The following is a 288358-nucleotide window of genomic DNA, read 5'->3' as shown; positions in this document are numbered from 1 at the left end:
TTCCTGTGAACCAGGGGCCAAGAGTCAAGGTCCAAAAGCCCTCTGGTTCTTGCCTTTTGACTGATACCTCTGGCCACTTAATTGCTATAACAAGGAAGGGAGTGAAACTTAGCCCAGATCTCTAGTTCCCAACCTCCTTTTCTCTTTATGCATAAATGTGATACATCCACATCTTTGCAAATTAAAACGAAACATATTAATGACAGAATCAAATTCAGGATAATCCATTAAGCAGTCAAACTTCAGACATATTGCTCAGCCAGAGATGAGCAAGCTTTTGATCTCCAAATCTATGTTTTAACTTCAATGACTTTTGGGCCTCCATTTTAACTTATGTGTAACTTGCCTCATTTTTATTATGGGCACATCAGGAATTAACATTTTTTTAAAAACAGAAATGTTAATTTCATATAATAAAATTCTATATTTCCCCCCTAGTAGGTAGGAATGAACATGTAGCACTAGGTATAAATTTAGAAATGCTACGTGCCAGAATTTTTAACACCACCATTAATTTCAATGTGAATATTCATTCCAAACAGTATCATTTTGTTACTCCGCATAGTGATTAAGCTGTCTAATGAATGCTTTCAATTGCATTTCAATTCCTATTGCGTGCAGATGTAAATTATAGAAGCTAGCCTAAGTTCTTTGCTACCCTTTTAATTAGAATATTTTGCAAAGACTCTCTTTGCATGAAAGTTACATTAGCAATAATAAGAAATATCAATGCTTGCTGGGGAAGGGGGAGTGTCTATAGATGCTATTAGAGAAAATAAAATTAGTTTATTCATTCATTCAAGCCATTGTTTTCTAGAATGTTCTGACCTAATATAATTCAGGAGGCTTTGAAAAAAAATCTGTAGAAATATAGTATAAGAACAGAAAGGCTGCATTTCAGCATTCTTTTGACATGAGATAGGATAAGGTGGACAGGATGGTTCAGACCTGATTGAAGGAAGTTTATACAGATGCAGGCTGGTAGAAATATGCTGTAATAAGCCCACAACCCCAAACCTGAGTTAATTTATGTCCTCAGTCCTACAAAACGTAGGAGAAAATAATATAAATCCCTTATAGTGATAAATCACATGGCTGCTTGATAAATCAAATCTTATTGCAAGCAGGGAAGTAAAATGGACATTTTAAAAAATGCAGTTCTGGAGAGGGGAATTGTACAGCCTTCAAATACTTTAAAAAAAAAGATTAAAAATGTTAAATGGTTTCTGCATAGTTCCAGAGAGAGGAAAGAGTTTTGCAGATATCCATAATTTTTTGTTTGTGTTTAAAGGGTTCACTGTTAGCCTCCCAAGCTTAGCCCCACAACTCTGCCTGCTGACATCCTTGTGCACATTTTACCCTCAATCCTCTGATCTGTCTTGGTCATTCTATACTCCTCCTTCATATTGTACAACAACCCCTTATGCAAGACACTCAGGATAGAAAAGTACTCAGAAAAGACATTTAAGGCTGCAGTCCGAAGCACACTTATGAAGGAGTAGGCCCCACTGAGCTTAATTGGCCTCTTTCTGAGAGTCTCTCTACACAAGGCATCTTACATGAGTAGGATCAAGTGAAAGATCTTACACTTGTTCTCCCACTGTGGATACAAATGCACTGCTAGGGAGGCTGCGTAAACTTGAATATAAGACCACGCAGATTGAGCATCCCTGTGTAAGATATCTTGAGGAAACATGCTTATGTAGCCATATCTTAAAAGCCCTCTTGAATAATCTGCTTGGCTCTAGATAATTATTGACAACCTGTAAATATTTTAAGCAGAGGAGGAATTATTCAGAATTCAGGAGATTACAACTGAAACAGGCTTTTTCTTTAAATCATCTGTTTTCATTTCCCTTTGTTTCTGGTTTCAAACACCAGGTCACAATAGGGTGAATCAGAATTCAGCTACCACTGAGGGCCAAGCTACAAGTGACGAATGACACTTGAACAGCAAGTGGATTGAGTGGAGCGCAAGTGAACAGGGGGAAATACACTTGCCGTTCAAGTGTCATTCGTCACTTGTAGCTTCTCCCTGAGTGCCAGGTTTTGTTATAGATTTGCATCATAACTGTAGGAAAATGTGCAGTGATGTCAAACTGAAAAGCAAGTTTCAAGAAGCCTCATGATTTATTACTAGAGGGAAAGTGTGTGGTTTAAAGGCAGGGATGGCCAATTTACAGTTAATTGAACGTTTAGGGAGACTACGGCATAGCCAAAATGCTTGCAGCCCATGAGTTCTCACCACATTTGATGGCAAATTTAGCAAGAAGTCTCTCTGACCTCCTATACGTATTCACGTGCTACACAGCTTTTAAAGGTATAGGAATTTCTCAACCCATGTATATTTTAATGCTCTTTGGTTTCTAGTTCTTTAAAAAATGACAAAAGGGAGCCTGCGAGATATGACCTTAAAACTTAGGCAGACTGAAAGTCAGTCAGTCAATCCTTTGCAGTGTCCCGCTGAGTAGAGTAATACCCGCAGGGTAGTGTCCTCAGAAATGTTACCTGTTCCACAGGCAGAGACAGTGAGGGACAGGTTGAGCTGAGAAGTCTCTATGTATCAATGAGACAATTCTACCATGAAGGGGGGGGCGGTCAAATTTATTTGGAACTGGATACTATTTGCAAAGAAGCTGAACTTGTGATTAGAAATGCTTCATGTGATTAGAAATGCAACCAGATAGGTGGGGCTTTATATTAAAAAGGTTGAGGTTAAACTGAGCCAACTAAAACGGCTGAGCCAAATGGGACATCAGGGTCCAGAGGTGGAATTCCTCTGACTGCCGGATGCTGGAGAGCAGTCAGCAGATGGCAGCTGTTGCCTGTATGCCCTGCTGCCTGTATGCCTTTCCTGTGGCAGCTGATTGGCCATAGCTGGAAACACAGGATGTTGGATGAGATGGATCATTGGTCAGATCCACTCTAGTTATTTTTTCATTTTAAGTAGGGTGATTGAGAGTATGCTGTTTTGCTACACATTATTGGAATTTCCTTGCCTGATCATTTTTCACCACTATGTTTCTGTTTAAAAGCAGCAATCCAACAAAACGGGAATAATCAAACAAGACTCTTCATTGTTGTTGCTTTCTCTCTTCTCTCACCTGTTCCTGCACGAGAAACCAACAAACATTACAAGATGTTTTGTTAATACAAGACCTGAAAGGTGCGACGAAGCTCTATTGCCTGGTAACGCGTAGCCTAGCAGTCACAGTTCCCTGCTACCACAGAGACAGTTGAAAAGTGGCCTTTCATTAGAGCACAGCAGGATGGAGAGCTAACAGGAGGCACTGTGTGGTCCTGCTGTGAGTGGGGCTGATTTCAAAGGATAAGTAGACCTGAAGTTGCCTGGGCTCATGTCAAACTGACCTTTGAAAGTGCAATTGACAGAGCCCGCTGCTCTTGCTTTGGCAAATAACGCAAAACTGCTTGAATGCAGCAGTCTACTGTAAATGACATGTTTCCACGTGCTGTAAAAATGCAATATAGAGACAACTCAGGGCCTCTTTACACATTACACAAAATGAAAGCAACACACAAGTTTGGTTGAGGGAAACCCCAACCCAATTGTGTTTCACATGTCATCTTACCATTAAAACAATGTATGGCGGGGTGTGTGTGTACAAATCCGCTCCCGTGTAACTGCAGAGGCAGGAGAGCATCATCTTTCCTGTGCACCCTTTGTGCTTTAACTAACAGAGAAAGGCTGTGTGGGGAGGGCTATTTGCTTACAGCCGGTTGCACGTGTCTCCTTAGGATTTGCTGGTATCCTCTTATCACTCCCAGGGCAAATTTGCCTAGTTAGGCCACAAAGGAGATTTCTGGGAAACTTGGAGAAACTCAGTGGAACTTGGAGAAACTCAGTGGAAAGCAGTTCCAAGAGAGATAAGTCTGGACACATTTTGCAGAACCTAGGTGTAAGTGAAATCATGGGAGTGCCAAGGCCGAGTGGCCAGAGAGAGAGAGGGGGCTAGAGAGAGAGGTTCATCCCCTGCATTCTTATTAAGCTATCAAGCACAGGCTGGAAGTAATCGCTCTGATGGGTGTGCATAACTCAGCTGCAGAGAGCCATATTCATGTCTTAGCAAGGCCCTCATTGGTTCTTAGAGTCACCCATTTTGCTGAATGATATGGGATAAAAATGGAGTTTCTAGGATAGTTCTTTGCTCTTGGACCAGCAGTTGGATGGGGTGGACTTAGCCAACCTGTTGTCATGTCTGTACTCCTCCATGCCATTATTTTCAGCTGAGTGTTGCTATGAACCATTGTTCTGTGCTGTGTCTTGATGTCATACTGCTGATGCCATAACTTGCCTTGTATTCACAGACCTGCTGTATCCAGAGTGTCTTATCTCTTGTGCTGCGAAGCTCTGTCTCTCTGACCTTGCAAACCTGCTAGTTCTCAGGGGGAAGAAGAATACTGTGTTTCATTTTTAATCTATTGCCTCTCTTATTTCTAGAAAAAGCATGTAAACTATTTAGGGAGTTCTCAGGACCACTTCGCACCAAAAGTTATGTTTTCCTATTGGGAGGGGGGAGAGTGTTTGGGGGCCTATATGAACAATAGTTTTTACAGATTTTACCATTCCTGTCAATTTCTGGACAACCTGTGGATATATCTATGAACATGATCTGATTCCTAAATAAAGCCTTTTCAACCAAGACCATGGAGTGCTTGCTGTGAGGGTACAGGGACCTATCTGCCATAGCCTGTCATCCATAGAACTGACACCTGTTCTTGGATTAGTCTGGAGACCTAGAGGCTCTCTACACGAGTCCTCTTATGCAAGGATGCTCAAGTGAAGGGAGATGCAATGTTAGCTGGGAAGCATTTCAAAGACAGATCGGAAGGCTCTGTCAATTTTCCCTCTCTACTGAGCAGCAAAGATTGCTCCTCAGGGGGTTTGTTTATTTCTTCTTCACTTCCCAGAAGTGGAGGTGAAAGTGACAGAGTCTGGATGGACCCTCCATATTTGGAGACAGTAAACCTCTGAATACCAGAGCCAAGGAGGCAACATCAGAACAAGGCCCACGCCGTCTGCTGCTGAAGCTTCCCAGCAACTGGTTGGCCACTGTGTGAGACAGGATGCTGTACTAGAGGGACTGCTGATCTGATCTAGCAGGGCTCACGTTCTTATGAACCAGATCAAAGGAAGACCCACAGCCCTATAAATCATTGCTTGGAATGAGCACAATGTTGTGTGGATGCTCCCACAAACAGAGTGGGTATCCTGTGGTCCACGTGGGGAAAATTCCTTGAGAGGAAGTAGCTATAATGTGTTTTTTGAAGGTTGCAGGATGTGGTCAGCAAGCACAACCACTGTGGCTCAGGGAAACACACATCGTGCTCAGTATACTGAACCATCCTATGATTCTAAATTCTACGCCTCTACAATCCCCATAGGAATGCTGGATCACTAGAACCATATATTGGAAGGAGGAGATTGGGTGCACCAGAAGTCCTCTTCGGGAAATATGAAGCTGAACCACTAATTTCTTCAGGGATAAATTGTCCTTAATTATTTATCTCATAAACTATAGCACTCAAATGGTGGCTTCATTCTAGAGAAAAATCATGAGCACTATGTAAAAGCTTTCCCTGGAGCTCTTTCAAGAGGATAGTGATTGTGCAGATATAGAATAACAAACTTTAAAGTCAATCATGTAGTCCTCTCATCTGTCCTCTAGTAAGACAGAATGTAAGAAAGAAGGCTGTCCTATCAGTTCTTCAGAATGATATGAACATTTCAAACTTGCTGTACTACAGAAGTTCCCATTTCACCAGAAGCAGCAGAGGCCATATGCGACAGCTTTCAAATAACACCTCTTTATTTCCTTTCCATGTGGATGTAGATTGGCACACGAGAAATGCTTTGCCTCCAACTCCACTTGATTGGCCATAATTAACCAGAGCAGCACAGAAATATACTTGCTGCTTGTGAGTAAGCTCCAGGCTTTAGTGTTTTCAGCAGTTGGTACAGAAACTAAGAGCCAAGCTACAAGTGACGAATTCCACTTGCCTGGCAAGTGAACAGACTCATGTATATTCCTCTCTGTTCACTTGCCATTCACTTGCTCTCCACTTGATCAGTCTGTTCACTTGCTGGGCAAGTGGAATTCGTCACTTGTCGCTTGGCTTTAAGACGGCTAATAGAAGAGTAATCCAAAGCTTCTTAAGGCCTGGGTCTGGTGCACTTCTCGGCAGGAGAACAAGAAACTGGCTGGTCTTGTGACCGTAATAAACCCTTTGATTGATTGATTTGATTGATTGATTGATCGATCGATCGATTGAAACAGAGGAGAGAACCATTCTGATTAAGGCCTATCACTGAATGGTTTTGAGACATCAGTTGGTGATAAGATAGCAAAGGTTCTGTGACAGCTGCCTAGCATGTTACTTAAGCTGATGAATGACTTTACCATTCTAAGAATGAATTTGCCATTCTAAGAGCATCTGACAAAGTGATCTTCCGCAGCTGGCTGCAGCTGCTGAATGAAAGAAGGCAGAAGAGGGTCCAAGTGACGCCTGACACAGGTTGGACACTTGTCAGCTTCCCTCAAGTTTTGATGGGAAATGTTGGCATCCTGGTCTTGCAGCTGTAATGGAGAGCCAAGCTGTAAAACCAGGACGCCTACATTTCCCATCAAAACTTGAGGGAAGCTGACAAGTGTCCAACCTGTGTAAGGCGTCACTTATAGCTTGGCTCTCAGGCATATGAATCAACTGGGATAGTGTTCCTGTTGCACTTCCTTAATGCCCCTTGCCTTCCAAATAACAGCCAAGAGACCATCCTGCAACTGAATGCTCATGGGATGCCCTGCTTTCTGTAGAGTCTTGGGAGCAAGAATGAGACCAATGAATCCATCATTGTGCAAATGCAGAATAAACAGAAGTTAAGAAACTTGCTCTTCTAAAGGAAGAGCAAACCAAGCTGCTATCTTTGCTCTGGGTTTATCAGCAGAAGGGTAGTATAATTAGTGAGAGTTTAGAGAAATTTTAACACAAAAGGCAGCAAAGCCTAGAATACTGTTTGCAAAAGGATAATAACAAAATGCAAAATGGCTCTCATGAAACCATCAGTCCATCTATAGCCAGCAATTAATGATATAGCCAGCAATTGATAACCAAGACTTGTTATACTTTAGAGGAAGCAAGAATAGAAACAAGCCAGAGGATGTTGTTCTATGGTGCCACAGTCAGTGAATGAGCACAAATAGGAAAACAACCTAATTAGGAAGAGGATGTTTGGTGATTATAAACAGACTATTTTTATAATCACCTACGTAAAAAAGAGAGGATGGTTTTCAGAAAAACTGAGATTGCTTACCAGAGGTCGTTCATGGATCAATTAATTGTTTTTATTTCATTTAAACCAAAGTTACAGGGACAAACCTCTTTCATTATACCTGCCTAATGCACATACCATGTATGATGTTCCCTTGTCCTTAAACAGCAGAAATGGTACCAGAGGCATTTTTAAAATTCAAAAATAACTAGTTTATTTATTTTAGTAGGGAAAGATCAGGTGAAATCAGGAGACAAAAATTTCTGAGGCAGTTCAACATATATTCTTCCATATATATTGTGGGTTTTGTTCCCTTGGTTTCCCCCAAACACTCTAGTATAGTTTCTTTTAGTATTCTCTTTCTCTTGGAGCTAAAAATGCTGGTACCTACTTTCTAGTACCCCAGTCCCCTTCCCTTCACCCACCAGTGGTTTTCTTCAGCCATTTACTGAATCTGAAGATTTCCACAGACAGTTTCCAACCACACCCGACCAGGGATCTCCTCATTCTCCAGAGCTATTACTCTGTTCGACTGGGTAGGGAAAATCTCTCCTTAGAAGATCCCTTTTCTTTGACCCAGAGTGTGCACCTATTTCCCAAACCTCCTTGCCAACTTTCCCCAGTTCTCCTGCTTAGACATGGGCACAAATTGAAATACGAATCAAATTTCATGATGAATTGGGCCGATTCATGTTTTGCAAAACAATGTGTTGTCGAAGGCTTTCACGGCCAGAGAACGATGGTTGTTGTGGGTTTTCCGGGCTGTGTTGCCGTGGTCTTGGCATTGTAGTTCCTGACGTTTTGCCAGCTGCTATGGCTGGCATCTTCAGAGGTGTAGCACCAAAAGACAGAGATCTCTCAGTGTCACAGTGTGGAAAAGTTGTTGGCAGGTCATTTATATCTACTAAGGAGGGGTGAGGTTGAGCTGAGTCATCCTGTAAGAGTTTCCCAGGGTGTGGAATGCTAATGGCGGGAGGCTTCACTGTATCCTGAGGAGGTTCTTTTGCATATGGATTGGTGCTTGATGTGCTAATCTTCTCTGCAGGGCTATTGTCGGGTGTAGAGTGTTTTGTTAGCCTGGTGTTTTTCAGAACTGGAAACCATGCTCTGTTCATTCTTAAGGTTTCTTCTTTCCTGTTGAAGTTTTGCTTATGCTTGTGAATTTCAATGGCTTCCCTGTGCAGTCTGACAAAGTAGTTGGAAGTGTTGTCCAGTATTTTGGTGTCCTGGAATAAGATACTGTGCCCTGTTTGAGTTAGGCTATGTTCAGCCACTGCTGATTTTTCAGGTTGTCCAAATCAGCAGTGTCTTTCATGTTCTTTTATTCTTGTCTGGATGCTACGCTTTGTGGTCCCGATGTAAACTTGTCCACAGCTGCAGGGTATACGGTATACTCCTGCAGAGGTGAGGGAGTCTCTACTGTCATTGCAGTACTACTGTCTCCTGTCTCTGCAGGAGTATACTGTATACCCTGCAGCTGTGGACAAGTTTACATCGGGACCACAAAGCGTAGCATCCAGACAAGAATAAAAGAACATGAAAGACACTGCAGACTTGGATAACCTGAAAAATCAGCAGTGGCTGAACATAGCCTAACTCAAACAGGGCACAGTATCTTATTCCAGGACACCAAAATACTGGACGACACTTCCAACTACTTTGTCAGACTGCACAGGGAAGCCATTGAAATTCACAAGCATAAGCAAAACTTCAACAGGAAAGAAGAAACCTTAAGAATGAACAGAGCATGGTTTCCAGTTCTGAAAAACACCAGGCTAACAAAACACTCTACACCCGACAATAGCCCTGCAGAGAAGATTAGCACATCAAGCACCAATCCATATGCAAAAGAACCTCCTCAGGATACAGTGAAGCCTCTCGCCATTAGCATTCCACACCCTGGGAAACTCTTACAGGATGACTCAGCTCAATCCCACCCCTCCTGAGTAGAAATAAATGACCTGCCAACATCTTTTCCACACTGTGACACTGAGAGAGCTCTGTCTTTTGGTGCTACACCTGTAAAGATACCAGCCACAGCTGCTGGTGAAACGTCAGGAACTACAATGCCAAGACCACGGCAATACAGCCCGGAAAACCCACAACAACCATTTTGCAAAACACATTTCATGGGGCTGTGGCTTTCACGAAATTCACGATTTTGGGGGCTGATTCTTTCAATTCGTGAATGATTCGTGATGCCATATGGGCTGGCGCCGATCCATTGATTCCCTAGGCAACATAGGCCCGGAATGTTTGCAGACCTTTTGTTGCCATTGGAAACCCTAACTTTAGTCCACATAACCTTGATAGGCAGCTCTCCCTGCCAACTGGAGAGCTTCCATTCTGCCCTATACAGCAAGGAGCAGAGGGGTTAATCCCCTAGGCAATTGAGGAGATGGGCCTTCTGTAGCCATGGGAACACCAATCTCATCCCTCCAAACCCTATTAGGCAGGTCTGTCTGCTAACCAGAGACCTCCTGTTCTGCTCTATGTGAGCATTTCTTATTTAAGGCACAACTCTCTGCCTTGTGCTTTTCAGTTCCAGTAGACAGGGAGAGGGAGGACCTGTTGCTGGGATTTGTAGTGAGAGAATGGAATTGGGAGCTTTTGCTGAATTCGCTACTGCTTTGAAAGAGACTGAAAAGCCTCTTTATTTTCAGCTCTTGGCCTTGGTGGGAGGGTCGTTGGATGAGGGTGCCTTCTTTCCTCCACCGTACCTGACCACAGTCTCAGGGCATTGCCTAGCTTTGGGACCTAGCTTGACTGAAGCCTACCTTTTTTTTCTTTAATTTTCTTTGCTTATATTCTTATTTAGAGCATTTGTTCTTGCTGGCTTGTTGGGTGAGGGTGGGTGGAGGAGACCCTCCTGAAGTCTCCCTGCGAGTTTGGCATCTCTATATATGAAGGGAGCCATTGAAGTGCCCTGGGTTCTGACGAATCAGAAACTAACGAATCATTTCGTGAAATGGGACAATTTTGTGAAAGTTTGTGATTTGTGATCCGTGGAATGCAACAAAACACAAAACACTCATTTCAGTTTTTTCCCATTTCATGCTACTAAAACTGCTCTCCATTAGTACTCCATCTCCTAACTCTTCACACTCATTCCTTTCAGCTAGGACTGAAAACAGCCTTCTCTTTCCATCTCATGCTACCCAATCAGATTCCTTGGAGTAGCCTGTCACTGAAAGCTCTCTGTGTCTGTGAAGGATTAACCCTTAACAGTCCTGCAGCTGTGTGTACAGCACTTCTAGGCTTTTTAAAAAGTGCACTCCATCATCCCCTGTCACTTCTGCTTGGCCTTTACATATAAATTTGGAGCAAGATGGGAATGAAGAACAAGCTGCACAGCCAAGTAAAATTGCTGTGTTTTCCTCCATATATGTAAACTGAATCTTCTTCATTCCTTTTTATGTTAACAGGAGTTCTTCTCTTCCTGTGCATACAATAGTTGACACACCAGTTTGGGGTGCTTATTTACAAGTAAATTTATGCAGTAAGCCCAGCATAGAGTCTGCAAAGGGATAATAACTGCAAAATGGCCATCATGAAACAAACAGATTATCCATAGTCAGCAAATAATACTAGCAGTGTTGAACCAGAATATTGTTCCTACAGACAAACAGGTCTACCCAGAACTATACACAGTACTCTAAAGAAGTCTGAGCCATAGCTTTATATAAGGGGATTTCAATATTGGCCATTTTATTTTCACTCCCTTTCCTAATAATTTCCAGAATGGAGTTTGCCTTTTTTACTGCTGCCACACACTGGGTTGACTTTTTTTTTGAGCTTTCCTCTACAACCCCAAGATCTCATTTAATCTCAGCCTTAATCAGTTCAGATTCCATCAAGATATACTTAAAAAGTATGAATTTTTGTACCAATGTGCATCACCTTACACAGAATTTCATTTGCCATGTTGTTGCCCACTCTACCAATTTAAAAAGATTCTCCTGTAGCTCTTCACAATCTGACTTGGTTTTCACCATCCTGAGTAATTTGGTATTTATCCGCAATCTTCGCTACTACAATGCTCATCCCAGTTCCAAATCGATTATGGCCTTAAAGGCATCATAAAAAATTCAGTCAGAAAATTACTGACTTCTCAAGTGGGACAGAATTAAACACTCAAAATAAGGTCTGAATTGTTTTAGTTTTTGCTAGGATATTGTGGGAAAGCTGCTGATGCACCTACTGTTTCCTATATCAATTACATTTGTTTTTGCTTTTGTCTGTAATTTGCAAAGTCAACTTTTGACATTCTTTCTGATTTAAAAATATGATTTTCAGACAAGATCAAGGTAACATTGGTGGAAAAGGCCAGTGTGCTAGAGGAGACTGATTTGCCCACTTCAGAGTAAATGTATCAAGCCAAGTCAAAGCTTGATAAATTGGTGTGCTCATAGACCCAGCTGTACTTTTTAAAGCTCAGGTGAGTACAGTCCCTGAGGGAGCAATCCTATGCACGTCTGATCAGAAGCAAGCTCCATGATATTCAGTGGATGCACATAAGATTGAAGCCTTAAAGTGCTTTTTGCCATTTACATTTGTTCAAGTCCAGAAGCCTTCTATAACCTCTAGGTTGGAATGTTGTAACACGCCCAATGTGGGGCTGTCCTTTGAAAATCACTCAAAGTGCAGCTAGTACAAAATGCCACTGCTTGTCGGTTAACTGGTGCAGAATACCAAGGGCATATTATTTATTACTTAGAATATTTCTATGCTGCCTCTTCACTATTGTCTAGAGGTGGCAGCCCCACCCCCACTTACCTACTCCGGAGGAACTTTCAGCATGGGGCAGCCTCACCCAGGCACCACAAAGGCAGGCAGCTCAACTGGGGCAGTGGGGAAAGAAGCAAGGACAAGACTACACCCAGAGGTGCCCCAGCAGCAGTCTTAGAGCTAAGCTACAAGTGACACCTGACACAGGTTGGACACTTGTCAGCTTCCCTCAAGTTTTGATGGGAAATGTAGGCGTTCTGGTCTTGCAGCTGTAATGGAGAGCCAAGCTGTAAAACCAGGATGCCTACATTTCCCATCAAAACTCGAGGGAAGCTGACAAGTGTCCAACCTGTGTCAGGCGTCACTTGTAGCTTGGCTCTTAGAACCTTGCAGGCCCTGCCCATGACTCAAGAGAGAGGTAGGGCTCAGTAGGGTTACCAGCCACCAGCCCCCCCCCCACCAGAAAAGCAGGGACGGAAGCGTCAATGGGAGATGTGACGACCTGATTCATATGCCTTGCATGGAAGCGCATCGTTGAGGTCTCTGGAGTGCTCACATCCTCCATTTTTCTGCTTGCTCTGGTGGCTTCCAGCCTTCCTCCTCACTCCTTTCTATTCAAAGAGGAAGATTTAATGCTGTCCCTTTCCTCAGGTTTTAGAGGAGGACAAACCAGAAAGTTAAAAAGATAGAGAGGTCAGAGCATCTGTTTACTCCTTACTGCCCTGAACTATCCTTTGATGTGTAGATTGCTAATCTCAGGACTTGCTCCATGTGACATTCTTCTCTTCCTCTCTTTGTCACACAACTAACCCTTCTTTCCATCTTGCACCATGGATGCAGGACTTGTTCTGCAATCCATGACTATCCTTAGACTAGATAGATAGGAATCTCTCTCTCCTCTTTCCTATCACAGTATGGAGTTTCTATAACAAAGAACTCCATCCTACAAAGCTGCTCCTTTAGGGCAGTGCAACCCCCTCCAAAACTGGATAGCTCCACAGTTCCTGAGCAGCGTTTCCATTGACAAATAGCACCTCAGTCTTGTCTAAATCGAGCTTCAATTTATTAACTCTCATCCACCTTCTCTAGGCACCTATTCAGGACTTCCACAAACCTACCTGGCTTAGCTGTTAAGGAGATATAGGGCTGAGTATCATTTGCTTATTGGTAGCACCTCACTTCAAATCCCTGGATGGCCTCTTCCAAAGGTCTGAATAATCCATCTTCTCTAACACTGCCTGAAGCTATGTAGATACTACCTACTCAAGCACTTTGCCCAAGAATAGAATATTAGCCACTGGGTGGTAGATGATCCAGTCATCAGGGTCCAGGGGTACATTCTTCAGGAGGGGTCGCACAGCCACCTATTTCTAAGCAGTCGAGCTGCACCCTCCTGCAGTGAGGCATTTATTACTTCCTGGACCCAGTCAATCAACCCAACCCAGCATGATATGATTAGCCATGAGGGACAAGGAGCAAGACTAGATGTGGTGGGCTGCAATGCTTCATCAGGCCTTGCCAAGTGAAAGTCATCCATACAACTGAAACCAGACTATGCTCCAGTAACATCCAGAGACTGAACCAGTTCAACTGTGGTGTCTAAATTGTGGTAGATGCATGCAATTTTATCTGCAAAATGGCATTTCAAAGGGATCACAGTGGAGTTGTATGTTTTCTGGATCAACATCCTCTTGGGACTGAGATAAAAGCCTCTTTACAGCTCAAAAAAGCTCCACCAGACAGTGGTGCAGAGACAGTGCTGGCAGAAAAGTGGTCCCACTTAGCTGCCATCACTGCCACAGAGTAAGCATGATAATGTGCTCTCACCTGGGCTTGGTCACATTCACTGAGTTTTTCTCCACTTCTGCTGTAACCATCTGCCAAACCATTTCATCATCTGAAGCTCCTCAGTAAACCAAGAGGCATTCTAGGCTCCATGGAAGGATAGAGAGTGCTCAAGGGAATCATGTCCTTAGCCCAAGTCATCTCTGTATTCTACAAGTCAACCAGGGCTACAATCGGAGCATCAACCTTGCTGTTCAGAAAATCCCCAGGAGACACCAGGGGAACCCCTCTGAATCCATCAGCCCCCTGGGGCAGACCATCATGACAGTTCCCCTATGCTTGCAGACATCCCATAAAGTGAATATAAAGCCTACCAGATTGGTTGGTCCATGACAAGGGCAGAGTGGAAAACCCCTTCCTTACCAAACCATGTAGCTTATCTCCAGAGGAACCAAATCAAGTGCCTGACCTGCTGTATGTGTAGGTAATCAGCACCAGGTATATACACTCAAAACAGGCTAACAAAGCATCTAGACTGATAGACCACAGCCATCCCCCCACCAAGCTCAGGCTGATGCTGAACAAGGAAGCCTGGGGATGGGGGAGCCTAAGTTGGGAGACAGCCACCCCTCTATCTTCATCATGCCAGGTCCCTGTGATACATACCAGGTGGGTCACCTCAGCCAGTATTAAGTCTGGGATGAAGTATGATTTGTTTTGAACCAACCTGGCATTCAGCAGCAGCACATTTAGCCTTGATGTGTGATCTACAAGCTAGCCAGGGTTTCTTTGAAGAAGGATCTGCCAATTTTTTGTTTCCCCATAGCTCCTTCTGTCCATCAGTACTTCAAAAGTGACACCTCTTGACGCCCTCCCAAAGGGTTACCCAGGAACATGATAAAATATACACAACCAGTCGCTGCTGGAGGATCAAAGGAGTTAAAACAATCTGTTCAGGAGGCCTGGCTGTATCACCCACCACATTCACATAGTCTTTCCTGGCCACTTCGTAGCCTGTTCTCAGTCCTCCGGTCTGTAGCCACTGTATTTCTCCTTATGCTGGTGTACTACCTATCTTAGAAAGGAAGAACTGGGTTGGCTGGGCTCCAATACCAGGCAGGGCTGGTGCGTCCATGGAGGCAAGTTGGGCAACTGCCTCAAGTGCAGAGGCACCGGAGGGGGTGCCGGGGGCGGGGCCATGCGCTGTGGAGCAACTGAGCTGGAGGGCTGGGAGGATGCATGCATGCCAAGCATTCCTCCCTGCTCCTGCCTGTTGCCTCACAAACTGGAAAGGAGTGGAGGAAAAGTGATACGTTTCTTTTGGGGGACTGGGTGTGTGGATGGGACGGGATAATGACAGAAGATGGCAAAGGGGAAGGGAAAGGAGGAAGCGAGAAGGACCTAGAGAAACAGCTGCACCTCAGGTTGCACTTTGAATGAGCTGCTGAAGACGCAAATCCTTCTTCCAGACACAAGCCTGCTGGACATGAGGGCACCCAAAGACCATTCCGGGGTGGGCTGCTGCTGCTCTCTCCCAGGACGCCCTTGCATCGGGGGTGGGGAGGGGGCTTGTGTCTGGAAGAAGGATTTGCGTCTTCAGCAGCTCATTCAAAGCTCAAGCCCCAAGGTGCAGCAGTTTCTCTAGGTCCTTCCCACTTTCTCCTTTCCCTTCCCCTTTGCCATCTTCTGTCATTATTCCATCCCCCCCCCCAGTCCCCCAAAAGAAACTTATCACTTTTCCTCCGCTCCTTTCCAGTTTGTGAGGTGACAGCCAGGAGATAGAGGGGGAATGCTTTGGGGCTCCACCCCGGCCCCCACATACACGTTCAGAGAGGGCAGTGAGCAGAAGCAGAGAGGGGAAAGTGTCTCCTATATTTCCCAAGAAAACTTGCATGACCCTTGTTTCATTTGGTCCGGCTCTAAGTTGCCCTGTGCTGCTGTTGCCGCCGCTAGCACACAGCTGTGGGCTAGGTGCGGCAGGTGGCCAGGGCAGTGCGGGGCAACTGAGCAGTCTGGGTGTGTGCATGCATGCACAGGGCAGCAACAGCCCTGAAGCTGCCCCCGGCCTCAGGTGCCAGAAACTCTTGCACTGTCCCTGATACCAGGCTGTCCTCTGTCTCTGCCATCACAGTGATGTTACTGCTGCTATTGTAGTCTAATGCACCCCAGGGCATTAGCCATAGGCTAAGTGACAGAGCCCAAAAGTCCTTTAGCATTTGTCTTTCAACTCATGCCAAAGGCAAATTATCTTGTTTCAAAAGTCACTACTACCCATTAAAAGAGGGAAGGCAATCAGTCCCTCCAGGTGTTACAGCTGGCCCAGGTGTTTTCACTTGCAGCGCTCCAATAAGAACTGGTTGCCAGTTTGTTCCAAGTTCAATATAAGGTGCTTGTTTTTATCTATGAAGCTCTTTAGGATGAAGAACCCTCAGACTTGGGGCACTTCTCCCTATAATAGACCTATTTCTTGCTTAGGCCCTTTGAGTAGTGTTTGTTGACAGGTGTCTCCTGCTTAGTAAATCTGGATCTCTTCAGGGATAGTGAAATATCCAGCAATGTGTGGATGTAGCCTTTTACAATTTTGTGTCAGTACAGTTTTCACAGCTGGGTACCTTTCTTGCTGCCATTATAACATACTTACAGGGTTCATGGATAATTGCCCGGAGAATATTATTTCTCCTTCTACCAATAACATGGCACAGTAGTTTGGTAGAAGGCATTTTTAGAGTTAAGTAATTTGGAGAGTGTTCCATAGTTAATATCTGGAGAGAAGGGAACAGCTGTTGAATGCATTACACTGTGAGGAAAAAGATAATTGGATATTTCTGCCATTTCCCCCTTGATATTATGTATTGCTGACCTGAGATAACACTTCTGGAAATGACATTTCAGTGCAGTAGCTGAAGTCCTCAGTCTAACAGAGTATTGCTTTTGTTCATTCATTCATTTGCCTAAGTCTGCAATTTGTGACTGCTATTTTCAGAGAAAAGATACATACTTACTGGATGTGCAAGAGCTAAACTTACTTCATTCTTTGGTTTTCTAGTTTTTTAAAAATAGGTTAGTGGTAACGGTGCTACTGTTTTTCTTTTTACTGCTGCATTGTTAATATTGTTGTTTTAGTGATTCAGTTGCTTTACTGTTTTATTGTGAGCTGCCCTGAAAGCCCATGGGGGCAGAAACATGGCATGCACCTTTTTTTTTAAAGGAGAAAAAAAATGTATGTGACTTGAAATGTGTTTGGAAACCAATAATCTCTTACCATTATTCAGGAAATACTTTCTCAATTTTACACTCAGTTCTGGCCGTCGCTGAGTATGGGCTCCCATGAGCAACACTGATGTATAACTGGATATTCACAAATCATGACTGTGGTTTCTGTGATCACAGGAGATTGACAATGAAAAACCTGCCTCTGAGATAATGGAGATCACGAAAGCCAAAATCTGTGAGCTCCTAGATTATACATTGGAATTGCTTATGTCAGTGAACAGTTGTACCATATCATGCTCTCAAGAGTATTCTTTTTTACAAAAAGCTTAAACTCAGCACTGGTTTCTAGTTAACCCAGGCAACAACCTCAGAAAAACAAATTAGAAAAGGGGAGAAATAAAAGAACCACCACTGGTTAGCAAACAGTAGCCTGGGCAGATTTCTTCTATTTTAAGCCAAATATATAGCACCATCATATGACAGATATCAGGCTAGGGATCTTAACAGTCAATTGAATGTTTTGATGTACTATTAGAACTACTGCTTATGGTCTCTCCAATTTGCAAAAACTAATATAGTTTTCCTGTGTCCCAATATTTCCCTTCTCTGCCTAAGGGCCATACTAGATGTGCTATCGGCCACAAGTTGATTGGGGTTCCTTGATCTGTTTTACAGACAGTAATAATGTTAAGGTAGTTTTCAGTGGGTAGCTGTTAGACATGGGCACGATCCAAAAACTAATCCCGATTTAGCTGATCGTGATTCCGCGGCGGCGCCAAACCCAGGTACCCAAACCTCGCCGATCAAGTCCTGTTTCCGATACAGAATCGGGAATCGGGAAGGCCAACGTGGGAGGGTGCCCCACCACCAACACTCCCCCAGACCAGAGTGACCAGGCTCTAGAGCGTGTAATACTGTGTGAGCCCTCAGCCAAGGAGGTGCCCACTGAGCTTGGCCCCAGAGCTAGATGGCAGCCCTGGAAGCAGAGAGAGAGAATAGGAATAGAGCCCAACCCCAGCTGCAACACTCCCCCCCAGACCTGAGCCCTCAGCCGAGGTGCCCACCGAGCTTGGCCCCAGAGCTAGGAGGCAGCCCTGGAACCAGAGGAGATAGCTCCCTATTCCCTAATTTGCTATCCGTTGCAGCCCAAAGCTAAAGCTCCCTCTCTCTCTCTCTTCTGCTTTCTCTCTCCAAAAGCGGCAAGCGAGAGCTCGCCTCTGTCCCACTCCACCCACAAGCGGAAAGTGAAACTTTGTTGCGCAGCACATGGCTATTTATAAAACCTGGGTCTGCTATGCAGGAGGGCTGTGTTTGGCCGTAAGAGCTGCCTCTCAGGCTTTGCAGGGATGAGATTCGAGTGCCCATGGCTACAGAAGAACACCCCCTTCCCCCGCCCTCCCCTCTCTTCTCCCAAATGGACGAGATGGGCGCGTGCTTTTCTGGCTACTCCGTGGTTGGAAGGAAGCCCTGCTGATCAAGGAAAGCTGGGCTTCCATTCACGTTTCCAGGGTGACAGAAGGAGGGGAAACAGCTCCGGCATTCCCCAGGCTCTGTTTCCACGGGGCTCCGTTCCCTCGGGAACAGATGGCTGTCGTCAGACTGTCTGCAGACTGCAATCCCGAACGTAAACCGATCGATCCGATCGAGACCCAATAGAGCGCCCCACCCGACCACTGAACCGGGAGCCATGGACGGAACTGATCAGCCTGGTCCCAATGGCGCAAATGCCAAAATTGGGGCATTTTTCAGACCGTAATTCTGATCGTGTCCATGTCTAGTAGCTGTGTTGGTCTGCAGTAGAACATCATCTCCCTGAACAACTTACTGAACAGCTCCCTGAAGAAGGGAGCTCCAACTCTCAAAAGCTTGTACCCTGAAAATCTTGTATCTGCGGTGCCACTGGAGTCAAATCCTAAGGTTAAGGAAGTAATGCTCCCATCTGAGCCGGGGCCCAATTTGGCTCTGGAGTGTGGCATGTGGGAGAGGAGGGGATTCAGCCTCTCCCCCTTTCTTCTGAGCTGAAATGGCCACATGGGGCCCTGTTTACCCTGTTTTGGAACTCTACATGCTGGCATACTCGTGGCAGACATCATGTCTCGTTTATCCCTTAGACTTGTGGCTTACAAGTCCCTGCCCTCCATCGTCCCTTGAGTTCGGATTTCTGTTCCTTGAATTTCCTTTTTGCCCAGTAATATTTTCAGTCTTCCAACCACTCCTTCAGTCAGAGATTCTGAAGGTTTGGTGGGGGGTGGGGAGTATAGCTATCCAGTGTCCCCTGCTAATCTTGGGCATTCAGAAATTTAGGAGCAAATGTGAGGCCCTCTCTATTTTAGGCAGCCCTTTCTCCCTACTTGCAATGGCTTGCTTCGGAAGGCCTGCAGAGGAAAGTTGTTTTATCCTGCCCTGAGAGTAAAATGCCAGATCTTTGATCTCTCTCTCAGATCTTTAAAACACAGCAAACTGGGGGAGGGGGGATCACTAACATCTAAGAGTTGGCTGCTGGCCTTTCAGCACAAGGATCTCTCTCATTAGATAGATGCTTGAAATCTGTGAATCATATACGTACATATGTCACACCAGATATATCCTCTGGAACACCATTTGCAAATGGCATGAGAGAGAGCCATTTGAGAACAGCACCCAAGCTAGTCATTCTAGACTTAAGATATTTGACCTGTTTATTATATTTTTTTATCTTGCCGTTCTTCCATGGAGCTCAGGGCAGGAGCTTACTCTTTCCCCCATTTTATTCTTACAGCAATCCTAAGAGCCTGAGAGTAATTGGCCAAAGGCAATCCAATGTGTTTCATAGCTGATTGGGGATTTGAATCTGGATAACCAGGGGTGGCAGTGGGGGCGGGGGGGGAGGTCTGACCCTCTAACTACTCTGCCCCAGTGGCTGTTATATTTATATCTTAGTCTTTTATAGCTGTAAGCATATTTTTATGTATTGAGAACAAAATGATCAGTTGTTATTTCAGACATCATAAAAAGTACTCAGTAACATATGGCCTTATTTGAGGTGTTCTTAATTATGTTGGTGTCATTCCAGGTTTTGCTTTCTGTGGTAAGGATTAGCTCTAACATGCCTGGCTTTCCTTTATCAGTGCAGCAGAACAATTTGTGCTTGCCTCAAACACATCTGATTCCATTTTAAATAGCATGCTTTCTGGATTTCCTTTTATTTGGTAGTGGTGACATCTTGTGGCAATTTAGCCTAAGTGGAAGATGCACTTTGCTAAAGTTGGTGGTGGTGGTGGAGAATGCTGTCAAGTCGTAGCTGACTAATGGCAACCCCTGATGGGGTTTTCATAGCAAGAGATTAACAGAGGTGGTTTCCCATTGTCTGACTCTGCAACCCTGGCCTTCATTGGAGGTCTCCCATCCAACTGATTGAATTTTCTTTATTTAAATTATAAACTATACACCATAACATAATAAACAATAAACCTTTTTTTGTTTTCTTTTCCTCTTAATTTTATAGATACATGTATTGTTAGGAGGACACCCATCCAATTGAGACACCAAGGCTGACCCTGCTTAGCTTTCAAGATCTGACAAGATCAGGCTTGGCTGAGCTATCCAGACCAAACAACACAGGAAATGGATTATTGGATCTCCTGGCATTCTGTTTAACGTTAAAAAGCAACTGTATAGAGAAAGGCTGGTTTGGAAGCATGACACTCCAGATGGGGTGAGCCTTTTCCATCACACCATTTCTCCCTTATAAATCACCCCTACCCCAGTTGCTATAAGTTATGGGGTTTTTTGTTCCCGTTTCTTTCCCCTCCCATAGCAAATTGCTGCTCAGTAGGCCAGTACTTGTGTGTAAAGTCAGTACTTGTGCGTAAAACTTCAAGTCTGCATTGAGGCCGGTGGTATGTTTTACACACGTACTAGATTTGTAATCATCAGTTTTTTAAATATTTTCATGAGGACCTACTGAAGTCCACTGTGAACAACAACACATCATTAAAATAGTTAAAACCAGAGCTTTAAAAAGCATACACAGCTTTTAAAAACTGTGATATATTGATTTAGATTGTATTTTATATTATTTTTGCACATGCCATCTGTACATAGTGCTTGATGGGCACATATTCAACTTTTTTGTATGATGAGCAAGTGTTCTTGACAGTTATTAAAGACATCTATTTGTTTGTTGATGATACTTACAGATATTTCATCTTTTTTGCTGTTTTCCCCCTCAACCTTTTATGTTACCTAATCATAGATATCTGACTACATGGGTAGTTTTGCCCTAAGATGCTAGACGTAAATTGACAGACATGCTATTTCCGTTGTTCGGTAGTAAAATATAAGTGCTCTTAATCCACTATTCCATGAGAATATGAAAAGTTCTACTGTTACTTTTTAAAAGGCTGCAATCCCAAGGACATTTCCCTGGGAATAAGCCCTATCGAATAACATTAGACTTATATCCAAGTAGACCTGGGCTGTTTTCACACGGCTAAAACCTCCAGAAAATTGCACAAAACTCATAGCACGACAGTATCTTCATAGCACGATTTCCTATTTAGTGGTGCGATTTCTGACGTCATCGTGCCATTAAAGGGAAATCGTGCTATGAAGACACTATCGTGTCACGAGTTTTGTGCAATTTTCCAGAGGCATTAAAAGGCGTGTGAAAAAAGCCCTGCTTAGACCTGAGTCTGGTACAAAACAAAGGAGTATCGCAGCAATTATAGATAGAAAAATGATCTAATTGGCCAGTAACATGTTGGTTCCTGTTTAGAAAGTGAAAGAAAGACATTGCATCACATCACATATGATGGAGCAAAGCCTGTGGCATTCTTGAGAAAGATCACAAAACAAGGATCAAGCCAGGCTCTTTGTTGAATTGCACAGCTACTACAGTCTCCAAACCACATGGCTATAGCAATCTTCTGCGAAATATAAACAACACACTAGAAGAAAATTTGTACCTTACATGGACTTATCTTGTTAATTGTTAGACTGGAATCTTTCTGTTGGAAATGGAAGTCAGAAACGGATGTTACGTATTGGATGTTATTAATTGTAATAGGATATTGACGGTGGATCATTGTGAATTTAACTGATACTTTGCACTTGCACCTTATATAAACACTTACAGACCCACAATTATAAATTGCAGTTCTTTTTTAAATCTAAACCTGAGTCTGGAACATTTGGGGCTGCAAACGCACAGAACAAATTCCTACTTATTAAAAATGAAATCCATGTCCCTGATTACTGAGCACTATAGGGCTGAGCACTATAGGGATTAACTTCCCTTAGATGATAGAGCACTGGAGACTTGTGGTGTCTATCTATTGTAATTTCATTTGTTTAAAAAATATAAAAGTCAGTCATCATGGAAACACATTGACATACCTACAGCAAATCAGCTAACACTGTAATTCCCCTTTCAGTTCAGATTTACTCTTGGTGTCGGTCTTCCTCTCTGTTCTGTAGGATGTCACCTTCTCAAACTCTAATGGATATTACATTCTAAGATCTTGGAGAGAGATTCTGTTCATGAGAAAGCACTCTGAATTATTAAGGTTCTTTTGGCAAACGTCCCTGGCCACTCAATCACCGGGCCTTCACCATGATCAAGATGGCTCAAACCAGCCAGTACTTTCTGCTTTAATTTTTAAACTTTGTACTAAAAGGCATGAACCTGTTCATGTTTTCTGTGCAAAAATGCATGTTCACATGTAAAGACAGATTTCAGCAGGTGTGAGAAAGAACAATGGGGCAGGTGAAGTGGTGGTAAGAGAAATCTGCATGTAGATTGGGGCATGTACAAGAAAAAAGAAATGAAGCAGAGAAGAACCGGATAAGACTGTCTGGTGCTAAATTAGGAGGACTTTTGTTCCAGCAAGCCAATTGTCATCCTATGATTTACTTCTGTGTTTCAATATATAGTATATCTTTTAAAAATAAATTTAAAATAGGCATTTTGCTTCATGATCTTCAATATTCTGAAAGTGGCTCTGAAATTCACAATTGCATAAAGCAGGTAACTTTATGTGGTTGCACTTAGTACTGTACAGAAAAAAATTGCAGGTATTTTTGGACATCCGTGTGAGTGTTGGATTGCAAGTCTACCTCCGTGAACGATCAAACTGTTTTCTTACTGATAATGGATGGCAAGAATGCAAAATGCCTGATTTGCCTTTCTGATGGCAAATGCACTTCAGTATACTGTGGCTTAGCTGATCATATAAAAGGGAAGCTGCATTAAAATAACAATTCTGCATTTTTAAATTTTTTAAAAAAAATTGTACTGATGTATGCCTTGTAGTGCCTCCACGTACAATCTATACTTCATGTACATATACATATAGAATAAATTTAACAATCCATACATCCGATACAAACTTGTTTTCCCCCTTTTCTCCCCACCCCCCCAGGAGGAACAACCATAAGAATCCTCTGCTTTATATCTTTAACCATGAGCACACTCTTTGGAGTTTCATTAATATAACTCGGTTGGTCTCTCCTCCTCTTATCCATCTTATATATCTAGACCATTCCTTCCTTATCATTTCAGATAAAATGTCTGATTGGATCCATTCATATAAATACCAATTCCATCTTTCCCAAAGTCCATTTAGAGGCATCTTTCCATCCATACGCTATTACAGCATGGGCAGCTATAATCATGGCTTTTAACATCCATGAAACAGACAGCATTTGTTTTCCTGTACTTTATTATTCCCCCAGATGCCCATAAATAGGGTCTCATCATTTAAATTTATCTCAGCGTTGCAAAGCTCCTTCACCTTTCCCAATATCATTTGCCAGAAGACTGTTACTTTAGAGCATTCCCACCATAAATGAGCATAGTAGCCTTTTATTCTGTTACAATGCCATGTAACAATTCTGCATTTATGGCCCGATTAACAACCACAGAATTCCTGGGCCATGTAAACAGGCTGGTCTTTTGACTTTCTTACATTAAACATTGTCGTCAATATTATTGTGAATCAAGAAGTGGTTAAAACACATACATATATTAGCCACAGGTTTCATTCATGTGAACACTGTCTTTTCAAGCAAATATTGACAGAAGCAAAGGTACATCCATAGACATATCTCAGTTCCATAATATCCCGATGACTGTACTTAAAATCAATACCTTCTCATTATATTTCTTCAGCAAAGAAAATAAGCAATCTTACTGCTTTTGATCTTCTGAAATGACAGGATGATTGTTGTGAGGATAATATAACACATTTTGTGAACAGCTCTGAGTGTAGTATTAAGTAATCTTGAAGGATGGTGTATAAATTGAATGTTATTATTATTTATTATTATTAAATACAAAATAATTATTAGTGTTATTTCTGCTCCAGTTTACAGATATACATGCTCCTTAATACGGTATTGTGTCAGTATTAGGGGTGTATTGCAACCTGTGATTGAAGCCTCTCTTCTAAACATTTCCAAAGCTGATAGGAGGGGAGGGGCCTCCCATTGTGAGGGCCTGATTGGCAGGGAGACACAGAATGCCATTTCCTAGATAATACACAGTGAGGGGTGGGGAGATGCACTCACGTGCATTGGTCCCATTCCCTCTCCTGGCCAATAGAGTTAATTAACATAAGGTCTCTCTCCCCTTGGGGTCTGATTGATGCTGTTCAGGAAAACAAGCTGCTACCCTGTGAGGCGAGCCCAGTGCCAGCCTGCTGGGAGGTACAAACCAAACCGAAACACAAACCTTTTGGCAGGAGGCATGCATTACAGTTTAGTTTCCTGGATTCAGTTCAGCATTACAGAAGTTGCTTTAATGAGCTGAACCAGCTAGTTCTGTGTGAATTTTTGGCTCTTTTTTCTGTAATGCACGCTCCTAGTCAGTATTACCTTAAATTATATATTTGTTTCTGTTCAGAATAAGTTAGTGATGTATAACATCATTAATTAGTCATGTATACATAACTAGAAAACAATCACAAATTAGTAATAACTTATGCATCATGAAGACAGTCAAATAGGTCATCATTTTTTAGCTTGCCATATGCTGTTTATGTCTAATATCTGAATAAAAATTAATTTAATTTAATCTTTTAAAGTAGAATTTTTGATATGTTTTAAAATGGCAACTGGAAAGGTAGAGACTATGTATTATTTTTATGGTTTATTTTTTTCATCTGCAAACAGTAAAACAACTGCATATAACAATTAGGTTGCATTACCAATGACTAACAGAACAATCCTAAGCAGTTATATTCTTCTCTAAACCCATTGATTTAGAAGGGTATAACTCTGCTTAGGATTGCATTATAAGCATATCAGGCAGCCATACGAAAACTAATTTAAGCAATGATCCGCATTGCTTCAGTGTGAGTATTCTGCAAACAGAAACAATTGTTGTATTGTCGAAGGCTTTCACGGCCGGAGAACGATGGTTGTTGTGGGTTTTCCGGGCTGTATTGCCGTGGTCTTGGCATTGTAGTTCCTGACGTTTCGCCAGCAGCTGTGGCTGGCATCTTCAGAGGTGTAGCACCAAAAGACAGAGATCTCTCATCTGTGACACTGAGAGATCTCTGTCTTTTGGTGCTACACCTCTGAAGATGCCAGCCACAGCTGCTGGCGAAACGTCAGGAACTACAATGCCAAGACCACGGCAATACAGCCCGGAAAACCCACAACAACCATCAGAAACAATTGTTTTTCTGTTTGTGACTCTTCTTTACCTGTACATTTGGGAAACTGTACATCTACCACCTTGATGCACTGTTGCACTCCCTGCGCTACCGCTGTTATCAGCCTCATCTCATAAGTGGGAGGTGAGAGGACGGGAATCAGCTGCTGGATTCAATCCAGGTACTTCCTTTCTTCTACCCTGCTCATCTAAGTAATGATAATCACTTATGAAAGCGGGGAGGAAGAAGGCTTCTACAAGTGTCTCACTATGAATGCTGCTTCCTGGTGAGTTGCAAATGCCTCCATTTGGAGCCTAGATTGTCATTGTTACATCCAAAGAGATGGGCAGCCCAGTCCTAAGCACCCCATAGTTGGCATAATGTTATGCTAATGAATCTGCAGATACTCCATTGTATCTCCAAGTTATACTAGTGCAGAGACTGAGAGAACAGTTTTGAGAAGTTCTACTCAGAAATCTCAAGTTTGTTCAATATGGCTTACTCCAAAGAAATTGTTCTTAGGATTGCATTGTTAGTTGTCATCCTATGCAGTTCCAGGATAGCTTTATTTTATTTTATTTATAGTCCACCTTTCTCACTGGTACTCAAGGCGGATTACACAGAGTAAATCAATACAATCAGCAGAATGGGACACCCAATAAACAGTGCAATAGGATTTGGATTGTAGAAATCTGGGACCACGCGGAAATCAAAAACAAAACTGAAGCAAAGCATAAATATTAACATGATGCATTAAACAATGCAAAAATTACATAGTAGGATCCCACAACACCAGGTAGTAAGAGCTATACATAGTAGTATAGATCAAAGTCCCTAACCCATTATCCAAGAAATTTTCTGATACTTCCTATGCAGAAAAGTCTTCTCAAATAGTTCAGTTTTACATAGTTAGCACAATGCCAGGAGAGTGAGAGCCTTCGTGACCTTATCAGGCAGGCCATTCCATAAGGTGGAGACCACAACAGAGAACGCACGTGTACAGGCAGTTGTTAATCTTGCCTATTTGAAGGATGGCTTATTGCACTCTTCAGCACTTAAACACAAGCAAACAAACCATGTACATAGACACAAAGCCAGTTTAATATATATCTTTGTAAAAAGAGGATGTGTGTACTGACGGACATAGCATGGCCTGAAGAAATTGTGGTTTGTCTTCATATTCAAGTACACCAACTTTTAGGACTGCCCTATAGAGGGCACTGGAAACCTACTGGTAACCGAAAGATGATTTAAAAAAACAACAACCCTCTTTTTTAAAGCTTTTAATACAATTACACTGTATAAGAAAGAAGGGGAAAAATCTATTAAAAAACAAACTAAACAAGAATACAACACGGTCTGCATATTTATGTCTTGTCTGACATTATTTCAAATAATAAAGAACGGCTACCAAACCTCCAATAGTGGTTGTATCATTGCTGTTCCTTGCCATTTATTAGCATAATAAGCCAATTTATTCATGAACATGGTGTCCCAGACTTTACAACGCAATCCTAAGACCCACTGTGCTGCCAGAGCCTGTGCGCCCACAACAACAACAACAACAACAACACGCTCTGAAACCTACCTTTGAGGTAATAATAACATAATAATATTCAATTTATATACTGCCCTTCAGGACAACTTAACACCCACTCAGAGCGGTTTACAAAGTATGTCGTTATTATCCCCACAACAAAACACCCTGTGAGGTGGGTGGGGCGGGGCTGAGAGAGCTCCTAGAAGCTGTGACTGACCCAAGGTCTCCCAGTTGACTTCAAGTGGAGGAATAAGGAATCAAACTCAGTTCTCCAGATCAGAGTCCCACACTCTTAACCACTACAGCAAACTGACTCTCATGTACCTGTGGCACAGCTCGTCCACTCCCTAAGGACCTTTGTGGGAGAGCTATGCCAGGGGCTGAGCCCAGCAAGGTTTGGCAAGGTTGTATCAGGGAGTGCACACCCCACCATTCCCCTGACAATCCCACCAGCATCCCCCAATGGCCACACCACCCCCATGGCAGGCCTGAGTGGCAAGCCAATGTGCAAGCCAATGTGCAGCCAATGTGCAGGCAGTGATATACACTGTCAGTTGACATCCCCTTGCCAGACAGCAGGCAGCTGTGGATCACATGCCCCTATGGTCACGGCACCTGCATTCAGGCGACGGGCTGGGGGAAAACCATCTGAGGGGGGACCCCCAGTGTGGCCCCCATCACTAATTGTGCAGGTCATGGGCCCCTGGCCCCCTGGCACTGCTGAAGGTACCAAGCCGTCCAACAGTGCCCTGGTGGCCAGACCCACCCTGCACAGGTGGGGACCGTTTCCTTGGCCACATTGTCCATGGCCTCACAATGCCTTCCCATGCTAGCTTCGCTCATCCCACTGGACAGGGCTGGCCTCCCCCACCAGGCCACACAGACATGGATGTGAAGGAGGTGGCCTGCTCCCCAACCCCTTTTTTGCTACAGGATGCTGATGAGGGAGGCATCCTGGTGAAAACCACTCTTGGGTGTGCCCTGCCGGGGAGTGCTCATGAGGATCTAATTCTGGCAGTTGCCATGACCACCCTGTGTCCTCCTGCAGTTGCTGGCCAGCCTTCCCATTATATTATATGAACCTTCACCAAACGTTCGGACACTGATAAACATCGCTTAGTCTAACAGGTGTATAATACTACGATGACATATTTTGATAAATGTTCTCTTTTAAATGTCAAAATCAAAATATAATATGTAAACAAATCATAATATGTAAACAAGAGAAGTCTTCATTAGATATGGATTTATATATCACTTTTATTTCTTATTGAGCTTGTTTTAATAATATAAAATCCTTTAATTTGCCATAAAATCTTGAAATCACCTGTTGTTTCAGTAATAAACTGTATAGCTCTGAAAACCTGCTTTTTCTGGTATAAGAAATCTGCAGTTTTTCCCTATTGGATCAAACTAATATTGAAATCTGTGAGGCAGATCAGGAGATAAATTACTTTGTACATATTCCAAATTTTCAGTAAAGTAGAATAAGCCATTTGTTCTTATTCTTGACAGTCTACCTTTCAAATATATGTCATATCCGCTACAGATTTAATCTGTTAATAATGCTAGTAGACCGCAGCCTTATAATCTATTATGTAGTTTGTATTCCTCAGGTCACTCATGTATGTTTGTGCAGTGACAAATAAAAATGTCATTTGCCACATATAAATAAGCCCTGATACAAATGGGGCAGCAAGTCATAAACTCAAACATCTTCATGCAAACCAGATTCTGGTGTCTTGCAGGTTATACTGCATTTTGCTCTTTAACCCTGAATTCAAGACTGGAGAAAAGCCATTCCTGTTGCCTTACGTATTTCTCCATTTTAAGGTGGACCTGCAGTTTAAAGGGATTCTTCAATACTTCTGTGGAACAAATTAAAGATTCATGTCAAGTTACAGCATAGGTATTTTTGATGAGGAATCATTATCGTAAAAATAATTAAAATCCAGCACATTCGCATAAATAATTATTTTGCCAATGTAAATCTATCTAAAATGTGTTTATTGTCAAAGCTTAAAACATTTTCTCTTCCATATATACATGAGCTTGATGTATCAGTACAGAGCTTCAACATTTGAGGAATGCTTAGATGAAATGGGCTGATATACCTAAACCCCTAAACAGTATCATGCAAGCCTTGATTAGCTGCACATATTTTAAATATACAGCAAGATGATTACCTTGATTGGTTTGTTTTGCCCTTGAAACTGTGTAGGTATATTGAATGCTTTGTAAATTCTTGTCTCTCGGTATTTGCCAACAGTTAGGTCAATAACAAAACTTGCTTATAAACTGATTTTTACTCAGGAAGCACAACTATCCACAATCGCTTTGTTGTAGGAATGGTAACTGCACTTGTGACATAACTGTTTATCATTGGAGAAACAAAGAAGGAAATGTGATGTGCAGAGCTTTTTTTCTGGGAAAAGAGGTGGCGGAATTCAGTGGGTTGCCCTCAGAGAAAATGGTCACATGACTGGTGGCCCCGCCCCCTGATCTCCAGCCAGAGGGGAGTTGAGATTGCCCTCCGCGCCACTGAGCGGTGTGGAGGGCGATCTAAACTACCCTCTGTCTGGAGATCAGGGGGCGGGGCCACCAGCCATGTGACCATTTTCAAGAGGTTCCGGAACTCCGTTCCCCATGAAAAAAAGCCCTGGTGATGTGTAATGTTACATTCAAAGACCTGCAGTGAAGCTACCCATAGGCCTAACTAAACATGACATTGAACTTGTGGCCACCATGGGTTTGCCATCACCATTTTAAAGTGATTTTAAAATGCCACTATGGCTTGATCCTGGTTAGGCAAAACGGGAGGGGGAGTTCCACTTCCAATTCAAGGATACAACAAAGAAAAGAAGAAGTGGAAGAAGCACAATCGTAATCACAATTTACAAATATATTCCACAATATTACAATTGTAAGCTCCACAATCCTAATACCATAAATATCCAGAATCACAATCAGAGTAAATCTTTCGCTACAGTAGGTAAATATAAGCCATAATACATATAGGGCACTTCAAAGCAATTGGCTGTATGGAGATACCAGTCAAGAGTCCAATTGAAGACCAATTCTGGTCGTATCAAGTAATAGCGTAAATGCGTATACAAAGGGCAGTGCTGCAAGCAGATAATTGGTGAAATAAGTAGATGGCAACGAGTATGAGCCGGCAGTCTTTCTTCGCTCGTTTCAGACTGCAATGTCTTTCTTCAGGCCACCATATATCAAGGAAAAATTTCCAATCCAATCAATAACACCAAGGTACCGCATCCATAATTCCATAGGTTATCCAGTGTGTAACCTGGATAACCTATGGATAACCTATGGAATTATGGTCTTCAATTGGACTCTTGACTGGTATCTCCATACAGCCAATTGCTTTGAAGTGCCCTATATGTATTATGGCTTATATTTACCTACTGTAGCGAAAGATTTACTCTGATTGTGATTCTGGATATTTATGGTATTAGGATTGTGGAGCTTACAATTGATCCTGGTTAGGTCTGCTGTGCAGAGCTCTCTCACTCTCTACACCTTTTGAAGAACCGAAGCAGCCATGGATGGGGTTGCACAATGTTTAGTTTGGCCCCCAGTAATAGTTATTAGTGCTGAACTGAAATCTACCCTCTGAAAAACTTAAACTCATTAGATTTAGTCATTCTGTGTGAAGCAGCAGAGAGCAAGTATTTGCCCTCTTCCATGTGGCAGCTATTGGAAGAATATGATCATGTCTCTCCTTAGTGTTCTAAACAAACTCAGTTAGTTCAGACTTTCCCTGCAGGATCTCTTGGGACAGTATATACCAGGGTATTAACCAATTCTTGGTGCACAATATACCCCCAATTGGCTGTAGTACAGTGGTTAAGTGGTTTGGCTGCGAATCAGCACTCTACTGGTTCAAATCCCACTACTGCCTTGAGCTCAGTAGGTGGCCTTGGGTAAGCCACTCCTCTCAGCCCCAGCTCCCCAGCTGTATTGTGGGGATAATAATAGCACTAACTTGTTCACTGCTGTGGGTGAGGCACTAATCTGTCTAGAAGAGCAGTATATAAGCGTAGTAATAGTTGTTATCATCATCATCTTCATCATCACAGCTTAAAAACATTAATTGGGTTGATTTGAAAATTATTTCAAGTTAACATAAAAAGAAATGCTCTGGGTTCAAGTACTGAACTGTACATCCAATGTGACAGCACTTGGGGTCAAAAATACCCAACATTTGGATTTTTCAAGACAACCCCTGTAAGTCTGCAAGCAGTATAGAGATTGGAAAGTGCCATTTAGTTTTGCATTATTCCTTGTCATTACGGGATATGGAGAATGTCTTTGAGGGATGCAATTGAAAGCACTTATGGGTTATTAATAGTGGTTAACACCTTGCCAAAACCAGTTTAGTTAGCAAGAATTGAACCTTAATGAACAAACAACAGTAGCTAGTTGATATTGTGACTATCGGAGAGGTTGCAATGACCCCTTTGGCCAAACGGTATTTTTTGACACCATTTTGCAAGTAAAAAGAAATAAGAAAACAGCACTAACACTTCACATTATGAGAAGGTTAACAGCTGCGTAAATACTATAAAGCGAAATCAAATGTGTGAAATGGTAACCAAAGTTTCTTGCCTGGATTATAATTTACTTCCCTTTTTATAGTAAAAAAAGTCTGTACATTCAAAAAAATAGCATAGTAACTAGTATTAGTTATTACTTTTTAGTTTATATGACCTGTCACATTTTAAGGCTGACCTGTCACTCTTCTAAATTAATTGCAGATTTTTGAAATTGCATTGATTTATGTTTGCTTGTCTGAGCAAATTATTTTACTGCTGTAAACAATATTTTTCTTTGTTATGTTTATGAGAAGGTATAAATGTAAGTGCAAACCCTTTAGGGATATACCCTATTGTTAAAGAGCGCATCAGTTTGTCATGAGAATGTCTCTCAATAAACTTTTTTCTTCTTTAATTAACAATCATTCTCTGCCTTGATAAATCTATGACCACTGGTTAAGAGGGATCTCCATAATTGAATCTTAGGGAGAAATTCTACCCTTGCATTTGGGCTCAATATAACCACCTAAGTTTGGGTCTATAGTGCTTTAATTTCCTTATTCATTCCAGTGTGGGAAGGTGGGTGGATGGGTGTGGGCAGCGGGAATCACATTCAAAAAGTGGTCTAGTTTTAACATTTTAAAAAGTAAAATTGGAGTGGAGCATGAATCAGTGGGGCCTGGCTGACTCAATTATCCTTGAGAAATACATGAAATACAAAGTGGTACATATTTGCTGAAAAGGATTTTCTACAACTTTGAGGTACCACACAAATCCGTTGATAAAAGAAGATTAAATTGGCTCAAAAACTTGCCTATTAAATTACACTATTCTATTAGAACGGAACAGAGACTGTTCTAATAAAAAGCATTTATATTATTCTCACATCACCCCCCCATAATGATATATACCAATTAGAGATGGGCATGAACTGGAAAAATTCTGAACCGTGTAGTTCATGGTTCATCACGTTTCACGAATCATGAACCATGAACTTTCATGAACTTGTCCTGGTTCACAAACCAGTTCATTTGGTTCATGAAAACGTCACTTCTGGGTCAGCAGAAGGTCTGCAGAGAGCCCATCTCCTCTGTTGCCTAGGAAATGGATTGATCAGTGCCAGGCTGTCTGCAGTGACAAACCGAAATACGAACCAGGCTAAAATTTGTCACAGTTCGTAAAAAATGAGCTCCCACAAACTGCCGGTTCATGAACCACGAACTGGCCCAGTTCATGACGAGCTTTGGTTCATATTTTAGTCCGTGCCCACCTCTAATACCAATATACCAGAAACAAAGAACCCTGTGATGAAAGCTACTATTAATCTATGGAAGTTAGAAGATACAGCATATTTTCCATTCATGATGAATATCTTTCTCCTGAATTGCCAGACTCTCCTTGGCCAAGTGGAAATGACTGCAAGTGGTAAACTGGATAATGCCAATTTAGCAGTTCCCTGCCCCCCCACCCCAAGTTCTCAAACTAGACAAAGTTTTAGGTACTTCAGGAACTGAGTGAAAGAATCAGTACATGTGGAACAAGCAATATTTTCTACACTTACAAGAGCATCAAAGGTGATATCTACATATACTCTTGGGCTCTATGTTGGCATTATTCAGAAAGCAAAATCATGAATGAAGAGGAAGCCAATCAGCGAGGAGCATCTGCAGATGTACTTTCAGTACTGGAAATTTCTTATTCAGACATAGTGCCAACAATGTCTTAAATCATGTATACTTGCTTCACAATGTCTATTTTTCATTAAGAAATGTTCTGTTCCGCTGTAACTGTTGCAACTCTTGGCCTTTATAACAGTTATTCCCAAATGTGATTCCCATCCCACTAGTTAGTCATGGGAGTCTATTAAGTTATCACCCTATTAATTATACTTTTGGCTAATGCAGCAGGAGTGTTTCAGATTTTTCCCCTTGTTAATTATTGCAAATATTGTGTAGGTGCCAAGCTTTTTAAAAAAAGTATTGTTGCTGCATCTTTTTAGTAACAAGTTTTGGACCACATCATCTGGAGATTCTTTGTTCTCCGATTGCATAAGAGGTGGGTTTGACTTGCTTTCTTTCTAAATCAAAAGTTCCACTTTATTATATGCGATATTTCTCTGCATGCACTTATATGTAAAAGTAACAGCTTAACAATGGGAAATGATTGTGCCTACCCACTAACTGCCCCCAATTGGTGCATGTAAAAAAGACAGGAGGAATAAGGGAAAAGGAAGACTGAAATAGCATGCACGCCACTGTGGTGATTTCAAGAAAGTTGATGCTAGGAAACAAGAAAAGTGAGTTTCATTACTGTACTTATCTGTTGTTCAATCTCAAGCTACAGGGATTTAAGCTTACCTAAAGAATTGGTATTAATATCTGCAAATCTTGATTTGTGGCAAGCAGTTAGTGATTCCACTCAATTTCATTTATTAAAGTATCTGTGAATTTATAGGAAATTACTTCCTGTGCTTCCAAAAAGAGCAACTGTAAGTAGTTTTAATGCAGTTTTTAGCAGTCTAAGGAACTGTCATATCTATACAGTTATTCTTTAGACTGCTGAAAACTGTATTAAAACTACTTATGGTAGCTCTTTTTGGAAGCACAGGATCTGTCATGTCAGATCTTGGTCTTAATACGGAGACTGAAAGATTAAATGGACATTAGACTTATATTGAGAGTAATGATTAATTCTCAGTTGATAAAAATATCATTTTAATGGATTCAGTACAACTATGCTGTAAACATCATCTTCTTTATCTTCTTCATGTGGCAAATTGTTATCCCAGGATCTTTGAGGGGATCCCCTCAAACTGATCTGTGCTACCCCACTTGGTGTTGCTCAGCTTCTATAGTTTCTTGAGAGTCAACAACCCAGGCATTGCTTCAGCCGTAGCACCTCCATTTTGTCAAGATTCAGTTTCAGCTTGTGGCCTTCATCCATCCCAAAACTGCCTTCAGGCCCCTGTTAATGGTTTCCACAGACTCTCTGGGATCTGCTGGAAGTGTGTCATCGACATATTGGAAAAAACCTCCCAAGGTTATGATGAACTACCCACAATCCCAAAATCTCAATCAACATTATGTAAAGTGACAAAGTGCTCTAGTGCATACAATACAATAAATTATTCCTATTTATTGTATTGTATGCACTAGAGCACTTTGTCACTTTAAATAATGTTGATTAAGATTATGGAATTGTGAGTAGTTCATCATAACCTTGGGAGGTTTTTGCCTTCAGCATTGTTTAGTTTGTCCCAAGGGAACCTCTTCCTTTGGGCTGTATCCACTTATTGGTGACAACTCAGCTCAAATCTGGGTGACTTCTCCCAGCAGCTTTAATAGATGTTGAAAAGCATGAGGAACAAGACAGAACCTTCTGAAACTCCATAGGCAAGAGGCCAAGGGGTGGAGCAGCAACCCCTCAGCACCACGCTCTGAAACCTACCTTTGAGGTAATAATAACATAATAACATTCAATTTATATACCACCCTTCAGGACAACAACACTCAGAGTGGTTTACAAAAGTTTACAAAGTATGTTATTATTATCCCCACAACAAACACCCTGTAAGGTGGGTGGGGCTGAGAGAGCTCTGGAAGAGCTGTGACTGACCCAAGGTCACCCAGCTGGCTTCAAGTGGAGGAGTGGGGAATCAAACCTGGTTCACCAGATTAGAGTCCTGGCACTCCACTACACCAAACTGGCTAGTAGGACCCCTACACCAAACTGGCTGGTAGTAGGCTGCAAAAAGTTCCTCCCAGTCCCAGCCCTGAAAGGCAATCCAGACAGATACCATGATTGATGTATCAAAAGTTACTGAGAGGTCTTGGAAAATAACAGGGTCACACTCCCCCTGCCCATCCCCCAGCACAGGTCATCCACCATCCTGTGACCAGACTGGAAACCAGATTGGAATGGATCCAAAAATCTGCTCTATTCAGGAATCCCTCAAGGTATGATCACAGAGAAGCTCTAGCTAGCCTATGTCCACTGCAAATGCCCATCTCCCAGGCAGTTTTAGTCTTTGTCCCCCACTCTTCACTCCAAGCCCAGCTGCAGGAAGATGGCCTCAGGAGAGCACTCGCAAGGGCAAATCAAATGGTACAGAGAAGGGTTAAGAATCTCCTCTCTCTGCACTCAGATCTCCCTTACAAACCTTGACAGAGGTTTGGGAACTTGCATTTACCAAGAGAACTTGAATTCCTGTCCTAGAGCAGATAGGTGTAATGAATTTTCAGGGGTCTAGAAGAGTAATTGCCCTTTAGGATCATCAAGTGCCAGGCAATACAGAAACAGAGGCCAAAGTAAACATTACATCTGGTATGCATTTGGTTTCCCTCCTGAGAAGATTCTGCTCCGTTCTCTGTGACCTAGAAAAGATGCGGAGCCAGAGAAAGGGGCAAACAGGCCCCCTTGCAGCCCTTTCTACTGGTGAGGGACCCCTTCTTTTTTCCTTGCAGCACTCCAGATCTCAGCAGAGCTGTTGAGTGCTGTTAAGGTAAGATACCTTGTTCTTTTGTGTGACGACAAGTCAGATGGGCACACACGTCTCAAGTCATGTCAGATGTAATGTCTAGTTTGATCCTGTGGGAGAAAGAGAAAGATGCTTTCCGTAATGCCGTTGAGGTCTGTAACCTTTTTCACTACTTATTTAATTTGATTTGTACATTTGATATAAATGCTTATACAACTTCTAATGATTTTGTTCCCTCAGTTACCAAACTCCTTTTATTTTTAAAAGGAAATAAAGATATTTATCTGTATAACAAAACTAATTGTCTCCAGTACTGTGCCTTTGTCATCACACTGACTTGAGCGAGACCCATGGAAGAATGATTATGTGTCATTCTGCCTTTTGCATTCTTAGTAATGGGATCTGATGATGACGTGGCTATATGGAACATTTGGACATATGGTAACAATGAAAGAGTAGTCAATAAAGATAATACAATTTATTAGGCTAGCAAATAAAAATGGCTGTAAATTTTCCTTGTTCGTTGTTGACAGTTTTAAAGTGATACAAAAAGTACAAATAGTTATTGCATAGTTGTTGCAATAGTTGCATAGTTGATGCAATAGTTGTCATTCTTGGTACAACAAGGAAATGAAGGCCCTTGCCCTGGGCTGGGGACTAATTTTTATCAAATTAGCTCCGTGCGGGGCCTTCACTTCCTTGTTGTGCTGGGAATGACATCATTCCTGGAATGACAAGGAAGTGTTCCGCAGCACGTGGGAGTGTGCTGCAGGGTTCCTGGGCCCATTCCCCTCATCTTTCCCCCACTGGCCAGGTGAATAGTGGGGGGCGGGGGGAAGAGACTGGTAGCAGGGGAATGGGATCCCTATTTGTAAGCCACTTTGGATGACCATTGAGGGGAAAAATAAGGCATAAACAGTGTTAATAAATAAAAATATTCCTAAACCTGGTTCCATCCATAACATTGTTTTCCCTGCACCAAAGATGTGAGCAGGTGAAGCCCACATTAAACCCTACTACAAGTATCGTACAGTACCATTCTGCTTTCCAACTTCTACATGTTGGTTTGTCAACTAGATAAATAATTGCTCTCTTGGGCCTCAGATAAAGAGAAGATGGAGAGTCCCTCTCTCCATTCCTTGTCTCCAAACAAATACTTCCTGCTTCCGTCTTCCATTTCTGACATAAATAGGCCAGTACATAGTTCCTGATCCTCTCTTGCGTGTCTACTCCTACCAAGGTCCCCCCTTCGCTGGTGTTGGATAGATTGCCTGGTGATACCGCTCCTGCTTCCCTGTGGGTGTGACATTGCTCTGGCAATCTTCTGTCTGGTTTTGTCCCCTTGACCCCTTCTATTTTAAGCTATTGCTGTGTACTTGTGTGCCCTGGTTCCTTGGGATTAGGCTGTGACATACCCCGGTGAATGAAATGTAGGAGGTAAGAGGGCCGCGACCAAGACTACTATACATGAAATAATGGTATTCCTTTCACTGCTTCTGAATGGTTCTGCAGTGAAACTTCAGAGCCCTGGTGCCTCTTATTTATCTAACGAAGCCAAAGCCATGTTCGTGTTTAATAATAAATGGTGTTTTTGGAGCTATGGTCTTCACTAAGCTGCCAGTTTCAAAATATACAAAATATTAGTAATGGTTAGGGTTGCTAGCTCTTGGTTGGGAAATACCTAGAGATTTTTGGGTTGGAGCATGGAGAGGGCGGGTTTCAGGGAAGAGAGGAGCTTCAGCGGGGTATAATGCCATAGAGTTCACGCTTCAAAGCAGCCATTTTCTCCAGGGGAACTGATCTCTGTGGCCTGGAGATCAGTTGTAATTCTGGGAGATCTCCAGCCACCACCTGGAGGCTGGCAACCCTAGAATGGCATTTATTTAAATTAGCCAACACGGTGAAGGTGAAGTTTTCTTAATGTATAAATTTATTCAGTTAAGATGAATTCATCCATTTTAATTTAAAATATTTCCCAGAAATCTTTCAAGGCTCTTTAACAGGAAAAGTAATTTATAATTTTATTAAAATCTACATTCCTTGACAAAGAATGTGCAATTCACATAACTTTTAAACCAGAAAATCATTCTTGGTATGCTGAGGATTGTACACAGGACTGAAATTTAGTAAATTAGTTAGTAGTTTGTATTTATTTACTTCATTTATATCAACTTTTCCCCCAACGGGGACTCAAGGTGGCTACATAATTCTCCTCGCCTTCATTTTATATTCTTGCGCTTCTAACTCTGAGCTTTGAAGTTCCAACACTTACCTGAGTTGGTTCCTTTTGGAAGAGAGAGCACTGGACACTTACGGTGTATTTATTTATGGCGTATGGTGTTTGATTTACAAATGCGTAAGTATAACATAGGAAGAGGGTAAGCGGCACTCCTACAAGACAGCATGTCAGGCTCTGCCAGTTAGATCCCCAGTTACTTCACTGCAGGCACTTCAAGAGTCCAGTTAAAGTTCTTTATTAGAGATCCATCGGTATCAGTGCACTCAGACAGCAGCATTGGCAGAAGTGACGTCAAGGGGGAAAGCAATGTTAGTTATAGGGCAGGGTTTCCGCCTTGGGATAAAGACCGTTAGAATTTAGGCACTCAGGGCCTAGGAGGTTGGAGGGGGTAAGAGAGAGGGAAGACATAGATGAGCTCATTTCATGTCTCAGGGAGATACGGCTTCGACTGGCACTTCAAGGACACTTTCCCATGCCAATTGAGAAAATCAAAGTAGCCACCTGTAAGATAAGTGATTCACAGCTACACAGTTAGACAGCCACACAGAGAGTTCTTTACACATTCTCAGAGGTTCGGAATACCATACAGAGTATAATAGGCACACGCAGGGCGCATCTGACACAGCAGATTCATCATCCCACATCAGGTGCGAGAGGGGGGAAATCCTGCACCCACTAGGTGCTTTTGCCAACTCTCAGCAGTATCTGTCTGCTTTTCTCTCTGCCTTTCCCAGAATCTGCCGGTTCTTCAGAAGCAGACACCAATCAGCTCCTCCCTTCAGTCAGCTGGTTATGACTTCTGATCCTTCATGGGTGCAGAGCAATTTCCCGACAGTTAAGTCCCTCAGAGGAGATATCTACAATCTTATGATCATTTCCCACATTATACAGAAGTAAATCCACATTTACCATCAAGTAGTGTATATGTTCACCAAGAGATGCAGGGAAACATACCTGCCTGATCATCGTGGAACAATGCTCACATTTACAAATTAGGTGTACACCAAAAAGTGACTCCCACTGCCTTGGTTGAAGAGACATGATTCTGTGGAAAAGATGAAGGCTCAGAAGCCATTGCCCCTCAGAGGGAAGCCAAGATGAGGCAGGATGTCTCATCTGCTTAAGCCTGAAGACAAGAACAGGAAAGGATGAAGGATAGGTTGGCTAGTTATCGTGAATATTCCTGACGATAGCGGACCACTCTATCCCACCCTTCCCACAAAAGCTCAGGGCAATGTACTTGGTTATCCCCTTTCCTTTTATTCCACAGCAACCCTGTGAGATAGGTTGGGTTGAGAGAGAGTGGTCAACATAATTGCTGGGGGGCTTGGTTTAGATCCATCCACCACCTATGCAGGTCTGGGAGGTACCAGGTATAGGCCACTGTACCCATCGCTTTCTTCTCTGCTGAGGCTCAGCTTTGTCAGAAAATCTGCACACTGAACCTTCACCTTGTTACCAAAAACTACCATAGCCCCTCTCACACACTCAGACCATTCATATGAAACCACATGCTCCCCCCACTGGTCCCCAAAGACCAGCATCCCTGGAGTGTTGTCCCCCCTCTTCCCCCCACCATCAGCAGTCCTGTTCCACAGCTGACAGGCCAAGTCTCTTTTTCTCTCTGAAGGAATGAATGGGGTCACAGAGCAAAGAAGGGCAGGGGGAGGGAATTTAACAGTTATCCCCACTCCTTTCTCTGCTAGAAGGAGGCAGGTCCAGAGCCTGTTGTCCTAGCTCATATTGTTCCTCCTCGTCCTCCCTCCTGGTTTCTCAAGCTACCTGTCAGAGTCACCACCCATTTTTGGTTCTCAAATCCCAATCTACAGCTTGAGCATTGCCAGCCTAGTTAGAACTGAACAGGATCTGGAAGTCCTGAAGTTCAAGTCCCACATCACTGTGTGGCCTTGGAAAAAAATAACTGACTCTCAGCTTCTGTATCCCATAAGTACACATTGGGATTATTATGAAATACCTCACAATACTGTTGTGAGGGTAACCATTGATTCAAATTACATCACATGCTAAACAATAATGGTAATAAAAGTTCCTGAAGTTTACCATCTATATTTGTTCTTTTATATGCTGTTGTCAAATGAACAATTATAATTCCAGTATAACTTTGCCAGTATACGTGGTTCCTTTGTTGATCATTTGGCATGATAAAGGCTGAAGGTGAGAGGTATTGTACCAATCTGAAGATAAAGACAGAACCAAAAATGTTTTGTCCAAACTGAAGACATTTAAAATTGCCAGTACTTAATATACAAAGACGTCTCTTTAGAGTCCATTAATATCATCTCACATAATGGGCTGGAGTTTTATTTCCTGGAACTCTCATTTAGTTGTCAAAAAATGTTTGCCTGGTGCCAAGATATTAAAAACAACTACCTATTTCCTTTTTTAAAATGAGTGGGTTAGTTTGGGAGAACAATTAACGCCTCCCATTCTTCAGTATTCCTGCGTTTTAGGAGCTATTAAAAGCAAGAGCTGAATGACTGAATTTTATTTCCTGGTCTCTTTCAGTTGACCAAGAGATATCAAAGGTTAATTCGTCTTTCAGCTGAAAGTTGTAAGAATCTACTTAGTTCAGGACATGTTTATTCACATTGATTGCATATTCTTTTCTTTCTTTTCTTTCCTGGCCAAAGTAGATAATGAGAAATCTGTGAACAGGTCTTCCAAGTGTTTTTTAAAAATGGAAATAGCACCTGCCTAGGGACCAAATTCAGATTGGAGCCACTCTGTGTGGTTTCACTGATCAAAACTAGTACCTCCTGGCTTTTATAAGTGCTAGAAGGGGGGAAAGGCAGGCACTTTGTCTTTTTTCACCATCCAGGGCTAATAATAGTATAGAATGTACAAGGCTGGTATTAGTTGGTGAGCAGCAAAACTGCACTGAGAACAGGATTCAATCCTCTTGCCCAAATTATGGTCCTAGTCAAAACCGGGGCCTTGTTTGGCTCTTATTGCCCTCTTTTAAATGTTTAGAAAATATAGTTTAGTTTAGTTTATTCGTTGTTTATCCCGCCCTCCCCACAAGTGGGCTCAGGACAGGGTACAACAATCATAAAATACAATTGCATAGCAAATTCTACAATAAAATTCAGCAATTAAAATCATATATATACAAAAACCTCCAATGGTTGGCTACACATTCCTGCCCCCAGCATACAAAGAGGAGACAGACAGACACACGAGCTGTACTCGAATACCGGAGACCGGTGGGAGGCTCAAGTATGGTCCTGACGCTCGCCTCAACCGTAAGCCTGGTGGACCATCTCCGTCTTGCAGGCCCGCCGAAATGACACAAGATTCTGGTGGGCCCGAGTGTCCTCAGACAGAGAGTTCCACCAAGTTGGGGCCAGGACCGAAAAGTGCCTGGCCCTGGTTGACGCCAAATGAGCCTCCCTAGGGCTAGGGATATACTCAGGAACCTCTGAACATCATACACATTTTGACCCCTATCAAAGAAAAGATGCCTCAAGCTTGTGTCATATTAGAAATTAAGGTAAATATTAGAACCTTGATAATTTTTAAATTTATTGGCCAGAATTTTCAAATGATATCATTAATGAATAACAAACTCCTTTGAGAAAATTTAGAATTCTTTTAATGTTGTTAAAATATGTCATAAATAAAGCGAAGACTTTGAAATACCATTTATTTGCAATTCTGGGCTTTTCTCAGCTTCCCTGGCAACTGATAGAAATAAAGATTACATTGGGTTATTTAATGAAGGCACTTTGTGGTCCTTGATATGGAAAATGTCAGAAATTATTGAATTATGAGGTTTATATTTACACCTAGGCCACAACAAATGACAGCAATAAGGATGCAATTCCTTGGTTGGCCTTGAAATTTACCAACAACTGTTAGAAGTGCTTGTTTCACAAGGCTTAGTTTGAACACTGAAAAACAGACATGGTAAATAATGGAAAATGGGATGAAATTGGGCTTTTTACTGAAGGCTTATGGTTAGCCTTCAAGTTTACAACTGATGATTTTTGGCCAATAAAAGCCAGTAAAATCAACATTTTCTGACATTTATATATTGCTGAAAATGCACCAGATACAATGTAAATCCATGATAATACATTTTCCATTTTAAAAAGTTGCTTACATCTTTATGTATATATTGCTAAAGAGGGATACATACAATGACTACAGATAATTTTTTTTCATGGTCTTACTCGGGATGAGAGGCAAAGCTTAATTCTTGTTACAATACAAGTTACTCTGTAACGTGCAACTCCTTTGTACACTTTATTGTGGCTTTTTAGCCAATGTATTTTCTTCAGCTGCTTCCACACCTCCCCCTCGGTTAGCAGGGAGACACTTCTGCAGACAGAAAAGGCAACAGTTTCTGTTAGTCTCTCCCATATTGCCCATTAATCCTGGGAGCAGAATTTTGGGAGGCTCATTGGCCTGCAGTTGGAGGGGAAGGATGGAAACTCCTCTTCTATGAACTTTACTGTGCTTGAAGTTTCTTGGATATGACTCAATATTATTAGGAAAGGGCTGGAAGAAAGGAAAATTTGCCAAGGAATTGTTTAAAAAGTTATTCTGGTCTTCTGAAATTAGGCATCAAAATATTACCTACTACATCCAAAGATGATTAGCTTGTGCCGTCTACCCCCATAGTAATGTTTTGGATAATCTGAGGGTGTCTTGCTCCTGTGTCTTTGGGAGACATGGCAGAAGTTGGTTGCAGGACACAATTGCCTCTCACCTGGACTAATTAGTCTAATCTTTGACTCCTTTCTGATGGATTATGAAGACTTTCCTCTTTCAAAAGGCTGGTGTTTACTTTTAAGCTTTGCTGGTTTTGAACTATTTTACTACTTTTTTGTTTTCCTAATATTTATTTCATAGTACTTTTTTGTTAGGGTCTGAGTTTTTGAAAAAGCGAGTCACAGTACCATCACCCTTCTAGGTCCATCCAAGTCAATAGTCTTAGAAGAATGTAAATCTGTTTAAGATGGCACTGTCAGGCTCCATCTACACATTACAAAGTCCTCATATTTGTTAGGGAACAACACAATTATTATTTATTTATTTATTAGATGTATATCCTGCCCTCCCTGTAAGCTGGCTCAGGGTGGGTCACAGAACCATAAATATCAATAAATATAACAATCCATAAAACAATAATAAAATATTATAAAATACAGTATAAAAACAATAAGCACAATCTACAAGGACCTCCAAGATGTGGCTCTCAACCCACAATTTCAGTCACAACTTGCTATTGGGCAGGCACAGTAGATCTGATTAAAATGGCGGGAGTGGAGCAGACCAGGCAAGGGACCAGCAGGATAGTCCGCCAGCTCTTCAACCACAATCATAATCATAGGCCTGGTGGAACATCTCTGTTTTACAGGCCTGGCAGAACTGTAATAGGTCCCACAGAGTCTGGAGCTCAACTGGGAGAGCATTCCACCAGGCTGGTGCCAGAGCCGGAAAGGCTCTGGCCCTAGTTGAAGCCAGGTGAACATTCTTAGGGCCAGGAATCACCAGTAGATGTTGATCTGCTGAGCATAATGCCCTCCGAGGAATATACAGAGAGAGATGGTCCTGCAGATATGCAGGTCCCACTCCACAAACAGCTTTAAAAGTCAAGACCATAGCCTTGAACTTGACTTGGAATTCAACTTGGGAGCCAATGCAGCTGGTGCAGCACATGTCGAATACGTGTCCTGAACAGGGTCCCTGTAAAGACACGCGCTGCTGCATTCTGGAACAGTTGCAGTTTCTGGGTCAGATTCAAAGGTAGACTGGGTTACAGTAGTCCAATCTGGAGGTGACTGTCACATGAATTACTATAGCTAGGTCATGGGTAGAGCAGTATGGAGCAAGATGCCTAACCTGCTGGAGTAGAAATATATAGATCAGGACTATCATGGGTGTGATGGAAGTTTTGTGCCTTTCATATGCACACTGGCTGTTTTCTGTTTGTGATGATGACTACAGCATGTAAGGAGAAAAGTCTTTAGTCCTCCACCAACCCACAGGGTTTTTGTATATGCAAACTACCCCAGGAAGCTGCTATTGGTTTTGTTGTGAAAAGCCACAACGAAGTCAAGAGCGGTTCAAAGGGACAGTTTGAGGATGGAAAAATGGAAGAATGGAGCTAAAGCCACTTTTCCTTGCTAATTGTGGTCGCAAACAGAAATGCACCAGCGTGTGTCTTGGAGGCACCAAATTCCTATTGCACATGTGATATAAAGTCCTCATGTTGTTTCCCAACAAACGTAAGGACTTGGTAATATGTAGATGGATCCTAAGTAACATATATACCCTGTCTTACTGTGATTAAAATGACTCAGTCTTTAAGTCAGATATTAGGTGGTGATGCTTGTGGAAACTGAGCTTGGGTTTGTACTTAAAATGTGGAATGCTCTCCTGAACAAGTGTCATCTTACATACTAATATATTAAGTTTTAGAGGTCACTAGGCATTGTGTTTTATATCTTCCATGCCTCTCTTGAATATAGGTACAGTGACTGAACTGGGATTAGTGCTTTGGAGAGGAGCTATGGCTCAGTAACAGAGGAGCTGCTTTCTATATAGAAGGTCCTAGGTTTAATCCAAGAGCTCTGCCTGAAGCCCTGGAAAGCTGTTACCAGCCAAAGTATTTATGCCAATAAAGGTACTTACTGACTGATTGGCCAGTCAGAGTAGAAAATATTGATCTTGATAGACCAATGGCAGCTTTATTTGTTCACATCTGAGTTAATATTCAACTTCATTCCATGGCAGACAGCATTAACCTTAAAGACAAAATACTTTTCATGGGAAACATTCCTGTGATTTCACTAAATGTTGAGTATGGAACTAAATTAAGAAGCATCAAGAGAAGACTCTGACTGAATTAGAGGGGGCCTCAGTTGGCAAAGGGGAGATAGCCAACGAAGTCTTCCTAATTTATCCTGGCCAACTTTCCATAACTGTGTGGAATTCAGGTTATGCACACTTTTGTGATAACAGCTCCCCCACCCCAGTTCTATCCTGGAGACATTCTGAGATAACAGAAACTTCACAACAAATCCCAGGGTGTTCACTGATGCAGCAATTTCACAGTTTTCTATTTCCCATGAGGCACTGTAGGCAAGAGGTTCTTAGGGTTCACTGACCTATAGGATTGCTAACTTTCCCCCTCTTCCTATCAGGCATTTTGAGATTCAGAAATCGTTCCCTTGCTGCGTCTTTCTTCTGTAAAAAGATGTTCTTACTGAATTGTGTGCTTGTCACCAAAGCTATTAAAGGCACAAGAGTTTTGCTGGGAATAAAAAAGCTAATCATAAATGGAAATCCCCACATCAAATGCCAGAGGGGATGAGTGAGGGAGAGTTCTTGCACTCTCAAGGTGCTTCAGCTAATTCTTTATCTGCCTGCTTTTCTGTCTGTTCTAGCATCAAAACTGTGCTTTGTCTTTATGCATCTGCTCTTTCCCTCTTATTCGGCAGGAAGATCTTCCATGACCTGATGGGCACTTGAACAATACCATTTCTTGATTCTCAAGGACCATCCTGGAGGTATCTGCTGTCCTTAAAACACATTACGTGTTGCCATGTAGGGTAGACCAATCAGAGGTCAAATCTGAAAAGCTGTAAGTGAGAGAAGTTACAATAAGCTTCTGGTGTCATGATAAGAGTTATTATGGAGGCCGTTCTATGCACTTTTGCTTAGGCATAAATGTTATTGAACTCAGTGGGGCTTACTTCTGAGTAATGTACATAGGCTTGTGCTGTGTAATAAAGAGTCCCAGAGCAAAATGCTTCCCAACCCCACCTCCATTTGAAGATCCTTTGGCATGGAATTCTTTTTTCTCTCCACTCTTTTTATCCTAAAAGTTGGCTTGAATTACAAGAGTCAGAAGAACTCTTATGACGTGTCTCTTTTCTGGAATTTCATGGGGACAGCATGTGCTGATGAGATCTCTTTAACATTGATGAGAATTGATGCTGAGGAGGAGAAAAGAGAAAATTTATATAAGAAAATAAGAAACGGTCAGTCACCCAGAGGACAGCAACTATAAAGGAAAACAGCCCTGGAAGACAGGAAAAGTGTCACCAAAAGCTTGTCACTGGCTTTCCCGGCTGCGCCAGTGACTCATTGGCACTGGCGATGTGAGGGGAGAGACTCCTGGTTTGGTCTTTGTAGTAAGGAAGGAGTTTCCCGCCCCTGGACCCCCCCCCCTTAGGCTCTGGCACTCGACCGGCGGCTGGCTGGCGGCTCTCCCGCGCCTTCACCGGCGCTGCGCTCTCTGTCCCCCCCTCCCGCGCAAGAGTCCCCCCGAGCGCCGCAACAACGCTCGGAAACGCGCGGGCATCGCTGCTGTGGGCGCCAACCTCCTTCTCCAAGCAGAACTGAGGTGGCGGTGGGGGTCGAAAGCCAAACAAACTTTCTTCATGCCCAAAGCCCACCAGCGGCTCCCGCTGAGCAAGGGGCATCCTCTTAGCTGCAGAAAGACAGCGGCATCCCACCCCGTGGGCAGCGAAAGAATGCTTTCAAAGGAGGAGGAGGGAGAACTTTAACATTGTTTAAAAAGATGGGGGTTCAGAGGGAGGAGCAAACACACCCCTTCCACGCCCTCGCCCCTTCCCTATGCGCCCGGCTCCGAAGGATGGAGACGGCCCCAGCGGCGAGTGTCTCCCAAGGGGGTTGACACAGTGCCGGAGACCCGCGTTGCTCTTCCACTACCAGCAGTTCCCTCCTTGTAAGTAGCTGATGTCATTCTGGCGGGGGGAGGGCGCGGGCGGGGTAGCGGACTGTGCTTGGCCGCGGAACACGCACCTGGAGCTTTGTTGTGGAAAGCCTGGTTACCTGGTAAGTGGATGCTGCCATAGGAACTTTGCTCGCAGGCACGCAAGGGAACGCGGGGTCTGACCCAGCCCCACCACAGCGGGGGAGGCCCTTCAACGCTCAGAAGAAACCAGCGGCTTTGACGCCCCTTCTTCGATTGGACGCCCCACTTTGGCAGCGGCGTCTTCCCGGGGAGCACCGGTCGAGAGAGTGGGGGCGCCTTCGTCTCTTTTCAGTTCCCGAGCCCACGGAAGGGCCCTGGAGAGCGACGGCATCAGGGAGAGTACGTACATATATATATGTGTATAATGTATACGTTTTGCTGGGAGCCGGTGCGACCCAGGGGCGGCGGCGGCTGCGTTCTGGAGCGGCTGGGAGGCGACGAGGTTTGCTTATTACGGGAAGGGGGCGGTGAATTGACAACAAGCGATCGTCAGGAAGCTCGTGAACTCTTTTCAGACATAGCAAAAAGCCCTGGTGGCGGGTAGAGCCAGCGTAAACTTTTGCCCTCTTGTTGAGAAAGGAGAAGGGAAGGGGAAAGTGCTTAATGTAAGTACAACAGGACCTTGTTTTCCTTTCAATGCTCGGATAACTGGAGCGGACACTTCCTTATCTGGGATTTTAACCGGCAGATTTCTTAATACGATCCCGTGTCTAGAATATCTATCACCCGATCTTATGTTTCAGCCTTGGAACCGCTGTCACGGCTTCTGCTGGGGGGAAAAAGCTTCGTTTACCTAATGTCAGCTCTCTCGCCGCCGAAATGGTTCTTTCCCGCTCCTTGTAGCCAACTTTGTCAAGCTAATTCCTGTGTTTTTACGATCTATGTTTATTTCGCACCGCCCCCCTCCGAAGACTTTGTTCAGAGTACTTTTTGAAAGCATTAATCTCAATGTCTCCGTTTTGTCTAACTTTTCTCTCAAGTTATTTAAAGTCTGCCGAGGAAATGGGAGAGAACAGTGTTTGAAAAAGTTGAGACAAATATTCCCTTGGGAAATTTGTCATCTCGTTGATGATTAAACTGAGAAAGATGTAGGACCCGTTCAATTCCTCTTCCCCAGTATTTGCTTTGAAGCAGAGCACTAGGTTGCTTGCGTCCTGTGCTCAGAAGTTTAAGCAGACTTCTCGATTGCTCTGTTTTGAGTGTGATTTGCCCTGCTATATATTAGTACTAAATTATCAGCAGGAGATTTGGATGGCAGATGTATCACTGCAGTCCAGTTGTGGCATCTTGTAACTAGAGTAAGAAAAGAATACTTGGGTTAACAACCTGGAGAGTAGAAAACAGGTGCTTCTCACTTTAGATATGGTCTGAACTTCAAATGATCTGCAGCCACTTTAAAAGGCCACCTTCTGATTAGGACAAAGCTGTCGAAAACTTCAGGATTCAATCTGTGGGAAAGTTGCTGCATCGCAGCTTCCTACCTCTCTGAAGTTGCTCTTGGGACATATAAAGGACACAACTTTCCTTTCAGCTTCTCTTCTGGCAGCCCTCTATAGATTTTTATCTGACCAAAGACTTAACTCTAGGTTTTAAGACTTGGACGGAGCTGAGACCTTAGAGAAGCAATTTTTTTTTTAAAAAAAGAACAACTAGGAGCATGTCCAGAGTGCTGCTAAAAAACAAAATCTTCTCCTTTCACACACTTATAGTGAGAGAAATAGTTTCCAAGGCAGAGTGCATGTATCTCAAACTGTCTTGAATACTAAGGTTCATACTCTCCAGCAGAATTAAAAAGACAGTGAACATTGAATGATTAAGCTCTTTTTTCCACTCTGCAAACAGCCACTTAATGAGGATTCAGACAATATACACGTGCCACACGATCCGAAGCATGTTTACAGAGAAGGAAGTGCCCCTTAAGTTCAGGACTATCCATTTCTAAAGCTTCTCAGAAGTCCAGGAACGGTTGCCTCATTATGTAGCCAAAGGCCACTGTAGTCTGGTTCAGTCGTTAACTTTACAATGTGGTTATTAATATTAAGATTGTAGTTAGTTCCCATGATGCACTGGTAACATCTTAATATCTAGAGGTCCCTTCCAGCCCTATGATTCTACGATCTGCATCTTCTAGTAGATACTTCCCATCTCGATGGTCCAAAGGAAAGGGGAGATGTTGTTTTGATCTGAGTGATCCATATGCTGTGGAATTTCAGACATTTCGAGTGCAATGGGCTGCATACTTGACAGTTGTCCATAGAATAAAATCCACCATGCTGCAAGTGTTAATTTTAATCTAATATGCATTGATCATATGAACATGCAATTCCCCTCTGTTCTTTTTTTCTTTGGAGTAGGATCAAATTGAGATTCTTGCTTTTCTTTGCAAGGTTGAGGAACTGTTGCAAAATCAGCTGAAATCTCTTCCTTCTGTACTACTGGCAGGGGACTGCTATTTTATACAATGAAAATACCTTAAGGGGAGGACCCCCCCATGCTTTCTTGAAAAGAATCCAGTAGCACCTTTAAGACTAACCAACTTTACTGTAGCATAAGCTTTCGAGAATCTCGAAAAGCTTATGCTACAGTAAAGTTGTACTGCAAGACTACAGTAAAGTTGATTTTCAAAAGCTTATGCTACAGTAAAGTTGGTTAGTCTTAAAGGTGCTACTGGACTCTTTTTGATTTTGCTACTACAGACTAACATGGCTAACTCCTCTGGATTTGCTTTCTTGAGAATCACTTTAATTGTTACGATTTGTACCACCGTTCACAGTGATCACTAATTTGATGTTGGAATTATCCACATACTTTTCAGGCAGAAGTGGCACTTACTGCCTGATGGCCTATTATTTACTTCTCAGATTTCAGTGTCAGGGAAATAATGCAGAAACGAATGCTTTGGAGCTTCTGCAAAGTTCCCTTCTCTATCACTGAGTACCACAACTAGCTCATCATACACACACATGTGAATTTTGGAGGCTGGGTTTTCAAGTGTGTTATCACCACTTAATCAGCATGTAAGCAATCGTTTGTAGAAATGAAACACTGGGGAAAAGCAGCAGTTAGCATCTAGGTAGTAGTTTTTTCATAGCCCGTTCTTTATGATACACCAATGCATGAATATTAGTGATATTAGATTTATATGAATTGAAGTAAGTTTTTCTACTCTTTCACTTGTTAGCTTGTCCACTGATTTTGTGTGCCGTTTATTTCAGCTATTGTAGAAGATGGAGAAATCTGAAGCAGGGAAGAGGATATGAGAATATTATGTGTGTACAGGAATTGTGCTGAATGATCCTATAGATCTATTTAGAAAGTTAATCTCATTTTATTTAATGGGGATTATTCCCAGGAGAGTCTTCTTAGGATTGTAGATGTGCAGTGGTAGAGTGCAGTATGTTAGTTGTCAGAAAGCACTTCAAAAGAGCAGCAAAAACATTTTATTACCTTTTCTTAAAAAGTACTTCACTTACTCTCTATTTCTTAAGTGAGTTTCACATGCACACCCCAAATTTCCACTGAAAAAGCTGCTTACCCTCCCCCCCATTTTTATGCCCCCCCAGACTTTCACATATGTCTCAGCTATTGTGTTATCTCTGCTGCTACCCATGAGTATTAGCTGCAATTAATGGTAGACTCTAGATACTACTGTGATTGCTGGCAGTTGTTACTTTATCCCATAATGCTGTTTAGTTTTTTCTAATAAAGTATCAGTTATTTCCTTTCTACCCATATGTAGTCATAATTATATAAGTGGTTAATAACAGTAGAAAGGCTAGTACAGATGAGGTTAATCTTCTGTTATAATGGCTGCTCACATGAGTAAAAGCAAAATTACTTTTTCATTACTATTCTCCATCCTTGGCAGGAGATTAAAAACATATGGGCAAACAGAAGATGACTCCTGACTGCAAGACTTAACAAACTTGAATGGGAAACTTATATTTTCCCAGTTCATAATAATGGTGTGCAAAAAAGAAAAAAGAAGGAAAAAAATTGGTCAGAACTGAGTTGTATTGTCGAAGGCTTTCACGGCCAGAGAATGATGGTTGTTGTGGATTTTCCGGGCTGTATAGCCGTGGTCTTGGCATTGTAGTTCCTGACGTTTCGCCAGCAGCTGTGACTGGCATATTCAGAGGTGTAGCACCAAAATACAGAGATCTCTCAGTGTCAGTGTGGAAAAGAAGTTGGCAGGTAATTTATATCTACTCAGGAAGGTGGGGTTGGGCTGAGTCATCCTGTAAGAGTTTCCCAGGGTGTGGAATGCTAATGGAGGGAGGCTTCACTGTATCCTGAGGAGGTTCTTTTGCATATGGATTGGTGCTTGATATGCTATTCTTCTCTACAGGGCTTGAAATTCATAAGCATAAGCACAATTTTAACAGGAAAGAAGAGACCTTAAGAATGAATAGAGCATGGTGTCCAGTCCTGAAAAACACCAGGCTAACAAAATACTCTATACTCGACAATAGACCTGCACAGTCACAGCTGCTGGCGAAACGTCAGGAACTACAATGCCAAGACCACAGCTATACAGCCCGGAAAATCCACAACAACCATCAGAACTGAGTTGGTTTATTTAAAATCAGAATTAAAACTAGCATTATTATAAGAAATAGACATGATAAACATTTCCAATTTGTTTTAATGGGAAGTACATTTCTGGATATAACTCCCCCCACAAACTGGGTTGTAATTCTGAGAGATTGTACCCCTTCTTCCAAATTTCAGGCATTTAGGAGAAGGTACCTAGTTTCTTACATGTTATGCAGGCAAAGGGAGGTGTGGACTGGCCAGTGAATGAGCTGTCTTTCCCCAAGATTTTCAAGTAGAGGGAGGAAAGAGGGTGTTTTTTTTGCTGACTTTAATTAGTGATATTTTAACTTTACATCTTTAGTACAGAAAAATAGCTCAAAAACATTCTTATAGCCTTGGTTTTATTTCTGAAATCATTTTGACCTACTGTTTATGAATAAACTAGCTGTTTATGAATTTCTTTTCACAGTACAACTGAATATGTTCCGTTTCTGCTTAGTACTCTAGCTACAGGTGGGTAGTTGTGTGATGGTCTGTAGTAGAAGCACAAGATTTGGGTCCAGTAGCACCTTGAAGACTATCTAGATTTCCAGGGTAGGAGCTTTTGAGAGTCAGAACTCTCTTCTACAAAGCACTTGCCCTGGAAATTTAGTTGGTCTAAGGTGCTACTGGACCCGAATGTTGCTACTCTATCTCATATCAGTATAAAGTTAATGTGTAGAGTTCCATCATGAAAAGTATAAGTGGCACAAAAGCAACATACTGAGTTTTTTTCTTCTTCCTCATCTGTGGTGCAGAAATAAAACAATTTAAATGGCATACATTTAAATCCATTAGCATATAGTGAGTGAAGAACTACTACTTAGCATTTAGAAATCACTGCAATAATGTTGGGTGCTACACAGTACACACAAAAGGGGACAATCCATAGATGGGGACTTTAGAATCTAGATTAGAAGAGCAAGGCCCAGTTAGATAGGAAGGTAAGTTAAGGACTCATAAGGAATATTAGAGATGGAATATGAGGAGTCAGTGGACGAAGAGAAGTAAATTATTAGACTTTGAGGCTTCTTAAATGAGAATTTATCTGAGCAGTATCAGACATATAGCCCAAGACACCAGCTTCCCTCCAAGTCATTAAGCTAAGATAGAGGGAAAGCATCTAAAGGGAAGTCATCTTATCTGTGAGCAAATGCACTGAAGTTGGTAAAAATGTCCCATACAAACTAAAGCAGATGTAAAATCATGATGTGTTGGCTTGAGATGTGTAAAGGCATTATGGATATGCAAATACAAGAGAAATAGAGTGACCAGTTCCTTGTTTTCATGGCTCTGGATTTTTAACCTTTGAAAAAGGCTTAGGGAATCAAGTGCATCTAAAAGTATTCTAATCTGGAAGCATTCCCTGCTGGTAGTAGCTCTGCAATGGCTGACTGCGGTGGTTTAGGATGGTTTTGCAAACTCATTTTTTGCACCAAAGTACTGGCATTTTTGTAATACTTCTCATATACTGATATCCACACATAAAAGGGGTTAATTGTAATTATTTCTGGTGCCCCATATATAATAATTCTCCAACTGTGAAAAGTATGCCAACTTTTTACAGCAACTGCATTCTTACATTGAAATTGAAAATAACTGCAACAAGTAATAATTCCTTATCTCTAGCTTGTATGCATGGTGTGCTTATATGTATATGAAGATAAAGAGAAAAACTTTGGAGTTGGCCAGATAAAATATAAATGCAAACCAGTCTTCAGTGTTGGGAGAGAGGCATTGTGTATATATTCAGAGGCAATGTATTCTAGTCAAGCTGCTAGTTTGAAGGGAAAAAAAATTGTACGTTATTGATCTCATATAACTCAAAAATGGCTTTTGAAATGAAGTCCAACAATCAAACTTCACAACTGATAGTAAGTACTAAAAATTAATTTAATTCTAATAGTAAGCAGCCTGAATGTATGAACCCAACTGTTATTCCCCTTGTGGGTTAGTTCAGTCTCCTGGGTTGGCATACATTTTTTCCATATTCTAGCAAGTTCTTAGGAATAGTTCTACGCAAATAGTCTGAAGCAGCAAAATAAAATCAGATCCCAGTAGGACCTAAAAGACGGATGACATATACTTCAGCATAAACTTTCATGAGTCACAGCTCACTTCATTACATCCATGAAGTATGCATCCATTAGGCAGAAATGTTACGACGAGAAGCTAGTTTTTTTTTAAAAAGATCCAATCAAAAAACTAATCAATTCACACAGGTAAGCAAGAAGCATGCCCAATTGGTGATGGGCAAAGTAGGATTAACATAAAGTGAGGATTAGCAGTGTTCAGGAAAAGTTGTTAGCAAGAATAATGTCTTCCTTTAGTGCCAAGACCCATGCATTTTATTATGAAGGTAAAAATCAATGTATATGCTGTGTTCTGGTTCATAATGTGCTGCTTCTGCTAGATATGTCAAATATATACTGATTTGCAGTGTCTAACAGTTTGATCTGTAATCAAGTAAAGGTGGAACACTTATATTTAACAACTAGCTTGATACCCATGCGTTGCTATGGCATTTAACTGCTTTAAATCCAGTTATAATACTTATGGGTATGTAAGATTTTTTGGTTTATATAAAATCCCTATTCAGGAGTCTTGTACTGTCTTGCTTCAACTGTTTACAGTTTCTTTTACCTGATTTTTACCTCAGAACTCAGAGTTCCCCAGCTGACCAATCATAGACAGGGAGATACAAGCAGGCAGGAGCCTTCCAGCCACACAGGGAAGCTGTATCCCTTAGGAAAACACATTTGACCCCTTTTTACCCCCTTAGGGGGCAAATTTCTTAAAATCCCTTTTTAGTGAGTGTTTAGATCATGAAAGGAATGTTCTCCTCAAATTTCATGTTTCTAGGTCCAGGGGTTTGGGCTGGGCAGTGATGAGTTAGTCAGGAGGACACTTGTTTTTATTAGACATGGGCACAAACCAGAAAAAAACGAACCATGGGGTTCGTGGTTCGTGAGGTTTCCACGAACCACGAACCATGAACTGGCACAGTTATGAACTGGTTCGTGGTTCGTGGGGTTTAAATGCCCCCTTCCGGCAGGGAAAGGGGCATTTAATTGTTTAAAGGTCCTTTCCTGCTACTTGCAAGGGGCAGGACCCTTTAAACTATCAGCTGGCAGGCGGGGGAATCCTTCCAGCTGATAGTTTAAAGGGACCTGCCACTTGCAAAGCAGGGCCATTAAAATGGCCCAAACCTGAGCCCACCCTCCAGCACCAGCACCCAACCCCAGCCCCAGCCCCTCACTCCCCCCAAGCCCCAGCCCCCACCTTCCCTGTGATGATGGTGTGGTGGAGGTCTCCTTCGCTGCCCTGCAGGCCCGAGCAGCAGAGAAGGCCAACAACGCCCTTTCCACCCCTCAAATGGCAGCCGCGGTGGGCTTGCAGGGCAGCGGAGGAGGTTTTCACCACCCCAGCATCAGATGGAAGGTAAGTGGGGGGCTGGGGCTGAGGCTTGGGAGGGGGGTGAAAGGCTGGGGCTGGGGAGGTTGAGGCTGGGGGTTGGGCTGTTTGAAGGGTCCTGCCACTTGCAAGCAGCAGGGCCCTTTAACCTATTATCTGGCAGGCAGCGAGGGGGAGATCCCCCCTGCCAGCTGATAGTTTAAAGGGATCTGCTGCTTGCAAGCGGCAGGAAAAGTTTAAATGGCCATTTCCCCAGGGGAAATGGCCATTTAAACTGGCCCATTAATATGAGCCAAACGAACCAGTAGTCCAGCTCATGGAAGTTCATGGAAACGAGCTTCCACGAGCCCTGGTTCGCAAACCCCAAACCGGGCTGGTTTGTGGGGTTTTTTGGGTCCATATTTAGGTTTGTGCCCATCTCTAGTCTTTATATATATAGATATGGGAGTTCTGCTAAACTAAATTGAGATAATAACCCCAATAACTGAGTGAAGAAACTTCTGCAGGGAATCAGTTGAAGTCTAGTAGTAACCACTGGTAGAGTTGCCAGTAAGGCTGGCAAAAAATGTCCTGTTCCTTTAATAGAAGATTAATGTGTAGAAATGTGGCCAAAGCCTTTCATGACATGGAGGTAAATAATAGAGCCAGTTTGGTGTAGTGGTTAAGAGCACGGGACTCTAACCTGGAGAGCCAGGTTTGATTCCCCACTCCTCCACAAAGCCAGCTGGGTGACCTTGGGCGAGTCACAGTTCTCTGGAGCTCTCTCAGCCCCACCCACCTCACAGGGTGATTGTTGTGAGGTAATAATAACACTTTGTAAACCGCTCTGAGTGGGCATTAAGTTGTCCTGAAGGGCGGTATATAAATCAAATATTATTATTATTATATCACCTAGTAAACAACATCACATTAAGCCTCTATTAAAGGGATAGGACTTTTTCCCCTCTAGGCTGTTGGCAACACTAACTATTGGGAGACCTCAATGGAGACTGGTAGGTGGATGAGATACTATTTGAGGACACTGTTACATGCTAGCTATTAGCTGCCACTGATATCAGCAGCCCATAGTGGGAATTGCTTGCCAGTCAGCAACAACACACATGCACTGCTGACTGAGACAACTCTTGCCCCAACTTCTAGTAAGGATGATCTCTCTCCTCCTCTTTCATTGCCCAGGATGGGTTGTGAGTGGTTCCTGCCGGAGAAACCTCTCACCAGCAGCTTCTCTTTCTACGAAGTTTATCACAAACATATTGCTTCTCTTTGTTAAATATGTTTTAAAGGAAACAAACAAGAAAACACGCTATTTAGAACAATAAAGTATTGACGTAGAACTGATAAATCCCTCTGTGAACGGTATTGCATATAAAGGCACCTCTGTCAAATAATCAGAGTACATTGTTTCTGAGCAAAACTAATGAATGTGCAACGCGTTTATTATGTTTGCACTTTTATAATGTAATTTAAAACTATAAACAGGAATGATTTTGATTTGCTGCTGATTTATAATGCTGTAGCGTACTCAGTTTTGCCAACAGAATGATTCCTCTTTGTTTTCATGTTCCTTTTCTAGAGAGCCAGTCACCTGTGTTAGGGCAAGGTACATTCTGCTGTACTAAAACAAACCCTGGGAATCTAAGAACATTCAGCCCCATCTGTCCCTGTTTGAATTGCAAAGTGTGATTTATGTTGTAGCTGAGCAAGAAAATAAATGATATTCCTTTTAATCAATAAATGGTCTTGCAATCTACAACTTGAACAATGAACACTAACAATTTAGCATTTATCTTTTTGAATTAAATAAATTGAGCTGGAGCCTGTGACTTCTCAGAGATGTCAGAAGGAATTCTGCTACTGCCTTTAACAAACAGGATTAGACCATTCATTATTTAAGAGAGATGGATTATAGAAATGGATGCCATGCAGGCCTGGAGGAGAAGAAAAGGATACGCATGTGCTTTCTTGTGTATTTTTGTGGTTTTGTCTTTGCTTATCTTAGAAGGTGAACTTAGTCATGCATTTGCCTGCAATCCTATGAACTAGGGTTGTCAACTCTGGGTTGGGAAATTCCTGGAAATTTTAGGAGTGGAGCCTGGGAAGGGCAGGCTTTGGGAGGGGAAGGACCGCAGCTAGGTATTATGCCATAGAGTTCACTTTACAAAGGAACCACTTTCTCCAGGGAACTGATCTCCATTGCCTGGGGATCAGTTGAAATTCTGGGAGAATTCCATGCCTCACCTGAAGGTTGGCAATCCTGATAAGATGACTTTCTGGAGAGTAAGTCCTATGAATAAAACGGTATTTACTTCTGAATAGGCCTGCTTAGGCTAGCTCCCTACATGTAGGATCATCAGTTCAAAATTTCAAAAACAAAGGTTTTTTTCTTTGCATTGGCACACATATTTCAATAGAGCAGTCGCTCAAATAAGCACCATTCATTTTAGTTTTTAAATGGAATTTACTTTGCCTGGCCCATAGTAAGAAATTTCATGGTGAGAGATAGAGGTGTGTATCCCCCCCTCCAAAAAAATCAGGGAAATCCGAATGGGTTTCAGGGATCCCCCCAAAAGCTGGGATTCCTGAAATCCAGGAAAGATTCTCTGATCCGGTTTAAACGGATTACAGAATCGTGGATTTATCTGGCCATTATTCTCTATGGAGAAACCTATCCAGGGGCTATCTGGGGAGTGTCATTTTTCAAGGAAATGCCATCAAATTGTCCGGAAACCTACTCCTGATTGTCCTGTAAAGACTCCCCAAGTTTCAGGAAGATTTTGCCCCAGGGGTTCAATTCTATGGCCCCTTGAACAAGATGCCCCCAGCTACTTTCCATTGTTTCCTATGTAGGAAACATTTCCAGGCTGCTTCTCAGGCAAAAAAATCACAGGGGCAAGGATGCCACTGGCCAAAGGCACACCCCCAAATGCAAGAACGACCCAGAGAAAGCCCAACAGAACCAAACTGATGCCCCTCCATTACCCAAGTGTCCCCAGAACAAGCTGGCTCACAGAAGCCAAGTAGACAGGAGAGCTCCTGCATGGGTTGCCACTCCCTCCCCCTCCCTCCTGCCTCCGCCTCCCTCCCCTCCCTTCTTGGAAAAAATTCAGGAGATGCCAGGGGAAACAGCCAACGAAGAGACTGAAGCGGTGATTCCCTGATTTACCTGGATTAACCCAGATTATCCAGGGGCCTTGATCCGTGGTCCTGGATCAGATCCAGGATTCTCTAATTTGATCTGGGAAAGCCGGATTTAGCTGGATCAGCTAAATTCTGGCTTTTTTTCTGAATCCCAACCCGATTTACACACCCCTAGTGAGAGAAGCCTAAGAGTACAGTGGGTGAAGATATTGTAAATCATTTTAACAGTAATAATTTAAATATATGTCCAATATGCTCAGAGTGAATCATTGGGAACTTGCACCCATGTTTTACTAGTGATTTCTTAATGTTTAAATTGTTGAGAAGATTAACTTTTGTATAGGAGTGCGGTAATATACCACTACGAGTACAGTCTTGAGAAGCTGTATCTATTAAACTTTGGAAAACTATATATACAAAAAACTATTAACATGGCATTCCATCAGCTATCCAGTGAAAAGTGATTTCCTGACAATTTCCTGACCATGTCCACTGGCAGTGAATCCCACAATTTAATTACTAATTGATTAAATAAGTACTTTGTCCTGAACCATACTATGAACCATTTGTCAATTTAATTTAGTTTAGTTTAATTTAATTCATTTGCTTATATTCTTCTTTCAAGCAACATGGCCTGAACTTGAGACAGTGTGTGTGGCAGGGTTCAAGATTGTATTGGTAGAGTAAGATAGCTATTAACATTAAAATGAAAAGTGCCAAGTTCCACCTGTCTGCAAATCACTTTCTGCAATCTAGAAATATATCCCCTCATGACTTGGTAGGTAGATATGTATTTGATTAGTATGCATTGAGGGAAAAGCCCAAGAATACTTATCTGTTTATATTCCTGGCACTGAGAGCAGGTTTATTTTGAGTTCTGTTTTCCCCAAAGACCTTCTTCTCTTTTGTAGTGAAAGATGGTGGAACTTAAAACTGCCTGGATATTATGGTTGTGATTGCAATACTTTTTAGTTTGTAGCAGTGAGAGGTTTCGTGATTTATACCAGCCCAAGGATTATGCCCTCTTCCCTCTTTTGGCTCTAATCCCAGATACTGGAGATGATAAGGATGGCAGATATTCTTTAGGTAACTAACAGTGCAATTATAAAAAAGAGTTACTCCAGTCTAAGCCCATTGAAGTCAATGGGCTTAGACTGGAGTAACTCTGTATAGAATTGCACTGTAAAAGTCATTCTGCACATGTTCAGAATGATATACTCTTTCAAACAAGCATGTCACAGCAAAGTATCCTGCAGTGAATGATTAAGCACAGGCTCAAGTGCAAATTTCTCATGATTAAAAAGTTCACGCCTCTCTACAGCTAAGAACAATGACATTCCCCAGTTGCCCATTCCAGACAATGAAGAATTCTGGTAGTAACGCATAACAATAGAAGAAATAATCAGATATAATATATATGAATTAGTGACATTAACAGGGGGAAAGAAATTCTTTCAGTATGACTTAAAACCTGGATTCTTGTACTTTCAAAAATGCCCTGAAGTTATTCACACATGCATACGATAACGGAAGAGGGAGGACAAAGTCACTTTGGGTGGTACGTGTGAAAGCAGTTGGGTGAAGTTCAGACATTGTTTAAATTGAAACCATTATTTATTTATTTAAAATATCTCTATGGGACCATTCCACCTAATTCAGAGTCCTCAAGTCAGTGAACATTAAATCATTTCAAATCTTAAAAAGCATTTAAAATAAAAATTAAAAAATATATAAAATATTTAAAACAATTAAATAAAACACATAAAAACAGGGAGGGGGCTAATAAGAGTTGATTGTAAAAAATAACAAACACATATGTAACTGTTAGGTCATGGATGCATGTTGAAATGGGTAGAGCACATGGTGTTTAATTTACTTTGCACTCATTTCATTACAATTTTCCCTTGCTGGTGGATTAGGTATGTTGTGCTTATCTCTGTTTTATGGAGCCTTGGCCCTTAGAAAGTAAACTGACTCTGATTTCCCATCATGACTACTGCTTAACAACTGTGTATATTAGCACAAGGTAGAAATGAAAGAATAGGACAGTGATGCTCTTCTGAATGCTAGTTTCTAGTCAATAGTTAGCTTTTCACTCTGGACGGACTTCTTTCACTTACTTCACATTTCATGGCTAGTTAACTAATACAAAAGCAGTTGACCTCACCATTAACTTCTGCTTTTGCAGGGGCACAATTTCCCTTCATTACGGTTTTCAGTAACCATTTATCCCTATCCTCAGAGCTTTTCCTCTGTGATTGCTTCTACTTTGATGCCTAAACAATCAATAGTTTCCCCTGTGCAGTTAAACATGAAACATTGTTCTGACCTCTTGTGTTTTATAAGTGTAAGTTGTTTTATTGCACCTCCTCCTTTCCCCTTTTAACAGGTTTAATGCGCTATGGATAACTCACTGACTGTAAACTGATGTCTTCACCACCACCTGGGGATTTGTGCTGCGTATTTTTGAGAGCACAGCCATTTGACAATGAATGCGAGATCATGCCATATGAACCATCGGACAAAAAGCACTCTGCGCAGTCCTGGGATGATCAATGGACAGCAGATCCCACCTGTTAGAATTCACACAGGAACTCCAAGGTCCTCAACTAACAGTAACACCCCAAGCCCAGCTAATGGAAGTCTATCTACCAGCTTACATTTAAAGACATCTCTTGGAGGAGGTGTAGCTCCACAGAGCAATGATAGCAATATTCACCTCCCGGCCTTAAGTCCCAGGAGACAAATGCTTACAAATGGGAAGCCTTTATTCCAGGTTCCCCAGCCTCCAGGGCTACCAGCTCCACAGCTGCTGAAGCCAAAACAGCAGGAGTTTGGAAACAGTTTCCCTACAAGCACAGTGAAAGGTAGGACTCCTTATTCCCCTAAAATTGTCTTCCAACAGACCTCGTAATATTGTTGAAACTATATTGCAAACCTATCCTTTAATATTGTGGGAATGCTTAGAACAATGCAAAGATTTTTCTTTTCCCTCTCCCTCTCACAAGCTACATGTATCTTGTTTCAAAGGAATTCTCAGTATATCCCAGACCTGGTACTGTTTTTGTTTCTGTGGGACTCACTACTAGCCCTTCGGTGGTTTGAGCAAGAGCTGTGTTTTTAACTTTGCCCATTTCACCTCTGTTGTCCATAATCATTTTCTTATCCTCCAATAAAACTAATCAAATGGATCAAAATATCGTATGTTTATATAATAGCAAAAAAAAAATAGCATTAAATTCTATAGGAAAATAGCACCATAACTGAAGCAAAGCATATTTTCAAACCCAGAAGAGGGAGACTAGCAAAGCCTTTGACAGGTACCTAGACAATATAAGTACCGACCAGAGCCATTTAGGATTTTGTAGGTCAAAACCAGCATTCTAAATTGTACCCAGAAAGAAACAGGAAGCTTATGTTGATCTTGCAGTACGTGCATGATATGATCATTATCAAGGGATCCTATTGACAGGTCTTGCTGCTGTTGGTAGACTTGCCATTAGGGATATGTACTGAAAAAAATTCTGTTTTAGTTTTGGATCTGGGATTTCTGAAGGAATTATAGATCCAGAGGAGTTAGCCGTGTTAGTCTGTAGTAGCAAAATCGAAGAGTCCAGTAGCACCTTTAAGACTAACCAACTTTACTGTAGCATAAGCTTTTGAGAATCACAGTTCTCTTCCTCAGATGTGTATCTGACGAAGCTTATGCTACAGTAAAGTTGGTTAGTCTTAAAGGTGCTACTGGACTCTGAAGGAATTATGTACTCTGAAGAAGGCAAGGTTTGGCAGAAGTGCACTAAGGTGGGAAACTGGCTAGCAAAGGGGTAGTGGGAAAGTGGCAGCATTAAAAATAATTCTGCTATATTTCCTTTTTCTGTAATGCCAATAAATTATTGCTTTTGTATCCTGCGGTTGCCTGTTGGTGCCATGTTTCCTTGTGCTTTGCAGTTTTGTCCCCACAACGAGGGGGTATTCTTGCATTAGTTGCTACCAATCTCCATCAACCAAAGGGCGGGCAGGCAGGCAGGCAGGCAGCATGATTGTCAGGACCCGCCCCCTACCAGTTGCTTAAAAGGACCTGTGTTTTGCCCATAAGTTTTCCTTTTGCTGTGGGCAGGCAGGATTGTTTTTGAAAGGCCAGAATAGTCAAATGGCTCACAGGAGGGGGGGGGGAGAGGAAGTAATCCTAAACAGGTCTACTCAGATGTAAGTCCCATGTTATTCAGTAGTGCATACTCCTAGAGAAGTGTCTTTAGATTTGCAACCTATGATTGAAGTCTTCTGGGCCTTCAAGTATGAATGATTGAACATACCACTTGTAGCACTTTTCCTTACAGTAACTGACCGTCCAAGTCCCGTGCTGGGGGTGGGGGAGACAGACCAGTGCCTGGATAGCATGCAAAACGAACCAAGATGCACCCTCCTAAACAGGTCTACTCATATGTAAGTCCCATGTTATTTAATAGAGCTTACTCCCAGGGAAGTGTCCTTAGAATTGCAGCCTATGATTGAAGTCTGCACATTCCCCCTTCCAAATGTTTCCATAGCTGATAGGTGGTGAGAGGGCACAATTGGCAGGGAGACAATGCCATTACCTGGGTAGCAACAGAAAAAAATGCACTTGTGCATTGTGTATATTTCCCCTTCCCACCAACAGATTTAATTAATAACATAAGGGCTGTCTTTCACTGGGATCGGATTGGTGCTGTTAAGAAAAACAAGATGCTGCTGTGCAGGTCCAGTGCCTGCCTGCTGCTGCTGCGAGGGAAGAGCCAAAACAAAAGGAGAATAAATCACAGGAGATTTACTATTCTCTAAAAATCAGGGTAGATAGAATTTTCATAATAAAAAATAGGGGTTCTTACTTGAACTCCTGCTAATTTAAAACTGATTTTAAAACCTCACACCCTGAACTCAGTTTACCCAGATGTTAGTGCCAATCACTCAATGATAAACCATTTAAGGAGAGCAAACTCCTCCTAATTTTTGTTTTAAAAGAAGGGTGTAAGCTATGCTTCCTGGCTTATTCATGAGGCCAGGGTGTGACAATTAGGGGCATCATTCCTCTGTTGGGGGCAGGGGATCCCCTTCTCCCACCTTCCACCCCCACCTCCACTTATCTGGCTGGGGTGGAGCAGGAGGCAGGGGAACAGGCATCCCAAGCGTGCTCCCAAAGAGGTGGATGACGTCATTCCTGGGAATGACATCATTGCACTACCCTGAGAGCTCTCGTGCACTTCGCAGCAGGCCTGTTTGGGCCCCAAATGGGCCGAATCGGACCTATTTGGGTCCTGGTGCGAAGTGCACTTCTTACACAAAAAAAGAAGAGTAAGGTGAATGCAGAGTCACTCCCTCCTGCTGGTACAGTAAGAGGACCTGGCAATTCCAGTAACAATAGAGTGGAAGATTTTAATTTTTGAACTCATGCTTTGCTGGGTAGAGCTGTTTTCCCTTATATTGCCCTTTCACTTATCTATTTATTTAAAACATTTATAAGGTCATGTTTCTCTCAGACCAGGACACATGGCAGGCAATAGATTTTAAAAAAACTGTATAAAATTGTGTTTCATTAAAACCACCAGAAACAATTTTGTAAATGGCACCCATAGAAAATTCTACTAAAGTCAATGGAGCTTACATCCAAGTCAAAGTATTCAGTATCAAGATTCCAAGCAGTTACTGTTGCTGTATAAATCAATCTATAGATCCTATTACACTGAAATTTGATGGGAAAAAATGTTACACCTGAACTTCACAATCCCAAATTCTTCCTCTGAACTACATTCACTCTATAAATTTAAACCAGTGCATTAGAAAATTAGGCATGCCTTCACCTCAATTTTGGTATAATTCTTACTCTGCTAAGGAGGGGGTGGCTAACATAGAACTCAGCTATGCTGAGCTGCTCTTTCTTTGAGTCACTTTGAGTCATTTTGGCCCCATCTCAAAATGTCCAAACATGCTTTTAAAGGATATGTTTAAATCAATTTTAGGGGAGTTTACTAAACTGGATTTGAGGCAGTTGGGATTATTTGATGGATATTTATCAAGAAGTTATGATGCCTCTCATAGCTCTAATCTCTCTCTCTGAGGATTTCAAGGAACGTCATTTTGATGTTGCTTTTTGTTAATAGTCTTGTTGCTATCACTTATTTGAAAAACATAGGGTGTTCTCTTTTTTCCCCAAAATAAAAAGTGTGTGCATGTATAAAACCAAGAAGGTTCTTGTTGGCAACAATAGTTCAACATGTTTTTAGGATGAATTTAATTGTAATGTATTTGTTAATGTAATTTGTAGCTGGCCTTGGATCACTAAGGGGACTACAGTTGTTTCTAGCTGAGTCAGTAAGCATATTTGAATTTAATGCATATACTACCAATTTGTCAATGGAACAGAAACATTAGAAAAGAAGTATTTGAAAGACTGCACTTGTCTTTGGTCCTGAACAGGGTAATGTTTTTAATGTATGCTTCAAAGAAATTCAGAACAGACTCTTTTTCCACTTTACATTCTGGATGAGAAGGGCAAGTCTGAACAGGAACAATTGTATGGCTCTTGATTTTGTTTAATGTTGTATTACCTTCTGTATACTAACAGTGCAATCCTAAACAGAGTTACACCCTATTATGCCTATTGACTTCAATGAAGGTTTAACTCTGCTTGTATATGTGTTATGTGCCATCAAGTCACTTCTGATTTATGATGACCTTCTGAATGAAAGATTTCCAAAATGTCCTGTCATTCACAGCCTTGCTCAGATCTTGCAAACTGGAAGACATTACTTCCTTTATTGAGTTATGCCATCTCACTTTGGGTCTTCCTCTTCTCAACTGCCTTCAGTTTTTCCTTGTATTATTGACTTTTCCAGACAGTCTTGTGTTCTCATGATGTGACCAAAGTATGGTGGCCTCAGTTTTGTCATTTTAGCTCCCAGGGAGAATTCATGCTTGATTTGATCTAGAACCACTTATTTGTCTTTTGGGCCACCCATAGTAAAACTCTCCTCCAGCACTACATTTCAAATGAATTAATTTTCTTCCTGTCATCTTTCTTCATTGACCAACTTTCACATCCATACATAGTGCTTTCACATGGCCGTTTTCACATTGTCTATAAATAGTGCGAGACTCACGGAAGGCTGCCAGCTTTCTCGCGTGATTTTTGATGCCATCTGTCTACAAAACGCCACAAACAGCGATTTATAGCATTTTGTAATCGGATGGTGTTAAAAATCGGGCGAGGAAGCCGGCAGGCAGCCTTCCGTGAGTCTCGCGCTCTTTATAGACAGTGTGAAAACGGCAATCTATCATAGATTCAATCTTGTCATGTCACACAATAGGACAGGAACCTGACAATAAAATGGAGTTGAACATGAACAAACTCTAGCGCATTTATAAAATCTGAACCTTAACTTATAGGTTGGAATTTTCTGTTTCTCATGGATCAGGCAACATAAGCACTGCCTCTCTGTTCTTTGAACTTGATGTGCAAATGCTTGAAAAATATATGAAGATGAAACTTTCACAAAAACTTAGCTTTGTGGGCTGTTCAAATTACCCCAGGTGGAAGCTACTTATCATTAAATGCTTTGGCAGAGGATCCCTCCATTCAGGGAAACTGGGCATTTGTATTAGACTGATTGGGCAACTCTCTTGAATCACCTGCAGCATCTGTACACCAATTTCAAGAAGTGGTAGGAATATTTCACGTGATTGGCCTGACCCCAATGGCATTTTAATGTAAATGTTCGTGGCATCGATTAGAAATGTGTTTTGCCACCCTCTGCACAAGTAACATTTGAACTGGCCTGAACTGAGGTACTGTTTGTTACATTCTATTTGTTAAATTCTCATTACCAGATTTTGAACCACTGATACTAACTCCGAATGAATCATAAGATGAGCTCAGCGTGCTGGACTGAGCAAGTTAGTCCTATCCACATTAAAAATTCATCTGTATGTGCTGAGTTCTTTAAAAAATCTGACTGTATGACACATTTGCCATTACTAATTCAAAACTAACCATACAGTGTTTGGTTGTGATTTATGACATACGTCATATAGTGGGACTGTGAAACTCATGAGCAATTTAGCAAACTTGCAAGTGGGATGGAAAAAGTATTTTCTCAAGTATCTGGTAGGTGGTAATATGTAAACCTTCATGGCCACCCATTTGACCGGGAGAGAAACACTGACAGGAATGGTGGTTACTGGAAAGCATTTAAACATTTTTTGCTGCCTTTAAACTCCCAGTTAGCCTTAAAAGCTGTTGTGCTTTAGCCAATCAGTGTGGTATGTTTAAGTAACAACAAGTATTTAATTTCTGCACACACTAGGCAGCCAGTCTTGATACTCCAAATATTCATTGACTCAGAATTGCAGCTGGCCTCTAGCCTGCCCAACCAGGGCTGGTTTTTGTAGTGATGGCAAGATGGAAAGACTGAAGCAAACTAGGGTCATCATGGTATCCTGATGGGCAAAAGTGTGTGTGTGTGTGGGGGGGAGTTTTAACTGATATATTGACGAATATTGGAGTAGGATGCGGGAGGCCCAGGCTCAAGTCCCCACTCTGTCCTGGAAGTTCACTTGGTGACCTTGGGCCCGTTGCAGCCTTCCAGCCTACTCCATCTCATAGGGTAGTTGTGTGAGGATAAAATGGAGGAAAGGAGAATGATGTAAGCCACTTTGGGTCTCTGCTGGGAAGAAAGGCAAAGCATGAAGCAAATAAATTAAAATAAATTATTATGGATAAAATTAAACTAAGACCCTCATCCTAAGTTCCATCCTGGTGCTGGCGCACTCTAGTGTTGGTATGTCACTAGTGCCATGCTTATTCTGCAAAGAAGTAATCATCAACAGAAATGCTCCTTTGCAACTTGCATCCACAGCACCCCTGGTGCCGCTCCTTAATCAAGGCGAGACATGTCTCTGACGCCCTATGACAGGAAACTGGGGACAGCCAACCTGTACATGCTGATGTTGAGATGCCATTGCCCATATGCAGAATACACCAAAGAAGGGAACAAAGTACCATCCTGTTTTCCCTACTGCATGTAGTAATGACCTACCAGCATTGAGGCCCTATCTGCATTTCTACAAATGGTCTTTGCAACTCTTTTGTTGTTGTTGTTGTTGTTGCTTATTTTGCCCTTGCATCTTCAGCTGAAAGAGTGGAGGATCAAGGTTATTGTTTCTGTGGAATATCTGTAAAGATCCTGAGCAAAGCAGTGTTACCAATATGCTGTAATGGTGTTTTTACTTTTCTCTTTAGCTGTTAGTGTATAGTGTCTTATTTTTGTGCAAAGTTCCTTTTTCTATAGCGTTCCCATCAACCAAAATCCTCTCATATATGTTCTAAACGTCTGATGTAGCCCCATAGCATTCACTGTCATCTAAGATACAGGTACCTTGGCTAGGTTTATATAGTGTTGTAATTAGCTGCAGACTTAATAGGTATCTAGCAGTGCTCTGGCTTTATAGGCATTGTGGAAGACAGAATAGGGGGAGGTGGGCAGAGGTTATTCTTCAGTTCTGTTGAAGTTTAATGGAAATGTTTATGCACCCATATAATGTTATGTTGGTGCCAAAGATGGGATGCAGCTTGAAGGGGCTTAGAATATCAACTAATCCCTGTTCCTTTGTCATGCCCCTTGATTTCTGGTTCCTATGCTATCATAGTCACACCGGCACAAGGTTTACTTTACACTCATGTAGCATAAGCCAGATGCTGAGCTGGTTTTCCCGTTAAACCAGCACTGGACTTAGTTGCTATCTTAAGCAGTTTACAGGCTGATTCATGCTTAAACTATTAAACTAAATCTATAAAACTGTTAACAGCAAGCTAAATGATTGCTTAGGAGGATGCTTCAATGCTTGGCTGGGGTATTAGTTTCAAGTAGGCCTTACAAACTCCTTTTTTCAGGCCATTTCAAAAGTTCAGTATGAAATCAACCATATAGTTCCTCAGGCTCCCTTGACTTTATCTCTTATGTATAAATTAGGTACAACGTGAGCAAAAAAAGGGGGAAGCAAATGTTCCCACCTTCAAATCCCACCCCCATTCCGTTTTGGTAACAAGACCTCCAGGCTTCTGGAACCATTAGGCCTGAGCAAGTCATAAACGACACCATGCACCAGAACTCCCTAGCCCACTTTGCCTTACCATGGGGCTGATTTGATAAAAATCGCCCCCTCTAATCTAGTGTCAAATTAAATCAGCCCCACACAGGTTCCTTGTCATGCCAGGAATGAAATCTTTTTCTGCACGACAAGGAGATCCTCCAAATACACACATACACACCATCACCAGGTTTGGGATCCAGGGGACCTGGCAGCCCTAGTGATAATGCATATACCAACAGAACTGGCTGCTTGGGTGGCTGCCAAAATGAAGTTTTAAACACTGTAAAATAGTAGTAGCTAGCTGTGCAGGATCCTTGCAGTTACTGGTTATTGCATCTTTCCAAGAAAAGGAGATCCACACCAAGCACCAAAACAAGACAACTGGCACAGTGGGAAAATTAATTTTAATTCACTTTGAGACCACTATGCATTTCACATACACTTCATCAAGGGGATCTATAACATATTTGGACACATGATTTTTTGCTGTTGCTGTGGGAAGTGTCCATAATATTTTACAGATTCCCTGACGAAGCTTAAACAAAACATGTAGGACTCTCAGAGTGAATTAAAATTTATTCTCTCTCTGCACAAATTTTATCTTGTTTTTTGCTAATTTAAAATAAGACATAGTGGAAGCCTAGTCTCTGTACCAAGACATAATAGATATGACGGACAAGAAGAATTGGGTGGTTGCAGCTCAGAGGTTATAGTGGAGTACTGAATCAGATACAAAGTTTTGGTATTAACCTATAAAGCCCTATGCGTACTGGACCAGTGTATCTGCAGGACTGCCTCTCCCTATATGTGCCCCTGCGGATGCTTCAGTTAGGAGACTATTGGTGGTCCCTGGCCGAAGGGATGCCCGCCTGACCTCAATCAGAGCCAAGGCTTTTTTGGTCCTGGCTCCGAACTGGTAGAACTCTCTGTCTATTGAGAACAGGGCCCGGCAGGACTTGCTATTGTTTCGCCGGGCCTGCAAGACAGAAATGTTCCACCAGGAGTATGGTTGGGGCTGGGCTAGGCCTCTGCTGGCTGAAAAGAGGAGAAGTGAAAGATCTGAACCCTCCTTATTAGGGCTGGCTGCCATCTTGCTTTTTAATTAGCGTATGTTGATTGGTGCCATCTAGTTATTATATTGTTGGTATGTTGTGCTGTTTGAACGTTTTAAAATATTTTTACTGTTTTATGATATATAAATTATGTGATGTGTTTTTAATTTGTTGTAATCTGCCCTGAGTGCGCTTGTGGGAAGGGCGGAATAAAAGTCAAAATAAAATAAAATAAAATAAAATAAAATAAAATAAATAGTAAGTTAGGTTGTAGTAAATGCAGATTTACAGCTTTCTAAGATGTGACTGTTTCAAGGATCACACTACATGTTATTGAAATGAATTAACTGAACAGAAAAAAATCCTTAGTATTTTTTATTCACATATTTATTTACTCATTGTACATTCATAAGAAATTCTACACAGGCTTACCAAGCTACAATAGTTAAGATTCCACTGACTGCATGAAAATGGAGTGAAATAAAATGCACATAATTCAAGGAAAATGTTAATGTAATTCACATAATTTATCTAGCAGGGCTGTTAAAATCCAACTACATTTTTAAAAATTTATTCATAAAGATATCTGTGGTCGTAGTGGTAGTGGAGGTGGGATGGTTTTTGTCACTATGGAAAAAAGATGTATAGCCTTCAGACTATTAAGTTGTGTGAGAATAATGAACATCTGATCAGCTAGGACAAATTTTTGTGTAATTGCCACAAAAGGCTTTAATGTAAATAACAGCGGCACAGATTTCTGAACAGTGTTATGTGAAAAAATGTTAATCACTAAGTGGCTTAAGCCACACTTGAAATCCCCTTTACATAGTTATTATTTTACTCTTTAGGGTGATTGTCACTTGGCATGGTCTTGAAAAGGAGTTCATCAGTATGCTACAGGACTCCGTGCACAAAAAGCTGAATTCCATCCTCATTTATTTTTCTCCCCACTGGCTGCCTTTAATCAGTTTCCAGAGGCTCAGTAAAGCCTGACAATTGACAATGTTTTACACTGAAGCAATTAAATGATAAACTCATAGGTTTGTATTCAACATGCCAGACTACTTCTTTTCAGCTTTGTGCATCCTAGTAGCTTTGAAATGGTTAAACAAAATGCAAATACAAAACAAGATTTAAATCACAAGGGAATCACACTCACAAATGAAGACTTACAGCAATAGGATGAGAGATTCACTTGAAGCCAATAGAAATCGGTTTGGGTGAATTCCTGTGGTGTTCATGTCTCTTGCCAAAACAACAGAATTTAGCACATTGCAGTCTCCAGGCTAAATTCCTGGGAGTTTGTGTATGTGTGTATGCAAACTTCTTGAAGCCGCTAACAGAGTGCACTAGTGGTTTATTTTCCTTTATTTCCATTTAAATTTAAATGTTTGTTGTCGTTGTAAAAACTTCTGTTGGCCCAAGTTACTTTAGATAATTTTTTTTTAAATACTGTATTTGTATGTAACTGAGTAATTGTTAGCTTAAATCCTAATTGGAAAAAAAAATAAGTTTTTCACATACCACTCCAGCAAATTCAGGAGTCATCCTGGTAGTTATAAATTAGAGATGGGCATGAACAGAAAACCCCCCCGTGAACATGATGTTTGTTGTTCGTTGCCATCGACGAACAGGGACTCACAAACAACCATGAACATGGCCCTGTTCATGAACATGTTCATGGTTGGCTGTCCATGGGGGCCAGCAGGCTCTCCTCCAGCCATCATCCAAGTTTGGTCAAGATCCCTACTGCACCACTCCCAGGAACCTGACCTGAGCAGGCACCAGGAAAGGTACCAATAATAAATAATAGCTTGGCCCAGAGCCTGGCAGCAGCCCTAGAACTTGAAGCGGTAAATCCCTACCGCACCACTCTCAGTAATCTTACCTGAGCAGCCTGCAGGAATGGTACCAATAATAAATAATAGCTTGGCCCAGAGCCTGGCAGCAGCCCTGGAACTTGAAGGGGTAGATTCCTATCCCACCATACACAAAGAAAATTCAAGCTCCAATGCACTCTCTCTATCAAAATGCCAACAGCAACTGTCTCTCCCTCTCCACTGTCTGCAAACTAAGCTAGAGCTGGGAGCCCCTCTCCTCCCTGGTCTTTGCTCCCTTGTAACAAATTTGGAGCTCCACACTTGAAAGGAAGACCTGCCTATCAAGCTATATTAGGCTTAGATTGGGAGTTCAGACAATCCCTGCCTAAATTGCCAAGGGAATTGATTGCAGGTGCCAGACTGTCTGGCTTGACGAACAGCAATAAACAGCAATGAAGGAGGCTTGCAATAACCACCTGTTCATTTAGAATGGGGCCTCATGAACAGCTTGTTCGTGAACAGCAGATTGGGCTGTTTGTGGCTTTTTTTTGTTGGTATTGCTGCTCGTGCCCATCTCTGTTATAAATATCTCTGAAGAGTATGTATGTATGTATAACTTACCTTTTCCACTGGGCTTTGTGTCAGAATTGATCTAGTGTTATAAATTAAAACATACAGTGCCTCAAATAGTGCTAGCACGGTGCCAGCTCTTAATCACTTTTTGTTAAAAGCTATTGTTAGCAATAAGACCCCTCCTTTCACTGAGGGGCAGTTTATAGATATCAAATCATAAATATCCTTCCTCATATAAGTGCAAGACGCTGCCTGGCTTGAAATATGCCAGCCAGGTAAAAGGGCCTGGAAAAACATTTTAAAAGTAGAGTCAGAGCAGCTGGCTGACTAAACACCCCTCCTTGCCCCCGAGAGATGCATAATTTAGGACAATGAGGCTCCCGGGGAAACCCTTGACTCATCTCATCAGTGCCCTACCTCACCTCCCTCTTTCCCTTATCTTGATAATGCACCACCTAATGTTATTCATCAAACCTGGTAGCTTTTCTCATCCAGTACTCAAAAGGTCATCAAGCACCATGTACACCTATAGTCCACCTCAGGAAACCTCTTCTATCTTATTGTCTACCTCCAGAGAAATTCTTCAAGTTATTGTTTGGGGGCAAAGATGTCAGCTTGCCCCAGGGAGCATTTTGCCCTGTAACTGAACTTCCTAGCTACCAATGAGTGTGTGTGTGTTTTCTTGGATCCATCCGCACCTCCCCCAATCCATTTGGACTTCTTCTCCTCCTCTCCTCGTAAAACACTGGTTGTTTTGCTGCTGCCTCTGTGGACTCCAATCTTTGAGACTGGTAACTATCACCTTCCCTGGCCTTTCCTTCCTGATTTTCTTGGTTAGCCTTGTATGCGTGCTGTGTGTGATTTTGCCTTTTTATTTCTCTTTAATAAAAAAAAATCCTTTCCAGTTGAACATCTGCCTGCTTTCTTTGAGAGTTCTCTAAGAGAAGAATCCCTATAATATCCACCTGTAAATATAGGTGGAGAATCCCAGTTACACCCTCTTGCTTGTCTCCTTTAAGCTAATTCCCCCAACTAATTAGGAGACTGCCTATTTGGGTGACAGTATCTCCTGTTATGTTCAGTCTTTGACCTTTTTATTCCGTTCCTTAATAAGATGTGGCATTCAAATTTTTAATCAACTGGTTTCATTTTTAATAGGTAGCACAAAAAAGAAGTCTCAACAATTAAAAAGGATATTGAAACTGATAAGTCTGTAATACGCCTGCCTGTCATCATAGCCCCTCTCCGTACAATTCCTCCTCATGATGATTATGTATGCAGCCTCAATCTCTCATGACGACTGAAATAATAGTCAACCTTACACCAGAGAACTGGAGCAACTTGCCTGCCCTCCTGCATTTTTCAGATTGTGTAGGAGTTTTTCTCTGGAGAAAAAGGCTGCTTTAGAGTGTAGACTCTGTAGCATTCCATTCCGTTGGGATCCCTCCACTCTCCCAAACCATTGCTTCCCAAGTCTCCACTCCCAGATCTTCAGGAATTTCGCAACTTGCAGTTGGCAAACCTAGAACCCACTAAGCTACAGGCATGTCACAGGAAGCCAGATGATAACACAGTCATGTAATAGGAAAAGGAAGAACCCCAGATTTGATTTGGAAGCGTGCATGGAGGATTGGAGGATTGATGGCTTTTGGAGGAGTCCAGCTGTGCTGGTCAGGGAAAAGAGAGAAACCAAGGGAGAGCTTTTGCAGGAATTCTCTCTCCTTCTGAATGGCTTTGCCTTGACATCCTGCTATTCCTCTCAGCATATGTGGACAGAGATACAGGAAGCACTTGCTCTCTAATCATGTGCACCAGCAGCAGACACTTTCAAAAAGCAGCAAAAATGGTGGCTCTATAAGGGTTCGTCATGACCTACTAGGTGCGCCTGCATCTTTCATCTGAGGGTTCCAGCCCATGAGTGAAAGACCCCTGCTGTAAGGTCATAAGGGTACAACACAAGTCTCCTTGTGTTAGAAACAACCAGCTTCAAGTTAGGGTAGTGATGATGTTGGGGAAAGTAAAAGTTTCTTCTCCAAGGACTATCTAGTTTGTGGCAGCATGCAGATAGTCTGCATGCTGACTATTTGCATGCTGTGATTTACGAGTGATATTTAGATTCTGTATCATTTCCCACGAACATAACATGTAGATAAGACTATAAAAATGTGCTCTGTGTAAAGGCCTTTTTCATTATTTTTATATGTTCTCAAAGTGAAATGCATTTTTAGGCAATCTGTTAAAAATTGGCATTTTGAAAATATGCTTTCATTGCCCTGTCATCATCCTGTTAGCATGTTTCTAAGGATAGTGGTTATGAAGTGTAAGCGGTTCCGGGTATATTTGCTGAAGGTGCCGTTTGAACACGTGGTGGCAAATCTGCAATTGCTTTCCTAGTCACAGATAATCACATTACAACTGTTCTCTCATTAAATAGTATCCTCAGAACAAAGTGTGCCTCAAAATACCAATTTAGCTCTAGAATCTTAATCAGGGAATGGTGCAATCTGGGAAGCTCTGCCGCAATTTTTGTGAACCTTTTGCTGCTCTTGGCAACTGTGGAGAATTCTGTGCAGTCATCTATTTAAAGTGCAAAGCATGGCAAATAGAGAAAGAGAAAACATTTCTAAATGGTTGTAATTTATGATAAACTATCTCTTGTGTGACTTAATGGGAATGGTGAAAGGAGCATTGTTGCAAACCACCTTATGCACGACTTCTCTCTGTACTTGTTTGCATTCTGGGTTTTTATGGGGAGCTTTCTTAGTACTGTCTCCTGTTGGAGCATAAAGGGTATTACCTGGCTGTGGTGCTGTTCAGCTGCGGTGCTTCCCCCACTCAGAACAATGTTATAAAATCTTCCTCACATTTGTTGGTGGATAATTTGAGGACTTTTGATTGGAACTTCAACAGGAGTGTTGTGCCTCCCATATACATGCAGGCCCTTACTTCCTTGCAACTATGGCATGGCCAGAACCAGCCTGAGCCTGCCCCACTCACCACTTTCACATCTTCAACCAACCCATGTGCTGCTGTTGCCACCATTGTAAAACTTACATGAGGCCACGTAAGTAATGTGGTTTCACAAATGGAGCCAACAGCAGCTGTATGGGTGTTTTAAGTGAAAATGCTGCAGGCTGAAACTGCTTCTGCCCATGTTCTGTGGTGAGGAGACAACAGAACATATGAGTTTGAAATGCACAAAAGAGTTGGCTTTTCTTTGCAGTCTTCTCTCTTTCCCGGGCTTTGTTTCCCACCAACAGCAATTAACTCCCTAGGCTCTGCTGTCCTGCCCTCTTTTAGGTTGTCCTCTCCTGCCCTGTCACCTCACCTGCTCCATTTTTAAATGAATTGCAGCTCTTTTTTGTTATTCTGTATATAATAGAGAGTGCATAATTGACAAACAAGACAGTAGCACTATTATGTTGCTAACAAAAAAAATTCTTTTTTGGAGGGGGTTACTTGTCTAAGATTGTCCTATGGGCTATAAATCACCAACTATAGCTCTGGTGCAATCCCTAAATTTCAGCTGAATTTCACTGAGATTTCTCTGGAGTGATGTGTAGAATTAATCCTCAGACTAGCTCCTAATTTCTGCTTGGCTGAGTCAGAGACAACCAACAACAGCGGCATTGAGCTTTGTTGCGTTGAAGAACATACCTGTCAACGTTGGAACATCTAGCTCCCCCCCCCCCCCCCGCCGCTCATTTTGTAGAAGTCTGCATTCTATCGTGTTTGACTTCTGACATATGCAGAAAAAGTTGAGTCAACAAAACTATTTTTAACAAGCAAAGAGATGAAACTGACCATATTGAAAGTCAATTAACAGTAAACAGTAACTAGAGAGTTTGATGATGAAAGGAGCATAGTGGGGAGAGAAACAAAGCAAGAAGCTGACAGGAGGAATACTTTCCCTACCACATTTGTGTGAATATCACTTTGGAAGCACTCAGAAGAAACACACACACAGAGTAATTGTATTTGGGGACATAGTTCTACCCCAAAAGAAATTCCAGTGTATCTTGGAGTTGAAAAAGGACCCATGATTTTTTTTTTTTTTAAAGACCCAAAATCCCAGAGACTGGAAACACACTTTCAGATGAGGCAGAAAATAATTGCATTAATAATATTAAAATTTGCATTTTTTGTTGGTCTAGAGTGTTTTTCTGAATTTGTAGAACCATCTCTCCATGCATTCTGCCCAAAAAAGGAGTCGCTGGGCTAAGACCAAGGATGCCAGGAGATGCCAGGAAGTGAACCTGCGACCCTCTATATACAAAGCAGGTGTTCTCCTACTGAGTCACACCCCTGCCCCTGCAGTTGAGGGTTTTTTTTCCACATGGGACTTTTCCATCGGTTCTGGCTCCATATTGAATCAATTTCTCTCCATAGTTCTGCACACACAGTCAAAATACTCCGATTCAGTCTCCAAACTGCTTCCCAGACTTTTTTGCATTCCATACTTTACATTCCGCATGGAGAAAGGCAACAAGAGAATTGATCTTTCCCTGGTTTTTCTGCAGCTTTTCTCCCTGCACACATACCCTGATGCTTCCCCGCCCGCCCCAGCAAAATCAAGCTGGGGCTTTTTTGAAGTGTAGAAAGTTTTCTTTGGTGTGATGCCTGGCCCTGCCTTCCTCCCCCCCCCTTTATTCCCTTGCATTCTGATTGGTTGAACATCAACCAATAATTTTTCCTGAATTTTTAAAACAACAACAACAACCTGAAGGGTGATTTATATATCACCCTTCAGGATGACTTAACACCCACTCAGAGCAGTTTACAAAGTATATTATTATTAATTTTAAAAATTAAAATTAATTTTAAAATTATGTTTAAAAATTAAATGGCAACATTGCAACACTGATGCCATTAAAAAGACAATTCCCCTACCCTTTGTAAGTTTCCTCAGCAATCTACTGAGGAAATGGATAACAATCAGCAGACTTTCCTAAAACAACATATTTCCTTGAGAAAGGGTATCCATTTTTAGAATATCTCTCCAAAAATTACTCATTAATAACAAAATCTCCTTACCTGACAATTATCAATTTGGAAATCTAGGTATATATAAAAAATGAACAAAGAATCTTGTGCAAACTCTAATTCACAATGCCATTAAGATATGTAATCTGGGTAAAAATGTAGTAAAACATAATATCCAACTTTACAATAATAAATCCATTGTTCAAAATGTTTCATGTATAATTGTTGGAGTGATACCATTTTATGTTATTGCTGTATGTACAAACGTTTGGAAAATAATAAAAATATATTTTTTTAAAAAACTGAGGAAACGGGATGCTTTCTCAGCCCACGGACTGAGTAATCTGACAGGTCTTCAAAGCCTGCCGCAGAAGCCACTTCGCTTCAACTCCCTCGAAGTGCAGAATTAAATAATCAAACTATTACAGGGCCAGAACCAATGAATAAAGTGGATCTGACCCTCATGGGCTGAATATGCAGGAAGCCCAATGCAAATTTCGCCACGTGAAAGAGCCCTAGGTTAGGAAAATAGCGAAAAGAGTCCAGCAGCACCTTTAAGACTAACCAACTTTATTGTAGCATAAGTTTTTGAGAGCCACAGCTCTCTTCGTCAGATGCATCTGATGAAGACAACTGTGGCTCTCGAAAGCTTATGCTACAATAAAGTTGGTTAGTCTTAAAGGTGCTAATGGACTCTTTGCCATTTTGCTATTGCAGACTAACACGGTTAACTCCTCTGGATCTAGGTTAGGGAAAACAGTATGGGTAAAAGGGTTAAATATCCCACCTAGGTGGTACTTTCCCATTCTATTCTGCTTATTTTGTTTTTAAAAATGAAAATCTAGTCATCAGTGTGATCAGTCTGAAGTTCTCCTGGACTTATAAGTTTTTTTCAGACTACAGAGATCAGTTCCCCTGGAGGAAATGACAGCTTTGGAAAGTGGGCTCTTTGGTATACCATAGATTCTAGGTGAAATTCCTCCCTGAAATCTCCCCTCCTCAGACACTGTCCAGAAATCTCCAGGAATTTCCTAGGCTGCAGTTAGCAACCCTATCACTGTGTCATGTGTACTTTGGCTCTCACTTAAAAGCATATCGTGTTACAATGATGTTCCAGTCCTGATGAACTGATGCTGTGGGAACGTGTGTTCAAAATTTTCTGCCCTTTTACATTTCCTCTAGGTATCGTGCTCATGTTTGTCCCTTGTTCCAGCTTTTTCCTGGCCATCCTGCAGATATACGATCTGCAGTGTTTTACATTTTATCATTATAATTACATTAAATTACATAATGTAATGGGAAAGAATCCAAGAATGGGTCACTACTAGTTCAAACACTTGCATAGTTTCTGAAGTTCCTAAGTGTTTGGTTATTTCATTCCCGATGGGGATAGCTAGAAAATATTCTAACTGGATTCTATCATATAGCCAGCTCTTAACAGTTTATGAAGAATCATGAGCAAATTTGTTCACATGGATTTTGTCATGAAGTCCTTCGTCGTGCACCTAACTATTGGTTCATAAAAAGTCAGAATGATTCAAATTGTTTCCCCCCTCAGACCACAATAGCTAAGTTTCAAAAATAGATCTGCTGAAAATTCCTTGAAAGGCTCCATTTTAAAAGATTATCTATAATTATGTAACCATGTAATTTTTTTCTCCTTTTATGCCATGTGCTATAGCCAGATTGCCAAATATGGATATATCACATTTGGGGAATGCAAAAGTTGTTTTTTTAAAAAAGTAGTACAACATTTCTTTCATATGCATGCACCTCAGGATGACTTCACAATATTTAGTCTATGGGTCATTTCTAGACAATGTGGTTTCTATTCAGGGAATGTGTGATGGCCACTAATTTGATGGGCACATTCCAGACAATAATCCCTAGCAAGCATTCCCATTGTGGGAAAATCTGTTTCTAAGAACTCCAGTTGCCATACTGAGTTTCTTGAAAATCATACCTATTGTGTTAACTAGTGTTGTGTGCAGCATTTATCTATTTAGCACCATACAGGGTTTCCAGTCAATGGCTGGCAACCAGTGGCATGATGTCCCTTCCAACAAATACCAGAAGTGATGTCACATCAGTGGCATACAGTTGACGCGGTGCTCTAGGATTTGGGGCAAAACGCAAAAACAGAGTTTTGCCAAAATCATAGAGCATCCCATCAACATCATGCCAGTGACATGATGCATTTGCCAGAAATGCTGTGCGGTTAGGCGCGGTGCCATTTTAAAAAAAGGTTTCCTCCCACTAGCCCTCAGCAGACCACAAACAGATACAGCAGAAAGTCTCCCACTATAGTAGGAGACCTGGTATCCCTTGCACTGTAGTTGGTTCAAAGCACCTTACATTATGTTGTTGAAGTTCATCCATAACCCTAGGTGATATGAAACAAAATGCATTATTATTATCCTCAGAGTACAGAATGTGAGGGTGTTAGAAAGTGGCTTGCCTGAGGCCTAATGGTCTATTCACAACAGAGATGAGGTTTAAGCTGCCTTGAGCCACTAGTAAAAGCAGGGCAGAAGTATTTTAATAAGTACATTTTTAAATGGTATGTAAGTCAAGCCTTTTATACACTATGTTACAGCAACTCTCCAACTGGCTAATGCCTGTGACAGCATTATCGGTGTGTCTGACTATTAACTACACAACAGTGTTATGCAGATCGCTCAGTTCCAACCAAGAGGTCCTGTGGAAATGAGCCACAAAACTTATTGTGATGTTGATGTATGGTAACATCCATTATGGTAATTTTGGATGATTATTATCAGCTAAACAAGGATTCAATTTACGTCCCTTAAGGCTGAAAGGTTTGTTATTTATACATCAGTACAGTATTGTTGAAAAGAGGAATTCATTCTTCATACATGAAGCAACAAAGGTTTACATTTTCTGTACAAATACCAACTGAATTTCAGAAATGTGTTCAGTTACATTTTGTTTCATTTATTTCATGTGACAGATATTTTCATTCCTAGCAATACTGGTCATTCATTCCTAGCATGCTGATTGATCATTCATAGTTTGTTGGTGACCAAGAACTTTGCTGTTGCTCATTGTCAATGTCAACCCTCAAAGAATGAATTTTTAAAAAAAATGTGACCTAAAATTCCAAAACACCACAATCCATAGTCTGTTAAGTTTATAAATTATTCCTCCACCCATGTTAACCAACACTTAATCACTTTATTTCTTACAACTTTTTATCCCCCCACCTTCCCCATGTATTTTATTAATGGATCTATGTATGAACCTTCGTTTAATGGAGTTTGAATGTTCTGCATTATGCACTACTTTCAGACTTGCCTTTTAATTGTCATTCTGTAAAATAAAATATTAAACTAAGATAATGATTATTCTTTATAGCATCCTGATGCTTGAGGTGACTGTTTTAGTCATGACAAGAAACTGATATTTTAGCATACTTACTGTAGTTCATATGTAGTTTTGCCATTCCTCTCTTTGTCTCTGAAAAAAAAATCAAGTCCTTACATGAAATACTATTCAGGAGCCAATTCCAGAGTTTAATCACTCAGTGCCCACTCAGTAAATACAGTCCTCTTTGAGGAAATAAAAGCCATGGTTAAGATGTCATTGTCATTTCACATAAATCAGTTCTGGCAGGATGAAAGCTGAAGTTAAGATTGAAGCAGTCTCTTTACAGGATGCAAGTCATTCAAAATGGCCTTAATCCTACTTCTTATTCTCGCTGGCATTATGGATGGTAGACTGGCCCTCTTTAACATGAAGAAATGAGGTTGCTGCTCTCTCTATGTGTGCGCATGCTGCAGTGACAAAAGTCCCGGAAAATTCCAATTAATTAGCATGCTTTGGGCTAAAGAAACAATAAAACTGAAAGAAAAATGCTGATTAGGAGTATGTAGGAACAATGCAGGTTTTAAATATTTACAGCTATTTCTGTGAGTCCATTTTCCTGAAACATGAAGGGCCGAGTTTAAAAAAAAAAAGGCAAGTGGAAGGCTTTGGTTAGTTCATGATCTAATAACATTTAAGCCTTTAAGAAGCTAATAAGAAGCTGGCTGCTTGATTTTTAAAAAATACAGTTCAGTAATGCTTTACTAATGCTTTACTGTATAAGCAGTGTCAGCTGCTGTTGGAACAAGTGCAATAAAATCAGTAGAACATCTTAACTCAATTACATAACAGAATTTAAGGTATATTTGGAATGATCATTTAGCCAGTTTAATTGATAACGTAACTAGAGATGTTAAGAAAAACATCTTGTTTTTTATGACTTTTAAACTCTTGGCATGGCTGATGTGTTGTATGAAGAACTCCTTAAATTATATTGGCATGTATCCAGTCGTACAATTCCTCTGATCAAATGGCATTTCTAATTGCAAAGAGGGAGCAGCAAGTTCTGCTGATTCTGCCTCTCATTGCAGACCTCCTTCTTGTTCCCTGTGCTGTTCCTGAGAGTCTGTTAAACCCCAGGGGAAACAACTGAAGGAGGCTTACTAGGTGGGTAAGAGGGAGAAGTGGGAACGAAGCTGAAGTTGGTTCCCAGTTCCTTATTCGCAGTTCCCGGTTCCTTATTCCCAAAGCCAAACACAAATGTATTGTCGAAGGCTTTCACGGCCGGAGAACGATGGTTGTTGTGGGTTTTCCGGGCTGTATTGCCGTGGTCTTGGCATTGTAGTTCCTGACGTTTCGCCAGCAGCTGTGGCTGGCATCTTCAGAGGTGTAGCACCAAAAGACAGCCCGGAAAACCCACAACAACCACCAAACACAAATATTAGGGGAAATCAAAAAGCTCTGCATCCCAAAATAAAGTTTGTAGGGGCACATATCATAGACCTTCATATTCAGCAGACTCTGCCCTCTAAGTGGACCTATACTGGGTCATCCTACACAACCCAGTTCTTGAGTTAACAGCTTAAAAGTAGGGTGCCTCCAGAACAAATCAGTAAGCAGAAAGGGGGCAGAGTTTTGCAACTATAGACAAACATGGCTAACTCCTCCTTAATCACAGCAAATCCCAGTACAAGGTTCTGGAAGGAAGGCCAAATTGGAGGCCTTAGCTCCAGAACCAGGGACTGGATGAGCATCAGCACGACTTTTTGTAGGGGACAGTCTCTGGAGTTCAGGGCTGTGTGATTTGGGGTGATCCAAACAGAGCTGGTGCCAGTTTTTTCTGGCGCCTGAGGCCAGATACCTGCACCTGGGAACAGCTTCAGGGATGTTGCTGCCCCCATGTGTGTGTGTCATCACGCAGGGCATGCTGCTGCAAGCCAACTGCCCCATTGGTGCGGCAGGCAGCTGGGACAGCGTGGGGGTGGCCTCCCAGCCCTCCCGCTCAGTTGCCCCACCCTGGCTGCCTGCCACACCTGGCTGGTCCGCAGCTGTGTGCTGGTGGTGGCAGTGGTGGCAGCAGCATGGGGCAACTGAGAGGGAGGGCTGGGAGGCTGCCCAATCAGTTGTCCCGCGCTGCTGCCACCAGCACGCTCTCCTGGCCAGGCAAAGCAGCTGCAGGCCAGGCGTGGCAGGCGGACAGGATGGCGTGCGTAATCTTCCCAGCCCTTCCGCTCAGTTTTTCCGTGTGCTGCCCCTTATTCTGAAAATAATAATTAAAAAAGAATAATTTTAAAAATTTTTAAAAAATTTCTGCTGCAACTGCCTCCTTTCTGCTTATTGGTTTGTTCTGGGGGCACCCTACTTTTAAGCTGTTAACTCAAGAACTGGGCTGTGTAGGATGGCCCAGTGTAGGTCCACTTAGAGGGCAGAGTCTGCTGAATACGGCGGTATATGATATGTGCCCCTACAAACTTTATTTTGGGATATAGAGCTTTTTGATTTCCCCTAACGTTTGTGTTTGGCTTTGCAAATAAGGAACCAGGAACTGCGAATAAGGAACTGGGAACTGGAACCAACTTCAGCTTCGTAAAGTGGGAAAGTTCTGCTCCTTGAAATCTGCACATGGTTGGATATGTGCAGATGTGAAAATGTATGTCCACAGATTTTTCAAAGATAGAATTTTTCTCTCTTTGTGCAGGTGGTCTATGTTTCCAGCAGCTTACAGGATCATGTTACAGGTCCCATCTTTGGGGATAGGTGACAAAAAGGTCTTCTTAATGCTCGTGCTACAGCTTGCTGCCAGCTTCTCCGCTAATGCAGCTGAAGCAAAGACGGCAACAAGAGTTATCAAATGGGCTTAGAACAGTTGCAGTCCTGCTCAGGATTTTGCAGCATAAGAGAACCCAGGGCTTTTCTAGGGCAATTGTGAGGTTCATCATTACAAGACTGTAAACGTGCTGTGCTAATTTATGTAAAACTCCCCCAGAATAGTCTTTCACGGGGAAATCAAATGCACAGACACTGAGAGCCAAGCTACAAGTGATGCCTGACACAGGTTGGACACTTATCAGCTTACCTCAAGTTTTGATGGGAAATGTAGGCATCCTGGTCTGACAGCTTGGCTCTCCATTTAATTGAAGTGTACAGAACTCCCCCCCCCCCCACACACACAGCAGAGAGGAAGGGGGGGCGGCGAGAACCTGACACCTGCACTCCCCTCCTGACCACATGTTCTCCCTCCTATAGACTCTGTAAACTTCAATTAAATGGAGAGCCAAGCTGCGAGACCTGGATGCCTACATTTCCCATCAAATCTTGAGGGAAGCTGACAAGAGTCCAACCTGTGTCAGGCGTCATTTGTAGCTTGGCTATCAGACTTGCCCCGATCTACAACTGTAGTACACAGACTATTTCACTAGTGTAACAAAATCCAATGTTATCCCAGCAAAACAAGCTTAATTGCTTGGCAGAAAAATAAATTTCATGGATTGGGTGGGTGAAGAGCTCATCTCCTCTATAGCAAACACGATGTTAGAATGCTAAAACTACTCCTATGTAGCTTAAATTCATCTGTTGGCAGAGTTACATTCTCCAAAGTCAATGGGTTATCTTGAAATAGAACTGCTATAGTAATTCCATCTTTGGTAGTTCCTGATATGCATGCTTGAAATGTATATGTCAGTTAACAAGATTATCACTTGAAAAAACAGTTATGGTTTTCTTGTAAAAGTTTTGTTAAAGGCAATGAAATGTATTGATATTTAATGAAGCATGAAGTTTTCAAATGAACCACGAAAGCAATAGCTAAACTAATTAACGGAACATAAAGGATCTCAGAATAAATATGTTATGTGGGTTGTATGCTTATTATTTCTGCCTGATTAAAATGACATTCAGGGTAAAACTTTTATGTACGCTTTTCAGAGACACAACACTACATCTCTTTTTCTCAGTGTTGGAGCAGAGACAAAAATGTCCATTTATAATTCCTGCAAGTTGGATATTTAACTTGAGCACATCAGGTTTTAATTTAGAGCCCCTTCATAATGCATTTGATTTGGGAAGTAAACCATGACAGGAATTTTCATGTAACTTCAAGTTATTTGCATTTCTTTTTACATGGAGCACTTGACCAGTTTTCTGTAGCTCTTTTGATCTTAATGCTTGTATCCTTCCTCTTTGAATTATGAAAGAGGAGTTAGCCGTGTTAGTCTGTGGTAGCAAAATCAAAAAAAGTCCAGTAGCACTTTTAAGACTAACCAATTTTATTGTAGCATAAGCTTTGGAGAATCAAGTTCTCTTCGTCAGATGCATGATACAGAGACTGGTCAAATATAGAAGAGGAGGGAGGAGAAGAGGAGGAGAGAGAAGAGGCAATTAGGGGGGGAGGGTGCAACCAAAACATTCCTTTGCTAGTATATGTAAACATCTCCTTTTAGTGTGTGGATCAGTTGGCTTCAAAGGAGTTTCCCTGTTAGTTTGTAGCAGCCAAACAGCTAGACCATCCAATTCCAATGCAGTATGAGCCTTCGACAACCACAGCTCTCCCTGCCAGATGCATCTGACAAAGAGATCTGTGGTCCCCGAAAGCCCATGCCAGGTGCCACTGAGCTCCCCCAGACCCTGCCTCTATGTAAAAGAATAAATGGACACAAATCTGACATTAGAAATGGAAACGTCCAGAAACCAGTGGGAGAACACTTCAATCTACCAGGACATTCCATCAAAGACTTAAAGGTCGTTGTAGTTCAACAGAAACCTTTCAAAAACAAAATCCAACGGGAGGCTACTGAACTGGAATTCATATTCAAATTTGACTCTGTCAAGCTGGGACTGAATAGAGACTATGAATGGTTATCATATTATCACAGGTAACAGATTTCCTTTACAGAGGCGGGGTCTGGGGGAGCCCAGTGGTGCCTGGCGTGGGCTTTCGGGGACCACAGATCTCTTTGTCAGATGCATCTGGCAGGGAGAGCTGTGGTTGTCGAAGGCCCATACTGCATTGGAATTGGATGGCCTAGCTGTTTGGCTGCTACAAACTAACAGGGAAACTCCTTTGAAGCCAACTGATCCACACACCAAAAGGAGATGTTTACATATACTAGCAAAGGAATGTTTTGGTTGCACCCTCCCCCCCTAATTGCCTCTTCTCTCTCCTCCTCTTTTCCTCCCTCCTCTTCTATATTTGACCAGTCTCTGTATCATGCATCTGAGGAAGAGAACTTGATTCTCGAAAGCTTATGCTACAATAAAATTGGTTAGTCTTAAAGGTGCTACTGGACTCTTTTTGAAAGGTCTAAGGACTTTTAAAAAAAAATGTTGCTAGTGCAACATTTGCTTCTTCAGAAGAGTGATGCTGTACCAAACCTACAGTTATCCTAATTGGTTTTTTTTCTTACTTTCTCTAATAAATCTCATTGGTGATAATCAAGGCTGATATTGAATCACTAACTGTTGATCAGAATATTCAACTATGTAACTCATTTACTTGGTTGACTGTCCTGATCAACAGCTAGTGATTCAGTATCATCCTGGGTTATCCAAGATTTGTTAGAGAAAGCATGCAAACAAAAATTCCAAACGCAACAACATAATTAACAGCTGCTTCCCAAGCCTCAGAGGAGGTGAGCATACCTGGCCATTGCTCATATGGCTACCTGGGAGCTGGAGGGGGTAGATGCAAGCAGTGGCAGCATCCTGCCTGCCCCCCACCCCCCCAAGCTGAGGGGACAGAGCTGTGAGCTGTCAGCTCCCCATTTTAGGGCAGCTTCCCCAGATGCCCTGTGGCTAACAACACCCCTGGTAAGAGGTGATACGTCACTTAATTACTCAGTTTCATGTATGTTTTAGTTGAAAACCCAGAATTCTGAAACATACTACTTTAATCACAGAGTACCCCGGATAACCTCACAATACTGTGAGGTTTGTAATTCCTTGATTTACCTCCCCTCAACACACAAGTATTTTGCTCATCTTGAACTTCATAGTGGCCCTCATGTTCCATGCCCCACACTGTTCCCATGAGGTTAGGGAGAAAGTTAGGAGTAAAAATACCCGCTGCTCTTCCCACAACCATCTGATACCAGGGTCGAATCCACATTACTCATTCTAAGTCTCATGTTCCCTGCATTTACCACGCAATCCCAAGTGCTGGTCACATTACCTCATTAAACAGATGCATTTCATTCGCATTTCTCCCGAATATGTGGTCACAGGTTTTCAACGGGAGTTTCATGGTGGCTGTGAACGGGCCAATGCGCAATTTACGCAGTTTTTTTAAAAACCACCCCCCTTCCTGTCTCTCCGGCCGTTCCGAGAGTTCCTATTGGCTGATTCAACTTGCAAGTGCTCCGTAGTCTGCAAAAGACTGTTTTTGACTTCATAGCATTGGATTTATTGATTATGCTGTTTCTGAATCAAATCTGGTAGTTTGAAAAATCATTTTGGGGTGAATCCATCCTCAGAACGGACTTGCAAAACTTCCTTTTTAAATGTTTTTTATTTTTTTTATTTTATAGTACTGTAATATCGAAATTATGAAATATTGAAATAATGACACTCCAAGGAAGTGAAACGTCAGTAAAATTCAGGCACTGAACTGTCCTGCATAGGAAATGCCCACGAAAGCTTCCCACATGCTTCCAAATTTCCAAAAAAGAAACGGGAGAGAGCCATCAGTGCTGTCAGTGGGGGAAAGAGAGGCATCATTATCTTCAGTGATGTTTCTTTATAAGGCAAGATCGAAATAACGGAAAAGTGCGCTCAAAAAAATTAAAAAAAATGGGCAGGAAAAAAGGTCCCGCCCAAAAAAGCGGTTTTCGAGCGGCCATGTGACCGGAGGGACGCGCGAGAAAGACGGATTGGAAGCAGGAATGTGAACGAAGAGGAAATAATCGCGGATTGGAGGCAAACGGAAGATATCCGATAAACATGCGGGTAATGGGTGAATGTGGATTCGACCCAGGTGTAGTGAAGTCACTTACCCCTGATTTCTTTCTTACTGAGGAATGCAGGTTTCCAAGCTCACTCTCATTGTCAAGTGAGGAAGTAGAGAACAGCTCTACTTAGGCCCCAGACCAAGTCTTGACAAGTTTTCTTTGGCTTTAGGAACTGGCCAAAAATTTAGGATACATATTCTTAAGATTTTGTATTTTAATGGCCAGATGTTCTGAAGATTACTAACCTAATGCTAACCTCTTCAGTTTCTCATAACTTTATTAAAGCTATGGCTAAAGTGTTGTAGTACTTAAATATAAGAGCAAACTTGGTTGTCTTCACTACAACCCAAACTAACCTCTAATTCTAGTAGGGTTGCCAGACCCCCTCAACCTCCTGGCGGAGGACAGGGGCCTGGCACTTACCAGTGGGGAGAGGGGTGTGTGCACGCGCAGAGTGTGCATGTGCGCGCCCCCACAGGCGCGATGACATCACTTCAGGAGTGACATCATCGTGCGGCCCCTGGGAAGGCCCGTTTTCGGGTGCATAGAGCGTTCCTGCGCTCCGCAGGAAATGGGCCAATCTGCTGCGGATCGGGCCTGTTTTTGAGGCACTGCAGAGTGCAGGAGCATTGCTGCGCTCCACAGAGGCTCAAAAATAGGCCCGATCTGTGCCAAAACAGCCCGTTTGGGGTGCTGTGGAGCGCAGGAGCATTCCTGTGTTCCGCAGCACCTCAAAATGGGCCTGATCCATGGCAGAACGGGCCCGTTTTGGGTGCTGCTGAGAGCAGGAGCATTCCTGTGCTCCGCAGCGCCTCAAAACGGGCCCAATCCGTGGCAGAACAGGCCTGTTTTGGGACACTGTGGAGCACAGGAGCACTCCTGCGCTCTTCAGCTGCTGGGCCCAATCCCGGCAGCTGCGGCGCACATGAGCGCACTGCGCTGCAGGGGAGCATGCAAGGAAGGTGCGCACCCCCTGCTGCTCAGGTAAGTGGGGAGCGGCGGTGGGGGGGTCCCCTGCCCCCACTGGGGGTCTGGGATCCCTAAATCCTAGTCTAACCCCCCCCATTTTTTGTAATTCCGTTATTACTTTTTAAAGATCCTTTTAAATTGAATATTGAAGCCAGTATAGAAAGGAACTGGTTAAGAATGAATTCATCCTCCACCACTTAATGGTGTCAAGTTAAACAAGCAATTATAAGAACTTTATCGACTGAGAATTGCAGAAGAAATGCCACAATAAAAACACTGCTAAAAATACCAGGAGCCAAAATGAAATTGGTAAGCTCTGTGGCAACCCGATGCTTGGAATTCGTCAAGCCCTGCTCTAGACTACAGTGAACAAATTCACTTGGCCCTGGTCCATGTCCATGGTTTTGACTATAATATCTTCTGGGCCACGTTTTGTCATTGGAAGTGATGAAGGGTATTGGTGATTCTGCTTCTTACTGGAAGATGAGTGACAGAAGCTGTTGCTGACTTTAGATGCTCAAGGTGTCAAATACTGAATACCCTAGCAAATTCTGAACATGTGCAGAATCAGACAATACTCTTGATATGAGAACCAGCATAATGGTTACAGTGTCAGAGTAGAATCTTGGAGCCTGAGAGTCTCTCTACACGAGACATCTGACATGTGAAGAACATATGTTGGGAGATGCAATGTTAACCAGGAATGGTAGTTTAAAAAGGCAGAGCTGGAAGCAGCGCAAAGGCTTTGCACTGGAGCTGTGTGAAGGGCCTGTGAAATGTCAGAAGGGAAACTTCAGCCCAGCTTTCCAGGTCCAAGCTCGGCTCTGGAAGGCAGCTCCAGCCCATTTCCATTCCTCGCTGCCCTCTGGTTGTGATCTCACACATTTTTACACTGGAAAGGTGAAACAGCCTTTCGGGGAGGAGAAGATGAAATTAACAAATCCTCTGAGGAATGATCTCCTCTGGCTCTGTCTTTTTAAACTATGCTTCTTGGCTAACATTGTGTCTCCTTACACTTGATGAACATGTGCTGAGGTGTCTCGTGTAGAGAGATTCTTAGGTTCAAATCCCCACTCTACGGAAGTTTGCTGGATGACCATGGATCAGTTACTCTCTCTCTCTCTCAGCCTAGCCTACCTTCACAGGGCTGTTGTGAGGATAAAAAGGGGAATGGGGGAATTTTGTAAGCTACTTTGGTCCTCAGGTGGGGAAAGAAGCAAAGTATAAACGTCTAAACAAAGAAATAAAAGTGTAAATCACAGATTATTTGTTGTTACGATTACTTGTTACATTTAAGATGCTTAAGAAAATTGAAATCTTGCAGACATTTGACTTTTCAATTGCACTTTGCTAACTCTGGGTTGAGAAATTCCTGGAGATTTGGCGATGGGTTATTGGGATGGTGGGGATTGGGGAGGGGAAGGACCTCAGTGGGGCAGATACCATAGAGTTCACCCTCCCAACCAGACATTTTGTCCAATGAAACTGATTTCTGCAGTCTGGAGATCACTTGTAATTCCAGGAGGTCTCCAGGGCCCACCTGGAGGCTGGCAACCCAACTCTGCACACAGTAATTTAGCAGTGTGGAAAAGCTCTTGTAACCCCAGGAATGCTGGCATCAATAACTGCTTCATGTTAGTATCATATTAGGAGATTAATGACAAAACTGAGGAATTTTATGTGATATGCAAAGAATGCCTCCCTTATCTAAAGAAGAGATGTGCAATGTAAGGTGTGTGATATTATTAGGGAAACTTTGTGGGAGGTGAAAAGCTAAAGCAGGCCAACATGCTCTTTTTTCCAGAATATGTACCACTAATTCATCATTTGCTGTGTTTTTCATAAGCACAAAGTAGTTTTCCATCACTTTTAAATGGTAGTGCATTTGCTAAAAATAGTAACAGGAGATTGTGAAACATGGTTTCCTATGTTCTTGTTTAATTTTTAAAAATGTTTATATCATCCGTAAAGCTCAGAGTAGACAATATTTATTTTGAAGCCACAGAAAATATTTTATTTCTAACTGATTTCAGAAAAATAGGACTTTGGGGGGACTCAAAATAATGTGCCATACTTATTCTTGTCAAATCTTTTTAACCTGCTTCATTACCCCAGTTGCTTGCAATTAGCTGCTGAAGGGGGAGGGGAAGGCAAGTGTTATTTGTACATTGATTAAACTTAAGGACAAAGTAGACATGATAGGGAAGCTGTTTGTTTAAATAAATTAAATAAATTTGGGGCATATAGTTGAGATGAAGCTAAACCCTTCCCTTACCCAATGCCTTTCTTGGCTCTGTTCTGTCTTCAGCATTTTGCTTCTAGCCCAACTCACTTTCAATATCATAGGTAGCCTGGGGGAAAAGTGATTTAAGCACCAAAGTGCAACAAATTAAGGTATGGAATTAGGAGAATTTAATTTTTGGTTTTAAAACGGACCCTCAGTTTGCTTTCTTTACATATGGGCAAGGAGACTTGCATAAACATTAGAAGACTTCTCTATGTTTATGTGCAAAATGGCCACAAAATGCAGCCTGTTGTTTGGTAAGTCTATATATCTTTAAATAGTTAAAAGTACAATATATATTTCTTCAGGTTAGATGATGCAAGATTCCAGCATTTTACACAGGAGAAGACAAAAGTAATATGGAGTTACTTTGCAAGTTGTCCTGAAAAGTACAATAATGCTTGAAGTAGGTTCCAAAAAGAGTAGCAATTTTAGAAGTGCCTCTTCCTTCAGAAGATTTGAGAACCACTTCATTAGACCGTTTGAGAAGAAATTTCTTCTTTAAAAAAAAATTTTGAAATATTATTTTTCTCTAGACCTGTAGAGTATCCTGAATAAGCAGAAAACTTTATATGGGCTTATTTCGACCATGACATCTGGCACTGGATGCCCACTGGATGCTTTTTGGGGTTGCTAAACGGAATTATAAAGGATATAATTCCTGGGAATTTTATTTCAGTTGGATGGGTATAAAAGTAACAGCTAGAAATACATTTCCTGTTACAGTGAATTGACATGAAACTGTAACATAAATACATGCAATAATAAAAATAAAGAAAAAGGATTAAAAATTAAAATTAAAAGGAAGCAAACATTTTTGTGCACATTGCTAACCTATTGCTTCTGATTTTGAACTTCCACTTTGAGATGCATGGAATTCTGAAGATGGAAGGTTTACATGAATTGAAAAAAACTTCTCAACTTTTTCACAGTTTAGCTTGTTCCTTGATGGGTATGTATAAATTTTCAAACAATCATCAGTTTATTTCACTTAATGCAGAAAATGGAGAAATCCAAGGCTCGCTTAGGATGTACTGAGGCCCTAAAGTATGGTTGTTTCCACACTGGTGATTTGCAGTAGTTTCAGTGTTTTGGGGGAGCAGGGTGTTTCCCCCATTTCCCCACAGCATGGTGCTTCTATACATCACCCAAGTTCTCCTCAACTTTTCTGTGATCTTTCCTAAACCTGTTTTGCTCTGATATTTTGAGAGAGATTGCAACAAAGCTGGACTGGCTGCTGTGTGGGTGGAAAAGTCTGGAATTTCTTCATTTCAGCCACACAGCAGCCCTTTTCCTCGTCCCTGTCCTTACAGCAGCAACTGCTACTCCCCTCAGGAAGCCAGGAGGCTTTTTTTGATGTTCTTTTTAAATTGGCAATCAGCAGCACATTGATATAATGGTATATTGGCATATTAAAAAGCAACTTCAAAAAAGACCTCCCCCCCCATAGTGTGGGTAGACATGGCTGCCGTGTGGGTACTGGGGCAGGGATAATGCAAGAAACCCACGGTCTAGAAGCCATGATGCCGCGGCACTGCATTGGCTGCTGAGGCAACAGCAGAGCTTCCAAAAGAAGGTATTGCTGAATGGAACAGCACAATAGCACGTTTAAGAGACATGATAGCATTAATGGGGCGAGGGAAAGAGGTTTGTCAAAGCCCCTCATAATCGGAAGCTCTAAATTGTAGCTTACTTTGCTTGTACATAAATTCACCTCTGTGGAAATCTGATGGAAGTGAGAAGTTCAAAGCTGCATTTTTAGAAGCTGCGTAGATCAATATGTTTAGGAGGCTCCCAGACTGGATCAAATACCTGAAACTATTCTTTTTTTTCAAGCCCACAATTTTCATCACTAACCTTATTACATTTGAATCTTTGACTTAAGAGACTTAAAGCAGCATGAATTGGTTAAAGCAACATTATTTTTAAATTGCTGTTTTAAAAGGCATTTCTTTTATCTTCTGAAAGAGAAATTTTCTTAAGATTTTAAGAAGGAATTACTAACATTTTCAGTTTTTCCATTTGGGGGCTTGGGAATTAGTTTTCTCCTCAAAATGTTTCTGGAGTTTTTCCATGGCTTCACATTTCAGTTTTTGAACTGAAGTTTAAAATTAGTGAAAAATGAAAAATGCCTAGAACATAATGCTATGTTATTTAGTAGGTGAAGTTCAGAATTATAATTTTCTTTTGTGGAACTGATGGACTAGCAATTTTATTTGGCATAAGCCTATGGCACAATAAAATTCTTGGGCTGCATGGTACCACAAGAACTTTTGTTTTTGTTACAATAGGTTAATAAGACAATGTGCCACAGTTATATTTTAATTAATTTTAATATTCTCTGTATTGAGCTTTAAAGATTAATCTTTGGTGGTAGAAAGTGCTGTCAAGTCGTAGGAATAATTATGTAACTCGTTTTCCTTCTAATACTGATCTAATTAATTATGATCTATTCATAGCATTTCTAATGTTAGAGAAAACTAATGAGCGTTAAAAACATTCCCAGTGTTCCTGTTAAACGTTAACTGGCAAGTGTAGTTAGCTAATAACTTATTTTTCCTTATGCAAAATAAAAACTGAAACCCCCAACAACTGTCCAGGAAACATTTTCTATCAGTAGATTTAATGCAAGTACAAATACTGAAATGTTACATTCAAATACATTGTAAATTCCACTTTGAGCAGAAACATATAGGGTTGTGGGGGGAGGGGGTTGCCCTAGAAGTTTTTACATAGGTATTTTTAAGCATTCTCATTCCATTCCTTAGAAACCTCACTGTTTTAATTTATCTAAACTCAGCAACGAAAAAGTATTTCCATAGAAGGAGGTGATCTCATTGTTCTCTGCTTTGAACCAGTCAAGTTAATTACCTGCACAGTATTGTTTGCACTGGTCAGTGCTGGATAATTTCTTATCCTGGTTCCACTTGAAGGGAGACATTGTTCTCTGTGCTGCTTTGTCAGCCTCTCACAGCATTGCTGAGAGTGCATGCCTGATTACATCATGGCGCTGAACTGCAAATAGGCCTTGGAAATTAACGCTGTCTAATTTACTAAGAATGCTTTGGAAAGCAAAATGCAAAGGAAACTGCCTTTGCAAGAGATGACGCACTGAGGATCTCTGGTTACTTTTATGAACATTCCCACTTCCCTAAGAAAATTGATTAATACTATAACTCTACTTCTCCAAGATCAAATGAATGAGCCATCTAGTTCAGTATCTCATGTATGAATGTCCAGAGGAAGTGAATCACATGAGGCTTGTATCCCTAAGGAATCTTATTGAACACCGTAAAATATGGGCCTTTCTCTAGTTACTGATTCTGATACCTCCCATTTTTAATAATAGCAGGAGCCTTGAGAGCCGCCTATGTCTTAGAAGTGGTCTACTTTAGTGCAAAAACTAGAAATCCAATACCAAACATTAAGTGCCCTGGTAAGCAAATGTGGACCATTCATTTGACCTAAAAACAGTGAATTTTTACAATGGGTTGCTAACTCCAGTTTGGGAAATTCCTGGAGACTTAAAGGGGGCTGGGTTTTGGAAGAGGAGGGGCTCAGTAGAGAATAATGTCATAGAGTCCACTTTCCATAGCAGCCATTTTCTCCAGGGGAACTGATCTCAGTAGTCTGGCAATCAGTTGCAATTCCAGGAAGTCTCCAGGCCCCATCTGGAAGTTGGCAACCCTAGATGTAATGCAAAGACATATAGAACTTGGAATATTGTATCACAAAGGAATCAAGGTTCTGAAATTTATTTTGTTAGCAAGAAGAGTTTCCTTTTGTCCCTTACTGGGCAGGTGGTTGCCTAGGGTTGCCAGCACCAGCTTGGGAAATTTCTGGACATCTGAGAGTGGAGCCTGGGGACTGTGGGATTTGGGCAGGCGAAGGTCCTCTGAGGAATAATGCTACAGAGTCCACCCTCCAAAGCAGCCATTTTCTCCAGGGGAACTGATCTCTGTAGACTGGAAAGTTGTAATTCTGGGAGATTTCCAGGCCCCTCCTGGAGATTGGCAACCCTACCAGGGCATCTGCCTGCCATCATCTTGGCCCTACTTTCCTGGGAACACAAGGAAAGCAAGGGCCCAGCCACACACATTTATGTATGTAAAATCAAAAAGCTCTCCTGGAAGTGTAGAATCAAAAAGCGCTCCTGTTGAATAGCATCTCAGTTGTAGTACATTTCCCACTGTTGCATAGCTGTCTCTCTTCCGTGCATGACCCCTCCTGCTGTCAAGGACAACAAAAATGGACAATGTTAGGATTCCCAATCTTGAAGTGGAGCCTAGAGTTCTCCCAGAGTCACAACTGATTTCCAGACACAGAGCAGTTCTCCTGGATAAAATGGCTCCTTTGGAAAGTGGGCTCTATGGTATTATATTCTACGGAAGTCCCTGCCCTCTTCAGGTACCACCTCCAAATTTCTAGGAATTTCCCAAAGCAGTTGGCAATCACAGAATTGGCAACCATAGACAATATACTCATCTGCCGATTCCCAGGTGCTCTCTTCTCTTGTTGTCTCAGACCCTCCCACTGCCTGAGCTAAGGAACCTTTCCAATATTTCTGAATGGAGTGTGATGTAAGTCAGTTCTTCATTAGAACATTTTCAACTACAGAGTGAAACAGGTACTATTAACAGTAGGTTCAAGGCTACATTTTACTTCGTGAGCTGTCTCGAGCACGTCACTGGAGAGGTGGCGTATACATTGTCTAAATAAATAAAATACAGACAGTAAATTGTAGCTCATATGGTTATGAATATTTTGCAGTAAGCTTTTAAGTGGTTTTCTTCTGGCTCTTCCATCTGTATCCACATGAAGTTTTGCTGTGTTAACTAGTGTATCATTTTTTAAACAGACATTTTAAAAATGTGTTTTGTTGGTTACTCTGAACCTTCTGAGAAGGCTGAACTATAAATGAAATCAAACAAAGGAGGTATGACTTAATATTGTTTAGAATGTAGAAACCAATGATTTTGTTGGAGCATCTTGTTCCACTACTTCCTTCTAGATTTTGGCTCAAATCAAACTAAAGTAGGGTTGCCTGAGCTGGCCTGGCCTGGCAACCAGTGGGATACCAGGGAGGGGTCATGGGGGTGGTTGTCAGCTGATGGCATGATGTTACATCTGGAAAAATCCAAAAGTTCCTCTAGGAATCCTCTACGAATTGGCTGAAATATTATGGGAAAGCCATAGAGTTTTCAGCAAATCTGCGAGAATCACTTTGGGGAGGGAAGTGGTGTCAGTTGTCTCTAGTTTTACCACAGAGTTTTGACCAATTCCTAGAGAGGCATATTATCACTTCTGGTGACGTCATCATGATGTCAACTGATGATCATTATTTTATTTTATTTTTCTCCTGCTGCTGCTCAAAGGACTGGTAACCCTATGCTAAAGTTAGTTGTCACTACGTTCTATATAAACCAATAGAACAAGTTAGCCACAACAAGATTAAGTCCCATTGCTCTTAGTGGAACAATCACAAATAACTTTAGCAGCATTGGATCATTAGCTATATTATTATTAGCTATATTTTTGAGAATTTTGTTACTTTCTGGAATGACATTATTAGAACTGTCTGTAACACATTTCATACTTCTAAAAGCCCATAAACTTTTGTCACATTTCCCCCATTTTAATCAATACTAAATCTCTGCATCTTTACACCTTTACTACCCCCTCCCACACTTTATATGTGACATATTTTATGGACACTTCTGGTACAGGATGCCAGACCAGTTGGGTTATAGGAAGGCAAAAACGTTACTGGATTTTGCAGTAACACCATCCTGTGAGGCATAAAAGTCTTTTGTAAAAAGAAGATTTATGTGAAATTTATATGTCCTGAGTTGCAGCAATTAAGTAACTAAAAATCTGTATGCAAGCCACATTCTTGAAAGATTATTGTGGAATATTGTTGCATGTCAGAAATGACGGAGGCTTAGATATTAACTAACTACAGAGGAGAAAAAGTAAAATAGGCAGGCTCAGGAATGAGGAACTGGACAGATTAAAATATTTCTGTAAAGTATTTTGCAGTTTGCACTTGTTAATTATTAATGCTTAATTATTGGTGAAAGACAGTTTTGATTTATATGTAACATGTCAGTTTGAAACGAAACTTGTCATTTGCAGGTTCTGGTGGTATGTTCTCATGGATTTCATAAGGGTGACTCCTGAATGGTTCAGATGTGGTTGAGGTTAAAATTATGTTTTCCCACACATTTTTAAAATCCCATTAGAAAGAGTAAAGTTTTCCTAGTGAACTAAGACGTCACTCCTAAGCAGGAAGTTCTTATCAGGAAGGTAATCCATTTTAAATTCAGTCTCTATAAGTACCTAGCGGCTCCATACCAGGGCAAGCCTGAAAGGGATTTTCCTCACAGTTTCTTTTCATCATATATATATGTGTAGTATCAGAAAAAAAAGACTGTATGGGGCTTTGTATACTGACATCCACTCCCTTCTAACCATATGGGGAGAAAACTGATGCTGAATGGAAAATAAATCCAGGCTGCAGAATGTCTGGCTGAACTTGTTATAACCTTGTTTAGGATGATTCTAACATTCTAAAATGACTTTTGTAATATGCTGTCTGACTCTTAAAGTCCCAAAGAAACCAAAGGAAATTAGTGTGATCCCATTGCTGACTTCAACCCATTGGCAGGAGACTGGATTGCTGATAATCCTCCTGTACCAACAGAACATAAAGAAAATACTGATATAATGAGTCTACACCGGTGTAACAATACTCATGTGTCAGTGGAAGCTGCTGCTGGCAGAACCTTTATGCCGGGAGGATATAGCAGTATAACATAGGTAAAGGTGGGCTGAGCAGAGTCATGGTGTAAGTTAAAAAAAAAATTCAAAAGGAATCCAGGGCAGAGTGTAACACCAACAGACTGCATGTTGTGAACCATTCATATTAAAGTCAGTGACTACCTTCTTCCATGTAGTCACAGTGAAGAATATAAGGTAGGATACTCATATTTTCCTATCTTTAAAAAAACCCAGAAGATGAATGGTTACAATAACGCAATATTCCATGATGTTGATCTATCCTAGTCCTGCGGCAATAACCCTTCAGCCCCAGCATGGAGATCTTTGCCTATTATTGCTAAATAAACACTCATGTTGAGAGCCAGTGTGGTGTGGTGTGTAGAGTGCCAGACTAAGATCTGGGAGACCCAGATTCAAATTTCTACTTTGCTATGGAAGCTCACCGAGTGACCTTGGGCTAGCCATACAGTCTCAGCTTAGCCTACCTCACAGGGTGGTTATGGGAATAACGTGAAGGAGAGGAGAACAATGAAAGTTGCTTTGGGTCCCTGTTGGGGAGAAAAGTGGGGTATAAATGAAGTCAAATAAAATGTCCTATTTTTCCTTTTAAGATGATAGCCAGGGCGGACTTCCGGTTTGGGATCCATGGAGGTCTAACGCAGCTCCATTTGCGGAGCTGACCGGACTGCCGTTTTAACCGGCCGGAGGGGTGAAAATAACCCGCGGCCGACTGCTCTCAGGCGGGGAGCAGGCAAAGAACGCTCAAGACCCTAGGGTGAGCTAGATCTCGGACGAGGGGGGGCTCTACTCAAGGAGTCTCCCCCCCGATCCTTGAGGTCCCACCTTGCGACGGGTCGGCTATAATCTCTGCGGCAGTTTTGGGGCCAATTCGGCTGGCATAAGACCTACATACCCAAGCTTCGATCGGGGAGGGAAGTCGAGAGGAGAATTTAAGATCGAAACAGCGATTACAACCCGAGAAAGCTGAAGAGAAGGTAAAGATCGCTATCTCTTGAAACGGGACAGATTGATAAAAACAGAGAGGAAAGAAAGTAGATTTTTAAACTGCAACAGACTAGTGAAAAGGAGGTGAAGACTCGGCAGGAGTTGTATTTTAAAAGAGACTAAATTTAAAGAAGTTATTGCAAGAATCGGACTATTGTTTTGAATACCTGTGGTTTTGGAGCTGTGGGAAAAAGACACCATCGCGAGACCTGCTGTGGGAAGACGGGAGACAGGAAGTGCGTAACAACAATAGAGTGGCTGGAGGGAAGCGGCCCTTGCCGACGGACAGGAAGTAGGGAATCGCCATTTTTGAAAGGGGAAGGGTCGCGGCTTCAGCGGAAGAGGAAGTAGGCCATCTTGGATTACAATAACATAGAGAAACCATAGAGAAAAGACGCCCGACATTTTGGATACAAAAAAATTAATTTTGGCAAAGATTGGGACATTTGAAAAAAAGGAAAACGTTTAAATATACGCCACGGAGCTAAGGAAGAGAGCAGATTCGTGGGAGCGAGCTAAAGCAAGCCCCACGATGTCGAAAAAAGAGTGGCAATCGGCAATAGAAAATTTGGACAAAAAACTTATAGACATGATGAAAGAACTTAAGGACACGAAATTGGAGCTTATTAAAGAGGTCAAAGAAGTTACACAGACAGTAAAGTCGGAGCTGTCAGAAGTGAAAAAAGGCGTGGAAACGATTAGTAGTGAATTACAAGGAACGCAGCAGAGAGTTAAAACAGTAGAAGACGCGATGGAGAATTTAATAGACACGCAACAAACAGAGATGAGACTGGTGAAGGGGAGGATGTCAGTTGCAGAAACTAAACACATGGAGAAGCAGCTTCGTTTTCGTGGCCTGCCAGAGGTGGAAGGGAAGTCAGCGCAAGAACAGATGACTGAGGTGTTGGCTGATTACCTGGGGAAGGAGGAGGAGGAAATTGTGGCTATCCTAGATGTGGCGTACCGTGTGAACTCGAGAATTGCAACCCAGAGGAAACTGCCAAGGGATGTGATTGTGCAGTTTACAACTAGAAACATGAAAGAGAGGATTGTGACAAAACAATTTCAAGATCCATTGGAGATTGATGGCAAGACGATTATCATAATGAAGGAACTGCCCAGATCAGTGTTACTGGACAGGAAAAAATATAGAGTGCTAATTCAGACTTTGAAGGACATGAATATTAGATATAGATGGGAGTTACCGGAAGGAGTGTCCTTTGAGTTTGGAGGGGCAAAAAAACGCATCAGATCTGAGCGGGAGATGGAGAGATTTATCAAGGACAATGAAAAAGACTTACCAACAAAACCATGAATATGGAGTGTAAAGTATTATCTTGGAATGTAAATGGACTAAACTCACCGAATAAGAGGAAAAATATTTTTCATTGGCTACTAAAACAAAAATGTGATATTGTTTGTTTGCAGGAGACCCATATTAGAAAACAGGATGTAAAATATTTAAAATCTGGAAAATTGGGCAAAGAATTTGTAGCGGCCTCAAACACGAAAAAAAGAGGAGTGGTGTTGTACATAAAAGAGGAGCTGCAGCCAAAATTTGTTATGAGAGATGTTGAAGCTAGATTTGTAGCAGTGGAATGTAATTGGAATTTAAAGAGAGTGTTGGTAGTCGGACTTTATGCACCTAACGGTGCAAAGGAAAGCTTCTTTGAGGATTTAAGGAAGCACTTAGACGATCTTGTATATGACCAGATAATTCTTGCTGGAGACTTCAATGGAGTGACAGATTTGGAACTAGACAAAAAGACTACAACAGCACAAAAGAAAAGAGGACTATTGCCAAAGCTTTTTTTTGAGTTGATTCAACAAGAGACTCTCGAAGACGTATGGAGGAGAGAATATCCTAAAACCAAACAGTTTACTTTTTATTCTGCAAGGCATCTTACATTATCAAGAATTGATATGATCTGGGCCTCAAAGGACTTAGCGTTATGGACTAAGGAGGTAGAAATAATGCCGATGGTAGGCTCAGATCACAATCCAATTATGTGGAAATTTGGAAAAAGGAGAAAAAGGAAAGCCTGGAGAATAAATGAGGACTTGTTACAGGAAAGTGAGAATATGGAAATATTGAGAAGAGAGACAAAGTTTTTTATACAATACAACGTGAATAAAGAAGTACCAACCAGTAAAGTTTGGGACGCGTACAAGGCGGTTGTAAGGGGCATACTAATGGACTTAAATGGCAGAGCAAGGAAAAAGAAAGAGGAGAAAAGACAAGAGATTGAGGAGAAAATAAAGGCCAAAGAAGCACAGTTAAAAAAGAGACCAGGGAAAAAGAAAATACATCAGGAAATCAAAATTCTTCAAGAACAGTTAACAGCAATGAGTAATAAAGAATTGGAGTGGAACCTTAAAAGACTGAATCAAAAAGCTTTTGAGGGTGCTAATAAACCTGGGAAATATTTGGCATGGCAATTGAAGAAGAAAAGGGAAAAGAAAATAATAAATAAAATCTGTGAAGAAAATAAAACGTACCTGGAGCAGACTACCATTAGTAGAGCCTTTTATAAATTCTATGCTAAGCTGTATAATAAAAAAGAAGTAACCAAAGAATCAATAGCATCATATTTGGAGAAAACCAAACTTCCAGAGATCTCGGAAGCTTGGAGAAATAAGTTGAACAATGAAGTAACTGATGAGGAAATAAGTAAGGCAATACAATCCGCAAATCTAGGAAAGGCGCCAGGGCCAGATGGACTTACGGCTAAATTTTATAAGACAATGGCCAACGAACTGGCACCATTCCTAAAAGAGGTGATGAACGGAGTTTTCAGGGATCAAAGAATTCCAGACACTTGGAGCGAAGCGAATATATCATTGATCCCAAAAGAGGGCCAAGATCTGACTAACGTGAAAAATTACAGGCCTATATCATTACTTAACAATGATTATAAAATTTTTGCGAAGATATTGGCGGAGAGACTGAAGGGGTGGCTCTCGGAAGTCATAGAGGAAGAACAAGCAGGCTTTTTGCCGGACAGACAAATAAGAGACAATTTAAGGACAGTGATCAATGCTATTGAATACTATGACAAGCGTTGTGATAAAGAGGTTGGTTTCTTCTTTGTAGACGCTGAAAAAGCGTTTGACAATTTAAACTGGGATTTTTTGTTTGCCACTATGGAAAAGCTACAACTGGGAGAAAGATTCATCAGAGCAATTAAAGAAATTTATAGAGACCAGACTGCAGCAATTGTAGTGAATGATGAACTGACCAAGAAATTGACGATTAGTAAAGGAACAAGACAAGGTTGCCCGTTATCTCCATTGTTGTTCATTTTAGTATTGGAGATTCTGATGATACAAATACGACAAGATGAGGAAATACGAGGAATAAAAATAAAGGACTATTCATACAAGGTTAGAGCATTTGCAGATGACATAATGTTAATTGTAGAAGATCCATTGGAGAACATGCCAAAAGTGATAGATAAGATCAAGGAGTTTGGTGACTTGGCAGGTTTCTTCATTAATAAAAAGAAGTCAAAGATATTATGCAAAAACATGACTAAGCAGAAACAACAATTGTTAATGGAAATAACGGACTGTGAAGTAACTAGTAAGGTGAAATATTTGGGAGTTGAGCTGACTGCAAAAAATATAGATTTGTTCAAGAACAATTATGAAAAATTATGGACTCAGATAGAGAGAGACTTGATCAAATGGAATAGACTGAATTTGTCATGGCTGGGCAGGATTGCAGCAGTTAAGATGAATGTGTTACCAAGAGTAATGTTTTTGCTACAGACAATACCAATCATCAGAGACTCTAAACAATTTGAAAAATGGCAGAGGAAAATATCAGATTTTGTTTGGGCAGGCAAGAAGCCTCGAGTGAAAGTAAAAGTTCTACAAGATGCAAAGGAAAGAGGCGGAATGCAACTGCCCAACCTGAGACTTTATCATGATGCAATCTGCCTAGTTTGGTTAAAAGAGTGGATGACATTAAAGAATAAGAAACTATTAGCCCTAGAGGGATATAAAAAAATTTTTGGATGGCACGCATACTTATGGCATGACAAAGTAAAGGTCAACTCGATGTTCCTGCATCATTTTGTAAGGAGAAGTTTATATACAATCTGGAAGAAGTACAGAATTTACCTACAAGAAGGAACCCCCTGGTGGGTGGTTCCATACGAGGTGATAGATCCGAGAGCTGTTGATAATGAACAACAATGTTTAACGTACAAAGAAATAACTAAAACTGAAGCATCTAAACTTAGAATAAAGACGCAAGAGGAACTATCACCTAACTATGATTGGTTCCAGTACAGACAGATTAGAGACTTATACAATTCGGATTCTGCAAAAGGGGGCATACGAACAGAGAACTCGGAACTAGAGCAGACCCTTCTTAAAGAAGACAAGAAAAGAATATCCAAGGTATACCAAGTACTGTTGAAATGGTATACCGAGGATGAGATAGTTAAAACACAAATGGTGAAATGGGCTATAAACTTTAATAAAGAAATAACAATGGAGGCATGGGAATACTTGTGGAAAACTACAATGAAGACAACGACATGTATTAATATTAAAGAGAACATTTTCAAAATGATTTATCGTTGGTACATGACACCAAAGAAGATTGCGCTAGGGAACTTGAACACTTCTAATAAATGCTGGAAATGTAGGAAGCATGAGGGCTCCCTCTATCATATGTGGTGGTCGTGTGAGGTAGCTAGGCAGTTCTGGGGGGAAATAATAAGAGAAATGAGTGAAATTTTACAGTTTCAAATAAATAAGAACCCAGAACTCCTGCTGCTAAACTTGGGAATGGAGGGAATTCCAGCCCATCATAGGACGTTGATATTTTATATGACTGCAGCAGCTAGACTTTTGTATGCGCAGAAATGGAAAGTACAAGAAGTGCCAACTATTGAAGATTGGATCTACAAATTGCTGTATATGGCTGAAATGGATAAGATGACAAGAAAACTGAGAGATCTGGACTCAGGGCAGTTTAACACAGACTGGGAGAAGCTGAAACAATATCTGGAGAAGAAGTGGGAGGTGGGAGGAAAACTGTGGCAGTTTGAGAACTACTGAAGTACAATAAAAGTATAAAAGAGAGGGGTGACTTTACCGGGGGAGGAAGAGAAATGTGAATTTATAAGCAGTTAGATTAATTAATTGATTGAGATATATATAGTTATGTAAAGGTTAATTGATAGAATATTGATAGAGAATAATTAACGGTTTAAACATGAGGATTGAGTAATTAACAATATTTTTTTTTTTATTACTTGATAAGACTTATATGCACCAAACTGAATGTATAGAAGAGTTAAAACGACTGATTATGTGATGAGTTATATAGAAATACTATAAAAAGAAGAAATGATTAATATATAGAGAACAAATCAAATTGTTTGATTTAAATGTGGGAAATTTTTATGGTTTATGATATATAGAAATATTTAAAACTGGAAAATGGGATAAATTGTTTATCTAAAGAAGTATAGTTTGGATGTATAATAAGTAAAAGAGTTAAAGATGTACTGCTTAATATAATGGAGAATATATATTTGTTTTAGACAGAGGAAGTTAATAGAAGTAAGGGAAAAGGGACAGAGGGTGGGAAAGCTGTTGGAAGTCAACAAAAGGGGGGGAAAGGGAGGGGGTTAGAAACGAAAAATTAGGGGAAAATTGAATGTAATGGAATGTAAAAATATTAATGTTCTAACCCAATAAAATTTTTTTTAAAAAAAAAAAAGATGATAGCCAGGGCATATGGACCAGAGCTTTAGCCAAGCAAGAATTCCAACAAAAGACCCTACAATCAATGAATTATTGTCTCAAATTCTGCCTATGTCTAGTAGATTGCCATCTGGCAAGTCCCTGGTATCAGGTGAGTGTGGCAGGATGAGAATCATGGAGGATTAGGTGGCTGTAATTCTCAATTTTATTTATTTAAAGTATTTATTTATACCCCATGAAAACATGATCGGCAGCAATTAAAACACTAAAAACACATAAAAACACAACAGAAGAGCCATAAAAATCAACCAGTGTAAAACTGTTAAAAGTAACATCAGCTAAAACAGGTAATAATGATAGCCTCTAGGCCTGGAGCCTCAGGAAGGAAGCATGTAGTCATTTGGTCATGTGTATAGTTCGAAGGCACATGATTAAACAACCTTTTTAAAACTAAGTGGGTCTGGGTTTATTTACTGTCTAGGTTGCAGACTTTCTTGGAAGAAAAGAAGGATGTAAATGTAACAGATAATTTAGACTTACTGCTTTTTCCATCCACAGAGGTGATGGGCCCATTAAGATGGTCCATCCCAGGTATCTAATAGATCCTGATGGATTCCTGTTGGCACTTGGAGATTTTCCCACCTTGGGTGCTCTCTGAAATAGGGAAATGGCCTGGGCTGTTGATGCAATTGCCCCGAAGAACCCTCTCCTCCTAGACAGAGCCAAGCAGTCTTCCTGGTTTACAGGGGAATTGATGGCATTGAAATGGATGAGACGATGACTAGAGCACCACTAGCAGAAAACTTGGAGGAAGACTGATCGAATGCAGCATACAGCTCACATTAGAGCCTATTTTGTGGCTGTGATGGTGGCAAAAAGGCAATATTTCTTCATCACTGTTACACCTATACATAATCAACCAGCTGAACTGTTTCATGTGGTTCAGGGGCTGTTACATCATAGCTCCACGGAACTGGACTCTTATCACACAATGGCCTACTTATTATGCAGTTTGCTACTTACTATGCAGACAAAATCGCTCAAATCTGCTCTAAATTAGATGCTGGTGTAGATGCATGTTCAATTGATGTACCTTTGGCACCTGCTTGTCTAATCTGTATGGATACCTTTCAGCATATGGGGCCCAAGGATGTGGATGAGATCCTTGGAGAGATACCTGCCACTTGTGCTCTCAACCCTGGTTGATAAAAGCTGCCAGAGAGAGACTGGCTGAGTAGGTAAGGGGAGTGGTAAATGCCTTGAGACTGGGAGTCGTGCCACCTGTGCTCAAGGCAGCAGTGATTAGACCTGTTCTGAGGGGGGGGGATCCCTTGAACCATACTACGTTGCAGAACTTCCTACTAGTCTCCAATCTTCCATTTTTGGGAAAGATGTTTCTCAGCTCCAGGAGTTTTTGAAACCGACTGATTTTATGGACCCATTTCCATCTCGCTTCCTGCCAGGATTTGGAACAGAGACTGCTTTCCTTGCTTTGGTTGATGACCTCTACCAAAAACTAGACAGGGAGAATATGTCTCTGCTTGTTCTGCTGGATCTCTCTGCTGGTTTTTGATACTGTCAGCCATAGTATCCTATTGAATTGCCTTTTGGCATTAGGACTAAGGGATGCTGAGGATGCTGTTGATGTTTTGAACTGGTGCTTGGAGTCAAGTAAAGGGTTGGGTGCAGGTGAACAAGCTGAAACTTAATCCTGACAAGGCAGAGGTTTTCTAGGTTAGTAGAAAGACATACCAGGGACCTGAGATCTCTCCTGCCTTGGGTGGGGTTATACTCCCCTTGAAAAGCCAGGTTCACAGCTTGGGAGTGCTTCTTGACACAGCAGTCACATTTGAAAACCAGGTAGATGCAGTGATTCAAAGGGCTTTTGCCCAATTTTGACTGGTGTATCAGCTGTGCCTGTTCCTGGGTCAATCAGATCTGGCCACAGTGATCCATGCCTTAGTTATATCTAGACTGGACTATTGCAATGTGCTGTACCCTTGAAGAGTATTTGGAAGCTTGCAGGTAGTGCAAAATGCTGTGGCTAGACTGCTGCGTGAGGCCAGCTGTTGGGAACACATGACCCTGATATATAATAATTACACTGGCTATCGATCCACTCCTGAGTCCAATTCAAAGTGTAGGTTCTATCCTTTAAAGCCCCACATGGCTAGAGAGGCTTGTATTGAGAGGCTTTTGTTCCAGTGTTTTCCCAAAGACTCTAGTACATTTTCTTTGAGTATTCTTTTACTCTTTTTGGTTTCTAGAAGGCTGGTTCCCTCTTTCCAGTACCAAAACTCCTCTTGGAACACCAGTACTCATCTTGAGTTTTTAAACTGACTCTTAAGGTTCCTTCAACGCCCTCAAACTGCCGTCTGCTCCTGGCCTCTCCTTTTCTTGGTTGGCTCAGGAGGTGCCTGCAGCTCAGTCCTCTTTGGTGCCAGTTTCTCCTGTACCCTGAGCGAGTCCTCACCCCTGGAGGCTTCCCTAGAGGTCCCTGGTTGTGCTTCTTGCTGTTCTGATTGCTGTTCCACCAGGGGCGCAGAGGCTGGCTCCTCCCGCTCCTCGTCCTCCTCATCTTTACCACCCTCAATGGTGCATGGTAAGACAGTGGACATGGTAGGCTGAGGCTGGCTCATAACACCGAGTCCTTTAGCTGTTTGTACAGTGCTTCTAAGCTTTTAAAAAGTACAGTTCGTCACAATGATATTATTTAGGACTGTTTTTAATTAACTTATTTTTCTTCAGTCACTGGCAGTCTTAAACTGTGTTTAAATTCTGGGTGTTTCGTATATTTTTATTATTGTTATTTATTATAGTTATTTTATTTATCTTGTAAGCCACCTTTAGTTCCTACATGGTAGAAACATGGCTAATAGTTATTTTAAACAAACTCATAAATAGTTTCTATTCTGACTGTAGGGCTGCCAGGTCCCCTAGTGGGGCAGGAGATCCCCCCCACTCCCAGCCTCTGCCTCCCCATCATTCACCTGGCCAGCAGGGGGAAAAGGCCCAGGGGATGGGCTCGAGAAGCAAAAGATGTCCTGGACCAGCACGCAGTAGCAGTCTCCTGCTGGTTGCAATGATGTCACTTACAGACATATTTATTCACAGAATATATAGTATGTTTAAGTCAGTCTACAGCATCAGAGAACAATAGTTGCTGTATATACTATAAACATATATAATACTTTCAATGAACTATACACGTCTAATTTTTCTCCTATAATAAGAAATTCAATAAAATGTAACTGTCCAAATATACAGTTTATCCCATTGAAACTATATCTGCCCAAATAATATACTCTTCTTGGCCACTTACCTGGTCAGCGGGGGCTGGGGGGGAGGAATGGGGAACAGGCCCAAGAGGCAAAGAAACTCCAGGGTAAGTGTGCAGTGGGTGCGTTTCCTGGAGGGCGTGATGACATCACTTCCGCAAGTGGCATCATTGAGCCTGGCAGTGGGCATACTCCTTTGCTTTGCAGGGGCCAATTTTGGACCCCAACAGGTTGAATTAGCACCGTGCAAAGTGCTGGAGCACACATACTGCCAGCACGATAACGTCACTTCCCAGAAATAATGTCATCATGTCAGTGACACCCATTAAGTGCTACCCCCCCCACCAAAGGGCATAGGAATAGGGTTTTCAGGTTCCTTGACTCTCCCGTCGGGAGATTGGGAGCCTGGCACCTACCTCACTGCTGCCCGAGTTCCTTGCTTCACATGTGCGCTGTGCACGTGTGCTCCCAGCTTGTGTGATAATGTCACTTCCTGGAAGTGACATCATTGCGTGGGTCAAAGGGTGGCCTGGGAGTGTTCCCACGCTCACCAAGGCCCACTGCAGGGCACGATTCAGCCCCAAATGGGCCCAATGTAGGCCACATTTCAGCTTGAATAGAACCATTGTGGGCATGGGAGCACGCTGCGCTGCCCGGAGGCATACGCTGCCACCTGGAGGGGTGACCTGGGGAGCGCGCCCCCACCAGCCAAATTAGTGGGCATGGAGGGAAGGGGGGGAGCAGGGGATCCCCTGCCCTGGGTGGGGGAATGGTGCCCCTATATAAGGATCTTGAAACCCATATCTCTTGTTTTCTTTCCCACTAAATTACATGCCAGATCACAATGGCTTGCTGTAGTAGTTATCAGTTTGCCTTAGCCCTTTGACCCCATGTCTCTCTTTTGCAATAAGCTAGTTTCCCCTCACAAATACATTAATACAAACATATTGTATACAATGTATTGTCGAAGGCTTTCACGGCCGGAGAACGATGGTTGTTGTGGGTTTTCTGGGCTGTATTGCCGTGGTCTTGGCATTGTCAGGAACTACAACGTCAGGAACTACAATGCCAAGACCACGGCAATATTGTATACAGTTTTTGACCATCGTCCCTGTGGGATCATGAGTTCTGCAGTAGAACTTGACCTCTTCTCCTAGGGAGCATGTGCCTATGGATTCCACAGACTTCCCACTGGGCTATGAAGAAGGCTGGCTGCTATGATTCCTTCACTTTCTAGACCTGACTTTTCTTGGAAAAGGTTGTTTGCAGAGTACTGCCACTCTTCCTGTTGTCCTGCTGTTGGCTGTGTTGGGCTTCAAGTGAATGCCTGCAGAGACTGTGGTTGGAGATGTCAGTTGCTACCCTTCTATAAGCTGTGCTATGGAGATGTTTGATAAGGGAGGAACTGTGGGCTTTTCTTGGCAGTGTACTTGTGCATTATGTATGTGAGGGAGCATGTATTAATTAGGGTGAGATCACTGTTATGTTGTGCCATCTTTACATATTGATCAGCATCTTCCATGCATGGTGAATGGTTTTTCTCCATCACATTGTTGTAATTAGTGAGCAACTTTTTCCGGCTGTGCCAAAACTGGTGGGTCTGCCGATGTTGCTGCATCATCTCTCATTTCACTGGACAGCTATTCTTGTACATTCTGTTTTGTTTCTGAGTTAGATGCTGGAAGTGCATAGGATCAGGCTGAAATTAAGCTTTGGCACAAGACTATATGACCAGCCAGTTAAACATTTAACAATGCATTTAGTTCCATTGATTTAAATGTGATTCGGCATGTCTGACCTAGTCTAGATTACATGTATTGTTTTGGTTGGTGTTTCTAAGCTGCATACAAAAAATTGTACGTCTGAGGGCTGATTTAAATGTGATGGTGATGATGTGGAAACTGTTCACAAATGTTTAACTGTGATAGAGATCTATATGGCTGTCGCACATTTAAAGGGTTCTTAACTCACACAAACACAGTTTTATGTTACCTTTTATGGAGTTATTTGTTTCTCTTTAAAATGGTTGTAGAGTGTCTTGAGATAGTTCAGACAAATGTAAAACTCGCATAGATGTTGTATGATCCCACAACTTGAAATATGTAGTTCTCCCTAGCATTATTTATGTATTTCCTGCCTTTAAGCTCCCTGTAGATAGGGGGTTACATGGGTCAAAATTGTGAGGCTGTGTTAAAGGTTCCCTCATTGATAATATTCTTGCCATTTTGGCATTTAACTCCCAATGAGCTCATTTTTAAGTAAAGAGAAGCTGCCTAATTATGTGATTTCAAATGTTCATTTTGACATTTTGATGCTGTCGCAACCTCTAAAAGAAACCTGATAACCTCACTGTCACATTAAATTAATATTGTTATTTAACATTTGAGATAGCATTTAAGTGAAAACAGTTTCACTTAAATTAATATTGTTATTTAACATTTGAGATAGCATTTAAGTGAAACTGTTTTATCATGCTGAAAGTCTCTGTATATATTTACCAAATTTCTGTGTTTTTCTTTTTTACTACTGTGTGTTTTAAAAACAAGTTTAAATAGCTAAACTATGCCCTTTTATCTAGTCCAATTCTCTTTTTTTCAAGTGTACACAGAATTCGAAAGTTTTCAAAAGACCAACGTAATTTCAAATGACAATTGGCTTCTTCTTTTGTTGAAGCATCAACTTTTCCCAACCGTGCCAAAACTTAAACTTCATTATCTTCTGCGGTGCTGACTATTCAAACACTGTCTTAACTGGGGAACATGTCCTGTTTCTGTATAAACATTATTAAAGCATAAGCATAAATCTTCTGCACTCTTCCTCAATCACCCTGACAAACCTCACAAAAATACAGGGCCATTTCATATCCTTTTTAGTGTGTACACTTCTACTTTTGCATAGTCATAAGGGGCAAACTACACAATATGATCACACATCTCTCAAGATGTAGCCATGGGGTGAGCAGCAGAAGCAGAAATAGATATAATAACCAGTGGTGCCATCAAGGACGACTCTTGAGGTGGAAGTTCATGGCCTCAGCTCCTCTCCAATTTCCTCCAAACGATTTTCAATCCTTTTCCCAGTGATCTTCAGCCAGCATGTAGTTTGCCTTTTCACCACTACTGCACACTGAGTCAATATTTTTTTATCACACTATCCTTTACCCACCCACCCCCTGCCCAAGATCTCTTTCCCTTCTAGTCCCTACCAGTTCAGACCTTTATCAGCATATATTTAAAGTTAGGGTTTTTTAAATTCCAGTTTGCATCACCTTGCGCTGACCTACAATGAAATTTATTTTCCGCAGTTGCTCATTCATCTAATTTAGAGAGATGCTCCTGGAGCTCTTTACAATCTGCTTTGCTTTTCACTATCCTAAATAAGTTGATACTATCAATAAACTAGGCCACTGCACTACCCACCCCTAATTCCAGATCCTTTATAAACAAATTAAATTGCCGTGCCCTAATACTGATCCTTGTGTGACCCCACTGCTTACATCTCTCCAATGCAAGGACTATCCATTTTTTCAACACTCTGCTTTCTGTCATTGAACCAATTTTTGAAAGACGATAGGATAAAGGGCTGTGTGCTGTAGTGGGTGTTGCTGGTGAAGGCTTGTATGTACTGCTACTTCATGAAACCATTTTTTCTGTAAATCTGTACAACCTCTTTGAAAATATGTTGCAAAAAGGTCTTCTGGTGTCACTGGGGTCTTTCGAAATAGCGATCGGTTATTCATGAAGACAGCTTTAAAATATTTCCCCAGATTTTACTGTGAAGCAGTTCAGAAGAATTATAATATACTAAGCCAGTTTAATGGGAAATTGCAGCATTTCTCTTCAGATTTGGGTTAAAAGAAACTTGAAAGGTGCTTGTAATTTATTTGTAATCTTACTGGCTTGTGCATTGATCCATTCAGATTGCAGAAATTATCACAAATTATTCTGACTAACAGTAATTATTTTAATGTGAAACTTCCGGTATAGGACAGATTTATTATCGTTTAATATGAGACACCTCATGTTGAAATTAAAAGAATGCCTACTCCTCTATTTTGACATAAAGACTCTTTGTATACAGAGTCTTTACGATCTTTCTGGATAGTCATTAATAACAATAATCACCAGCGTGGAGGGTGATTTAAACTTTAAAATCCCCCCTTGCTCCAGCTGACTGGTGCCAGTCAGCTGGAGCAAGGGGGGGAGTTTAGATGCCAGCAGGGCAATTTAAACTCCCCCCCCCTTGTGGGGGGTGGCTGCACCCTGCATGATGTCACCACCATGTAGTCCCAGGAGCACCCGCGCACTTCATGCGGGCGCACGTGGTACCAGGGGCACCACCTCCTTTCAGGAGTTGCCCTGTGTGCTGCCAGCCACTGAGTTCCACTACCTCTTTTCACAGGAAAAAAGCCCTGATTGCTGGACACCTATGCGTTTGTGGAGCTTTGGTCCCAGAAAACTTTCCACACATTTTATTCTGTCCTTTGTCTATATATCCCAGAAATAAATTCCTCGCTGAAATCTTTAAAAGTATAGATTCTTCTCCTATGGTAGAGAAATTAATTGTTCTTATTTCTGATTCAGATCAGTATGTTTCTTATAAAGTGGCACAGTTTACCTTGGCTGCTGAGAAAATAATTTTATTATTTGTGGCACTTTGTCCACATTTTTCTTGTGTGCCTCAATTGGAATGGCCTTTGGCCTCACACAATATACAGCAGTATTTGAGTCCAGTGGCACCTTGGAGATGAACAAGATTTTCAGGGTGTATGCTTTTGAGAGTCAGAGCTTCCTCTCGAAAACTTACACTCTGAAAATCTTTTTGGTCTCTAAGGTGCCACAGGAGTCAAATCTTGCTGTTCTACTGCAGACCATCATGACTATCCACTTAACAAAACACTCACTGTTTGATTCTGCCTAGTCCTCTCTTCTGATTTAAAGAATCTTTTCACATGTGGCTGGCTGTGTGATCTGTAATCTTAGTGGTCACAGGCCTGTCCACAGGTGAGATTTATGAATTACAATGTCACACATGATGATGATATAATTAATGTAGCTAGGAACTATGCCTACATCTGCAGAGACACTCTGAAAATATTACATGTTCATTGGCTAACATGTTAATGGGTCTTAGAAACTAGAAATGAAAAGAGAAGACAAACTGGTTTTTTTACCATTTAAACTAAGACATTAAAAAGGTTGTTTTTATTTTGCTTATAAACTCCAATAATTGGATTTGTAACTCAGTCAAATAATCTCTTAGAAATAAATCTTCACAAAAGTAATGAAGGACAGAACTATAAGAAACTGATAAAAAGGCATTTGTTTGTTTTATTTAACTTGCCACATTACTAGGCATTTCTTTATTGCCTTCACACTTCTTTTCCTTTTGTAATTAAGATCAATCACTTTTGCTTCCATGAATATCTTACCATAGTCCTTTGCAGTGATCTTTATACAAACATACATGAAAACATACAAGAACTACAAGCATGTAAGAAATGGAGGTGTTTAATGATTTCTAATCTGATGTTTTTTCCTCATGTCATAGATGAAAATAAGTTTAGCATGCTATGAATTTGCTAGTTTTGTCATGTGACAAAGGAATCTGAAAGCTAATTTGACTCCTTTATTTGTAGGGGGCATCGCCCATGGGCCTTGGTGCAAGACTGTTGAAACAAGCAGCTGCAACAACTTAATAGTCACCAGCAGTCCCATGATGGTTCAACGGCTGGGACCTCTGTCTCCTCCTGCAAACCAGGTCTCAACAGCATGCAGCCAAATCAGCCCTAGCTTGCAGAATGCTACAAACTCAAATATACCTCCATCAGACACAAGGTCTTCTGTTATGTTTTTTATCAGAGTTTTCTAATCTATACAGTTAAGTGTGTGTGTGGGTGTCTGCGTACATACATGGAGGGGCCATCAAGGACTCAGAGCTAAGCTAGAAGAGACAAATTACAAGAGGAGGAGTATGTGAAGGGAGTTGCAATGTTAGCCGGGAAACTGAGTTTTAAAAGAGATCGACAGGCTTTGTCAATTTCCCCTCTCTACAGATTGCTGCTCAGAAGGTTTATTTCCTCTTCACCTCTTAGAAGGGGAGGTGAAACTGACAGAGCATTTGGGAGGCAAAGAGGAAATAAACAAATCCTCTGAGGGGTGATCTTTGCTGGCTCTGTAGAGAGGGGAAATTGACAAAGCCTTCCAGTCTGTCATTTCCACAAACTTCCACAAACTGGTCTACTGGTTCGTTTGGGTCGTAAAGGGGCAGTTTAAATGGCCATTTCCCTGTGACTTGGAAGTGGCAGGTTCCTTTAAACTATCAGCTGGCTGGCGGCAGGGGGAGATCCCCCCTTACTGCCTGCCAGCTGATAGTTTAAGGGACCTGCTGCTTGCAAGCCACAGGGCCCTTTAAACTGCCCAAACCCCAGCCCCCACCCCCCCAGCCCCAGCCCCACACTTGCTCTGCGGGTCCACAGCGTCCTCCCTCTCCTCCCACGAGGGGCAGGAAGGCCGTTTTTGGCCTCTGCTGCTGCTGTGTGGGCCTTCAGGGTGGCAGAGGAAGTCAAAAATAGCCTTCCTGCTCCTCAAACGGTTGCTGGGGCAGCCATTTGAGGAGTGGGAAGGCCGTTTTCGGCTTCCTATGCCACCCTGTGGGCCCACACAGCAGCAGAAGAGGCCAAAAATGGCCTTCTGGCCCCTTGCAGGAGGAGGGGGCAGCCACCGTGGGTCAGCAGGGCAAGGTAAGTGTGGGGTTGGGGCTGGGGGGTGGGGGCTGGGGTTTGGGCAGTTTAAAGGGCCCTGCCACTTGCAAGCGGCAGGTCCCTTTAAACTATTAGCTGGCAGGCGGCGAGGGGGGGACCCCCCCCTGCCGCCTGCCAGCTGATAGTTTAAAGGGACCTGCAGCTTGCAAGGCAGGAAAGGGCCCTTTACACTGTCAAAAGCCCCTTTCCCTTCCACTGCTAAGCATCTGGAAAGGGACCTTTAAACCCCACAAACCACAAACTGGTTCGTAAAGATGCCCCAGTTCATGCCAGTTCGTGGTTCCTGGTTTGTGAAAACCCACGTACCTCATGGATCGGTTTTTTTGTGGTTTGTGCCCATCTCTAGTACACGTACAAATAATAAGTTAGCACCTACAGTTTTGAATAAGAAGCTAAAAGCCAAGAGTTAAAAGACTGATTTTAATCGCTAATCATTATTTCTGCCAGTTGTTTCATATATATGTTGATTGTTTCACATAACTTTTGAGGGCTAGATTTTGTTGCTAAGATGGCATTCTTTTTCTCTTTATTACAGGTCACTCATGTCTCGTGAATCACTGGCATCCACAACTCTAAGCCTATCAGAAAGTCAATCAATACAGAGTGTAAAACAAGAGTGGTTACCTGGTTATAGGATTCTTCCTTCTCTTCCTTCTAACCAAGGCTCCCAAAATGGCAATGAACTAGAGGACATCAGAAGTGTCCCATCTGGAACGTCCATGTCCAACAACATCTCTAACTCATTACCATCTTACTTGTTGGGTATGGACAGCAACCAAGCACCCTACCCTACTCCTCACCATTCTTCAAATAGGTCTCATTCAACCAAAAAGAGGGCCCTTTCCTTGTCTCCTTTGTCTGATGGCATTGGAATTGACTTTAATACAATCATCCGTACATCTCCCACTTCTCTTGTTGCTTATATAAATGGTTCAAGGACATCTCCATCAAATCTCTCCCCTCAACCTGAGGTCTATGGGCATTTTTTGGGAATAAGGGGAAGTTGTATTCCACAGACTTGCTCTATTCCAAATCCTCAAAAAAGGTTTCTTGTGGCTAATGGTAATGTTACCCTCCCCACTTACAGTGAAAACGGAAACAGTGAATACCAGCGCATGCAACACCTGGAGCAAAATAGCTTACAGACAGCAGTTACAAACAACATGGTCATTCAACAAGGTATGTCTGTGCTAGACAACCAATCTATGGGGATATTAAAAAGTGGACATGTGGATGGTTTTTCTGGGAGTACAATTGATGTGCCCTCTAATCTCTCGTTGGCTCCCTCCACTCTTCCTCTCCCACATGGTCCGCCACCTCCTTACCATGCACATCAACATGACCTTATAAACCATTCCCACCAGCTTTCCTTGCCACCATCAGTCAAAGGCACCATCTTAGATGAGGATGGTGAACTAGATGATTTTAATGGCAAACATTGCTGTCGATGGATAGATTGCAGTGCTACTTATGACCAGCAAGAGGAACTTGTACGGCACATAGAAAAAATCCACATAGACCAGAGGAAAGGAGAGGATTTCACTTGTTTCTGGGCTGGGTGTCCTCGAAGATACAAGCCATTTAATGCTCGTTACAAACTGCTGATTCATATGAGAGTGCATTCAGGAGAGAAGCCAAACAAATGTACGGTAAGTGTAAAATGTGTTTAATGGACAAACTGTTTAGACTGAAGCTGATACGCACAATTAGAGCAAATAATTCCTATTTTACTATTTAGTTGTCCTGAAAGGCAAGTAAACACCATGTTTTCCTTTTGTTTTCAGAGTTGCTAGGTATCTTAAATTTAGTATAAGGCCCTCTGACGACAATTTTAAATATTTTCCTTAAAAAATTACTAAACGAGCTTGGCAGGAAAAGGCATTAGGTTACTGTAGCCACAAAGCTGGCTGTAAGACAACACTCAGGGCCAATTTAGGCATGTAAGTTCACTTACAGCTCACTGCACTAGGAATCTGTCATTAGATATGAGACTAAATATGTAGTTTAGTCATAAAAATGATCTGGGGGTGGGTGGGAGGAAAGAGTAAAACTGGGACTACCGTTATGGAGAAGGAGAAGTTACCTTTCCTCTAATCAAAACCACCCATCCAGGTTGTTATTAGCAATGGTGGGGGAGAAAAGACAGGCACCCAGTCTTGCCTATCCCCTTCCCCCTTACCAGGGTCCATGGTTAATAGCAAAAGGAGAACTGGTTTTGATTGGGGAAAATGGCACATAAGGGAAGAGTTGTTAACAACAACAACAACAACAACAACAACAACAACAACAACAACAACAACAACAACAACAACATTCTATTTATAAACCGTCCTTCAGGACAACTTAACACCCACTCAGAGCGGTTTATGAAGTATGTCATTATTATCCCCACAACAAACACCCTGTGAGGTAGGTGGAGCTGAGAGAGCTCCTAGAACCTGTGACTCACCCAAGGTCACCCAGCTGGCTTCAAGTAGAGGAGTGGGGAATCAAACCTGGTTCTCCAGATTAGAGTCCCACGCTCTTAACCACTACACCAAACTGGTTCTACCTTTTCCCACAGCCCCAACCCCGATCCATCTCAAGTCCCCTTGCAACTGCTTTTTAAGACTAAACTACATATTGAATGATCCAATCACAGATCCTAAATTGCTGCTGACATCTGAAATATGAGAATCTGCATGCTGGATTTGGGTATTGAATATATCAGAGAATGTTACTGGAGAAGTATGGGGCCTCTAATCTTCTACATTTACAGCATCCTGCCCAGTGCAGTTTACCCTCCCTCACTACCTTTATGGAGTTATCAGAGGAGGCAGGGAAGGATGCCAATCAATGCAGAAAGTTAAGAAAGAGGCTTCTAGACTGTGTCACAAATCTGAAGTAGCTTAAGGCTTGAGCCATAACATGAAAATAATTCAATTTTTTTACACTCCATGGTATAATATTAATCTGTGGGTTTTGGGATGAATTAAGAATCAGATAGTTGAGGTGAGGTTTCCCATCACATAAAGCATAACTCTGCAAAGATGTCAATAGGATTTGGAGCTGCTTCAGATAGTATCACAGGTGCACTGGTTTTTGAACAGGTAGATCTTGGATTGGCTGACTCTGCCTGGCATATGTTTAATAAAGGTATTAACCTATAAAGCCCTAAATGGACTGGGACCAGTATACCTGAGGGACCGTCTCTTTCCATATACTCCCCGGAGGGTGCTGCGATCAACTGGTAAGCACCTACTGGTGGTCCAGGGAGGCTCGATTGGCCTCAATCAGGGCCAGGGCCTTTTCGGTCGCGGCCCCGACCTGGTGGAAATCTCTGTCTGAGGACACCCAGGCCTGCCAAGATCTTGTCTCCTTCTCCACCCAGGCTCTCCAAGATCTTGTCTCCGCCTGTAAGACGGAGATGTTCCACCAGGCGTATGCTTGAGGCCATCAGGGATTCCATCAAATGAGCCTCTCTCACGGTCTCCCTCACGGTCTGTAAGGGGAGGTATTTGACCCTATATATGAGCGACCATGCGTGGTTAAGCTGCACCTCCACCTCTGTCAAGTGCTATATGGTTTTTTATATGGTGAGCAGGTGTTTTATTAGACAGCTGGGTTAAATGGTTGTGATTTTATCTCTGTATATTTTATCTACTGTTGTGACCTGCCCTGAGCCCACTTGCGGGGAGGACAGGATATTATCATCATCATCATCATCATCATCATCATCATCATCATCATCATCATCATCATCATCATCATCAACAACAACAGCAACAACAAACCTTAGCAGATTTACAGTGCAATCCTAAAGAGAGTTAGGATTTCAATGGGTTTAGACTGGAGTAACTCTCCTTAGGATTTCACTGTTACTTTAGCAACTGCCGTTCAAGCACATGGTAAGCCCACAGTATTGTGTCTGTATCTGTGGACCAGATTGCAACTGGAGTACAAAGAAGGGCTGGTTTATAACTTAATTTGTTTTATAAAAATAAGATTAGGGTACAAACTGGCCAAGTGTCTGGGATGAAGCATTGTTTTGTTTCTTTTAAAAATATTTTTACCCCATCATTCTTACTCTCCATGGTGGTTCAAGGCTACATACAAAATATGATTAATCAAATAGAATTCAATCAAAACAATCAAAATATAACTAAAAATATTCAAACAGAAAATCTGCCCAATATATATTTCCCCAAACACTCCATAAAGCAAAAAAGGCTTTTTTAAACAGAAAGGCTTTACAATGTCTCTAAAACCAAGAGCCCTCCTTATTCCTCTGAAAGGGTGTTTCAGAGGTTTGGTGCTATAGCACATTCAAGCCGTAGCCAATCTAACAGATATGTGGAAGGGTACTGCCAGAACAGAGCTCTGTGGCAGTGCACCAGTTCATACAGGGCAAGCTGCTCCTTCGAGTAATAAGTAGGCAAATAGTTATTCTGTTATCATTGCATCAGAAGCATTGCATAGCAATAGAAATCCAGATATAGGAAATGAAACACCATTTTTAATACATTCAAATGAGATGGTACCTGTAGCACTACAGGAGCGACTGGTCCTGTTTTATTCCCCAATGAAGTGTCAGGATGTTAAAAAAAAAATAAACTATACATTCCCTCAAAATATCAAAGGCCAAGTAAAAATTGAAAGAAATCCTGGAGATTCTAAATTTAGATAAGCAATGCAAATGAGAAATGCTGTTAAAATATGTTCAGTACAGATTGTATTCTGTTTCATAACGAACAAGTATATTTTCTAGAAATAGCTGCTAGACAAGAGTTCAACTGAGAAGAATTTATTCATTTTCCTATATAGTGCAGAAAGTTTGAAAGTATATTTAAATTCATCCATAGAAAAGACATTTTTATCCTGTTCCCATCCCACAAAAGAGAGGATCCTTCCTCTTCTCCCATCCCTCCTCACACACACACAGGCAGAAAAGAGGATAGAATTCTTAAAAGTAAAACATTTATTAGTAAAAGGAAAGCAGGGAAATTGTCCACATTATACTAATAACTTAAAATGTGACATAAAAATGCCTCCTTAATTTCTACTGCTGGTTAATGGTTTATAGTCCTACATAGTTGACATTTTCTGCTTTATAACCTTTATAAAAAATATGACCTTTTTTGAGATTTTAAATTCCTCTGGAAAAAAAAATACAACCCTCAGAAATCTTAATGGTAAAATGATAGCTTTAAGCAAGCACAAGCTAACCAAACGAAGGATTTACTACTGTGCAATTTTTGTCTCTAAAATGGCATCTGATTTACAACATATACAGAGGCTATTTTTCTGTTGCAGATTTCCTTTCTCCCCGCCCCCCAACCCCAAATTATAGGCATGTCTCTTGTACCTTTCACCATTGCCCAAGAGGTAGGCATACAGCACACAAAGATTTCCCCCGTTATATCCATGCCAGGAAATGCTTTATTTGCTGGACACCTGATAAAGGCAGAAAAGACACACACACACACACTCCCAAATCTGGCAAACCTCCAGCAAAGAATGAGCCTGCTGATGCAGGGAGGGAGGAATATAAATCGAATAAAATAAATAAATATATGTGGGAGGAGGCAACACACATCTCATAGATATCCCCTGGAGGGAACAAAATATACTTCAGGGCTTTTGTGTATTATTAGAGATTAAGTTTTAAATGAATGCTTGTTCTTCATGGACCTTATACATTTTGGAAAAGAGCAAGAGTTCAGTAGTACTTATAAGACTAACAAAATTCGTGGTAGGACATGAGCTTTCATGAGCCGCAGCTAACTTCTTCAGATACCTAAAGAAGGTACCTGAAGGTATCTAAAGAAGTGAGCTGTGGCTAATGAAAGCTCATATCCTTCCACTAATTTTGTTAGTCTTATAGGTGCTACTGGACTCTTGCTCTTTTCCACTGCCACAGACAGACTAACATGGCTACCCATCTTGATCTTAAACATTTTGCCATGCTTCATAAGTTCCTAGTCAATTACCCAAACAGTTAAAATAGAGCAGTGATGTATGGTAATGTATGATAGTCAGTGTGTTGATTTACACCCACTACTAGTTTGCACAATACATAAACAAACTCACCTCCCCCCCCCCCCCCCCGCCCCATCAGCTATTAGGTGTAGCTAAGCTGCACTGAAAGCAGTAGGGCTTAAGTTAATCATTCCCAAGGGGTAAGGTTGCCAGCTGGCCAGGAAGAAAAAAACCCCCTGTCCCTTTAATAGAGGTTTAACATGCATAAATGGACAGTTGAAGCTTTTCATGGCATGGAGCTAAATAACGTCACCAAGTAATTGCTGCCTTTCAAACTGATATTAAAAGGACAGCTAGAAGGACCAGTTTCAGAGCTGATAACTCTACAGAGGGGCTGAATGAGACAAGTTGTATTTTCACTTCCCGGGGGTTTAGCTGTACCAGGATTTTTAGTGGCATAACTTCATGCTGGTGTCATGGGATATGACTGGAGCTGGCGAGTCTTAGGATTCTGAGTGATGCCTTCTCCCCTCTCCGTATGCCCATGATGCTGCCCCCCATTCTGTGCAGGTGCTAGGGCTACAAAGCCAACACAGTGTCGACACAGCTTAGCACAGGTGTATCTCCAGATATACCAGTGTGAGGCTGAATTGCAGCTCCTAAACTGTTCGGATGCAAGGTTTAAAATGCCTCCCTTAATCCTGACCAACTTTAGATGGGTTGGGACTTTTTACAAGTGCAAATTGGTCCAGGCTAAGGCTGCAATCCTGTCCACACCCACCTCAAGTAAGCCCCATTGAACACAATGGAACTTAACTTGTCTTTGTCCAGGTAGCTTCTTTGGATGATTCCTTAAAAAATTCCTATTAAATTCTGAAATTTTATCTTTTGTTTTTACTCTTGAATAATAATGATACTTTCTTGCAAGAGGGGAGCGAATAAACAGCTTGTTTGACTCTGTTTATGAAAGCCTAATATAAATACACTGAACAAATAGTGGATAAATAATGGAGCAGATCAACATAGGCTGCTTCCACCGGGGAAGAAATCTCTGCTTTGCTTTCATTGTTGCTGCAAATGCAAAGGCATGTGTGTTGGCAACAGATCTCCCACACAGGGAATCTGTTCACTTTCCTCTGCCCGCCCCCCTCCCAGCTTGTCTTTTCCACCTTCCACACATGCTCTACTACACATGCTCTCAGGATCATGGCCATCATGGTGACTTACCACACTTCTCCCCCCCCCCATTTTTTTGCTTTACATGTATCCTACAGCAGAATATGTCATATACATAGTATCCCTCCACCTGAAACAGTGCCCTATACCTTTTGTTTCATTTACCGGATAGATGGAGAAATTACTGCATGAAACAAATGATTGAGCAGTGAATTTTCACCCCACACCAGCTGTCTTGCAACTTCCTCTGCCCATTCCTTTCCTTACAATCTGGACAAAACTGCCAGCACCTTTCCTCCTTATATATTTTGCAATGAAAAGGGTCAGAAACTTCATTTTTTTAAAAAATGAAAATTGGGAATTCAGAGAAACTAAACTTTTGAAATGGAAATAAGTGGCAATAGATGGTTTTAATGTTACTGTGCAGCAGTTCAATAGCTCACAAAAAGTTCTCTGGTGTCTCAGCAGAAAAAAAATGGTGAAGAAATAGCACCCACAAATGCAATTGATGTAGGAAGAACCTTTGAAAGGCATGAAAATGCACACCACTCCTTCCAGATAGCACAATATGCACTTGTGCCAGTTTTTTTAAAAGATAAAAATAAAACAAGTTTGAGTGTGTTGAGGATAGGGAAAAACTGGGAAGAGGATGATTGCAACACAAAGTCACGTGGAAGCTCCCCCCCCCCCACCCAAATGCTCCAGCTTGGAAGCTAAAGAAGGGAAAATCTTTGGTGTTGAAACAGCCGTACGTGTCCTTTTTGGGTGCCCCTAAAGGTAGCAACCTGTCTAAGTATTATTATTATTATTATTATTATTATTATTATTATTATTATTATTATTATGTTCTCATTTGTTATCACAGTGCACCAGCTGTTGTTGTTGCTATTCAGTGTTGGGGCTGCTGTATGGATTTCCTTCCTAAGGCAACACAATTTATTGGGCTGCTTCTGTCTTAAAAGTATTTTTAAGGCAAATACTTTGGCTTATGAATTTTAGGGCTTTTAGGCTTTGTACTGTATAAAATTTAATAATGAGAATGATACAGAATTAAATATATCATTATGCGCACACCACCTTTTAAAATATAAAAACAGCTGATCTTTATGAAATGATCTGAACTTCAACAAATAGTACCAATTGGTGGCAGTAGAAGGTTTTTCTTGTCTTTGTGCAGTGCAATTGCAATGACAATTGTGCAGACCTGTACATTCTTCCAAGTTCAGTATTTCTATATTGAAAAATTTGACGAATGCAGTTCATGTAATTGTTTTCACTGTTCCCATTTCCCCCCATGAACTTAGTTCATTTTATAAAATTATGATTTTTGTTCTTAAAGTTCAGCTGCCAAATGAGTGATATTTAAGTAGCTTTCTGTGTGTTATGCAAATGACAAGCTCCAAGTAATAATGCTGGTGGAATGGAAAAATGTTTCTAGAGGTATATTGAAAAATCTTCTGCTCTGTTCACGTTTTTATAGACAAACAATAAAACATGTTGGATCATCCTCTTTTTATTTTCATATTATAAGAGACATCCTCAAATATGTAATTTTTTATTATCCAAGAATCTAGTCTACTAATATGGTTGAAAGGGATATTTTATTTAATAGCAGTTTCTGTGCTGATAGCAGCTCCTAGATAACATCAAATGAACATAAACAAGTAAACATAAAATATCTCACTGGATATTAAACAATTATAAAAAACTGTTAAAAGGTGACTCAAGCTGAGGAATACATGATTCTAATGTAAAGATTTTAATTATATTTTAAATTTGTTATTCCCTGGCCTTAAATCAAACTTCCAAAGGGCTTCAGATTAATTACTTGCATCTTATATTAGAGGATGAGAACAAGTAAGCCAAGAGAAATGGCCACAAAAGATGAAAAATTGAAGCATGTCCTTTGAACTCTGTAGCGGTGTGTATGTACGTCTGTTATGTAACAAGCAGTCAAAGGACACCATGATTAAAATGATTTTGAGGATATCTAAGGAATATACACCTACACATTAGGTTCTGGCAAGATCTCCTCTCCCACCAAATATTCTTCATTTATTTGTCTTGAGTGAAGATGGTGTACTATGTTCAGGAGAGTTGTCTTAAGACTTAAAAGTAAATGTGACCCATCTCCGATGAGTCACAGAGCTTTGGTTCTGAGTTTTGTTGGCAGTCTTAAACAATGTTTTTAAACTTTATTTTTATTCATTTTATGATTATTTTATTTATACTGTAAGCCATCTTGTGTTCCTGCAAGGTAAAAATGTTTTAAATAAATAAATAAAATTTCATCCAGCATCTCCTGCATAGTTAAAAAGTAACAAAGAGAAAATGTTCATCTTCTGATATGATGCATGGAAGCTCTTGATTTCAGTATGGAGGGAGGAATTTTTATATGGTAATGTAGCGTATTGATAAATCATGCCCTTTCATTGCAAATTCGCAGGGGCGTGCGGAGATTTATGAGGTTTTTCATATATACAGCTTCGAATACTTCAAAAAAATATAATTTTCAATTTTGGATCTTATTCTTTTCAACGATAGCTACTATGGAAGATGCTGATTAAAATACATTAGCATTGATTCATGAATACATTTTAAATATTATTGAATAGTTATTTGAGAAATTGAATTTGTCTAATTAAAGTGATTTGGCAGTACATTGCTAATTCTATGGTTGTAGGGACTGAACTTTTTCCTGATATTAGCATGCTGTCAGAAATTGTGTTTTTGTGTTCAAATCTTGTTTAAATGGGTAGGTTCTCACCCCTGCTAACAATGAATTTCATTGACCTTGTTATATCTAAATTCATTGCTATGCTTTTTATGCACAGAGCAGAATTCTGAACTCCCAGTTGTTTCAAGGCTGTTTGCTGTATTTCAGCTTCTAATTAAAGAGAAATCATATAATTGCAACATAGTTCTATCATGGCCATTCAGTTTTTGGGACCCTCTAGAAATGCTAACCGATCTGTATTTCTGGGGGAAAGAGATCATTCAGTATAGAGGTTACTGGAAGTCTGAGTGTAGATTAGAACATTCAAACTAGAGTTGCCAACTCTGGCTTGGGGAATTCCTGGAGATTTGATGGTGGAGTCTAGGGTGGGAAGAGTTTGGGGAGGGAGCTCAGTGGTGATTCTATAGAGTCCGCCCCCTGAAGACGCTGTTTCCTCCAGGGGAACTGTCGTCTGTTGTAATTCTGGGACAATTCCAGGTGCCACCTGGATGATGGCAACTCTACAAACAATCCTGCATGATAATCTTGGCTGGAAGATATTGGCTCATCTTTTGAAAGGAGAAGAGAGACTTACAGCTCAATCCTAAGCCATGAGACAGCGCCGTCGCTTGTGAATGGATGTAAATGCGGCAGCGCTCCACTCCTCCCTATGGACTTTTGTTGGAGAGTCCCTCCAGCGGCCAAGCTCAGCGAGGCAAGGCACAGCTGCAGCCAAGAGCACTCACCCGCTGTTCCCCTGACAACCACGCCCAGACCAGCCAATGGCTGCACAGGCGGGCGAGGGGCAAGCAGAGGCACAATCCCTGCTGCTCACCAACACCCCCTCGTCAGGGAGCAGACATCCCTGCTGAGGAGAGGGGGCAAAGGTAACACCGATGAGGGCCTGGCTAGGGGCTGCAGCTCGGCACACCAGCAAATCCCCTCATTGCCACCTCCACCACCACAAGAAACAGGTGCGCTCTCCCTGAAAAGTAGGTCCAGATAGTAGGGAACTGATCTCTGTTGCCTGGAGATCAGTTGTAATTCTGGGATATCTCCAGCTACCACCTGGAGACTGGCAACCCTAATTAGTCCCCAGGTTCTGGAGAGGCAGGTGGTGGGGGGAGGCAGGTCCTTCAATGAGTGGCAGGAATGCCCATTGGAAACCACGTGGGAGGCGAGACGTCCGACTAGAAGCGAGGGGAATGAAAAGCGCCCACAAACGGCTGCGTCACTTGAACACATCACTGCATCTCTATGATGTGAGAACGTGGGTTGGCCCTCGATAGCCATGCCCCAGTCCTGGGGTGATGCCCCCCACAGCGTGGACTGACAGCTCCTCCCCACTGTAGATTTCCTAAGTCCATCACTGCTTCCACAAATGGCAAAAAGGAGAGGGATACCTAGTAACTACACCTCCCTCTGATAGCAACTTTCCACATGCAGCGACCATCTTCCTGGCTTATCAGATGCCAGCAGCTCAGACTATCAGAGAATGAAAGTCCTCAGTGCCCCCCCTGCAGACATTCATGGGCCACACTTCAATTCCCACCCCATTGCCTGAAGTTACATTGAGGAGAGGAAGAGGGCAGGGAGGCTGGACGGGGCAGCAGGGATGTGCGAGAGGACATTCCAACAGGGAGTTGAGGGGTCGGCTACTGGCAATGTCAAGCAAGCATGTAAACACAGCAGTTTGTTGTTTTTCAACACATTTTATTAAACTGGAAAAAGTGCCAATGTCCCTCGGCTGAAAAGGGAGCCAAGGCAGTTTGCGTAGCCCTCGTTCTGTGCTCCCAGGGACGAGGCTGAGATGCAGACCGCCTTGGGAAACTGCTTCCTGGCATGAATCTGAATGGCACTCTCGGAGGATTACAGGGGGTGGGGCTGAAGCAGACACGGAAGGGAAAGAGACACATGTGCTGCAAGTAACCCAGCCCAGTCCATGGCCGAGGCCAAGCCCACACTCCAACATCTGGGGAGATGCACATAGTAGAGAGCAGCAGCAGCAGCCCCACAGGTGCAGCTAGCGACCAGATGATGCATGACTCTCTGGCGAGGAAGCACTCTGCCTTGGGGTGTTTTTACAGTCAGTCAAGCAAGCCTTTATTGGCATATATAAAATATAAAATGTTTAAATACCTTTAAGGGAGAAAGTCAACAGGTAGTTACAAACACCCGGTCAAGAGTAGTTTTCTGGGCAACTGCCTCTGGGGCAGGCAGGGGCTGTCACCACCATCCCCTCCCCCGCTGAGCCTCACCTGAAGAGTTCAGGTGATGGGGCAGCTGGCACAAATCAGTGAGCCGGGTTAGCTGCCGCCCCATCTCCTTACCTGTAAATGCTCCCTCGCTTCTTACTGAGCTGGAACTTCAGAGTCAGATAACCTGCAAGGAGACTTGAGTGGTTATTGTTAGTTAGCCAGACATTCTGGACTTTGCCCTTCTTCCCTTGAGCAGGTGCAAAGTTCTCCCAGTTTTCCTGCTAAGTCCCCTCTAGTACACTCTCCTGCCCCATGCACAAAGTCCCCATGGCAGAAGGCAGACAGGCAGAGCCTTCGGCCGTGTGCTCACATACCTGAGGTCATGAGCAGCGCAGCCAGATGTTTTGTAGGGTGCGTGAGCAGGTGATTGGGTGCGGAAAGGGGGGCTCGCCCACCCTGGAAGTGCACGCAGATTGGCCCCCATGGTAGTTCCCATCCTATGCTTCTTTGGGCCGCGAAGACGGGGCTGGGCACCAGGAGAGAAGCCTGAGTTTTCCCCATTCAATGGGCACCGATGGACTACGTCTCCTTTTTCATGACATAACTTTCCACTGCTGCAGGGGGCATTCCTGGGCCTGGAGTGACTTTGGAAGCAGGCTAACTTGCACCCCACCCCCCACTTTGCCCCCTTCCACGCTGGCGTGGGGACGTGTGCCATACTTGCGCCTCCGCCTGGCCACCAAGCATACCCACCGGTGGCAACCCGTCTGCGGTAATGCGCCTTGGGCGGGTGCCAGTGGAGAGAGGTTTATGTTGACGTAAGAGCCATTTATGCCCATGCAAGCCTCAGTTCTCTCTCTGCACTTCCCCCCCTCTTAGGATTGAGCTGCCCAGCATGCTAAAAAAAATGAAGATTTATGCTCTCACAGGTCCAATGTTTGATATTTGTGGAGGAGACAGTTCTTCCTTCTTGCTCACTCATGCTGTCATTTGCCTCTCCTGCTCAACTATTAGAAGAGCAGGAGGAGGGAGACAGGGCTGGTAGGTAGCATTTCAGACAGCATCCTGTGACCTTTAAGTTGTTACTTTAAGGGTTAACGCACAATCACTAAGTTGAAAATCATAAGCAAATCATTTAGAGATATATGTTGTGATTTTTTTAAAAAAAATACTGTTTTATTACCTGTAAAATAATATTCCCCATCTGATCATCTAAGAGGATACTTGTCAGAGAGTTGTAAAAAAATAAAAATATTCTTGCACCTAACTCCCATTTTAATTCATTTCCCCCCACAAACTGTCATTGGCCCAGTGGATAAAATAAAATCATAATAAACCTTTTTGAACATGTTTAGAACACTTTCATGAATACATTCATGCACAAAAAAAAATCAATTTTGGCTTTTGACTGTATCATTGAGCATTATACAATTGCAAAATCATCTCCAAGGATGACCAGCTGTAAACATCACATAATACTGAGCCTAGTTCAAGGCACATGGACATATTTTCTAGCCCATAAATACAGCTATGAAAATGAATTTTTGAACCCTAGTGTGTTTTGCAGGTTAAACCCCCCCTCAAGCAATCTTCTTGAACATATAGTTATGAGGTGTGGAGATGATTCTTCTCTTTCTTTTATCCTGTAAGAATAAATGCAGGAGAAATGCTATATTATAGGATTTTATTCAATGAAAATAGAGTTATGGTGTTACTTAACTATCTAGTCAAATAGATTTTACTGCTCAGGGTTGCCCTATTTCTTGCTATAGCAGGAGATGTCCTGCCAGCAATGTGCTTTTCTTGCTGCTGTTCAAGGAGGCTAAGGGTGTGTGTGTGGAGTAAACAAAAAAAAAATGACTTTGCGCCTGTAAAACACAGAAGTGATGTCACTCTGTGGTTGTACCTAGAGAGGACTGATGTTACCGCTATGGGCACTTATTTCTTTCCTATACAAGAGTTTGCCCATTGTTGTTGAGCCTATACTTTTAATTATATACTTAATTTAGATTTTAAGCAGGGCAATCCTAAAAGAGTTACTCCAATCTAAGCCCACTGAAATCAATGGGCTCAGAGTGGAGTAACTCTGTTTAGGATTGCATTGTAAGTCCCTTAAAAACTTTACACTGACATTTTTGCTTGTTTACAGAGGCTTTTTAGCAGACTTTCCAACAAGTCAACCTTTCAGAAGATGCTATTTTAACCTAATCCATCTTGTAGTATTTGGGACCAGAATTTTAACAACTTTATAGTTTTCCAAATTACTTTTAAGGCTCTGTTAAGAGCGTGCAAGTATACAAACAAGCTTATCTGAACCAACAATAAAATATCCTTGCTTCTAATTAGGATTCATAACACAAGTTGCTTTATTTGGTGAAATCCTGTTTTTCTTGCTTACTGAAATGCATGGACTCCCCCCCCCCTCAGCTTCAAGTACTTTTGGATATAACAAAGTTGTAGTCTTCTAAAGTCCTGGTTGTGCTCTACTGGTTCAGCCACACATGTTGAAACTTGTTTTATATGGGTATTTGATGGCCTTTTGGTACTACAGTCTCTGCAGTTTGTTTATTCACAAAGTTCCAAGACTCTTGAAAAGTTAATTTAAACTTAGCATAAGGTTGGGGTTATTTGCTTTTGGTATAGTCCACTGAGCCTTTCATGCTGAGCAGCAGCCATCAATGGCTAGATAGAAAGGAGAATCCCTCCCCCAGAATAATACAGGGAAGGTATGCCTGGTGAAGTTTTTCTTGTTGCTTAATATTTAAAGGTGTGGGAGTAATCTGAACAAGAACCGTCCTTGTTAGGTGAAGCTTGGTTGGAGTTCAAGGAAATTAATGGGAAGTCCATTATTTCCTCATAACCATTTTTTTTAAATCTAGCCCTTTTGACAAGTTAGTATCTATGGATATTATTTAATGTTCTCAAATTGTCAGCTTCAGAAATATGTGTTGTATAAGAAGAGACTGGGGTGCTTTTGGCCCAGCCTATTGCTGGGCCAAACAGGCAGTGGTAGTTGCTAGAAGCACCTTCTTTGAATTATGTGGTTTGTCAGCTCTCCCTTTCTGGACCCAGATGATGTAGCCATAATGACTCATGTTTTTTAATCTCTTGGTTGCCCTATTATAACATGTCGTATATGATGCTGCCTTTAAAAACAACTTGGAAATGTCAATTAGTACAAAATGTGATGGCCTGTTTATTTTTGGACTGGTCAGCATGAACAGATAATACTGGTGTTGACACTGACATATTGGCTACTCAGTGATTTTAGGCTCAGTTTAAGGCTTAACGTTCTTCATGACGTGGGATCCACATGACTAAAGCGTTGCCTCTCCTACATGTATTCATCTTGCTATCCTTCTGAGTGTGGTTGTCTGTTCCTCCTTTCCTGGCATGACACCTTCCTTGTGGAATATTCCGCTGAAGGAGGAGAGGATGGCCCCCTAATTACAGATATTTAGGAACAGGTGCAAATTTCTTTTGTTTTCTATGGCTTTCAACTGATTTTCAGGGTGGTTTTTTCCCCCTGAATGCTCTTACCGAGTGTATTATTTTGGTTGCATTTGTATTATTGTTTGATTTTATTCTTGATATTGCTTTTGCTGTATTGTAACCTGCCTTTAACCCATCTGTGGGGAAAGATAACGTAAAAACCTCCCTATGTCTTATAGCCTTGAGCTGACAACACGTGTGAATAGGCAAGGCTATGAACAGCCATAAATTAGGGATCTACGAACCTGGAGGAATCTCCAAGATTGCTGTTCCTGCTATAGCAACTGAAAATGCAAGGACAGCCTTCATGATTCTAGGGCCTGGAGTAGAACTCAAGGATGGGTCCCAAGAATTACTGGGGGAGGCCCTGGCCCCACCTCCAGGGGATGGAGGGGGAAAGAACCAGCCTCTGGACCAGATGGTCCAGCCAGCCCTGTGGGGCTTGTCTGGGCAAGGTGCCTCCTCCTTCCCTGTGAAGCAGCGTGTTTTGCTGGACAGGGTGTTGCCTCCTCCCGCTCCCTGCATAGTGAGGACTTTGCTGGGCAGGGCACTGGCTCTTCCCATTCTCTATCTTCTCTGGGCATCTCTTTCCTGTGAGCAGGGCTCATTTTGAGGGGGAACGCGCAGGAACGCAGTTCTGGCAGTTCCCCAAAGAGGTCACATGTCAGGTGGCCCCGCCCACCTGACTCTCTACCATTTTGGGCCTGTTTCAGCCTGGATTGGGGCAGAAATGGCCCGGATTGGGCCTCTGATGGGTGGTGGATCACTCTCCTACTCAGCAGCGGCCCGATCCTGACCATTTTGGGCCCAATTTTGGCCTTGAATGGCCAGGATTGGGTCCAAAACAGCCAGGACAGGTGATGTCAGAGTGTGTGGCATATGCGAATTAGTTATGCCACTGACACACTTCCGGTGATGGTAAGGGGCGTGGCATATGCTAATGGATTATGCTAATGAGGTATGCTAATGAGTTCCTCCGGCGAATGGTGCGGGCAGCCTCACAGCCCCTTGCGTTGCTTTTGCCTGCCCTGTAGGGCAGGGGGTGCGCGGCAAGCCGGTCGCCCCCTGCCCTGCGCAGCAGGCAAAAGCAGCGTGGAGAGCTGCGAGGCCGCCCGCGCCATTTGCCTGCAGGGAGGCAAATGGTGCGGTGGCTTCCAAGCCCCGCACGCTGCCTCTGCTCCGCCCCACGTGATGACGTCACTGAAGTGACGTCATCACGCAACGCGGGAGCGCACGCGCTGTGCGCGCACACAAAGCTGCCCGGCAAAGGTTGCCCCGGGCGTGGGCAACCCTAGATCCGGCGCTGCTCTCCCCCACCATACAGCTGATCTCCTTCTCCCCCTTCCTCAGGCAGCTAATTTGTGCTTGAGTGAACCTGCTGCCATTATAACTTGGCAGTGATGGGGGATGCAGGACAGTGGTGGGCTGAGGGCAGCTGGCTGCGGGATGGAAGGACCCACCCAGCATGGAGCTCAAGGCAGCTGTCCCAGATGCCTAAGACTGCCACCGTCCCTACCAAAATGGTACACAAACACTGGTAGTGCTTGCTCAGTGGAGGGCAGAAGAGGGGGAGCCAGAGGTGGAGGCAAGCCTGGATGGAGGGAAGGAGAGTATGTGGTGATAGTATTGGGGTGGTGGAGGAGAGGCAGTAGTGAGGGGGAGGAATAGGTGTGCCCACCTTTATTTTAAACAAATAAACTATAGAGGTCACTTTGTGCCAGCAGAGGGGGACAATTTTCACTGATTCCTCCATCCCACAGCAGGCCCCATGCTGTTCCTGAGGTTTCCTGTTCCCCAGTGTAAAGAAACGCATTTGCTTAAGTTCATTTCTTGTTCAGATAAAACACTTTGGTTCACTCTAAGATGCAGTTAGATTTATTGCCCCTCCCCCTTTATTGTCCCCCTTTCGATTTTGGAAAGGGACAGTTTTTTGAAGACTGGGGCTGGGATGGCACTGCTGGCTCTCAGCCTGGAAAGACAGACCCTTGTCGCCACAGGTGCTAAATTCTCAAGGATGGGACAATTAGGGAGGCTAGCTCTGGTGCTCCATCCAGTTAGCACCTGGCATCATGGAAGTGCAGTAACGAGTTCTCCCCCACTTCACCTGTAAAAATAACTTTCCGCAGGGCTTATCCTCAGAGGTTTTGGCCCTTTTAAATTGGCTAAGTGTTTAGGCTTGCTGCAGGCGGTTGGCCTTTAAAAGATGTTTTTTCATCCAGTGCTTTGTTCTTTTGGTTCAACTTCTGCCTGAAGGATCAGTCCCTTGCATTTAAGGCCTATGCTGTGGGTGGAGTTTGATAGCCAGCGTCCCTTTTGTTTTTGTCTCTTAGACTTTTGGACTTTACATGTTAAAGCCCTGTTGGATTTCTTGAACTGCCTGAAATGTAACATCTGGGTTAGGTTTGTAAGTTTCAAGTGTATCTTAGCCTAGCTATTTAGTTGTTGTTATTTTGCTTCTCTTGTTTTACATACTTCTATAATCTCTTATAATTGTTATATTGCACTCCCTTTAATAAATTCAATTAATTACAGATGAGGGACCCACAAGGACTTGGAGGGAGCATCTCATGCTCCCCTCCTGCATCATGTCGTCTTTCTTTCCCCTATCCCCCATAGCCTCTCCCTTTCCCCTGTTTCCTTATCTTCTTCCTTTGTCTGTCCCCTTGTTTTCACCTTTCCCCTTTCCGCCCCAGGAAGCCTATGGCCCAGTTGCATGGTGAGGAACCTGCAAGGATTTCCCCTTCCTCACACTATTTCTTTTCCTCCTCCCAGCAGCCACCATATGCTCACCTTTCCCTTTGTCCTTCTGTCCTTCAATCCCACTACTTTCCTTCTACCTGTCCCCCATTTTCATCTATATTTACTAATTTACTTTATTTATGTTTTATTATTTATTTATTTATTTATTTGACTTCTAGCCCACCCTCCCCACAAGTTGGCTCAGGGTGGGTTACAATAGTATAAATAATACAATTAAAACATTTTAAATACATTTAAAATAAGAACAGCAGTATATGTACAGAAAGAGTCTCAGATGGCGGCCCCCACCATTATTCCCATATCACACTATAAACAAAAAAGGGGGGAGTGAGGGTGCAATTAATATCATACAGTGACATCACATGTGGGTGGTCAGATGGTTTAAAGCCCCCCCCCCTCCCAGGAGACCAGTTGGGAGGCATTTTTAACAATCGAAGACTGGCCTCAACCATATGCCTGGTGGAACATCTCTGTCTTACAGGCCCGCCGAAAGGATATACTACCTTTCTCCATAGTGGAGACCCAAAGTGTGTGTGAGGTAGAGAGTGTGTGACTGGATCAAAGAGTCTCTCTACACAAGACAAATTGCATGAGGATGCTCAAGTGAAGGGACAAGCAATGTTAGCTAGGAAGCCGAGTTTTAAAAGACAAATTGGAAGGCTCTGTCAGTTTCACCTCTCCAGAGCTAGCAAAAATGGCTCCTGAGAGGGTTTGTTTATTTTCTCTTCGCCTCCCTGAAGGGGAGGTGAAAATAAGAGAGCCTTCAGGGAGGAGTCACCCAGTGAACTTCCGCATCAGAGTGGTGATTCAAAGTTGGGTCTCCCACATCCTATTCTGAAACTCTAACTCCTACACTACACTAGTTTGGGGAGGGGAGGGGCTGCTGGTGAGCAGCAGCAAATAGCCAGGCCTGGGTGAATGTGGTATCAAGTTGCCCAGTGGTTGCTTCTGAGCCTGGCCCCCAATGAGTCCTCCTTCAGAGGCAAAACAGCCCTGGAAAGAGCCCTGCCCTCTCCCCATGCCTTTTCATGACAGAAGCCAAGCTGAGTATACTGTTACAGTTGCCTAGCAACAGCCACTGAGGGCATCTGGTTAAAGCTACGGGAGCTCCTTTAATCGTTTTCGGGGTTTTTTTTAAACCTCCAATGTATTTTTTTAGATTTCAGATTTTTCTGCAAACCTGGGAAATTTTTCAAGTGTGTCAGAAGATCTGTCTTGTATTGTTCAAGCATCCACAGATCATGGCCACTTGACTATTAGTATATAAGATACTTTTGTGTAGAGTTACTGAGTGTTACTGCGTCAATCTGAATCCAGTACCTCAGCCAAGTTGCCATAAGCTACTCTGGTAATTTGTTCTTTGGACTCAACCTGCAGGGTGCCCACCTTGCAAGATTGATTTCTGTGTGGTTAGTGTCCAGGGGGCTTGAGGCTTGCCTCTCAGTCTTAAGTTGTGAGTTAGTTTGAAAGGCTGGTGGGTGGTGTGCTACTCTGGAAAATGAAAACTCACTTCCCAGTTTTTTGTACTTTGCTTTGTGACACCATTGCGGCAGACAGCAGATTTTTTGAAGGATCCTGGACAGAGCTGCCCCTCTTCTCTTATACCCAGAACCAGCATGTCAAGGAGCTTAGTTGGCTGAAGCAGGAAAAGGAAGGAATAGGCAAAAATTGCTGGAAAATCGTCTGGTATGGCCCAACAGAGAGCTTTTTCTGCTGTGCTTTGGAAAAACCCTCCTGAATGTGTCAAGAAGGCACACATGTGGTTGGCATTCTGGTATACTTTCCCAGAGGAGCATTATTTAGGGCCAAGTTGGCTGATCTTCAGTTATCTGAATCAGTTTTTAATGTAGTTGTGTTTTAATTGTTTGAATTATTTGATATATATATTTTTAAAATGTTGAGTCCAGAAAGAGAAGGACAGGTTTAAAATTTCTCAAATAAATTCCGGAACACAGAAGGTTTTCATGTATTTGCTCCTTGTGTCTCTGAAATTGTCCCTGATAATTCCTCTGATACAGCAATAGTATCTATTGTTGGAAAGGAAATATTTCCACTTAGAATCCTTCCACTTAGAACAGTTACAAGCACTGGACCTGCAAGGACTTGTGGGAGGCATCTATTTCTCTTCCACCACTATTTCTTTTTCCTATTTGCCCCCTTGACCAGTCCCCCCACCCCCAGCAACCTGTCCCCAGGAAAATTCTGGAAAGTGATTCCTCTGGGTTGGACCCAGTTACTTGGCAGAGAATGTGCAAGGACTGGCAGCCCCCATATCTAGGGTTTCCAGGTCCCCCTGTCCTCCTGGCAGGAGGTGGAGCCCCTGGCACCTACCTGCTTTGGTGCCCGTTGTGCATGCTCCCAAGCCTGCATGATGACATCACTTCTGAGAAGAGACATCATCCTGCAGACCATGGCCGCCCCGAGAGCGCGTGCTACCGGCCCTGCGTGATGACGGCACTTCTGGGAAGTGACATCCTTTGCAGGCCACAGCTGCCCTGGGAGCACTCCTGCACTCTGTGGAGGGCTGAATTGGGCCCGATTTGGGCAGAATTGGCCTGGAATGGGCCACTGTGAAGCATGGGAGTGCTCCCGTGCTCTACAGCAGCCCGATCTGGCCTGTTTCAGGCCCGAATTGGCCTGGATTGGACCTAAATCAGCCCGGATTGAGCCTGAATTTGCCTGGATCAGGCCTGCAGGAGCATGCCATGCACCCTGGGAGGCCCTTGCCTCCCCCGCTGGCCAGGTAAGTGGTGGCAGGGTGGAAGATGGGAGTGGGGGATTCCCTTGCTCCCAGCGGGGGAATGGCAATCCTACCCAAATCCCTGCATTCTTCTCTCCCTCCCACCACAAACCAAACTACTTTTCACCCCCCTTCCATTTCCAGTCATAATTATTACTTTACTTTATTTCTCCACAATGGGGACCCACAGCAACTCACTAATGCTGCCAGTGCTCCTTCTATGGCAGAAAGCCTCCCACTGACAACTCTTGTTGCCCACCACTGCTCTGAGTGACAGTATGTGGCTGGCTCAAAGTCACCCAGTAAGCTTCCATGGGAGAGTAGTGATTCAGACCTGGGTCTCAGAAACTCTATCTGAACCTCTAATCACTACATGTATCTGGCTTTCATGGGGTGACTACTGTTGAACAATAGCAAGCAGCCAGTCCTGGGTGAGTCATGCAAGCTGACTGGTAGCTGGTCACCAGAGGTTGCTGGTAGGCCTGGCCCTTCTTACAAAGGCTAAAACAGCTCTGGAAAAGGCAGAGTTTCCCCTGCCTTTTACTGACAGAAACCAAGGCTTGAAGGCTGGTAATACTGTTGTGGTAGCTTAGTAATCTTCACAATGACTATTGGGAGGGCATTTGTTTCTTAAAGCTAGAAGTGCTGCTTCTATTATTTGGGGGGAGTTAATGCCAATGTATTTTAAGATGTCAGATTTTTCTGCAAACATGGGCTTTTTCAGGTTTGTAGAAAGATCTGTCTCGGCTGTTCATGGTTAAGTATCCACAAATTTGGCTATGTTGAAAATTAGATATAAAAACGCTTTTTGGATACTATCCAGGAAGATGCCAGATAGCACATTTAACTTTTGTAATAGCAATGATAGCATGTTGTATGTAGTATTTGTCTTGAATACTTTCAGCATGGCAACATGAGGAAAGGATAAAAGGCTTGCTGCTGCAGCAACTGTCTTCTGCAATCCCTTGTGCCAAAGTAAATAACTTTGTCAACCTTCCTGCCTATTGTTTGGTCTCATTGAACTATAGGTAAACAGAGATATCTTCATCTTATAAGAATGGCTAAGCCAAGTCCTTTATTTTAAGGGTGATTAATTACTTTTAAAAATCTCATGGCAATTGTCACTGTGCAAACAGCTTATGTTAGCCATCAAAAAGAAGCTGTTGTAATTGCACAAATATACTTGAACATGTAACAAAGCATGCCAGTTCTTTTAAATAATGGCATTCATAGTAATTGTTATAGCTGTGATTTTGTGCCCCAAATAACTTATTGGCTGTAATTGAAAACAGGAGTGAGTCAAATGCTTTTTGCACAACTGTTTCAATTTAGCTGAGATAGCTACACTTTTCAGAGCTCTGTCCCGGGGGAAAACCCCATTCCCTAGTCATACCAATTTTAAAATAAGCACCTATGCTTGCTTCCTTACACTTATACTAGCAAAAGATGAAGTCAAGAGAAAAGGCATCAGAAAGGAGCACCCTCCCAAAGTTTTATTCAATCTCTTGAGTTCTTCATATTCTGTCCATTATAGTGATGCAAACACTGTAACGGTTGTTCACAAAGTTGTCTCTGAGGATCAAATTAGGGGTGCCAGCCAAAGACTGGAATTTAGTAAGTGCCAAGTGATTAAGTGGTTCGGCTGCGAATCAGCACTCTACTCATTTGAATCCTACTACTGCTGTGAGCTTAGTGGGTGTCCTTGGGTAAGCCAGTCCTCTCAGCCCTAGCTCCCCAGCTGTATTGTAGAGATCATAATAACATTAATTTGTTCACCGCTCTGGGTGAGGCACTAATCGGTCTAGAAGAGCAGTATTTAAACCCAGTAGTAGTAGTAGTAGTAGTAGTAGTAGTAGTAGTAGTAGTAGTAGTAGTAGTAGTAGTAGTAGTTGTTGTTGTTGTTGTTGTTGTTGTTGTTGTTGTTGTTGTTGTTGTTGTTAAAATAGAAATGCATGCTTGGAGAGGATATTTCAGTAAAGCACTTTTATGTAGCACTGTATGCATGTGCGTATCAGAGCTTTTCTAATAATTCTCATGTTCTTTCACAGGGGCACATAGGTATGGTCCTTCTGTTTACAGCTTCCCATGACAATGATACATTTCCCTCATCCTGGACATTTGAATCATTTTCTGTGTCCCTCTCTACTTTCTGATTAAACAGGTTTTTGGTTCTTCAAAAATCCACAAAATGTGCTTTGTCAGAGATGACAAAGGAACAAATATATATACAGAGCCAGGGAGATCACTGCTCAGAGGTTTTTTTTTTTAAATTTCCTCTTTGCCTTCTGAAGGATCTGCCAGTTTCACCTCCCCTTCTAGGAGGCAAAGAGGAATAAACAAACCTTCCGAGCAGCCATCTCCCTGGCTCTGTAGAGAGGGGAAATTGACAAAGCCTTCCAAGCTCTTTTAAAACTCAGCTTCCCAGCTAACATTGTGACTCCCTTCATGTGCTCCTCCTTGTGTAATTTGTCTCTTGCACCTTAGCTCTGAGTCTCTTGGGTGACATGCTTTCCAGTCTCTCAAACAATGAAGCTGTTGGGTTGTTCCTGCTACACAGCAGGAGGTTATAGCAAAATATCTGGTGTTACATTTAAGTAGGAGGAAGGAGGAAGGTACAATGCTTGCAAAGGGGGAAGGGGTAAAAATGAGAAAAGCTTAAAGATAATTAGAAGAGCAGAATTGCCTAAAACAATATTTAGACATCATTTCCTCAGATACTGACAAAGTAATGCTAAATTTACAGGTTGAAGTGGCATTTCTTGTCTATATCTTCTGTCATGAAATAGAATTTTCTGTGGCACTGGATGATGACTGGCAACTACAGGCTCCTAGAATTACTTTTGTGTTCTCAGCCCAGATTCTAACAGAATGGTGTTTATGTTACAAAATCTACAATACCAACACCCGTGATAATGTTAGCTGTATGACAGTGGCCATCCTTCAGGGTGGCAGAACCTTTTTTATCTTGCAAGTACAATGGCTGGGGACACCTTGTTTGGAGGTGAGTGGAATTGGACCCCTTGGTCCAATTTCCTTGAAACATGAAGGTTCTTTAGTGGACAGGCAGCATTAGCTCAGCAGCAATTTTTGTGTTATGTGGTTGAAAAACAGCAACTGCTGTCTCCTCAAGAAAAGTCACCCATAGAAAATAATGGCATAGCTGAAGAATGGGATAGACAGGACAGTATTTCTGCAAAGGAAGCCTTTCTTGTTTTGTGAAAGAAAACGAACAACAGACCACAACAAGGAAGGAGGTCAAACACCAAGTTTTCAGTGGAAAAGTAAAAAAAAAAAGTCACTATAAGAATTGGAAAAATAAATTAATGCTGACATTTAAAATGCTGGTGGCTGGTCATTGATCTCCTGCTAGGCTGCCACTTGACCATCATCCCCCACCCAAGAATCAGTCGAGAGTAGTTTGCTTGCACTGAGAAGTACCTACTTCAGGGGTCAAGACTAGAGATGGGCACGAACCGCATTACGAACTTCAAAAACCCACGAAAATGGTGATCGCACAATCGCAATCCGGTGGTTCATGATTGGCCACGGCCAATGAACCAGCATTCGGAAGAAGCCTGGTTTGATGCGCCAGTCGCAGTTCGGGAAGCCAGACACTCAGGCACCAGCAATCAGTTCCCCTGGCAACGGAGCCAGAGGAATGCCTGAACTCTGTCTGCGCTCCTTCTGTCACCCTGGAAACCTGAATGGAAGCCCAGCTTACCTTGATCGGCAGGTCTTCCTTCCAACCACAGAGCTGCAAAGTGGTTACATGTTGGGAGAAGACACCCAGGGGAGGGAGGGGGAAGGGGGTGTCCTGTAGCCACAGGCACTCCAATCTCATCCCTGCAAACCCTGATAGGCAGCTCTGACGGCCAAACACAGACCTCCTGGGTTGCTCAATGGGACCTGTGCTTATAAATAGCCGTGGGCTCCCAGGCTGGGTTTCACTTTCAGTGAGCAGTGGAGTGGGACAGAGTTCTTGCTTGCCACTTGCTAGCTTTTGGGGAGAGAGACTGAAAGCATAATTGAGCTTGGATTTTTGTGGGAGTTTCCTGGGGGCCTTGGATTGGAGCGGGTATAACTCCAAGATCCCTTTTGCAATCTTGTTCAAACTTGGGTGATGGCTGTAGGAGAGCCTGCAAAAGGCTCCCCGGGAATATGGGCTCTGTAAGTGCCATGGGGGCCATTCTGCGCCCAACGAACCGTGAACTGCGAACCAGTTCGGCAACAGAAAATGTTCGTTGCGGTTCGCTATCTCGAGATTGTCGTTGGCACCGAACCGCGAACCGCTGGTTCGTTACATTTTTTTGGTTCACACCCATGTCTAGTTAAGACCTTTTATTCAATATGCTTGAAATTTAATGAGTTTTAGAGGGAAGACGATGTTCTGTGCAATTTGGTGCCATTATTTTTATAAACAGTTGCCCTAGACCCTTGTATACATTCCCCATGGAAAATAATGGTTCCGAAATGTCACAACCAGGAGAACCACATGGATTTGAATCCCAAGTGGGTAAAATCTAGTCTTTTCCAGTGAGTCCACCTTTCTTTCTGAGACGCAAGGCAGTTTACACAGTGTGAGATTATTACAATCAGTATCAAGGACATTTCCATACAGTATCAAGGATGTTTCCATACAGTACAAGGACATTTCCATAAACAATGTCATAGGATTTTACAAAGACATAGCATTAGCAAGGATCCAATACAGAGCTGAAGAATTGCTGAAACAGAACATAATCAATTCTAGGACTGACATTAGACAACATGAAGCACAGGTGGTATATAGGAGTACATATTTAAAGCAACAGATAATATGTAAGGCAACATAGTGGTGAAGTCTATGGTCCCTAACTCATTAGCGAAGCATCTGAGACCCCTTCCCTACAATACTGTCCTCCTATTTGAGTAAAAATCCTTTTTGAATAATTTGGTTTTTCATCATTTGCAGAAAGCCAGGAGAGCAGGGGGCTCTCCTGACTTCCTCAGGCAAGCCGTTCCACAGGGTAGGGGCCACCACAGAGAAAGTCCACGTACGGGCTGCTGTTGATTTTGCCCAAGTGCTGGCTGGCACCTGCAAGAGACCTTGTTCAGATGAGCGAAGCTGCCATGGGGGGACATAGGGAGGGAGGCAGTCCTGTAGGTATGCCGAGCCAAGGCCATGAAGAGCTTTGTATGTAATAACCAATACCTTGAATTGAGCATGGTAAATGATAGGTAGCCAATGGAGTGACTGTAGGATGGGAGTGATGTTCATGTCCCTCCCTGCTCCTGCTTTTCTGCAGTCTGTGGTATCTGTAAAATTCTCCTCCAACAACATATTTCAAATGAATAAATTTTCTTCCTGTCAGCTCTTTTCATTGTCCAACTTTCACATCCATACGTAGTAATGTGGGGACACCAGAGCATGAATTATCTTGATCTTAGTCCCCAGTGACCCTTATATTTAAGGATCTTCTCTGGTTCCTTTATGGCTGCCCTTCCCAAGTCTCATCTCCTTCTGATTTTTTGGTTGCAGTCTCTTATTTGGTTGATGACTGAGCCAAGGAGTAGAAAACCTTGATTAATTTCAGTTTCTTCATTGTCACCCTTAAAGCTGTATAATTCTTCAGCAGTCATTAGTTTGCTCATCTTGATGTTCAGATGTAATCCTGCTTTGGAACTTTCTCCTTTAACCCTCATCAACTGTTACTGAGTGATATAGAAAAGAGATGAAAAATAAAGGGAATAGAAAAGGAAAATGCTGGGAATATTCCATCTCCAAAGAGCAATTTTCTGTCTGTGTTCAGTTGAGTACAAGTTCCTTTGCAGCATCTGAAGATTCATACTCTATCAAACATTATAGAATGTCATTACATACAAGATATGGTGTTCTTAGCCTTTGAACCTGCATTTGTCTATGGATGATCCCGTCTTTTTTTATCATCTTAGTTATGTCTTTAAAGATGAAGAAAGAACATGTTGAAAAGCAATGAATATTTCAAATATTGGATTTTTAATTCATTTTTCCAGGAATGGCCTGGCAAGCCACAGAAATGAAAGGTAGAAAATATGTAGCCTGATAAATAGTTTTTACAGTTAATCTTGTCTTAATGCACTTGAGAGTACTGATAAAAGTACTATGTATCTTATCAATATAATAATGTTACATTTTACTTGGCACATCAATTAGTTTTGTTCTCAAATATATTTTCAGGAATAAATAAAAAATCACAAATCAGTAGTAGTAGTAGTAGTAGTAGTAGTAGTAGTAGTAGTAGTAGTAGTAGATTTATACCCTGCCCTTCAGGACAATTTAATGCCCACTCAGAGCGGTTTGTTACCAGAACTGCTCTTTATTATAATGGGGAATTAGCTGTAGCAGTCTGTAACTATTAATATTAAGCGAGGATCATAACCTATGTTTACGGAGGTCCCGATCCCAGACACTCTAGTGAAAAAGAGGCAGACAAGGAGTAAGGTTCAAACACGTGTATTGAGTGTAGCGTAAGCCTAGCTTGCACAATCATACAAAGAACATACAAGGTCTAAGAAACATAGAGTATGAAATACAGAGACGTTCGCATTAGCTGGTTCCCAACGATGGTAAGGGAAATACTCACAATCCTGGAGCGAAGCAGAGACACGGCAGCGAGGGTGGCCCAATGCCAGCACTGGGACCACAGACGGACAGCAAGGAGGTCTGGATAGGGAATGGCCGAGGCCACGGACAGCAAGGGGGGGGGGTCTGGATAGGGAATGGCCTAGGCACCGAGTGGTCTGGGAGACCAGCTTAAATACCCCAAAACGTACCCTGGGGCTGGTGCTGTACTTGGTGGTTCTCACAGATTAAAACAAAGGTTCTAATGGGCTACTGAATGGCTTGGATGGGCCACTTTGGTAATCAGATTGTGATAAGTGACACCTCAGGAAGAGGGGACAAAAGAGGGAGGGGGAAATCCAAGTGGGCTGAAAGGATGTTCCAGCGGACAGGGCTTGTCCTGATGTCATCAGCTTCTGGAATGCGGAGGTTTCTTTGAGATGCATTCTCTAAGTGCTTGGGATGGTCGGCACTTAGTTCTTCTCCGGGGCGGCTCCTAAGATATGCAGAGCGGGGCGAGGGGCTCTCGCTGCGGACGTGGTGTGCCCGCTTCGCCGAAATGGCTTCTCAAAGCAGTCTTCTTCCCAGGGTCTTCTGGCTGCCTGAGAACATGGATGCCGGCTGGGCATAGCTGAGGCTGGTTAGCAGGCTGCCCGGTAGCGAGGGCAAGCTCGGCGACCGGCTCGCGGGAGGCTCCAGGCGGGAACTGACCAGGGAGCGCCTAGCCAGGCTCGCTGGAGGTTTCCCCGGCTGGCGCCCGGCTGCTAGCAGCGGCTTGGGCCCATATGAGGCAGGCTTCCATGGAGGCAGGGGAACAACACTTTAAAACACAGTCCAGAACAGGGAACAGGCATGGTTCGTGGCAGATGGCAATGCAGGCACGGGGCACACTTGTAACACAGTCCAAACGCACACTAGGAAGTCCAGATACAGGGCAGGGCAGGGCTGCCCAGAAAGAGAGTCCTTTGTGCAGTTAACCAAACATGGAGTCAGTAAACTACACAGTCTATAGCGGCAGCAAGGTAATTGACACGCAGGCAGGAAACTGACACGTGTATTAACACACACACGTGTAAAGCAATCTTTGTTGTAGCAGTGAAACAGCAATGCAGGAAACTTTAACACAGTTCATAGCATGCTTTAAAGCAGGGGAGGGGGCCTACTTGGCAACAATTCCCCCCCCTCGGAGACCCCGTGACGTCAGGCGCGCGGGTCTCCGAACTTGACTTCAAAGGCGAGGTGGTCGGCAATGTCCGGTGATCGAGCTTCGAGCGGAAGAGGAGTGGGAAGGGAAGGAGGGGGAGGCGTCACTCAAAAATTTAGTTTGGAGAACCACCTAACCGAATAAGTGCAATTTAGATCAGCCAATGGGCTGCAGGTCTCTGGGTTCACACCAGGGGGTGTGCTAAGTGCAATTGTCAGAATAAATAGTAATAATTCATAGCAATAGTAATTCATAGTAATAGGCAGCAATGATCAATTCATGCATATAAACAGCAACAATTCATGTTTGGGTACATTGATCAATTCATGATTGAAGGTAATTCATACGGAATTCATGATGGGTTAAAAGCACTAAAAACCAGGAGCAATTCATATACATGGATTAATTCATGAGCATAGGATTTAAAAGCAAAGACAATTCATGGTTCACTTCATGAATGTAGGATTAAAAGCAATTCATACAAGGTAAAGTGAAATGTGCAAGCAAGGCATAATTCATCGAGGGTAGGCTAATTCATAAATGGTTAAAATCATAAATACATAGATACATAGGGTTTAAAATGATAATTCAGGAAGTTAAAACCGATTTCATAGATGATAGCAGCAATAGTAAAAGCAAGTGCGGGGAAACAATTCATGAGGGTAAGCGGCGGAAGGGCTCATGGGGGACAGAAAAATAAACTCTGCGATTAAAAACCAAATCAATATGGCTGGATTAAAATCAAATTCATAGACTAGAACTGCCTCGGCGGAGGGAGTCGGGTTAAGAAGGCAATTCAAAAGGTTAAAATCAAATTCATCGGGATAAAGTTCATGGGCGCACTTGCAGTAGATAGAGGGAGGGACTAGTTCGGGGCTAAATTCATGGGAGTTAAAATTCATAAAAGCAATGGAAGGAAATTCATAAAACCATAGAGTAACAAAGATCACAGATGGCTCAGTCCGCAGTACAGCTGCTGGACTGGGTTGCATATATACAGGAACAAGCAAACTTAGTCCATGTGTTCCAAAACACACTTCCACCCCCCCTTGCTGTCTGCGACAATCCGCAGAGCAGGGTCGGTGAGCGGCGAGAAGGGCTTCAGGCACACAGTTCTAGTCCTCATGGAGGTGGCGCTGCTGGCGGTCGTTTGGAGACGGGCCGTGGGCTGGGAGGCAGAGAAATATGTCCCCCCCCTAGTCCACAAGAGGGCCTCGGATCGGTGTCCGGCAGCAGAGCGTCCATGGGGCCGGTGCAGGATTCATACACATAATAAACATAATCATAGTTCATACCGGCACAAGCAATAAAACAAACAAGGGTTAAAGGAGGGCGCCAAGAATAACCATTAGGGCAAGAGGAGGTCTGGGTTGTAATGATCCAAACGGCAAGACAGCTGGAGTTGCTGGAGCTGTCGGCGGCTCCAACAGCCCAAATAAAGTAATGAGGCACATAATAAAACTTGAAAGGCCAAAATAACGACGATCGGGTGCAAAGCCAAATTGTAAATTCCAGTGGCAGTGGGGCTCCAGCCAAAGAGGGTTTCCCACCACGAATGCTCGCCGGTGGTCTTAATCCGCTGGACAAGATCCAAAATCTCCTTTCCGTTGTGGGACACAACCAAAGCAGTGGTGTCCCCGTCCCTCTGGATGCCCTGGAGGGTGCGGTGAAGCTGCGGGTGGGTCAGGAGCTCGTGGATTAATTCCAGACCGATGCCAAGGGCGACAGGCTTCACATAACGATAGATGGAGGGTGCCACCAGGATCTCTTCTTGGGTCCAGACCGGTACCGTGTAGGTGAAGTCGCAGGCTGCCACCGAAGACAGGTTACAGAAGCAGCGGTTGACTCCCGGGATCACGGGCTTCAGCTGGAACGAGTTCAGGATCACAAAATCGCAGGCCGTTCGCACGCAGGCACATCCTTTCCCAATGTAGACCACGGCGGAGCTGTTCTCCCGGACGACCTCGAAAGGGCATTCGTTGAGGGCGTCGACTTGCGGGGCTACACAGGGGTGATGAGGTGCAAAGGCTTGGTCCTGGCAAATGAAGCCGGTCTGGTCTCGATGCTGGCACCCTTGGAGGCTGACGAGCTGCCATCCGGTCGGGGTGAAGCGGGCCCAATGGTCGGGGTGGCGGGCGTAGAGGACTTCGATGTCGCTGACTTGGAGTCCCAGAGGCACGACTGGATACACATGGAATGACTCGTGCGCACTGGCCGTTAATAAAAATAATTTAAGCTCCTGGGTGGTCGGTGAGAATGAGGAATTTACGAGAGACCACCAGGATTCAAGCTCCAGTTCTATGGGTGACAATTTGGGCATAATCAATCTTTTAATTTCCTGGGGCAAGTGCCCGTCCGTGGCTTGCCGAATTAGCCCCATGGCCACAGCCTGATTTAATTGTTGGGCTTGCATACATACCATGGCTATTGACATGTTGCGTTCCAAAGACTGTGTTCCTTTGAGCAGCAGAGAAAAATCTCTTTCAATTTGACTCTCCCAGTTAACTAAAATGGAGCTGATCTCGTGTTGCCCATTCGAAATGGAATTTAGGGACTGCACCACCGGTTTACCTAAGTCGGAGATGCTAGTCGTGACATGGGCAAACTTATTAGCGAGAGTCTCTATGTTGACCGAATCCATGATTGCTAAGCCTCCGGCTGCAGGAGCAGTCCAGTCGGCAATGCTTCGTCTGGCACGCGAGAGAGAGGGAGAGGGATCGATCCACAGTTGTAGCCATGCATTCCAACCCTTGCTACCGGCCTCCAGATAGGGAGCGCACTGCGGCAGCCTCTGGGTTACATTTAGCTCAGCTAAGTCTATGCGGATCTCTTTTAAAGACATTTGCGGGCGGACTAGAACTCTCTCTCGAATGTCAGTCTTCAAAACATGGGAGCCCACTATATGCGTGCCGCCTTGGCTTAATTGTACATTGCTAGCAATCAAAGGGTCAATTTGGATGGTGTGGGTCTCCTGGGTCCGGATCAGCAGGGAATAATTGCCTGGTTCGTGAGTCAAATTTACAAAGAGCAGCCCAAGCCGGTGAAATTTCTCTACTAGGGGCCTGGTTTGGCATACGGGCGTCTGTTGAACCAGTATCCAATCGGGTGGGCCGTGTTTGGCTAGGTCTTCCTCTTTTACAATCCAGGTCAGGTTCTCCCAGCGTTCTATAGCAAAGGAGAGAACTGCGCCTGAAGGGGGCGTGATAGTGACTGATGCAGATTCAGTGGCAGTGGTGCCTAGTAGGATGGTCATTCTAAAGGGGTCTCCTGCCTTCCATACTGCGGCCGACACTAAAATTACTTCACAGTATGGTCCGAGAGCCTCAGTGACAAATGGCGAGGTTTCGAAATTGGCAGGGGTGGTATATTTGTCTACCACCGGGACTGCGGTGGGGGCTGGCCTGATACGGGGAAGGAACATACATGGAATTGGAGCAAGAGGTGAAACCGTATCAGTAGGCGAGTAACATACTAGTTCTTGAGACAGAGTTTTTACTCCTACACATAAAATAACAAGCTCTGGGGGTCGGATCCACTGCTCTTCACAACTGCGGAAGTTAGTGCGATCCGTGGGGGTGGTCATATTGCTCTGCTGCACAACCTTGCAGACCATCATTTCATTCCCTGCCAGGGTATTGATACATCTCCAGTGGGGGTAGGGCATTAATTTGGACGGGCGTCCCTCTATTAGGGTGCCTGCCAGCACGAGCAAACACAGAGTAGCCAGGTGCCTCATCTCCTGGCCTCCTTTTTCCTTTTGTGGCGAAAATAGGCGAAAATATCCTGGGGAGACCTGCGGATATAAGTACAGGTCCCCTGAGTTTCTTGCAGCAAAATGAATGAAGTGAAGCAGGGAAAAAAAAGAAAAGGGCGTTTTTCTGCCAGCACTGTTTATTAGGCGGGGTTCGAACGAGAAGTCCCGGAGCACTAAGCGAGCCTTCCAGCTTGTTGCTCTGGGGAACTCCTGTGCGGAGGCTTCTTTCTAAAGCGTGTATATTTCAGGGGGGACGTCTTTACGTCGAGCTAGGGTCGGCTGTGCGTTAGGCGGGATTATGCAAACTCGCCCCAGGGGTCCCTGGGTGCCTAGGCTATGTGGCCTTCAGGTGCCCCTTGCTTGGTGGCGGGCTGTTTTTATTTTGCGGGCTGAGAGCTGTCGGTCCGGCTCGGCCTGGCCTTGCCGCTTTAAAACGAGAAAAACTAAAGAGCGGCTTCCATTAACTGTAAGGGTTGCTGCAGACGGGGGCCCTCGCTTTAATTTTCAAAAATAGGCCTTCGTCATATATTTGCAGGACAAGCAATTTTTGGAGGGACTCCCTCGGGAGGCCCCAATTTCTGGTTTTAAAAAAAAGGTACACCGGGCAAAAAGAAAAATACACTGAGCAAAAGAAAAATGCACTGAGCCAAAAGAAAAATACATGGAGCAAGAGGCATACGGGTGTGGGGTACTTTCGGGTTGCCCTCACCTGGAAGGCCTGGCATGGCTTCATTAAAACTTCAGTATGTCTCCCCCCCTTCTTTTCCCTTGTACGGTACGGGCAAGGGAAAAGATTTCGGTACGTGGGGCGAGCGGCTGCTGGCGGAAAGGGCCGAAGTGGAGCCGAGGGCGCTCGGCGGCGTTTATCGAAAAGCGGCGGAGGCGGCCGAGATCTGCCGGCGCCACTGGGTCTGGGTTATTCGGGGGTCATCTTGGCGCAGGGGATCCTGGCTATGTAAATGAGGCACGCTGCCCCTTGTGCGTAGCGAACGCACCTCAATAACACATTCCAGAGGTAACATATTTACAAAATACTGGCGGGTCTTTTACTTTTGCACTAAAGCGTACTGGATGGTGGCGCCGTATAGCAACTCACCATGACGAGTATGAACATTAGTAAAAGAGGGATGTTGGGCTACCTGGGGGTCCTTTTCCAGGGGAGGCACGGCCCTCAAAGCCAAAGCCGACCATCATGCGAAAGCGTGGGTCTGGCAGGTGAGACCCCGAATCTACGTAGATGCGGGATCTTCACCAGCACGGCGGGTGAAATGTTTTCAAATACAGAGATCACCTTTATTGGTGTGTCTCCAATATTGGAAACGCATTCACTTTTGGGCTAAAGCCTCTCCAAACACTTTCACACACAGCAAATCTCTTTTGCCTGTGCAATTTTTTTCCGAACATGCGGCTTACAATCCAATTAAGAATCACTCTCGGTGGTGGTCCTATTTGGCTTTGGTTGCCGTGTTTCCCCCTAGGGTCCCAACTGTGGGGCCCGCCTAAGAGAGTTAAAGAATAGAACTGACAAGAAATAACAAAAACACTAAATAATTATAGGAAGCTAAGTTGGCCTTTTACATGATTATAGGAAGCTACGTTGGCCTTTTACATCTAAATTCAAAAGGGAATTGGGCTTCAGGTTCACACACACATAAAGTTAAGACTGCACAACGAAAAGGGACGGGGGCTGCAGGGACTTGAACTCAAGTCTCCTTAAGGTGGTTTTTCCACTCCTGGTTCCAATCCCTTCCAAATTCTGACAAGGAACCAGTGATTACATTTATTTGGGCTTACTTCAGCCTGGGAGAGGACAAAAGGAAGAACTGGGAGGAGGTCAGAATCCTGGTCTGGCCAGTTTTTCCACTTCAATGAGGGGTGGGGGTGTAGCGCTGAGTGGGAACAGTTTGTTTCAGACGCTGCTAGCAACTGGGATTCTTTCTGGAATTTGCTCACTTGCATTATTACATTCCTGACTGCACTTACTGCTGGAGGCTCTACCTTTTCACTAAGTTTTGGGCTTGAGCATTTTAAAATGTGGAAACAGATACACAAATGTCTCTGAATTAGCTCAAGCACTACTAAACCACACAGGCCCAACATGAGGTTTTCTTCAGGGGTGTTAGTCAGGGAAGGCTGACAGAAAGCTATTTGGTGTGTAGTTGCAAGCACTGGATTCTCAAAGCAATTTAATTCTTTTAAAGGAACTGCATTTTTACTCTCGTCTGTTTGGTTTTCAGGGTCATTGCAAGAGGGCACAGTCACGGTGGGCTGTGTATAGCTTGGCTGGGGGCAGTCTATGGGAGCCAAGACAATTTCTTGGGGAATGACTTTTAAACTCTGCACATGCTCAGAGGCTAAAGTGAATTCTGGCTTCTTGGGCATGGGGGCTGAGGCAGAAATTGGAGGCAAAGGTGACTGGCTACATGTTTCACTGCCTTTGGCGGGGCGGGGTGCTGATTCAATCACTGATTGTTCCTCTAAAGTCTTTAATCTGGCCTCAGTGAGTCTCTGGGATTCCAGGAGATTTTGCATCAGGGTTTTTAAAGTGGCAGTTTCATTATTCTGGTTCTCCAGCAAAGTCTGCATGTTAAGGAATTTATTGTGGAGCTGCTCTTTCTCTATTGTGCAAGCATTTAATTTTTCTTTTAATTCCTCATTCTCTTTATTAAGATCATTTATTTTTAAATTCTGTTCCCTATTTACACTTATGAGCTCCTGAATTTTATTTTGCAGCTCTGCCAGGTTTCTTTCAGAGGTGTCTGGCAAAGTTGGTGCTGGGTTCTGGGTGCGAATCACCCTTTGGAATCTTTCCTTCTCTCTTTTAAGTTTCCAGCTATTTTTAGTTCCCGGAGGTCGAAGGCTAGCCTCAACCTTTGGTCTTCTCCCACGGGCAGTTAAGTGGGGAGAATAATGTGTGACCCCCGGGCATCCCTATTGGAAAAAGGGGTTCCCAGCTGGTGGCGGCTCTCCTAGGTCAGAGGGCTCCTCTTGGTTCTTTGGCTGCGGTCTCCAGGAGTCAGCCTGACTTGGGGGAGGGTAGACCTGGTGATTGTAGGGGTGAGGTGCCCGAGGGGGTGGGGGTGCCGAGGGCAGCACAGGTCTCCAGGGCTCAGAGGGTCCCTGTGGGGAGGAAGGGTAGCGACTGGGGGTGGGCGCAAAGGTTACTCCTGGACGGGAGTCCCTCTGGCTGCGGCCCCGAGTGAAGCTATCACTTCTCCCACGCAAGATGCCACCTCTAGGCTCCGAGTACGAGCTATGCCCTTGGGGCCGATATTGGGAGTGGGGACCATGGTTGGCATACGTGACTGTGTTGATGGGCTCACTCTCTTTCCTATGGGGGGCCGGGGACTTCACATGGCGGATCGCTCCGGTCTCTCGCAACAGGCCAGCAATGCTCCTGATGCGGGATTCCAGCTCTCCCCATGTAATGCTCCCGGGCTCGACTCCTGCTAGGGCTAGGCGAGTGGTGCTGTTGAGTCCATCTATAACTGCCCTCCTAAACTCTAAGTCATCGAAGTCAGGCATGTCGCTCAAGTCTAAATCTACCTCGTCTGCTAGTTCGGCTAGGAGCTGCTTTCTGGCTAAATATGCCTCTGGATCCTCTCCGGGTTTTTGAGTCTCTGCTATGTATAAGGCCTTCAAGCTCTTGGTGGGCCAGAGGAAGGCGCACAACTCTTTCATGGCACCATACTGACTGCGAGTGGCTAGTCTCCGGTTAGAAATATATGCGTTAAGGGAGGTGACTATTTCGGGGCTGGCACAATGGCGGGCCAGCTGAGCTACATCGGAGCCACTGGCAGAGGGCTGGGACATGGTCACGTGTGCGAACCACTGTATAGCTGAGTCTCGGTTCAGGGGACCCATGCGGTCCGCTATGGCTTGGAGCTCATCGGGCCTCCAATTGCGGGTCTCTTTAACTATTCGGTCTGTCTTCCTGCCATCATCGTCTGTGGTGACAATTTCTTTGGTAGCTATCGGATGGAGGGGCTGTGGAGCTTCCTCGGGCTGGGACGAAGGGGGTGACCAACTGTCGGTACTACCTTCGGGGAGGGCCAAGAGGGCTGAGGGGTGCACGGCGGAAATTACGGCCTGTTGCATCCCCAAGTGTCGCTTCAGGGCCTCTAGCTCCCTCTTACAAGCTGAATGGTCCGCGGCTGCGGTTTTAGACTGGTTGTGGTCCGCCATGAACCGGGCGGCATGGGTGAGCTTAGTAATCTCCTCTTGTCCCTCAGTTAATGCGTGCTCAGCCATATCGGCACGAGCGGTGGCCGCTTCAGCCTTGTGCTGGGCGTCCTGGAGGGCGGTAGTTAATCCTTGCTTTTCTAGTATGAAATTGACGCGTTCGGCGCGCCACTCAACTGCCTTTTCCTCATGTTCTTTCTCCTGTTCGGTTAGCTTGGTCCTGAGAGTCTGGATTTCTAGGCGCAAGGCGTCCTGTTCTCGTTTGGACCTCTCCTCTAGCTCCTCCTGCGTGGTTTGTAACTTACTAATTAGGGACACGCTGTCCTGCAGGGCAGTGAAAAGTGCCCAGGCTCCATATCTGTCCTTTTTGCTAGACCTAGGTTTCTCCTTGTCACAGAAGTCCTGGAAGGCGCTTCTAACTATCTGGAGTGGGTCGGGTCCCTTGAAGGAACCGGCTTCCCAAGGGCAATCTCCCTTCTTAACTAGCCACTTCTCCAGGCGGGGCACGGTGGGGTTTGCCCGGTACATTTTGCTTTCGTTTAGGGCTGATCTTGGGGGAGGTTAAAGAGTGGATCAGCGACACCAGGGGTGGGGCGATTAAAGCTGCTCAGGGGTTTTAACAACTTCTTCCTCTCTATGTCCCTTTTGGGAGGTTTATCCTTCCCTTAGGTCCTCAAGGGTTTATACCAGGGGGTTTTAAGGTTCTACTTTTAGGTTCACAAGGGTATTTTTAAGGGTTCTACACTCTGTTCTTCTCCACCGGGGGAGAAGGAAAATTCCTATTCCCGTTTCAAGCTTGCCTACAAGCCACGGGACCAGGAAAAGTTTACTGGCTCAGAAGGTGCTCTCAAGCTCTCTAAGCCCAAGAACCAAAAACGCTCAGTGCTTCCAAGCCTCTGCCTGGAAGCTAAAGCTCAGGGGTCTCCCAAGCCTCTACTCGGAAAACCAAAGCTCAGGGGTCTCCCAAGCCTATGCGCTCAGAAAACCAAAAAGTGTTCCCAAGCCTCTGCTCAGAAACTGCAACTAAGGGGTCTCCCAAGCCTCTGCTCAGGCAACCAGAAATGCTCCCAAGCCTCTGCTCAGAAGCTGCAAATGCTCTCAAGCTCTCTGCCCAAGAACTAAACTCAAAGTGTCCCCAGGCCTCGTGCTCAGAGACAAACGGTTAAACAGTCTCCAAGCCTCGACCAAAAGACTAAATGCGCTCAAGGACTGCCTCTGCAAGTCCCCAAGCAAAAGTGCCCAGGAGTAAAGCTTACTGTACTCCCAAGCGAGGTGCGCTCAAGAGTTCTACCAACTCTCAAGCGAAAATGTGCCCAAGAGTCCCACTGACTCCCAAGCGAGGTGCGCCCACGAGTCTGACTTACAACTCGCAAGCGGAAAGGCGCCCAAGAGTCTAACTTAAAACTCTCAAGCACGGTGCGGCCGGCTGCCGCGGGGCTTCAGGAACCTGGCTTTAGATTCCCAAAGCTAAACTGACTGAACAAATGGACTATCGATCCCTTCACGTTTCCTCCGGAGCGGGGATTGAAGCCTAAGTGCTGGCAGGAGCGGGGTTTGGATGGACTTAGGAGAGACGGGGGAGGGCGGAAGAGAGTTTTATATGTGCTGCTTCAGGATATATATAAATCTATAGAGCCTACTTCTGGGATCCCACCCACATAGACGCGTTTAGGCGGCCCGGAAGGTGGCCAGGAACTTCACCAGTTCAGAGGTCCTCACCCACAGTACACCGGTTATAACGGCTGGAGGGCCTCGCGGTGCACCACAAAAGGCAAGTAGTCCAAAGCTGGCTGAAGGAGGAAATGGGGAAAAGCCAACCCACAAGATAGAAATGCTCACTAGAGCCACACACACTCACACTTTTAATTCCCTGAGCTAAAATTGCGCTCTTTACACTGAGGTCTGGAAAATTTTCCTCTAGGTCAGTTCACCGAAGACACGCGTGTCGACTCACGTGTATTCACACGAACTGGGTTATGCCCGCATCCTCCACCAGTAAACTGTTACCAGAACTGCTCTTTATTATAATGGGGAATTAGCTGTAGCAGTCTGTAACTATTAATATTAAGCGAGGATCATAACCTATGTTTACGGAGGTCCCGATCCCAGACACTCTAGTGAAAAAGAGGCAGACAAGGAGTAAGGTTCAAACACGTGTATTGAGTGTAGCGTAAGCCTAGCTTGCACAATCATACAAAGAACATACAAGGTCTAAGAAACATAGAGTATGAAATACAGAGACGTTCGCATTAGCTGGTTCCCAACGATGGTAAGGGAAATACTCACAATCCTGGAGCGAAGCAGAGACACGGCAGCGAGGGTGGCCCAATGCCAGCACTGGGACCACAGACGGACAGCAAGGAGGTCTGGATAGGGAATGGCCGAGGCCACGGACAGCAAGGGGGGGGGTCTGGATAGGGAATGGCCTAGGCACCGAGTGGTCTGGGAGACCAGCTTAAATACCCCAAAACGTACCCTGGGGCTGGTGCTGTACTTGGTGGTTCTCACAGATTAAAACAAAGGTTCTAATGGGCTACTGAATGGCTTGGATGGGCCACTTTGGTAATCAGATTGTGATAAGTGACACCTCAGGAAGAGGGGACAAAAGAGGGAGGGGGAAATCCAAGTGGGCTGAAAGGATGTTCCAGCGGACAGGGCTTGTCCTGATGTCATCAGCTTCTGGAATGCGGAGGTTTCTTTGAGATGCATTCTCTAAGTGCTTGGGATGGTCGGCACTTAGTTCTTCTCCGGGGCGGCTCCTAAGATATGCAGAGCGGGGCGAGGGGCTCTCGCTGCGGACGTGGTGTGCCCGCTTCGCCGAAATGGCTTCTCAAAGCAGTCTTCTTCCCAGGGTCTTCTGGCTGCCTGAGAACATGGATGCCGGCTGGGCATAGCTGAGGCTGGTTAGCAGGCTGCCCGGTAGCGAGGGCAAGCTCGGCGACCGGCTCGCGGGAGGCTCCAGGCGGGAACTGACCAGGGAGCGCCTAGCCAGGCTCGCTGGAGGTTTCCCCGGCTGGCGCCCGGCTGCTAGCAGCGGCTTGGGCCCATATGAGGCAGGCTTCCATGGAGGCAGGGGAACAACACTTTAAAACACAGTCCAGAACAGGGAACAGGCACGGTTCGTGGCAGATGGCAATGCAGGCACGGGGCACACTTGTAACACAGTCCAAACGCACACTAGGAAGTCCAGATACAGGGCAGGGCAGGGCTGCCCAGAAAGAGAGTCCTTTGTGCAGTTAACCAAACATGGAGTCAGTAAACTACACAGTCTATAGCGGCAGCAAGGTAATTGACACGCAGGCAGGAAACTGACACGTGTATTAACACACACACGTGTAAAGCAATCTTTGTTGTAGCAGTGAAACAGCAATGCAGGAAACTTTAACACAGTTCATAGCATGCTTTAAAGCAGGGGAGGGGGCCTACTTGGCAACAGTTTACAAAGTATGTAATTATCTTCATGACAATCACCCTGTGAGGTGGATGGGGCTGAGAGAGAGCTGTGTCGGACCCAAGGTCACCTAGCTGGCTTCAAGCAAAGGAGTGGGGAATCAAATCCAGTTCTCCAGATTAGAGTCCTGCCACTCTTAGCTAGAGATGGGCACAAACTGGAAAAAAAATGAACTGTGCAGTTCGTGGTTTGTTGCATTTCATGAACCACGAATTTTCACGAACATGCCCAGGTTCATGAACCGGTTCATTTGGTTTGTGAAAACGTCACATCCAGGTCAGCAAACCATCACTTCCAGGTCAGCAGAAGGTTACTTCCAGGCCAGCAGAAGGCCACTTCCGGGTCAGCAGAAGGTCTGCAGGAAGTCCATCCCCTGTTGCTGATTGATTGATCGGTGCCAGGCTGTCTGCAGTGATGAACCAAAAAACGAACCAAATGAACCAGCCTAAAGTTCATGGCAGTTCATCAGAAATGGCCTCTGACGAACTGCCGGTTCACAAACCACGAACTAGCCTGGTTCATGCCAAACTTTGATTTGTATTTTGGTTCATGCCCATCTCTACTCTTAACCACTATACCAAACTGGCTCTAATTGTGTATATATGTGTGCACGCATAACCCTTAGGAAATGCTTGTGGTATGAGTCCCAAAAGCAGCCCAGAGAAGGAGAGGAAGAGTATTACACTCTCCCTTAAACTTCTCTTCCTGGCCTGAATTAACAGCAAAGGTTTGGCAGTTTCCTGGTGGCACTTGCTCAACTGCACCAGGCCTCAGCAACTGCAGCCTAACAATCCTTCTATGGTCTGCAGTGGGCCCATGGCTGTAAAGCTGCCAGCATGTGTTCTCTGCGAAGCAATTTGATTGTGTCTGCTATGCATAGATGAATATGTTTGCTAGCTTGGATAACGGGAGATTCCACATGATCAATTTTGATTGGACTTTCTGAGCAGTCGTGCTGCAGTGGAGTTGTACGAATCCACCGCTCCTCGATTCCACATTAAGGCTTTTGTTTCGCATTGACATTTCATTTCATCATGCTCAAAGTCCATCGTGTGGAATTTGCCAGTATAAAAATCAATTCCTCATTGCTTTTTCCAGGGGAAGTGTTGACAAACGTGTGTCTTCTTCATTTAATTTTTTCCCCCCAAAAAAACGTTGCTACGTATAAACGTTGCATCAAACCAACACATCTGATAGGTCAGAGCATTTCCCTCTGATACCATGGAATGAGTATTGGTTATTGACATTTGGAGGGGAAATTGTTACCTATGACCCCGCTTTCCCTCTGCCTCAGAAGCTGTCAGCTGTCAGTGAGCAACAAGTAACAAATCTGACGCGTTGAAAAACAGACCTGTTATTGGTCAGCTGTCATTACGTGACACAGGATATGTTTCTGCATAGACTTGTAGAAACGTTGCAACGTTTTAAATAATTTTTTTTAAAAAAACAAGAGAGGAAGGGAAAGGTAGTGGGTGTGGCTTAGAAAACGTGATCAGCCAATCAAATTAAGTTGATTCAAAGGGCAAGAGAAAAGGGCAAGTGTGGGGAGAACATCAGATAAAGAATTTCGTATGATTAAAATCCCTAATCTGCTGTGAATGGACAAATAAATCGGGGGAAAGCAGGATCAGAAAAAAACAGACAAAACCTGCAGTGACTTCGAAGCTGCTGCTAGGATTGCCTTCCCATGTGTGGAAACACAAAGAAAAATCGAGGTCATTTGGAAGCTGAACAGTATAAAACCACTCGTGCGGAATCACCCAACATTTAGTTTCTATGTAATGCAAGGCTGATTCCCCTCCTTTCCCTAATCATCCCATTTTTAATATCTTCTCTGAAGGATTTTTCAAAATGTACTATCTTTTTGAAAGCTATAGTTCACCAATTGTGATCATCATTGGTAGCGTTTTAATTTATTTCACTAACCTAAAAAAGTCGGTGAAACTAAAAAAGTTTAAAAGTTTACAAATTGGTTCAGTGACTGAACCTCATAAACAGTAGTATTTTCCAAGCTTAATTTCTAAATTGTGATTTGACAAGGCTCATGCCTGACTGGAAGTTGGGCTCATATTTAGCTCATATTAATTGCTGGCTGTTGCTAAAGTACAGATGTTGCAGTTCTTTAAATTTTACTTATTTAGGAAACAGTTATTTTGAAACCAGGACCTAAAGTCAATGTGAATCCACAAGGTGTGTTCAAGTATAAGACCAATCTCCCTTTTAAAGGTATACCTGTAACAACAGCAAATGAAACATCAGCAAATATTACTGTGAGAAAATGCGTTTTGATACTTTCACATCTCTCCCATGGCAGGCATCCAGTACAAAGTTATATATTAGATAAATAAGGCAAAACAGGAAATTATTTGCCGAGAATAATATTTCTGTAGGATTCACCATTTCATTTGGATTGCTTGAGGGTGTCTTATTTTGGCAGCGTAGCAGCATAATTCTTCCATGTGTCAATTTCATGGAATGTGGCAGTGTAACAAGAATATCTATATATACCCCAAATAATCACATCTCCAGGGTTGTGTCAGCAGGCCTAATATTTTCACTGACCTACCGAAACAGATAAGACTGCCATTTTAAAACAGACAAACTGTACCCAACCACTTAGTTCCTTCTACAGAGTGACTTTTTTGTTTGTAGAAAAGAGGGTGATGAATTCCACTGATTCCCCCTTCCACTGCAGACCCCCACTTTCCATCTGCTTTCCCTGAGAGCGTGCTGACCCCTAGGAAGAAGTAGTAGTAGTAGTAGTAGTAGTAGTAGTAGTTTATTTTTCACAGTCAATGACCAGCAATTAAAGACACCAGTAGAAGGTACCACAGAAGGGAATAAAACATCAATAAAATCATCCACAGTACATGGGTAAAATCATTCATAATACAATAGTATAAGCTTTAAAATTCTTGGTGGACCCCCTAGGAAGAAAGTTTGGGAACCTCAGTCAGCTGCAACAGGAAAGGGAAGTGAGAAAGTCCCTCTCCACAGAGTCTGCAGATGGTTGGATACACAGCACCGATCTGTTGGTAATGCCCAAGCAAATATTTTAATAATGTAAATCCTGGAATGTCTCAAAATATTCCAAGTCTTTTAAATAAGTGATACAGATATAAATAACACTACACTATAATCACTAGGATGAATTACCTACCATCAGTGTAGCTGTAGGTAAGAAAGAAAGAAGTAGGTTTCAAGTGGTGGAAGGCTGGAATCCCAAGAATACTTTCCTGGGAGTAAATCCATTGAATAAAATTAGACTTACATCCAAGTAGCTTTGCTTAGGATTGCTCCTGAAAAGTGGTACTGTCTGGGACCCAGGCATTTATTGCACTAGTTGTCAACTTTTAGAATCGTAAACAGTCTGGGACCCATGTCTTTAAAGGTCTGCTTGCTCCCTTATGGCCTGGAAAATGAGAAGATGTAGACTCAGTCTCAGACTGTCAGATGGTCATGTCAGGCATGAACTGAAGTTAACTGTCTGGCTCTCATGTTTCTTCCCTTCTCTGCCTTTGTGGAATGGATGGAAGTCTTCAATGTAACTTCAGTTAATTATGTTATCTGAAAGTAGGCACCTTCCATATCAGTAACGGTGAATCTTGACTAGGATTAAACCATGGTTAAACCCCCCAGTTACTCATTCAGAAACAAAGCTCAGCTGATAAAGGCACTTGCATTTGGATGCCACAACGAATCTGAGTTAGATATTCCCATCTTCATTTTTATCGCACTGCAACGGGGGAAGGGAGGAAGAGGGAGCCCTGTCCCACGTGACTAGTAAGAGTCCTTCCAATAGCTCTAAGCACAGTAGTAAGAGCTGCATGTTCAGGTCAGGGAATTTGCCAGAACCTGATCAGATAAATTCAGGGACTGCATAGCTCCCTTGCTCCAGTGACTCAGGAATTTCCTTGAGTTGTGCCTGATGGATTAGGGACTGCAGAGTCCTAGGACTAAAATAAATAACTTAGTTATTAACTGAAATGCTATCTTGTACTGTATAGCTTTTGCCCAAGTGCCTACAAAACAGCCTGACTATACACATGCAGAATTTACTTTTACATTTTCAGCCAAAGAAGTTATTGGAGAAATGATACTCAGTTTGTAATAGATCCAAACATTATGAGTTGGACCAATTAATACTTTGTTGATATTACTAGAATTGAAAGAGGGATGAAAACAAAATCGCTTGCCAAAAGTCATTCAGTCAATTCATAGTTAGAACTGGACCCAACTCTTCCAAGTCCATGCCTAATATTCAATCTGCTGTTCTGATTCTTCGTATATCTCACCCATTGCCCCCTCTGTGTATGCCAAGTCTGCACCCATCCGCCCTCTCATGCACTATGCATCCCAATGGTACATATTATTAATTATTAATGAATTATTATTATTTTCAAGTACTGGATACAAACCACATTGCCCCCCCCCCAGTTGGAAGAATGAGACAGACACAAGGCATTGGAACTAAGGGCCGCTTTATTAAATACAACAACTCTAAACTGCGGCAAAGGCAAACTGGGGTACAGATCAAGCCACTCCAGGACCTCCGCCTTGACCTGCCTGAGCGAGCCCCACTGCCCCGGGCATGAGCCATTCCCTGGAGGCAGTCTGCACAGGTGGTGGTAGCCATGGAGCGTACCATCCCTCCTGACAGACCCCATTTCCCCACCACTGGGGAATTGCCAAAGGAGTGCTCACTGGCCCGCTCCCTATTCCCCAACTTTCTCCTGCCTGGGCAACCTACTAGGCTCCACACCATAAATCATGGTTAATGGCCGAACCTACCTTTCCTGTTTACTTTGTTCTCTTTCAAAGAACAGCCATAGGGAGTGGTTTAGCTTGTTTAATTTCAATCTATTTGAATGTTGGACTTGCGATCTCTTGATGGCAGATGATGTGATTATTGCCTTTTTATTAAAGTTGGATAACGTGACAATTAAACTTTCTTATGCCTACATTCCTCGATCTACCCCTAGTTTAATGGTTCAGAGCTGGGATCATCCAGGGAAAATTGCTGATGTCTTGCATGCCTGATTTCCAGGGACCCTTTTACTATTAGCGGGTGATTTTAATGTGAGGATTGGCAGTGATGATTATACTCTCTTCTCCAAATTATTAGGCCTAAATAATGATGAATTTCTTAGCTCTGTTTGGCATTATAGAAAATCCAAGGATGCTGTAATAAACAGAAGTGGTTTAGTGCTGGCTAAATTTGCAATTCAAAGAAATTTTATCCTATTGAATGGCTACCCAGAGGTTGATGGAACTGGTCCCTTCACTTAAATGAGTTCCAAAGGAGCCAGTGTAATAGATTATGTCTTGGCCCCACTTGATTACCTCTCCCACTTTGAGTTTCTAAAAGTTGGTGACTTTATGGGAAATGACCATCTCCCGGTCTTCTTTTCTATAGATTTATCTTTAGAACACTATCATATTCCAGAACAAAGCTTCCCTCTTTCCCAAAATCAAATAAAGTTTGTTGATTACACTGGTTTTAACTCTAGTGACAAGGCTCAAACTATAGAGGTTTCCATCCTCTGTAACGCTTTAGTCAACAGAGTTTTGCAATCAGATCCAGTACTTAATTGTTTGCATAACTTGGATGAGGTATTAGAACTGTTCAGACCCCTTTATGTGAAAAAAAACCTTGTCAGGGACACCTTTTGAAGTTAAGAGGCATAGTTGGTTTAATAGTGATTGTAAAAGAATGAAAAGGCATATTCAACTAAAACTTTGTGAGTTTAAAAGTTACTGTGCAATATCAGGCATTCGAGAGCTGATGGAATTTAAAAAAGTGTACAGGGAACTGGATCAAGATGAGGAAACAGATGGCTCTTATTAAGGAATTGGGATTTCTTATTTCAGATATTCATAGCAATGATAATATTGCCTTTTGGTCTATCAATACCACTATAAATCCATTCTCTAAAATCCCATGCTGTTTAGTCCCGTTGACATGGGAAAGTTATTTTAAAAGGATATTCTCTGATGCTACTGCTCCTACTATATCTCCTATTATCCCTCTTGATGTAACAACATCCTGGCCCGAGGTATCAACCAAGGAGGTCATTGCCATATCAAAGTATTAAAATTAGAAAAAGCACTGGGCTTTGATCTTATTCCTAACGGGTATTTAAGTCTGATCCACAATGGTGGGTCACAGTTTTGGCTTCAGTTTTTACTCAAATTAACATCAGTGGAGAAATATCTGATTTATGGAAACATTCCATTATTATCCCTATATTTAAAAAGGGTTCTAGACATGATCCATCCTGTTATCAACCAACCAGCCTTCTTTCATCTCTAGGAAAGCTATATTATGCTTACCTATTGAAGAAGCTTTTGAATTAGATGGAATCAGAAACCTTATTGGGGCATGAACAGATAGGATTTAGGCGGGGTTCTTTAAAATATGACCAGTGCCTGTGTTGTGGGCTGGGCCAGTCCAAGCAGAGTGGTCAAAGTCTAGTCCAAGGTCAGAGCACGAGTCCAAAGCCAGAAGTGAGTCCAAAGTCCAAAAGCCAAGTCAGGAGGCCTGTAGGTCAGTTACTGGTAGTAGTAGTAGTTTTTTTTCCATGGTCAATGACCAGCAATTTACAAAAACACCAATAAAAGGTACCACAGAAGAAAATAAAACATCAATAAAACCATTCACAATACCTGGGTAAAATCATTCATGATACAATAGTATAAACTTTAAAATTCTCAGTGGTACAATAAAATCATTCACTTAGACACTAAGGATTTCCTGATCCTTGAAGCAATCCAACCAAATCTGGCCACCTGAAATGTGATCTTAGGATGTCTATCTGAAAAGAAACCCCTCAGAGTGCATATCCTTTGGCTACGGGTAAGGGGCAAAGTTGAAAAAAGAGGAAGAGATTTGCGAAGATTGTTATACACCTTGCAATCAAATATAATGTGTTCTAATGATTCTATCCCTTCCTCACAGCAGTAGTTACTGGTAAGGTCAGAGCTAGATGCAGGCAATGACAGGGTGTGGTCTGAAAGCTGTAGGGGCGAGGCGAGGTTCAAGGGAGTGGTCACAGCAGGAGCAAGGATCTGATGCGTTGCTTCCATGCCTCCTGGTCTTCTGTGACTGGGTTTTGTAGCTGGGCTAGCCAGTGGCTTGGGAGCTATCCTATGGTTACTACTCATCACTATCCGCAAGCAGCAGGCATTGACTCAGGAGGCATGCACTTTGCCATTGTTCCTGTAGGCTTGCCCTTAGCCTCCATCTGTGACATTCCGAGGGTGGGAGCGATGTTGAGGGCTGGGAATGAGCAACTGGATTCCACGTGTAGCTCTAGTGCTGGGGGCGCTCAATTGAGTTGCTGCATCAGGGCTGGAGGGTGTCGGTGGCTCTGGCCCAGCTGCTGGCTGTGAACTTGGATTGGCCTGATCAGCTGGCAGCTGTTCTTTCTGCATGCCGGCTTCTGCTGATTCAGCGCCGGTTACCTGCGGTCCTCCTCCTTCTTATGAGTCCTGAGTGACACTGGGCTCCTCTTTGCTCAAGGAGTCATTCCCTACTGCTGATCCCAGGCTGGCCCACAACAGCTTGGCCCTTTCTTGCTTGGCTGAGAAATATTAATCTTTTAAGGGAGGGTGATTATATGTGGCTTTTATTGACCTTAAGGGGTCCTTTTGATTCTATAAATTGTCCCAGATTGTGGAAAAAACTCAGTCAAACTAATATGGATAAAAGACTTCAAGGACTTATTCAGTGACTATATTTAGGTTTGACTGCCCAAGTACAATTTGGGTACAAGGGGAATTAAACAAGTCCATTTAATTTGGAAAAGGGGGTACGTCAGGAATTTTTGCTGTTGCCTTTTTTTGTTCAACATGCTTAAGTGATGCAGCATCAATTTTTTATGACTGCTGCCATCCACCAAAAATAGCTGAGGTTGGTGTACCTATTCTGCTTTATGCGGATAATGTTGTGATCCTGTTTCGAAGTAAGGTCGGGCTGCAAATGGCCCTTCGATCTTTCTCCAGCTGTTCTCTTCAAGAAAGCTTGCTGATCAGCTACTCAGAATCTAAGATTTTACTTTTCACCAAGACTAAGAAATGGAGCCTACCTCAACAGTGAATCAACGGGTCCCATACTGAGCGAGTCAAGACTCAAGACCTCCTCCTTCTGGGGGACTCTGTTTTCGGCAGATCAGTCCTGGACTCTCCAATTTAGAATATTGCTTAAAAAAATAAAACCATGTGCAAATGCTATAGATAGGTTTTTCCATAATAGGGGAAGGAAGTATATTCCTGGAGTGGTACAAACTTTTAATCTGAAAGTGGCTCCCATTATTCTTTATGTCTCAGTTATTTGGATCAGTGTTATCTCAGATAATATTATCACTCAAACCTTAGCACAATTTCTTAGGAAAATTTTCAACATCCCCTGTTGTGTATCTAACGTTATATTACAGGCAGAATATGGACAGCTATCTTTGGCAGCAAGAGCACGGCTATATGCCTTTAAACTGAGATTAAAATTGCTCTATGCTGGAATTGGTTTGTTAGACACTCTAAATCAAGATACCCACAAATCGACTTGGATGAGAGCCCTGGATGAGAAACTGATGATAGTTGGAATGTCGATTGATGATATTTTTGAGATGGGCAAATCCAAAGCATTTTCCCTGATTAAAACCATGTCCTAGAAATCAATTATAGCAGCTTGATTTCAAGAGCCCATAGAGTTTGTTCACCTCTATCTGTAGGTCTTTCTTTTCCAAAATCAATACCCTCCCCCCATATGTACTATCTTACCATCCCATGATACTGCAGAGCTTTCTCGTTTGTGAGATTGAATATTATACCTACAATGATTTTACAGGGGAGATTTTTGAATAGGCCCTATGCTGACTGAATTTGCCCTTCTGGCTTTAATAAGATTGATACAGCCTTTCATGCCCTGCTCGAATGTAGGTTCTTCAAAAATATAAGGGATTACTACATTAAGCCTTTAATTATTCAACCGCCCCCTTATACTCCAGAAATTCTGGTTCATTTGTTTAGTGATAAGCAGGGCTTTTTTTCAGCTGGAACACGGTGGAACAGAGTTCCAGAACCTCTTGAAAATGGTCACATGGCTGGTGGCCCCGCCCCCTGATCTCCAGACAGAGGGGCGTTTAGATTGCCCTCTGTGCCACTGGAGCGGCGTGGAGGGCAATCTAAATTCCTCTCTGTCTGGAGATCAGGGGGTGGGGCCACCAGCCATGTGACCATTTTTGCTGAGGGCGATTTAAACTTTTAAAAACTCCCCCCCCCTGTTCCAGCTGACCCAAAGTGACATCATTAGCCCTGGGAGTATGCGTGCACTTTGCGCACGCACATGTGGTACCTGGGGCACCACCTCCCGCCAAGAGTTACCCCCTGTGCTGGCAACCCACTGAGTTCCACCACCTCTTTTCCCAGAAAAAAAGCCCTGGTGATAAGGATACTAAATATACTTTAACAATTGAAAATATGTCTCAGTCCTTTTAGCCCTTGCTTCCAAAAAATAAGGAATAAATATTTTCCACTGTTCAATATTTATGAATCAATGAGCTTCTAGTGGAATAAAAAGAAAGGAATCCTTGCTGTTATAAATATGTAATAACACAGATATAATTAATCAACAATGAGGTATCGCCTTCTGTTTTGACACATGTACCACATTTGTACAAGCAGTGTCCATTATGAGCAAGTATATTTATAATATGTTTCATGAGAATCCACCCCTTTCACCAAGGAGCTGCTGGCAGTATACATGGAATTTATGACATATAAAATATTCCTATTACAATAAAACTTTACAAGTGGCTCAAGTGAGTCATGGAGCTGCTAAGTGACTTGTCCAAGAAGACAGAGAGCAATGAGGAATTATTTTTCCTAGCTCTGTGACTTTGACTAGTTACTAGGCCTCTTTGCATTTTAAATGTCTCAGTTGTTCACCCTGTTCTCTTGAAGAGTGCAAGATGAAGAGTTAAAACAATACCAATCTTGGATTTAAAAACTGGTATTTGCAAAGTAAGCATTTATAAAAAATATTTATAAAGTATTTTAAACATCTGGACCTGATCTAGTATGTCAATAATTTGCTAACTAGGAAAGATTTACACTATAGATAATATCAGATTCAAAGGGCCCATTACATCTTTCTGTTCTCTAACAATTCAAGGTTCTTGCAAAAGACTCTAGCAGTTCTTCTGAAAAGTGTCCATAGAATGAGAGAGTCATCACCTTAGAAATTTATGGCTCTCATTTGGGACCATAGAATAATGTACTTTCTGTGACAGGATAGCTACAGGGCATCATTTTCATAATCAACATGGTTCCTTTTATTCAGTACACCACAAAATGGGGCACAGCAAATTAATAAGCCATATTGGTGGAGTCTTCTTTATCTTGGATTTAATTATCTTAGATTCTGCACAGATTAAATGCCTGGAGTCTTCTGGAGCAAGGCCACAGGAGCTGGAGCACAGTGCACCTAGTGGACCAGTTGATCCTGAGACTGAGCTATGCTTTGGCCAAGATCCTGCAAAGAGGTACTGCTCTCAGGGACCTGTTCTCGGTCCAGGCTGGGAGGTATATGCTGCCAGTCTGGCACTTTGTCTCTTTTGCACTGCCTTAAACTGGGCCTTCCACTGAGCTTGTTCTTCTGGTGTGGGAGTGGGAGTGGGTCCTGAGGGGCTATGGGCCTGGGTTCATGCCCTGCTCAGTGGAGGCTTTGTGATTATTTCAGGGGCCAATGGCAAGGTCTCTCTTGGAGGGTCTGGCAGGATAGCCTCTGGCAGGGCCTGATCTAGGGTTGCTGGTGCCCAGGGCAACCCAAGTCCCTTGTGTGTGCACGCAGCACGTGTGCTTCCGACGCAGCGTGATGATGTCACTTCCGTGACATCACGCAGGGTGGACCGTGCCGCCCGCATGGCAAGCTGGGTGCCCCAGCGTGCCGCGGAGTTGGCGGAGGCAGCGTGGGGGGGCTGGGAAGCCACCTGCGCTATTCGCCTGCCCCTCAGGACAGGGGGGTGGCCGGCTGCCCCTTGTCCTGCGGGGCAGGTGAATGGTGTGGGCAGCCTCCCAGTCACCCACGCTGCCTTTTGCCTGCCCTGCAGGACAGTGAGTGCGTGGCAAACCGGCCGCCCCCTGTCCTGTGGGGCAGGCGAATGGCTCAGGTAGCCTCCCAGCCCCCTGCGCTGCCTTTTGCCTGCCCCACAGGACAGGGGACATGCAGCAAGCCAGCTGCCCCGTGTCCTGTGGGGCAAGCGAAAGGCAGCGCGGGGGGCTGGGAGGCTGCCCATGCTGCCGCCCGCACGCTCCTGGCAGCTGGGAGCTGCGCCCAGCGCCCCCTCCTTGGCGGCGCTGGGGGAAGACTACCCCCCTGCTCCCCCTTGATCCGGCCCTGGCCTCTGGCACAGCTGGAGCATGGTCAGCAGAGATCTCTGCACTGTCCCTTGGCATTGGCCCCTTAGGCTCTTCCTCTGAGTCAGAGTCACTGGACTGGGCAGCAGAGGTCATGACAGAATGTATGAACTAGGAATACTTGAACACCTACTGATTCAGCTGTTTACCCTATTGGGGTGTAGCCTGCAGGAGTAGGTGGACTGCTCAAAGGCCCACGGTGACTAGTTTGTCCGAAGGTTTGCGAATAAAATCTCTCTCATCTGTTACTAGTTTGAATTCTACATTAGCAGTGATAAAGTCGGATGGTGCCAAGGAACATTTTTTTCACTGACCAGCAGAGCTGTTCATGAATAGTTCAAGCCTGTTCATCAGGTTACTTTTCAAACTTTCAGAGAGTATAATACAGTTCAATTAGCAGCGTTTCATGCATGTGCAATCTCATACAACCCAACTAGGGACCCCAGGTCTCCCACCATCCACACCCCGGCACCACTCACCTGGCTGGCAGAGGGGAAAGGTGGGGGAACAGGCCTCCCAGGCATGCTCATGGGGTGGTGCGATGATGCTACTCCCAGGTGTGATGTCATTGTGCATCCCCAAGAATGTTCCCATGCCTTTCTTTTTAAAATGTTGCATCCCTCTAAGTCACAGTTTTAGCACAGCAAGCCAAGGTACATGGCTGGTATTTTGAAGTATGGCTATTCCTGGATATTCCTTTTAACAAGATTCCTGAAGCTGTTCAAAAGCTATATTGACATTCAGATTCAGTTTTCCAGATGTACATTTTCTCCTATACAAGTCACTGCCTTAATCATAGATGAAGACAGTAGGTGAGAGCCTTTTGTGTCAGACTGTAATGCAGCCATTATAATCTTTATTACAGTTTTTTTCCAATTAACAGTTTATTCAGTTGTAAAATGACAGTGACTCATATAATTAGAGGTTTCCATGTGTGTCAACAAAAAGAATCTTTATTGCTTAGTAACGAGTTGTGCAACTCTCTGTAAAGAACTTCAAAAGAAATGATAATTCAAGTGATAACATTTTTGCAATGTCAAAATTGACAAATGACTGGCTGTTAATCACATTAGAAAGAATGCCCTTGATGAATTGCTTAATGAATTATTCTTCTATCTCTGTGATTTATGGAGTCTCATTCCAAAGCTGCAAATCCCAGAGCATTTCCAGTAGATGGTTTTGATTCATAAAAACACGTGCTATTTACCTAAGTGATTTATCTGGGTTGCAGAAATTTTATGTTGGCTTTGGAATAACTCAGAGATCTACAAGAATTTCTTCCATTTGTATAATAATTGGTTATATTATAACTATTCTCTCAGATTTTTCTGTGTGATCATCATAATCATAGTGTTTGTATAACTTTTTGAGCTACTTTGCGAGGGGTAAATGGAACTCCAGGTGGGGCTAAAGAGAACAGTGAACAGAACTGAAAGCCACACTCACACACTGTTTTTCATAAGTTCCATAACTGTGGATTTCTTTCTCACAGCCCTTTTTATACATAGGATGAACACATGAAGGTGCCTTCAATTGAGTTAGACCACCTAGACCAACACTGTGTTCTCTTAGGCAGGGGCTTTTCTCAGTCCTGTTATCAGATTCCAAGGTACTGTAACTAGGTTGAGCCTTGGACCTTCAGTTTATAATACATATGATTTAATACTAAGATATGATTGTTGCCTAACAATAATTGGGCAACAAGATGTGGCTGACACTGTAGTCCTTATAACCCTAAGCCCACTGACTTCAGTGGATTTAGAAGAGTTTAACTCTATTTAGGATTGCACTGTGAATGTAGTGAGCACAGAAAGAGGTTTGGCAACTTTCAAACTACAAAATATTATCATCTAGCTATACTGAGAGCCAGTTTGGTGTACTGGTTAAGAGCGTGGGACTCTAATCGGGAGAACTGGGTTTGATTCCCCACTCCTCCACTTGAAGCCAGCTGAGTGACCTTGGGTCAGTCACAGCTTCTAGGAGTGCTCTCAGTCCCACTCACCTCACATGGTGTTTGTTGTTGTGGGGATAATAATAACATACTTTGTAAACTGCTCTGAGTGGGTGTTAAGTCGTCCTGAAGGGCGGTATATAAATCAAATGTTATTATAATATTATTATTATGCCAATGGTAGAAACAAAAGGCTGTTAATATGCCTTACAATATGGAACAGTATATCTTATATATTCTATATTTATGTATTTATTTACTTATTATTTGAAAAGCTCATCAGTATCCATGGTGCTTTATGGACTGCAAGAATGCAGGTTCATGCCGCAAGGAGCTTACAGCTGAAAATCTGAGACAAGGAAAATAAAGGCAGAAGATGCAGTACAGACAGCAATAAAATAAGGAAAACAGTGAGCTATGGTTTTGCATGATTTATTTTCACTTTCTATATCCTACTGACTTCTGGTAAGCAGAGACAGTTTAAACTATTCCCTGTCAACATATTAGCAATACTGCTTTACTGGCATGGGCAGTACTGCTGGCTTACTAGGGATTAGTGTGCCACACAGCTACTTTGTAAAGAGCTTTTAGTATTCTGAAGGGAGAGCTTTAGGGTTGCCAGGTCCCCCCGGTGAGGGTGGGGAAATCCCCCACACCCAGCCTTGGCCCTCCACTTCCACTCACCTGGCCAGCAAGGGGGAAATGCAGGGGAAGAGGCCTCCTGGGTGCGCTCCTAGCATGGTGTGATGACATCACTCCCAGGAAGTTTATAATTTTTTAAAAAATTAATTATTAGTTCAAAAACATAAAAAAATAAAAACGCAAGCAAAAGGAAAAAAAACAGGAGAAAAAGAAAAAGGAAGAAAAAACAGTGCTGGCTACAAAAATACTATTGGCAAATCTATACATGGATATCTATAAAAGATTTCCAAATATCTAAAAATAAGTCCATGTGCAGTTGCCTTCTATATGTGATACTTTCAAATGTTGATGAGTTTATAAGGTCTTCAATTTAATGATTTACAAGAGGTGGGCTTTTGTCTTTCCCGTGTTGAAATATACATCTTTTAGCAACTGTAAGGGCATGGAAGGTCCATTTCCATTGATCATTGGTTAGATTCCAAGAGACAGGCAATTAGTTTAACAGTGCATTAACATCCTCAAAAATAAATAAGTTTTCTAACACAAAATTAATATGACTAATTGTCGAAGGCTTTCACGGCTGGAGAACGATGGTTGTTGTGGGTTTTCCGGGCTGTATTGCCGTGGTCTTGGCATTGTAGTTCCTGACGTTTCGCCAGCAGCTGTGGCTGGCATCTTCAGAGGTGTAGCACCAAAAGACAGAGATCTCTCAGTGTCACTGTGACACTGAGAGATCTCTGTCTTTTGGTGCTAGACTTCTGAAGATGCCAGCCACAGCTGCTGGCGAAACGTCAGGAACTACAATGCCAAGACCACGGCAATACAGCCCGGAAAACCCACAACAACCAATATGACTAATTATTTCTTCCTAAAAAGGCTGAATGACTAAACATGATCAAAGCATATGCTTCAGAAATGCATTTTGTGAATTACACCGCCAACAGTTAGACACTGTGCTTAAATCTTTAGTAAAAAGACACTGCAGTGTCCAATGTACCCTAAACATAATTTTTTGCTGACTAAGTTGCTATGTAAGATCCACAGTAGCAACAAGTTTATGGTTTAAAGCCTTATCCCATTGCTTTAACAAAATTGGACGCTCCAGTACATTATTCCATTCATCTCTAAGATTCTGTGTATCATATTTATTGACTGACCTCAAATATTTATATAAAAATATTGTATATTTCACTTTCTGTATTTATTTAATAACAATATCCAAAAATGGGGGAAATTCTGAAGCACTCAAAGCTGCAGGACCATATTTGGATACCAACAAATGTTGCAATTGTAAATATTGCCATTCGGCAGAAGTTGGCAAATCATATTTAGACCTCAGTTGAAAAAATGACAATGACTCATCTTCATAACGTATCAATTGATCTAAAGTAAAAATTGCCTTATCTGTCCAAGTCTTCCATAAGAAAGATTTCTTTCCAGTTTTTAAATCTGGATTTGACCATAACATTAGTTTAGCATGTGAGAACAGGTCAAATTGATATTGTTGTGATATTGTGTGCCATGTTTCTCTAGGTGCAGAAATTGTTGGAGGAACAAAACTCATTTTAACGCTAGTGGACAGTCATAATCCTAGACTTGGATCCGTCTTTATCCCCTTGTTATTATATGCAGATGACACGGTTCTTTTGTCTTCTTCCTGTGTTGGATTGAATCGTCTATTGAACTGTTGTTTTGAATACTGTGTGATCAACAGATTGGAGTTGAATTAAGAAAAAACTAAGGTATTGGTCCTTCCCAACTCATGGACATTATACAATTGGACTATTAATGGTAACAGACTTGAACAAGTTAAGCATTTTAAATACCTGGGTGTTTACTTTCAATCTAATGCTACTTGGAGCTACCATCGTAGGATGGCTATCAGTGTAGCCAAAGTTAGTGCTGCAGCAATATCTTGTTTTTATTTCTCTGATCAAGGTAATCAATATGTGCCTGCTGCTCTTAAAACTTTTAATGCCAAAACTGGAGCACAGTTACTGTATGGGGCTCCTCTGGATTGATGCAATTGACAACTCAGTTGAACGTGTCCATTCTAACTTTTTGCTTAAGATCATGGGCATACCTATGTGTGTTCCATATGCCGCTCTATGTTTAGAGTGTGGTCAGAATTTGTTGGCCACTAAGGCATGGCTTCATACTATTAAATATTGGTTGAGACTCCGTTTCAATTCTGACCCCTCCAGTTATATGTACCATTTATTAACTGAATCCATCAACTCTAGCTGGCTAGCCTACATTGAAGCCAAAATAAGTTCTTTGAACTTATCTATAGATTCTTTATCCCTGCTTTCTGAGTCTGAGGCTCTTTCAAAAATAAAATCTAGTTTATTGGGATCAGAGTTACAAACTCTTTATAGTCTTGCCAATAGAACTTGTTCTCCCTTGAACTTAGGGATTGCTTCTAACATAAGCTTTCCAGCAGTATATCTTTACCAACTCTTAGTCCCCAACTTGCGTAGAGCCTTTTCCTTGGCCAGATTTAATGTTCTGCCTTCAGCCATTTTATTGGGTAGATTCCATGGGATTCCTTACTCCAATAGATGTTGTCCTTGTACAGGGGACTGTGTTGAAACTGTTTCCCATGTCCTTCTCCAGTGCCCTTTTTATTTGGCACCACATCGGGATCTTTTATATCCCATATTAGTCCAACTCTCTGAGTTTTCTGATGATTTTAAGGTTCACTTTTTGTTTGATAACTCAGATGTAGAAATAACTGAAATAGTAGCAAAGTTTCTCTATAGTGCTAGCCTATGACTATATGCCTTGACAAGTAATATTTTATTTCAGATTTTGCTACATTACTCTCTTGCTCTTATTTGTAATTTTAATCTTACTTAGTATGGATTGCATCCTGCACCTTTAACCCTTAAATTGGATGACTGTTCATTGTATAGTATTGATGCCAATAAAGGCTTGAATATGGATATGGAACATAAGTAGATTCTAATGCATTCAACTTAAAAGTGGTTCCAAAACACAGGCCTTCAAAAGAGCTCAATATTGATAATCCAAGAGAGGGGAGGGATCCCAATAATTTGTATACACTAACAAATGTGCCTGATGATAAGCAGTAAGGTCTAGAAGACCAAATCTTCCTTGATTAATTAAAAATTGCATCCTTTTAAAAGAAATCTTGAATGATGTTGAGCCCCACATAAATTTCTGAAAGTATTTATTTTATGAATATGTCTACAAGGTATGTTAAAAGGGATTGCATGCATAACATAAATAATTTGAAGTATAATATTCATTTTGGGTGGATTTGAGTGGATTTGGTTGCCCATCTATCCAACTCCAAGGATATATCTGAGATCAATATATTAAAATTCAACGAAATCATGTCCTTAATATTCCTTGGAATCATTATTCCAAGATAATTAATGGCATCCCCTGCTCCTAGCCTCTGCCTCCTGCTCCACTCACCTGGCCGGCAGGGAGGGAAAGGCAGAAGAATAGTCCTCCTGGGTGCGCTCCTAGAGTGGTGCTATGACAATTACCTGGGCTGTTTCCACACGGCTTACCTGAAGCCGGGCCATGGCGCAACGTTGCAGATCATGCTGGGGAAAACGCGAAATATTGCATTTATATTGCATGAAATATCGCACAAAACTCGCACGAGAAGACGCGATATTTCGCGTTTTCCCCGGCATGATCCGCAACGTTGCACCATGGCCCGGCTTCAGGTAAGCCGTGTGGAAACAGCCCTGGTTTTATAAAAAGAAGCACTAATAAATTACCTTAACTCTTTGTTTGTATGCAACTGTATGTTGCCCTCCATGAGACTGAAATCTATTAAGTTTACTAACATCTGTGAAACTGACCTGACTTCTGGTTCCTTAAACTGCTAGTAAACTTCATCTGTAGCACTTGTACAATGGCAATGCAACTGTTAGAAATGGTCTGGTGTATTTATTTTTAAAAGTTTGGAATTATAAGAACAGTATTATTGTGCTTGAAATTCTAGAGCAATTGTCTTTCCCATATCAGTATTAGATGAAAACTTAACTATCTTAACTACTGAGATTTCTATCTGCTCATATGAAGGCAGCAGATTATTTCTTTCAGGAGTGTGCAATTTTAGGTTTTTTTTTTTAATTATTCATTTTCATTTCATTTCCCTTTGGATACCATGGGAAACACATTTCTGGCTGTAGTTTTTTAAATTGGTTTTCCATCCAATTTTGGATGACATCTCAGAGATCATACTCCTCAACAAAGGAATCTTCCCTGCCAAGTGCCAGGCAAATAAGAGAATGATTCCCAATTTTATAGACAATTAAAATTCTCACTTGAAGAGCAGTTGGAGGTAGATACGAATACAGAGTGGGCACAGGGATTCCAAGAAGGCAAGCAGAGTTAACAGTACACAGAGGGAGACAGTTGACACCCCAGGGAAGGCAAATATTGTAGCAGAGAGTGGTCATACATTTAGATGAGCTGCGAGCACACATAATAAAAAAAAAGAATATAAAGGCAGCAATGTAGAGTAGTCATTTATGTGCTCAAAGAAAGACAAGCAGGCAGGTGGCAGTAGGGCAAAAGCAAGCCTGGTTCCCTTCCCACTGTGCCTTTTCCCAGTGCCCTAGATGGAGGGAGTCACACCCCTGCCTTGGTCTTAGGCACCATGTCCCTTTTCTTGCTCATCGTTCAGACAGTGAGTGTGAGTATGTGGTGGAAAACCAACACTGTGCCTATAATGGTTGATGGAGGTCACTTTACCCATATGTACACTGCAATGAGACGTTCAAATGGATTATTTATGTGTCTGCACTCATTATGAGTAATACACCAGAATGTTGTATACTTTTGTGCACTAACACACGTAGTGACACTAACAGACTTGTGGATCAAGTATTGATTTAACAGCACAGGTAGACTGCCCGCAGTCCTCCCTTCACTCTGTCTTTCTGGCCCAGCTCCACACCATGGCCAGTAATTCTTTGTTCTCCTTCTTGTGACCTAGCTCCTGGTCCCCATTTCAATCTCTCACTCTGGCAGCACTTTCAGACCCTTTCTGCTGACCACTGTGTGGCACGGTACCGTTCCTGCAATGGCCTGGTGTGTAGAGGCTGCAACCCTAAGCACCTGTCATCCACGGCCCTGAGCAAGCACCTGCAGAGGCACCACCCGAGCCTGTTGCCTCTGGCCTCGCCCTGCAAAACATCCGGCGGGGCGGGTGGGGGGAGAGGGCTTCAAGTTCTGATCAGGAAGAAGTGGGAAGGGAACAGGAGTTGACCCTGAGCAGGAAGCCTTGCCCTGAGGGTGCTGCGGGTGGGAGCGGAACACCCAGGCAGGCCACCCTTGCAGAGGTTGTTCCCTCAGAGTCAGGGACAATACCCTTGAAAAGAGTGGTGTTCACGTAGTAGCAGAGAAGATTGCTCTAGAAGGACTCCCTTTGTCCATTGTGGAGGGTGTGGGCTTCCGCAGGCTGCTGCATCATTTTGCTCCATGGTTCACAATGCCGTTGCAGTGCACTATTGGCCGGTGAGTCATGCCTGCCCTCTACCAGTGTGTGCGAGATATGGTCCTTAAAGAGCTGTCAGGTGCCAAAGGCTGGACTGTGTACTTCATGGCAGATATGTGGAGCAGCTGTCATCATGGCTACCTTGGCCTCACTGCCTACTGGTAGCAACCAGAGGACCTCCACTGCCCCAGGCAAATACCAGGGCCCCTGAACGAGGTGTAACCCTTGGGGCCAGGCTACAGGGTAGTTCTGCTCCAGGCACAGGGGATGGATGTGGTTCACATGGGGAAGAACATCGCCACCACGATCAGGGCGGATCTGAGGGAGTGGGCACCCGGGGGGGGGGGCTTGTGTGTGGCTTCATGGTCACCAATGTGGGAAGCAACATGCTGGCAGCCCTGAAAGAGGCATCCCTTCTGGGTGTCATCTGCTTGGCGTATGAGCTGCACCTGGTCATGAGGGATGCTCTTGGGCTAGGTAGCAAACCCAGGGATGCCTGGGACAAGGGAACGTTGGACACGCGGCAATTGTTGGACAGCTGCCAGCGTCTGGCTCCCCACTTCTCCTGTAGCATGAACTCTTCACACGAGCTGCTCCAGAGGCAGGGGGAGGGGTGATCCTGACCACTACCTGTACCAGGACATGCCCACCCGCTGGAACTCTACCTATGACATGATAAGTCGTCTGGGGGAGCAAAAAAACTCGGCGCAGGACATAATGTCTTCTGTGGCCATTGTGCAGAAGAGAGAGGAGCTCAGCCTCAGCTCTACGGGCTGGATAGCCCTCTCTCAGATGGTGCATGTCCTGAAACCGTTTAAGGACACCACCTCTGCTCCTACCAGGCCACCCTGGGTCAGGTCATCCCCCTGGTCCGTGGGCTGGACCAGGTGCTGGTCAACGAGCTGGAGCATGAGGAAGCTCTTCTCCCCAGGGTCAGGGACTTGGTCAGGAGGTTGCAAGCAGGCGTGGCCACCCGCTTACATCCTCTCTGCCAGGAGCCGCCATACAGACTGGCCTGCCTCTCTGACCCACGTATTAAGGGCAGCATTGCCATTTGGGATGGCGAGCTGCAGCACTGTAAGAAGGAGCTCCACAGAGAGGTGTGCAGGTTCCAGGCTGAAAAAGCAGGATGGAGGGACCAGGGCAGGGGCGAGGGGGAGAGGGAGGAGGTAAATGAGCCAGGCCATGAGAGGCCTCCCATAATGGGCCCACTCAAAATCTGGTCCTCGTCAGTGGGCTGGGCGATTGGCAGCAGTAGGATGGTTGCATCTGTCATGGTGAAGGTCTCAGCAGGGACCATGGTGAGAGAGTACTTTGCCGAGCCCATCGAGCCCCCCCCCCACTCTAACCCCCTGGAGTACTGGGCACGAAAATCTGCCGTCTGGCCAGACCTCTCCATTGTGGCCACTAACATCCTCTCCTGCCCTCCCACCAGTGTCCAGAGCGAGTGGGTATTCTCCTACCTGGAAGAGCTCCTCTGTCCCAGTCACACACGTCTGAACCCAGACCTGGTGGATATGTTGTCCTTTATTAAGGTCAACCTCCACCTGCTTGGCTATCCCTCCCTGGACCTGGACTTATCTGGGCTCTGAGCCATCCCAGTCTATCCAGGTCTTAACTTAAGTTCTAGGGCCAAGCTCCTCTGCTGTGGGCTCAAAGTCTCAGGGTCACCATCTGGCTCTGGGGTCACCTCTCCCACCAGGGCAGGTGTCTGTGTGCTGCTTGGGGGCTCTCTCCTCAAACTTGTCTCAGGGCCACCATCTGGCTCTGGGGCAAGTTAAGTGCACACCTCACCCGAGGGCTCACAGTGTTCTTTCTTCTTGATTTTATAACTATCTCTTATTTTGTGCACCTGTCCTGCCTGCTCAGGTAGGGTGTCTGTGTGTGGTGGGTTAGGGCCCCCATGCAAGGGGGATTGATGTCTCTTTCTCTTCTGGGTGCAACTTGCCCCTATCCATGGGACTTGGTCTCTCACCCCCAGATGGGGGGAAGGGGTTCCGTCGGTGCTACCATGGCTGGCAGGTGGGTGATGTCTGTGGCCGCCAGTCCTCAGCTGGCGGCCACACACCCCACCCCTGAGAAGGGAGGTGGCCGACCTCCTCCCCGAGCCCATGAAGAGGGGGTGGCCACCAACATTACCCACGTCTGAGAGTCCATCACTTCAAATGGAGCCATAAGTCAATTGGCACTGATGGCTCCAATTCTATCTAATGGGACTTTCCTGGGGGCACCGGCTTTGGAAATCTATAACTCGGAGATCCATATTGCAATCTTCACCGAACTTGGACAGTGGCTGGAGGAGAGCCTGCTGAAAACTGTGTGAGTTTGGGCTCTCTGAGTCTGAAGGGGCCATTCTGGTCTCCGATGAACCACGAACCACAAACCGGTTTGCGAACTGGGTCAATTTCATCAAAGTTCGGGGTTTGGGATTCGTGAAACAGAATGAACATCAAACCTCACGGTTTGTTGGGTTTTTTTGCGGGGGGGGGGGGGTTGTGCCCATCTCTATATAGGAACACTCTCACACACTAGCAAAAATAAAAAATGAATCACACTGTTTGTGTCACACAAATAGGTCATGTATTCGTTATGTAATTTCCAATGCACCAGAAAGAATCTGAAAATGCTCAACATGTCAAAGAAAACATAAATGCAAAGATATGCCAGTTGCAGAGCTGCTGTTTATACAGAATCAAAAATGCCTTCCCCAAGTAGCAATAATTGGTGGAAATACTGTGCAAAGAAATACCTCTCAAAAAAGAATCTCTTCTATTGTGCAATCTGTTTTGATGTACTGACTGACAGCTTTCATCCTCTATTGGTTCTTCCCTCTTCTCTCTGACTCTGCATTCTGTGTTGGCTCTCTACCCAGACTTCCAGATTTCAGAGTAATGATTAGCTAATAGCTAATATTGATGAATGTCATTCATTTGCCTATTGCTATCATCATCAGGGCAATAACAAACAGGACATTCTAATTTTGTTTTTTCATGTTGATTTTTACAATGTGGTGTAGCAGAGAGTGGCAGACTAGGATGTGGGAGATCCCAGGTTCAAATCCCCACATTGCCATGAAAGCTCAGCGGGTGACCTTGGCCCAGTCACACTCTCTCAGCCTAATACACCTCACAGGATTGTTGTGAGGTTAAAATGGAGGAGAGGAGAATGGTGTGAGCTGCCTTGGGTCCCTACCGGGGAGAAAGGCAAGGTATAAATGAAGTAAGTAAGTAAATAAGTAAGTAAGTAAATATATAAACAAATAAATAAAATTACAAATGCATATTTCTGTTGCAGTCTCTTATAAGAATTTCTGATGGTTACAGCATGTACAACACAGCAAACCTGAACCAACAGTATCGAACTATTTATTTGTTTTGGAAAATATATATCTTGCCTTTCAGTTAATCCTTCTTAACACTCAAGGTGGCTAACAACAGGGTAAAAATTTTGAACAGCAAAGTTAATCAAAATATTTCATTGTTATTTATTAAACAAACAGTAACTGATTTTTTATTACTGAAGCTGTGCAATCTACAAAAAGTGTCTGAAAATTGAACTGAGCCTGCTCAGAATGTCCACTTTTCACAAACTGAGCACCCCCATATGTTTACATTGATGTGCTTTTTTCGCAATTCAAAATAAGCAGCATTTCTTGTGGTTTTATATCTGCATAGTTGGCAGCATTCAGCATGGCAGCTGGTTGTGTAACCACTATTGGCATATGCTCATTGTTTCCTGGATTTGGTGGGATTGCATGTGCCCTAAGGTCATGGTGAGCAGCTTATGTATCTTTTACAATAAGATACTTTTGGAGGTTTGTGCCTGTGTAATCGGCAGTATTCATCACTTTGGTGGCATTGATAAAATACCCTTTGTTCTAGCTGTACAGCCTCTTTGGCTACCTTGCTTAACTCCAGTTGAATTGACTTCAGTGGGAGGTAAACTGTCTTTGTGCAGAATTGCATCCTTTGTCTTTATTATTTGCTTTTTTAGTGTAAGAAAGCGTAAGAAATACTAAAGTATTTTCAAACTATATTATTCCTCCTTTAAGGAATACTGACTTTGCCTATTTTCAGAGAGTGTTCCCCTGCTGTTCTTGACCTATGAAGTCTTCAGACTACATAATGGAATTGGATAGATGGTAGTGAGTAATTTAATTCAGTCTAAGAAGGTGAAATTGCTTCGATAAATTGCATTCTTTCCCACTCATTTTCCCTTAGCTTTATTCTGCCTTGAGATATTGCACACGGGGTAGAGGGTCCTACTCCTAAGTTTTCATTCAGATGCAATGAACAGTTTTACATACTTCATATGTATTTATATAAAAAAAAACCTCTTGAGATGATTCTTTTAAACTTTTAACAATTTGATTTGAAATTCCACCTGACTTCCTGGTCTTTCCATTACTAGAAAAATAGCTTTTCACAAAGGTGCGAGTAGTGCTGCTTGACTTTTGGAGAGCAGCTAAATCTGTCCGTACTAACAAAAATGTCATTTTCCACCGAGTGCATCAAGTATTAACAAGAGCTTGAAAATTTGAAATACAGAAGTATTCTCTTGCATTGTGAAGGCCATTGCTGCTGACAAAAAATGGATATGGGATAACTCTTCTTTAGGATTGAAACATTTCACATAAGCAGTACGTTCATGAAATCAAATAAGGAAAATTGCATTTGTAAAGTTTTATAATGTTAACTGCGATTATAATTCTTTCTTGTTTTGAGAATGTTTCTGCTAAAAGGCAAAATACACAACTTTAATAAACAGGAGATGGTCAGAAAATATAACAGAAACGATCAGTTAATTTATTATTATTGATTTTTTGTGGTTCACTTATAGCTCCATATCCTAGAACTAAGTGCACGGTAAGGCCTAGCAATCCCAGTATAGTTGATCCAAGAAGAGATCCTGTTCACTTCATGGGAATAAGGCTACCTATTATTATTTTATTGGCAATATTTTGCCTTTTGGGCTTTGATATCCTGGTAAAGAAGGCCTTAATTTCTCAGCTGAACAATAACAGTCAAACTCAAGAGCTGCACAGGTCTATTTTGCCATTTCAGTTCCCATACTGCACCGTTTTTTCCTGACCATCTGCACCAGATTTGCTGCCATCAGTAGTCACTCCAGCCACGATGTAGGTTTTTCATGGCTTTCCTAGGAGCACTTATACCATGACTTTTTTAAAAAATCTGCTTTGCAGTCCTCTGTTTCCCCGTGCACATTCTTTATTCTGTTTTTGGTGATCCATCTTCTTCCCCCCTCTCTGACCCCCTTCCAGCCCAACTCATTATGACTGGCTGTAGCACAGTGGTTAAGTGGTTTGGCTGCGGATCAGCATTCTACTGGTTTGAATCCCACTACTGCCATGAGCTCAGTAGGTGGTCTTGGGTAAGCCACTCCTCTCAGCCCCAGCTCCCCAGCTGTACTGTGGGGATAATAATAACCCTAACTTGTTCACTGCTCTGAGTGGGGCACTAGTCTGTCTAGAAGAGCAGTATATAAGCGCAGTTGTTGTTGTTGTTACTCTCATGTATAAAGCCTCCTTTCCATTTCCCCTCCCTTCGCCTTTTCTCTCTCTCTCTTTTTAAGTTTATGTCCAGAACAGGATCAATTAGTTGCTGGTTTGAAAGCATGCAGGGGGGAGTTCACTTTTTATTCTTTTTGCTTTGGCATGGGTGGGAATATTGTACAGGGGGCAAAATATTTGGGTATCAGAAATAAAGATTTTAATATTGAGTTTTAGATTCTCTTTTGATCCCATGGTGGAGAAACAGATGCTTGGGGACAATAGAGAAGGAGGCAGGAACGAAGTTTTGCCAGTGATTCATTGCTGCTCTGATGAGATGATCACTTAAAAAAAATCCTTTAAAGATATTATTTCTCTTTGTTTCTGAGAAAGAACATTTCATTGGCTTAACAAAATCCCCCCCTTCCTCTATTGTTTCCACTGTTTGGATGGCCAAAAGATAATTCTTACAACCAATCACATGTGAAGTTCCTTAAAAGAATAAAAAAAGCACAGGCAAATTAGCCAATCAGGATCGACAAAGGAAAGGGTGAAGGACTGATGAGAGTGAAATCCAGGAAACAGGTTGATCCAGCGCTCCTGTGATTCAGCACATGCCCCCCCCCCAAAGGAAGAAAGGGCTGGTGCTGTGACACATCAGTGATGATGATGCAAGCACTCATGATCCTGACTCATTGTGACATGGTGCTAACTAAAAAAAAAATGGGGCCACGCGGACCAAACATGAGAGGTGCAAACGGCCACATACAAGCCAATTCCATGCCTTTTGGCTTGACTTCAGGGATATTGAGGAGTTACGCCCCTTGTGCAGAAGAGGCTAATGTCAGACAAAACCTTCCACTTTTCAGTGGCCATTTCTAAGGTGAAATTTTGCATTTGTCTTCCTGTCCTTCAGTTATACTGGCTGGTCAATCAGGAAAGAGCAATCACTCCAGCATGAGGGACAGTTCACACATTATGAAGTCTTCATGGTCAGCAGGAGGACTGTAGACCCTGTATATATGTGAGAGTTCTCTGCTTCCTAGGCATGCATGGAGTTGATTTGGATTGGTTCTGCAGCATACATGAAGAAAGGGCTTCAACCTTCCCAGTGATAACATTTTCCCTATTTGAAATTACCCCACAGAGCCACTATTTGCTCTGTTGGAAAACTTCTTTGTAATGATTGGAACAAATAGCAGCTCCCCAGGAAAACAGAATGGTGAGGGAAGGCTGAAGCCCGTTCTTCAAGTGTGCCATGGTCCCATTCCTTATCAGACCCATTTGCCTTTGGGAGGCATGGACTTCTTCGTGCACATGTGATCCAAAATCTTTGTGGCTTCCATGAGTGTTAGAACCAGCCCTGAATCAATAGATAATGAACGCTTTGGTAATAACCCCATCGTAGGACGTACCACTTCCATAGACAAAGTTAACTGGATACTCCTGGGTATTGTCTCCTGAGACTTAAATAGAAAGATTGTAACGTTGTCCAAAGTAAATCCTGTATCTTTCCATACGTTGATATCAAAATATATCATAGAAAGAAGAACATGATAGAATGGCCTGTGTGGTGTATTAGTTCTCCTGGCTTGTCATGCTAGGAAGTACAACTTCTTTCTGATACTTATATGCATGCTTTCTGTACCTTTAATATGTGAACATCGAAGGAAGTATGATGAGCTGCAAAACCGTAGTATCTTGAGGAGATTATAGTTGGCTTTGGACTTTCACTTGGAGTATGTGTTTCCTTCCTTCAACCATATGACAGTTCTTTGATCATTTCTTATGATGGACTCTTGGCTTTAAAAATTGTAACATACAACTGATCTCAGATCTTCTGCTATACTGTATACTCCCTGACTGAGCTTTGTTCCTCTCCTATTTAAAGTATCAGTTTGCTGTCTCTGGTTTGACCTACTGATAATGTATTTCAAACAAACATTTTTTTCCTGATATAGGCTGCTTCCACACACATTGGATAATCCACTTTCAATACTCTTTAGTGAACATTTGAAACTGATTTTCCATGTGTGGAACAAAAAATCCACTTCAAAAGGTTTGCGAAAGTGCTTTGAAAGTGCATTATTCAACGTGTGTGGAAATAGCCATAGTTTGAGAGGAATAACTACACAGAGTTAGAATAATTAACTAGAGTACACATTTCGGGCAATCTTCCAACTGCCGTATATAGCTGGCATGCTGAAAGGTAAACATTCAGAGGTGGCTCGACTTCTTCTTTTCCCTACCATGAGTTAAGGAATCAGGAAGGCAGCAAGATATTTCAGAAATCTGGAGTGTAATAGGTTTTAATTTCTGTAGCAGAATAATTTGTTAAATATGAGACAGTCTTCAAAAGTACTTTTATTATAGACTTAAATGTAAATAGACAAAATAAAGCATTTCAGAGGTGCCAATCAGATAACCACAGACCTGTCATGTTGCTCTTTGCATCATGGATTAGTGCTTATTATGTTTACATTTTGGCTTGGCAGTCTGACAGGCATGATCCCAATAGAGATGCATCATTTCAGTTGCAGATACATCTTAATTACAGGGCTGATTTTGAATCTAAACTATTTTCTACATGCTTTCTTAAACAAAAACAGCAGTGAAACATATTGCTTGTTTAAAGAACCTAGACTTTTACATAATATTGAGAATTGACTTAGAATGTAAGTAATGCCTGTTGACTGAGGCCTGATTTATACAAGTACTGGGCGGGGGGTCGGGGGGTGGGGCTTATGCAAGCCAGGTTGTCTTTTTTCTTCTTGTAACACAGTTTTAATTAGTTTGTGGTAATTGGATTTGAGGATAGGTTCATGCTTTAGAGTCAGAATTCCTGTTAGTGACAGTGTACAAAAAGCTATACTTGGGCTTACATTGAACAAATTTGCATATAGGCTTACTTTTCTGTTCTGGCAACGACTTTGAATCAACCACTTTATTTTGATTCACACATTGCCAGAAGAAAAAGTAAAACCCAGTCTGAAGAAAAGCTGTGTTCTGCCTCCACATGACTTGGCCCTTGAACCTAATACTAGGGCCTATCTCCTGCAATTACAACTGATCTCCTCCTGACCACAGAGATTAGTTCCCCTAGAAAAAATGACTGCTTTGAGGTGCATTATACCCTGCTGACCTCCCTCCCCTCCCCAAACCCTGCCACCCCTCTCCAGGAATTTCCCAGACCAGAGTTGACAACCATACCCTTGAATGTGGGTTGCTGCAGCTTTATAAAATAAGTGGTTGACTAACTGGTTTGACAGCATAATAAAAATGCTCATGTTCTTTTTGTGACATTGAATACCGTATTGCCTGCTATTTGTAGAATGTACCTTTAGAACACTTCTATATGTCAAAAAATAGGCTTCAATAGACATGGCTCAGTGGACTTACGTCTGTTCCCTCTTGCATTGTATACTCTAGATCTTTGTGATACTGTCGTAATAGATGTTAAAAACTGAAAGTTAAACAACATCCAAAATGTGATTTTATTGTACTTCACTTGCAATCAGGTTCTTGTGGTATTATGGTTTTGGGGCATCTTGAATTCAAAGTTAATTTTTCCCTTAAATGGATCTGTCTCTTTTCATGCTGATTATGAAAAAAAAAATTCTTGTTAATGTCTTAAAGAGTTCATATTTGGATAGACTATTAGGGTTGCCAACTGCCTGGAAAAAAATGCCCTGCCCTTTTAATAGAGGCTAAATGAGATTTTTTTTTTTACCAAGTGATGTTGTGCCATGAAAAACTTAAGCTGCCCATTTCCACACGCTAAACTACTGTTAAAGGGACAGAACACTTTTCTCTAGGCCTATTGGCAACTTTACTGCCTGTAGACCTTTTGCTATCACATTTCTCAGCCATTAATGGCAAGATCTGTACTGCATTCCTTTGTAAGCATTTCAGTTCTGCTAGTCTTGTGCCTTAATTGTACATACAGTAAACCATTTTGCTATGGAAATTATCTACAAATGATTCTCATATGCGATGTTTCCAATGCAGCTCCGATAAATGTCAAGCAGCATGCTGGTTCTTCTTAAGAAATCCTAACCTTTATCTAGACTTTGCAGCTTTTGGAACTTTTACATTTTGTGGAGAGATCAGATGAGTTCTCTCTGTCTGTTTCTTGTATGTCATTAATTTTTCAAGGCATGATCCACAGCTGACTGGGTGCACGTGGAATAACTCCCATTATTAACCCAGGGTGCAGACTTTGAATAATCATCTCCTTGATATTCACTTATACAGAGAACTCATTCACATGCAACTTTACTCAACTTTTTTTTGGAGATGATTGAATATTAAGTCTTGGGTAAGCATCAAGCCAAAGATTTAAAATATTCTTTATTAACATGAACAGAAGTTACATTGCACATTATGCAGTGTATTTTTGAGAACTAGACATATGAGTAGCTTGAAAGTCATTGTAATAATATGAATTTAAAAGACCATGTGGTCATAGTAGGATTACCAGTCCCCTGGTGGGAGCGAGGAATCCTCTGCTCCCAGCCTCTGCCACCCACCACCACTCACCTGGCTGGCAGGTGGGGAGCGTGGGGAATAAGCCTAAGAGCTCCAGAGCATGCTCCTGCACACTCCAGAGCATGCTCCCGCACACTCTAGAGTTCTTCCTTGTCACATTCCTTGACATCATTCCCAGTGTGACAAGGAAGGGAATGCACCATGGAGGGCTGATTTGATGAAAAGGGCCAAGGTAAGTTCCTCCCAGAGCATCCCCCATGATCCCCCCATCCCCCAGATCGGGCTCCAGGGGAACCTGGCAACCCTAGATCATAGGCAAGCATGAGGGGGAGGGGAGAAATACTCAAAATGTCTAAACGCTTTCAGCCAAGATCTAGATAATCTCTTGTACATGCAGAAGCCTGTTCCTAGCCATTATAGCTAGGGATGCCATTGTCCAAGCCCCTTCAGGAAATCAGAGGCACGGGGTGGAAATTGGTTTGTGTGGTCAATCGTCCAGCCTAATTGCATAGGGCTTAGGAGAAGCATAAAGAAGACCTTCCTGCTCCTGGCAGTTATTTTGCTGTATTCTCGTTGTGTGCACCAACTCTCTTGAGTGGCAAGAATTAGGTGGGTTGCTCATGAAAGGTAAGGACAACTGGCATGTCCCTTGAGGCACCATGCTGGAACAGCAGGGTGATACAGCAGGGTGGTTTGGAAAAGAAAGTTCAGGGTCGTGAGGAGCGTTCACTGAAGCCAAAGTTGTTCTATGGCTCGGGATGGAGAGGGATGAAGTTGGGTACCTCTTGGCATAGTTCATGTGCAGGTGAGGATAAGCAAAACCAGCAATGGTCTGCTGGCTGTCTTTGGAACCTGAGTGGTGTTGCCCAAAATGAAGGCATCTGTGCAAGGCTACCAAGTAGAGCTTACCTGCAAAATTAGAATGAGTTTATTGACATTGATCTTCCATCTAATGGACTAGTTAAAGCCAGCTTCAGTTTCTCCTGCCTTATTTGGGGGAATGTGCCTTGGATATGGTTTTCTTTACACAGCTAACTGTGGCAGTGGCTTCCACAAAGCCTTGAGTATTCATGTACAGAACTGCATGACTTGTATCTTTTCCCCACTCACTGTAAGGTTGCCAGCCCATAGGTGGAGGCAGGGGATCCCCACCCCCAGTTGCCAGCCCCTGCCACTGCTTACCTGGCTGGTGAGTGGGAGGTGGGGGGAGGTTGGCTAGAGCACCCAGCAAAATGGCAGGTGTGTGCTCTGTGAGGCTTCTGATATAACAAAAACAATGTATCTTGGACTGATTCCTAAAGAATCAGCTTGGCTGAGATCCCATTGCTTACAGTTTCAACTAGATCCCACCACTGGTTTTCCTTTTTATAGTGTTTGGGAAAATGTGCCACACAACACTGTTTCTGAAAAAAAGATACTGGAAGATTTTTTCTGGATTTATTCGTATTCTTTTAATAGATTTAGGTTGAAAATTCATGTGACCATTGAAAAAAGAATTTCAATATGCAACAAACTTTTACACTTTCAATTTTTAAATTGTAGTAGTTCTTGCTTTTTATTGGGAAGAAAAGTTTAAAATCCATTTCAGCCCATGGCTTGTAAAGTTGAGCTTTGTTAAGTTGGAATTTGCCAGGATGTTTGGCCACATCTCTTGCTCCCTGTCACCAGAAATTAAACCAGTCCAGAATAATATCATTGGGACTGAGCAGTGGGGTCCCCTGTAGCAGAGTTTCTTATTCCTTTCCCACCCATTTGCTTCTTTTTCTCCTTTCTTTTTTATCTTCAGCTGTTTGTTCAGAAAAGTGTTATTAAACAAAATTACATCAGAGATGAACTATGAGCCCATCCAACTCTTTTAAATACGTTTTGGCAGGCTAAGCCTGGATTTTGTCACGTACCAAATTCTATTTAGTGCATTGCTTCCATGTATTTTCTGTAAGAAATGCTTTATGTACCAATGAAACAACAAACCCACATAAAAAGTTTATTTGAGACAGATCTCTGTTGCGCTTATTCATTTTCACTGCCATGGTATTCTATCCTGCACTGACTTATGCATCTGTCAAAAAAGGTTCCACTTAAAAGATTCTGCCTTAGGCAAGATAATGAGTGATGCATTTTAGCAACCAAATGTTGGTGCGTCATTGAGGCAAAATCTGTTAGAGGGCTGGGCATTCATGTACTATGCCTAATAGCTAACTGCTGTCCTCTTGAAGGCAATGTTTCTAGATACTGCTTCCTGCCCAAACCAGAAAAGACTCTGATCTACCAATATGATTACAAGCTGCCATTTTTTCATCATGTATGTGTGGTGGTGGTGGTGGGAATTCCTATGGATGATATAATCGGGTTAGATACAGTGCAAAACTTCTACTTTGCACAGTTCTTGTGCAAAGGGAAATAAAAGAAAAAGATTGTGGTAGCTGCTTGAACTAAGTCATACCTATTGTATTCCTGCTTGCATTTCCACCTGCACAAGAACTTGTACAACCAGTTTCTGGGCATTATAATAAATGCTAGGTGTTGCACAAGATGCTGTGCAAACACAACTACACTAAGACCAGTTATGTTTCCACTTGTGCACCGCTGGATCCAAGCCACTGACAATTTAAATTTCCTCATAATATCTTATTTCAGAGTTCCCATTTCTAAGAACAAACTATATAGCATCAGATTTTTTACTGAGTGCCTCAGTCAGCAGGTCTCCTTGGGAACAACTACTTGAAGCTGAAATTCATGACTTCAAAGTGAGGTTTATTTGCAAATTCGACTGCATGCGTGAGTTTCCAGAACTTCTCACAAGAAGCCTTAAATATACATATTTAATGCACTGAAAATCAATGCCATGTTTTTAAAATTTTCACCTGCAATCCTTTAATATGAATGTTTCCTCCAGTGAGAACTGCAAACTGTAATGGCCCTTAAAACCTTAATTACAGATGAGAAACAACGTTCCAGACCTCTTTACAGAAAAGATTAGTACATGGCTTTTGTGATCCATGTCACTTAACTGATACTGTTCTCTCCTCTTATGAGGTCAGAAGGCCACTGCACACAATAAAATCTGAACATACTTCGGGGCTCTGATCAGTCATTTGCATCCGTCTACTGCAAGGGACTGTTTAGTTTGATACTTGTGCTGCTGTCAGAGGCAATGAGGGTCAGTAGATGTGGTGACAAATTAGTTTTGACAAGCTTAATGACCTCAAGGAAGAAAAGTCTGCTGTCTTCATAGCAAGTGCAGAATAATTGGTAAGCTCAGCCAAACAGGGTATGTGTTAAAAATCCCAAATCCTCTTTGGCAGGCCAATTTCACCGTTCAGCAGAGGTGAGGCTGGAAGTTTGCCATTAGCTTCTATAGGCATACAAAAGTATCAACAGGCTTTATTTCAATCCATTGAATTTCATCGGGTGGGACATTGAGAGGAACAATTGGGGCTTTCACCAGTGCTCATGGTATAAAGTTAAGCAGACAGCAACAAGGAAATTGGCTTTATGAGAACTATTTGAAACTATGGTAGTCATTATAATTTGAAATTACCAGGTATTTGGGCATGCTCTTGCACATGTCCTTCAAAAAAAAAATCTCATTTTATTTGGTCTTTAAAAGAGATACTTCATAGAGATCTACCATCAATATATCTTATTCTCAGTGTGGCCAGATGGGTGGATAATTAAATCCAGACATTAGAGCCATGAACAGAGAAGACATAACTTCCCACAAACCTGAGAAAAATCTGAAACATACCCAAAAAAACAACAACAACACCCCACACTGGAGGGTTAAAAAAACCCAAAATAATAAAACCAATGCCTATAAGAAACTAATGCCCCCAGTGGCCATTGCTTGGCAACCACCACAGTATTCCAGTTGAAGCCTTGGTTTCTCTGAGTAAAAGGAGCAGGGAGGGGACAGGGCCCTTTCTAGGGCTGTATTAGCCTTTGAGAGAGGAAGATTCATTGAGTCCAATCCCAGCAGCAACCACGGGGTGACTTGATGTCACACAACTTACGTAGAGTTACCAGCCCCTCCCCCTCCAATTACAGGCTTCCAGTCACATCACTTCTAGTTCAAACCAGAAGTGACAGAGTCTCAGTGGAGCTGATTCTTTAGGAATTGGTCCAAGCCATCGTTTTAATGGTTTAAACCACAAGTGACATAACTGGAAGCCTGTGGAACACATCATGGGTGGGGGAGAAGCAGCACCCTCCCCTCGGTTTAAAGATAAGAGGAATTGGCAACTGTAGAGTTACATGACTTACCCAGGACAAGCTACTTCTACTGTTCAACAGCAGCCACCCCCTGAAAGCCCATATGGTGTAGCAGTTAGAGTGTCCGACTAGAAGCTGGGAGACCTAGGTTCAAATTCTGACTTAGATGTGTAGAGCTGCTAGTCTTCTGCTAGAGGTAGGGGGTTCCCTGCTCCCAGCTACTGCTCCCTGCCACCACTCACATGGCTGATGAGGGGCAAAGGCCCAGGGAGTGAGCCTAGGAGGCAAAAAACCCTCCTGGGCCAGCATGCAATGGGCATACTCCCACCAGGCATGACGATGTCACCTCCTCAAGTTACGTCATTGTGCCTGGCAGCAGGCATGCTCCAGTGATTCACAGGGGCCCAAATTGGCCCCTGTGAAATGCAGGGGATATGCCTGATACTGGGCACAATGACATCACTTGAAGAAGTGATATTATTGCACTTGGCAGGAGTGCAGGCATGCTATGCACGTGTGCGCAAAGACCACCTGTGGTAAGTGCCAGGTCCCCCTCTTCCCATTGGGAGGGTAAGGGGAACTGGCAACCCTACTGATGTGGCAGCTCACTAGATAATCTTGGGCCAGTCATACACTCTCAGCCTAACCTACCTCGCAGGGTTGTTGTGAAGATAAGATGGAAGAAAATTAAGCTGCTTGGGATCCACTTTAGGAGAAAGGTGGGATATAAATTTACCAAATAAATAATAAATATACCTGATGATGGGGGTGGGCAGATAAAATGTAGGCTGGTGAGTAGGAAGAAGGAGGTAGGGAAAGGTGAGGAAGTATATGGGGACTTCCAGGCAGATGGAAAGAGGAAATAGTGTCAGGAGGGATATACCAGAACCTAAGGTGCCCCTTGCAAGTCTTTGCAGGTTCCCCACTGTACAATTGGGCCTGGCCTGGCAACCAGAACTGTGCAACTTGGCCAGCCTTTTCCCAGGGAGAGGCTGCCAGTGTGTGGGGGAGTTACTGGAGATGGGAGGGAGGAGATGAAGGTGGGTTGGCTGGTGGGTGAGAAAGAGAAAAAGAGGCAGGAAAAGGTGAGATGCTATGGGGCATTTAGGAAAGGAAAAGAGGAAATAGTGGAGGGGGGGGGGAATGAGATGCCCCCTGCAAGTTCTTGCAGGTCCCCTACATGTAATATTAAATTCTGTGTATGTAGGGAATGCATTTGTATTATATTATTGCTACAGAATTATAGTGTAATAAAGAAAAGAAAGCCCGGTCTTAATGACTACTTTACTTTTGGGATGAAGGAAGAACTGCAACAGCACAACGACACACAACATATGGTTTAATTTTTCAAAGAAATTATTTATTTAGTCTAAAAAATGATGGGGCTAGCTAGAGCTGCTAGGTCTTCTCTTTTTTTCAAAAGAAACTAGTATACAGCTTTTCCCTCACGGCACCCCACAGCCAGGCAATCCCATAGCCATTATATAGGGACAACATATTGTGCTCCTATTGCTGATATATACTATTTCTAAAAGAAAACATAGGATTTAAAAAAAAATTCTGGAAAGGCAGCTTGTAACACATGGGACTATTGTCTATTTTGTCATGAATTTTGGATGTTGTTCCAGATAGTGAAAAGAGTGTTTTCAGATGAGTGAATGGAATGGAACAAAAGGTTCCCCCATGTACCCCCTCCATCATATTTCACTTACCAGCATGGCAGGAAATAAAGAATGCATACTTCATATGCTTAAAAGAATTTCTAGTATAATTCTAGTACATGTTTTTCCCCATAACACTGAGCTTAATCCTTTTCCAAACAAACACAGCCTAATTGGAAAAAGCTGAGGGAGCTGAGCAGAAAAAAATAGAGAACCTTTATTGAGCTACAAAGTACATACTGAATGTTGCAGAAAATTTGCATATGGATTACTTGCGAGGAGAAAAATAGAAACGTTCTCAGCCTGTTTGCTACTCTGATGGACTCCCACTGACTGAAATGCAGGTCCTTTTGCCTTTTTCTTTTTAATCCAACTGTTCTTTTTGGCAATCTTTCTCTTCACCCTCTAATTGAATATTCTGTTTTTGTACTTTACCCTGGGCAACAAAAGTGAGAATGGGCACAGAAGAGAAGGAGAGTGTTTAGGTTTTAAATATTAGGCTATATTAATTCAATTCCTCTTTAAACCAAGGATAATTGAATGAAGGTGAGAGTGTGTCTGATAGAAAATGCAGAATGTTTTCCAGATTGGATTAGTACATAAAAGCATGTAGATGTAAGATGCTAATATACTTTAATCAAATAATAGCATCCTGTAGAGAGCCACCTGCTCAGTGCTGAATTCCTGCTCAGTAAGAATTACCATGTTTTATAAGGTGCTGTAATTATAAATGTTGATAGGAATACAACATGTTGTCTACAAAGTGCCAAAAGTCTTATTTCAGAAACATGTAGCATAAATTCTGAGTTACAAAAGATGTACAGTACATAGGCTTCATTATAGCCAAGCACTAATTTTATGGATTGGCCAGGGAATGGTCAGGAAACTGTATGTAAGCAGCCCTGAGTTATACAAGGGAAGGAAGGTGATGTTACCCAAATGAGGGTCTCCTTGTGAGTTCGGGGAATTAGCTTGCAAGGAGAGGCAGTGGAGAAGGGGTAACAAGTGTATATGTGAATTGTTCCTCTAGAGCAGGAGTGGGGAACGTTTTTCCGCCAAGGGTCAAGTTTACTTTCTGTCCCGCGCAGGGAGCACCCTTTCTCCCATGCATGTGACATCACTCCTGGAAATGACATCATCACACAGTGTGTGTGATGACATCACTTCTGGGAGTGACGTCACGCGCACGGGAGAAAGGGCGCTTGTGACCCCTTTCTCGTGCTGCCACCGCTGCAGCCTGTTTGCAGCGGTGGCGGTGGCAGCAGTAGCAGCCATCGCCAGCACACACACACCACTGTCGCCGCCGCTGCTTGCTCTCGCCACAGCAGCACAGGCCGCTTTCACCAGCACAATGGCAGTGGTAGCAGCGGGCAGTGCCGGCAGCAACAGCCAGCACCAGTGAGAGCAACCTACTTTCACCACCGCTGCCACCTGCTCTCATGGTGCAGGAGCGCACCCCCTGGGGAGGCGGTGCCCCAGGGAGCATTCCCCCCACCTAGTGGGTAAGTGGGAGTGGGGGGAAGGTGGGAGAGGGGGATCCACCCACAGTGTTTGCCCGCAGCGCCGCTGTTTGCCCACAGCTCCGCTGCTCATCTCTCTCCACGGGCTAGTCCAAATGACTTCATAGGCCATATACGGCCCACAGGCCAGACATTCCCCACTTCTGCTCTAGAGAACTCTTTTATATATATATATATATATATATATATATATATATATATATATATATATATAATTGTCTAAATAATAAAAGGGATATAAACCAAAAAAGGAACAGGAATACAAATTACACTAAAGGAAAAGGTACCCATTACAAAGATTGTCTAGAATACAATAATCATATATCATTTAAATATAATGTGTAGTTTTATTACAACCATTCTCAGACATTTCTTCTCTCTTTTACTATATCTCACTATTAAATCAAATATTAAAAATATAATATTGTATTTTAAAGTATTTAATGATATTCGTTGTTATACTTTTTTACCTCTGAATTAATTATATAAGACATACTATAATCTAACAATTTTAATACTATTTTATACTATAATATATCTAATTATGTTAATTATCAGTCAAATTAATTAATATATGTTTCTGTTTCAGAACATTTGAAACGTAAAATAAACAACATTTCTATAAGCTGTTAGTCAAGGCTCATGTTCAAATTTACATTGTTAGTTCATATCTATAACTAGAGTGATACCCATGCTTTGCTACAGTATTTAACTACTTTAAATCTAGTTATAATACTTATAGGTATGTAACATTTTTTGGTTTGTGGGGGATTTTTTTAGTTTGTTTTGTAGTATAATAGCATAATACCCGAGCGTCACAAAGGTGTTTGAATAAAGCAAAGCATATTGAGAGGATGAGGTGTGGAATGTTGTGAGCCCCAATCAGCCCACATATGCAAATAACCTTGAAAGGCTGGCCCAATCAGGGAAGAATGGCCAAGCTGGCAGTGGGCAGGGGCACAAGCAGGCAGCGGCCTGCCAGCCACACAGGATACCTGTATCCCTTTGGGAAAACACATTTGACCCCCCCCCCCTTTTAGGGGGCAAATTTCTTAAATTCCCTTCTTAGTGCATGTTTACATCATGAAAGGAATGTTCTTCCCAAATTTCATGTTTCTAGGTCCAGGGGTTTGGGCTGGGCATTGATGAGTCATTCTGGACACGTGTCTTTATATATATAGACTAGCTTGATGCCCGTGCTTCACTATGGTATTTAACTACTTTAAATCCAGTTATAATACTTATGGATATGTAACATTTTTTGGTTTGTGGGGTTTTTTAAAGTTGGTTTTGTAGTATAATAGCATAGTACCCGAGCTTCACTGAGGTGTTTGAATAAAGTACAGCGTGTTGATGCCTGATGATGTAAAACTGAGAAGTAAATTTTGAAATGTAACATTTACTGAAGAGATTTTAAAAGGAAAAGATTGTAGTGCAATAAATCAAGTGAAAAATACATACAACCTTTTTTTTTCCTACTGAAGGACCTCTTTGTAGACCTCATTGGTGGTTTTCCTCCCAGGTGCTAGGGTCACCAGGCTGCTGGGTGAGCTCACTCTGCAGAAGGCCACATAGAACTGCCCATGTGAGAAGCAGTCCTCTCTCAAGCCAATTCCTGCCACCTCCAATATCTGCCCCTGGGACTTGTTGAGCAAAGCAGACCTTGAGGGGGAACTGCAGTCTCTTGAACTCGAAGAAGTTATCTGATGGTATGAATGGTGTCCAGGATCTGAGGCTCTGCCCCCGGACTTAACAGGAGAAGGGGAGGAGAGACAGTGGGTGGGTTTTATATTCTTCGTCCATAAATCTTCCCACTTTTGGAATGTTATCTCTTCTCCTAAATTCTGGCTCCATTTTATCGTGCACATTTTCACTTGTTCTGTTTCTGTGTTATATTGAAGTAGAAGTTTATAAATTTGCCCTAACATATGGTCTTTCCTATGAATGATTATTTTTTCAAAATCCGTTCAATCTCTTAATCAGCCTCTGTGATCTTTCACAGCTTCCTTTAATCTGGAAATTGCCCGGAGATATACTAGCCATTGTATCTTCTTACCTTCTTCATTAATTGCCACATTTTTATTTTTCCTTGAGAGTTTATCATATCTTTATAAATTATATAATCATTAGTTTTCCTCACATATTTATCACAGAAGGCATCTCTAGAGAACTCTTTTAATAAAGAAGCAGGTGTCCAATCAAAAAGTGTTTTCATTTATAAAATAACAAAAACAAATTGCACAAAAAATAAGGACACACACAGAGCTAACTAGAAAAGCAGGGAGAAAATTGGAAAGAGTTGTAGGGTTGGGTGATAGGTACTAATCCAGAAGATAAGGGTACATCCATGAGTAGCATTGAGCAACCAGTGCTTCACAGCAGGAAAATGAGAGGCTTAGGTGGGGGTCTGAGGGTAGATGCTGGATCTGAAGGCATGCACAAAAACATGCCGGAAAGGTGGCCCAATTATACTGTGGAATGTACCCTGGGGCAGGATTGGCTCTTCTGGCCAAAACAATAACTTAATGGCCATCTCCAGGGTGAGACAAACAACTGAGAAATCTTTGATTAAACTTTCCTGGGCAAAACTAAAGTTATCAGTGATGACTGATGACCTGCGATGGCTAGATGGGAGTGGCCATTAGAGCCCTCAATAGCCCAGGATGGGAGAGCAGATAAGGAGAATATTGGCAAGGAATGGAGGTGATTAATTCTAGAACTCCTGGAAGACCCTATTGTCTTAGGATCTTTGCACATCTCTGGGATTGAGGGCTGAAAGCTATTCTCACTTTCTGATTCACATGCTAGTAATTTTCCAGCTCCCAGCCAGGGATTGGCAGCCATTTCCTGCCTCACCAGGCAGCATTTCCATGTTTAAAATACATGAGGAGAGGGGCTTATGATATCGTCATATTCATAAGCCTTCTATTAATGTGAGGGCTAACACTGAGAAATCAGTACAATTAAAAAACAAATAAATAATCTTCCTGATGTGGAATTCTAGCTGCTGTGGACTGTTAAGTGAATCAAGCAACTATGTGTGTAGGCCCCATTGGTGTGGATCGTTCCCAGTGGACCTATTCTGTCTTCTTGGCAAGGCACTGATTGGATGAGAAAGGCATCCCACCCCTGCCTCTGTGGTTATTTGATTCAGACACACTTCTCAGGAGTATGTGTGCTGGGCTCACATGATACTTAAGTATCATGCCAAGTCCATTCTGGTGTAAAATTAGAAGTGAAATCATCATGTTGTACCAACGCTATAGGATTTGCCTAAGAATGGCAACCCTAGACTAAACTGACCATTAGTCTGAGGCAACAGGGCTCTTCCTGCATTCTTATGTATTCAGGGCCAGCGCATCCATTGAGGCGGTGGGGGCAGCTGTCTCAAGTGCTGAACTTAGAAGGAAGCGCTGTCCCCACTTTCCTCTCTGCCCCTTCACTGCTGCTGCTCCCCTTGGCTTGGGTCCTGGCGAGCCAGGCATCCTGGTGGCACAGCAGCGAGCAGGAAGGCGAGTGGGGAAGCAGGCTGCCCCACTCGCCTCTCCACCCCTTCATTGCTGCTGCTTGCCTCAGCTCGGGTCCCAGTGAGCCGAGCGCCCTGGCAGCGCAGCAGTGAGTGGGGGAGCAAGTGGCAAGCGGGCCGCCCCACTCACCTCTCCACTCCTTCGCCACTGCTGCTTGCCTCAGCTCAGGTCCTGGCGAGCTGGGCAGCCTGGTGGCGTGGCAGCAAGTGGGGAGGCGAGTGGGGAAGCAGGCCACCCCACTTGCCTTTCCACCCCTTCGCCGCTGCTGCCCAGCTCAGCTCGGCTCCAGGTGAGCTGGGCACCCCAGCGGCACGGCAGCGAGCGGGGAGGCGAGTGAGGAAGCGAGCCGCATCCCCCTCTTTGCTGCTGCTGCCCGCCTCAGGCGAGGGGGACGCTCCTGCGTGATGGCATCAGAAGTGACATCATCGCTCAGGGCCGGAGCACACACACAGAGCAGGTATATCGCCTCAGGCGCCAGAAACAGTGGCGCCGGCCCTGTATGTATTAACTTTCTCTCTTTATTCATACAGTGTTTAACTCTTAACTTTGAAGAAAAAAACCCATCTCAGATCTTATTCTCTTTTGACTCAGGCAACTCATCCCCTGATTTTCATTTCTTCCATCCACTGAAAATCTTACCTTTAGGCTATAGAAGGACAAACTATATTGCAATCTGGGCACTTGATAATATTAACTGCATAGAACTCAATAACAGAGGGAGGCTCTTGGCTAGTTCTGCAAACATTCCATCTAGTCAGTTCTGCTTGCACTGAATGAACGTAACTGGTAGGAGTTATTTGAAGGCAGTAGACTAATCTAGACTAGACTAAGACTGTTGACTTTGCCATATTCTCTCTGACTCTAACCTTTGTTTGTTAACTGGCAGAGGAGACGAACAGAGGAGAACTTTATTGCATGACTAACGTCTGAGTTTGGGCATAAAATGGGAAGGCAGTTTGGCTGCTGATAGGATTTACTCAGCACAGCAGTCTGGGAGTAAAGCGTGGCTTCTGACTGTGGGCCGGCATTGTGCACCAGTCCTGCAGACTGTAACCCTCCAAATCAGAAAATATGCCTGACAACCTGTTCCTACAATGATTAGCTCTTGCTCAAGCCAAGTAGCTAGTGTTGCTAGCCAGCAGCTGGCAACTCTCAAAAGTCTAGGAACATCGGGGGGTACCACTAGTGTACTGGTGTTACATCACTTCCAGGGAAAACTCAGAAGTAATGTCACACTACTGTTTTTACTGGTTTTGCCATAGAGTTTCTAGTAATTCCTATAGTGGCATGATGTCAGTTTCATTCCCCCCCCCCTCCCCAGAACTAAATCATACTGATAACAATTTTTTCTTTTTTTCCTCTTGCTCTCAGCCAGTAATGGGCAACCCTATATGTAGCCCTTGCAGGTACCCCATAAATAGATTTGTGTACAGTGCATCCAACTGACCTGTTTATCTAGCACACTTTTATCCCACCTTTCTGCCAAGGTTATCAAAGGTGTGTACGTAGTTCTACCTTGCTTTATCCTCACAACAGGTAGGTTAGGCTGAAAGTATGATTGGCACAAAATCCCCTGATAAGCAGCATAGGGATTTGAAGCTGGGCCTCCCAGATACTAGTGCAACACTGCAATCAGTATGCTCCACTGGCTCTCAGATCTTAGTCTCTGTTCAATGCCAGTTGTGATAATGGAAATCAAATTGAACAGCTTCGAGGAGTCTTCTTTTTAAATGTGCCAGGAGTAGGTAACACAAGGCAATATGGCCAGCAATGAAGTCTGCCAAGTGAGCAATTGTTGGCTGTGCTGCTCTCCCCTTAGATTCCATCCCTTCTACCCTTTTTCTCTCTCCCACCTTGTAAGGCACAAATTTGTCACCTAATCAAGTACAGGAACGTCTGCTTCTATTTTTAAAAGTACCCATCAAGGTCAGTGGAATGAGTAAAGCCTGCGCCTACAGGAATGTGCCTAAGTAAAAAACACAGGAATGCACTTAGTTGTTGATTTATTCAGTAGAGATCAAGCTAATCTTGATTTTCTGAGATCAGTGTTTGACTATGGATATTTCATTTCTGTGCAAGTACCCCTTTCTGATCACATTATTTTCTGTCACAGTCATATAAAGTCTGATGCCAATGAACATAAATAACTCAACAGCCAATTACACTGTATCCATTGCTGCACTTTAATGAGAACTCTTCAAGCTGTAATTAAAATCAACGTTAGTTTATCTAAACACTTTGAAGACATAAAAACACAACCATTTATTTTCAAGGGCTCTGTTTTCTTTTAAGCAAATAATACCCATTGGTTAAGTTTATGCTTATAAATGTGCTTCATTGTGTTTTAGAGTTTTTGATAATAAATGCTATGCTTTAGAGGTCAAAAGCCACAATAACTGCTTTTCTCCCCGCTCTTTGTTCTGAATGATAATAGATTTGTTTTGAAATAATATGCAGCTTGTTCCAATGTATGTTTACTCAGAAGTTAGTCCCACATGATTCACAGAATTCAACAGAGCTGAACTTTCCTGCATTCCCAATCCCTGCTGCAGCCTTCTACACAGCCTGAAATGCTGCCTCATGGAGTTCAGGATCTGCATGAAAAGTGCTGGTCAAAATGTAAAGGTCTACAGTGTAAGGGGAATTGGCCAGAAAAAATTACCATTAGGTCAACTCCAAGTAAAGGCGCAACTCCAAGTAACAGTTCTAGGACTGTTGCCTAAAACTGCCACACTCCTACCCAAAAAAGCCTCTGCAGAAGTGTAGTGTGATGGTTGGATGGCACTTGGGAGGTCCAGGTTCCAATCAGCACTCTGCCATGGAAGCTCGCTGAGTGGCCTTGGGCCAGTCACTATCTCTCTCAGCCTAACCTACGTCACAGAGATGTTGGGAGGATAAAATGAAGAAGGGGGAAATGGCATATATCGCCCTGAGCTCCTTGAAGGATGGTGAGATAAAAATGGGGTAAATAATATAATAAATAATATAAAGTACAAAGTTGACTTATTACTAGACATGGGCACGAACGGAAAAAAAACCGAACGTGTTCATTGTTCGTTGCCACAAACAATGAACAATGAACACTGACAAACATGATCTTGTCATGAACATGTTCATTGTTCATGGGGGCCAGCAGGCTCTCCTCCAGTCATCAAGACCCCTACTGCACCACTCCCAGAAACCCTACCTGAGCAGGCAGCAGGAAATGTACCAATAATAAATAATAGCTTGGCCCCAGAGCCTGGCAGCAGCCCTGGAACTTGAGGGGTAGATCCCTATCCCACCACACACAAAGAAAATTCAAGCTCCAATGCACTCACCCTATCTCTCTAACAGTAGCTGTCTCTCCCACAAAGCCAGAGCTGGGAGCCCCCCTCCCCCCTGGTCTTTTCCTCTTGTAACAAATTTGGAGCTCCAGTCCACACTTGGAAGGAAGACCTGCCTATCAAACTAAATTGGGCTTAGATTGGGGTTTCCAGGGCAACAGCAGGAGTTCAGACAGAGTTCAGACAATCCCTGCCTGAGTTGTCATGGGAATTGCTTGCAGGTGCCAGACTGGTTTGACGAACAGCAACAAACGAGGCTTGCAATGACCACTTGTTCGTTTAGAATGGGGCCTCACAAACAGCTTGTTCATGAACAGCAGATTGGGCTGTTTGTGGGTTTTTTTAGTTTGTATTGCTGTTCGTGCCCATCTCTACTTATAACAAGGGAATTGGCAACAAGCCATATGTGGTAGAAAAAGGTGTCGGGGAAGGGGAGAAGTGACCAAACAAGGTACAATTTCCTTGTAAAATCAGCAGCTATTCTATCACTCAAGGTAAAGCAGATGACTAATACTTAGTTCACACTTGCAGGGGAATGAGGGGACAGTCACCTGCGATGGTAGAATGGGCTTCATCACTTCAAACTGCTGTTGGAGGCTCACATTCTGGGAAGCTCCCCTACATGAAAAATGAGCTCTCTAAGTTTGATGGAGGGCTTAAACCTTTCTCTCTGTTATGGTACTGTTCTTTTCTATTTATTCTTTTTTCCTATTTAAAAAAAGATTTCTGCTTTTTAATATAATGGCACACACAAAGCAGAAAATCACATTAGACACGTAGTCTGGAATGATCCCACCACCTCATTCCTCTCCAAGTATGAACGATGCTTAACAGGGAAATCCTAAGCAGAGTTACTTCAGTCTAAGCCATTGAAATCAATGGGCTTAGACTAGAGTATCTTTGCTTAAGATTTCACTTTAAGTCTAAATCAGTGGTTCTTAACCTTTAATCCACCATTACCCACTGAATACTCAGCATTACCACTGAATGTTCCCTCTAGGACATAAGTGAAAAATTAGGACATCAAAGCAGCACTCCAGATAATGAAACTTTGTGTAAGTACAGTTATGACAAGTGCATATGACACATGGATCTGGGGCATATCTTCAAAGAGATCCTTATGCCTGATGGCCATCAAGCCACTGCCACTTTTGTAAGGAGCTATGGGAGAAATCTAGGATCTGGGATTTTATCTTCATGGTATGGTGACCCATATGAAACAACTTTTCTCCACAGTTGTCAAAAGCTATTGCCAGTGGGGAGAAGGGGCTACCTAAAGTCCCAAATGTCCCGCCATTTGTCTCCAAAAATTCTGAATGTCCCCCAGGATTTGTAGATTGCCTCTGGGGGTTGTATGGTCCTAATTTAGAACTATCGGTCTAAATATTAGCTACTGACGAGGCAATCAACAGGCACAATGATTTGTGGTTTGAGAATAGGAAAAATACCAGGCTAGGATGTATAAACAGCTAGGACATTTGGAGCAAGAGGGAGATACTAAGTAAAAGACCAATGTTGAGAAATGAAATTGATCCATCCACAATTAACTGTTTTTGACCTATTTAAAGGTTTTAATTGCCTTGTTCCATAATGTTGGAAGGACTGTCTTCTCTTGTATAAACTTGACTATTCACTCAGATTATCCTTCTTTGGACCCCTCCACCCTCCTCACCCCCCAGATCAAGCAAATGGTAACTAGTGATAAGGACTTGTCTGAGAGGCGGAGCTCCTCTGGAACTTACCTGGGACCTACGTTGGTGTCATTCCAGCATTAGGCAAAGACCATTCTGTTCTCTTAGAATTTTCCTTGATTTTGTTTACTGTTGTTCCTAATTTTTTTTTTAATTAAGCCTTGTTGCTGATTTGTTTTACTTGATTTTATGGGTTTTTTAAAATAAAAGCCTCTTTGAACATTTCAATGGTAAACTGGGGTAGAAATGTTTTAAATAAGCAAAATAAAATAAAAGTAGATTACTAACACAGAGGGAAGATTCCTAAAAGTCAGGTCACCTACAATTAAAGTATGTTTTCACAGTAGCTATAAACAGCAATTCTAGTATTGTTGTATTCTGGGGAAAAGAAGGGGGGAAAGAAGAGGGAGAAGTAGAAAAGTTTAGAGATGCTCTCTAGCAAAAGATTTGCTAAACTATGTTCCAAGTTGTTTGTTTTGCTTCTAATGGCTTTTGTTCCACATGGTTTTTAAATTATTACCAGCTGACACATTCAGAAGTAATTTCTTTCCCAAGAAGCTTGTCATAATATTTACTTTCTTCACAATAACAACAGAAAAGTCTTCCAAAGCTGAAACAGTGAGGCTTTCTAATCTTGCAGCCCAAACCTAAACATGATCACTTGGATACAGTTCCCATGGACTTAATAAATACATATGTACTTTATGTACACACATAAAATACATACAGCACTATTAGTGTGCTTTACATAATAATGCAAGATATGAAGTTGGATCATTGTCTAAAATTCAGTGGAACTAAACTAAAGTTCAGTGGAACCAATTTCCTGGTAAATATACTAGGACTTCATATCTAATTAAAGTAAACATAGCCCAGTTAGTTTCATGATGACTACATTGGTTATGCAGTCCCTAAACTGAGTAAAGCACATCACTTGAAAATGGTTTATTCCATTAGGGACCTCTCTGTGAATCGATGGACTGCCATTTGAAATCCAATATTGATGTACCTAGAACATATCAAATTGGAAATAATTCATTGCTTCTAATTGGAAAATAGAATTGATTAAGGAGAGCTGTCATTCAGTTCGATTTTCGTAATATTTCTCGCCAAAGCCAGAGGCCCAACCTAGATCCTAAGTGCTTAATTCCCCCTTTCTAGAATTACTAATATTACAGTGTAATTAAAAAGACTTTTGATGTATAAAGTTTTTTGATGCAGAAGTGGATGCCACACAAAATGCACACATGGCACGTGGAAACAGGAGGGGGAGAAATCTGTTTTGTTACTAGCATCCTAATCCAGAACATGTATACATGGAACCAATAAATTATATTAATTTCAATAGCACTTATAAGTAGGAATCAGCCAATAATTTCCAAGTTAAACCTTTTCAACACAAAACAGAGTCTTAGGGGCATATGGGGGATATGAGATTTTTCACAAAAACTTGCACCCTATTCAGCTATTTCATCATCTTTGCAAACATCTTGTGCTAGGTTCCAACATTTCCCCCTTTTTTCCTTCTAGTGTGCCAGAATAGGATCCCCAACTTCCAGCTGGTGGCTGGAGATCTCTTGGAATTACAACTGCTCTCCAGGCAACAGAGATCAATTTCCCTGGATAAAATGGCTGCATTAGAATATGGACTCTATGCCATTATACCCTTCTGAGCCTCCTCCCCCCCACAAATCCCACCCTCCCCAGGCTCCACCACCAAAATCTCCACGTATCTCCCAACCTGGAGCCAGCAACACTATGCAACCCTAGTAAGTGAATGCAGTCCCCCCCTTTCATAGCCTTCTCCTGAAAACAAAAATCAACAAAAAGGATGGTTGTATTTGCAGGCTGTGAACAGGGTGGCAAAATGGAGGATGTGGCATTCCAGTATTGCTTTACTTACAAATATATTTGGGGTCATAACTGAGTGTTCAAAACCATGGCTTTTAATCCTACTAAGAAATACCCCTAACTCGAATCAACTAGTATGAAATCAAATATGACTATTTGCGTTCTTATTTTATACAATGTCATTCTATATTGGATTTAAAATATAATTATGTTATAGAACAGGATAACATTATATATAAAGTTCTTGACAGTTCTTTTTTCATTCAAACTCACAACCATATGAAATGATGGCTTCCAGACTCATCTGGGAGCCTAAGTTGTGGGCGATGCGGGGGAGGCGAGCGGGGAGATGGCTTGGTGGCCGCCATGTTGTGGAGGGGCGGGGAGTGACCAGGGGCCAGGTGGGCACGCCCAGGCACATCCCGTGTGGGCCCCTGGTCTGAGAGCCAAACTACAAGTGACGCCTTACACAGGTTGGACACTTGTCAGCTTCCCTCAAGTTTTGATGGGAAATGTAGGCGCCCTGGTTTTACAGCTTGGCTCTCCATTATAGCTGCAAGACCAGGATGCCTACATTTCTCATCAAAACTTGAGGGAAGCCGACTAGTGTCCAACCTGTGTAAGACGTCACTTGTAGTTTGGCTCTCAGAAGCTGCCCCGCGCCCCTCAGCACTTGGCTCGTGACAAAGGATTCTGGCATTCAAAGTTAACTATTTTATTTAGCTCTGAGGTCTGAGCCAAGAAACAGCTTCATACTTATTTGAAAGTTTCTGAAAACAGGATAGATTTTTTTCTGCTCCCAGTCTAAATCATTCATGTAGACTCCAAGTTCACTCTACAGTAGGAAATAATAATAACGGCAGGCAATGGAAAAAATCTTTTCATACGAGTTCTTTTTCACCATTTTATTTTGAGACCTCATATCTTGTACTGAGTAATACTCTGTTAACATGGTCAGCCTTGTGTTTCTGGCAGCTACTAAAAAAACCTTTATCCTCCATTCTGAGGACTCCAGTGTGTGATAGGTTAGTCCTAATTAAAGGATTTTGGAGTTTGGTTTTGGAATTTGTTTGTGAACAAATACAGATGAATTAACACTTGTGATTTTTGTCTATTTTGGGAAATACCAAATGAAGCCATTGATAAGAAGGATACTTCAACTGGAGGAAGATTCTTCAGTAGGCTTATGGGGCTGTTTACCCTCCATAGTACCCAGTTTTACTTCCACTGATCTTTACCTAATGCAGCAACATATATTAATCTTCAACTTTCTTGATACAACATATTTTCCTTTTCTCTTTGCCTTGGAAAGAGCCGTGTTTCTTATTTTGTGTGTGTGCATGTGTGTGTGAGAGAGAGAGATTTGAGTGACAGTTGCCTTTCATATTCACAAACGGAGAATGTAATTTTTTTGTCTCTTTTCTCAGCAGCTTGGTGCAACTTGAAAACCTGTTTTACACCAACACAATCTAAACTAATCTAGTTTGGTCTGCTGTAAACCATTTTCCATTTTAAAACTATAGCTGCAGAGTCTGAGCTTTGCCATTCATGCAGACAGCTTATTTTTCCTCTCTTTCTTCCACCAGTTTTTTTGTGGGGGAGGGTGTACTGAACAACCAGCCTGATAAAGAGTTTTAGAGAACATGAAAACAAGCACATTGTTTTGTGGTATTTCTGTTCTTATTGTAAGTTCTGCTTTAAGTTCCATATTTTATGTGATGATTAACAGTCTTGTTTGTTTTGTATAGATTCTTTAATGTTGTTAGTTATATGTTTGGGGTTATTGTCTGATTATGTTTTCACTTCTTTCAATGAGAAACACGTGCTCATCTATAACTGTTCTTTTCACCCAATAAATTGAAATGACCATCTCAAGGACTGTGATCCAAGGGATCTTCTCTGTGCCAAATTTCAAGCAGATAGAAGAAATTATCTCTTTTCCAGAAATAATGAGTGATTCCGCACACGTTGAATAATGCACTTCCAATCCTCTTTATAGATCATTTGGAATGGATTTTTTTGTGTGCGGAATAAAAAATCCACCTCAAATGATTGATAAAGTGCATTGAAAGTGCATTATCCAACGTGTGCAGAATCAGCCAATGACAAAATATAACACACTTCTGGGTCTAACATTTTTCTCCTTTTCAACAGGGATGAACTACAAGGATGATTGCCTTCACCCAACAAATACTCCATGCCAAACAGTAGACACAATCCCTTTTCTGTTGTTACAATTTTGGTGCTCAACCCATGTGTTAAGGGGAGATCATGCTAGCCGTGATCCTTGCAATATGTGCAGTTGCCATTTAGCATAAATAAGGCAATGTGTATTTTACAGCTTTGGTAAGTATGCATGCATACTGATAAAAAACTGGGTTTCCAGTTGTGCTTGTCAAAGCTGAAAAATATATGTATTTCTCTGTTCACACAAAATGGTGCCTATGTGCATTGAGAGAATTGTGGGTAGAATGATCTCCCCTTAAAGCATGATTTAAGCACCGGAAAGGAGAATCCTAATTTTACAGGCCATTAAAATGTCGCTTGCAGAGCAGGCATACAATGATGTACAGTTAGTTTTTTATCCACCCTTCCTTACTGACAGAATCCTGATATAGATGTGGGTTGGGGCCTATTGTTACCAGAAATTGCAAGGGGCGCTATGAAGATAGGGTTGCCACCACTGCATTAGGAATTTACTGGAGATTTGGGAGTGAAGGAGAGGGCAGGATCTGGGGAGGAATCTCAGCAGGGTATAAGGCCACAGAGTACACCCCCAAAGCAGCCATTTTCCCCAGGGGAACTGATGTCTGTCATCTGAATATCAGTAGTAATTCCAGAAGATCTTCAGGTCCCACCTGGAGGTTGGCAAAGCAAACATATATGAATCTTGGGCTAGGTTTCTTCATTTCAGCATGTATCTTCCAACTTAATTTTCTTCTCCCAGTATCTACTGGGAGGTTGGTGGGCTTACTTGGGGAAAATTAAATGCTTCAAACATTAGAGTACAATGAGATATGTTCACACATGAATAGATGGACTCATGCATGATCATATGTCCCACCAGGGCTGTTTTGAAATGAAAGAGACTTAGACATCAAAAGATCTGATCCTTTACTCATCTTGCACCGTGTGTGTGTATGCGTGCATGTGTATTGTTGTTGTGAAGGCTGGGTAGAAGCCATAGCATCTGATCTGCCAAACAAGGGGTAGGGGCTGTCTGTGAGAATGGAACACAACTGGTCTATGGCTCTTTGGTTTCTCCTTTTTGCTTTACAGCAGATACAAGAAAAAACTGTTACATCTCTTCAATTTTGCCATGCGTAGATGGGAAATTGGTCAAGGTGGAAACATCCATCCTCACCTGATATGTCCACAAGCAAGCTAATGTCTAATTGCAATAGCAGCTCAAGCCAAGAACAACCCTGGTGACTGAATGAGAGCTTTTCTCAAGCCAGCAATATGACTAGGGAAAATGTTTGGCACAGAAACATCAAGTGTGGATGAGGATGTGAAGAGAAAACTTAGACCAAGTAATTTGATAGAACAGAGTATCTGAGCTGAACATATCTGCTGAGTCACTGGCTGTTTCCACGTGCTTACTTATCACGCAAATTTTGCGCCATGATTCCATTATATGCGACCCTACAATCAGGATGCATGTTCCTGATTTGTTTTGATTCTTCACGTTTCATCGCACTTCCAGAAGTTCACATTCTGAACCAGAAGTGCAAGAGGGGGCGGAAGATTTGCTTGCGTCGCTGTCGGTGACAACGTGTTTCTGCCTCCCCTTTTAAAATTAGCAATGAGATTTGTGCTATATCGATGTATCGAAATACAAAAAAATGACATACACACCCCCAAGGTGGTCTGCGATAGGCCAAATGATTTGCCCGCCAATTTTCTGTGTCAGTCAGTGGTTGAACGTACTTCTGACCAAATCTGAAGTGCTTTAAGTAGCCTTTGCGCTTCCAAAATTTCCTTGTCTGAAGAGAACATCCACTCTGAAGACTCCCCACCATGGTCCCTCAAAAAGCACATCTACTTCTGATCATGCAGTTGGTGGGAATTCTGCTGCAGAGCTCACTTGCTTTGTGCCAGGCAAACCTATGGCACATAATTAGGAGGAGAAGGGCAGCCGCCCATCTTTTCAAGTCTTCCTGGCCACAGGCTGCTTCAAACCACCATGTGGGAAAGGAAGGGGTGAATGTCCTTTTTGCATAGTGCAAACACAATGGGACCCTGGAAACAATTAGCGTATATGAGAAAAATAATTAGACTGTGGATAGTGCCATTTGAACCGATTCTGTGAGACATCGCAATAACGCAATGCTTTTATGAAATGTATAAAAGCAATCGAAGCTATATACAAGAAACAGAAAGCAAAAATAATTTTGAATGATGACTTAACAGAATCAATCTCAATAGAAAAAGGGACAAGACAAGGTTGTCCACTTTCACCATTAATATTTATTTTAATGCAAGAAATACTGGCAAGAGATATAAGGAAAGACTATAATAAAGGGAACAACGATTAGAGGACATAGATATAAACTACAAGCATTTGCAGATGATCTATTATTTATATTAGAAGAACTGCTAGAATCAATAGAACAACTAATAAAACAGATAAAAGACTATGGATTGATGGCAGGAATGAAGATTAATTATCAAAAAACAAAAATGATAACAAAAAATATGACCACACAACAAACAAAAGAATTGACTAGAATGACAGGATTTTAATTAGAAAAAAAAGTAAAATATCTTGGGATAAACTTGACATCAAAATGTAGTTCACTAATGAAGGATAACTATGTGAAGCTGCTACAAGAAATAAAAGGAGACCTGGAGAGATGGAAAAGATTACAACTTTCACTGTTGGGAAGGATTGCAACTCTTTAAATGAATATATTACCATGTATAATATTTTTGTATCAAACCATCCCGATAAGTACCAACAAATCTTATTTTGAAGAATTAAATAGAAGTCTAAGCAAGTTCATTTAGCAAGGGAAAAAACCAAGAATTAAACTGAAAACACTTCACGGCCTAAAAGAGAATGCGGGCTTTGCACTACCAGACTGGGAAACTTATTACCAAGCATGCTGTCTAGTTTGGATGAGAGACTGGATCTTATTGGAAAATCCAAGACTGTTAGCCCTTGAAGGTCATGACTTACAGTTAGGATGGCATGCATTTATGTGGTATGGGAAGACAGCTGGACATAAATATTTCAAAAACCACCTGCTAAGGAAATCCCTTATAACAATAGGGGAAAGAATTTCACCGCAAATATACGTGAAGACCCCTCAATGGGTCTCCCCATTAGAGGCATTTACACAACCCAATGTATATTCTGCAAATAAGATTATTAGATATAAAGAACTGTTAGATGATAAAGGAGCATTAAAAACGAAAGAAGAATGGCAAAACCAAGATATTAATTTGGATTGGTGGTTAAGAGTACGGATTGAATCTAGATATAACAAAGATAAAAAAATGGGTTTTTTTTATTTAAAACAAAAAGAATTTGAAAAATTGCTATGTGATTCAGATGAAAAGTTGATTAAGAAAATGCATATCTTCCTAAAGCAAATGAAAGAAAATGAAGGGGTGTAGAAATGTGAAACTCTATGGGCACGGAATCTAGGTAATAATATTGACCTGACACAGTAGAATGAGATATGGAATGTAAACATTAAAACAATTTTTTTAAAAAAAAAAGGAAGGAGGACTGTCGACAGGAGCCAGCAAAGGATTTTGTGGCTCCTACTCCTGGACTGAAAAAAAATTCTTCCAGCAGAAACAAAAACCAAAAGCAAAAACCATCAGCAGGGCAGGTGAATGGCGTGGGTGGCCTCACAGCCCTCCACTCAGCCGCCCACACTGCCACCGCCAGCTCTGGGGCACTTCGTACGCCGGGGCAGCCAGCTTGCTGTGCGGGCGGCACGCTCCGGCCCTACGTGATGATGTCACAGGAGTGACATCATCATGTAATGCCAGAAGCACACACGCTGTGCGCACGTGGGGGGGGGGGTGGAGGCCGGACTTGGGTTGCCCTGGGTGCCGGCAATCCTAGATCCGGCCCTGGTCTCCAGTCAAGCATTTCCAAACGTTACGAGACGTTTCCATTTGTTCTCACAAAAGTAAAAAATGTGCCAAAAAAGCACAGTGAAGCAGAAAAAAGAAAGAAATGCTTGATCGAGAAAAACTCAACGATAACGCGAACGGTTCAGGTTGACACAGGTGGGTGACTGAGTATAGTGGGAAAACAGCGAAACGAAGCACTGGTATAGTGCAAATTTGGTGCTATAACTAAGCGTGTGGAAACAGCCACTGTCTTTTAGAGAAATGGAATCTGAAATCAGAATGCAGCTACCAACATAATGGTGTTATCAGGAAAAAACCCAGGTTTAGCACAGTCTTGTTGCATCTGAAGATCAGTAAAACTTCATTCAAATTAGTTTCTCTTCTGACGTTAACAAACAAGGTGGTTTTGGATCCATTTGATTTGTTACTTTCTGAATGCACGTCATGTCTGTTCTCCACTGGAGAAAAAAGCTGGGGGGGGGGGCTAATTTAATTTTTAAAATGCTACTGCGTTTTGTAAACAAATAGTTGGAAGGAAAAAAATCACACATGCCTAAGCATAACACATAGTTTGTCCCTCAGTGAGACCAAGCTTTTATAATATAAACACATTTGCACATGAAATTAACATAATAACACATGTTTTGCTTGCTCATAAGCATCACCACACGCCTTTGTATTTCTAAACCTCTAATTGAAATTACTGCTGTATATACTCTTTATAATGAAAAAACATTCTAAATGTAACTATATTGGCATTCCTTTGGATTTTTATTAAGAAGAACACTAGTTCAAACCCATGAAGAACCATGGTACAAGAAATCGCCTGCTATGAGTTAGTTAATGGTTTCAATTAGAATGTTATACTACAAAGAGAAACTACAAAGAGAAACTAGAGTTCCTTTATTTCCACTTAGAAAAACACTACAGAGTTCTTTTCTTTTTTTAATTAAATCCACAACATTTTAATACTTCCAGAAAGTCTGGATGAATCAGGTTTGCTTCAAGCAATGTTATATGCTTTTAAAATGCCAAAAGTTTGACAAGAATTAAAGTGACTAATTGTGGTAAAGGTATTACATCCTCTTTCAAAACCATACTAATAACTCAAAAGTTATGAACATTTCCAATTGAAAAGGTAACTAAAACCAACTTGGTTGCTTGTTGCTTTGTCTCATTTTAGCTGTTGTAGGAATAAATTAATTAAGATTTAAATCCCATTAGCAAAGACAATCATGCATGTTACAAAAGGCTTTAGTAGCAAAAGGCTTTAGTAGCATAGTTCCTTACAGCTGCATTTTGATTGGCCGGGTTGTTGAGCCGACCAATCAGGATTCCCCTACAGACTAATGAGCTAGCAAACAGGGTTTCTGGATACTGGGTGTTTGCGATTGGTGGACTTAAATTGTGGGCATGTTTTGGTGAGGAGTTGAGTGTTTTATAACTGCCATTTGATGTTTGTGCTTTCAGTAGTGATGTTCCTGTTAATAAAAAAGTTATTGGAAATCGCTTGAACTGTCATACCCACTACATAATAACATCATTCTGCCATTAAAAACGAAATGCCTTATTTTCCTTTTAAAGTGATTCCTGCATTGATATACTTTGCATAAACAAGAGAATTTGTACATGTAAGATTTCCATATTGTTCCGGGGCAAAACCTTGCCACTGTTCTGGTGCCCCATTGTCTAATTTCATTGTTCTGAGCAGGAAATGAGAAAGGCGAAGGCAACATGGGAGAGAATGAATTAAAAGTAACAACTAGACACACAGCCCAACTGGAAGAGTTCTTGCTGAACAGGGTTGTCCTCATTGGCAGTTTTGTGGTCGGTATTTTCACTTCCTTCCCATATCTGGAAAGGATTTCTGATTACATATAAGCACTGGGATTCCTTCCTTGTCAGGGCAAACTGGCCATTTAGCGCACAGGGAAATTTTGCAGTGGACCACTGCCCTAGAATGCTGCTGGTGGATAGCAAACAGCCCCAGCAGCTCTACAAGTATCTCAGGGAAGGGAACCCTTGGCTCAGCCCCATGCATTAGCAATGACGCCAGTTTATGAGAGGAGGCAATGGATGAGCACACACCATTATTAGTGCTGCTGGTAGGGCCTGAGCTGGATGACCCCAGAAGTAGCTGTCCTGTAATACTGCAGGGCCCTGTCAGCTTGGCTTGTTTTGGGGACATTATAACTTCCCAATTCACCCCTGAGCTATGGTGTTAACTAAAACTGTATGCATGTTAGGCAGGCAAGGAAAAGGCATTGCTTGTAACTGCTGGAAGCAAAACAGAACAGACTATGGGAGGGATAGAGAGAAAAATACACATACACACACACACCAATAGGATGCTGACTTGCTTTGCAAATTAGGAGAGCAAACCTAAGCATCTCTACTTAGAGTCTACTCAGGTCTAGTCAAGGGGGCTTACTCCCAGGAAAGTGTTTGTAGGACTGCACTGGAAGAGAGGTAGTAAAGAAAGGTGAAAGCTCCCCATACCACCACCCTCTAACTATAGGGAGGATGCATCAGCCAGGCTACCTGCTCTGTATCAGATAGAAGCAAAGGCTTAGCTTGCACTCGCTGGCAAGCAGGCACGGCAGATGGTAGGGGAATAAAGGAATGGAGACTGTAGCGTCTCATCTCCCAGTAATAAGTAGACAGTGCCAATCAGCTTGGATACGTTTATGGAGATCAGTAATGAGGATAAAATCATTTCGCCATTTGAGAGAGAACAACTACTTCAGCTCTCTCAATGTGCAACTGAGCAGTTGCACTTTGTCCCTGATACAACTCCCTGCTCCTTTAACTATTAGTCCTGATAGATAGAAAAGGCAACCAACTCCTTCCATTCATGTAAACCACGGGGGGCGGGGGGGGGGAATCTGTTTTCATACAAAAATAGAGAGCCACGGATAAGGTAGCAAACCATGCCTAATCATGTGTTTTACCTTAAGCATTTTTCACTCAGCCTACCTGATTTTTAGTACTGAAGCAAGGTTGGAGGATAATGATGAAAGCACTGGAGCCAGAAATGCTTGGAGCGTGTGTGTGTGTGTGTGTTGGGGGTGGGGTGGGGGACAGATACAACAAGATTTAGCTCTCCTTGCCCTTGTGCTCCACTTTTGTTTGAAATAAGCTATCTTATCTGCCACTTGAAATTTCCAGGAGAGTAGTGAACAGCTCATTCACATCTATCTGTGCCTACTCTGAAGGTGAGGATTTTGATTTCTCTAGAATGAGGATGCTTTCTCTTAACTGCCTGAAAGTTGGCAAAAAATAGCTCTTGGATCAGTCTTGGAAAACTTCAACTGGAGGAAAGCAGCTATATCCTGAAATGTGTTTCCCATAGAAATCAACGCCATTGACTATCAGATTAATTCCCTAGCACAACTACTTTTAATTCCAATATTAAAGCATTCAGCTCAAGTGTTTAAAACAACAAATGATTCAAATCTCATATTTTTGTTCACCACTAGTGCTTATAAGAAGAAAGCTCTCCCCAAGCTATTAAGCCACCAATGTGATTATACAGGAGCACCAGTTGGGATGTCCCTGCTTAGCAGAACTGACTGCTAGCTTTTCTTGTTGGACTACATCACTTTTAATTATGCATCTACTGGGTCATTTCTCTTTTCTTGCTCATGGCATTGAACTAAACAGTGAGGCACTAGAATAACAGCTGGATCGAAGTGTCTGCTATTGTTACTAAATGTTGTTAATAATTGCATTCAGAATAGATTAACTTTATTAAAGAATGGGCATCATCTGGTTCCCTGTAGGGAGTCATAAGATAAAGACTTTGAGGATCTGAGGCTAGAGCTTATGGGAGAAAGTGTTTATTTTTAAAGAGTATCTTAATTCCTTCATTCATTTTTTTAGTGGACTTCCTTGTGGATGCTGAGGGCTGGTCCAGGTGTTTGAATGTATGTTGATAAAATCTAGTATATCCCTTTAAAACATTATTGACTACACAGAAAGATGGCTTATTTTAAATTAGGTAATTAACATGAACTCACAGGCAACAGGTGTGTTAAAAAAAGAAAGTATTTTTTCTTCCCTTCTGTCTTAGACATTTTATTTTGTTTCACAGTTTGAAGGCTGCAAGAAGGCTTTTTCTAGACTAGAAAATCTCAAGATTCACTTAAGGAGCCATACTGGAGAAAAGCCTTACCTCTGCCAGCAACCAGGCTGTCAAAAAGCATTCAGTAATTCCAGTGATCGAGCCAAGCACCAGAGGACGCACCTGGACACTGTAAGGAAAAAAGTCTAATTTCAGATTTTCTTTTACGATCCTGTTTTGATGCTGTTCCTTTATTTTATAATCTGGTTTTCAAACAGACAGGCTTAAACAATTAAAAAGATGTCAGGTATTGAAACTTGGGGCACTGACTTTTGGATAACAGATTTCAAAATTTAGCTTGTTCTGAAATTCTGACCTTGCTATAGCAAAGAAGTTTGTGGGGATTGGGGAATTAAGTTTGAAACCTAAATGAACAGGGGGCCCTTTATAAGAAACCAGTGTAGCCTCACTTTCCCATTATGGATTTCCTTGTTTTGCTGCTATGCATCTCAGCAGGCCACTTCCCTGTAGCCAGAAGTGCAGTAGGAGCAGAACCTCAGCAAAAGCAGTCTGGAGGACTGATCTAGAGCAACACACACCCCACTTGCATCACACTTTCACATGCTAAGTTATACAGTTATTTTGAACAGAGCCAGTTCCAAGTTTTGGGGGGTCCTGGAAAGAGAGGACTTAGAGGGCCCCTATGCCCACTACTAGGCTCCCCTTCTTGTCCTCCCACCCATGTGCCCTCACCTGCCTGTAAAACAGCAGAATTTGAGTCCAGTGGCACCTTAGAGACCAACAAGTTTTTCTGAGTATAAGCTTTTAAGAGTCCAAGCTCCCTTCTTCAGATATAGGGAGGAGGCACTTTATGTCCGTCCTTTGACCACTCACAACTTGCCCACCTCCTGCAGTCACAGCTGGCCAAACTGCCTGTGCACTCTTTCCCCAATGGTGCTGGTTGGTGCATGCAGCTAGGAGTGCCACCGCCATGGTTACCAGGAATGCTGATGCTTTGTGCACCCACCTGCCCTTCCATAGCAGTACTGGGAGTAGAGAAAGAGATCCCAGGTGCTCACTGGTAGCAGGCAACCTCCTAGCAGTTTTCCCACTTGCCCACCAGTTGCTGGCAACTGGCAGGAAATTACAGGATGCCCAGTTAGTGCCCACCTCCAGCAAACATCCCTGGTACAAGAGGGGCATGGTCTCTCAGTGATTATGGCAGCATCACTTCCAGAAGCGTTATCATCATGCTGGCCACAGGACTGCTCCCACACTTCACTCGGGGCCAATTTTGGCTCCAAATGGGCCAGTTCTCAAAGAATTGTTCCTGTGTGAAGTGCAGGAGCATTCCTGTAGTTGGCATAATGACACCACTCACTAGAAGTGATGTCATTGCATCAGCACCAGGAGCATGCACATTCTTTATGCGTGTGCAAACAGCCTTCAAGAGGGTATGGAGATCTGGAAATCCTAAGCAGAGGTTACAAAGCACTCACAAGCAGGCAATGGACAAGTGTGAGTTCAGGCATCAGAAAAGATGCGTGAGTAAGGAGTTGGTGAAGGCATGGGCCCGGGCAGCTGCCCCACCTCGCCACGTGCTGACACCAGCCCTGATTTCAAACACAGCTATTGTTGCCTGTGAAAAAATTGTAATGAGTGGAGCAACCCTAAGACACTATAGAAAGCACTCAGTTGAGTTTGCAGCAATGTAAAGAAAGGGGGTTGTAGCTTTTTAGCAACTATCCCTAATATTCTGTATAAGAAACTGATTAATAGTGTGCAATGTTCTTCTGAAATTATTCCGTGGAGAGGCAGAACGTTTTAATAAATATAGATTACCTCTAAAAAGTTCCTTGTTTAGCTTCACTTTTGAAGATTTAAAATTTGCTTTCTGCTTTTATTTCTAGTCTGCTATATCACAGACTAACCTTTCTTCTTCATTCTCTCTTTCTGAAGCAGGTTTCTTCTATATCTCTTTGTCTGGGACTTTACTACAGCTTCTTTACCTGATCCACTAAAGAAATGTAATTTCTGACTATTCCAAAGTTTTCATTGGGGGTTACCTAATTGTAAGTACAAGCAGGGATATAAAATATTTGATCAATATGTAAAAAGCATTCCCTCCTGCCTGTCCCATTTTATTGCACCAACACTATGTGTCCAACCTTCACCTGTTGAGGTTCTCCTCCACCTAGCCAAGCCGATCATCCTGCATAAAAGCTCCACTGATGGTCAATACCTTCTTGCCGATCCTACTCCATGACATCAAAGCAGAGTCAATTGCCAGCAGTGGCAACTGGGTTTGTTACTATCGTATGTAAAATAAGGAATATGGAATACAAAATGTGCCTGTCAAAGTCAAACCACTCACTTGCTTTTTCTTATCAGCCTGCTTTATCTTCTGTTTCTTAGCTATGCTATATATATATATATATATAGCCATTTTGCTTGTGGCATTACCAGGGCTTTTTTTCTGGGAAAAGAGGTGGTGGAACTCAGTGGGTTGCCCTCAGAGAAAATGGTCACATGGCTGGTGGCCCCACCCCCTGATCTCCAGACAGAGGGGAGTTTAGATTACCCTCCGCGCCGCTGAGCGGCGCAGAGGGCGATCTAAACTCCCCTCTGTCTGGAGATCAGGGGGCGGGGCCACCAGCCATGTGATCATTTTCAAGAGGTTCCGGAATTCCGTTCCCCCGCGTTTCCCCTGAAAAAAAGCCCTGGGCATTACTCATTATGTTAATACAATCTTGAGGGAAACGCCATATTTTAAAAAAACAAAACAAAACACTGGAACATAACTTTTTTCCTGTTGTTTTAGAAACCCTATGCTTGCCAGATTCCTGGATGCACCAAACGATACACAGATCCAAGTTCCTTAAGGAAGCATGTGAAAGCCCATTCCTCCAAAGATCAACATGCCAGGAAAAAGGTAATATTCATAGGTCCCCACTGTGCAAGAGAAATATATAACAGAAAATATTATGTGAGTCTTCAAATACAAAGGTATACAATGGGAGTGATATATATCTCACTGCAGTCAAACCCACTGTCAATTTGAATAGATTTGGACTGTACCCAAATGACAGTAGAAAATCCCACACCTGCAGGGGTTTATGCTCCTTTCTGAGTACATAAAATAACATACCTTTATTTTAAAATAATCATTACTAATTTAATATGGACGTTTGATCTGTGTACTTTGTTTCTCATGGCTGCTGTATTGTTCTATAGGCTCCCCCATACGACAAAGAAACAAAATGAAATTATCACTTTTATACCTTAGTTAAACATAATTCACACATTTTGCTTCAATTTAGGTTTACTTTTATATCTGTTTATCAGCTGGAATTAGAAATACTTTTGACACGTGATAAACTAAGTAACTGTAGTTTAAATCAAAAGATTCTTTTGAAATGTGCTCTTAGGTCATAATGTACAATATTTTTATGTTCTACTGTACTTACAAGACCTTTGAGAATTTTATATGGCTAGCTCATTTCATGCTTTGGTATTTGAAACATTTCCTGGCATAATAATAAAAACGTAAGAAACAATAAACCTTTAAAGTCAGAATTAAGATTGTTTAGGATTTAATTAAAAATGAAAATTGGCTTGATGTCAAACAGTCTTAACAAAAATGTGAATTCATCAGAAATAACCATAAAAATTCCAAGGTGATAAAGGCACAGTGAAGTAATAGCTCCAGCCCTAGGGAACCATTCAGTTGAATAGAATGAGACCCTTTGCTGTTACACCCTGTTAGTCATGGATTTATTTAATATATCTGCTTGACATCCTGTAATCCTCTTTTTAAAACTTTGTCTGCACATTAAATGACATTATTTTGGAGTCTTAATATATAACTTGTTCTTTTTACACTACCATGTGCACGTTGCAAGTTTTAGGACCAAAATATACATGGCAAGGAATATATTGTGAATCTGAGTTCTTATTCCACGAAATTTTGACTACAGTGATAGACTGTCCATTGATTACAGTTCCCCTGGGATTTCAGTAATTCTGTCAGTATCTGGTTACATTGATATTGCCAGTATATTAATGAATCATTGGAGTATTTTGCTTTTCCTTCTGGAAATTCAGTTAAGGCCTTGAGAGTAATTTAGGATGAACTCTACATGCTGTAGAGGCTTACTGCTTGTACTATAAATGTGTACTACATCAGTGGAGATGTACTGAAACTGGCAGTCATAAACCTTTGAAGGCTTAAGGACTCCACGTAGATACATAATGATAACCACCACAACAGTGTACTTCTATACCACCCTTCTCAACAGATTAATGCCCACTCAGAGTGGTGAACAAAGTCAGTGTTATTTTTATCCCCACAATACAGCTGGGGCTGAGGAGTGGCTTACCAAGGCCACCTGCAGCGCTCACAGCAGTAGTGGGAGTCGAACCAGCAGAGTGCTCATTCGCAGTCTAACCACTTAACCACTATGCTACAACAGTTCTTTATAATAGCATGTAATAATATAGACCTTTCTAAGCACTGCAAAATACTTCAACCTGTTTGCATTATTGGAGCCCCAGCTATAATTAGAACATGAGTGTTGTCAGGGTTGCTAGCTCTTCCACTATAGCAGGAGACCTCCCGGCATCCCTGCTCATTGCCTGTCCTTGCTTGAAGTGCTGGTGGCGGGGATTACGTCGGTGCGCTGGCATTGCCTCCAGTGAAAAATAGAAGTGACATTCTGGACACTCTAGGATTTGCAAATACTCTGTGGTTTTACCAAAAACTCTAGTCTGACATCAGTGACATCAGTATTCTGCTGTGATGCCTGCACCCTAGTCCCCACCTAGGATTGCCAGGTCACCTTATCCTCCCAGCAGAAGGGGGGGGGGGACCTAGCATGGTGTGGGAACAGGCTTCCTTGGGTGTGCTCCTGGTGCAGCATGATAATAGCACTCCTGGGAGTGATGTCATTGCACAGGGCCCAAGGAGTGCTTCTGGACTTCATGCTGGGCCAATTTGGGCCCCCAAATGTACCGAATCAGGTAGAGATATGGATAGCTTAGACTTAAGAGGTGATAATAGCTTCGACTGAGGTATAGACCTGTCAATTTCTAGGAGAATCTTTGAGTGAGCATAATGGTAAATACAACACCTAGGGCTGCCAGGTTGCAACCAGCAACTCCTGGGAGCAATTATGGGATGGGGATAGGGTTGCTAGGAACACTCCCAGGGCCTGCGTGATGACATCACTCTTGGGGGTGATGTCGTCACACCAGGCCAGGAGCGCACCCTGGGAGGTCCATTCCCACACCTTTTCCCCCATTGGTCTGGTGAGCGGTGCAGGGGGCTTGGAGGGGGGGTCCCCTGCCCCCATCAGGGGAACAGCAACCCTATCCCCACCTCATAATTTCTCCCAGGAGTTGCTGGCTGCAACCTGGCCACCCTAGGTGTTGTATATACCATTATGCTCATTTAAAGATTTCCCTAGAAATTGATGGATCTGTATCTCAGCCTAAGCTATTCACATCTCTTATTGTTTAAGGCCAAATTATGAGCTGACAGAGGGCCTTTCCAAGATTCTAAGAAGGCATAATTAATGCATATTGGGAGGAGCAAGATAACTGCAATCTCTTCCCGCTTTACTGCATTATTTGGAACACTTGCATAGAGCATACATGAGTATATGTTTATATTCATAGGCTTTATATTCCAATGAATACCTGAAGTCAAGGTAGAGCTTACTGCTGTGACCCCATATTCTCAGTCGCTCATATTCATGCCTCTCCTGGATCAAGAATATCTGAAAATAGCTATTAACTTGCTGTGAATCAGTAACATTTAGAAGAGATGTACATTCAGCAAATGCAAAGAAAATTCATTCACCAGTACAGACCCCAAGTGTAAGTTCCACTACTCTGATGATATAAATGAGCAACAGAGAAATGATGGGTTCACTGATGTGGTGCCATGAGACATGCAGAGGTGGGGGTTGGTGGGGAATCGAGCGAATGAAAATGAGCAGTAATGAACTGCTGCAAGATGGTAATCACATGAAAGCCAGCTTCACAAAACATTGCGTTCCTACCTCTTTATGGGTTTCTTGCTAGTTTTTATATAACAATTTGAACATTTATGGGTCCATCACATAGTTAGTGATGAGGACATGACAAGAAGCTGCCTTTAGTCCTATCAAATTTTTCTCTATTTTGAGTGGACAGGACTCTCCAGTGTCTCAGGCAGACGTTTTTCACATCACTGACTGCCTGATCCTTTTAACTAGAGATTCCAGGGATTGAACCTAGGACCTTCTACGTGCAAAGACAATACTCCACCAATGGACCGCTGTCCTTCCCCAAGTGAATTATAGAATCAAGTAATTATACAATCAAAGTAATTGTATGAAGGTGATTGTACACTGGCAATTACAAACTGTACATGGAAGTATCTCAAGCAGTTATAGTTACACAGATTCAGCAATAGTGGATTTCTTCTTTTATTGTATAGGTGCTTTACAGCTGTGTTGATCATTGTGCCTGGAATCAGGAGCAGGTGGTGATACCCAGCCCCCACCTTCACCCAGCTGGGATGAGGCACAGAGAAGGAGGCAATGCCCACCCCTGTCTTCACCCATCTGGGATCAGGAGCAGAGCAGTTGGCAATGCCTGCCCTCAGCCATCACCCAGCTGGGATCAAGAGTGGAGCAGGTGGCAATGCCCACCCCCCTTCACCCAGCTGGGATCAGGAGCAAAGCAGGTGGCAATGCCTGCCCCCACCTTCACCCAGACGGGATCAGGCACAGAGCAGGAAGCAATGCCTGCTTCCTCCTTCACCGAGCTGGGATCAGGAGCAGGTGGCAATGCCCAGCCCCCACTTTCAACCAATGAGGCATGGAACAGGAGGCAATGCCCTTCCACCTTCATCCAGCCAGAATCAAGCATGAAGCAGGCAACAATGTCCTCCTTCCCTTCACCCACCCAGTATCAGGAGCGGAGCAGGTGGCAATGCCCTCCCTCCCTTCACCCACCCAGTATCAGGAGCGGAGCAGGTGGCAATGCCCATCCCCCCTTCATCCTGTCAGAATCAGGCCTGGAGCAGTTTGTAATGCCTGCCCCCCTCACTCAGCCTGGATCAGGTGCAAAGCAGGTGGCAAAGCCCACCCCCACCTTCACCCAGATGGGATCAGGCATGGAGCAGGAAGCATGCCTGCTCCCCCTTCACCCAGCTGGGATCAGGAGCAGGTGGCAAATGCCTGGCCCACGCCTTCACCTGGCCGCGAAGAGGCATGGAGCAGGAGGCAATGCCCTCCCCATTTCACCCAGCAGGGGTCAGGCGCAGAGCAGGTGACAATGCCCGCCCACCCTTCACCCGCCCAGGATTAGGAGTGAAGCAGGTGGCAATGCCCGCCTACCCTTCACCCAGTCAGAATCAGGTGCAGAGCAGGTGGCAATGTCCACCCCCCGTACCACCCAGCTGGGATCAGTCATGGAGGAGGGAGGCAATGCCTGCTTACCTGCCCTCCCCTTTCTAGAGCCCATTGTCTTTTTTCCCGCAACAGGCTTTGTTACTAGTTATATGTAACAGAGTATATAATTCAAAAAACATTTTCTCCTAACATCCCCTTCATTATACTCCCCCCCCCCAGTTTTATACTTTATTTTTCAATATTTTCAATAACAATAAAAGGGTTGATATTTCAACATTACAAAGTTTGTAACAATATTATTTTTATTATGATTATTTAACATAAATATGGTAACAACAGAAAATCCTAACTTTATTGTTATTTGTTTCAAGATTTATACATACATGAGTAAAGTTATATGGTTCTATATTTTTTATCTGTGATTACCTTTAGATTTGACGTTGTGTACAAGAGATTTGTTGGTGAGTGAGATTGTGTATTTTGAGTTATGATTGATAAAATATCTATATATTTGATTCTGAGTGTTTTATCACAATGACAAATCTCAAAAGGTTTATGGCTTCAAATAAAGATATGTGTAACACTGATTTTATATTTTAAAGTTATGTCTTGTTAATTTTACTAAAAATCATTTACCAGTGTCCCGTTTAAAGCATATTGAACTTACCCACCACCTTCCACCTCTCCTCTACTTGATTATTTACAATAACCTGTTCCTTTATGGGATTTCGTATAGCTTTCCCACTCCCTCCCCTCTTCCCTTATTGAAAGAAATATGATTTTGATAGTGTTAGTGGTCAAGTATAATAAGCTATTGCCAAGTATACTTGCTAAACAATTTTTAGGTGAAGAAATAAAAGATATAAGGTTATTGAATTTGACCACACATTCTAGACAGCTCTCTATAACCTTGTGGAATAATACTGCACTCAGGTTATTGGAATATATACGCAAACAGAAGATCTGTAATGTATCTGGGAGCTAATTTATGTGAATTCAGTTCTCTCCCTCCCAGACCTCAAATCATGATACTTAATATAGATATATTACAACCATAACCTTTTGCTTAATACTGTATATTTTAGATTTTTCATTATTGAGTAAAGGGTAGATATTTGCACTGCTAATTCAGGCTGGGTTTATTAATTGTGACGCACTGGTATCTTGCTTCCCTTATAGGGAGATAGTGGTTGGGACATTTTCCTCTTCTGAGACATTGTGATGAAGTCCGTGAACATCTCAATATTGATGTCTTGTAAAAGGGCTGAGTCAGAGTTCTTATCAATCGTGTAGTAGAAGTTATCTTGATGTTTTATTGCAGTTTAGAGAAGTTCACCCATTTGTATCGTATGTGCGCACATCGTAAGGCTTCCGTAATTGTTTTAAGCTCTCTCCCTTTGCTTAATATTTCAGTGGTTAGATCAGTGAAAACAAAAAAATAGGTGCTCCTTTAAAAGAGCCTTTAATTCTGGCAGTTTCTAAAAATTTTCTTTTTGAATTCTCCAATCCGGAAATACTGCTAGAAAGTCTCTGGGGCTTTTTCTTTTGGGATGGTTCTGTGGGCCCATTCAATAGGAGCAACTCTGTTTTCTAACTGTAAGGTTTGCATCAGCCAAGTTGTTAGGAAGCTAGATAAATCTTTAGCCAATTGCTCATCCAAACCTCTAAATTTGAGGTTAATTTGCTGGGTTAAGATTTCTAGCAAACAACAAGAAACCCACACAAGGGAAAGATTCAGTAATACATGTTTTTTCAAATTCCACACTCAACGTAAAAATAATGCTCAATTCTCATCACAATATTCTCTAAAGACTTAAGATTTCTTAAAATGGGCTAAGATTTCTAAGCTGAGAATCCTTTCTTGCAAGCAAGAGTTTTCTTTTTGGCACTCGTGGACCTCGTTTTGCAATGTTACGCAGAGGTCAAGTGTGCAGTCAGCATTATTAATTGCTTTATTCAAGGCTATTTTAAGTTCAGTAAGTTGGTTGGTTGTTATGGTGTTGTTTATTGAGCTTTTGGGTTGGGGCGACAGCGCTCACTCCTTAGGCATCCTTCTTCCTCAGTGCCAATGTCATGCCCCCATTATACTTTTTAAGACACTATCAGTAAAATACAATTGTACTTACTTATGTTGGGGTACATTTATATTCAACATTTTAGATTTCAAATTTTGTAACTACATTATTAGTTTCATCATTATTACATATTCAATATTACATATATTACATATTTTCACCACTTCTACATACCCGCTATAACAACAGAAATTTACGCCATGAAAAATGATGGTGTAGCCTGTTGGCGCCTGTGGTACAAGAAAAGTCAACTGCCCCCACAACTGGCCCCATCCAAGCGGCCCAGCAGAGCATAGTATGCGGACTACTGTGGGGGCCAATCTGCTTGTGCCCCTGCAGCAGCCAAGCCAACTTCCCCACCCCCCAATCAGCTTCCCAGGCATCCTATATAACCTCTGCCCAGGGCACCCATGACCCCATGTAAGTAGAGAGGCGGCTGGAGGCTCTGCTCAAGAGCCCCCTTCCGTGGGAACTTAGAGCATGAGGTGGGGGAGGGCGCTCATAGTGGCAAGGCAAGAGTGCCCAGGGGGGACTTCGTGAAATCCAGGGCATGTGTTGTACTCATATTTAATTTAATTTAATGTATTAGATTTTACCCACCCTCCCCGCAAGAGGGCTCGGGTCTAGTCAGAACAGTATAGTAATAATACAATTTGATAAAAGATACAATACATAATTAGATAAAATATATAATCAGAATACAAAAGTTAAAACCCAATTATCCACGATGTGGTTTTCAGTATTCACAGACAATATACTCTAGCACTCCAAATATCATGAGGTAGGGCAGGCAGATTACAAAACATGGTAGTAGTGGGCAGAGCAGAAGGCCACATCAGGGAGCCCAACTGGACAATTCACCCAAGCCTCAACCACAACTGTAGGCCTGCGGAACATCTCTGTCTTGTAGGCTTGGTGGAAATGTAACAAGTCCCATAGGGCCCTAGTCTCGGCAGAGAGAGGGTTCCACCAGGCTGGTGCCAGGGCAAAAAAGGCCCTGGCCCTGATTGAGGCTAGGTGAACGACCTTGGAACCAGGGACTACCAGAAGATGTTTATTGGCAGAGTGAAGTGCCCTCCAGGGAACATATGGCGTGGGAGGAGAGCCACATCCAGTATGTCTGACTAACAACTACCACTCAAGTTCCCTTGCAGGTTATCAGTCCCCTTAGTCCTGGCTTGGAGAGGGTCAACAATGCACCAACAGGTTAGAAGGAGCTGGAGGGATGGCGGCCTCAGCTTGCTCATTCACAGTGCCCACCTTCCCCTCACCTGCCCCCAAATGCCAGTCTCTGAAGTCAAGGCTTGCCCCTGAGGGGTGCCTCCCATGATTGCCAAAGAGGTAGCCACCCGGGGAGTCGTGCTCAATGCAGCTGTTTTGGGGGGGAGGGCCTCAAGCAGCCCATGGCAGGACCCTGGCTTGCAACGAGGCCGAACCCCTCACCATACGTGTCTTTTCCCCTTTCAGGCAGGTCTTGACCCATCAGATAGGCCCAAAAGTATGGCTGTTCTGGCTTCCAGTGGTCCTTCCCAGCTGCCATCTGAGCCCAGCCCATTAAGCCATACCATTGGCTCAACCCCATTCCTGGGAAGGCAGCATAAGGAATGGCTCTCTTGGTTCTGACCGTGGCATGGATGGACACAGTTCCTATCCCAGCCGAGAGGAGTTGGTAGCACATGGCCAGACATCCTCTTCATTCTTGGCAGTTCAATAATGTATGTCTTGAACAACCCCCTCCCCCCCAGGACAGCCCCGCAACATATCTACGGGAATGCTCCCCAGCCCTGGGGCACCAGGGAAGTGATAGCTGCAAGGGCCAACCAGGCTCCACCACCACATTGGTTGGCTCAGGCCCTACATGGGGGGGGGGCAATGATCCCATGGGGGCTGCTTTATTACCATATATTCAAATATCTCTTCCAAAATTGTTGGTAGTTTATTAAGCCATATTCCTAATAATATATTCTTAGCTTCCATAGGCAATTTAAATTTTAATATATTCTGCATTTTCCCATGTACTTCTTTCCAATATTTTTTTGCTTTTTCGTAGGCCTCTGTAGGTGAACATGAAGTACAATTCAACAGTATTTAACTTGCAACAGCTGGAAGTAATGGTGGTAAAATGAGAATCAACAACTTAAAAAAAACACTACATTAGCAAGCAGAAAATCGTAGCTATTTAAGTGCAGAACATTACAATGGAGTTCCCAGGTGTCCTGTCAAGGCAAACAGTCCTCAATGGCAAATAAGTTGAAAGCAATAAATTCAGGACAGACAAAAGGAGGTACTTCTTTACTCAATGTGTAATGAAATTGTGGCATTCACTGCCAAAGAACATAGTGTGGCAAAGGGATTTGAAAGAGGATTAAACAGATTCATGGAGGACAGATCCTCCATCACTGACTACAAGGCATAATGACTAAAGGGAACTTCCATATTCAGAGGCAGTACCTCTGAAACCAAAGGGAAGGTGTTGGCCTGTCCGCCCTGTTTATTTGGCCTTCTGTGGCAACTGGTTGGCTGCTTTGTGAAACAGTATGCTGGCCTAGGTGGACTGTTGGTCCGATCCAGCAGGTCTCTTTTTATATTCTTAACATATCCTCCTGAGGCTGATGGAGAAGAGGTTTGGATGTAAACTGGAAAAGGAAGTTGTTCTAAATTTCTTATTCATCACATTGGCGAAAAGTACACTCCCCAGTTGCCCAGGATTTGCTCCAGGCATGAGGTAAGTGCCAGGTCCCCCCATCCCACTGGGAGGGTATAGGGACCTGGTAACGTTAGTGAAAGGTCCAGAGAGGTTGGATTGCTGTGCAACCTTCCTGTTCACAGGTCCCTTTAAATGGCTTGTCCACAGATCAGATAACATTTTCATTTGCACATAAACATTTATTTCTAGTTGCTAGTTCTTTAAAGAAAAATCTTGCAACACTATATCCATTCCAATAAATATTCATTCCAATAAATATTAGGTTATCTGTTAAGCGTCTCTCAGTATATGGGACCAACATAGCAACAGATATTCCAATTACATCAATATTTAATAAACAAATTGGCAAGCTATTATGAAGGCTTTATAATAAAATTGTTGTCTTGCTAGAGTGGATTTTTTAAAAAGCAGACTAGGCTGATGACCCAAAGCAAAACTACTATCTATAGTCCAACCTGTACATATTTGCTCAGAATGAAGTCGTAAGGCAAATATATGTGCATAGAATTGTAACCTTCTAATACCTATTGGCAGGGCTTTTTTGAGGGGGAACGCTCCGGAACGCTGTTCCAGAAGCTCTAGAATCTGCCCACATGATTTCTTCCTCCTTTGGCCCTGCAGCCTCTGCAGAGAACTCTTAGCTGCATTGAGTTCATTCTGCTTTTTTCCCCATTCCTCTGTGTGAGAGAGAGTGAGAGAGCGAGCTGGGGCCCGGCAGGGCTCTGCAGAGGAGGGTACACTGCTTTGAGTTCATTCTGCTTTTTTCATTCATGAGTGAGAGAGTGAGAAGAGTGCAAGCATAGCTGCTGGGGTCGGCTTTGGAGAGGAGGCTTTAGCTGCTTTTGAGTTCATTCTGCTTTTTTCATTTGTGTGTGTGAGACAGAGACAGACAGAGACAGAGAGCGAGTGTAAGGAGAGCTGCTGTGGTTGGCTTTGCAGAAGAGGCTTTAGCTGCTTTGAGTTCATTCTGCTTATTCATTTGTGAGTGTGAGAGAGAGTGCAAGAAGTAGAGCTGCTGGGGTCGGCTTTGGAGAGGAGGCTTTAGCTGCTTTGAGTTCATTCTGCTTTTTTCATTCATGAGAGAGAGAGAGAGAGAGAGAGAGAGAGAGAGAGAGAGAGGTCAAGCGTAACTACTGGGGTCGGCTTTGCAGAGGAGGTTTAGCTGCTTTGAGTTCATTCTGCTTTTTTCATTTGCGTGTGTGAGACAGAGACAGAAAGAGACAGAGACAGCAAGTGTAAGGAGAGCTGCTGTGGTTGGCTTTGCAGAGGAGGCTTTAGCCGCTTTGAGTTCATTCTGTTTTCCATTTCATTCAGGGGTTTCTGTGATTGTGTGTGCGGCTTTGAGTTCATTCTGTTTTATTTTCATTGGGGGAGTGGGGGAGTGGAGCTGTGTGTGTATGTGTGCTGCTTTGAGTTCATTCTGCTTTCTTTTCATGGGTGTAAGTGAGGGTGTGTGTGTTGCTTTCATTCTTTTGTTGACTGAAGTTGGCATTGTTATGGTTCCCACAGCTTTTGAAAGCAGATTGGTTCGGTGTTAGTTAAATATATCAGTTATGGTTATTTGTATTAGTTAAAATATCAGTTATGATTATTCTAGTTTTATGCTAGGAATGGATAGCTGTGTCCAAGTCACAGAAGGCTTACATCAATATATTCAACAGCATATAGGTGTTCTAATGACTTAATAGCTGTAACTCAAATGGTTCTCCCCACCCTCAGCTGATTAACATCACTGAAATTGCAGTGGACATATGGATGTTAAGGAAGTTTTTATGAATATTGTTTGTATGGGACATTGGAATATTTATGAGCATTTCACAATTTCACAACAGCTTAGCCATTGGTAAAGTAGAGTTGGCAGGCAACAAAAAAAAGCTGTTTTAAACGAAGTATAACTCTAATGCAGCTAAAGTTGAGTATCTAATTTTGAATTGCTCCAGTAAAGCAAAGCCCTCCCTGAACATTTGAAAATTTAATATTCATTAGATTAGGAGTTTCAGACTCTGTGGAATTTTGAGAAAGAGTTTTAGAATTTTTTTTCTCTGCTGGCAGAGGGACTCTGTTAGAGTTTAGATTTGTGAGATGGGTTTTGGATTTTTAAAGGCCCCCTCCTTCTTGCATATTTTAAAATATGATTCCAAAGAAATGAAATGTTTGGGAAAGGGAATGGAAGATTTCACTTTTTGTAGAGGATGCAGAAAGGGGAAAAAACCCTTTCTCATAATAGTGTAATTTTCCAAGCTTACTAACATTTATCTTGTCATAATGCATTGTGCTGGGTTCCAGGAAGTGGTGTCACTTCTGGGAGTGACGTCACTTCCGGGAGTGACGTCATCAGGCATTTCTGGGCACGTGCGCACACTTCACACATGCGCACATGTGATAAGAGGTTCCACCACCTCTTTTCACAGAAAAAAGCCCTGCCTATTGGTATCCCATCTAATACATTATATCAGTCTTTTATTTATTTGGGGGGGGGCTTGGAAACATTTCTTTTAGATGCTACCTGTTTAACTAGAATTTTCCATTAGATCACATGCTAATTCAAAATATTTTAAACTATTCCTCTATATTTCTCTTTAATAGTTAGATGCTGAATTTTTGTTTGTGATTTGTTGGTTGTACATATTACAAATAACAGTCATTTCAAAAAGCCATAACTTTAAAATTTTCTTTTCTGGAAAGAAGACAGGCAGTTGCATATGTTGTAAACTGAGTGAGATTATTACTTTCAGTACTAGAAGAGAAGCTGCCAATTTTGCTGTGTGACATTGAGAATATACTAAAATAAGATTACGGAGCTGTCCAATTTAAGATCAAAAGAGGGCATGGTAATGTCAACTGTCAACTATGATTAAGATGGGTTGCTACAAACATTAACTATTTTTAGATTTCTAGTGCTGTGTGCCTGTTATAATGGTGTTATATAATAATTGTGCTTGGCACATGTTGAATCTTTGTTCCACATCCTTAGTCTATTTTTAGTTTCACCACTATGAGAAAAATACACAACATTAACTCAGGCAAAATTGATTTCAATAAATATTTTAAGCTGTTGACATACTGCCAAAGTAAGTTTACTGCCTCAAGGGATGTCACAAAACATCTGCCTTTCTCCATTTCACAAACTTGCAGGTTTTCTAGAAATTTTTTAAATAGAAGAATTTTTTTAAAAATCAGCAGATAGGATCCTTCATGGCAGCCCCAAGTTCAGGCTGAGAGGTGATAAATATCAATGTTTTTGTCAAAATTGGATAAAAGTTAATTGTGTCCAAAAATTTGACTGTTTGGCATAAGAAAGGACACCATTACAATCAATGAGACATAAATGGACATTTCAGGGAAGGGAATATCAAGTACTTTCAAAACCATTTTTCTAAAAGATTTTTGAAATTGTTTTTAACCTTAACAAATATAAATATTAGGAAATAAGATTGGACCAGAAAGGAAGTATCTGTTTATAGAACAATCCATAAAAACTAATATTTGTTTCTGCCACATGTAGAAGCAGTGTTTTGGAGTGTTATCGTAACAACAATGTCTTTAGGATGCATTTATTAAATTAATATTGGCTGGAGCAGCAATGATAATGTCAAAACAGTCTTTAAAATGGCAAAAATTCTCACCAGGCACCAAGAAATTGTGGAAGTAGTTGCTTGCACCCAAGAATGCTTAGGGTTCATGTGTCTCAAATTGCAGGTTAACCGCTTGGAAACCAAGATTCAGAAGTATGAATTGAAAAGAAATTTCAACAAATTGATTTCAGTTTGTGGTGATTAAAAGGACGGAAATGGCAGTTGAAACAAAAATAAAATATACTTGAAAACTAAAATGTAAAATAAAACATTCCTCCTATCACCTTTTCTTTTCAAAATATATTGAAATGTCTGTTGATATATTTTTTTTGCAAATTATAGGGGAGTCATATAATATGTCATGTATCAACTTGATTGTCAATATGCTTTAATGGCAACAACCAGGTGGCCTGTTCAGAAAATTTTAAATGCCTGCTGGCTTCTATTGGCTTTGGACTAAGTAAAAGAATTTTGAATATTAATATTAATAGAATTCATTGGAATTTATAGACAACTATGATGGCCAGAGGTGCTTGTGTTTTTTAATGTCTAAGAAAACAATTTTGGGATTATTTTCATTCATTGGCAATGACTGTTTTAAGAGTACTTCTTTTTAAGAATAATATTGGCAAATGTTTACAAATTCAGTAATTAAAATCCCTGCTTACTCTTATTTTCTTTCTCACAATTTAAAGTGGTGAAAAAAGGCCTGAAAAAATCTGCTAAATGTAATGTTCATTTCAAACAATATCACAGAGGATTAAGCTAAATTATATTCACAGAACGCTTTCAGTTATTTTATAGTACTACCACTGATTTCAAAGTTTGCATTTCAATCTCAGCTTTAGTTTCCCAGTTGTCCTTTTTCACAATTATATCTCACATTTCAGTGTAAAAATTTCAAGGAAGATAATCAACTGGAACAGAAAACTGTAATCTTATTTTTAACAAGCTTGGATTTTAGAAATATCTCCACTCATTTGCTTTCTATGGAGTCTAAATGAAATATTCCATTAATGCAAAAGGAATTGCATTTGGAGACTAAGGGTCACTGAGCAGTGCCCATGGCAACTAAGAAGCCATTCTTCACTAGAAAACCCTGTAAAGAGTAAGTGTTTTAATCCTCAACTTTAATCCCCTTACTTCCTGTTCTCAAAATGAAATATAAATCAGACACTGTGGAGAGCAGCGATTTTTCTTAAAAGGGACATCGGCACTAACAGATTAGTGATGGGCACTAGTGTTTAAGGAATTTAATCACACTATTGGTTATGAAACATTTGGGACTACAATTGATCAATTCTTTTCAGTACAGTCAATGAAAAACAACGAAATAAACTTTGAAAATAATTGGAAGATTGACTTTTGTTCCTTTGTCATTTTACCATCATTACTTCCAGCTGTTCCAAGTTAAATACTGTTGAGTTAAATAGTAAAGAGTCCAGTAGTACCTTTAAGACTAACCAGATTTATTGTAGCATAAGCTTTTGACGAAGAAAGTTGTGGCTCTTGAAAGCCTATGCTACAATAAAGTTGGTTAGTCTTTAAAGGTGCTACTAGACTCTACTATTTTGCTTCTACAGACTAGCACAGCTAACTCCTCTGGATCTATACTGTTGAGTTGTACTTCATGTTTACCTATAGCAACTAGCATAGAGAACACCATTGAATTCTAAATAATTTATATCTGTCTGCAAACCTTACTCCAGAACATACTGTTGTACGTATTAAGAAGACTATGGATGCACTGTAGTGTTGTATTTATTAAAAAAGCCTTCCATTCCTTGGGTCCTCCTGTTCATGGAAGTCATTATCTCTGCATCATCTCTGCTAAGATGCTGTTCCAGTATACCTTAACACCTCAACCATGACAGTTGCATAACATAGTAGTTGTGGTTCAGCAACAGGAGATGGATCTCATAGACAGAAAGATTATCAAACCTTGCCCATGCGTTCCATGGAACATACCAATTATCTTAGCTAAACCTTATGCATGAGTTCAGCTACAGAAAGAAAATATACGTAAGATGTAAGACAAAGGTTGGTCAATAGCAAAATCTAAACACTATTTTGAAGAACTTGAAAGCTTGCACACTCTGAGTTATTATGCTCGGTCTTAATAAAAGATATTACAATAAAACTTTGTTATCCAGCACTCATAGTGAACAGGGATTGCCATAATAGAGATTTTCCCTGTTTCCTGAGGCAAAAAAAGGACAAAACATTTTAAAAGTATTTCTGGGTTGTTTTGCTTGCCTCAGAGTTAGATGCAAATCTCATCAGATCTGCCTTCTGCATTTTAATATCGTAGATAGCCAACAACACAATTCGAAACTAATGCATCAGTTGGCTCTGGACTCTTTCAAGGCACCTAATTATCTCCAGTATCTGAGTTATTTTCAAGACAGCATGTTTTCTTTTCTGTCTTTTGCTTGTTAATAGTGTATTGCTACCCACATTGTGTGAAGCTGCACATAGAATGAAGGGGTTGGCAAGCAACCTGGGACCTCCTTATCTCTTTTTTGAAAACGTCACAGGGGAGCATGAAGCTATCTTGCCTGGCAAGCCATGCAAGCAGGTCTGCTGGGGCTAGACTGCTGCCTTGCTGTTTCCACCTAGTTCCACAAGCATTCTAAAAGCTGACATTCTAAAAGCTGTTTCCTGCCAAAAGTGGTAAAAGAACCTCCCTCTCTTAGTTCTTTGGTTGCCACTGTTAAAGAAGGACATCTCTCCTATCTTGCAAGTTCCTGACTGAATCCCGAAGAAGATTCTTTTCAGTTCATCATTTCTTTGAGCTTCATTCCATGATCCAGTAATATTCCAATCTTCAGACTCAAATGCCCTGTTTAAGAATATTCCAATCTTCAGGCTCAAATGCCCTGTTTAAGAAATGCCTCAAAGTGGAACCAAAATGGCCCAATCAAAGTCGCATAACTAACCTGTTTTGCCTTGGCAAGGCCCATGACACTACAAGGTATTCTTTTCCATCACAGCTAACAAGCTGATTCTGTAGAGTTATAACATGCAGTCATTAAATATAGCTCTCCAAAGGAGTCCTTACTTACAGTTCAAAATAGCTGTGTACACATGATTCAAACCGAGCAAAATGCATCTTTATTAGATCTATTCATGTACTAATGGTAAGAAAATTATGGCTTTCCATCCTTGCTTGAGATTGAATACAAAGACAAAAAAAGGAAGAGATATCATAAAAAACACAGCTCCCACTCTTCCTTGGAGGAAATTGCCTAAAAATGGTTAAAAGATTACATTTCCCTGTCTTTTAAAGGCCAATAAAAAGGCATTCCTATTCTGCTGTACCAGCACACTCCTTGCCTGGAATCTTGTGGATTCTACCCCCAACATGCAATTCTATGCATATAGGTCATGCTACACTATGACCTACAACTAATTAAACAGTGGCATGCAAAGCTTGAACTTCAGTCTTCAAGGTCAGCCTTCTGTACGATCAGGACCACCTTGGTGACCAGTCTGGTGAGAGTGTTCAGGCTGTTGTGTCTTGCAGACCAGCCTGTCTGCGCTGGGCAAAACTTGATCTATGACTCCCATGGGCCACAAGTTTCTAGGAGCATCCTTATCTTTCAGGAGGACAACATCGCCTTCTCCTAGGTTGGACTCGGACTTCTCCCACTTAAATCGGCATTGTAGAATTAGGAGGCATTCTTGCTTTCAAAGCTTCTTGAAGGTGTTAGCGAGGAGTTGAACTTGTCTCCATTGTTGCTCGAACATATCCTTGGAACAAAGTCTCCTTGGGGTGTGGACCAGGCACCTGTCTTCTGCGTCAGCAAGGTGGCTGGTGATAAGATGGTTGGGTTCTTAGGATCTGAAGACACTGGAACCAAAGGCCTGGCATTGATAATGGCAGACACCTCCACCAGGAGGGTAGTCAAGGTCTCATGGCTGAGAGAAGGTTTTCCTGCCACCATAGAGTCCAATATTTTGTGCACAATGCCAATCAAGCGCTCCTAAACTCCTGCCATGTGGGAAGCATGGGGAAGATTGAAGTCCCACTTACAATTCTGGTCACTCAAATAGCTGCTGAGTGTTGGGTCTGTGCTTCCATTCTGTGTCTCCATTCCATTCTGATCTGTAGGTACTATTGATTCCCAGCTACCTGCAGGTGCCAACGAAGTTCGTCAGACCTCAATAACTTGTCAGGTCCCCGTATGGCAAGGAATCTTCTGGGGTCATTTATGAAGCTGGAGGTGTCTGTGGACATGATCACCTCAATATGAATGGCTTAGATGCTCAGACACATGAAGAGCACTGCCCACTGCTTGCTGTTGGCCTGTCCTTCCCTAGTCTTGTGTGTCATCATGGTCCAGGTCCAAACACATTGAGTCCAACACTGGTAAAAGGGGGCTCAGTACTGAGTCAATCCCATGGCAAGTCGGCCATCTTCTGTTGTTGTCAGAAGCCCTTAAGTTTCCGACATAATACACAGGTCTGGAGGACTGCAGCAAAGGCTCACAATGAAAGAACTACCCTGCTTAAAGCTGCCTTTTTTGAGAAAGTGCCTTGATAGGGACAGACCTCAGCTCCAGCTGCAGAGAAATTCCCTGAGAGGGCTTCACATAGCTCCTTAGCTCTACTGGTTCCGTTCACTATGGTGGTCTCAGTTCCAGCCCCATCAGTTCCATGATTGTATTTCTCCCCTCAAAGTCAATTTGAGCCACCATCCACAAAAAACCAAGATGAAGTCCAAGCACACAGAGAAACCTGTGACCATTTCCTCTTCCTTGAAGTTGAAATCACGACGTAAGAAGTCGTTCAGGGTGTCCACACTCTTGTTTCCAGAAGAAACATCAGTTTCAAAACTCCTTTGCCGACTCTTTGTCTGAAGCATCAGTCAACCCTTTCTCTTTCAGAAGGTGAGATACCTGTAATACAGAAATCCTCCATGGCTCCAGTCTCCCCACTGCCTCCATCCTTAGAATATAGACCTTTCTCCTACCCAGATTCAAGAGGGGTTTTCACACACACCCTTGGATCCGCAATATGCATCCTAGTTTGACTATTATCATTACCACCAGCAGTTCTGATGCTCTTCTTATGGATCACCTTGCAGTTCTTTTTATGATTATGGCTATAAGGGTTCTTCTTATTGGTATCCATGCCACCATCATCTTTAGTACCTGGATTATGACCACTATCCTCATACTCAGACCTCAGACCTTAGTGTGTCACCAGTCTTCTGATGCACAAAGTACGTTTTTTCTGTACAGACACACATCCCTCCTTTCATCCTTGCTGTGAGCTCTAATGGTTGTTCCCTGTTGCACCTTCTCCAGCAGTGACCTCAATGAACTGAGGGAGGGAAGAGCTCTTCCCCCTTTTATGGGTTCATTTGGTGCGAAACTGTGCTATGGGACACCTCATGCTGTCGGGAACTTTTAGACCATCTGCAGCTGGCCCACTCTTGCACAGTTCCCATGTGTGTCTGCATAGAAGAGCACACAATGAACATAATTTACAGTTAAGGGCAACCATGTTTTATTTACTATGTGATGTTACTCATCTTCATGCCTTGAAAGGCTTCAGCTGCCCATTTTCACACATTAAGGCTTTGTCAAAGGGACAGGACATTCTGATCTGGAGATACTATTTTAGTTCCAAACATCTCTTGGTTGTCATGCCAAGCTACAGGATTGAGTTTGCAAGTTTACATGCAGTTTACATACGCTTGTATAACTTCATAAATATCAATAGTGGGAAAATTTCAGTCACCAGTTGGATTCTTAAATGCTATAATCATAGGAAATATGAAACCACACATTGACACAGGTATTATTCCATCTAATAAGTTTTGATAAACTTAATCTGTGTGGGTGAACAAATATCAAGCTACTGGTTGAATCTGTTCAGAAGTACAGTTTCGTGGAATCTGATTTCCATTGAACAATGAGAATACCAGGGTCTCTGTGAAGCAAACCTGAATCTGATAAACAACAGTGATAAGAGAAATGCAAAAGAAAAGGTCTTTTGATTGTTATGCCCTGTCGTGGGAAGTGTGTCAAGCATCAAACTAACTAAATACCTGTTCTTGAATTCACATATAATGCAGCTGAAAACTGAGGAATGTAAGGGCCTTATCTCCTAATTATTTCCACTTGATTTGATAAATCTTGGTAATTTATCTAATCATATCTGGAATGAGAAAATGAGGGGAGTTGAATTTCCATCTCTTGATCTAGGAGCTTTAAAATGTTAGCAGAACTGTCAAAAAATCATAAATCGTTATAGTCTGTGCATTGTTTCTAACATACTTAAACAAGCCAACCTTTGCTCCTGTGAACAATTAAAATTTCCATATGCATTCACAGTCATATCAGCTGGGTGACTGAAAAGTCTCACATTAAACATATTATTTGGAACATACATTTCAAAAAAGGAAGATTTTGGAGAAAACAAGCAAGCATATAAGTTATTTGTGTTGCATCTTTGAATTCAGTCCAAGTTCTTTGGAAATGGCAGTGCGCATTCAAAGCTTGTTGGTCAAAATGAATTTATCCTTCAGCAGGGTAGCTTATCAAAGTGTACATTTATACCTTTCTTCTAAAGAATAGGCTTAAATCTGGTAGGATTTTAGTCACAGCAGGTCTGCACATATCTGTAGGATAAAACTTAATCACAAATAAGAGCACAGAATATTTAAATTTATATGGGCATGTCAGGCTGGAGACAGTGTTATTGCTTTAGAATCTAGTTTAGGACTAGATTACTTTGCAAAACATGAACAAGCTTGGGCATAGGTAAAATTTAGTTTCTTGCATGGAGAAATGCAGTCCACTTTGCGCAACATCAAACTATGGATGGTTTGGGGGCTACAAAATCCTCACATTCATTTTAATAATAATTGCCTTTATATATCACTCTTCTAGACAGATTAGTGCCCCACTCAGAGTGTGAGCAGTCAGTGTTATTATTATCCCCACATATTGTACAAGGACAGGAAACAGGAGTAGAGTTAATTGCTCTCTGATACCCTCATCCCACTGATGGCTCTCACCAGCACCCAGTACCTAAGGCTTGGTTATGCAAATACTTCTAGCTAACAGAGAAAAAGGGCCTTCTCACACTTTGGCAAGAATATGGCACCTAAGAGGAGACAGAGATATGGGGATGGCAAACAGCTAGATTGTATCTCTTTCTGGGAAGGACAGAAAGGGAAAGACTGACCCACCAAGGACTGGGCAAACAGAGGAGCTAAATTTCTAGAGATGAAGGGAATGAGATCCATTTTCACAGATTCTTTTTGCAAGGTCCATCTCAGCTGCATCCATCTGGATGGCTGCCATTACCATGAGGATCTAACAATAATAATAATATAGGCCATTTCCACACTCCTTACCTTCATCCGGAACGCTGCGGAACACCGCAAAACCCCCCGCAGAAGATAGCATCTTCTCGTGCGAGTTTTGCGCGATGTCGCAAAAGGTAAGCTGTGTGGAAATGGCCATAATAACATTCAATTTATATTCTGCCAGTCATCCATGACCTTGAGTCATTATCTGGGGCCAACAGTCCAGAGAATAAGTCAAGGTAATGGATGACTGATAGAAAGCTGTAGCTTTAAGAGTAAACAGCCTCCCCTAGAAAAACAGCAGTTAGGGTATGTTATGGAAAGGACAGAGGAATGTGTGTACGCACTTTTACTTTGTAACCTTATTCAGTCTATTCCTGTGCAAAATGTGTGTGTGGAGATTTTCTTTCTCTTTTTTGTGCTGTAGCTTTGTCAAAATAATATTTTTGTTAAATAAGATAACATATTTTGATTATCAGTGAAGGAAATGTCCATAAAAATGTCCCGTGTCACAGACATTTTCTTTTTAATTTAGTTTCAGGTGAGTAGCTATGTTGTCTGCCATAGAAGAACAAGATTCGAGTCCAGTAGCACCTTAAAGACCCACGTGATTTCCAGAGTTTAAGAGTCAAGCTCCATCCATCCGGAGAGCTTGACTCTGCAAAGCTCATACCCTGGAAATCTTGTGGGACTTTAAGGTGTTACTGGACTCAAATGTTGCTTTTCTTTTTAATAAATTTCTTTTTATTTTGAATCCTGGAAAGTAAGCCTCATTTGAACACATTGTTGAAAGGGTACTGGGGAATGGGGGTGGTTGGTCAATAGATTGCTAGATCCCTGGGAGTACACAGTGCAGTAAGCCGTCCCTTTGAAGGCTAGTCAGAGCAAAAGCAGGCACCAGGCAGAGCCTGTAATGGCAATGCAGATGGAGTGCTGGCCCTCTTAACAGGAAATACTCTACTTGACCAGCTGGTGGCAGTGAAGATACCCAGAGATAAACCCTCCGAGATTTGGGTTTGCTCAGGAGAGCGGTGTGTCCCTTCTCTCCTGAGCAGTGGAGACCAGGAACATCCGCCAAGAGTCTTGAACTCTTAGAGGACACAAGGTGGAGCAGCCCTCATAATCAGTGGGATTTCCATGACAACTTGTATTGCTGAACCTCAGTGTGTAATGAAAGAAAGGATGCGCTTAACCCTTCCTTACCCACTGATTTCCCCTTCCTTTCCCCAAGCTTCTTTTCCTACCTGCACTGTTCCAGACATGCATTGGCTTCACAAACAAAAATAATGAGCAGGCAGTCATGTTTTTATTACATTACATGTAACATTGGCTACCTATTAGTTACCATGCTCAGTTCAAGGTATTGGTTATCACTTCCAAAGCTCTTCACAGCCTTGGTCTGGCGTACCTTTGGGACCACCTCCCTCCCTAGGCTCCCCCACTGCAGCTTTGCTCTTCTGAACAGGGTCTCCTGCAGGTGCCACCTTGCATATGGGTGAAATCAACAGTAACCCATACATGAGCTTTCTCTGTGGTGGCCCCTGCCCTGTGGAACAACCTGCCTGAGGAGGTCAGGAGAGCCCCCCCTCTCCTGGCTTTCTGCAAATGATGCAAAACCGAATTATTCAAAAAGGCTTTTTACTCAGATAGGAGGGCTGTATTGTAGGGAGGGGGTCTCAGATGCTCCGCTAATGAGTTAGAAACCCTAGACTTCACCACTATGTTGTATTGGATTCCTGTCTTTGTGAACTTGTATCAATTACCTTATGGCATTTTTTATGGAAATGTTCTTGATATTGACTGTACTAATCTCACACTATGTAATCCGCCTTGAGTCTCATTGAGAAAGGTGGACTATAAATGACATAACTAACTAGTTAACTAGCTAAATAAATAAATAAATAAAATTTCTTACAGTACATATGAAGTTAAAGTTACACCCTCAGTGTGATTCTTAATTCTCCATAAATATAAAGCAGGAATAGAGTGACATCTTAAACACTAACAAAATGTATTCCAACACAAGTTTTTTATTCAGCAGAGCTCATAGAGTCTTCATCTATTAGGCTGAAGTATTTATACAAAAAGCTGCAGAAAAGAAAGGTTTTGGGGTGAATCCCTGGAAAAACACTGTTTCTATTTATGCTTTGGGGAGGTATGCCTTGTTAAAATGATGTTAATTTTTTATCGCTAGAGTTTTCACCCTTTACTTCCCTCCTTGGGGGCTCTAGAAATGAAAATCTGTGAGTGATGCACATGCATGTAAAATACACATGCATATACATTAAGTAGTCATGTAGTATGGGGCAATTGTGTTTTTGTAATGAATCTTTAATTAACACCTTCCTAGTTTTTAAATCATGGGAGGACAGGCAATTGTAGATTAAATTAACAGAGCATACAGTATATGGAATGTGGCCTTCAGCAGCATAATGAGTTAGAGGCTTGGATAGTAATCTTTAGTATGAGAACTAAAGTATTACATTGTGTGTGTTATGTGCCGTCAAGTCGTTTCCAACCTATGCTGACCCTATGAATGAAAAGCCTCCAAAACATTCTAGCTCTAACAGACCTACTCAGATCCTGCAAACTGGAGGACGTGGCTTCTTTTATTGAGTCAAGCCTCCTCGTTTTAGGTCTTCCTCTTTTCCTGCTGCCTTCCACTTTTCCTAGCATTATTGACTTTTCCAGAGAATCTTGTCTTCTCATGATGTGACCAAAGTACGATAGCTTTAGTCTTGTCATTTTAGCTTCTAAGGAGAATTCCAGCTTGATTTGATCTAGTACTCATTTATTTTTTTGGCTGTCCATGGTGTCTGCAAAACTCTCCTCCAGCACCACATTTCAAATGAATCAATTTTTTTCCTGTCAGCTTTCTTTACCATCCAACTTTCACATCCATACATGGCAATGGGAAACTGCAAAATAGTAGAAGATATGCAAGATTATTTCATGCATGTTCCAGTCAGCATTTCTGAGGAACAGTCTACTGTAAGGTGTGAACTTCTGAATCACACTTTTCACTCCTTGTTATCCACCCCCCTTACTGTGAGCCCAATTACACATACTTGTTATATCTATAAAGGAACAAGATCACCTCCACATTATGAATAAAAAGCATGGAAAAATTGTCATCAAGCTAAGTTGAAAAGGATTTAAAAGGTAAATATAAATATGGGGTAACTATAGCCTTGAATCTTTCTTGGAAAGGTTACTCTTTTTTATGAACAATGTTCCATGGCAATTAGCACCCGTTGCAATACTTACGCTAAGAATATGGGTAAAGATAATGTAGATGTCTTTGACCTAAGAAATATGTATGCATGATGGCAGTAATCGATGGTGAGTAATGGAGAGTAAAGTTCATGGTTACACAGCATGAGAAATATTTGAGTCCTAGAGCTGGTTTTAAGCAGGAGAGCTAAAGAAGGGAAGATTTCAAGAAACCGTGGTAAATCTTTTTAAAACGTCTATAGATCTATGCTAAGCATTAAATAAATTCTAAAGTAACAAACTTCCATGCAAATATTACTTTAGTAGGAATTAATAGCATTGTTTTGTACTACCTTCTTTCTGAAGACATAGAAAGTTCATAATGCAATTCTATACAATCCAGTGGGCCTAGACTGGAGTAACTCTGCAAAGGATTGCACTGACATCTAATTAGAAAAAAGTACAGAAGATTCTAGAAGAGAAATATAGCTTTAGCAGGTAGGCAGTGCGATAGATCATGGAGCCCCAGTCCTTCAAAATTAGATTATCAATGGCTTTGACTGATCATAGCCCTTTGATCACATCATATTCTCAAAGGGAGAGTGGCCATCTTGAAGCCTGTTTTGCATCCAATGTTACTTATTCCTAATTCCAATATTACATAATCACTTAAACCTGCAACACAAATTGTATTTGTTTTAAGACTCTTCAGAGTGAAAACAGGATCTTTCAAAGAGTTCTAGAACACTCTAAAGCTTGCTCACAACTTTGCAATATATTGATTGGTTCTAATAAAAAGATATGACACAACTGTTTTTAAAGATCTTTCGTATTGTAAGTGTTCATTGTTTCATTCACTTTCAAAATACCTCTGCTGTCTGTCAATTCACATAAGGTATTGCCATGTATCTTTTCCAGCAATGATGGTAGTGCTAAACCAGAAGTATGAGGGAAATACTTCAAAGAACAAAGTGGCAAACTACTGCAGGGCTTTGGAACTAAATTAGCACAATGGTTTGCTATGCCCAAAACTTTGATATTTCTAGTCTTATCTGAGCTAGCACTAACAAGTCCCAAGATCTTCATAGTCCTCATGTGGGCTGTATGATGTTTGTAGTCAATATTCCAAATTTTTTCATATGCATGCTCTCGTAGGCACAGTGTGTTTTATAGGTTGTCGGGTCACTCATTCTTATGCACATGTCTCATACTGCCTTCATGCAGTCCACTCTATTCTTGGCAGATACAGGAACTGTATATTATCAGAGGGGAGAAATATAGCTAGTATTCAAAATATACCAGCTATAATATTATCTCTGAACCTAAATGTGAGAATTGGTACTTGGTTGCAGCTTGCTGCATTTATGTGACATTGTTCATGGTCTATATTTGTGTAAGTCACATTATTTATTTATTTAAAATACTTAAAATCCACTTTTCCCCATTAGGGGTTACCACATTTAAGAGAGAGATATCAATCACCACCACCCCACCAAAAAAAGTATAAGTTACACTGGTACAGTGCTTGAGACATACTATAGCTAAACTGGAGACTCACTACTAGTATGTTCTGCAGTTTTCAAAAATTATGATTGATTTTTGAGGGCCCCTGTAGCTTAGTCTGTCCTGTACAGTATGGTCAAAGTACTATTTTTATGAAGTGCACTGAATACTCTAAAATTCTATATAAATGTTATTATTATGAAGATTATGTTGAGAACACTTATTTTGTAGTCTCTTAAACAGCAAAATGTCTTTCATGCAATGTACTGCTCTGATCTATCAACCTTATGCTGGTCCTTTCCTCACAATTATGATTGTGTGTGTGTGTTTATTTGTGTGTGTGCTTGTTTTTCAGTTGCGCTCAGGTACAGAGCTTGATCAAGACATCGTCAGTGACTGTCTCACTATCCACCCTCTCCAGCCACCCCCATCTCCACATGATGCTTCAGATAGCACCAGCAGACGATCGCCAGGAACTGGGCATGACATTTATACAGGTACAGGAGGAAGATATGTCTTGACCCAGCATATCGTTCTCTAAACCATTAATAACTAATAAAAGCAAACATATTATTCTGGAAAATTCCTGAAGCATACAGGCCCAAGCCTGCCAAGCACTTTAAATTCCCATTGAAAGTTAGTCCAGTTTTCCCACAGAGAGCAAAGGGACTTCATATTGCTTAGTTCTGACAGGATTTTGCCCCTGTCTCTTTCCAGTCCATGACAGTTTCTTGTACATTTGGTGTTGGCGTAATATTCAATATCCCTGGAAAATATCCTAAATCAAAACAGTCTAGAAGACTATTTAATATTATTGATTTGTTATTAGGCTATAGATATTGGAAATACATATTTGAAATCTTTTAGTTGACAACACTGGTGAACATTTTACATTCCACAATAAAAGTAATATATTTTATTCGAGTCATCACTCTTTACCAGTGCAAGTTATTTTAACAAACTGAGATTTAATCCAGACAAAATGGAGTTACTGATTTGACTAACTTGGGGCTGGATATTGTTCCTTTATCGTGGATGGAATTGTACTCCTTTTGAAAATGCAGGTTGGAGTAGAGATCCTGGATCTGCTACTCTTCTTGGATTGCCAGCTGGTAGACGTGCCTAGGAGCCCTTTTTGCCAGTTTCCGTTTGTAGTTGTACTCCTTTTTAGAGAGTAGGGAATCTTACCATAGTGACTCATTCCTGAGTGATATCCAAACTCAACTGCCCTAATGTGCTCTACACAGCAGGGCTACCTTTGAAGGGTGTTGTGAAACTTTAGCTGATTGGAAGTGAAGATGGGAAAGTGTTTGTAGGGGGTGTAGTGTTGGGAAGACGTTACTTCCATAGGTGTAAACTACGGGGGGGGCTGAGGAGCTCGAGCCCCCCCCGGATTTGGCCAGGGGGGGCTGAGCCCCCCCAGGCAGCCAGTGAACTACTTGGGGGCTAAGGGGCTCAAGCCCCCTCAGATCTCACATGAGGGTCTCAGTTACAATAGCCAATGAAGCACAGAATTGTCCACCCTTCCTGTTATATCATATTATAATTTGTATGATTCTTTGGGGCTTTGTTCCTGTTTTTTGCTTGTATGTATTAGCGTGTTTATTAAGAATTTATCATTTTTAAAGGTATTGCGGTTTGTATAAACAATTTACAAATAAATGTTATAGAAGAATTAAGAGAATCTGATAGAGGATATTTGATTTTGAAAATCAGGCTCCTCAAAGGCAAGATTTACACACTAGCTACAATATATGCACCAAACAATGCAAGAGAAAGAAAGTTTTTATGAAAATGTTTTCCAATCCATTTTCAATTTTCAAGAAGATAATGATCTTCAGAGACATGAATGGGGTAATGGATCTAAGAAAAAGATAGGTGGGGAAAAAAACAAAGAAGGCAAACTTCCCCAAAATGTGCTCTCTCCCCTCCTATCAAGAAACTATTTTTGAAGTAATATCTTAAATAGTATATGATGGCTTCAGTGGATTAAATGTCTAAAAGATTTTTGATCCTACAAAGGGAACACAAAGCTTACAAACTATCAACCAAGCTTGTGTCTCTTTTACAATGTGGGCGACTGAAGCGGTTTACATAAATAAAAGAAAGGACTAGAGAGCATGTGAAAATTTGACAGCCATAAATCCAGAGAGCATTTACCTCAGAAGTCTCTACCCTCTCTTCACTTCCCCCCATCTTCTCCAAAACGTGTTTAATTACATGGAAATATTACAATTGCTTGTAGGATCAAAAATCTGAATATTGGAGACTATACTTTCTTTTCTGACAGACACCAAACACATTCAAGGATTGATATGTGCTGGATATAAAAAACATGAGTTGTTTATATTGCTTGTTATATTATGTTTACTCTTTTTCTTTTGACATCATTATAATTGTGCTATTGTTTTTATTTTCTTTTTTCTGTTCTGCTTATATTTATAAAAATAAATTTTATATAAAAATAATGTATACACTGTCTTAAAATACCTTTGACTATGACATACTAATTAGCTTAGTCCTTAACCCTGTCTGGCTCCACCCATTTTCAATGTAGCAACAGTCAGACTGCAAGACCTCTGTTGGATATAAGTGCAATATAAGTGCATGGCTACAATTTACATTCAGGGAATGTTAGAAGATTCCACTTCGAATGCTGTCCCACTCCTCAGGTTTCAGAGGGGGAGAAACCAGAGAGTTAGAAAGATAGACAGGTCAGAGCATCTGTTTACTGTTTATTCCTTTACTGCCCTTTGATGTGTAGATTACTACTCAGGAGTAGAGATGGGCATGAACTGAAATACGACCCAAAAAAACCCATGAACCAAGCTGGTTCAGGGTTCACGAACCAGGGTTCATGGAAGCTCCTTTCCACGGAACTTCCACGAAATCTATGCTTGTTCGCTGGGTCGTATTTACAGGGACAGTTTAAATGGCAATTTCTCCAGTTAAATGGCCATTTAAACTGCCCCTATAAGGGCCCTGCTGCAGCAGGTCCCATCCCCCCCCCGCTGCCTGCCAGCTGATAGTTTAAAGGGACCTGCCTGGGAGGGCCCTTTAAACTGCCCAAACCCCAGCAGCCTACCTGCCCTTCAAGAGGCTGAAAATGGCCTTCCTGCCCATCAAATGGCTGCTGCGGCATTTGAGGGCCATTTGAGGGGCAGGAAGGCCGTTTTCAGCCTCCTCCATCACCCTGCAGGCCCCCCAGAGAGGCGGAAGAGGCCAAAACTGCCTTCCGGCCCCTCCTGGGAGGAGAGGAAGGATGCCACACTGCAGGATAAGGTGTGGGGCTGGGCTGGGGGAGGGGGGGCTGGGGTTTGGGCATTTTAAAGGGCAGGTCCCTTTAAACTCTCAGCTGGCAGGCTGTGGAGGGTTGATCCCACCTGCCAGCTGATAGTTTAAAGGGACCTGCTGCTTGCAAGGCAGGAAAGGGCCCTTTAAACTGTTAAATGCCCCTTTCCCTGCCGCTGTTAAGGCCAGAAAGGGGCATTTAAACCCCACGAAGCACGAACTGGTTCGTAACTGGTCCAGTTCCATGGTTCATGGTTCGTGAAACCCACGAATCATGAACCTGCTGGTTCATTGGGTTTTTTTGTTCCATATCCATGTCTACTCACGAGGACTTCCTCCTTAGAACAGATCTGTAGGTAGGAAGCTCTCTTCACTTTCCTATCAAAGTATGGAGTTTCTATAATAAAGAACTCTGACTTCTTTTTTAAAACTAAATTTTTTCTAAAACTGCTTCCCTTTTCAAACTTATACATTCACATCAGCCTGCACGCTCCAGCCACCCATCATGTTTTCTCTGCAGTCAATGCTGCTCTGTTAAGGACCAGTTTCTATTCCTTTTAACAGGGAAAAAAGTGAGCATCTATTTTACTTTCCAGTAACCTTATCATTATTACATTGTATTTTGGAAATGGAACACTGGGAAAGGGCAGGTCTTATGTTTCCTTGTTGAAATAGCTTTGTTTGCTTGTTTGTGGGTTGGGTCTTTTTGCTGGGTGTGGGAGAACAGTTAGTTTTTTTCATGGTAATGTATGGGGTGGCTGCTTCATCCACTCCTAAACTCCTCTTTCAATTTCCATTTCATGTTTAAATGGAGAGGTGGTATCTATTGCAGAAAAGGACAATTCCTAAAAATGAGTGCTGTTTCTCTGAAGCAATGAGAAGCCCTATCTGCATGAACAAGATTGGAAGAGGGGGGGGCAGATCAGAGGCCTTTTAAAAATTTCCTTTTGCCCTCTGTCCAGGCTGTGATTTGGTTAATAATGTCTTTTAAGGTGGAGTTTAAGCAGTGTGCTAAGAAAGCAAGGTATATAAAATCCAAGGTAGTATAACTGCAAGTTTTCTTTGGGGTCATCATGACTAGCACTGTTCTGAATTGCCTCAAAATGTGCTTGTACTCACTTATAGGATATGAGTTTGAAGTGAGAAGATGGGCGTTTGCTACTACTTTGCATTCTGTACACTGCTTAGAAATCGAGTACATGGCAACTGCTTTGTATTCTGCCCTGGTTCAGGCTTCAACCATGCATTTACCAAACGAAGGCATCTGCAATGCCATAATTTAGTAAATTTCAGTACTAAGTCACCCTTATGAATAAGGCAGAATCAAGACTCCTGTAAATGAACGTCCAGGAAAACTTAAAAAAATGTTCCCTTACAGGCTTTTCTGTGTTGCCTTTCTTAGTGTCAAATTTATGACCATTCGTTTGTCATATACACATGGTATGTATAATTATAGATCATCAAGTGACTATCCTAAAAGTGAATTTCAAAAACAGGACACAGCAAGTGATCGCTGAGATAACACTATAACCACTGACCAACTCCCACATTTTTCTAGGTTTGGACCAGCTCAGGGGCATTGTTAGGGGGGTCCCCATGGGTGCCTGGGTCCCCCTAAATTTGAGCGGAGCCCCTCCCTAAATCTCCCATGGCCCCGCCCCCATAGATGGTGGCAATGGAAGCCCCTCCATGTGATGTCATTGGCTCCTCCCTGTGAGGTCACTGGCATAGCAATACCTCTGGCCTGGCCTGGCCCCAGCCCCCCCCCCCGGGAAATTGGAAAGTCTACACCCCTGATTACTTCTGTTTTGTTTCATCTGCATTGTTGGACAGTAAATTTATGGTCGCAAATGAAAGTACTTTTAGTCTTGGATAATAGTATCGCGAGGACCTCTTTCAACAATATAGAGGGTACCTGGGCATGTACATCATTATCATTAATGTCCTCCTCCATGTTTCCCCACCAACATGATAATACCACTATTGCTGCACCTTTGAGATGCCTCCTGAGGGCTTATAAGCAGTTACTGTTGAAAATGTATGATTGCTGTTGGAAATTATTCATGATGCTGTCACACTGTGCTTTTGCATGGCTAGCTCAAGAGGTGAGGGGTGAGGGTAATTAAACAGAAAACACAGAAGCATCAAATGGAGTTTAAAAGGCCACAACTTTATAGATTACAGCTTATGGAGCATAGGTGCCACATAGGGCTCGAATCCCAGCATCAGCTGACCATATCCTCTCAGCCCATCTGCTGAGGAGGGAATCACATGATTTGAGTGAGTGGGATTCCACATGAGCGTAAGTTCTATGTGATTCCCTTGCCACCTGGGAGCAAGCGTGCCCTGACAGACCCTGAGCTGGGTTTGTCTCTGCCATACCTCGCCCATAAGATCGGTTAAGGGGATCCCCAGCTATGAGGAAACAGTGCACACAGGTCATGTTTCCCCAAAACAGTATCTGTGCCCAATGCAAAACCACCACCACCAAAGTTGTGACATTCCTCCTCCCCAAACTTCTGACAAGACCTGATGCAAACTGATATGAACCATAACCCCACAAAGCTGAAGACTGCAACCTGAGCCAAGGGAGGATTGAGTGGGGGGCTAGTCGGAGGCAGACTGAGTGCAGTGTCCAGATGGTTCCAGAATTTAAGCCCTACTGGCAAACCAGAATGGAGACTGTCCAGGTCCACTGCTGGCAGAGCCAACCCTCAAGATCCCATCCCGCCCCTCATATTGGCCAGCCAGGCGATTTGAAATTATTGGCTCCCCTGCAACCTGAGGAAGCTTTTGAAAGACATCTGGTCCCAAGCAATATGGTGGCTGCTCTGCCCTGTGCCCAGCTCCCTATGGCCCCACAAACGTGGGCCCCTGGTAAGACTGGGTCTAGGGCTTAGCAGCATCTGTGCCTACTTTTTTATTGTTTGGAGTTGTTGTCTGGTTTTTGATTAGGTAGGTACTTTTTAAAAAATTTTCCCTTGACCAGTTTGTTTTTAAACTGATTGTACCCCAGCCTCAGGATCTATAATAGGATGGAAGGGCAGGGTATCACTGCTTTTAGTAAACAAACAGATGGTACCAAATGTAAATTATTACATATCACAATGAAACTCTTTTTTCTATTTTAATTTTTTATTAAGAATTTTAAACAAGATTTTAAAAAGAAGAAAAAACACATAGATATGAATAAAATAGAAAAACAGGACTAAACACCAATTTTCTCTGTGAAAATTATATAGGTATTACATATTATACACTTACTCCAAAATTACCATGAGTAAATACTTCTTTCCCTTTAAACATTTTTGGCCTCTTAATTTTCAAAAGCACAAACCATCAGTTCATTTCTTTCTGTTTTCCACAAAAAGTCTATAAGAGGTTTCTGGTGGTGGTAGAGAGTGCCCTCAAGTTACAGATAACTTATAGTAACCCCTGGTGGGGTTTGCATGACAAGAGACTAACAGCGGTAGTTTGCCATTGCCTTCCTCTGTAACCCTAGTCTTCATTGGAGGTCTCCTATCCAACTAGTAATCAAGGCTGACCCTGCTTAGCTTCTGAGATCTGACCAGATCAGGCTCTCTTGGACTATTCAATAAATTTAGCTAATGCCTTGTCTTTGATCAAAGAAGTAAGTTTGGCCATCTCTGCAAGCTCCATCATCTTCACTAGCCAGTCCTCTGTTCAAGGTAATGTCGTAGCTTTCCATTTTTGAGCATATAACAATCTTGTTGCTGTTGTCATATATAAAAACAATGTACCATGAGTAGAGATGGGCACGAACCGAAATACGAACCAAAGTTCATGACAAACTGGGGCCGGTTTGTGGTTTGCAAACCAGCAGTTCATCAGAGCCCATTTCTGACGAACCGCCATGAACTTTAGGCTGGTTCATTTGGTTCATTTTTTGGTTCATCACTGCAGACAGCCTGGCGCCGATCAATCAGTTTCCTAGGCAACAGGGGATGGACTTTCTGCAGACCTTCTGCTGACCGGGAAGTGACCTTCTGCTGACCCAGAAGTGACGATTTGCTGACCTGGATGTGACGCTTTTCACGAAGCAAACAAACCAGTTCGTGAACCGGGGCAGGTTTGTGAACGTTTGTGGTTCGTGAAATGCAATGAACCACGAACCACATGGTTCGTTTTTTCCAGTTCGTGCACATCTCTAACCATGAGTAATAATAATACCATTTGATTTATATATTGCCCTTCAGGATGACTTAACACCCACTCAGAGCAGTTTACAAAGTATGTTATCATTATCCCTACAGCAATCACCCTGTGAGGTGGGTGGAGCTGAGAGAGTTCCTAGAAACTGTGACTGACCCAAGGTCACCCAGCTGGCTTCAAGTGGAGGAGTGGGGAATCAAACCCAGCTCTCCAGATTAGAGTCCCACGCTCTTAACTGACGATGCAAACCAAACTGGCTCAATGCAATCCTAGTTTCAATGCAATTGAGTTGAGTTAAAATCAGTTATCAAATTGTAGTATCTCTGCATAGGATTTTATTAGTACATCGGGTATTCATTGTTATAGTTATCAATCACTAAACATGTTCATTTGCTTTTTATCTTGGGACACAAAAAGCAGGCAGCATTGTTTTGCTATAATCTACCAGAGTATAGTTCAAGGACAAATACTCAGTTCATTTATCATTATCAGTAACTACTTATCTTGATTGTAAATAAAGTACTATGTATGAATCCATCAAATAAAAAAGAAGAAAACAAAGAAGGAGTAGGCCTTAGAAAAATAATTTAATCACCAGGGAAGGGAAGCAAAACTAAATGGAATAGTTTTTCAATTGTATTGTTTTGATAGCTTTACAGTTAAGGCACTTGTCCCTAATGGATGAAAATACCGGCATTTGGGGACAATCTGACACAGGTAGCACCACTATTTTTGTTATGTATTTCTCAAAAGCTATGCTTGCTTGAAGTGCTTTAATGCTGTTATCCGCCCTGAGCCTGCTTGCAGGGAGGGCGGAAATATGATAAAATAAATAAATAAATAAAATAATTTTGCACGTATTTGTTTCTTAAGAAAGAGGAACGATCTAATGTGTAATGTTATGGAACCAGGGAATCCTCAGGCTATTTTTGCTACAGCTTTTATTGGTTCATGTTTTCTTATAATAGCATTCAGTTATTAACTTTGAAAATACAGGAGGCAGACATATAGTTTGAAAATCCATATAGGGATGCACTAAATTTTTTCAGTGATGCAATGCGACATGAGAGTTTTTCATTCAAAAAATCAATCCTCTGCATGGTGTTCAGGCAGCTCTTTAAATTCCCAAAGTACTAGAAGTTTTGTTTTGCTTGAAAACTCACTCCTCCTCTCTATGGATGCCTCATCTGCTGAGCTCTAGTTTAACATCTTCTACTCAACCATTAAAAGTGAAGGATCCCTAATCTCCTTTGAACTGATCACAGAGATAGTAATAATCAGAAGCAGTTCAGTATCAAATGATAGATTAAGTGATGCACATAACATTTGCTTGCTTCCCCCCCTCCCCCCACCACCACCACAGACATCAGAAATTAGACTAGATAGCTGGTATCAAATGAGAGGTACACAATCTATCCTGGGCACTTCCATCCTAATGAAGATGCTGATGCATTTGAACATTATTATGCAATTATGGAGATTTCATTGTGTATCTTTCATGTTGTTCTAGTGAGATAGCTTTTACGATTTATGTGAAGTGTATGAGCTATGCCCCTCACAACAATTTCCAAAGCTAACAGAGAGAGAAAAGTGCCAACATAAAATTTCTCTGTGCTGCCAGCATGCATTGCAATAATGGCAAACCTACTGTGATATAATATACAACATGTCAGGGATGCCTGAGGAAAGGGTGAAGTTCACTGCATTAGCCCTTCCATGTTCCCAAGAGGTCACAGCTGTTTTGTTGGCTGGCTGATATCATTTAACTTTGCCTTCAGATAGTTCTGGTGATTGGCAGCTGGAACAATTGATTAAGTGCAGCACATGAACATACTGGAAACTCTTATTGCTTTTGTGATTAAGAGCCAGAGAAATCCCCAAAGCAATAAAGTGTGGGGTCTTGATTTAAATCTAAGAGTCTTGCTAAAACTGAAGGTCATTACATTAGATCCCTGCCATTCATAAGGCTAACTTCTATCAGACTTAATGGATTGTAGGTTATTCCTGTCTGCGTTCTTATACTGTCATGTAAAAAAGAAATTGAGAGGAGCCATTCATTATTTACAGCACTTGCTATCTGTATACTTTAAATCTTATTCCACAGTAGATCCTAAACGTATTTGTTTAGAAGTCCCATTGACTTGAATGAGATTGCTGTTTCAGAAGTACTACTGTACAAGATGTATGAGACAGTATGATTTTAAGGTAAAGGGACTGTAGACATTTTTGTTCTGTTTCCTGAGTATCCGTTATGGTTACTTTCTGTTTCCAACAATGAAAGTATTAATTCTTGAATTACAACAGCTAACTGATATGAATTGCCATTAAGGCTGCAAACCCATGCATGTTTACTTGGGAGTAAGTCCCACTGAACACAATTAGACTTATTTTTGAGTAGGAATGGTGTGTAGGAATGGTGTGATGTAAATCATTTGCGGGACCAGCTCATGGGCTGAGGGCAAGCAACACATGAAACATAGCATGGAGAAAAACAGGCCACAACTTTATTGGTTACAGTGATAGGAGTGTTGGCTCTGCATAGGATGTGGTCGCCACATCGGTAGACCCACGTGCCAGCTCATGATCCCCTCACCCCTTCATCCCACTTGCTGAAAGGGGAACTGCAGGATGATCGATATTGGGATCTACAATGGGTGGTAGCCTCTACATAGTTCCCCCATCACTTGGAAGCAGGCATGCTCTGGCAGCCCCCGAGCTGGGCTTGCTGCTGCTATGCCTGGTCCAAGGTCCAAGATCCCTTATGGGGATCCCCATCTATGGGGAAAATGTGCACACAGGCCCTGTTTTCCCCCAAAGGGGAACCATGCCCAATGCCACCGCCTCTGTGGGGGGCAAAGCTGCCATGCTGCAATCCATGCTTCCTCACAGCCCCACTGCTCCACATTCCTGAATCAGCCAGGAAGCTCTCTTGCCAGTGAGAAGGGCGATCAGGAGAAGCGAGCAGTGTTTGGCAGCATGAGTGCCAATCGCTGTTCAGAGCCCAAATGCTGTGGGCGGCCCCTTCTGAAATAGAAGGGGGCAGACCTGAGATAAAACTTCACCTCTCAGGTCTTGGGACTGAGCCCCTGCCTGCCTTCACCCAGCAAGCTGGCTCTGATTGGCCAGCTGGGATTTTGAACCCACAGCCCCCCCCTTGCCCATGTGGTTGTGGGAGCTGTGTCTGAGGTGCCAGCCAGGAGAACGAAGACAGCCTGCCTTTGCCCTGTGCTGTGTGGCTCACAAACTCCAGCCCCGGTAAGTTCGGGGTCAGGGGCTTACAGAGGAAACCTAAAAACAGAGTTACATCCTTTTAAATCCACTGAACTCCATTGAAAGATGAAGCTCTGCTTTGGATTGCACCTGTGGTCATGAAAGTATTTCTCCTTTATCAGAAGCCGTGTATGAATCTATCTTTAAATTTTAAAAAAATCACTTTCACATACCCTCAAGATTAGGTACTAAGCTGCTTGACCCTGTGAATAACATTTGAATAGTCCATAGTCACCAGCATTTTAATCTATGAATTGATCAGTTAATTGATTAAATGTAAATAAATGTGCATATTATCACAAACCTCAGTGAAAGCACATTTTTTAAGATAGTGAAGGGAATATAAAAACTTAGTTTAATAAACAAAAGTTACCACACATTATTATGTCTGTTTTAACATTTTGCTGTTTATTCTTTGTTACAATATCCCCAGGGCTGGTGCCGGTGGTGAGGAGGGGGCCGTGGGTGCCGCGGGGCCGGAGGGGTGCCAGAGGGGGTGCTGGGGGCGGAAGTGTGTGTCCCACGTCGCCGCCAGCCAGCCCCGCTCTGCTGCCTTGGCTGCCGCATCATGCCCCTGGGCGGGTGCAGCAGCCACGGGCCAGGGACGACAGGCGGCTGGGGTGGTGTGCGGTATGCGGGCGGCCTCCTCGCGCCGTCCCAGCTCCCCACCAGTGGCACTGTGTGATGACGTCATCATGTGCGTGCACGCTGCATGCGTGAGGCTGGCCTCCGGCGCCAGAAACCCTAGCGCCAGGGCTGAATACCCCAGAACCAAAATAAACTTGCAAGTGACTATAATCGCTTCTGACTATTTAATGCAAGTTCCATTCATCTACTAAGTTGATTCACCTGCTGATTCAACTGAGTAAAGTTAGCGACCTTAAAAATTAGTTCTTTATTTCACACTCACTTGCTCAACAAGTGAGCAAGTGAGCAAGTGCCCATTTCATTCTGAAATGGGCAACTCCTAGACAGAGAATCCTCTTAGGGTCTTAGGGCCTATGGCAGCCTAGGTTCTTTTTGCAACAGCTGTGTGGAAAGCCTGCTGCATTTATATGCTTGGCTAATTTTGTAGGCTGGCAGAAGCAGCCTTTTTATGTGAAAAAGATTGACAGAGGACTGATTTAAGAAATAAATTACAACATTATTGGTAATTTGTGAGTGGAAAGGTGGCAATTCCACATTTGAAAAAATTTCTTTCAATTACAGAGCACTTGCTCTACTAAAAGGAAAAATATTTTTTTTTAAAAAAGCTTTAATTTGGGAACATTTAAAATGCAGGCTCTCATCTCTTAATTGTACGCAAGGTATCATTGTCCATCACCTCTACATCATTTCTTTTTGTATACTTTTGGAATGCTTAAATAGGAAACCTCATCTAGACAAGATCTGTGTGTAGCAATGTTTGTGATGGACAGTACTTGCGTTTGTAAGCATCTTTGTGATGAGGAACTAACAATGACAGCATAATTTGTCCTAAATATTTACCACAATTACTGTCATTTTAAAAAATATATATAATTTGAGTTTCAACTTACAAAGATCCTCTTCAGCATAAACATCTTGAGTAAGGCAACAAAAACATCAAACATTAATTTTTTTCAAGTTGCTTATTTCTTTTTTTAAAGAATTATTGTGCAATGTTCTAGTCCTCATGCTTATTGAAGGAGCAGGAAATGACCTTTTTTTCTGAAAGTGTGCATTGTACATTTATAATAGGTTGACTATGTGCTTGGTGAATTAAAGAAAAGGAGGATTCTTGTTGCCTCACACCAGTAATAATCATTATTTAAGAAAACTTTTTTATTTTCTTCTAATAAAACAATCTTAGTAAAATATGGAAAGGAGTACAAATATCCCAAGGATATGGTGGGGTTTTAAATGATTAGAAAAAGATAATATAGTAAAAATTGTTATTAAAATTGTTAGATATCATACTGTCCTGTAATTAAACATAGATCGTTTCTACACACCCTTAAAGGGACGGCCCACTCAATGAACATTGGTGGCTTTTCCTCATGAATCCAGACATCTCCATTTGCAAAATGGTTACAGGCCATCTGGCTTCCGTTTTTTTGGCACCATTTTTGGGAATGCACTTCCCGCGTTCCCAGAATAGGCGCTGAAAAAATGGAAGCCAAATGGCCCGTATCCATTTTGCAAATGGAGATATCGCCAGCATTCCATTAGTGTGTCGCCCCTTTAAGGGCATGTAGAAATGGCCATAGTATAATTTTTTATGAAGATAGAAGTCTGACTTTACATGTAGCCTCTTACAGCTATTTGGTAGGGCCTCAAAAATCAAATGTCTTTCCAAGAAATAAAGTTGTCTCACATTTGCCACTGCATTCTATCCACAAGGTTTAAGTTAAGTTCACCACTTGCTGGATACATGATACAGTTCATCTGTCTAGAGAGTCAGTGTGATGTAGTAGAGTGTCAGAGTAGGATCTGGAAGACCAAGGTTCAAATGCCTACTCTGCCATGGAGGCTTGCTGGGTGACCTTGGGCCAATAAGCCACCTCATAGCCTAACCTACCTCACATGGTTGTTGTGAAGATAAAATGAAGGAGAGGAGAACAACGTAAGCCACTGGGTCCATATTGGGAAGAAAGGTGAGGTATCAATGAAGTAAATAAATTGTAAAATCAGCAGCGTACCATCAGGGTCCAAAATTGTGAATGCCTCAGATTCACTGAGGTGATTTTTAACAGATTGTTCCCTCATGACGTTCCCTGTGCCCCTCCCCCAAAGCCACTCCCACAGGGGACAATCCAGAATAGTCATCCAGCATGGGGCTTCAGCAATAGGAGAGATTCAGCAGGAGTCGCCCTCCTCCACTTTTTCACAAATGGAGTGAGCGCAGTAGACAACCTCTCAGAATGCAAGAAGGACAGAAGAGGGGAAGAGGAGTCAGCTGAAATGGCTTCCTTTTCTTGCATGAGCAGAAGCTCCATTCTTGCTCACAGAATGGGGAGTTTAGGCACCACACAGTTTCCTTATTCATTACTTTTAAAAGTTGTCACTTTTTAAATATTGCAGTTTTTCACAGCTGGAACTTATGTCTAAATTTACTTCAGAATGGTATCCTTGAAATAAGAGGAATCTGAAAATATACCTTTCATAATGGAGAATCCTTTTGCACTCATTTCAGCTGCACTGTTCTCCAGTTCTCATTCAAGTCAAAGTGGAACTACTACAGGTATTGGGCCTCCATCCCGCTCTGTGAGCCACTCTTCACCAAGCCAAAATGTACAGGGCAGCCCACACAATCCTCCAACACAGGTACCCCCTCTTGCAACAGGGGACTCAGGAACTGAAAGGTAAGGCTATGAATGTGTTTTGTTCAAGTGACCATTTCTTTTAAAAATAAGGAATGTTTTGAGCTGCGGTGTTTGAAAGAGAAATCCGTCACATTCTATAGAATTTTTTTTAAAACCAATTCAGTTCTATGGAACTATAGGGGAGCTATGATGTTCTGGAATTAGTGATAACTGTTTACAATATCCAGCATTAGGATTTTCCTAGACTACATCCCACTGTCAGTCTGTACTCCATTTTGTAATGTGATAGCAAATATGGCATCTGAAAGTGACATCATCACTCACCATTCATATCATTATAGTCATCAGCTACCAAAGCCTGGAGGTTAATAGTGTACTGGGCATGTGTCACTTTTTACTTTTAGTGTTTTACACCCTCAGAAGCTGCATAAACATGAAGAATACAATCTAAACGCAGTTAAGCATGCTTAAAGTAATTGATGTCCATGGCCTTAAGTAAATCTGAGCTGGATTGTGCTGGGAAAAGAAAAAAGAGCTGTGAAAAATAGATTTATTTTTAAAGTTCACCCAACATGTTGCAAGCCACTGTCCTTTATCATTTACATAAAAGACAAGTTTTCTTCTTTTATCTGCTTTGAGTTTTCCTGGGGCACACAGGAAAGAAAACATATAAAAGAAGAAAACTGGTGTATTATGTAAAATGCAAGAAATGGAAAAATAACCTTGATAAAGAGGGTGGCTTGAAACTTGCAGGGCATGCTTTTTATAAAAAATCTATTTTCTATAGCACCTTTGAAACACTTTCCCCTGTTTTTATCCAGAGTATAGTAAGCAATATGATGAGTTTAACTGTCATTATTAAGCCACAATAATAATATTGTAGACTTTATCATAAATATATGGACTCTGCTAATAAATGGTAGAGAGCCCTACATTCTAAGGACTGCAATAAATGATTGTTGTATACAGTTAGCAGCTATTCATTGTTGATTAAATTATGAACCCACATTACTTATTTTGGGTATATTAGATGCCATCTTAGGAAAATTTGATTGTTGCAGATTCATTATTTTGGAGCATTACGTACTATATAAGTGAATGCAACAGTTTTTAAAATATATATTGCAACACTTCATGGCTTTCTTCTAAGTTTATTAAATCAGATGTTTCCCTATATCACATGATGAACACTCAAGTGAGCAGCTTTTTCTGAAAGAGGATATTTCTGCTATGAGCCTAATAAACAGTAATATAAGCCTGCTGTTAATTTTCTATATCCATAGAAATTTAGAGGATATAAACTTGCTGTTCTGTATATTTTTCAGACTAACAAAATAATTGCTGCTATGTTTTTGTTACGAATGTACTGCAAGGTACCTTATCCTGAGAGAAACTGAAATAACAGAAATTCTGAGAGCTCCTTGGCATGACAGACCTCCTGAGAAATTTCACTAGTGTATAGAAAAATGTCCATGTAATCCTCAAAACATTTGTCATGACTGGGTTAGACTAAGTAGACTCACCAGGTTACAAAATGTACAGGGCCTCTGGTCCCAAGAAGCCAGACCGTCTGCCTGCCTCCTCTTGCTCTCATGCGAGTGTGGGGGAACAGCCAGCCTGTTGGTCAGGGCCAGTCAGTGGCAGCTGGTACCTATTGGTGTTGGCGCAGCGTGGTTTGAACTGTAGCTGAACTATAAATAAGGCTTCCACACACTTATAGCATTCAAGTGTATGTACAGTTTATTTACAGTGACTTATATACAGAATCTTGTTCTCAGTGTCAAAGTGCTTCGCCAAGCACCTAATGGAACAAACTTTACTCCAGCACAAGACACTGCTGGCTTATATCCTCCCACAGCACCCCCCAGTGTCCAATCATAACACATCTGGTGAGGTGTCATAGGTTGTTTCTCTGCTCTTGCATCATCCAAGGATCTGTCAAATAGATCTTTTACATCAGTAGTGACATGACAGATACAAACAGCAAGACATAGACATGCTTCTTGGCTCACTATGTCAACAATTGGATGGTGGGCCAGAGGGCAGGGCAGTTAATAGTAGGCAGTGGCAGAGCCAACAGGAGGCAGAGCCAGCAAACCCTAGTTTTGTCTCCAGCCTCCTCCTCCCTTGCAATGTTACTAAACAGTTCCTTATCACTGTTCCTGTGATTTTTTATACAGGTGTCAACCTAATGCGAACTCTCCTTTTACAGCAACACTAGGAATACCCAGTGCAGGAGAGAAATCCTGCCACATACTTTCTGTTTCCTAAAGCTGACAACTCAACACACCAGTAAGAAGAGTAAGGTTTATGAGTCAAAAGAGGATATGAGCACTGGAGGCCTCTATTTGATCTGGAACTCATCAAAACCCTAGCACAAGAACTAATTTTCCATATTGCAAAGTAACACAGAGGCCGTTTCCATGCTGTTAAAGCGACAGGCTACTTACTGAATGCAGGCGTTTCCCCCCACAGATTCCAGATGCTTTCATTTGTTTAGCGTCCTTTACCCGGCACAGGAAAGAGTGGGGAATCCTGTTCTCACAAAAGACGCTGAACAAACGAAAGTGAAACTGCCTGCTTCCACTTTGAAATCGGAGGCATCTGGAATCTGTGGAAAATACCACCAGCATTCAGTAAGTAGCCCGTCGCTTTAACAGCATGTGGAAATGGCCAGTGTCTCTCTACACAAGACATCTTACATATGGATGCTCAAGTGAAAGATCTTACACTTGTTCTCCCATTGTAGATGCATATGCTCTATTAGGGAGACAGTGTACACTTGAATATAAAACCACATGGAAAGTAAGTCACTTGAGCGTCCTGGTGTGAGATGTCTTGTGTAGAGAGACACAGAGAGTAAGAAGGCTTTTGGCCCCATGTAGAAGTCTAAGACATTCTCTCACCACTAGGTAATTAACTATATGCAATCAATCTAAACCAATTAAAAGGTTGCTAGTTTAAAATATGAGATCTTTCAGAAGCCCCAGCACCTTTGCTTTCAAGCTTAACATTTTCCAGAAATTCTAGTTTCAGGAATTTTCTTCCAACTGAGAGAGCCTCCTATAACTTTGGGAACTAGGTTTGTTTTTTAAATGTAAACCTTTCCCCCAGTTGCTAGAGGTTCTTATGGTAGCAGGTGTAAAGGCAGGACAAGGCAAGCCGGCCGTCCCTTGTCCTGGGGAAAGGCAAAAGGCAGTGTGGGAGGCTGGGAGGCCGCCTGCACCGTTCGCCTTTCCCCAGGACAAAGGGTGTGCGGGCAAGCTGGCCACCCCTTGTCTTGCGGGGCAGGTGAATGTCGCGGGCAGCCGCCAAGCCACTCGCGCTACCGCCAGCTCCGCAGCGCACCGGGACAGCCGGCTGGCTGTGTGGGCGGGGGGGCGACCCAGGAGCGCGACCCTGGGCGCTGGCAACCGTAGATCCGGCTCTGGGAATGTCCCCTCCCTGAGGGGAGGCGGCTCGTTGCCGGGTTAAAAACTTCCCTCCCCCTCTACTCTAAGTGTGTGTGTGTAAATGTCCCCTTCCTCCCTGAAGGGAGGTGGCTCATCACCACCTCCCCCTGCCCGCCAGACCTGGCAGCCGCTGCCACCAACCACCATTCCTATATCGCTGGAAACAGCGGGGCACCCTCCCGCTTTGTCCTTCCCAATTCCGGATCGGAAATGGGACTTGGTCGGTTAGAATCAGTGGCCTGGGTTCGGCAGTGGCCCGGATCCACAAACGGCTTAATCGGTATTTTTTTTTGGATCATGCCCATATCTAATGACAACCCTATCCACAAACCGATCAGGAATTCAGGGGGATGCCTATCCTTGCTTAATGAACTAGTGTATCAAGCGCTGAGTACAATTTAGATTCCAAACAAGGTTTATTGTAAATCTCAAGCAGGCTTAATAACCGCTGCATCATTCAGTAACACAGCCTAGGCCCAGCCCCAAAACCTACCCTTCTACTTCCGGTTTCCTTTCCTATAATACATTTCCCAATCAGGCACTGCTGTTTATAGCCATTGCTGTATCAAAGAACACCACTCTCTTATTTATAAAACTTGCTTTCCTAATAATAATATGGATATCTACATATATCTATATATGCATATTTGCCACTGTCATATATAACACAGGCAGCTAAAGATAATAAGGAAGACTAATAAAATAAGACCACAGTCTAACATTACATAACATAGTCTGTAGTCAACACCGGTAGTAGTCTGGCTCTGGTAGTGCCTCTTTCAGGCCTGCTCCTGCACTTCCCCATTGTGCCAGACAATGACATCATTTTCCAGCATGATGGAGGAGCCATAGGGTGTGCTGAAGCCCAGTTGAGTAAAAATTGCCTCCAAACAGGCAGGTTTTACTGAACTGGGCTTCAACGCGGCCTGCAGCTCTTCCATCCCTGATGTCCACCATGCTGTCATCCCATGGTCTCCCCCTCTTCAGCAGGTGATCTAAAGGGTCATCAGCTGGCAGGCAGGTCAGCTGATACTGGGATCTGTGTCCTCTGCTGTGCCAATGCTCCGTGAGCTGTAAATCAAGTAAAGTTGTGGCCACTTTTAACTCCATCAAGGTTATCTGCCTCTTGCCTCTCCTCCCCCATCAGCACTGGGCCTGCAAAACGGAACTCATGTAATTTATACTTCTAGCTAAACAGGGACTCCACCCCATGAGACTAAACCAACTCACCCGAGCATCAGAGGGGAAGCAGACTCTGTAGTGTATGCAATACATATACCACGCAACTTCCACTGGGACCAACTGTGTAGTTCTTGGGATTTCAATAGCCGCTAAAAGCTTCCTAGCATTTGCTGTCTTCATTTGCAGCTACAGAGCACTAACTACATTTTCGAGTAAAGAAAAAAAAGAGTTTTTTTCTTGTGCTGCTCCCTTAAGCGGTAGTGAGCTCCCTCAGTCCCTTTCACAATGTGTGCCTCTGTGTATAGGAAGGCTTTTCTCGCTGGTCTGCCATGCTGAGGAAGAATAATGAAGAAATAAATCCCATGGAGTTCAGTGCAGTTTATTTTACTTTTCTCACTGTTTGTACATGCTCTTTTTAGTTTCTCTTCCTTCTTAATTCTGTGTTTTTAAATGTGTTCATTTTTGTTCATTTTATCCATTTAAAACCATAAATGTTGTAAAACCATATTCACAAGAGAAATTCATGGAAGTAAATTAAAATATATAGATACTGCATCAATTTAACCAACATATTGAAATAGGAAAACCTCTAAATATATGCATAGCATATATATTATCATAAGCTTAATTAAGAACTCACCTCTGAAAGAAACAGCGAGAGATTGCACATCTTTAGCTCTAATTTTCCCAACTGCTAAATCAAAGTGTGCTATTTTAAGAGTTACATATTTGTCAGTCAGACAATACACAACAGATCTTTTGAAATTATGGCTGCTAAGAGATCTCTCTCTGGGATCCTTCTGTAAAGGGCACTTTAGGAAGCAATAGGGTGAATTCTCCACTGCCTTTGGTCTCAAATGCACAGTACTTTATATGCAGGATTTCTGTTCCATCTTGCATTCAGATATACTGACTGTGTTGTATAAAAATGCAACTCCTTGGAGGCTTTCTGCAGCGAACAGCCTGTTAACTCTTTAAAGTTTCTTCGTTGTATGCTATCTGTTTCGCAAAGGAGATGACAACACAAAAAACAAATATATTTTATAAATTCCATATCAAATTGGCAATCCCAATTATAAACCGTATTTTGAATTAATACTATCATGGGGGTATATCCAACCACCTGCAGACTTCATGGAATGGGACCTTCCAGCTTCTTCCTCCTGCCACAGTCCTTTGAGTGCTCTAAAATTTTGCACCTGAGGACCAGACCTCTCAATCACAGAATAAGGGGGGAAATGGGAGTCTGTAGTGGGATGGCAGAAATCACTACCCTACCTTCCACAAACCAGAAATATTGTTCCATCAGGGAATTGTGTGGTTAGGGAACATACCATCATCTCTAGATATGATATACATGTATCTGAAGACACATTGTACTAGTTTAAAATACGTTTGCAGTACTTTGCCCAATTCTTCTTACCAACTTCTTTTAATGATATTTGTTTTTATTTCAAAAAACAGTAAGAGGGGATACAGAAAGAAAAAAGCAATTGTATAACATAGTTGTGTAAATCAGAGATAGTAATATATATCAGAATATATAATACACAAAGGTTTTCTCCCCACCATCCCTTTCATTAAACTTTAAGACACTTCCTATGAGCTACAATATTTATATTAAGATACATTTATATTCAACATTTTAAATTACAAATTTGATAACTTATCTATTTTACTGATAATTGTTCTTAGCTATTCTTAATTTTCAGCTGCATGATGAAAAAAACCTTCCAGTTTTTCTTGAAATTCTAGGATTGGCCTATAATATATATATAAGATATTAATTTTGTCATTGACACATATTCATATAGCTTATTCATCCATTCTGTCAAATCTGGACTGTGTTCTGCTTTCCATTTTGCTGCATTTACTACTCTTGCAACTGTCACCATATATTTAAATAGTTCTCTATGTATTTTTATAATATTACTTGCAAGATACTTAATAACATATTTTTAGGATTCATCACAAAAGTAAAACTTTAATACCTTTTCATTTCTTTGTGTATTTCTATCCAACATTTCCTTGCTTTCTTGCTTGTCCACCACATGTGATAGAATGTTGCATCTGTATTTTGACATTTCCAGCACTTTCCGCTGTAATCCTTATTAACTTTTGCAATCTCATTAGGAGTAATATACCATCTGAAGAACATTTTATACTAATTCTCCTTTAATATTTGATGTTCTGTAAATTTGATTTCTTTAGTCCATACATTTTCCCACTGGCTCATATATTTTCTTTGGAACTTTTGCATCCATTCTATCTTGCAATTTTTTACTTGTTCTGATTCTGTGGTATATTGCAATAAGATTTTATATACTTTTTCTAATATTTTGAATCTCCAGTGATTGATTAGTTGTTCAAACTCTGTTTTCTCTCTTAACAAGCCACCTTCTTTGGATTGTTGATCTTTTAAGTTTAGACACCATTTGATAAATACATCAACTGTATTATCACAAAAAGTATGAGCATGGCCATGCAGCCGGTATTCTATTGGGAAGGCTCAGCAAAGGTCTAAGGAGCATATAAATTCTAAAGTGTCAGTGTCAGCCAAACCCACAATTCTGTACCATACACAACTTGAATACTGATCTTGCCAATAAACATTTTAATTGCTTGGAAAACTAAGTTATTTTACACAAAGAGAAATGCAGAACAGTCTGAACTGACTAGAAAGTGGCAATTGTAATTGCTGATTTAATACTCACTCTTTCCAGGCCAAATTTGTGTTTAAATATTTGAAGCTCTTGGTCTGTTCAATTGGAAAACCATTGAAAGTCCATTTGGTATTCTGCCAAAACCCATAATTGTGGTTTTATTATAATTTGCTTCCAGAGATTTCTGTTATAAAAAGCTTCCAAATCTGTTGAGGAGTCATGTGAGTAGGGCTGCCAGACTCCCATTGGGGGCGGGGGATCCCTTGTCTGCAGCCTCTGCTTCCCATCACCACTCACCTGGCTGGTGCTGGGGTGGGGGGGGGAGGCCAATTTCACACTAGTTGCTGGAATTCTTTGGGTCATCTCACCATTCATACCTGTTCTGAGTCTCAATTCAATGTTAATAAACTTAGTTTTGACAACAATCAGCAATCTCCTGTCATATTCATGTGCAAAACATAGGCCCAAAGCCATCTCTCTTTATCAAGTCCCAGCTGCCATTAAGACTACAAAAGCCATAAAAATACGGTTGTCATCAGAAGCCTTCCATGTGAGAACTTTGTTTTTTGCAGCAGGAGAAAATTGTTACACTATATGGTTATTGTTGCCTCAACCAGTAGAAACGTTAACTGTGATGTATTTATTGTGATATTTTGTATCTTGGTCATCATTACTCTGGTTATCTATTTATTAACATACATATATATTTTTGATACTGATATTTAGTACATATGTACTTTGCACTTTAAAGGCATTGTTTTTTTCAAAACTTGTCATTGGCATAGATTGCTTACCATGGAGGAATTTTTCCTTCACATTTTCTTCCATTAATCCGTGGTAGTTTCTCTTTCTGTTGTTGAGGTCTAGAGACATGCCAGTGAACTGGAAGAGATTTATGGGCAGGCTACAGAAGAGATCCACACCTATTATGCAGACATTTGTTGCATGCTGCTGAGGAGACAGAAGAGCTGGATTGCATTGTTTTGAAATTGAGAGGGGTTGGAGCCCTAAGAGGGTATCCTCCCCCCACATTACTTTTGGATCTTTAATTCCTTTATTTAAAGAAACATTTGTTCCTTTAAAGGAATATTTAAAGTCCCATACAATGTGGTTATAAAATCAGTAATTTCCTCATGTAGCCAGAACGTTTGAGGGGGTTGGTTGCAAAAAAGAGGTGCCTCTTTTCTGTTTAGTGAAAAATTGTCTTCCAGCTAATAATGGCACACTTCGAAGATAAGAGGTGAGCAATAAATCGAAACTTGGGCCTGAGCCTTAAACAAAATTATCAAATGAAATGTTTCCTCTGACTTTTTTTTTAATGTCATGATACTTCTGGAGGAAAAAGACCTGACTTTTTCTCATAACCAAGTACCAGTAGTTGCTGCTTGTTCCAGCATAGATTCAGTTGTTAGTCTTCTTTGTTATTTTTATGTGTTATCCTTGGGGATTTTGCAATTAGAGAATAAAACTGCACTAGGACTGCCAACATCCAGCTGGGGCCTGGAGATCTCCTGGAATTACAAATTATCTTCAGATACTGAGATCAGTTCCCCGGGAAGGGGGGGGGGAACTGTTGCATTGAAGGGTGGATTGCAGGCAAGTGCTAAGTGGGGGAGGAGAGCAGGGAGGGGGCATGGCAACAAAACATGCAGATACAGTGCTGGAAGTGGCCACAACTTTATTGAAATTACAGCTCAGGGAACAAAGGCGTGCATAGGGCACAGATCCGAGCGTCAGCTGACCCGCCTGCCAAGTCCATGACCCACATGCCTCCTCAGTGGGGGTCTGGAGATCTCCTGGAATTACAAATTATCTCCAGACTACTGAGATCAGTTCCCCTGGGGGGGGGGGCGGAAACTGATGCATTGGAGGGTGGATTCTATGGCATCATAAGCTGCTAAGGTCCCTTTCTTCCCCAAACCCTGTCCTCCCAAGCTCCACTCCAAAATTTTGAGGAATTTCCCAATCCAGAGTTGGCAACCTATAATGCGCAAATCCCTTATTCGGCTTATATTCTTGTCTTTCTTCCAATGAATACAAGCATAAATGTGTGCTAGAATTGAATACACATGCTTAAATTGAATACTTTTTCAAGCTGAGTTTCAGAGGCACTACATTCTGCTGCAGGGAAGACTCAAGAGTAATTGAAATATTCTTTTCTGAGGAAACATCACTGTGTTTGAACAGGCTGGGGAAAAGAAATCCTCCTAATAGAATCAGGGAAGAAAAAAACCCAGAGGGTAATAATTTGCTCTGAAAACACAAAATATAGTTATATTAGTTCCTCTTTACTTGCCAGAAAGTTCTAACCAGTAAAGAAAGGTTTCCAAGTATAGAGGAATAATCCAAAGAAGAGCAGAGGATGAGTCAGAGAAAACAGACTCTGGAGGCTTTCTACCATAACTGAAAGATCTTCCTTTTAGGCTTGGAAAGTAACTCTTTTTAGAGATTTTTGAACCAGCTTCTTACTAGAATAAAATGCTTTCCATTTTCTTACTGTACTTGTACAACAGAAATGTCTGCTGTCTCTGCTCTCTACTGTAAGAATTTAGTATAGCAAAATGTTTTGAAATGATTATGTTCTTGTGGGAAGAAATGTGCTCAGAAAAGCAACATGAAACCCAAGAGGATAAATCTTTGAAGAAAACCAACTGTTCTCTACATTGACATGGATCCAATAACATTTATGTGTCCTAGCCTGCCTTCATTTCAGTAGGTAGATAATTTTGCAGTAAGGGTCTTACAGTGCAATCCAAAACAGATAAGGGGGCTTGCAGACTTACTGACAGGCAACATTGCAGCTGGGCAGGCTGCTTATTCAGACAAGGGCAGTGCATGGAGGAGCATGGGAGGGGCCTGGCTCATGACCAGCAGCCCCTCATTGTCTGCACCACCATTCTTGGAGGGTGGCAGAAGCAGTTGATGGTCTCCTTCCCTCCCTCCCTAGGTACCAGCTGCAGCTGAGCATGTCACAACTTGGCAGTGGTTTCAAGGCACTGGGTTGGATCCACTGGGGTGAGGCATGCTGACTGGGGTTGGGGTTAGATCTGGATGGAAAGCTCCAGGTATGGAGGGCCACAGGTATGCTGGGGAATGCATGCCGTTGAGTGGCAAGGGGCCATTCAACGTTGTGGATCCATTGTTATATGCCGTGCCAATGATCCAATGGCTGTAATCAATAAAGTTGTGGTCACACAACAACTCTGGACCTTCTCTTCCTTATTGGCTTTATAAATATCCATGAATTTTGGTGGAATAAATAAATGTGATTGTGTTTTTGGATGAGAACTATTTATTATGAATTATGTAGAATTATTTGTTGCACACTCCATGGAGATGGTAAGAGGCACTGGCACTTTTTGTGATACGTTTACTAATTGTATAAGATTGTGGTAATTATTCAGATATAATTGAACTGATGAGCACTTGCACTTTAAAGGTTTGAGTTTCTTTTATTGTACATCAGATATACCGCTTGTGTGCTTATGGTTACAGGTGGCCAGTTTTGCCTCAGATCATGAAATATAGACTTTTGCTATTCAAATAAGGTTTACAGACTAAATAATAAGCTCAACCATATTGCTTTGAGTGTATTCTTAATTTAGTATTTTGTTAGTTTTCACGGCTATTATCTCTTTACTGATTCTGATATTGTGATACTCTCTTTCTTTTGGTTCATCCAAAGGATGGTATGTTGTGTATTCTTTGCCCAAACACCAGCTTCACAATTTGCTATACCGATGCAATGTTAATTTCCCTCACCTGCCTTCTCCATTTCCTTACCAACTCTACATGCATGGACCCAGAGAAGAGAATAGTTCAAACAAACAAAATCCATGATTATTTAGAATAATTATGGTCTTCTAAAACTATGAGCCAATTTGGGGGGGGTTTAGGTTATGCAATGAATCACTCTTTCCTGTTGCCACCCCTCCTGATGCCTAGGGAAATGAGTTGGGTGTCAGCAGAATCAAAACTAGCAAGTCAGAGTTAATGCAGGTATTATCCTATATTCTGTGGGATAAATAGCAATTTCACATGCACATTTGTGAGTAAAATTGGTAAAATATTTGGAGGAGGGGTTGAAAAGACTATCTCCAGCACTGCAGTACTGATACATTTTGGAGCACCAATGGCTGCTAGTGAAATAAAACTAGAAGCATCAAAATATCCTATCACAGACCTGGCTTACAGTAAGATGTGAAGTGGAATCAGGTGACAGAAATCATCGATTTACTAATAACAAACCAGCTTGAACTACATCTCCATTGGGAAATACAGTAAATTCTCTAAACCCAAACAAAGTTGTTTCTGACATTCAGTAATGGTGGAAACCTTCTGTCCTGAGAGTTCTTTTGGCATCTTTGTTGTCTAGTTTCATTCCTGACTTTGGCACCATGATTCTGTCATATTCAGTATACTTGGACTTTAATTAAATTCTTGATTGCATCCACACATGCCCAGCCCCCATTATTAACTTCATTTGAAGACTCTTGGCAATAGAGAATTGGGTAAAACCTTGAATGAGCTGATCTTCTTAGACTTTGCAGTCAGAATGAGGTACAAAGCAAGACTTTTTTAAAAACCTGGTCTGTTATTACATGGACGGTCTTCAGGCCACGGCCACAATTTTTGAAGGCAGTTTCCTGGTGGTTACAAGCTGGTATTGATTGCTGCATGCCCAAAATTTAATTTGCTGTTCCCCCAGTAACTCACTGTGATTTATTTGGGGACAAATCTGGATTGAACCAAGGCCAAGTTTCTCTTTTGTGAGATGGGCAGGCTGTATAAGTAGATGCTATAGTCACCAACTTGAGTAAGCCAGGAATTCATGAAGTGATTCATAAATCATTATAAAGACCACTAAAGTCTTCTAAATAGGAGACTGGTTGGGCTATACAAAGTGCTGCATTATCATAGGGAAGCTTTACTTAGATGTTAAATCTAATTTGAAATCTTTAAAACTGTGCTTTTATGTAAAGCTTTCAAAAGGATTTTCTCCCTGTGTTGCTGCCTGACAGTTAAAGCCATTTTTCATTGATTACATTTCACAGGTGAATTTTGCAAAACACAGAGGATGATATCCCAGAATTCTTTACACAAAAAGGCACCCATCTGCGCATTGTTTCTGATCCCTGGCAGCAAATCAATAATCTTTCCATGTGAATGCAAAAATGTAAAAAGCAATCCCACAGCTTTTCTATTCCCCTGAAAGATTTGCAAACCTACAACTGCAGAACTTAAACTGGTAGCTGAATTAATATGTAGACACTTACAGCAGGAGTCCTAAATGTTTGGGAATGAGTTGGATTCCAAAATGTTTGTACAATTGCTTACCCAAATCCCCGCAAGTCTTTGTGTGAGTTTTCCCCCAACCCATTGTCAAAAGTGACTGCATGTGAGTCACCATTAAGATCCAATATACTTTCTATATGTCAGATAAACAGAGGTGTAGTTCAGTGTGAGGAGTTATTTTATCTCCTGACAATCTGTCTTCTTGCCAGTCTCCAAGAAGGGAGCTGACCCTTGAGCTCAATCCATCAGGCAGGAGCAAGTGGAAAAGTTCTTTTTGCCTGTCTCTTTCTTTGCCAGTTGCTGGAAAGTGCAAAAAACAGGACTGAAAGTACTTTATGCCAAAAGCCAGGATTTAGAGGTGAAAGGGGATGGAGATAGGAGGCCGTAGACATCGACCTGGTCCCTGAAGACCCTATTCTCTCCATTTCTGCTGAAACAGATTTGTAGGGGAAGCCTCATGGATTGCATATTGCCCTAATGCAGTCCTTTTAGAATGGGGCCACCAGCTAATTTTCTACTACCTTCCCACAGAATAATCTTTTCCCACTAGATAAGTCCGGGAGGAGATACCTTGTAAATAATCCAGGGCCTGAGTAGGCCCTTCCTTGCTTTGTAGGATTGCCACTTTTCCAGATAGAAATGAATAGTGGACAGGGGTTTCCTCATAAATAGAACTATAGAGCTGAAAGGTACCCCAAAGGGGTACCCTCTGCACAATGCAGGAAATTCACAGCTACCCTCCCCCCCCCCCCCACACACACACCAGAGACCGTTGCTTTATGCCCAGAAGAAGGTAAAAAACCTCCAGCACCTCTGGCCAATGTGGTCTGGAGGAAAATTCCTTCCTAACCCCAAAGTGGTAATTGGTATTCCCAAGACAACTAGAGCCTAGCATTGGCTCATCCATTCCTATCCTCCCATTCACAAACTTCCTAAATTCATTCTGGGTCATAGAATCAGCTTTGTTGACAGATGGCCATCTTGCCTCTTCTTGAAAACCTCCAAGGTAGGAGAGCCCACCACCTCCCAAGGAAGCCTATTCCACTGAAGAGCCACTCTATCAGAAAGTTCTTCCTAGTGTTTAGCTGAAAACTCTTTTGATTTAATTTTAACCTGTTTGTTCTGGTCCAACCCTCTGAGGCAGCAGAAAATAACTCTGCTCCATTCTCTATGTGACACCAGTTACTTGAAGATGGCTATCATATCACCTCTCAGCTGTCTCCTTTCCAGGGTACCCCTCTCAATTTAGTATCATCAGCAAATTTAATGAGCATCTACTCTATTCTTTCATCCAAGTAATTTTTTAAAATGTTGAACAACACAGGGTCTGGGGCAGATCCCTGAGGCACTCATCTTGTCACTCCTCTCCAAGAGGATGAAGAACCATTTACAAGCACTCTTTGGGTGCAATCTGTCAACCAGTTACAACTCCATCTAACAGCAGGAGGATCCAAACAACATTTTATCAACTTGGTGTCAACAAGAATATCATGTGGAACCTTACCAAAAGCCTTATTGAAATCAAGATAAACGATGTCCACAGCATTCTCCTGATCCACCACAGTAGTAACTCTCTCAAAAAGGAGATAAGATTAGTCTGACATGACTTATTTTTCAGGAACTGATGCTGGCTCTTAGTAATCACAGCTGTAGCTTCTAAATGTTCAAGGACTGACTGTTTGATGATTTGTTTCAAGACTCTTCAAGGTATGGACATCAAGTTGATGGGTCGATAGTTACCTGGATCCTCCTTTTTCCTTCTTTTGAAGATGGAAACAACATTTGCGTGTCTCCAATTTTCTGGCACCTCATCTGTTTTCCAAGAATTCTCAAACATTATAGACAGAGGCTCCACAACAAGTTCCTTTAGTACTCTAAGGTTCAATTCATCTGGCCCTGAGGACTTGATTTCATGTAAAGAAGCTATGTGTTTATGTACTATCCCTATGTCTAGCCTAGGCTGCAATTCCCTTCCTTCCTCATATGTTCTCTTTTTGCCAGGATAAGTATAGTTCTGCTTACAAGAGAAGATCAAGGCAAAGTAGGAACTGAGCAGTTCTTTCCTTCTCACAGGTTAAAACTTCACTTTCTTCACCTTGCAGTGGGCCTGTCACTTCCTTATTCTTTTTCCTGCTCTGAACATAACCAAAGAACTCTTTTGTTGTGTTTATCATCTCTTGCTATCCTAGGGGTGCCAGCCCCCCACTGGGGGTGGAGGATCGCCCGCTCTCACCCTCCACCCCTGCTTACTTGGTTGGAGGGGGGAAAGGTGGGGGAACACACCTCCCGGGGTGCTCTCCCGGGCAATGTGGGGTGTTCCCGCACTCTGCAGTGGGCTGATTTGGGCCCCAAATGGCCTGTTTGGGGCCAAAATTGGCCCACTGTGAAGCGCAGGAGCACTCCAGGACCTGTTGCACCACCCCGGCAGCTCTTCTGCGCTCTGCAGCAGGCTGATTTCAGCCCCATATGGGCCCTATTTAGCCTGCTGTGGAGTGCGGGAGCACTGCTGGAAGGGCCCTGGAGAGCTCCTGGACTTCACAATGGACCAATTTAGCCCCCAAACAGGCCCAATTCAGCCCCAAACAGGCCAAAATTGGCCTGCTGCAGAGCACAGGAGTGCTCCCACAAGGCCCTGAGCAATGATGTTACTCCCAGAAGTGCGGCCCGGGAACACATCTGCAAAGGTGAATGCCATGTCTCTCATCTCCCACCTGGCAACCCTATGCCACTCTAAGTTCATATTGAGCTTTAACCTTTCTAACACTCTCTCTACAAGCAGTGGCAATTTGTTTATATTCATTCTTGGTTATACAGCCCTCCTTTCATTTCTTAAAAGTGTCTTTTTAAATTTTAAGAACTTTAGAAGCTATTTATGGAGCCACTCTGGCTTCTTTAGATTTCTCCCATTTTTTTTGTTCTGATTGGAATCATTTGTGTTTGTGCCTTCAATATCTCACTTTTAAGAAACTCCCACCCATTTTGAACTCCCGTCTCCTTGAGTATTTCTGACCATGGGATTCTACCCAAAATAACTTTGAGCTTGTTAAAATTAGTTTTTTCTAAAATCCTACCTATATGTCTGACTACATTCAGCTTTTCCCTTACCCAAGAATTTAATTTAATTTATTATATTTATATTCCGCCCTCCCCGCTTTCGCAGGCTCAGGAGGCTCAGAAGATCTTAAATTCCAAAATTACATAGTCATAACTATCCAGGGTGCCTCTACTTTCACCTCATCAACAGGTTCTTCCCTGTTGGTAAGAATCAGGTCCAAGATAACAGACCCCATTGTTTCCTTCTCCACCTTCTGGAAGATGTTGTCAACAAAACAAGTCAGGAATTTATTAGACCTTACATTTTTAATAGAAATTTCTGTCATCTAATTGTAATTTAAATAACAGAAACTTCTGTAATCTGATTGCGAAGTACACATATCTATGTATATTTTACTGTCCATGAATTATAACCCAAATAAGAACAATATTTTTATAGTTCAAAAGATTTGCTTCACTATAATTAATGCCTTTCTTTAAAGATTTGAGGAAAGTGGTTTTTTAGTTTCAAAAGAACATACGGAGGATTTAATTATTTCAATGTGACCATTAGGGTAACATGGTTGACAGTTTCTAATATTATTGCTTCTTTCTTAATTTCCCAGATTTTCAGCGACTGCTCCTTTTCCTCCTCACCATATAAGCCCCAGAAGAATTCCTGCTCCCCCTCCCTTGAATCAGAAAAGGACACCACAGTCTTCCAGTATTCAGCAAATTGTGGGAACTCACCTGAAGACATATGAGCCGTTAACAAATACCTCTTTTCAGCCAAACAGCATCCAAATCCAAGGTAAGATGGGAAGTCGCTTTACTGTGTCCTTGTTTGGGATGCAAACTAGAACTTTAAAGAACATATGGCAATTGCCACATTGGGGAACTGTGCTCAGAAGAACCACAGGTAGCATGTCAAAGAGCCACATATGGTTTCCAAGTCACTGAGTAAGAATCACTGCTTTACAGCAAGTCATTGTCCTTGCAAAATCTTTTTCACTGTCTGGACACCTTTGCCCTTTAAAATCAAGACTTCATCTTATTCAGTGTCTCCTTTTGATACTTCAGAAAAAAGAAAACAGTAGTGTCAGGTACTTAGTTATGTTTCTCAGTAGCCTGCCAAAAAAAAAAAAAGTTTTCCAGTTGTCTCAGGTCATGCTATTTCAATTCACTCCAAGGATCCCATGGAGCTACTTCATAAGCCTGGCCTACTTGGTATATATATCAGTGGGCAGGGAAAGCTTTGTTAGCCTTTGCCTCCTACAATTCTTAGGCAGTCTTCACATGATTTAGAGGGCTGTAACTATTGCCACTGAACTTTCAGCTCAATCTGCTACCAAACAATAGTGACATTTTTCTGTCTCAATATGTAGTCTTAAACTTGTCAGCTCCATTTAAATTGGCTGTACCAAAGAGAAAAGGAGTTTAATTGCCAAGAAGATTTTTCAATAAAACCGGTTGTAAATGGTTTCCCTATGTAGAAAGGGGGGAAAAACCTGAAAGCTCAGTGAAATCAATGGCTGTTAGGACTTAAAAGAAATTATGTTGCAGTCAGACACAGTCTAATAACCTTTTAACATCAGCCACAGTGTGCTCTACTTACAGTGTATATGATCAGAACTTTACAGCTGCTTACACTATAAAGGAAGGAATGACTAACAGCTAATTCAGTGACCAGTTGCTGTGGCAAAAAGCATGCTGATGCAGCAGCAGCATTTGTGGCATTCCACTAATGTGGTTAGCAGTCACAGGAGACTGTGACTGCTAACCTGTGACTGCTAAAACATTGCCACCAATGTTTTAGCAGCACACAATGCTATTATACCGTGCAGTAATGGACCTTAAGAGCCGTACTGCCTTTAGGCAAAGGGCCTCAGTTGGCCCCTTTCCCTCTGGCAGCCCCCTTATTTAGTAGCAGCTTTGTGATGGGTGGCTTCTAGTTCTGTCCTCCATCTGTCAACGCCCATTCCTGATTCCTTGCTATGTATATACATCTCTAGAGTTTCCAACCAATGGGAGGTTGTGGATTTGTCAGTCAGAGACAGAGAGAATGAAAGTGGAAACTTAGTGAGAAATGGAAAATAACAGAAAAAACCCTCAGATGTGGCTCGGGCATCTCTAAAGCTATGTAGATTAGGCTCAGACATCAAGAAAAACTAGGTGGTTAAGGATCAAGCACCTATAGAAAGGCAGAGTTAGGTTAGGTATCCCGGTGATATTCATTTTAATTTACCTCAGAAAAAATAGTGTCTTAGTGACTTGTGCAAAGATAAAGGTGAAAATCTTGAGAGACAAGCTAATACTATTTCAAAAGTTTGAGATTATTGGGTTTAACAAGACATTCTAAGTAAAATCCATCCCATCCTCTCTCTCCATCAGAAATAGGCTGTCATTTCTCATGTTTAGCCTTATTGGCCACTCAAAAACACACCCAAGCTCAAAATGCTTAGTCACAGCTACTGCGGCTGTGGCAGATGGGGGAATACAGACAACATCCTGCCATCACAAGATCCTCTTTACCATTGCTCTTGCCTGCTCACTCACTTGCCCAGTGAGCAGGTATGTAGCAGTCAGGAGGTATAGTAGTCATCATCACCTCCCACTCTGGAAGAAAAGACAAACAAGCAAGTGACAGTTGTAAGAAACCAGTGTTGAGGGCTCCAGGCAGCAGTGTGCCTTTCCTGGCCACTGGAGTCTTGACCCCTGCCCAAGAATGCTGGCTCTGAAGCTGTGAATTTCATGCAAAATACAATTAACATTTCAACTCACTGTGATTTAATTGCTTATTTACATGTGAGTTGAGCCCAGTATCAGATCACTTTGATGGTTTGCTCTAAGGTGAAAATAGATGCCGTGCATGGTAGTCACTTCTCACTTTCATGCATAAAGTGCTCTATAAGCTACAGGGTCCAGAACAGGCCTTGCCTTATTAAATAAACTACATTTGGAATGCATAATACTGTAGGTTGAAGTAGCTTTTCTGCCTGCACAGGGAGCATACAGAACCTTCTCAGCTGCCAATAGTAGTGGTTGAAACATATAAAACAGATCACCATGTAAAAGTTAAAGGGCTAATGAATCTATTATAGATTTTTATAAATACCCATAAATAATTGTTGTTTGAGATGTCTGCTAGGATATATAGGATGAAATCCTTAGTGTACATGTGCAGTTATATTTAATTCAAAGTAATACTACACATCAGAAAATCACCTGAAGTCAGGAACAATTACAACTACAAAACATATATACGTGAAAGAACATCTCTCCATAACACTCAAGTATAGAGCACCCATCTCATATACAATACCTAAGACAAAGGTCCAACTTTTCAACACCATTCAGATGATGAAAAGCTGGACCTTTGTCTTAGGTATTGTTTGTATATGAGATGGGTACTCTATACTTGAGTGTTATGGAGAGATGTTCTTTCATGTATATATGTTTTGTAGTTGTAATTGTTCTTGACTTCAGGTGATTTTCTGATGTGTAGTATCACTTTGAATTAAATATAACTCCATATATACACTAAGGATTTCATCCTATATATCCTAGCAGACATCTCAAACAACAATTATTTATGGGTATTTATAAAAATCTATAATAGATTCATTAGCCCTTTAACTTTAACACAGTGATCTTTTGTATATGTTTCAATTTACACTGTGGCCTGTTGTGTTGTGTAGACTTTTCTAGAATGGTTGTGGTTGAGCCATTAAACGGACCTACTTTTTAAGCACAGCTAACTTGCAGTTTGCCCCCCTCCTTTACTCCCATAGAATCAGAATACATCAGGCTGTATTTGACTGCTCCATGCAGCTAAATGTAGAACCATTATCCAATACAAGTAATCTGGCTCTTCAATCAGAGAAAGGCTCTCTGGTTAGGAGGATAGCTTCATACTTAGGAAATAAGATGCAATTAATCATTTAAACTATTTAAAGAGTTGGATCCAATCAGTTTGTCTACTGACAAAAAAGGAAGGATAGGTCCCTTATACACTAAAATAGCCTAGCTGGAGAACATGGGACCAACATGGACAAAAGCCATGTGTAACCAGGGCTGTAGTAAGGAAGGGAATTAAATGAGATTGAGTGAAAAAGTTGGCTGGATCTAACCCAAAGTGTGTGTGGGGTGGGGGGTGAGTGTGAAAAGAGCTACAATTCTTTTGAGGCACATTTATGCTCAAATTCTTCCAGGTTCCAGCAGTTTGCTTGTGTTTGCCATTAAGAAGATAGGTAAAGGAAAAGGTAGTCCCCTGTGCAAGCACCGAGTCATTACTAAACATGAGCACGAACAGCATTGCGAATGGAAAAAAACCACGAACAGCCCGTTCGTCTGTTCGCAAACAAGCCGTTCGTGAGGCTCCATTCTAAACAAACAAGCGGTCGTTGCAAGCCTCATTCATTGCCTTCATCAGCCGTTCATCAAGCCAGACAGTCTGAGGTCTTTCAATCAATTCCCCTGGCAACGGCAGGGACTGAACTCTGTCTGAACTCCTTCTGGCTTTCCTTCTGGCTTTAACCCCTCAAAGTAGCTTCCACCAGAGAGTCCCATTTTTGCCACTGTGAAGAGAAAATGACAACAAAGGGAAGGACCCATGGATCATGCCTTTCCCGGGGTGCAATCCTCTGAAACTTGGGGGGTCTTTGGAGGACAGTGAGGACTATGTCCCCAGCACATTTGGTGGGTATTGGACATTGGGAAGTTCAGTTTGTGGGGTGTTTAAAGTGCCCTTCCCCTTGCATGTGTCAGGAAAGGGCCCTTTAAACTATCAGCTGGCAGGCGGCAGGAGGAATTCCCCCTGCCACCTGCCAGCTGATAGTTTAAAGGGATCTTTAAGGGGCCACGAACAACTAACATGTTTGTGAACAGGATCATGCTCGTTGTTTGTTGTTCATGGATGGCAACGAACAACGAACAGCTTGTTTGTTTTTTCCATTTGTGCCCATGTCTAGTCATTACTGACCCATGGCGGGACATCGCATCATGATGTTTTCTTGGCAGACTTTTGTTATGGGGTGGTTTGCCAATTAAGAAGATAGGACTGCTAAAAATTTGGCTGCATCCGCTTAATGGTTGTAATCCTAAGGATGCTTTCCTGGGAGTAAGTCTAGGGCAGGATTGCTCCTATACATAGGATAGTTGAGTCAGCAAAAAACAAAAATTGTTTAGATGGCCAGTATGTTGTAGTGGTTAGATTGTTGGGCTAGGCCTTTGGAGACCCAGATTCAAATCCCTGCTTGCCATGGAATTCATCAAGTGACCCTGGGCCACTCACTGTCAGCTGAAACTACCTTACAGTTATTGTGAGAATAAAATGGAAGAGAGGAAAACCATGTAAACTGTTCTGAGTTCCTTAGAGGAATCAAAGGAAGAATTATGTTACTGTATATAAATACAATTTTATGCTTTCCTTCCCTGCACATGCTCATGTGCACCCTTCCTCTCTCTCTCTCTCTCTCTTATATGCCATTACCCTAATAAAAAGTATTTCATTTTACAAGTATTTCATTTTACAACATATGAGTGGTGGAGAGTGCTCTCAAGTCATAGCTGACTTATGGCAACCCCTGGCAGGATTTTCATGGTAAGAGACTAACAGAGGTGGTTTGCCATTGCCTGCCTCTGCAACCCTGGTCTTTGTTGGAGGTCTCCCATCCAATAACATATATCATATGGTAATACCAAAAATATTTTAATTGCCTTGAAGAAAGTTATACAACCATGCCATATAAAGTTGTATTGTCAATTAGATATATCTCTGCATTCCTACAACAGTAATTTGAGAGGCAGAGTTATCTGAGAAAGTTGTTTACTTCGTTTTTAGAGTATTTCTTTGTTTTTAATACAAACTTTGAGAGACATTGGCTAACATTTTTTACATAAGTTATGTTATTGTACTTTGCTGCTGAATACTCAATAGTTTTAGATAGTAAAATAGTTCCAGATGTGGGATAGCTTTGAGAGGAAAAGGTTTCAGTAGCTATGGAAGCCTTATATGTCTGCTTCTTTAAGAAAAGCGTGCCACTGAGATCTTGCAGAACTATGTTATGAGATGGTTGTTGTGGATTTTCTGGGCTGTATAGCCGTGGTCTTGGCATTGTAATTCCTGATGTTTCACATCTTCAGAGGTGTAGCACCAAAAGACAGAGATCTCTCAGTTAATTTCGTTTTAGAATAACCATTGATTTTTTTAGGATATTTGTATACTTTTAAACTGTTTTGATGAGGACTCCCTGCACTTCAGCTCAAGGGAGAAGAACTTCACATACAGTATCCATTTACATGCAGTGTGTTATCCACCCAGTAGCAATACATGTCCAGGGCCGTTTCCAGACAACTAAGCAGAAGGCGCTGCATGCCGCCATGTTCCGGATCGCGACGGGGAAAACGCGAAATATCGCGTTTTCTCACGCGAGTTTGGCAAAATACATGCCATGGTGAATCATTGCTTTGGTACACCAAGAGCCTACAGTGCAAAACTAAGAATTGTCTCTTCACAGCTGGTGTGATTAAAGTACATTCTCTGCATTGACAATACAATAGTTCAGGAAACACTGCAGCTTTTGTACCCACAATTCTACCATGCAAGAGAAGAAAGCAATATTTGCAAAGATTAGGGAAGCTCATCTGTGCTATTTGCTTTCTATTCACCAGTACCAAAAGCTCAATAATTCCCAGCTGGCATAAACTCTGTCTGTCACCTCGGGACCTATTCACCTTGTGTGCCAAAGTTTTATTTATATAAAGATTCTCTCATTCTTCATTTGATGTGCTGCGTCTGATACTTTAAAATGTGTGTGTGTCAGAAAGAAAAGAAGATGTACAGAAACATTCCTATAATTGTTATTCAGACACTTACTATGCTTGTAAATAGCTATGCCCTATACAAAGATTCAAAAGAAAATCACGTACTTACAGAATAATACATACAAAACAGCTTCTTTATCTTGAACTTTAAGAGGGAGAAAGACAATCTCTAAAACAATTTTTAGCCAAATCCTGTATTATGTATCCAAATCAATGGGAGCTTTGCTTTTGATTTTGTTTGGCAGACAAGCATTGGCTGTATTTAATAACTATAGTTTTGAATGGGACTTAGAAATCAATAATAATTGTCACTTGCATCTTTGAATGTATTCAGCATCTTCAAAGATTACTTTGTAGCTTTGGTGGAGAATAAATATTTAAAAAGCTATTTGCTTCCCCCAACTATGGGTTAGATCCAGCCAGACACTCAGCCTCCTTTAACTCTCCTCTTTACTGCATCCCCGCTCCCATAAGACTTTACGACATGCGCCTCAGCATAGGCTGTTTGGTGATATAAGGGTGGTCCTCCCTTTTTTGCCAGTCAATAAGCAGGTTGGATCCAACCTTATATCTTGTATTATATCTAAGGTAGTCTTAGATCTAATAGAATTTTTTATGTTAAATAACTAATGTGTCTCAACAGTAATGATTACGAACACATGGATGGTATGCATAAATTGTCTGTATAAACAGGATTTTTTTTCAACATTTCCTAGTCAATATTCATAGTCTTCAAGTTATGTTGGAGAATGGGTTACACAAATCACCTGGTGCTGAGTATTAACCAATATACTAAATTCCCTGTTTGTGCTGTCATTTAGTATACATTACTCAGCATCACACTTGGAGATTCTTTTGTTTGATTGGGCAATCTCTAAATTTTTCTGTTTGTGATGTTTTTTGACTATATTCTCTGTCTTCATGTGAATGTGCAAAATTGCCAGTTTTATTCACATCCTCCAGTCAGCTGAAGGCTAACCTATCCCTCCCTCCCCCCTCTTTCTTATATGTATGTGATCTGAAAATTATTGATCTTTAACTGCAGCGCATGAAAAGAAGCAGTTTTGGCACACATGTTTGAATAAAAGCTTCTGTTCTCTCAGTGCTCTGTGGTGCTTGTGACACCCTGTGTTTTACAATTCTTGTGTTTGCAGCTGGGATTTGCCTTGTAAAGTGGGTGAGTAATTAATGGTATCAAATAAATCTAAACACGGATGGGTGGTGATTATTTAAAAGGAAGGGAGTTCAGGAACATCTGGCTTACCGGTAATAAGGCTGGTGTGATAAACAGAGGAAATACAATAAAACAAAAAATTGGCAGTCTTGGACTGGCTGCACCAAGCCATCTGGGAGCCAGTGCCACAGTCTTAACTACAAATGTTGTTGGAATGTTAGAATTTTAAAGAGGCTCCTAACTGGGCCTTTATCTGACCATATTTTACTACATTCTGTCTCTTCCCTGCTGCCATTCCATTGACTTTCTCTTCAAACTCCTCAAGGTTAGTCTTTGGTTGCATTGTTAGCATTTCCAGTCCATAGATCTTTTGTGTGCAGTGACAGCAAAATGTTTTGTCATCACTTTCACATAGATGAAATTCAGAGATATTTTAAAATACTGTTTTCGTTAATCCTTTGGTTTTGCCATATTTAATCTAAGATGTGAAAGATTAATTAACTGCCAGTTTAGAGATTCAAGTTTGAAATGCACTTCTGCAGAACTGGATTGCATGTTGACCCTCCCTCAGGCAATTCACCTCCTTTCCTTCCTTTTGTTGAGCCAAAAGTTCTCTACACAACTTCTTTAGTTGGGAACTTTTGGATGAAGGATTGTGGTATATGACATGTTTCATGGGGCAGTATCCCTGTCCTGTTTTTTCATTGCTGCTGCCTGGTCATGTGGTCCTCCTGACAGTGATAGCAATCACACTGCTTATTGCTGCTGGTGCCATTTTTTTCCATTACTCTCAAGATGCCAGAATGAAAGCAGGTTTGGCTTCAGGCATCATAATCAAATCTGATTGGCTAGCTAGCATTATCATAAAGCCGCATGCTTTCTGCCCTTACTCTGGCATCTTGCAGGTAAAGAAAATGTGGCTTTTAGGAGCAGTGTGTAGCCACCACCATGATTGCCAGCAGTGGTAACTGGGAGTTTCATTTTGCACCTATTTGCAGCATACATGCATACTCAAAGCAATTGCCAAAATCACCCTCCCAACTTTGGATCCTTAGAACAGGGTGGTAAATTTTGAGATCTTATTTCAGTGTATAGATATACAATTAGACATGGGTATGAATTGCATTATAAACGCTAAAAACCCATAAACCACCTGATCGTCTGGTCGCAATCCAGCAGTTTATGTGTGTCCAAGGCCAACGAACCAGCATTCATAAGAAACCCAGTCCGTTGCGTCTGTCCGCGGTTCGTGAAGCCCGACAGTCAGGCGCCATCAATCAATTCCCTTGGAAACGGAGCCGGGGGAATGCCTGAACTCTGTCTGCACTCCTTCTGTTGCCCTGGAAACCTGAATCGAAGTCCAGCTTGCCTTGATTGGCAGGTCTTCCTTCCAACCATGGAGCTGCAAAGTGGTTACAACTTGGGAGAAGACACCCGGGAGAGGGAGGGGGAAGGGGTGTTCTGTAGCCATGGGCACTCCAATCTCATCCCTGCAAACCCTTCGAGTACACCCCTTGTACACCCCTTGAGCCAACGTCAACTGGTGGCTCTAATTGTATTGAGTGCGAGTTTCCTGGGGGCCTCGGATCGGAGAGGGTATAACTCCAAGATCCCTACTGCAATCTTGACCAAACTGGGATGCTGGCTGGAGGAGAGCCTGCTAAACACTCCCTGTGAATATGGGCTCTCTAAGTCCAACAGGGGCGTTCTGACTCCCACGAACCACAAACCACGAACAGGTTCATCAGCGGGAAATGTTCGTTGTGCTTCGTTCATTTGGTTTCATCGGTGGCACCGAACCACGAACCGCAGGTTCGTTATTTTTTTCCGGTTCATGCCGTTGTCTATATACGATACCACACAGACTAGGGTTTTTTGGTGGTGCTACATTAGTATCAATGAAGTTAATGGACTTGGAATTTGAACTGGCCCAGCTCATGATGCCTGAAAGTGTTCCAGGGAGATCTCTGCTTTCCCCTAAATTCTTTTGCTTATAACTGTAAATAAAATTTATAGTTGTATGTTATATTTTTGTGCCTGCATAGTATAAATTGTTGTTGTTCCCTTTCCTAGGCACTCAAAGTAGCTACTGTGTGGGCACGTTGGCTGGTTCTTGAAAATGATTTGAAATTAGCCAGGTGACCTTACCTTGCTTGAGTCCTACAGTCGAATGTAAGGCAAGCTCCGACTGGATTGTCTTGATGATTGTTGTCAAAGGTCATGTCAAGCCACTTGGTGCCTAAACAGCAGCCAAGGCCAGACTGTTACACCTTCAATTCTTTGCAGTTCCAGTTGTTAACCTCTAAGCTGTTTGCCATGTCCACCATTCAGCTTAACCTACCCTGAAAGGTAGGTTAGGCTGAGCGTGTGTGACTGGATCAAAATGACCCATTGAGCTTCCACAGCAATGTGATGATTCAGACGTGGGTCTCCCACATCCTACTCTGAAACTGGCTTTGGGGTGGGGTGCTGTTGAATGGCAGCGAGCAGTCAGGCCTGTGTGAGTCATGCAAATCATGTGCTATCAAGTCCTCCAGTGGTTGCTCCTGGGCCTGGCCCCAATTCTCCTTCAAAGGCCAAAACAGCCCTGGAAAGGACCCAGCCCACTCCCCATGCCTTTTACTGACAGAATCCAAGCCTGGAATACTGGCTGAATTGTTATGGTTGTCTAGCAGCAGCCACTGAGGCCATCTGGCTAAAACTACAGGTGCTCCTACTATTATTTTGGTTGAACTTTTTTTTCTGCAATCCTGGGGCATTTTTCAGGTGTGTACAATATATGTAAATTTTCCCCTCCCCCATGATGTCCTTTTTCATTCCCTCCCCCCATAACCTATCCCCCTTTTCCTGCTTCCATCTCTCCTTCCCACCCACCTTTGTCTGCCCACTGACTTTACCTTCTCTTCCCCAGCAACTTCTACCCTGTGACCTAGTTGTGTAGCGGTGGCTGAACTGGGGCCAGTTGCAGGGTAGGGAACCTGTAAGGGCTTGAAAGGAGAACTTCTCTTTTTCCTGTATCCCCTTCCCTACTCTATTTCCTCTTTCCCTCCTTCTGCCAGCCTATATATCACTAACCAACTTACCTTTTATCTGCCCCTGTCTTAATCTATAGTTCTTCATTTACTTCATTTATATATTGCTTTTCTACATAATGGAGACCTAAAGCATCTTACATCATTCTTCTTGCTCCGTATTATCCTCATAACAACCCTGAGAGATGGGTTAGGCCGAGTGTGTATGACTGGTTCAAAGTCAGCTGAGAAACCAAGCTGAGAATACTGGCTAACCTGTTGTGGTTGCCTGGTAACAGCCGTTGAGTATATCTGAGTCTTAAAGCTACAAATAGTCCTATCATTGGGGAGTGGGGTTTAACCCCGGATGTATTTTTTTAAGATTTCAGATATTTCTGCAACCCTGGGGCATTTTTCAGATGTGTAAGATGTGTCTTGTCTATTCGTGGCTCCAGTCTCCAGATTTAAGTATTCCCAAATCAGGGATATTTAGCTATTAGTATATAAGACAAGTGGAGGCCTGCAAAAATCACTGGGAGCCATTCCAGACAACCCCCTACATTTATAAGGTGTAGCAATGGTAGGGGGAGGGAAGATAGGGGGAGGAGAAATCCTAGCCTTTCTTGGTCGTGTTTCCCCTATCCCGTATCTCTCATTCTTACTATTTCCCACTGCCACTCCTTGTTTTGTCACGTTTAACACTTCTTCCCCCACTCCTGTCACTCTTCCTCTCTTAACCTCCCCCATACTTTTTCTCTCTCTCATCCCCCTTCTCCCTGCCCATTCTCCATTACGCTATCCCTGTCCACAATCCATTCTCTGTATTTTCTCCATTACCCCTCTCACCTTCTTACCTTGTCTTCCCCCCATTGCCCCACTGCTTATCTCTTCCTCCCCCCCCCTTATCTCTGTCCCTCTTCCAGCCCCCATTTTTCTGACCTTTGGGCAGTGAAGGGAGGGGAGGGGAGGGAGGAGACATTCCTGCTCCCAGTCTCCATATGCTGCTTGACCTTCTGATCATTGTCAGGTGGCACCAGGTGGCTTGTCATGGCACCAGGAAGAGGCAAGGGCTGCTCCGAGGTGGTGCAGGTGCCTGCATTTGCCACAGCCTGGTTAGATGTGGCCTGCATTTAGTGTGGCATCAGGACTTGTTGCAGTGGCACCTGGGCTCTCCCAGCCTCGGTGCAGTTCACAGTGGCCTGGACAGCTATATATGTGGTAAGCCCCCTCATGAATAGCCAATCAGTTCAAATTGTGCCAGGCAAACCATGCCAGCCAAGCTCCAGCCAACCAGATGTAAGAAATTCAAGAATACCAATCTTACCAATTTTGTGTTCACTGCTACACTGTCTGGAGGCACACTCCAGTTCCCAAGGGAGAGTGAGATAATGTGTGTGGGCCCTTCCTGAAAAGGAACTGAGCTTTTGGAAAACAACAACCAGTAATTTTGAGAGGGGAGTGATCTCTTTTCCAAACATTGTTCATTGATACCCATAATTGATAGATCAAAATGGGGAGAGTTTGCTTCTTCCTGTATTTGGCAAAAGGTGTAAGCTAGTCTCTTGCCATCTAACTATAACTCCAATTTACCCAGGCTCCTGCATTTGAATGGCGTGGTGAATTAGAGCTTGATTCAGACTTCCCAAACCTGGAACTCTTCCATTGTTCTCCGTATATGAGAGGGGGAAAGAGAGGAAAGAACAAACAGGATACAAATTCAAGAACAAATTGTGTTTGTGCACACCATGAACAAATCTCTGTTTGTTGTGGTGCCCAAATGCAGCCAAAGGTAATTCGAATATTAGTTGCAGAGATTTGCACATATGTAGCACCTTGGTGGACAAAATATTTTTAGGAAACCAAACAGGAGAGCCTCTTCGGTAGTATCTTTGCACACCAAATGTATTTTAGGTTGCTATGCAAAATATCTGATGGTTCCAACTTCTGCTCACTCACTTCATCAGCACAACATTATGGTGGCCGATTCCACACCACCTTACCTCCCGCGTTTTTTTTCGGAATGATTGCGTCACGTGTGAGGGCGCAATATCCAGCTGCCTGTCCACATCACCTTCTGACTCCCATTTCTCTTGCGCGATGCCATGATCACATCCACTCAATAAAACCCGCAATGAACGGGAGGGGGGGCATGGTTGGGCTGTGAAAAGTCTTGTGACCTTTTTTTTTTTAAAAAAAAAATCTTCAATTGGTTGGTATATCGACAAGATACTATCCTGTCCTGTCGAAACGACACCCCATTAATTGGCTGCGATTGGCTCATTATCCTCCCACCATCGACAGTTTGCAGTGATTGGTCCCCTGTTTAGGCGGGCAAATTTGAACTGATTTTTAATAGTAGATCAGCGGAATTTTTCTCTCTGTTGGTAGAAGGAGGATTGTTGGATTTCTCATCATGGCTCCTCGTGAAACCATCCTGTTCCTTTTTTTTTTCTTTAAGTGCGGGGGGAACCTCGGAGATGAGGGGTGGGGCTTGGTGATGCTTTAGGGGCTGGACGATGTAATGAGCTCATAGCGTGATGAAATCGCGGTGGTCTGCTGCGACGCCGTAGCGATACCATTATGATTTTTTTAAAAAAACGTGTGAACAGAGGAATGTGTAGCACTGCGGCAGCGAAAAACTGGCGCTAAAACAAGGTGGTGTGGAATCAGCCAGTGTGTGATTGCCTATTCTACTGTGAAGCAGCACTAGGCTATACATTTCTTCTTTTTTCCTCCATTCATTCATACTGAAGAATAAATTCTTCTTAAAGAGAAAAATACAATCAAGTATCTGTTCAGTGTCAGCTTGATCCAGTGTTGTGAGGAAATGCTCGTGTATTGAACAGTGTAGCACAAATACATACTTGTAGCAGCATCACCCTTGAATTCTTTTATTTACATCAAAACTCAGTGCAGACCAAGAAGCTACTGTCTGAACTGCTGTTTAGCAAATAATCCAACATAGTTGCAAGGGGAAAAAAGAAGAAAAGAAAAGTTTATGGAAGGAGGAGATTATCCCAAAGCCTCTGAAGAGTATTGACAGCTACTGCAGCCTCATGGCTAGCAGTTTGTTTGCCGGAAGAAGGAGCAAGAGACTTGTCCTTTGTCAGCCCAGAAGGGCCTGTCTGCTGCCTGGTTCCTTTTTGAGCATGCCCCCACTTCAGAGGTGGCACTGTCTGGTAATGCCAAAACATGATGATGCCAGCGAGTTTTGATCCTCTGGAGTGTCCCACAGGCATGGTGCTTCAATCTTGGGTCATATTAACTGGCAGGGTGGGATAACAGTGTGGCTATTATGTACGTTTTGGGACTTCTGAAGTGAGGGTTATGGAATGGCAATAATCCTTTTACTGTTAAAGTAAAATTTCATACACATCCCTATATGTGGATTGGATGGATGCGTGAAAAGAAACGCACATCCATCATGTTTGCATACCATTTGGCCCTTGGAAATTAAGGGCAAATCTCTACAGTTTTATGCAACTGCAACACTTTCACCATCTTCTCTTTAGCTTTCAAGAACAACCTAGCACCATCCCCCAAATTCTAGTTTGCAAAGTGTGCTAGCTGTTTTCAATAGATTTCCCCTCTTCCCCATGCTGACATTTAAGAAGCAAAATGGCCATAGTAAAATAATAGAAAACAACAGCTTTCCAAAATAGTTTTTAGCTCATTACTCTCAATGGTACTTTGTGCTTACTTGAAAAGCACTCTTAAAAATAACTATCGTCCCAAACCAGCAGTGGCCACGCTGTGAGAGTTTACAGCTGAGTCACAGCAGTTACCAGAAACAGCTATTTCCATCTCTGGTATCAGAAGCCAGCTGGCAAACCTCAGTAAAAGTCAAGCTGAAAATGTTCTTTTACATCGTTCCACACTCATTCCCCGTTTATGCCTTTTCACAATACCCTATTCTGAATCTGAAATGCTCTAGGTGGGATTCTGATTTGCACAAGATTGCCAAATGGCTTTTAAAAGTATGATTCATGGCATTATGGTTGGTGTTGGTTATTTCCCTTCTCCTCCAAGAAATAAGAATATAATTTTTAATTGTTAACCTTTAGTAGTTATTTTGAAATCCTACTTTTTATCTTCAAAAACATTGACACAAAATTGTCCAATATTGTCAGACTTTCCCCAACTAATCAAACTATCAATTTTTGTTTGTTTTCCATTTTGTTTGTTTTCTACCTTATGGAACACCTTGCCTGAGGAGTTCAGGAAGGCCCCACGCTTCTATCACTTTGCAGAATATGCAAAACAGAAATGTTCAGAAGGGCATATTTATAAAGAGATTAGGTATAATGGAACAACTTGGGAGGTCTATTTTATGAGGCAATAAGATTGTAGTCTATTGCAATCATTATTGAATGTATCACCTTACTTTTTCTTCTGTCTTTGTAAACCATTTTCTGTATGGTATGCCATGCACTTTAGACAGTTTTTTGTTGTTGTTCTTTGCATTGTTTTCCAGTTCTGTAATCCTAGTCCTGCACCATTGTTTTATTAGATGTCTCATGCAATCTGATTCAATTTTTTGAAATACTTTAGTCCACCTTGTGTCAGTGATAAAGGTGGGGTCTAAATAAAGTAAGTAAATAAATTCAGAACAACTTTTTAATGTTCTGTTCCCCACCACCACCACCCCAAGTACTCAAGAGGGATTTTTTTAAGGAAGAAGCTAGGAAAGTGTTTGCTGTTACCAAATTTCAGCACTAATAGTTTAATGGACTGGGGAAATGGAACATACTAGAGCAGTGCTTAGGGCTGCAGTAGAACTACCACTCAGTTGAATAGCCGTGGTTTCCATTTGCTGTCACTGTTTTTGGTCTGTGGGCTGATTCCTCATGTGTCAAAGTCCTTGTGGCAGGTACAAGGATTTTGTATCATGCATATGCCAGGAGTCCCATGCCTCCCAGGTGTGGGGCAGGGGGAGCTGTATTCCAATTGCAACCATGGTGTGCTTGGAAAAAGGATTTCAGCTGCCATAAACTAAAACAACATTTGGGACCTGCTGCCTGCACCATTGGTTCCCAGTGGAAGAAACCACATCTCCTTGGGGCTCTTCCAGTTCTTGAAAATGGTGCAGGAGTGAAAGCTGAAGCTCCTTTTCCATGTGCACCACCAACACAATTGTATTGTACGAGTCAGCCCAATATGTGTTACTGAGTTGTCCACTTCTATTCATGGTGACTTGTCCCTACTAAGCTTGAATTTGTGTAGTGGGCAAAGGATAATAAAGAAAAAGTATAGTTTCCTAAAATTAAAGAATGTCAGGCTCTGAATATCATTTTGTTAAAGGAGAGTTCTCTTGAAAATATCAGGACAATTACTAATTCTTGTGGCAATATCTGATTTAGAATTATTTTTCTCTAGAAAGATTTAAAATAGCTAAGAACAAACAGCTAAAAGTTTACTGGACTAAAAAAACCAAGTCAAATAAAATTTATAATGAAACTGGTGTAAATACAAAAAAAATGTAGTACATGAGCCAATAAAACAGATGGTTGTTATGTTGATGTGTGTTCTCTTTAGGTGTTTATGGGCAACTGCAAACTTTCTGTTCTCCACATTATGCTGACAATCAGAGAAGTGTACAACATGGCAGTACTTGCAATATGGTTCCTCCTTTTGAAGACTGTTTTGTACCCACATCTATGGGTCAGTCAAGTTTTGATGTTTTCCACAGAGCATTTTCAGCTCATTCTGGTATTACAGGTAAACATTTCTTATAATTCTATTTTTAAATACTATTTCTGTGAAGTAACTACCATGTAGGAATTTGGCAGTGTGTAAATTACAGGTCAGCAGGGTTACTACTAGAGGTGGGCACAAACTGTGAAAAAACTGAACTGTGCAGTTCGTGGTTCATGCCGTTTTTGTGACCAGGAACCATGAACCTCCACAAACTGGGGCAAGTTCACGAACTGGTTCATGGTTCGTGGGGTTTAAATGCCCCTTTCCATCTGCTTAGCAGTGGCAGGAAAAGGGGCATTTAAACCACTGGATCAGCTGCTTGTCAGGGAGGTCCCCGACAAGCAGCTGATCATTTAAATAGCAGGGTTGTTTAAATGGCCACTCTGAGCAGCGGGGAAATGGCCATTTAAACTGTGGATGGGGTTTGGCTAGCTGGCCGGGAACTCATGGCCGGGCAGCCAAGCCCCGCTGTTTTAAATGATCAGCTGCTTGTCAGGGATCTCCTCAACAAGCAGCTGATCTGCTGCTTTAAATGCCTATTTCCCTGCCGCTGCAGGGGCATTGGTGTTTAAAATGAACCAGTAAACCAGTTCGTGGAAGTTCGTGGAAATGAGCTTCCACGAACTGCTGGTTCACAAAGCACAAACCGGGCAGGTTTGTGGGGTTTTTTGGTTCATATTCCGGTTCATGCCCATCTCTAGTTAATACCTTGCTTAACCTAAGTAAATCATTATATAAAGGTATTGCTTATAAAATCTGTTTTTGAAAATACCCATCAGCTCCTGCCAAGAGAAAAGTGGTGGGGGGCAGAGGGCAATTTGTAGTAAAGAAGTAGTTGGTGGGAAAAGGGAAAGAGACCCTGTCTGTTCCTATTGCTTCTCTGCTCCAAAGCCTGAAGCTACTTCTTCCCAAGAAAAGTAGCCCTCCAACTTTCATGTTGTGTTTGGCTAGGGTCCAGATTCTTTTATGAAGTATTCCCCAAACGATTCTTTCAGTTTGTTCAAAATGGTTCTTCATTTTTCCCTCCCAGTTTATGATTTTCCTTCAGGCTCCACGGGTATCTTTGGTGATTCGTTGCACAATGGAATTGAGGACTCCAGTTTCCTTCAGATAAATGCTGTAGATCGTTGTCCTAGTCAACTTTCATCAGTTTATACCGAAGGCTGAAGAAGGCAAAAGTACAGTCCTGCATCTAATTTCAGTCAGAACCATTGTATTACTTAATATCTCTACTTGGTCAGGACAACTGCTAAAAATAAAGCACTCAGCTTCACAGATGCAGCTAATAGAAGTGATCAGGGGAAATGTAACTTGCCAAAGTATGAGCATTTTTTCATTCAGTTTTTTTCCCCCCACTGAAGCAAAATCACTGTCTTCTCAAAGGGAATTCATGAGTGGACTATTGCTTGGTATCTTTTTAAACAAACAATCTGTGGAACTTTTTTTTCAAAATAGTTTTTGAAAATCCTATGTAGGAAATCCAGGAAAATTAATAGCCAGTATAAACTATTTTGTAAAAGTAGTTTGTTGCACACCAACCCTGTGCTCTGGGACATAAGCACACAATCTCACTGGGAAAAGGGAAAATGATTTTTGAGATGTGCTGATGCACCAGTCGCTACTAGTGATAATACTGCAATAGCTTCTTTTTGAAATCTAGGAGCAATGGTTCTGGATTTAGTGCATTTTTAAAGAATACAGTATTCACTGTATTAGCTAAAAGAAAAATATTCAATGTGCCATCTCCACAGTATTTCATTAGAGAGAATTCATTCTCCTGAATGTCAACTAATGCTTATTAATTAAATTAGTATTTCTATTCCATGTATGGACAGGTTTTTTTTAAAAAAATAAAAGCACACATATTCAGGAGAGATGATCCCCATTAATGTTTGCAAATATATCAAACCATTTCCAGTAAACTTTATTGAAGCTCCCTGTTCATGAAAGGAGGATGAATGATATTCATGACTGTTGCCAGAGAAGAAAGGTGCTCAGCAGCATCAACCTGCAGAATCCACATGTCATACTTAGCATCATATAGTGATGGCTCCTATTTGGAATTGTCCTTCATACATTCTATAGGACTCTGCCAGAAAGGGTTGATAATCTGTACAATATTTTAGTGTTTCAATTATTCTTAAACCTACACATTTTTCTCTTTCTTTCTGTTTTCCTTCTTTTCATTGCTTGCTATAGCCTGAAAACCTTGGCATGCCAGGTTTTAAATTCATCCCAAAAGAAATCATATTGCTGACATTTTTGTTGTATAGCTGTAAGTATGTGTGGGTAGTGGAAAATGAATGTTCATGGTCAAGGTACAGTTTTTGTCATGGTTATACTGTTATATAATTATAACCATGACATTTTTTAAAAATGCAATGTATATTTGTAGGCCATTCATTCCTATTGTGGCCAAAGCACTGTACACATTTCTTAATGTGCATGTTTTTCATTAGTAGCATGTTATCACAGAGAAAGAAAATGTGAAAATGTCAAGAGCCAAAGGAATTACCATAGCTGAGATTTAGTGAAGATACATAAAAGTTTCATTGTGTTTTTAAAACCATGAATTAGGTCTCCCATAATTATTTTGAAAAACTAATTATT

The 288358-nt window shown here is 42.2% G+C and overlaps 1 protein-coding gene across 1 annotated transcript; it reads left to right on the top strand.

Annotated features, from left to right (window-relative positions):
- The first annotated feature begins 60826 nt into the window (after positions 1 to 60826).
- Positions 60827 to 286983, top strand: GLIS3 (GLIS family zinc finger 3). The gene is made up of 10 exons (XM_054987139.1): positions 60827 to 61205; positions 112832 to 113030; positions 114492 to 115605; positions 211632 to 211793; positions 214423 to 214533; positions 239754 to 239895; positions 253287 to 253455; positions 269668 to 269852; positions 285587 to 285769; positions 286779 to 286983. The coding sequence occupies exons 1-10, from the start codon at positions 60827 to 60829 to the stop codon at positions 286913 to 286915; spliced, it is 2781 nt and encodes a 926-aa protein (XP_054843114.1). The 3' UTR covers positions 286916 to 286983.
- Positions 286984 to 288358: the final 1375 nt, after the last annotated feature.

The sequence above is a fragment of the Eublepharis macularius genome, chromosome 8 (assembly GCF_028583425.1).
Source record: "Eublepharis macularius isolate TG4126 chromosome 8, MPM_Emac_v1.0, whole genome shotgun sequence".
In the NCBI taxonomy this organism is placed as follows: domain Eukaryota; kingdom Metazoa; phylum Chordata; class Lepidosauria; order Squamata; family Eublepharidae; genus Eublepharis; species Eublepharis macularius.
Note: the sequence above shows the minus strand (reverse complement) of the source record. Positions and strands in the feature narration are given on the sequence as shown.

What these genes read in the sequence shown, in the direction of transcription:
- GLIS3 (XM_054987139.1), top strand. Translation starts at nt 60,827, where the DNA reads ATGAATGCGAGATCATGCCATATGAACCATCGGACAAAAAGCACTCTG. An exon ending in AGAGGACGCACCTGGACACT is followed by an intron (nt 211,794 to 214,422) that starts GTAAGGAAAAAA and finishes CTGTTGTTTTAG; the next exon opens with AAACCCTATGCTTGCCAGAT. An exon ending in AGCTCATTCTGGTATTACAG is followed by an intron (nt 285,770 to 286,778) that starts GTAAACATTTCT and finishes TTTCCCTCCCAG; the next exon opens with TTTATGATTTTCCTTCAGGC.